The sequence below is a fragment of the Vulpes vulpes genome, chromosome X, assembly GCF_048418805.1.
Source record: "Vulpes vulpes isolate BD-2025 chromosome X, VulVul3, whole genome shotgun sequence".
NCBI lineage: Eukaryota > Metazoa > Chordata > Mammalia > Carnivora > Canidae > Vulpes > Vulpes vulpes.
This window is the reverse complement of record NC_132796.1, coordinates 80,184,582-80,443,127: the sequence shown is the minus strand read 5'-3', so window position 1 is coordinate 80,443,127 and position 258,546 is coordinate 80,184,582. Positions and strand designations below refer to the sequence as shown.

At 41.4% G+C, this 258,546-nt stretch overlaps 2 protein-coding genes across 3 annotated transcripts; one reads left to right on the top strand and one right to left on the bottom strand.

Annotated features, from left to right (window-relative positions):
- Window positions 1–5,876: 5,876 nt before the first annotated feature.
- RTL9 (retrotransposon Gag like 9) lies at window positions 5,877–54,642 on the bottom strand. Of its 2 annotated transcripts, XM_072743862.1 has the most exons (5): window positions 54,517–54,642; window positions 42,521–42,654; window positions 16,893–17,045; window positions 7,525–11,637; window positions 5,877–6,986 (listed from the first exon to the last, which is right to left on the bottom strand). In XM_072743862.1, the coding sequence occupies exons 4-5, from the start codon at window positions 11,557–11,559 to the stop codon at window positions 6,870–6,872; spliced, it is 4,152 nt and encodes a 1,383-aa protein (XP_072599963.1). In that variant the 5' UTR covers window positions 11,560–11,637; window positions 16,893–17,045; window positions 42,521–42,654; window positions 54,517–54,642; the 3' UTR covers window positions 5,877–6,869. The 2 variants fall into 2 exon arrangements, with proteins under 2 accessions (XP_072599963.1, XP_025870707.2); XM_026014922.2 differs by lacking the exon at window positions 42,521–42,654 and having other exon boundaries at window positions 54,517–54,566.
- Window positions 54,643–138,400: 83,758 nt separating this feature from the next.
- Window positions 138,401–255,003, top strand: AMMECR1 (AMMECR nuclear protein 1). Its single transcript, XM_026014871.2, has 6 exons — window positions 138,401–138,945; window positions 191,199–191,309; window positions 231,719–231,833; window positions 246,675–246,765; window positions 248,244–248,340; window positions 250,561–255,003. Exons 1-6 carry the CDS (start codon window positions 138,476–138,478, stop codon window positions 250,673–250,675), a joined length of 999 nt encoding a protein of 332 aa, XP_025870656.1. The 5' UTR covers window positions 138,401–138,475; the 3' UTR covers window positions 250,676–255,003.
- The last annotated feature ends 3,543 nt before the right edge of the window (window positions 255,004–258,546 follow it).

Sequence of the window (258,546 nt, the reverse complement as noted above, 5' to 3'; positions counted from 1 at the left end):
ACAAGTGTTGATGAGGATGTGGAGAACTTTCATCCTTCATGTACCACTGATGGGGATACAAAATGGTACAACCACTTCAGAAAACAGTTTGGCAAGTCTTCAAATGGTTAAACATAGAATGATCTTATGCTCCAGCAATTTCATTCCTAGTTATGTTTGCATCAAAAATGTTTCCACATAGTGAAAAAGACCATAAGGGAAGTGGGGGAACTGAATGGGGAAAAATTAGAGAGGAAGACAAACCATGAGAGACTCCTAACTCTGGGAAACAAAGGGTTGCAGAAGGGGAGATGGGTGGGGGAAGGGGCGACTGAGTGATGGGCACTAAGGAGGGCACTGGATGAGATGAGCACTGGGTGTTAACACTGTATGTTGGCAAATTGAATTTAAATAAAGTATTTTTTTTAGAAAATAAATGTTTCGACAAAAACTTAAAGAAGAATGTTCATAACAACAGTATTCATAATAGCCAAAAGGTGGAAACAACCAAAATCTCCATCAAATGATGAATGAATAAATAAAACATAGTATATACACACAAGGGAATATTATGCATCTGGAAAAAAGGAATGAACTACTGATACATGCTGCAACATGAGTGAACCTTGAAAACACTGTGTTAAGTGAAAAAAGCCAACCACAAAGGCCACATATGATTCCACTTATCTGAGATGTCCAGAGAGGTAAATCAATAGAGACAGAAAGTGTAGGTTAGTGGTTTCCAGGTGCTGGGGGAAGAGGGCCTGGGGAGGGATTGCTTAATGGGTACAGAGTTTCTTTGGGGGTTATGGGAATGTTCTAAAATTAGATTGCAGTGATGGTTACACAACTATGTGAACATACTTAAAAAATAACAACAATAATCTTGCATTATACACTTTAAATGGGTGAAGTAGGGCTGCCTTCATTACTCAGTCAGTTAGGCATCTGACTCTTGATGCTGGCCCAGGTCATGATCTCAGGGTTATGAGATCAAGCCCTGTGTCAGGCTCTGTGCTGGGTGTGGAGTCTGCTTGAGATTCTCTCTTTCCCTCTCCTTTGGCCCCTCTTCACCCCCACTCACTACTTGCACTCTCTCTCTCTCTTTCTCTACCAAAAACAAAAATAAAAAATAGATGGGTGCAGTATATGGCACATGAATTATATCTCAGTAAAGTTCTGACCAAAAACTAGTTGAACTTTTAAAAAGATGTTAGAGGGTATTGTGGGAAAGCCACAGTCAGTTTGTTCAATACCCATTTATACATCAGTGCTTAGACCAGTGAAATTTTCTGCAAAGGTTGTCAAACGGCAGGAACTTCTTTCTCTTTAAATCTTGCCAGCTTTCCCAAGCCCAGCCCAGCTCTAAGAGCAGCACCTTTTGTAGGAATGATGATTTGACTCAGTCTTTGTTAGAAAATGTCTACATTTCCTACTGAATCTTTAGTGATAGGTTAGCAGTATGTAGGATCAGAGGTTCACAGTTTTGTATGAGTATTCTACTGTCAGCCAGGCTGAATCTCTTCTAACTCTACCATTTCCACCCTGCAAGGCTCAAGAGTTTATTGGTCTGCCTTTAAAGCCCCTCTTTAGTTTTTTTGTGTTTTTTTTTGTTTTTTTTTTTTTTTTGCTACTGGGGATTTCCCTTTCTTTTTTTGAAACTCAGCTGTGAGTCCCCACTACCACCACCCCCTATAAATACAGACACACTTTAACCAGCATGTCTTTGCATTTGTAATGGGAGAAGCCACTCCAGATTATCTCTATCAAGTTGTTTAAACTGGAAATGTCTGGTGCCTTTTTAATGTATGCATTCACCCAGTGTTGGAATTATGATCACCTTCCATGGGGAGGGTGATGTTGGAAAGGAGGGGAGCGAAGTATTCAAATAATAGGTCATCTTCCTTCCTTACCCCTCCCTGTTTCCCGAAAGAGAAGTGACAAAGAGGGAAAAATAGCTGTTGAGAAAGAAAAGCCAGTTCTTGGTGCAGCCACAAAAATCCCTTCCACTTTTGGAGTCCTACACCCTTCTACAGATGCCCGGGCCCAGGATGATTTTTTTTTTTTTTCTCAATGGGAAGATGCCCAGGGAAGAATCATAGCTTCCTTCCTAGCCCCGAGCTCAGAACAGAGGCTGCTCCACTCTGAGGCTGCAGCTAGGCCCTGGGCAGAATCTCCTGAGCCCAGAAGCATCCCACAATTATTCCATTTCCCTTGAATATTGAAGACTTTCCCCAGATACCCCAAGGAGGATTCACATCTGGATCTAAGACAGGGAAAGGGGAAATCAGGGCCATTTTTGTTCAGACCCCAGACTTTGAGTTTCAAATGTTGGCTGCTGTTGGGTGGCACATTTGTTTGGGGGCACAGGGTAAATCTTCACAGCAGCCATCTCGGTCTGAATAACAAAGCCAGGTATACATACTGGATTGGGGACTCTGGATCCCGACCACACATATTCAAATCCCAGCTCTGCTACTTTTGAGCTCTGGAACCTTGAGCCAGTTACTCAACCTCTCTGTGCCAGAGATTCTCAGTCTGTAAAAGAAGGTTAATGAGAGAACCAACCTCTCACAGTTGCTTTGGAGAAGACATGGGACAATGTACGTAAAGAAGTTAGCCCGATGCTTGAGCTTCTGGTAAATACTCAATAGATACTCATCTGAAAATGTAGCTTTTGCCAGGCTTCAGTCAAGAATTTTCTTTTATATCTTCCTCCACAGTTTAAATAGAAACCCTGAAGAGATTGGATGCTGAAGATGTCCCAACGAGCCCTACCCTCCTCTTCCCAGCTTCCTCGGGGCTGAGCTTTAGGTTGCCAGGTAATAAAGAGATCTTATATTGGTATGTCTTGCATTTGCTTTTTCCAAACACTTTTCCAGGCTTTATTCCATGATGCTGTGAGGTTAGTGTGATGATTATTTCCATTTGAGAACCCAAGGCCCTGAGAGGTAAAGTGGTCTACAAAACCTAATGTCCTGTAAAGCCTCCAGTAGATCACAAAGGAATCAAGCAGCCTGCCTCCCCCACCCTGCATGTGTTCAAGATGCACAGAGCTTTCAGACAAGGTGAGAAGGAAGGAAGCCCATGATCCATAAGGATAACAAAATAACCCTCTATAGCTCTTAGGCAGGGTAAGCTATTTTATCTGTAATTATTATGGTTGGAGAATGAGGTTGAGAGGAAGAGCTCCTGTATTTGAGCCGACCAAACTAGTCCAGGGCAATGGCATCTTGCCTGAGCCCAAAGTGAGACTCGAATGTCCAGAAACTGAAGCATTGGACACTCAGTGGCTGCCCAAGTCTATACTTGCTTGGAGAAAGTGGTCTTTAAGAGGTTTTATACACTCTTGGTCCTTGAGAAGCAAAGACAGAGACCAACTGGTGGATGAGAGAATGGCAGGAAGGTAGAGGAACAGGACAGGGTGACATTTTCTCTCCCCCCGACTGGAAGAGAGGCCCCAGGACTGGGTGTGTGGAGAGAGTTCCTGGTGTCTATTCACATGGAGGATAGTGGTTTTGAAGAGATTGTGGACTTAACAGTACCTCAAGGAGGTTGGATGGAGATGTGGAAATGGGAGCTGGAGGTTGGGTCTGGTTTGAGGACTCGGTGGCTTTTGTACTCCAACACTGAGCTGGGACAATGGGTGGCAGGGTAGTGTGTAGCTGGGAGAAGTTGTCACAGGAAGCAGCTGAAGCCACTCTTCCCCCATGGGCCTCATTGGGATACAGGGCAAAAGCAATGTTTTGGTGTCCGGGTGACAAAGTGGCAGTGTGGCACAGAAGGGGGAGGAGAATTGCCACCACTACCACCGTCACCACCACACCCCACCCCCCACCCCTGTGAACCACCAGTGACTTCAGCCAAAGCTGCCTGAAGGGAGTGCAGCACCATTTCATGTCCTACCCCAGCAGGGGCCTCTGTGCTCCCACAGGCAGAGGCACCTACCAGCAGCTGGGACAGAGGAGCTATCCACAGGTGGCAATGTCGGTAGCAGACAGCCATGAGTCAGGGTAGGAACCAGAGCACAACAGGAGAAGACTATCTCAGAACACAGGAAGCTGCCAGGGTCTTCCACAGATCCCTGGAGGAAACCTTCAATGACTTAAAGTTGTGGAACACACAGGTGGGTACAGGGGCCAGTGCCATCTGAGTTTTTACTGCTTATGGGACCAATGAGGCCTGGAGAAAATTGAAACACTATTTTACAGCAGACAAAACTGTCTCGAGTACTTGGGCATGGGATAGTCCAACTCTGTAGATGCTGAGCGGCTTTGAAGCATTTCTAAATATAACCTTTGGGGTGAGTAGAGAAGCAGGGATCAAGTTCTGGCAGGGTCTGCTTGGGCTTCATTTGTTCCATTTACCTCTAGGGACATTAACTTAAAAAAGAGGAGAGGCAAAAGCAAAGGGAAGAAAAATAGGGAGAAAAAGAAGGAAAAGAGTTAGGGGATTAATAGGTACAAACTTCTAGTTAGAAAATAAATAAGTCACAGGGATGAAAAGTACAGCCTAGGGACTATAGGCAATAATATCGTAATAATGTTGTATGATGACAGAGAGTGACTCCGCTCATTGTGATGAGCACTGAGTAATATATCAGATAGTTGAACCACTATGTTGTGTATCTGAACACAAATATAACACTGTATGCCAGCTTCATACTTCATCATACTTCAATGATGAAATTTTCTTTAAAAAATAATTGCTATTGCTCTCTAAGATTGTGGCTAAATGAAAATCAGTTTGGGGGCACTGGGTGGCTCAGTCGGTTAAGCATCTTCCTCTTGATCTTGGCTCAGGTCATGGTCTCAGGGTCGTGGAATTGAGCCCCACATCAGGCCCTGTGCTATGCGTGGAGCCTGATTAAGATACTTTCTCTCCTTCTCCCTCTGCCTCACCTGCCCTTCTCTCTCCTTCTCTAAAAAAATCAATAAAAATTCCTTTAAAAAGTTTCCATTTTAAGACATTTTCTTTCCCAAATACATTTTCCAGACACCAATCATGATTCAGTACATCCATTTTTTTTTTCAGTAGAGAGTAAGCTTGACAGTGCTTTGCTGAGCAACCCTGGCTGAAAATGGAGATCCAAACTCCACTCTGGCCTGGAGTGGGACATTGTGAGCCAACAGGGTCGGAGAAGAGGCTAAAGCTGGTTCCCCCAAGGCCCACTGCCTCCTCGCCTCAAAGTTGGGTTTCCCAATTTATTGCCCCCCTTTTTTTTCCAGAGGCACCATTGCTGGTGATTGATACATCAGGCAGCCTGCAGAGCCAGATTCTTATCTTTATTACCATGGGGCTACTAATTTGTCTGCCAACCTTTGTTTTTTCTGAGAATCATTTTTCTCTTCCTGGAATCAGACCCAATGTTTAGGGTAATGGAGCAGCAGATGTGGGTCCTCAGAGAGAATTTGGTGTCTGTCTTCTCTTTCCATCCCCACTGCCCCAGCCCTAGACTGAGTGAGCTGGCAAGACAGTTACCTGTACTATTTACATCAGGGGACTCACAACTGCCCTCTGACCCCTTCCCTTATCCTGCTTCCAAACTGTGGTCAAGTTAGCTTTCTATAATGTTTCTTATCATGCCGCTCCTACTGTTTTTAAAAGATCTATGAGTAACCCAATTACATGGACTGTTATTAAATAAATAAATTGGCCCTATTAGTGTCAGATTCCCCACTATCCTGACTTCTTGTCTTCATAGCCTTTACCATTATTTCAGTCCATCTTACATATGTGTTTTCTCACTCATTACCCCTTCAACGGGAATGGAGTTTTCATTCTATCAGGGTTTTTATCTATCTATCCCTAAAACAGTGGCTGACACATGTTAGATCAACCAATATTGACTGAATGAAGGACTCCACGAATCAAATTCTGTCAGCCACAGTTAATTCTGTTTTTCACAAATGAACTTTATTGACTTTTATGAATACAAATGTAATACATGCTTACTGCAGAGAATCTGGAAAGTACAGAGAAGTAGAAAGAGGAAAGTAAGAACACCCACAATCCTACCACCTGAAGGCAAATACTGTGCATAGTAAGTTCTAACTATCTATGCCTGTTTAAAGACAAGACCTTTATCAAGAGTGCTGGCCACGAAGCACAATAGCCAAGGGGAGCAGGGGCACTTAATTACTGAGGGGGCCACCAAGAGTCAGAGCTAGCAATTTGACACTGAGAAACAAAACAAGGGCCATAGACAACAGATCAAGAAGTCATAAATTGACAACACAAGAACAAATTGGGTTATGATAAGAATGTAGCGAGATGGTGCTTGTCAATTAGCCCAGTACCTGTGACATAATACATAATCAGTAAATGTCAGCCATTACTATGATTACTATTGTGGGTCAAAATGAATGGTTCAAGATGGAGACTATTAACAGGGCAAGGGCCCTAGAGACCCATTTTGGGTGCTATGAGTTGGGGCATATGAAAAGGGTGGTTTAGGAGTGGGCATCACTCTCCTTATAGGTTCCCCTGCCAGGTGAAATGGGACCAGGGCTTCCTCACGTTTGCCTGATGACATGTGGCAAGACACTCTAAGGTGTTTTTGAGGTAGGATATGGTTTCTCCTGCCTAGACTGCTCCCTGGACCAGGAACTAGGGCTGGCCTCAATGGCAATAGGAGTTCAGAACCTCACACACCAAACACTCTTGAAGTCCTCACTTCTGATTGTCAGGGCAAGTCATAGGCATGTGGGGTAAAAGAGAAGGACAAGTCAAACAACTGGGAGTTGGGGGGTGGGTGGGATGTGCCTGGAGGGGGAGGTTGAAGGGGGAAGGTCACAAGATTTATGATGTAATTGAATGGAATGGGTCCAGGAGCCAGTCCTCAAGTTAGCAGCGGAGTCAGACATCACAGGAGAAGATTCCAGAAAGCATTACTTGTTGGTGGGGGCCTTGTTATGGCCTGTGCTCTGTCGAAGGTGGTCATGCAGACCCTCTTGAGGGTCTCCATGCTCTTTCAGGTAGTAACAGCGTTTGGGAACATGCTGGTGCTGGGAGTGAGAAAACAAACAAACAAACAAACAAACAAACAAAAACCAGCAGAGGTAAGAGCCACACTTACTATGATAAGGGAGTTCTGCATGGTTATTGTCAGTAACTTAGCAGTTCAAGAAACTTGGCTTGACCATATACCATGTTAGCGCATAATCTGTGACCGAGGATTAGGCTAGCCAATTTCCCTAGTGATCTGGGTACACAACACATGTGCCTGTAGTTAAGACTCAGCCCCCCCAAAGATGATCCCTCCCTTAGGATAATTGGAGAGTTGGGCCCCAACTGGTTCCCTCACAATCAGAAGACATAGACCTTTAGCCACTCCAGGCTCCCACGAACAGGAGCTGGGGAGTTGCTTCAAAGTGGTTAATACACCCCCAAATAACTGCCTAGCCAGGCCACTGATGAAACTCCAGCTTGGGGGTTATGGGCTAGAAGCTCAACATCTCCCCCTCATCTCTTCCTTATTCTATTCAAAGGAGCATTCCCCATCACTCCCCACCACTCCCCTTGAATGTATTTCCCCATCATTACCTCCTCAGTCTGTTGATAAGAGTTCAGTTCATTCTCCATTGCCTCCTCATTATTCCGTTTACAGGCTGACAGCAGAACCTGGCTGGAGCTGCCCGGGGAATCCTTCTCTTCAGCCAGCTGGCACTCAGTGTAGAGAGACCTGTCTATCAGCTCCTTTAGGCTGCCGGCCACCTTCAGGAAGATCCGGCCCATTTTGGTGGTAACAGCTTCCGAGAGTCCTTCCAGAAACCTGGTCCGTAGAATGGCATCAGACCAAGACAAATGTCGGGCCAGCAGCAGGAAGTCAGTGGCGTACTGCCGGACGGACTTCTGGCCCTGCTTGGGGTGGCAAAGAACAGCACTGAGGATGTCTATCTCGGAGAGAGAGTCATATAAGCCCTGTGATCTGTTCAGGAAGGATTTGTTTTCATTGGAGAGGGGGTTTCCTACCTCCATCTGCAAGATGGACCACCTCTCCGCTGCCCCCAGATGCAGAGACACCAGAAATGCCATTTTCTCGGAGTCGTTCAAAAAGCCCTTCATTTGCTTCTCCTCATTGACCTCCATCTCCTCCTCCACCGAGCAGGCACCCCGGGCTGCTTCCTGTTCTTCTAAGAGGTAACAGAGTGCTGGGGTCAGCATGCCAAAGGATGGGACTTCCTCTGGTGGTGGCTTCATTGTTTCGGTGGTTGGGGCAGTTGTGCGTGGTGTGGACTTTGATCCAGACGCTGTGATGGTGACATGAGAAGCAGATGTTTCTCCAGAGTCTGTGGCTTTGATTTCCAGGATGGACATCGTTCCAGAGGCAGCGGCTGCCATCTGTGGTGTGGACATGGCTCCTGGGACCGGGCTCCTCATCTGTGGCACGGAAATCCCCCCAGGGGCTGTGGCTCTCACAAGTGGCATGGACATCATTCCAGAAGCTGAGGCTGTCATTGGTGGTGCAGGCATCCTTCCGGAAGTTGTGTGTGTTGTTTGTGGCAAGGACATGGATCCAGAATTTGTGACTCTTGTTTGCAGTGCGAACACTGCCCCAGAGGCCATGCTTTTCATTAGTGGCACAGACATGTCTCCAGAAGCCACGGCTGACATCAATGGCATGGGCATCGTTCCAGGGGCTGTGGCTCTCATTAATGGCTTAGACATCTCTCCAGAGGCCATGGCTTTCATTTGTGCAGGGGACATATTTCCAGAGGCTGGACCTCTCCATATCTCTGCACACACAGCTTCAGAGGCTGAAGGTCTCCTTAGTGGTGTGGTCATGATTCCAGAGACAGGGGCTCTTACTAGTGGGGGGGACATTACTCCAGAGGTTGGAGCTCGCATTGATAGCATGCACATCTCTCCAGAAGCTGCAGGCATCATCTGTGGCATGGACGTTGCTCCAGAGGCTGGGGTCCTCATTAGTGGCAGGGCTACCCCTCCTGAGGCTGTGGCTGTCATTTGAGGCATGGGCATCACTTCAGAGGCTGTGGATCTCATTAGCGGTGTGGACACTGCTCTGGGGACTGCAGTCCTCATTTGTGGCATGGGCATCATCCCAGGGGCTGGAGCCATCATTGGTGGAATAGACATTGCTCCATAAGCTGGGACTCTCCGAGATGTGGATCTCTCTCCAGACACCGGGGGTCTCATTAGTGGTGGGGACATCTCTCCAGAGGACAAAGCTCTTGTGAGCAGTGCAGACATCTCTCCAGGGTCTGGGGCTCTCATTAGTGGTATGGACATCATCCCAGAGGCTGGGACTCTCATTTTTGGTGTAGACATCATGTCAGAAACTGGTGTTTGCATCTGTAGTGAGGACATCCCTCCAGAGGTCATGGATCTCATGAACGACATGGACATCCCTCCAGAGTCGTGGGTGCTCATTGGCTGACTAGGCATCTTTCCAGAGGCTGTGGCTCTCATTAATGCTGTGGGTATTCCTCCAGGGCCTGGGGCTCCCATTAGAGGCATGGACATCGTTCCAGAAGCTGCAGTTGTCATCTGTGGTATGGACATGTCTCCAGAGGCTGGGGCTCGCATTAGTGGTGTGGACATCCCCACAGAGGCGATGTCTGTCATCTGCCGGACGGACAGAGCTCCAGAAGCTGTGTCTCTCATTAGCATGGTGGAGACCTCTCCAGAAGCTGTGGTTGTGATTTGCTGCATGAACATTGCTTCTGAGGCTTTGGATGTCGTTAGTGGTTTGGACAACGTGCCCGAGGCCATAGCTCTCATTTGTGGCAGGGACATCACTCCTGAGGCTGTGTCTCTCATTAACAGTGTAGACATTGCTCTGGAGGCTTTGGCTGTCATCCGTGGGGTGGACACGGCTCCAGAGGCTGAGGCTCTCATTTGTGGTACAGCTGTCACTCCTGAGGCTGAGGCTCTCTTCTGTGACATAGACATGGTTCCAGAGACAGGGGCTCTCATTTGCAGTGTGGACATTGCCCCAGAGGCTGGGGCTGATAGTTGCGGGGTGGACATCGTCTCAGATGCTTGGGCTGTGATTGGGTGTGTGGACACTGCCCCAGAGGCTGGGACTCTCCTTAGGGGTGTGGACATCATCACAGAGGCCGGGGATCTCATTCGCGGTGTGGACATTGCCCCAGTGGTTGTCGCTTTCATAAAGCCTGTAGACACTGCTCCAGAAGTTCTGGCCATTGTGAACTGTGTAGACATGACTCTAGAGGCCATGGTTGACATTTGCTCAGTGGACATGGCTCCAGAGGTTGTGACCATCATTGGTGGGGTGGACAATGCTGCAGAGTCTGGAACTGTCTTTAGCAATGTTGGCACATTGCCAGAGGCTAGAGCTCTCATGCATGATATGGACATTGGTCCAGAGTCTGAGACTCTCACTGGTGCTGTGGACATCCCCCCAGAGGCTGCTGCTGTCATTGTTGAAGTAGACATGATTTGAGATTCTAGATTTGGTGTTAGCTGTGGAGGCATCACTACAGAGTCTTGGGCTGACATCAGCTGGGTGGGCATCACTCCAGAGGTTAGGGCTGTAATTAGCAGTGGGGACACTGTTTCAGTGTCTGGAGCTGCCTTTGGCACTGTGGATGCCTCCCCAGCATCTGGGACTGACAGGAGTGGTGTAGACATGGCTCCAGAACCTGGAGCTGACATTAGCGGTGAAGATATTCCTCCGGAATCTGGGCCTGACATTAGCTGAGTGGACATCTCCCCAGAGTCTTGGGTGCTTGTTGGCTGGACTGATGTTGTTTCTGAAGCTAGGGCTGACATTATCAGTGAGGATATGGCTTCCGAGTCGGTGCCTGACATTAGCAGTGAAGGTATCTCTCCAGAGGCCAAAGCAGTCATTAGGACTTTGGACATTGCTTCAGTGTCTTCATCCGTAATTTGCAATGGTGACATGGCCTCAGAGCCTGGAGCTGGCATTGGCTGTGTGGACATCACTCCAGGGTTTATGTCTGAAATTTGGAGTGAAGATACCTCTCCAGGATCTGGGGCCAGCATCAATGGTGCGGACATCGCTTCAGAGGATGGAGTGCTCATCATAGGTGCGGACATCGCTCCAGAGGATGAAGCTGGCATTGCCAATGGTGAGATCTCTGCAGGATGTGCTGCTGCCATTAGTGCTGCGGACATTGTTCCAAAGTCGGGAATTGTCATCAGCCCTGGGGACATTAATCCATAGTCTGAAGTGGACAGCAATGGGGACAACGTTCCAGAATCTGAGGCTGGCATTAGCAAAGGGGACAGTGCTTCTGCATCTGGAGCTGGCATTAGCAATGGGGACAGTGCCCCAGAGTCTGAGGCTGGCATCAGTGGTGGGGACAGTGCTCCAGAGTTTGGTGCTCCCATTAGAGGGGTAGACATGGCATCAAAGGCTGGGGAGGTCATCAACTGTGCAGACATCCCTCCAGGGTCTGACGCTGATGTTGAGATTATAGGCTGTACATGGGAATGCAGGATTTGGACCTCTGCTCGAGTCTCTAGTACTGGTCCAGAGAAGGCTGCCCCCCTGTTTTGGGGTTCAACATTTTCTTCCCTCAGCATATTGTTGAATCGGAGTGAATGTAAAGGTATGGACATATCTGCCATGGCCACAAGATAATGTGGAGAGAGTCCCTAAAGTGATGGTATCAGGAAGTCTTGCTGAAGCCCAAAAGGCAAGAAAATCTGTAAATGGGAAACAAGTTGAGTAGTCAAAAGCCAGTATTGAAAAGAGTGAGGAAAAGACCAAAGATTTGTGACAGAGACCTTTTACACCTGTTGCCAGCTACGTGGTACCAGAAATGGGCCCATCAGGCTAAAGAAGCTGTGCAGCAATGAATGAACTTAAAGCTGGAGCAAAGATCCCTTCCACCCCTATCGTTTTCAAACCAACCCACTTGGTCACACAGCACAGCTCAGCACAACACAGCACAGCACAACCTCTCCATTTATAGATGCTATGAACCTCTGCTAGCTCAGCCTACAGGAGCCTGGGCCGGCCTGGATCAAATGAAGCAGCAGCGCCACCTTGTGGGAAACTGTGAGAAGTACGGCTTCCTGTCCCACCAGAGCACTCACAAGGCAGCCAAAGGACTGGCGGGCCTGCAGGAAAAAGCCCTTTGTCCCAGGCTGATCATTAGTTCCTAGGGCTCATTGAGACCTGCCCGGGGTTGAGTCTCCATTCTGCTACTCTGATGGCCCTGAAGGTTTCTCTCAGGAAAAGCAAGGCACTTATCTGAGACACAAACTGAAGATCCTATTTATGATCACAGCATTCCATGAACTGAAAATCCTGTGTATCATTTTCATTACTGACAAACACCACAGCCACTACTATTACCATGTGTTGCTCACTTAGTGTGTTCCAGGCACTGTACTTAGGCAACTGCATACAAGTTCAAACTGTAAGGTATGGGGATTTGCAAGCAATATCCCGTTTGAATCTGATACCCTGTGTGATGGTATTATTCCCATTTTACCAGCTTTCTCAGATTAGTCAGGGTTGGGGCTAAAATAGGATCACTGTGATAGTAAAAATTGTATGATTTTATTATCACGTCCTCCTCGGGGTTGTCTAACTTTTGGCATCCCTAACACTTCATTAAGTTACTGTTCCAACATCTCTTGAATAGTCTATAGCTTGTACAGATTTCAAGTTTCTCTGATGACGCTTGGGTGGTCAGTCCTAGAGTTTCACCCCCACCTGCCCACCCCCATAAGTGACCCCAGAAGGGGATTCTTGGCACACAGCTTGGAAAGGAACACACATATCACACAATGTCAATGCATTCCCACAGCCTGCCCATGCCAAAAATGGAACACTTATTTGACAATGTCACAAAAGTCATCAATTTCGTGGCATTATGCCTCCATAATAATAATAATGAGATTACTAGCAACAGAATGACCAACAGTGAACATTTCTTGAGCATGCATTGACTGACAAGCACTCCACTAGGCACTTATATGCACCATCTCAATTGGTCCCTACAACAAAGCTAAGAGATTTTAGTACTTCATCTTCATCTTACAAACAAGTTATCTAAGGCCCAGAGAAGCTTAATAATTTGCCTGCAGTCACACAGATCACCAGGTACATTCCATGCCCGACCCCCCCTACTATGCCATAATGTGCTCTCACTGTACTGTAATGATCCACCATGTCTGCCTTCTCGCCCTCTTAGTCACATCATCAACAGCCCTCCCACCCATCTTTAGCCTGGACAGCCCTGAAACGGGGCACAGTAAGAGAAATACTAGCCTCCTGCTGGCACCTTGATTACTCCAATAATCGGTGCAATGGGAAAGATGAGTCAAAAGACCATTCACAGATGTCCACTTCTCATCTTCAGAAAAATCCCTGAACATGCTACAGTTTCCCACCAGGCAAAACCCAGGAAGATCTTACCTTGCCAGTTAGGGAGAAGAGAGTATGTCCTTTGCGCCCCTGGCTCTTTCAGGCTGGCCAGTTTACTTATGCCCCATGCCCAGCCAGTTCATTAAAGTAAGACCCAGTACCAGCAGCTGTTCTCTGCAATCTCCCTTAGCTATCCCCTGCCACGCCCCCCTCCTGCCCGCCAGCCAGCCAGCCAGCCTGCCCGCCCACCCGCCCCACTGCTCCTGACTTGCTAGTGCTTGCTCTGTCTCTCTGGTCCCAGATTCCTGCCTCTATATAGGCTCTGACATTTGCCTCTGGCCACCTTTCATTTGACAGCCCTCCAGAAGCTCCGCTTTAGCACTTGGCCTATGCAACTCCACCCCTCTTCCCCTCACCCCCAATAGTTGCACCAGCCCACTCTGCCCACCTCTGGCTGTCCCAGGGAAAAGAGGAGATGCATGCAATTAAAGAGATGAGACAGAAATGAGACACATCCTCTGCAGCTGAGCAGACCCAGGAGTCCTGGGAACCAGGCAATGTCACCAGTATAATGTGGAAGTGTGGGCAGAGGTTAGAGGTAAGGTGAACCACAGCCACGGCCAGAGGCTGAGTGCAAGCAACAGTCCGGAGAGTTCCAAGAGTTTCAGGTGCAGGGAGAGCAAGGTTTGAGAGGATGGACCGTGGTGCTATTAATAGACGCCTGCCATGGTAATAACAAAAAGCCAATTTGTCCCAGTGTCAGATACACGGTGCGGAATCTGGCAACCAGTGTCTCTGCCACAGGGCAAGAATATGACTGTGAAGCTCTAGGGTGCACAGACAGCCAGCAAAAAAGCACACCATTCTTGAGCATGCCAGGTGAGGGTTTGCTCACAGAAGTAGGGCTCCAGCCTGCTTTCTACATCTGGGGCATAAGGTCAGAGTAGAACTAGCAGAAAGGTTTACCAGAGCCCTCGAACTGTCCAAATCATGATTCTTTTAACCACCAGACTAGGGGCCGAATTGGTCCTTGAGCCCTGAGCAAGACAAAGCCTTCAGGGGGGGAAGTTTAAGTAGAATGGGTATATAGGGAATCAGAGTCTGAGGGTTTGAGGGGGGCATTCAGCTCATTTATAAACCCTTCCATGCTCATAATTAGCAACTAACAATACTCGACCACTCAGGCTAAGCACTATATTTGGGTTATATCCTTTGGGACCCAAGACAACACTTACAACATAGACACCTATGCCATTTTCATTTTGTAAATGGATAAACAGGCTTAGAGAAGTTGCAACCAAGTCCCAGAACTAGCAAATGGCAAAGCTCAGATTTGGGCCCAGGTCAATGTGATCCCCAAATCATTTCCTCTCTTTGGAATTAGACAAGTGGCTGGAAATGCCACAAGTGCTAGACTCCCTGCCATCTTCCTCTTTCCACCCCCCACCAGTGGCTGACTCACTGTGATGGTAATCATAACTAATATTAATAATCATGGTAATATTAATAATAATAACACCAACTGACTTTGATTGAGCTCTTCCCATAGACCAAGAACGGCACTGAGGGCTTTACATTCTCTCATTTGATCCTGACAGCCTCCCTGTGAGCTAGGTTCTATTAGTTCCCACTCTACAGATAAGAAAACTGAGCTCCAGTGAGGTGAACTGCCATGACCAAAAGCACACAGCTCCGTTTGACCCCAGAGCTCCCCCCTCTCCCCTATACCAAGAGATACTCATGGGAAAACCAACAATAGCAACTGCTATTATTACTATTATACCTAATCAGGAAAGCTAGCATTTACTGTGCCAAGCACTGTGCCAAGCACCTTACATACATGATCTTGCTTTTTATGACAACCCTATGTGCCAGGTATGGTTATCACCTTCATTTCCAGATGAGGAATCAGACGCACAGAGAGGTTAACTCGCTTTCCCAAGTTCACACAACTAGAAAGCATGGTTGTTTATGATCAGAAAAATTTGGCAATGACCTCAAATGCCAGTGTTAGAACACAAGTCATGTAATGATTAAACAAATCATGGTGGATTTGTAGCAGCCATTGAAAATGACAAGCTGATTTTTATAAAATAACTATGTGTATTTTTGCATAGAAAAACATACAATCTGGAAGGATATAGAATAGAGCAAAATGTTAACAGTGACCATACCTGAGCAGTGGGATTAAAAGGGATTTCTCTCGTTTTCTTATCTGTATTTTCTATAATGTATAGACTGTACAGATACAAACTATAATGGATCCATATTACTTGTATTTGAGGGGGAAAAGTTATTTTTCTTTTGCAAAAAGGTGTGCTACCCTGGGGTTCTATGTCTAGCCCTCTTTCCTGCTCTCCCTGCATGCTCTCTAGGGATCTTCAAGCAACCTTACTCTCCCAACACACTTAAGGCTTGTGCTCTTCGGCTCCTCAGTTAGTAGTGACCTCTGAAAAATGTATCCAGTGGCTTGCATTTATTTTGTATTTTGTTCTGCTCTGTTTTGTTGTGAAAAGCAATCTCTCATTTTTCTAACTTTTATTTATGCCTGATAATGACACAAATAATCTAGGAACATGGTCTCAGGATAAAAACTTGAAATTCTACATGTAGATAAAGCTAGTCCCGAGCCTACCCCACCCCCCATCCCCTCAAGTCCCATTCCTCCGTCTGTTCACAGTTGGGTGTGTCTCCTTCCAAACTTTTTCTAGCTGCAATGGCATTCAGAGTTCATATCATGCAATTGCTTGCAAAACCCAGTGTGTGGAAAGAGCTACAGTTGGAAAACCATTCTGGCACTGGTCACGCCAGGATTCCAAGGTCTGGTCGCTGGTGACCAGTCGTCATCAGCGTACTTCGAAGGAGGCTACTGAGAGAGACACAGTTCTCACTGCATGCTCAGTCCATTTGGGGCACAGACTATTAATGTCAGTGCCTCTACAAACACAGAAAGGGGAGGCCTTCTAAGGAAAGAAAAGCCCAGAAATTGCTGCTTAGCATCTCTTAGGTCCCTCACGTCCTGCCCAGTCTGCATTGATCAATATGGCTAGGAGGTATCATGATCCTGCCGCCTCACAAACGGTAATTGAGTTTGGGGGATTGCATGGCAAGCTGCTCGGGGAAATAAGAATAAACAAGAGACAGTTCAATATGTCAACAAATAGCTCTCCAGCTCTTGAAAATAAACCTTTCCCTAGATTCTCGACAATATCCTCTCCCCCAGCCCTAGCAAACAAGCACCTGGTTAAGTGAAAATAGACCACCTCGGGATAATGATAAAGAAAGACCTGGTCTATGTCAGGGTCCTCTGCCTTCCCTGATCAATTAGGGAGGGAGAAACTCTCCTCACCTATTTGCTCCCCAACAGCCCTGATGCTTCAAATGCCCACTCGGCTCTTTATAAATGAAGGGGAGGTGGAAATAGCCAGCATTTACTGAATGTTCACCCTGCCAGGCAGCACTTTACATACATCACATTATTTATTGCCCAATAAACCAATGAAGTGGGGTGGTTTTTTTAAACCCCATTTTATAAATCAGCGAAAGAACTGAAGTAGAGAGAAAATAAAATCAAGCTACTTACCTTGGCTCTCACGGCTGAGAGAGTGAAGCTGCGCTTGTCACTTGGGTCTCTCTGACTCAGCTGGTGCTCTTAACTCACGGGAGAGTCACAACACTGTCTTCAAGTCTGTGAAGGGCTGTCATATGGAAGAGAGGGTAGGTGTGTTCCGGGGAGCTCCAAGGAGAAAGATTTGACTGTTAGTTGGGAATTACGCTTTCATTGGATCTGCTGCAAATTCCCCAAACAACATGTATATGCATGTCCAACTCTATAGGGATAAGAACATTATAAGAGGAGCAAACGGAACTGCCTCATGTTAGGTGCTGTCCTGAAGGATCTGTGGAATCGGAGAGAACAAGAGGGATACCAGAGGACTAGGAGTGGGCAGTGTCCCAATTTTCTTCAATAAGGAAACTACAGACCAGTATACTGTAAACTCCAGAGCTGTAAGCTTAATGTCAATCCTCAGAGAGATTCTGCTGCAGATTATGAAGCAGGTAATTTATAAGCACTTAGGACATAAGTGGTCAGAGGAGGTACCTCGAGGTACTGGCAAAACTGGACCAATTAGACCAGGTTCCCATATTCACAGCTATTGCAAAGCAAAGAAATGGGGGACTTTGCTGGATTTTGATTTTTCCAAGGAAAGGCATTAAGAAACAAAACAAAACAACCCCAAATTATCATTTCATGAAAAAAAAAAAGCAAGGGCTTTCTCTAAACACGAAAAGAGAAGGCAGTCCTCTCAGAATAAAGGACAGTCGTTTAAATAAATAGATTTCACTTTACAGAACACGGACTACATAGTCCTCGGGCATTCTCATTGCACGGAGGGCTGCTGCAATTTTCCTGAAAGGTGGGCACTTGTCCAAGGACCTGCTTTAGGGAATCATTCAGAGCTAGAATATCAACATAGATAAGATCAAATACCTATAATACAGGAAGGCTCTCTGGCCAGAAGACGGGAGAGCAGAGTTTGACCTTAGCCTAAGTGAAGACACTCACATTAGATAAAGAAAGCGTCTGCAGGAATGAATGTGAGAGAAATAAAAGTGGCCAAGCTCAGATTCAAGCCATGCTGAAACAGGACTTAGCCAACACATCTGACCTATGCCACCCCTTGGACGACGTAGCCCTCATGTCTGATACGTGCCTGATGCCATTAAGTGTTTGGATCACAGACCTGTTTCCGGGTCTCTGATCCGGAAGGATCTCCAAGCAAAATTCAGACCGTAACTCGTCTTCCCAGGCAGAGTTCCTAAAGGCAGATCAATTCAAAACTGGCTCAATACCATGGCCAGAGTAGGGCTCTTTCCACGGCAACCCAAGAAGTGGCTGCCAGCCTTGATCCTGTCCCATCCAACATTTTTATCAATGGCATTAATAAAGGCGTGAACGGAATTCTTACACAATAATTGTAGGGCTGAGAATGGCCACATTCGGCCGAAGAAGTTAGGTTTACATTTTCAATCCCATGGTTTACAATCCATCTCTCCGTATTTGGTCATTTTTTCTCCTGTTCTTTGTTGCCCATGCCCCCAAGTTCCTGCAATTTGTGCTCGTCGTGGAAAATGCTTAGTGAACACATGTGGGCTGGGAGCTCTGTACCTTGCAGAGCAGATGGGGTCCTCCAGACAAACTGCTGGGCATTCATCTCAGCCCTGTCACTTGCCCTGAGATAACCAGTGTCGGGGTTCACTTCCCGGATCAGGAAAGAGGACAAGCTGATATCCTCTTGCAGAATCAGCCCCAGATCCAAGGAGTTTAAATTGGAGTCTGGCCCCATCTGTTGACATTGACCTTGTTCTTGAAGATGAGGGCAAGGCAGTACACAGTACCCCCAAACTTTCCCAAACTGAATTTCGATGAATGTGATCAGGGAACCTCTGTGCCAGCCACCCCCTAAAAGGACTGCTAAAATGCACATGCAGATTTGAGGAGGTTGGGCGGAGGTGGGATGCACCCCACTTTCCAAGAGTCAGACTCAGTAGGTCTGGGGTGGAGCCAAGGAAGCTGCATTTTGACCCAAGTGATTCTGAAACCCTAAAGCTTAAGAACCATTGCCTTAGGGGTACCTGGGTGGCTTAGTCAGTTAGGCATCTGCCTTTGGCTCAGGTCATGATCCTGGGGTCTGGGATCAAGCCCCACATTGGGCTCCCTGCTCAGCAAAGAGCCTGTTTCTCCCTCTCCTCTCTGTTCGTGCTCTCTCTCTCGCTATTTCTGTCTCTCTCTGTCTCTCCCTCTCTCTCTCTCTCTCTCTCTCAAATAAATATATAAAATCTTTAAAAAAATAAAGAACCACTGGCTTGGGGGGGGGGCAGTCATACAGCCTGATTTTTACATACAACAAGCCTGGACTTCAACCCTAGAACTTAATTACCTGGCCTCAGTTTCCTTGTCTGCAAAACAGGGAGAGTAATAGTACCTACCTCAAAGGCTCTTGGAATGTTTTAAACAACAAAACATGTGACAAGTGTCTGGCACCTAGGTGAAGCTCAGTAATCTCCCCTGCTCCTGCTTATTCGTGGGACCTGCTTCTCTGCGTTCACTTTCTGCTCCAGGTGTCAACTGTTCCCTCTTTCTACAGCTCATATTCAAACTCCCCAAGTGCGAGACTCTCATTGGCCCAAATTTAGTCACAACTGTGCTTTTTGGGCCAAGTTCTCATCCTGGGGTCCCTCATAGGCTGCTTGCCAGCCTATAGAGTGACTGCTCCTGGATCAGATGCCCTCTCCTGGCTCAATCAGCTATTGCCAGAAGGAAGCTGGGTCACGTGGTACCAAACATAACCACCTATTCATAAGAAACTGCTATTTCCCCCAGCTAGGGTCTGTGGATGGAAACTCCTTAGGAGGGGCCCGTGGGTGTGGCAGGAATTCTGAGGCTTAGCCCATCCAGTACACCTAGGCTTCTCATTTATCCAGCCTGCCAAAGGAATGAAGCATTCGAGTTCACTGAATTCTGACTTTTCATCTCCATCAGGCCAGGAACACCAGTCTTCAGTCAAAGGGTTGGGGGAGGTGACAAGAACAACGAAAAGCTTAACCCTAAAATGAGACCGTGCATTTCTAGAAGACGTCTTTGAGTTTTTAAAGCACTTTCATATCTATTTCCTCATTGCAGAGCTTGCAAACTGGCGGTCCCAGACTGGGTCTAGACTGCAGACAGATTTTCCTTGACCCATACAATGTTTCTGAGCATATTTTAAAAATTAGTTGCCAACCCTGAAAAAGTCAGGGACTTCCTATAAAGAGCGGGATTTCTGGCTCCTCTGGGGAAAACAGAAAAACTCAGCTCCTCGTTCTGGCAGCAGTCAGCTGGAGCTAAATATGCTTCTTCTGTATGTGAGGCATTGGCTCACCAGTTTGCTTCAGTACCCACCCAGCCACCTCTACTTTTCCACAATGACTTATCTGGCCCCTATAGCCATCTAAAGCCTCAATTGAACCCCATGGACTAGATAGAGAAGGCGGTTAAGAGCACAGATTCTGAAGCTCAACTCTGGGTTAGAATCCCAACTCAATTTTGTACTGGCTTTGGGACCCTGGGCGAGTGATTTAATCTCTCTGGGCCTTGGGATTATGACAGTAATGTCCATATCATAGGGTTATGGGTCTCACTAATTGAGTTTAGGCATACAAACTACTTAAAACAATAATTGGCATGTGCCAAGCACTAAATATTTGTTCCTTTCTTTTAAAAAAAATTTTTATTTATTTGACAGAGAGAGAGAACATGAGCAAGAGAGGAGGGACAGAGGGAGAATGAGAAGAAGACTCCCTGCTGAGCAGAGAGCCCAAAGCGGGGCTCAATTCCAGGACCCCGAGATTATGAGCTCAGCCGAAGGCAGATTCTTAACCAACTGAGCCACCCAGGTGCCCTGTTTGTTTCTTTCATTCATCCACAGTTCCTTACCTGCCTTTCTAACAACTAAGAGATTCCGAAAACTGAAACTTTATGGCAAGTTTATTCAGTGGCAAAATTGGACTCGAATCAACAGGCTATTAATTTATCCCAGTTATAAATATTAATGTATTCAGGCATAGGAGACTGCCCCAGATTCCACTAGGGGTGTTATATAACAGATATGTACCATAGTGCTTTTCTAAAATCAAAAACTCCTGAATTCTAAAAGACACCTAACTGCAAGGACTGGAGACAAGGAATTATGCACCTATGTTATTATTAGTTTGTATACCCACTTGACAGATGGGAAAATGGAGCTACTGAGGGTTAAGCAACTAGCCCAAGTCCCACACCTTGGAAGTAGAAATGATACTGACCCTTAGCATGAAGCCCACAGTGTCTAGTACGATGGTATGCTTCAGGCTTACTATACACATGTTGATGCAGGAAGCTAGTGGCTACTAACTAGGAGGGTCCCCCGAAGAACCAAAAAATGCCACCATCTACTGAGAGTGACAAGCCTGTCCCATAGCATTCTTCTGACTCTTTGCATTAATCTTTACATACACTGTTGTGTTAGGGTTAGGATGGGGATTGTCATTATTTGCATTTTACAGAGGTGGAAGCTAGGGTCCAGAGAAGAGAAGTAACTGCCCCAAGTCACACAGCAGAAATCAGGCCGAGCTGGAATGAAAAACCCAACCTCTGTGCTTTATCTTCTTCGACCCGAGTCAGGTCTATGGAAGACATATGCTAAACTTCCTATATAACTGACCCACTTTCTCTGCAGATCACCCGAAAACTCTCAACATACCTGATGAAAGGAGAGCATCCTGAGATCACAGCAAATACTAAAATGAGATTGTATGTCTGGGTGGAGACCTCATCCTTCTCAGTATCATTGGCAAGGATGTACAGGTGCTGTCTGCTCAGAAGCCAGGGACAGGAGATTGTCCCAATGCCAACAAAGTCACATGGAGAGCCCCCACTATTTGCTCTTCTCTGTTGACTTAAGAAGCTGACATTGACTTACGCCAAAGCCAAAGGCTGAAGGTAATGAAAAAATCTGCTGGAAAGGGAATTCCACCAGTTTTAAAGCATTACCTTAAAGAGACCTTCACCCAGTATCAGTCCCCCTTGTTTGAAATGCAGAAAATAGAGCGCTGTTATTTTAGAGTGTCAGCACATCAGAGACCTGGGATGAAACAAGCAGCCCTGGGACCTGCCACCAGTCCCCTGCCTCCGCACGGATGTGCAAGCTTTCTGACGCTGCCATCAACTCAAGCAAGTTGGCAAAGGGAAGGCAGGCCATGCCCCAGGTGACCTTGTGCCTCTACTAAGCTCATGGCTGGAGTTCCTCCTCCCCCACCCCCCAACAAATCCACACTTTGATCACACACCCACAGAGACCCAGATGTTTCAATTCAGCAATTCTTTTTCAGGTTTCAGCAAGGCATTGGCAGCCTGAGCTATTTTGGGACACTTTCTCTGCTGTGGATGCCACTTTTAGAATACACCAGGAACATGCTAAGAACCTGGAGCGCTCGGTCCCGGACCCATTTTCGGGCTTGCTCGCTCTCCCTTTTTCTGTGGGCTGATCCGTTTGGGGGACAGATGCTCTTGCCAACCTAATCCCAGGAGCCTGACTACCTGGCCCGGCCACACAGGCTCCAAGAGGCACTGTGGCTGCCAGCACCCTCACGGTGAGGGGCACAGAGGTCCCCGGCAGCCTGGAGAGACAGATGTCCTAGGGGGTGGTCTGAGTGTGCATGTGGAGTGAAAAGACACGGGCTGGAGGAGGAGAATGATAAGATTTTCCAAACATCTTATTCTTCCAATCACCACTTCCTAATCTGATGCAAGTGACTCGGCAGGCATTCAAGAGCCTGTGGTCTCCATTTTCCTGCCCTAAAATCCTCTGCACCTGTAAGTACCGGGGCTCACTGCGGCTCACACTGTCTTTTGGGGAGGGGGAAGGGGCAGGGCCCGAGGGAGGTCATCAAAATCTGATTCAGGTGTGGGCAGGCCCATGGCGTTGGAAGAATTCCTGACAATCCCCCCCCCCCCCCACCCTTCGGAACTGCTTCTTAGTTTACAGAATGCAAACACCTCTTTACTCTTTCCCAAACACCCCCCTCCAGGCATGTCAGAAACTTCGCCCATCCTTCAGGGTCTTCTGTTTATCAATGCTGTGCACACTTAATTTCTCATGTTAGACTTAATGGGAGAAGCACACCCCTGGCATTTTAATTTCCTCAATGCCACCACAGCTACTATTGTGGGCACAGCCCCTGCTGGCTTCTCCATTTTTTATGCAGCAATTTGCTAAAATAGTGAAAGATGTGGTAAGAAGGAGGATATAAATGAGAATTTAGAAACTCTTCCATGGTTTAAAAAAAAGGAGGAGCAATGTGGTTCAGCACAGTGAGAAAGGTTGCCACAATGGGGAGGCTTCATGCTCTGCAGTGAAAGGGTCCCTTTTGCTGCCTTCCTATTTTAATGAAAGAGACCAAAATAGCCTACAGGCTCCCCAGGAAAGAAGCATTTCAGATGCTTTTATTTACCACTTTCCTGAGAGGCTGGACTGCCTCTGGCCAGCCTGTCATTCCTGAAGCCATAACAAATGGGGGGGGATGGTATTCAGCCCTTCTGTTGGGGACTGCTCCCTGAATTGCTCTCAAAATGGCCCAGGATAACAGAGCCAGGCCCTAATGCTTACCACCCCCCTTTGACACCAAAACCAAATCATACATAGGCTACAGAATTTGTTTGGAGGCAAGTGTAAGGACTGTCTTTGGTAGGAAGTCATTTGGAAAATGCACTGTGAGCCATCCCAAACTCAGTGTCCTTGTAGGCTTTTGTGATTACTTCCTCAGCCATGAAGTAGGACGGGACAAGGCCAGCAGGTCTTGCTCTGTTATCTCCACATGGCCCCATAGAAGAAATCCTGTCATTGGCATAAGATGATGAAAGGTATAAGATGATCATTAGACCAAGGATGGCTACCTTCGATTTCTCAGGCCGTTAATATGGGTGCTGGAGGAATTAAAATGGGAAATTCACCTTGTGTCCGGTGGAGACCGAATGAGTTCTCAGGCTCTACAAGGAAACTGGCCTCAGGAGGAATTTGGTTTTGCTTTGACTACTGCCTGTTTGTGTGGTCTTTAGTAGCTCATGCAGTTTCTCAGCCCTCCTCCTTCCAAAGAGTTCTGAGAAAAAGATGCTTGAATCATGGAAGTTAATGGTCTGGAAGACTTTTTTGTCGAAGCCTTGAGTGCTGGGTGGGGGGAGGGGGGGCCGCTCTATGTGATGGATTCTGATTATAACCAAAATAATCCAGGTTCTGGCTTGGCAGCCGCCTGCATTTTATATCAACCTTATGGCATTCCAGGAGTATTAAGAACGTTCCCTTGCCCTTCCAAATCTCTCCCCATCCACTCCCAAGGGCTCGAAAATTCTTAAGTACATAATTCTTTGACTTGGGGCTTTGGCATCAGTTAAAATGCCAACCTCTTGGGAGGGTCAATCTGTTAAGCTTTACCTGGATGCATCCCATCCTGACAGCAGCTTACTGAGGCAGAGACTCAGGACTAGGGTAATAAGACAAAGACCCACTTTGTAAAACAGAGGTACACGGAGTAGAAAGACTCCCACATACTAGTGTGGGACAGAAGGTAGGACAGTTCCCCTGCTGGGGCACCCTTGGGCTCTCGAAATGGTTTAAAAAAAAAACTCAGTGCAAAGAATCAAACAAATTGTCACCCCTTAACCCTGGCACTTCTCCAGTCCAGGAGGGTGGGCCTAATTAAGGAAGAGGGAGCACACAGGGAATTAGGCTTTGAGACTCTGCTCCCAGCCTTTCCTCCCTCTGGGGCCAGCATTGAACTTCTACCTCTGGGGATTCATGATAGATAACACTGACTTGCATTGTTCACCAAAAGCTGTAAGGCATTCCCCTATTCCCACATCCTTCCTAGGGCCTAGTGGACAGGGTTTTGGGGGAAGACTACCGGATTTTAAATCCTGGCTATACCACTCCCTAGCTGTGCGGCCTGGGAGCAAGTCATGTAACCTACCTGAGCCTCATCTGTAAAATGGGCACAATAATAGTAGGATCACACAGATAGTGTTCAAATGAGCTGATGCATATAAAGCCCAGCACAGTGTCTGGCACAGAGCAAGTGCTTAACAAAAATAGACAGTGGCTAAGATCCCCAGCTCTCTGCTGTGCACATCATCAGAGAATGGATTAGAGCATCAGATGGTCCTGCACACTGCAGACCTAACACCACTAGTTTTTCAGGGGCTCACCATTTCCTGAAAGTAGCCCTCCACTCCTTTTCCACTGAGTCCCACAAGGTAAGAGTGTCCCCAAGCCTTTCCTCACAATGAGTTCTGCCTTCACTCCATCCCCCCCGCTAACTAAATAGATAGAACCTCTGCTAAGGATTCATGAAATCCTTCCCTGGCCTTCCCCCAACCACACAGTCTGAGCTTCACTGCAGTGAAAGGGACTTATCTCTGGGAGGGCAGGGTCCAGAAGCATGCAGGTCCCAAAGCACTAACAAAAAGGAAAAGAGTTCCACCTAAAACTTTGTCTGGTTCTTGCAAGGCTCAATGCATCTGGAGCATGCAAAGATACCTAGCCACTGCCACTTGCACCAACTATGGCTCCCTGACCCTGTAGCTACTGGCCCACAGCTGCTCTCCCCCCCCACACACACACACCCCTTCTTCTCCCCCTCCCTCCCTCAGGACACTCCCTTGTCTGGGCTCCCCGGTGCAGCAGCTTCAAGAGGCTTTCCTTCACTTCCTCTCTTCTTCTCCCTCCCCACCCACTCCGGAGGTTACAGAATCCACTCTCTTGCAAGGGGTGTGGTGGCAGAAAGAGCTCTGTTTTCTGTGCAGGCATGCCCTCAGCGTGCTCTCTGCATTCTAGTCCTCCTGGCTTCTCCGCTTGGCCGGGGGGAAGGGGAGGATGGACCCCAAGGCATGCCTATGGTTCCTCTAGGATCAGAAGACAGAGAGGACAGAGTCACAGGACTCAGATTCCTGTAACCAGCCCTAGCCTACATGACTCTCTCTGGGAGGACGTGTAAATGCCTTCTGAGTCCCGGACCTTCACTGGTCCAGGTAGTAGCTTCTAAGCTGCTTCACAAAGACCCCGAACAATTTCACGTATCTGGACTGCAGACCTCAATCCGCCTGAGGTGCCAAATGGGCGAGAGCCTTTATCTCAAGGCATTTTGAGCTGGTTGGGGCTATTGATAGTAATAACATCTACCTGGTAGAGTTGCTCTCGTGGAATTAGGAGTTATCTCCTATAACATGTTTAGAACCATGCTGGCCTACACTAAGCATGCAGCAAACATCCACTATTATTGTTACTGTAAATATTACATCTATATGCATAAACAGGGCCTGTAATATTCATGAAGAATAAATGAGTTCTTGCGTATAAAATGTATAGAACCATTATTAGGGTGGTCCCAGGGATTTAACCAAGAAATCCATAGATGTCTTCAGGGCTTCAGGAGAGACAGAGGCTGTTCTGGATACATAGATCTGGGTGGGGAGAAGAGCTGGTCAGGGGTCATGCAGAGGCTCAGAAAGAAGATGGCAGTTTGGGGTCTCTTACAAATTCAGAGTATGACTAAAACTCTCATGCCTAACTTGTTGTTGTGAATTTGTGGGATTATGGGATTTGGTTATGGGGCCTGCCTGGCCTAATTAAAGTTTTAGGACTCCTAGGAGACCGACTGTGGTTCATACAGACTGGGTCTTTAGAAATGCCTCATGAATGTACTCCTGGCTCCTTCGCACTGAAGACTCAGTTGTGTACACTGAATGTTCTGGAGGTCATTGTGTAGCTGTGGTATTTGTTCTGTCCCAAATGCCCAGTCATCAACGCATTGGATTGCATTGGAAGACACCCCCCACCTCCACCCACCGCCAAGAATTCAAAGCTCATGGCCCCTGTGTGGACATGGGTTCTGCACACGAAACACCTCCCTTTGCCCTGGAAAGTGGCCACTGCTCCTGAGGGGAAGGGATGATGTTTCTGAGGGCACCTGGAAAAAACATATCTTGTCACCCCAGGCTGGTGTTCCCCACCAAACACCTGGCTCTGGCCCTAGCCTTTGCCCTGGGGGAGTAAATGGGAGAAGAGACACTCCATCTGGTCCTATGGGGTCAACCAGTGCCACTTGGACCCTGGTGTCATCTCTGCCTCCATCTCCCATCCCGCTTCCTTCTGGACATGTCCACTTGCAAGCCTCACTGCGTCCGTGTCCAAGCTGAGCTTGTCACCTGTCTCCACTCATTATTTGGCCAACTAAAAGTCTGTATTCCCCATCTTGGTTAACAATATCGCCACAGACCCAAGCTGCCATCTCAGGGTCATTGTCACATTCTCAGTCTCCTTGACCTTCCAAGACACCCAGCCCTGTGATTTCTCCCTGTGGACACGTCCCTGGAGTGGCCCCTCTTCTCTGCTTCCACTACCACAGTCCTGGTCCAGAGCACTTGACACCTCTTGTGAGGACCTTGCGATGGGCTTCCAATGGGTCTACTTGATTTTGTCTTCTCTCCCTTCCAGTCCTTCCACACTCTGGCACCCAGAAAAAAAATGTTGTTTTCCTGGTCTGTCATTCTTCTTCCTTAATAAATACCTTTGATGGCTCCCTATTGCTCACAGAACAAAGTGCAAAAACTCAGCTTGGCCAACAAAGCCCTGGACAAGCTGATCCCAACCACCTTTTCCACTCCCTTCCAACTGCTGCCAACTGTGCATCCCACACCAGGTGCCCCACCATTCAGAACATGAACCTTCACACAAATACTGTTCCCTCTGCCCGGAATGTTTTTCTCCACCTCCACTGCTCCTCCTGGAAAAACCCTCCATCCCCCTGGATCCAGCTCTAACGTCCTTCATCTGTGATGCTTCCCCAACTTCCCCAGATACTGGGTCATTCACCATTGGTGCCCCCATGCTATGTTTCTCAGCTACGGCACCTATTGGACTACGAGTACTGTGTGTCTTTGTCTCTCCTATTATATGGAAATATCCCCAAAGGCTGCCTGGGACCATATTGGGTTCCCTTTTGGATTCTCAGTGTTCCCCAGGCTTGCATATGCTAAGCGGCTGGTTTCCTCATTTGTAAGCTGCAGATGAGAATAATAGCTGCTACTTCCTAGAGTTGGAAGGATTACATGAGATCATGTATTTAATATTTTTGCAGATAATGACAAGGAAGATGTTGATGATAGGAAGGAAGAATGATTAGTATTCATTCAGTGCTCTCTAGGGGGCTATACACCATCCTAAACTCTGCGTGGATGAATCAGCTAAACCGATGAGTTAATCCATGGAAACTGATAGATTGATTGTGTGTATGTGTGTATCCATATGTACTACAAACATCATACAGATGACATATATTATAACCTATGTACTCCACCCTGTACCTGACACTTAATGGGGACTCTGGTTTTCCTTTCTTTCCCCATCTTTCCAACCTTTATCATTAGCCCTCACTACCCATCACCCTCCCCCAGGGCTGCAGTAGGAGAGAGGTGAATACAGAAGTTGTCACTTTCTTTGAGGACAGGGGCCATGCTGTACCCTGTTTGAGGCCCACATAAGCGCTGGCATGATAGGAGGCACGTGTATTAGGCTCTCAATTAGCTCTTAGGCTGGGCTCAGCTGAAGAGGTCCTAGTTTTCATCAATCGCTGAGGCAGGTCTTTGAGTCACGGCTGGCAGGTTCTCAAGCGCACAGAGAGAGCAGCAGCCAGAGCCAAGGAGTAGAAGCCCTTCTGGCAGCACCCTGCTGGGGATGGGGTACCAGGCCCAGAGGCTGACAGCCTACATTCTAGATGCAGCTCTGCCACCTACCAGCCTGATGACCCCATGCTGATCGCCCTGCTTGCCTGCGCCCCAGGGTCCTCACCTATAAAACGCTGCCCCTCGGGGCTGTCTGAGGGTGCATGGCATGACAGCTGTGAAAGCTCTTTGCCAGAAGGTTGTGCAGAAGTGCGGTGTTGCTAATTTCAAGTGCCAGGACTTCACTCAGTAGAAAACATTTAGGAAGTGGGGATGGAGGAAGAGAGCAGGGGCTTGCGTATCCAGGACATATGGGGGCCTATATTTGTTGTCCTCCCGCTTAGCAGCATTAGTGATTCAAGCTGGTGCTGCCTGCGGAACACTCTGTCCTTCGAGTTCCTCAGGGACAGGAGAGATTGCAGAGCAGCATGGCTTAAGCCAGCGCACAATACTTTGAAAAATAGAGTGATAACGATGAGGCGCCACGCACACAGGTTCACACGCGCGCATTCACACTCCTGACGGCCCCTGATGCAGCCACGCCACAGCAGCTGGAGCTAATTACAGACAACAGCTCCTTCTCCAGCTCTTTTTCTTGAAACTCTCCACCAACCCCTACCCCCATCCCCAGCACCCACCCCTGGGGATTGCCTGAGCTCTAAGAAGGGGTTTCACTGGCGCCACCCTCACCACCTAGAAAGAGAACATGGGGGGGCGGAGGGTAGAGGCATGTAGGTGTATGAAGCCACCATGTGGCTCCCTGTCTTGTGGGGGTGGGTGGGAAGGAGGGGGTGAAGTGGGCTAGGGGGGCCAGGGGTGGGGAGCTGGCTGGGATACAGATGCAGCTTTGTGTTAACAGATGTGCTCTCCTGGCAAGAGAGAGCCCAGGCACTCAGCTCCTCCCTCCTTCCTTCATCTGAATCTATCCAGGGATCCCCTCTTAACCCTTCTCCTTCTTCAATCCTCTGCTTCCTCTTCAAACTCTGTATCTGGAAAAAAGCTCAAGAAATGCTGAATGGAGGGATGGATGAATACATGAACCCTCCTCAAACCCGTACTCCTCCCAAGCCCTGTTCCTACCTCACAGACCACAAGAACCCTGCAAGCCCTTTCCCCTGCTTTGATTTCCAGATACTCCCCCTGGACAGTTTCAACTCTCCCCTATATGCTCCTGATCTTTGTATTGCTCTTTCCAGCCCAGACCTCGCCAGCTGCCCGAATATCCCTCACACTCCTCAAACCCAACATGACCCATATTCAATTTGTCAGCAATGACATCCCAGGGGAGGTTTCTAACTGTGTGCGAGTCCCAGTCTGCTGAGGGGCCATGGGAGGAGGGGGGGAGGACTTGCTGTATGCCCCCTAGCAGGCTAGGGACAATGTGCACGTTAGCACAGTCATGGGGCAGACTCCCAATCCTAGGGCCTGTCTTCATGCTAGGATAGCCAAGTACTTCCCTTCACCCTTATAATAGTCACCTCCCACCCATAGGGAAAGCAAACTTGGGAACTCAGGCAGCTAACTGCCCAATCTGGGCTTTTAAGATCCTGGTTACCATTCCTCTTCATTCTGGAACCCTGTCCCCAAGCCCACCATAACCCTGCCACCCCACCTCACCCCCACCCCCCACCAGATAAATATTGAACCAAGATTAGTGGAAACTGGGGATTTCATTCCATCAGAGGAGCACTTCAGGGAAGACCTAGAATGTTTACCGAGAGTCCACACTAGAATTCTTTCCTCGTCTTGGCAAGGATAAGAGCAAATAAAGCCCCCCTTTCCTATAAGCCCTCCTGCATTTGGACAACAGCCAAAGGAATGGGTTACAAACACAGTGGCCTTTGGTTCCTAACAGCCTTGGGGCCTGTGAAGGCAGGATCCAAATTTCTTCCTTCATTCCCAGCGGTCCTGAGTGCCATACACCACGACAAATGCAAGGTGTCATTATACCACTGTAGTATAGCCACATCTAGGCATTTTCAGATTTTAAAGCAAAGTAAAAGCTCTATCACCGATTCCAGACTGACACACAAGACATGAAGTAATTTATTTAAGGCACACATGTATAATTTCAAAACATTCATTTGTTCAGTCAGCACAGGTATATTAAGCACATCAAAGAGCCATAATCCATGGATTCTGCCTTCAGACAGCCCTTGTTCTAGTTGAGGGGAGAAAAACCATATGCAAGGGTTAAATGACAATCCAGGACCATGCCAAGTCTCAAGCATGCGTCGTGTGGTTCTTGCAGTCCCTTTGGCAGTAAATCTTTTTGCCCTACTGCTACTATCACTACTGTTGTGCTCTTCTCCGATATAGGATGGTGGTGGATATATCTCTAGGGTACCTGGGTTCATAGCTGAGTTCCATCATTCCTTAGCTATGTGAACTTGGCCAAGTTACTCAGCCCCTCTGAGCCCGGTGCCTCTTCTGTAGAATGAGGACAATAACAGCACCTCTCTACAGAGTTGTAGAGAGAATAAAATGAGCTAATACACATGGCACAGTTAGACCAATACCTGGCACCTTATAAGAACTCAATGACGCTTAGTCAGTGTAGCGTCTGCCTTCAGCTCAGGTCATGATCTCAAGGTCCTGGGATCGAGCCCCTCATCAGGCTCTCTGCTTAGCCAGGAGTATGCTTCTCCCTCTCTCTCTGTGCCTCCCCCATCATGCTCTTTCTCTCTCTCAAATGAACAAATAAAATCTTAAAAAAAAAAAAAGAACTCAAGAAATGTTAGCATTTACCTACTATCCTTTGTTACCTCCAGAGGTCACGATTCTTATTGGGCTTCCAAAGGAAGCTCATGGATGTCTTATTCACTCATCCATTTAATCAATAAATATATGTTGAGCATCTACAAGTCCCTGAGCTAAGACCAGTTTATATTTTTAAGGATTTTATTTATTTATTCATGAGAGACACTGAGAGAAAGGCAGAGACATAGGCAGAGGAAGAAGCAGGCTCCCTGCAGGGAGCCTGATGCAGAACTCAATCCCAGGACCCCGGAATCACGACCTGAGCTAAAGGCAGATGATCAACCACTGAGCCACCCAGGCGTCCCTAAGCCCAGTTTATATAGGTAAATAACACATGGCTCCTACCTGTGAGACTAAATAGTGGCCTGGAGCATCTGGAAGAAGCAAACAAATCCTCCCTAAAGGAACACACCATCCATCAGTTTTAATCGGATTACCATGGATAAAGTGTGGCCAAACATGAACTCATAATCCAAAATTACAAAGCACACAATGAAGCCAGAAACAACCAAAGCAGTATTAGATCCTCACAGATTCAGATATTGCAGTTTTGTGATAGAACTTTTTTTTAAGTTTGGAAGTATTTTTTAAAAAAAGCAAAATACTTTGAAAACATAAACAAAGAACAAGACACTGGCAGAACAAAGTGACCCTTTCTATGTTACACAGCTAATAACGAGGGATTCGAGTCAGGTTTTTAGTGTCTAGTATCCTTTTGGCAGCCTTGCTGCACTAGGTCCATACAAACAACAAAGATGAACACAGTCGAGTCCCTGGCCTCAGGTAGATTAAAATCCAATAGTGAGCCATGGCTCTGCACATATAAAAATAGCCCCTGAAATTAGTCTGTGTGGCAGAAAGTGCTGTGGTCTGGAATGACAGGAGGCGAGACAGGGACAACAGGTCCTTGAAGGACAGAGAAGTGTATCTGTGGGAAAAGGAGCTTTGATTTGGTGAGGAAGGCAGAGGAGACGGGGCACTATTTATTCTGACCAACATCATGGAGAAAATGATCCTATAGAGCAGTTCAGGGAACAGTGAGTTCATTTGGCTAGCATGCTGGATGCATGCAGGGACAGGCCTGTGCCAACACACAAGACCTGGCACTCGCAAGGGTCCCATGCTAATGCGCTGCTGTCACTGTTTTGAAAGTCTTAATAACTTTTGAACACAGGGCTTCACATTTCCACTTTGCACCAGGGCCTGAAAATGTTGTAACCAGTCCTGTATCAAGGAGCAGGGGGTGGGGTGGGGTGGGTGGGTGATAGCTGGAAAAGCAGGGGCGAGGCACTCTTGGGAAGGACCTTGAATGATCTTTGTTTTGCAGACAGTGAGGAATCACTGAATGTGTTTGAGTACGGGAGGGACATAGTGAATGTGGTTTTTAGGAAACCACATGGTGGATGCAATACAGGGGGATCAGAGAAAGAAGAGGTGGGGCTTAATTAGGAGACTATTGCAATAAAGCAATGGGGAGCCTAGACAGGAATAGTGGCAGAAGACATGGAGAAGAAAAGAGTCTTCACATAATTTAGTTGTCCATTCTACAGGTTTTTAACTGAGGATCGGACACGTGCTGAGCATTGTGCTAGGGGCTGAGATTGAGGGATGCCCAAGACTCCACCCCTGACCTCAAGCTGCTCACAGTGATGGAGGCAGTTAAGTAAACAGACCGTGACAGCCCCACATGCTTTGGGCTAGAATCAGATTACATTAAGGGTGCAGAGGCAGACAACTGAACAGAGGATAACAAGATGGTGTGGCAGGTGCTATGCCATAGATGCTGTGGGAGTATGGAGAAGAGTCATCTAACCCAGATTGGAAAGGTCAGGGAAGTCGCTTCCCCACAGGTGTCTTCTGAACTATGTGTAGTCGAAGAGAAGACATCAGCTAAGTGAAGAGAGGGAGAGAGGGGAGGACCAGCTAATGAGAGAGATGGTGCAAACGCACAGAGGTAAGAGACTGTCTCTGGTCTCAGAGAGTTGTAAATGATGCCCTCTGATTCCCTTACAGCCTGAGCACCTTCTCTAGGAGCAGGGGAAGATGGGAGTAAAGAGGTTACAAGTGCCAAGCTGAAGAATCGGGACTTCATCCTATAGAGCAGTAGTTCTCAGCCTCGACTACACATTGCATCACTTGGGGGAGATTTAAGAAACATTGATGACTAGATCCCACACCCAAGGATTCAGATTTAATAACTCTGTGGGGGAGGCACTGGGATTTTTTTTGAGGCACTGAAATTTTTTAAAAGCTCCTCCAGCTTACTCTAGACCATGACTTTAGGGTGGGAGTTCTCACATTTGAGTGCTATTAGAATCACCTGGAAGCCTTGTTAAACACAAACTGGGGGAGCACTCTCAGAGTTTCTGACTCAGTAGGTCTCTAACAACTACCTACTCTTTTTTTTAATAAATTAATTTTTATTGGTGTTCAATTTACCAACATACAGAATAACACCCAGTGCTCATCCTGTCAAGTGTCCCCCTCAGTGCCCGTCACCCATTCCCCCCCACCCCCCACCCTCCTCCCCTTCCACCACCCCTAGTTCGTTTCCCAGAGTTAGGAGTCTTTATGTTCTGTCTCCCTTCCTGATATTTCCCACACATTTCTTCTCCCTTCCTTTATATTCCCTTTCACTATTATTTATATTCCCCAAATGAATGAGAACATACACTGTTTGTCCTTCTCCGATTGACTTACTGCACTCAGCATAATACCCTCCAGTTCCATCCACGTTGAAGCAAATGGTGGGAACTACCTACTCTAACGCATTCTCAGAGATGCTGTTGCCGCCAAGCCCCAGGACCACACTTTGAGAGCCTCTAGTCTCTCCTGTGAAGCTGGTTATACTTAAGGGAGTGTGTGTGTGTGTGTGTCTGTGTGTGTGTGTGTGTGTGTGTGTGAAAATTATTTGATTTGCATCTTTAAAAGATCACTCAGGCCACTTTGGGGAGAATGGTCACAGAAGCGGGGGATGAAAGGTTTAAGCAAACAAACAGGAAGTTATTGAAGGAGTCACGTCAAGAGAAGACAGTGAGAGTCCTGAACCAAAGAAATAGCAGAAGAGCTGGAGAAAATAGCTCAAATTTGAGGAATGGTTAGGAGGATTTCACAGGACTTAGTGACTAACTGAATGCAAAGGTGAGAAATAAGGTGGGAAGGACAACTCTCCGGTTTTCGCCCGAGGGAACTGGTGATTCTGACTGAGCTGGCCATGCTGGTTACCATAATCGAAAGTTAAACATGTTACCAGACTTGGGGTGGGAAGTGGGGGAGGACGGCATCCCTGTCCTCAAATCTCATAGCTGTAGCCTCGAGGAGTTCAACAGTAATATCCCATTGTCCATTCAACCTCTCCTTTCAGCACCATGGGTCCTCACCTCTACCCTAATCTACATGGGATTCTCTTCAAAATACCTGGAAGGGAAAAGGCAGATGGGGATCACCCTAATGTGATGACCAGCCACCTGAGCCCCAGGTCCAGGGCCAGCACTTCTGCTCTTACCCCAGGTGGGTTTATTTCATTCATTTGTCGTTGTAACATTTGGAGGGCTGCTGCCTGGAGGGTTTGTGAAATATTCAGAGGCCATGTTTCAGGTGCAGGTGAAGAATGTACAACCCGCTCTTCTATAACCAGGAAAACAAATGCAACTAAAAAGGGGACCTGCAAAGACATTCATTCTGCATGGATTTAAAATGTGTATAGATGAGCAATTTCCCAGCGCATCATCAGTCGTGACTACATGGAAGTCTCCTCCGTGGGCAAGTAGGCTGCCAGCAATCAGCAGGACCAGCAGGATGATAGATGGGATAATTGTCCATTAGAGTACAGATAACTTTGGTACCGTGGGAGGGTTCGACAGGAGACAGACATGATAGATGGAAAAACAGTTAGCTAAAGTGATAAGGAGTCGCAGCTCCATTCCTGGTAGTAACCGTTCCCTGCCTGAATCAATGATTAATCAAAGGCACATTCTCATTTGAAAGTCTTGGTTCACCGGTGCACAAACCGTGCCCCCCCACACTTTGGGTTCAATTTAATAGCGTCATTAAAACCCGCTGTTCAAAAAAACTCAAATCACTTTTCCCCAGAAGAAATCATGCCACATTAGAGAGTGCTTTTGTGAACTCATGGGCAGCAACCACGTAGGGGGTGTGCCTGTGTTTAAATGTTTAACATTTGAATCCTCGATGCCTAGCACAGGGGCTGACACATACAGAGCACTCAATAAATGTTTGTTAAAGTCAAGTGAAATGAATTAATACATTTGTCCATTCATTCATCTGTTTATTCCTTCAACAGACATTCATTAAATACGGGAATTAAGAGCTCTGGCCTGGGAACCAGATGCTTCAGGCTTCAAATTCCAGTTCCAACCAGCTGGATGAACTTGGGCACGTTACTTAGCCTCTTGGAGCCTGATGGCTTCCTGTGCAAAGTGGGAGAAACAATAGCTCTCGCTCTCAGAGGGCTGCGCGAGGGGGCAATTGAGTGAATGGACGTAGGTGTTCAGCACAGGGCCTGGCCCCCTAGTAAGTGCTCACTAAAGGGCAACTATAATTATCATAATTATCATCGTGTTGGAGGTATGAGCCTAGGCCTTTGTCGAGTAACTAGGTCCGTAGAAGAGGTACAGCATCTCTCAAGTAATGGCAAGGCTGTTGGCCAAAGCTGCTTTTCATTAAAATGGTTATTTATGGTTCCCAGCCCAGAGCCCTACTGCCCTAGGCCTGCCGGTCCTGGCCTGGTGCCCTCCCATGGTGACCCTGGCTGTCTCTAGGTGGGCTGTGCTCTGAAAGAAGCCTGAGACGTTGTGGAGAGGAAAGATACAGAGGAAGGTGAGGGCTGGCAGGGATCCAGTTACCCATGACCCAGCACCCTGTCATTGGGAGCTTCCTCGGGTATCTTCCTGCACTTTCGTATAGCTCTTCCTGGCAACATTTCTATGCACTAGTTGCTATTTCTAACGTTTATCCTCTTGGCTCCATGGAACAAGATTGTCCTTGATTTTGATTTTAATTTTTCAGGCAACCAAATAGACAACACTTGACTTGGGAGTTCAGTCAGAAGCTAAGGGAGGCCATACCACTTAGTGGCTATGAGACGGTTCTGGGCATACAGACAGCTGGCCACCAAAAAGCTGTGTGACCTAGGGCATACTACTAACATCTCTGAGCCTTGGCTGTCAGAAAGGGAAAGTGAGAATAACAGTTGCCCCCTTCCCCTCTCTGAGCCTCTGTTTCTACATCTGAGACCCCAAAATAGGAGTCGCAGCCTTCATTTGTTTTTTATATTTTTTAAAGATTCTATTTATTCATAGAAACACAGAGAGACTGGCAGAGACATAGGCAGAAGGAGAAGCAGGCTCCCCGAAAGGAGCCTGATGCAGGACTTGATCGCAGGATCCCAGGTTCATGCCCTGAGCCGAAGGCAGATGCTCAACTGCTGAGCCACCCAGGCGTCCTGCAGCCCCCATTTATTGAGCACTTTCCTGTAGCCAGCTACAGTAGTGGCAAGTCTTTTCGCACCTTATTCTCAGAACTAAAAAAAGCCTGCCTCTTTGAAACCCTTCACAGACCCCTGTTCAGACAAAGTCTGCTAGATTCATTCCAGGTCATGCTTGGTTTTTACACCAAGTAAATCTGAGACGTTGAAAGGTATGCTTTCCATTATCTGTCCACCTGGAAATTCTGACGAGCTACTTCAGGGGAGGAGCTATGGGTCATTCATCTAATATGTGCTCAATAAACATTGAGTGGGTGCTGGGAGCTGAGCCACCATCAATAACCTACGTGAATCACGCATGCCTCACACCTCCCGTGTTGCACTGCATGCCGCACAGGACAGTGGAATAGGAGCATCAGACTCCTCTAGGTGTAGGTTTGAACTCTATACTTGGTGGCTGGGTGTAAAGCACCTACCAGTGCTGGAGAAAATGTGGGGCTAGATAAACAGCGACAGTATTAATAATAATCACAGCAGCATCAGTAACCATAGTAACAAACAGCAGTAGTAATAATAACTAGTAGCAAACTGCAAAGCAGGAAGAAGACTTCTCTAAGGATTACCTTTGTTCTAAAGGGCTCTGTGGGGCCAGAAATATGCAATGTGGGGTAAGTATGGTGCAGATGACTTATGTCAGCCCGGGTGTGACTCCCAGCTGCCCATGTGTCCATTGTGTGATCATACCTTATGCTCCTTGAGTCCCAGTCTCCTCATCAAGTACAATTAAGATAATGATGGTACCTGCCTCACAGCTTTGTGCCAAGGATGATGTGAGATATGGTCTGCAAAGCATACCTCACAGGTCCAGAAAAGGAGGCGATAACTCCTAATAAGAGCTAGCTGGTTGAATGCTCAACCACCTGTCTCTGACCATGTCACAGCTGACGTCAAATGCTGTGTCTCTGCTAATGAAAATCAAGCATATTTGCATTTATCAACAGGTATTAATGATGGCAGGACATTTTATTTCCGAGATAGGAAATATGAATGCCACAGAGCAAAGCATTCCTCGCGGATGCGGAGAAAGAAGCCACTGTTTCACAGAGTACCCACCTAGTAGCCAGAGCTCAGAGTCCTTCGGGGTCTGTGACTTTTTAACCCTCTCACTAAGGGTTGAAAAGGATGACTCTAACACATACAGTGTAGTGGATCATGTCACCACCTCCCAACTGGGTCAGAACAGCTGTGCCAGTAATAAAGAAGCCCAAAGAGAAAACCTGAGTCAAAGTAATTGCAAACTCATCATGGAGGTGACCTTACCGGGCTGACCTTTCACTCTTGGCCCCGGTGTGGCCTGCCACACTGGAGAACCTCTCAAGGTGTGCAGTTGACCCTAGTGGAGGAATCTGGTGTCACAATGTCACCATTTGTCCCCTCTCCTCTTTAGGAGTAGACGGGAGACCAAACATGATGGGGTAGGATCAGCTCCCTGCCTAGGATACAAAAGCGGCCTTCTCCCCCTTTCTGGAGTCCCCCCACTGCCCCAACCATCTCCATTCTTGTTTAGACATGCACAGAGAATAGCATTCAGGCTTCCTGCATTCTCTAACTTTTTTTACTGTTTGGATTGGCTGTTCGCCAAGGCAACTGAAGAGCATTTTCAAAGAGCAGGGGAGTCTGGGGAAGATCTCTTATCTTCTCCAATAATTTACCTCCCTGCAAATTATAGCAGGCAGAGACCCCCTTGGAAAAAGCTTATAAGTACTCCCAGGGGCTTCCAAAATAAAGTCCCTATAAGATGCTCAACAAAGCGGTCATTTTCAAGGGAAAAGGTATGGTATGGTATGGTATGGTATGGTATGGTATGGTATGGTATGGTATGGTATGGTATCGTATTGTATCGTATCGTATCGTATAGTATGGTAGCTGCTCTTCCGAAATTTGAGAAGTGACATGCAGGTTATGTTTCTGATGTGAAAACTTCTCTGTGTTCCTTGTAAGCCACTGTGTGATATGTGACATCACAGCCATGGGTGTGAAACATCTGGTTCTAACCAGAACATGGGTGATTTGCTCACAATTGGGAAGGGCAGGTAAATATGGCTTTTCCTCCTGGTCTTGTATCTGGCCCAGACATGCAAATTCCTGTCTGCAAACTCATTCTTCCTGCCAGAATTCAATAGGTTAATGTCAGCAACCAGCAGAGGTCCACCCTCAGTTATAGCGAATGCCGCATGTCAACAGGTAATGACAACAGAAGGCTGCCAGAGAAGGGAGCCAAGCTCATCGGAGCGGCAGGTGATCTGGCTTGCCAGTAAGACCAGGACAGAACAAGTCCTGGTCCAGGGCCATTGTTGGATGTGTAGAGAGCAGAAACAGAAAAAAGTTGGATGGGTAAAGAAGCTGACAAACATTTGTTGAGCACTTGCTGTCTGCCAGGCACCATGCCAGGTTGGGATATGGTCTCTCGTTTAGTCCCAGCAAGAGCCCCATTTTACAGAAGGGAAACTGCATCTCTAAGGGAAAGATGGATCAAAAGCAGGAACAAGGAAGAGCACATATACCAAAGTGTCCAGAAGGCAAGGGACTTACTTGGTATCCGTTGCCAAGAAACATTCAGGAACCTGAGCTCTTTGTAGTCATGGTGGTAGGGATTGGGAGATTTGCATCTAAGCACTCCATCTCTTTAGCTGACTCTCTTTTTGGGTTGGCTCTGCCTGTCACACCTCGAGCTGGCTGTTAAGGGCTGGTTTGACGGGGACTGGGATCAGAAGAGGGGCGCCTGGCTGGCTCAGTCAGTGGAATGTGTGACTCTTAATCTCGGGTTGTGAGTTTGAGCCCCACATTGGGTGTATAGATTACTTAAAAAAATTTTTTAAATATTTTTTAAAAAGAGGGCTAGGGGCACTTGGATGGCTCAGTCAGTTGAGCATCCAACTCCTGATTTTAGCTCAGATCATGGTCTCAGGATCGTGGGATCGAGTCCCGTATCATTGGCATGGAGTCCGCTTGGGATTCTCTCTCTCTCTCTCCCTTGGCCTGCTCCCTGCTCTCTCTCTCACACACACAAAATAAATAAATAAAATATTTTTTTTAAAAAAAAGAGGGATAGACAGGTGTCTGTACTAGCTTTCTCCAATGAATATATTAATGGCCACATGCCATTAAACCCCAGCTAGCATTCTGGTAGGAAAAGAGGATCGAGGAGTTGCAATAGAAAACTTCATGCTCTGTTTATACTGCCATAATCAATGCTAATCATTTCTGTGTTTGGAAATAAGATGTTCTGCCATCATTAATACCTGTTGATAGATGCAAATATGCTTGAATTTCATTAGCAGGGACCCACGCTTAAGCATACTGATAGCTTCAATAAAAAAAACAGGTCCTACTGAAACACACAATGGAAGTCGCAACAGAATTCTGAATCATAAATGTCTAAATAGTCTTCCCTCATAGATGACATTAGCCCTTGTTTGTTCTTGAGCCAAAACTGTCCTTGGCTCTGATTAGCAGTTAGCAAACAAATGCCACTGTATTACGGCATCCTACCACTAGAGTGTACAACTCCCACACTCATGGAAAGCAGGCCTCTCTCACCTTCAGACCACTGTGCCTACAAGCAGAACAGTCCAAGTACACGGAAAGAGTTAGGTCCTGCTTGGTCCTTTGAAGGGCTGGAAAACATTTTAAATATGACATACGTCAGAGCCATCCATTTACACTGATTGGGCTGTGAAACGAAGTCCAAGGGGTCGGATAAGAACCTCAAACAATGACAACACAGTTGCATTCCCAGCTGTGTGAAATGACCAGCATATCATGATTGCCTTTTCACGCCAATGTCAATGACATAATCCTAACAGGCTTGCAGCTCTCTCACTGGTGTAATAAAACAATGACCCAATTATTTTGGAGGGCTAAAGCAGCAGATGTGATGACTGGGTATGTTGTGCAGGGCACTGTGTGTGTGATAGATGGGGCACAGTAGGGCAGCAAACTGTGCGCCGAGGATTTGAAACCTGCCTCCCTAGCCAAAACTCCTGCCATTCATCTGGCCGGAAAAAAATAAAGCCATTCAGTATGAAAGTTCCCACTTGTTCTCATGACGGAGGCCAGTTGGGAAAATGTGGTGCAGTGCTGATTGAAGCAAATTCTGTTTAAAAAACCAGCCTGTTTGTGGGTATTTGTTTATTTATAACTACTCCCCTCCTCCCCCACACCCTGCCTCCTTCTGCAAAGGATTTGAGATGGGATTTGAACACTGAAAGTTTGTTTAAGTCCTAAACAGGTCCAGCTACTTTTTTTTACATTGACGACAAAAATGAAACCTTTTGAATCAAGTGCCTTGCTCTATACACACTGCCCTGGTTTTCCCAGAGCTGGTCCTCCCTGTAGCCTATGGTAAGACGGACCTCTTGCTCCAGAATATCCTCATCTCCACTGCTGTGTTTTAACATAAACCAGGGAAATAAACATGAGCCCAGAAGCCTGAAAATAAAGGAACATGGATTCCCTCCCTCACTCTCTCCTTTATTCATTCACGGACAAATATTGATCGGTACCTATTCTGGAATAAGTGCTCAGCCAGGCACAGGGGAAGCAAAAATGAAAAAGACCCAGTTCTTGCATTTGAGAAGCTCACAGTCTAGTGAGAAGGGGAGATAAATAAACAAGCCTGTGCACTGCAGTGTGATTAGTGCTTCAGGAGAGGTATATTAGGGACTGTAGGTTATCAAAAGGGTCTCAGAGGGCATGGGTGACTTAGTGCACCAGCTCAGACTCAGGCTGCCTCTCATTCAACTCTTGGTCCTGCCTCTCACTGGCTGTGTGACCTTGGGCATGTGACCTCACATCTCGGGGCCTCAATTCCCTCATCTGTAAAATGGGGCTAATAATAGAACCCATGTCTTTGGGTTATCACGAGAATTAAATGAGATAAACTGTGTAGAACACTTAGAACCGTCCTTGGCACCTAGTAAGCACCCAGCAAAAAGCTTTTTATGCTCTCTGTTCCTTTTGTTTGATTTTTGTAAGACTCTCTGTTTGGTGATGGGACTCTAAGGACTGGTTTCTAAAACAGAACTGCTCTCAACAAATTCCTCCCTTTAGCCTGATTTTTTTTTTGGAATGACACAGTTCTGTCATGATTTTTCCCTCAGCAACCATATGTCTGGCAAAAACCTCAGGGAGAAAATATTTCCCAGATGGTTTTGTTTCTGTCAGCCTACTATGTGTCAAGCAGCCCTCCAGGTGAAAGGGATACATTGCTGAGCAATAAAGACAAGGTCCCTGTCTTCTTGGAGTTTACATTCCAATAGGCAAGACAGACTATAAACAGACAAATATAAACAACCAAAATTACCAAGAGGCAAGTGCAATTAAGGAAGGGTCACCAATAAAAGGAATATCAGGGAGAGTCAGAAGGGAACTAAGGTGGTCAGAGAAGTCTTATCTCAGGAGGTAACATTTTAAATTGAGACTGAAAGGTCAAGAAGCCTTGCAGGTCAAAAGCAAGAGCAAAGGTAGTCCAGGCAGAAGGAAATGCATGTGCAAAGGCCCTGGGGCAGGAAAAGACTCTGCAAATGCTCCAGAAATCAAAAGAACAGCTTGGCTGGGACATACAGCCCCGGCAGGGAGGAAAAGCAAGCAGGATTATTCTATGCATTTTGAAGATGAAGAACGGAAAGACCGGATTGCTTAATGGACTTACCCACAATGCCTTGCACATAGTAGGTGCTCCATCTGTTGCAGAATTCCCAGTCAGTAGGGTGGGGCTGAAGTCATCCGCCTTCCAATTCGGACTGAGATTTCCCACCACAACTAGGAATCAGCTACCCAGGAAGACTGAAATGTACAGTCTTTTTCATTGGTGAGTCATAGGCAACGCACATTAGAGTGTGGGGTCGAGTGGCCCCAGCTGCCGCCTGAGTGTAAGGGGCGGGGGTGGGCTCAGGCCGTGGCTGAAGCTTTTTAGCATGTTTATGATGAGCTGAAAGCACTCACTGCTTAATTTAAAATACCGCTCACACATACACATACAATTCAGCAGCTGGGGGAGCTGCCAGGAATTGAGGCTAAGTGTAGAAAATTGGAGGATCAGGAATGTCGGGTACCCGGCCCAGTTTCCCTGCACCCACAGGCTGCCTCTGACCCCATACATGCTCATCTTCCCTGATAAGCTCCCAGAGGTCAAGACATGGATGGGGGCAGTAGAGCTTCGAGTGGGAAGGGGAGTCTCTGCAGAGCCTGGTGCCCCAGCCGGCCACGCTAGTAGCTCTACCTGGTCCTAAGTTTGCGAGCCCTCCTCTTCATCCACGCCTATTGAAATAGCCCTCAAAGCCCAAAGCCACTCTCCTGGTGAAGCATCCCTCAGCAGTGCCTCCCAACACCTCCCCCTCCCCTTCCTCCCCATCTTCGTGTTCCTGGAAATCTGACCCTTGGGAAAACTCATTTGGCCCTGATAGCAAACTGCCTGTGTGTATCTCATCTCCCCAACCACACGGGGGTCCTCAGCACACAGGCTTGCATTCCCGGCCGCTCTGGGCACAGCCCTCCGCATGCAGTGAGAACCCCACCGGGCTTCTCCTCAGGAGTTGTGGGAGCTGCGCCAGAGTAGCATTTGAAAAGCCTTTTGGGTAGAGTACCTGCTCTTCACTGGAAAACAAGAACTTCAACATGATGAAACTGCAGAACACCCTCAGGGGTATCTGGTTTCCTCACCATCACCTTTGCTCCCCTACACCCTTGGGGGCCGTGGGGATGGGGAGGTGGTGAGAGGATACCTGCCCACGGACAGGATGGACCTGCAGGCTTCTCCATCAAAATGCCCCCACAATGTGGCTCTTTGCCTATAATTAGCCCTTCTGACTGGCAGGTCCTCTCTCCCAGTTCTACGTTCCAAAACCTCTTCAAGGTCAAATCCAAATGCCATCTCTGCCGTGGCCCGGCTCCATCCTGGGCACAATTCATTGCCTCCTCTCCAACCCTTCATGGGTCCCTGTGTCTGTCCCTTTCAGGATCCGGGGCCAGTGGGCTGGAAACACCTCAGTTCAGATCCCAACCCCATTTCTTCTCTAAGCAACCTCAGTTTTCTCTTCTGAAAAAGGGGATAACAACCCACCTCCATGGGATATGGGATGGTGCCAACAGCATGATGCTACCTGCCTCCCACCCGGCACAAGACTTGGCCTAAGGAGCTCAGTAAGTGCTACTTATCATCATCCTCTTCATCATCTCTGGGAAGCAGGGTGAAGTAAATGACTAAGAATGTGGGCTTGGGACCCAGACGCTTCTAGGTTCTGGGCACAGTTCTGTCGCTTCCTAACGGCATGCCCTTGGGTCAGTCACTTCCTCTGGGAGGCCCAGCTTCCTCATGTGTGAGATGAAGTCATTGTAGCTTCCCCACCCCCATCACTGAACCTGTTTGGGAGGGTCCCAAAGATGTAAGGTGGGCAAGGTAAACCAAGCAAGCACGCACTGGGCTCGTTGCATCAACACTGCTCCTTCGGGTCTACACACCCCAACAACCTATAAAACTCCTCTCAGGGCACGGACGATACTTTACTTATCTCTGCATCTCTCCCTGCCTGGCCTAGCCCAGAACCTCTGCAGCTGGCAGGCCCACAATAAATCATTGTTGAATTGAATTGAAAACCCAAACCAGATGTGCCTCTCCCCCTGTCAAACGAAGCTTTCAAGCTGGTGGGTTGGGCCTGCTGCTGCCCCCTTCTGACTCCCCCTCCCTTGGAGCTGGGGGGCGGGTATTGTCTTAGTGGTTCTGGGGAATGAAGCTGGGTGGTGAGGAGAGATAGGAAGGGGTGGGGATAGGGGAGGTGAGACCAGCTGGGAAGGGAAGGTAGGGCAGAGCCCTCTGTCTGCTCCTGGTGACTGAGAACACTGCCTTTGGAGGGTGTTATGCTGATGTCTGCGTTGAATGCAGAGAGGTGGGTTTGATTCCCGAAGTGACATGCCAAAAGCCCTTCACCCAGCCAGGGCTGGCTAATGAGGAAACCCACCCCTCCCCGAAACTCCCCAAAAGGGCAATAAATACAGGTGTCAGGAGAAAGCTCCCTTCTCTTGCAGAGGTGGTAAAGGGACAAATCGGTTGTAAGACTATAAAAAGGGACCCTTGTCTTGAGTGTGTCGGAACCAGAGCTGGACAGACAGGGCCTCAGGAGTAGTATGCTGTCTAGCACAGGGTCGAGGCTAAGAGCCAGACACCAGGACCCGGCTGCCTGGACTGTAACTCTGGCTCTGTCCCTTACTAGTCTGCCTGACTCCCGGCAAGTGACATCACCTCCCTGTGCCTCTGTTTTCTCATCTGATGCAAAGTGCCAACAACAGTTACCTGCTTGCAGGGTTGTCTATGAGAGTTTAATGAGCTAGTAGTGTTGGTAAAGGTACCATGTGCCTGGTGCCCGGTAAATACTCTACTGACTGTTGGTTAAATAAGAATGAATTTTACCTCTGCCCCGGGTTGGCAAGACCAGCCTGGGGGCAGTGTTGCCAAATGGTTAGAGCTTGCCTGGGGTGCCGGCTGAACTCTGCTTCCTACCCCGGTCACATGATTTCAGAGCTGAGTCTCTCTGAACCTCAGTCTTACCATCTCTAATGTGGGGACAGCACCAGTCCTACCTCTGAAGCTTGTGGCAAGTTTTAAATGAGATAGCTCCCAGGTTGTGAACATAGTGCCTGCGGCCACCAAGTGAGTTAGCACCCAACAAAGACAAAGGACTCATCATCTGAACCTTGGAGAGTGCTGCTTCCTATTTTTTTTTTTTTTTTTGCCTCTTCTGGGTTAACACACGACATGTAGTTTTAGAAATCCTATTGCAGTAAAGGAACAATTTCATACTTTTGCCAATGAAATTCTTAAACATTGTATCCGAGAGCCAGAAAAAGGGAAACATTTTTGGTCATTTATCAACCATGCAAGCATGGGCAATCAGTTGCCCCAGTCAGCAGTTCTGACCGCCCCCCCCCCAAAGCTGCAGAAGGCACTTTGTAGGACAAAATCGAAGGAATGAGTATTTTACTTGCAAACAAAAGCCATCTTTGTTTGCTGCCCAGCTTTGGGAGAAAAAAAAATATCTCAACCCAGGAGCTTGGAAAATTCTTGAAAGTCCTCATTTTATTCCAGCAAATCCAACCAAATTGGCAAGACTCCTGGCCATGTGAACCTGAGTCAGAATGAGTTGCCTCTACCCACCATCCTCCCCACAGCACCAGAACCCAGCAGGATATACTGGGCACCAATAGACATTGGTTCTCGATTTCTCCATGGGAGCCCCAGATTCTATTTCTACAATGTCTGCTACATTGCCAAAACACTCTGAAAGCAGCACCAAAGAACATTTTGAAAACAAGGGGAAAAAAGCATCCATCAACTCACCACTTTAACACAACTCTTAATTTTGCGTGGAAAGTTCTCTTCCAGGATTTCTCCACGTGCAGACATATTTGTACAGCACTGTAGTCATAGGGAAAAACTGTAGCAGCTTCAGCCAAGAACCAGATACCATACAGCTCATGTCACTACACCTTCCAAGTGAGGGCTCTTTCCTCCCTCATTCACTCCATTCATTCATTCAGTCATTTGACAAACACGGATTTAACCAGGCTCTGGTGCGTAGCCCTGGGGAGCATGAGGATGGGGATGACTAAGTCGCTGTCCCCGCCCTCAAGCAGCTCCCACTTTAGTGAGTTAGTTTATGGTGAAACAGACAAGTTAGCAGGAAATTCCAGCATACTAGGGTCAATGCATACATGCAATCAATGAGAGCACAGAGGAAAGGAGGACTGCAGGTGGGCAGGAAAGGGGTGTAAGTCTCAGTTTCATTCTGAGAGAGAGATTTGAAGCAGGGCAGTAGCACAGTCAGATGTACATTTTAAGCAGATTGCCCCAGCAACAGAATGGAGGCTAGATGAGAGGACCCAAGCTAGGTAACAGGACATGAGCTAGGTAACAGGGGGACCTGCAGGCTCACAGCAATCACTCAAGATTAAGGAGGGTCAAAATGAATGAGATGGCTTCGCCACTTACACATTGGGTCACCTTAGTGGGTGACTCAACCTCTTTGTGCCTTAGTCTCCTCTCCTCTGTAAAGCAAAAATCACCAGAGCATCTCCCTGGTGGGACCATGGAGAGGAGGGTTAGATGAGATATTGCATGCAAAGCGCCTGGCATAGGGGTTGCTGCCTGGAAGCCACTCAGCACATGTTCCTTCCCCTTCCCCCCTCATTCCCTTCTCTTCCACCTCACCCTTCCTTAAAGGCACGCACGGTATGGAGCATGGAAGTGGCCGAGGCAGGATTCTAACCCAGACAGTCTGACTCCATAGGGCAGTGGAGAAAGTTTGAAAGTGCCGTTGTCAGGACAGTTACTTAGAAGGATTGTTTAGCTGAGTCGAGGACCCAGCTGAGGTTGGAAACTATGACTTTCGAGTGGGACTAATCAACAAAGTGATGGGATTTTCTCCAGCAGTGTTCCTCCATCTGGGTGTAAGCACAGAGGAGGAGACTGTCAGTTAAATTTATCCGAGCTTGGGTTTTTGCCTAGTGGATGTGTCAGAAAGACATGGGGCAAGGGAGTTCAGGATATAGGCAGGATCCTGAGGTCTATATTCTGGGAGCTGGGCAAACAGGCTTCCTATCTCATCTGGCTTCCTATCTCATCTCTGTCCAGTACTAGCTGTGGGACTTCGAGTAAGTCACTCAACCTATCTGAGCCCCAGTCAACTTGGTAAAACAATTAAAAAAAAAAAAAAGACAACAGTACCTGTCTTAAAGTTACTGTGAGAATTACACAAGATCACTGAAATGATGATGTAAGATGTGGCTGGCACATACATATTCATTATTATTTTATCATCATCATCATCGTCATCAGTTTCAAGGATGGACAGGGAAGGGAGAAAGGTGAAAGGAGCTGACTGGGTGGGGGAAGGAAGGGGGCTCAGGAGCCCAGAGATCTTCTTGGGCATAAAACCGATGAGCTTTGGGGGTCAGTGAATGGGATGTGGATGGCAGGGGTGCTGAGATGGAGCAGGTCTGACTGGTGATGAAGTATGGTACGACTAGAACGGGGATGTGTCCTGCACATGGACCATGGATGTTGAACTCACCCAGAATGATGCCAGGACTTGGGGTGGAGAAGAAGACAGTGAGCCAGATGTCGAACTCTTCGTTGAGTGGATGAGTGGGGGTGGTTTGGCAAGGAGGGGATGGTTAAAAAGAAGGGTCGATGAGGAGAGGAGAGAAGAGGGTGCTGTAGCCAGATGACATGAAAAGGAGGATTTCTTGGCCGAAGGCGGAGAAGTAACCGGTCTGGAAGCAAGGAGAAGCTGGAGCACAGACCCCACCTCCGAGCCCTAGGGTGCCTGTGGTATGAGCAGTGTCCACAAGAGGGCGCAGCAGGCAAAGCCGTGAGCCTCTCCACAGAGACAGGTTTCAGCACTTGCAGGCGCAAAGGTGGGGAACAGTGTTCTGGGGATTGTTTCCCGTGAGACGAGGCGGGAAGACAAGGGGGGGTTTATTCCAGACGGTGCAAAGAAGAATAGGAGAGGGCAGCAGGAGGGAAACAGATGAGTCAGGGGTAGCGGGGAATGTGAGCAAAGAGCAGAATGGGAATGGTATAGAAGACAGATGACGGGCAGGGAGACTCACCGTTGGGCTGTAGCCAATGACTGGGGGGATGTGAGGCTTGGTGGGATTAACTGTCCTCAGACTTCTAAATGGAGCTTTTTCCCTTTACGTCTTTTGTTTATTATAAAAGTAACACATGCTTGTTTCAAACAATTCTAATCATTACTGAAGTGAAAATCTGCCTCCCCCATACTGTTCCCCAGAGGTAACCACTGTTGACAGTCTGTCTATTCTTCCAGATTTTTTTCTTATGTATAACATATAATATCCTTAAAAAATCAGATCCTCTTCTACCAATTCTTCTGCAGCTTGCTTTTGTCACAATACTATATTGGAGGGATCCCTGGGTGGCACAGTGGTTTGGCGCTTGCCTTTGGCCCAGGGCGCGATCCTGGAGACCCGGGATCGAATCCCACATCAGGCTCCCGGTGCATGGAGCCTGCTTCTCCCTCTGCCTATGTCTCTGCCTCTCTCTCTCTCTCTCTGTGACTATCATAAATAAATAAAAATTTAAAAAAAAATACTATATTGGAAATATCATTGCATATTAGCATATAAAGATCTAACTGGTCCTAATCTGTCGCTTGATTGCTATTGTCATCATCAGAGTACATAGTAGGGGCACTTACTGCATGCTCTGTGCTGGGTGCTAAGTATTTCATTTGGATTAGCTTCTGGATTCCTCACAACTTTCTGAAAAAGGAGTTGGTATTGTTCCCATTTTACAGATGAGAGAATCGAGACACGCTGAGGTTAGAAACTAGTCCAAGGCCCCACAGCTCACAAAGGCAACAGCAAGAACTCGAACTTAGCCAGTCTGAGCACAGAACTCACATTCTTAATCACAAGCATTGTGAAGAAACTTAGTGTGCCTGTATTTAGAGGTGCTTTAGCTTATTCCAACTTTTTGCTCCTTATGAACTACATCTAAGGGAACATTCAAGACATAGACCATTTCAAATGGATGCAACCCCTCAAAGAAGACCTTACTGGGTCAAATGATTATTGCAAGCCACTCTCGAGAAGCTGTGCTCAGTTAGACATGCTCCAAGAGCGAATGTGTGTGCCTCCTTCACCATATCCTCACAGATATGGGGTCTTAGCAACCTTTGAAAGTCTGCCACCCCACAAGGTGAGCCATGACATTTCAATGATCTAAATGCTGTTTTGATTTGCATTATTATTGCTTATTTATTACTGAGTTTGTGAACAATTTTTTACGGCAGAAGTCCTTTGTATCTCCCCTGGCTTGCCTATTCCTTAGTCTTTGACCATTTTACTAGCAGATTGTTCATCATGTCCTTGCCGATCTATAGAAGCTCATGCTCACTTAGGTTCCCCCAGCAAGTATTTACCAAACACCTACTGTGTGCCACACATTGCCCTAGCTCTAGGAAGATGGTGGCAAGTAAGCAGAGCCCCGGCTTTCGTGAAGCTCACATGTAAGTCAAGGAAACAGGTAATTGGCAAATACCTAAATAATGTAATTGTAGATCAGGGTGAGTGCTATAAGGAAAATAATGCACTTCCTATAATGGAGCTCTTAAACTGTTATGAATAATCACCCTATGTCTTCCTTCTCTGTGTGACTTTATCCTGGTTTGCCCTTTGTCTTTCGGCTTTGCATGAGATATCTTTCGCGGAGCTGAAATTGTTCAATTTTTGCATAGTCAAATCTGTCATTGTTTTTCCTTATAGCTGCTAGGGTTTCTTCTTGCCTTGCAAAGATTTCCTACCTCAGGAGTTAAAAAATACTCTACTGTGCGTTCTTCCAACCTTTCCAGGGTCTCTCTGCTTAAAATCTAACCCTTGGTGGCACCTGGGTGGTTCACTGGTTGAGAATCTGCCTTGGGCTCAGGGTGTGATCCTGGGGTCCAGGATCGAGTCCCGAATCTAGCTTCCTGGAGGGAGCCTGCTTCTCCCTCTGCCTGTGTCTCTGCCTCTCTCTCTCTCTCTCTCTGTCTCTCGAGAATAAATAAATAAATCTTTAAAAAATGTATTTAAAATCTAATCCTTGAACTAAGGTGGAATATATTTTGGAATAAGGAGTGAGATAAAGATTCAGCTTTATGTTTTTTCCTGATGGCAAGGCAGTTGTCACAATCAATGGCACCATGTATTAAGCTGTGCGTCCATGTCCCCAGAGATGATAAAGTGAGGCACACAGACAGGAAGAGCCTTTCTTAGGGTCATGTAACAAATCGGTGGTGGCAGAGCTGGGCAGAAAGGGAAGGTCCTAGGGGTGCTGACTTTCATGGCAACAATACGCAACTGAGCTTGCCCTGCTCTATCCCCTGGTGTTCTTGAACTACCTTCCCCAACCCATGCCAATATTTACCGTCTGCACCACGACAATTCCCCTTTCCGATAAGCCCCTTGACCTCTCGTTCCCGGACAACAGTGCAGTGACTCCGTAGCAGCTCTGCTACTTATAAATAGGCAAATACCTGCTGATCTCTGCTGAGATACCTTGCATTGGGGCAGCTTTGGCAGCAGAGGGCTGGGGGCAGAGGCCAGACAGATTCACCATTTCAGAACCAAAATAGGAAGTGTCCCTCCTAAATAAAGAACTCTGGCGTTGTGTTCGTTCAGTTACTAATGGAGCAAGTGCTGTCCCGGGAGCCTTCCAAGGGGGCTGCCTCAAATTATACCAAAGTGATATGATGAGTTCTGGGGCTCCAGGCAGAACAGACCTAGAATCCATCAGGTTCTCTTGCAAGGACCACCTGCAATGCAGCTTGGCTTCACATTCCCTTTCCTTCTTTCTTTCTTTCTTTCTTTCTTTCTTTCTTTCTTTCTTTCTTTCTTCTTTCTTTCTTTCTTTAAGATTTTATTAATTTATTCATGAGAGACACACAGAGAGGGGCAGAGACACAGGCAGAGAGAGAAGCAGGCTCCGTGTGGGGAGCCTGATGAGGGACTCAATCCTAGGACCCCAGGATCACAACCTGAGTCAAAGGCAGATACTCAACCACTGAGCCACAGAGGCGTCCCTCACATTCTGTTTCATTTGGTGGCTTTCCTATCCAGGCTTGCCCTTCTCCTGCTACATTTCCACCTTCCCCCCAAGAGACAGGCAAGCAGGGGGGTATCTCCAGGAAAAAAAAAGAATGGTGAAGTGGGAGTCCAAGTCATTCAGGTGACTCGAAGTGACAGTTTTTCAAGGGTGATATTTTCTGTCAGTTACCAGGAAATCTTAGGTCAAAATGTTTGGAAAAAAAAAAACAGGTGGATAATTGCCTCCATTATTTCACTGGGCTTTCCATGGACCGACACAGCTGAAGGTGTTGGTGAGTTCTTGTCCTGTTACCTTCGGTGTGTTTTTGTTGTTGTTGTTGTTGTTGCTTCTCTCCTAAACCCTGCCATAAATTTATGGTTTGGAATAGGGTGACAGAGCTTTTTAGCATATTCTCTCTCCCCTACCTACAGGCAGAGGGGGAAGCTGGTGTCTGCAGTGTGATTTCAAGTCTTTCTTTCCATGCCCAGGATCTTGCTAACCCGTCGTCACAGCATCAGATGTTTCCACTCTGCCCTGACTTGCTGTGCGCCCTGGGGCAAGTTGCTGACCCTCTCTGGGACTCAGCTGACTTCCAGTAAAACGCAAAGGTCAGTGTAAGTGGATTCTCCAACCAGGCTCCTTGTCAAGACTACCAGTGGTGCTTATCAGGATGCAGATTTCAGGCCCCAAGCTAGACTCACTGAATCAGACTATCTGAAACCCAGGAGCCACCATATCTGAATCTCAACAAAAACCCCCCACTGTGTTTCCATTGTGCAGTGAGCCAGGTGACCTCAGGGTCACTTCCACTAGGCCTCTGGCAATAGGTGGCTTGATCCTCCCTTTCCACTTCTCTGTTTTATCTCTAAGAGAGCTGCTTCCCTTCACCTGCCCTTGCCCCCCCAACACACACCCTCAAAGGGAGCCCATTATCTCATCAGAAGCCCTGAAAGCTGTAGCCATTCATCTATCAGAGAGTGAACAGTCACCTTTGAGGACAGGACCCAGAAAGAAGGGGTTCACACATTACTGATGGGGATGGGGGTCAAGAGAGTGAAATGCAACAGCAGCAACAGCAGGAAAATGGGAGATTGGATCTGCCTGAAAGCCAGGACAGCCTAAGTCCCCACTGAGGATATACAAGACATTGACTTATGGTAAGGACCATACAGGAGGCTCATTTTCCCCGGGATCACCTCTGCCTCAGCCTGGGGAACAGAATGCAGAGAGGCAGGGAACCACTGGAAGATAGATTTCCCTTTAGTTGGTGGGGTCTAATGGCTCCTGGGGGTGAGAGTGTAAGCACATCTCTCTCTACCCCTGGGACCATCTGATAGTCCTCGGGCCAAAGCGTGACTTGAAATGAGAAGCCTGTGAGAAGCACGAGGCACTCTTCTCATAGCTGGAATCCTGCCCTCTTTTGGCAAGCAACAGCCCCCATCTCCTGCCCACTTCATCCCCCCACTCTGCTGACCTAGTTCCCTGGCTCTCTAGTCTCTGCTTCAGTCCACGTTCATTATTCATTCTCCATTCGCCTGTTATTTACTAAGCTCCTACTCTGACCTGGCTCTGGATTAATTAAGCCAAATGGAAGCAAAACAGACATGGTCCTGGCCCTTAGGAAGCCAACAAGCTAGCACGATCATTTTCAACTTTATCAGAAGCAACACCTCTTTCTTACATCTTTTTTTGTTTTACCCCTCTACTACCCTGAAATGAAATTCATAAATGCTGTAATCTGTCTACACACATAAATTCAAAAAGATCAATAAATGTTCTGCCACATCAAGAGGAAATGAAAGTAATCCATAGTAAACTAATGTGTATTTAAATATGTAAATGCTCACAGAGGGCTTCCACTGAAAGACGAAGGAGGCAGAGGCTTGTGCTTTCATATAGAATCCCCAAAAATGCAATAGCTACAAACCAATCAAGGACTATTGCACTGGTGTCTCTAATTCCAAAAGCAGCATCACAATTATCAATGTGATTTTCTGAAATGGATAACAACTCTGGTTAAACCTCTGGAAAAAAAAGGCGATTTTCCATCTCTTTACACAATAGTTTGATTGCAACTGTGGGATGCTGGGAGGAATAAAAACCCCTTGTTCCTCTGCGTAAAATATTTGTAGTATTAATCATGCATGATGCTAGACTATTCTTTATTTTGCAAGAGGGTCCTGGCATGGCAGGACATCCAGCATAGCATCCCGTTTCGAGTCCACTGAATGACCTCACGAATTTTCCAAAAGTCCCCTAGGGGGCAGTATTGCCTCAGTTGCGAGCCACTGATCTAGTCTTTGGGTTCCAGTAAAATAGGGGCTTTGTCTAGTTCATCCCCTTCACTCCTGCCCCGGAAGAATTGAGGAATCTAGTCCTATTCTTGCTACCAGGGCCCTGCAGGGACTCAGAAGCCCCACCTCTTTTTGATCACCTCAGCTAGCTAGGCTGTGTAGGACTGCTGTTTCTACCAAAGCCAGCTACTTGTCTAGATTGCAACCTGTTGCTGCCACTCTCTTTGGGCGCCCCCACTGAGATCAGCTTCAGCAGCCAAGTCTCCTACCCCCTCCCCAGGGTGCCACTACTTACAGATACCATGCCTTCCTCTCTGCACCCCAGCCCCCAGCCCATCCTCTATGTCAGCCCTGGACTGCTGATAAACAGCAGACCAGGTCCCGATACAGCCAGGTTGGAGGTAGGGTCTCACCAGATCCCTGTGGACTTTTGCCTGCAGCTAGATTCCCTTACGATATTGAAAAATGAAAGAATTCTCTAGCGCAAATAGGAAGACAATGAGTGTCAGCCTCAAGGCTATCTTCTATCAGCCTTTAAACCACTTTCTTGCTCAGCATCACACAGATAGCCCCAAACCATTTAAGAAGCCAGCTCAGTGTCATGTCCAGCACTGTAGCCCAGAGTATGTGCTCTGAAATCAGACAGCCCTGGACTTCAATCCAGGGTCTATACCTCATCCTACTGAGGGACTTACAGAGTTTTCACTTTGACCCCCTGCTCTGCAGTTTGCTCACTTGGAAGATACTATTAATAATAAGAACAGTACCTACCTACATAGCGTCCTTCTAAGGATGAAATGAAATGAATGTCTACAAGATGCATAGCAGCGGGCCTGGTACATAGTAATCCCCCAGAAAAGGATAGTTATTGTTGCTATTCTGGGAATCATGTGATATGCTCCAAAAATTGGCTTCTGTGAACTTGACTTGTCTCATCCTGCATGTTTCCACTTTATCTTCTAGAACCAAATTAGAAGTTTTTGTGGGGCTGACCAGAATGTGTTTTTATTTTTCCTACCCTGTCTCATTCCACAATACAAATAGGAGAGGCAATCATGGACCAGATAAGGATGGGGAAGCAGAATTAGCTAGGAACTATATTTAAATACAGCACCCACTTGCTTAGAAAATTCAAGAATTGTCTGAAAAGGTGTCCAGTAAAGTGGGCTCCATGTTTAATCACCTCAAGCAATGTCAGAGCTTTTGGAGAAGAGGGAGAAAACACAATCAATCATCCAGGTGCCAAGGAGAGCCTTCAGCTTCTGGGAAGAAACAATATTAAAAAGTCATCTCAGTGCAAGCAGCTAGATTGAGGGAACAGACATCTTGAATGTTCTCATCTGTTTGCTTCACATTAAGAAAGGGTCTTGAACAATGCAGGAGTCATTGACAGGGACCTCCAATCATTCATCAATCAGTCATTATTTACTGAGCACCTACTATGTGTGTGGCACTACACAGGCAATAGAAAGCAGAGGAGTCTAAGCATCAGTCTAGAGCCTTCCCTGGAAAAACTTGTTATTTAGTTGGGAAGTGAGCAAAGGCATGGCCGGGGAGACAGTAGGGGGGAGAAGAACAAATCCATAGACAAAGCAATCGAAAGCCCTTCAGGTACAAAAGGAAGTAATTAAAACCTACAAAATCAACAGGCCAGATGTTCTGCTATTTGGTTATATATATATATTTTTTTGACTGTATATATATGTGTGTGTGTGTGTGTGTGTGTGTGTGTATACAGTCAAGCTTATGAGGATGGCTGTTTGACTTTACCAGGACTTAGAGTGGTTCAAAACCAGGTTTTGGTATCAGACAGATCTGAGTTTAAGTTGTGGCTCTACCATTTTATTAGCTGTGTGACCTTGCTCAGGTTGCCTAACCTCTATGAGCCAGTTTCTCCTTGTGGAAATTGAAGGTAATAACAGCACCTTCTTTGAAAGATGGTTGTGAGGATTAAAAGAGAAGCGATGTAAAGCACACAGCATAGAACCTACCACATAGCTAATATACCCTTAAAAAGGCAGCAAGGTAGCTTACTGTAATCTTTAAAAGAGACCAAATGTTTTGACTGCTACAGCTTTGTAGTGTATTTTCAAATCTGGTCTTGTGATGATACCTCCAGCTTCGTTCTTCTTCCTCAAGATTGTTTTGGCTCCACAGGGTCTTTTGCAGCTCCAGACACATTTTAGTATTATTTATTCTGGTTCTGTGAAAAATGCCATTGGTATTTTGATAGGGATTGCATTGAATCTGTAGCTTGCTTCAGGTAGTATGGACATTTTAACAACCTTAATTCTTCCAATCCATGAGCATGGAATGTCTTTCCATCTGTGCCATCTGCAATTTCTTTAATCAGTTTTTTATAGTTTTCAGAGTGCAGGTCTTTCACCTCTTTGGTTAAGTGTATTCCTAAGTATTTTATTATTTTTGCTGCAATAGTAAATGGAATTATTTTCTGAATTTCTCTTTCTGCTACTTCGTTATTAGCGTGGAGAAAGGCTACCCATTTCTGGGTATTCATTTTGTATCCTGAGACTTTATTTAATTCATTTATTACTTCTAGTAGTTTTTTGGTGGAGTCTTTAGGGTTTAGGGTTTTCTATGTGTAGTGTTGTGTCATCTGCAAGTAGTGACAGTTTAACTCCTTCCTTACCCATATGGTTGCATCTTATTTCTTTTTCTTGTCTGACTGCTATGGCTAGGACTTCCAGTACTATACTGAATACATGTCTCCAGAGTGACCATCCTTGTCTTGCTCCTGATCTTTGAGGAAAAGTTCTGGTTTTCACCATTGAGTATGATGTCAGCCTGCTGGTTTTTCATACATGACCTTTATTAGGGAATGAATAGAAATCATCAGATTAAAAGGCACAGCAAAGGAAACAGTGATATTGTAATGGCGTTGTATGGTGACAGTCGCAACACTTGTGGTGAGCACAGCATTAAGGTATAGAGATGTTGAATCACTGTTATACACCTGAAACTAATGTAACATTGGATGTCAACTATACTCAGATTTTTAAAAAATGATATTTTGAAATAAAAGAGAGAAAACGGCCATTACTAGTGTTGGATTAAGACATCCAGAAACTGACAGGAAATGCCAGTCTCTTCCATAATGATGAGGGCAGGGCTGGTTCTCCCTTGCTTTTTGGAGCACAAGCATTCTTAAAGAAGAGTGTACTGGGCCTGGCAAAATGCCGAGGTGAAGAAAATAATCATACAATAGCAACTTTTACCCCCAGATTAATCTGGGTTTTATGTTACCACCTACTTGCCTAGAAGGAGCTCTCTTCTGCCACTGAGCCCTCTCCCTGGGAGCTGCTGGTCATCTGATTTCCATATTCCTTCCCTTACAACCTGCCTTTGCAATTAGGCATCCTACATCTCTTTCCTTGAGGTATTTAACAACACAAGAAAGGATAGAAAAATTGTAATGTGACCTTTTAAAGAAGAATGACCAGTACTTTAAAAACCCAACGGTGCCTCTTAGAAAATGCATGCACATAAATAAAACCCCACAAAAAGCTCTGATTCATGCTTAAGAGAAGCACCATGCACACCTGAATAGATTTTTCGGATTTAACAGGCAAAAAGCTCTCTGAATCTCCTTCACAGTATGTATAGTTTCTGCCCCAAAAGGAAACAACATGGGTTATTATGAGAAATCTTTATGGCAGTTCCAACAGAATGTGGATGACTGAATTTGCTTCTGAAAATGCTACCATGTGTATTTTGTTGTTTCCTGGCTATTCATACAATACATTTTGCCTCTGAGTCAAATGCTTTGGCGTATGCCAAGAAAAATCGTGAGTTACAGGAAGCCTCACAGGCTTAATTAGTGAGGAGTTTAACTTAATCCAGTGGTTTTGCAATAACCCAGACCAAGGCAGTCTCACCCCCCACATTTAATGGGAACTAAGTGGTCAGAAATGGCCATCAGCAATCTTGTTAGAGAAAGGGCCCAGGATACACACAAATAAGGCTGCTTCTCCCGAAGTAGAAATGACAGGCTGAGGTCACCGTAATTATCAATAGTGTTTTTTACGTGGAGGTTACGATTACGTGTATTACCTGTTGCTTTCAACATTCTGTAATGACCAGATATGGTCATTATGGTCCGATAGTGGGTTTTTTTTTCTCTCCCTTTTACCCACCAGTGTGCTTGGAAGAAAGTCATCCATGTCCCCTCGAGTTTGCCCTATAAGTGTATTTTAAAAGGCAAAGCCTCTTAGCTCAGCCAAATGAAACTGATTGGCAAAGTTCACCATAGAAACGGAAGGCCTATTATGTGTAATAGCCAAGCTCTTTGCAGCCCGATCCTAAGTACTAGGCCACAATTTCAGAACGAAAGAACCTATAAAGGCTTCCAAAGACAGCAATGAAGACGATTAAGGGATTGGAAGAGAGGATCTGGGGGAAAAAGTTAAAGGTATTAACATTATAAGGACGATTTGGCCCCAAGAGGAAAAATAAAATGAAGGAAGCTGACCAGCTGTTCTTCCTCGCTATTGATGGCACAAAATACATGAATGGCAGCATGAGGCACTTCAGGTTAGATGTAAGAAAGAACTCCATAACGATGGGTCTCCTTAACCACCCAAATCCGTTCATTCTTCATTCCTGAAACATTGGTAGAGCCCCAACCATGGGCTGGGCTGTGTGCTAGGCCCTGGAGAAGTTCACAGGCTCACAGTGGTGGGGGTTATGCCAGATCAATCATCATGAGACAGTGGGATGTGCTCTGTAACAGAAGGAATTAGGAATGTGTTTGGATTTTAAAGAGGCAATAGGGTGCATACAGCATAATATGACATATCACCTCCAGAGGGGTCTGAGGGAGCACCCTATAACCAACTACATCGATATTTCTAGAGAACAAACACACGAATATGCACACAGGGTGTGATAAAGACTGGAAATAGCCTCATGCCTCATGCCAGTTCAAGTTTTGCTGCCAAATGAGTTAGCCATTAATTTACAAAAGGCTCTCATAGCTCTTGGGGGTTTTGGAATGATATACATATGGGACTGTGAGCTGTTTAAGGGAAATCTGGTTCAACAGAAGGACTTGGAAATGATGGGGAATTTCTGGCTGTGGACCGAGCTTGTGTCTCTAATGTGACCCCACTCCACTGCCTCGGCACCATGGACACATTTCGAGGAAGATAGCTCTGTGTGTGTGTGTGTATGTGTGTGTAGCAGGGGGAACCTCCTCATTGCTCCTCAGCTTACGTCCACTTTCAAGACCTATATGTAGGGTACGTGGGTGGCTTAGTGGTTGAGCATTTTCCTTCAGCTCAGGTCATGATCCTGGGGTCCTGGGATCGAGTCCCGCCTTAGGCTCCCTGCATGAAGCCTGCTTCTCCCTCTGCCTGTGTCTCTGCCTCTCTCTGTGTGTCTCTCATGAATACATAAATAAAAAATATATTTTAATGACCTATATATAAAGTGGACCCCGGCAATACATCTCAAAGGAATTAGCCACATGGTCAAGAGCTGGTTTTTGTTACTGTTACAATGATGTCAAATATTTGGCCCTGTAGCGCCTATGAACACACCCACAGATTTTCCGAATAAGCATCCTCATGTGGAGTTTTCAGGGTGTGGTAGAATCACTGTGTGTGGGCGGAGTCATGTTTCTGGCCCCCCTGCCTTTGGAAGGTGTGTTCTATGAAGAACCGGGGCAGGGAGAGACCGGCCACCCTCTTTTCTCTCTCACACCTACTCCAGGGGATGGCCAGAGTTCTGCAAGGGATAAAGAAAGCTGAAAAGCCTACAGGAGGGGACACCTGAAAGCCTGGTTATCTGGACTCAGGAGCACCCAATTATCCTCTCCTGGCCAAGCAGCTTCCCACAGGGGTTAACCTCCCTCGAAGACCCTCGAAGAGAGACACCCAGTGAACTCTGTCACACCCCCAGAAGTAGTTGGCTTCCTGAAGTAAAGGGGCCAGTCCTGGAGCTCATTCTCATTCTGTTTCCCAATCAGAAAAAGGAGGCCCCCTGGGGGGGCATTCTCTGCTACCACTTACCCACAACCACCACCTACACTTCAAGCTCAAAGAAATGAAAGCCCTCTCTCGGTCTTTAGACACCTCCCCCAAACACCACCACCACCAAAGCAAGTCCTCCACCCTGGTCCTCCTCTCTGCCCTCTGGGAATCTCAGCCCACATCATTTCAGGATGAGCTCAGCCTACAACCACTCCCTCTGAGGCCTGGCTTCCCAGCCTTGGTGATTCCAAACCACACAACTGTTGCAACACAAGGGGTCCACCCTAGGCCAAACTGAGCTGGGGACACAGCCTTCAGCGGGCTGATTTCCTACCCACACACCCCCACGCCTCGCCCCTGCTCGCCAGCCTTCCTCTCCACTGGGGAGTCCGCTCCCTATAACACTGCCCTCCCCTATCCTTGACTGCGAGGCTCTGATATAAATAATAACCTTGCCTTGCCCAGGCGCTCCCGCAATTGAACTCATAGGAACCATAAACCCATGGTGGTATTTGTGGCAGCACTCCCAGGTACGAGGGAGAGACATGGGGGCAGGTGGACTAGCACCCGTCAGATTATGATGTGGGGCCACCAAGGCCTCCCCTTCCTTAATTAAGATGGATCTGTGGCAACACTCCTCAGAGGAATGGGCTTTGTTTCCTTAGTCGGACATCAGGAGGGACTATCTGGGATCAAGATTGACCTGGAAAGTCTTGAGATGGAGTTTTGCAAAAGGTTGAGGATGCTGGAAGGCAAGGGTCAGGAGAGGAAGGGGAGATTTTGAAAAGAGAAACGTGTCGGTAAAAGGGAAAAGAGGAGTGAGGGGAGAAGCAGTGGACACTGTACCTGTGTGGCCTCATGTTATCCTTAGGGGGTGGGAACTATGATTAGACCCATTTTACAGGAGAGGAAACAGAGGCTTACTGAGCTTAAGAGACTTATGGCTTTTGGGTTCAAGACTGTGATGGGAAAGCGTACTGTTGAAATGTAAATATGTGCTCTGGAAGAGGTTAACACAACCTACAAGTCCAGGGAAAAGCCTTCCCTGTTTTCAGATCTTCAAGGAGTTTAGAAAGATGAAACTGTCAGCAAGGATGGGCTGACCCTACAGAGCAGGGGCTGCAGAGGCAGGTGACGCTATGGTGACACTGTGTCTCCCAGATAAAATGGGAATCTGAAGATGTCAAAGCAAAATTGACTTAACTTCACTGGTTCACCCAACCTTCCATATGCACAAAGGGGAGAAGCTGGAAATCAAAAGCCTTGGTTCAAATCTTGGCTTGGTAGCCTGCCAGCTATGTGACCTTAGGCAAGTCACTGCTCTGAATTTCCACTTCTTCATCTGTAAAACACAGAAGGGCATTTAAAAAAAAACTATTTCAGACATGAGATCACATGTGTGAAATGTTCGGCAACATGCCTGGTGCTTAGTAGAGACTCATTAAATATCAGATCCGTATGTCCGGCTCTCACTACCTCTTGGCGGCAAAGGGAGACCAAATTTAAAAGCCCTGGAAATAGTCTCTGAAGATAAGTAAGGACTAGGACATTCATTGCTTCATTCAATATATAAGCCCTGAATCCTTCCTTTATGCCCGGAGAGTCAGCCATGAATAAATCAGTCCTTCTTCTCAAGGAGCTCACACTCTAATGAGCACAAATCCAACCCTCGACTCCCTTACAATGGAATACATTATAATAGAGGCAGATTGGGGAGGGCAAGTGGGGCACCTGAGGGCATTGGGAAAGCTTTGCAGAAAAGATATTTGAGATAGAACTTTCAGGACAAGCAGCAGTCCTTGGGCAGGCAAGGAAAGAAAGTGTATTCTAGGCAAAGGGAAGAGCATATGTGAAGAAACAAAACATGGCGGGTTGGGGGCACCTGGGTTGCTCAGTGGTTGAACGTCTGCCTTCAGCTCAGGTTGTGATCCTGGGGTCCTGGGATCCAGTCCTGCCTCAGACTCCCCACAGGGAGCCTGCTTCTCCATCTGCCTATGTCTCTGTGTCTCTCATGAATAAATGAGTACAATCTTAAAAAACTAGTTGAGGAGGCACTGGAATGGTGAGGACTGGGGAGGGATTACACTGGAGGTGCCAGAAGGGGTAGGGTGGTACCCAGTGACACCTCTGAGCAGAGGGGGTGATACCCAAAAGTCACGATAACCAGGGTGGCATGGGCATTAAACACTTTGAAAGGACCCAGGGGCCTTAAAAAACAAGTAAGGCTACCTTGGGACCTCCAAGGGAAGGATTCCTCATATTTAGAATAGTTTTGGCAACTGAAGTGAATATAGATGGATAATTAGTGCATTTGATAACACCAAGGCTTTTGTGCTGCTTGAATATTTAACCTGACAATTGCCATAATATCTGGCATACAAGTTATGTGTATGGAAGCTCATGATGCTATTTTACAGAAACAATTTTATAAATTGCACCCATATGTGTAGGTGAGAGCTTCTTTACTATCCTGCTCAAACGTGGGGGTCTATTCCATAGATGGTCAGGAAGGAAGAGTACGGTATGTTTATAGCTCCCCAGGGCACGCAGGCCATGGCCACATCCATAATACGCCTCTAATCAATGTTGAATTGCTGTAATGAAATCTGTTGAATTGAATGTCTTCCCTTTGAAATTTGATCCCTTTCAATTTCTTTAAAACGTTTTATCTAATAATTCTAATTAACTCACCTCTTCCCCTTAGCCCATTCATTGCTTTTGCTAATTATGTCAGATATTCTTAGGTTAGAGAAGGAACATTTTTAAATTATCTCTGGAGCTTCCTTTAGTTAATTATCTTCTGATTCTCCCTGACTCATCCATGGTCATCCCACACAGTAGTCTTATGCTAGCATGGACTTTATTGTCTGACCTGTTGTTTTTCTGGGCCTGCCAAGTGAGAGAGAATCAGTAATGCAGACTAGCCACACAATGAGGTTATATTAATCATTTATTTGTAAGGGAAAGAGGTCACCTTTCACATCAGCAATCCTGACATGTCAATTTTTAACACATCTAACATGAAACAGCTCAAAGAAATCAGTTCTATTGGGAAACAGCCTGCAAACAAATCTTTTTTAGAAAATTATTAAGAACAAAAATGATTTTTTCCCACCATGGTTTAATCCTAACCAAATCAGTGGGACCGGGGTCATCTCTCCACCTGCCATAGGCCAGGTGAGCAAATTCAGCATTGTGTTTGTAGGAAGCAAGAGCCCGGGATCTAAGCTTTGGAGCCGGACCAGCCTCTGTTTAAATTCCAGCTTTACGGTATGCCTTCTGTGAGCCTTAGGCAACCTTTTTTACTTTGCCGAGTCTAGGTAAGTTGGATATAAAAATGTTTACCTTGCAGGGTGGTTGTGAGAATGAAAAGTAAGGAATGGACTCAATTCAATATGAAAGGTGCATAAGTATACAGAGCTGCATACAACTCATATCCATTTGCACGGCTATATTAACTCTCTATATTTGAATGATGGGAATTTAATAAGGATGTTACAGACTTCATAGAAAGACAGAGGTATGAAGTAATGAACCGTAGTTGAGCAAAATAATCCATCACCCCACCACCACCCCCGCCGGCAAGGCGTTCCACATCCTAATTACTTGAACCTGTGAACATTAGCTAACATTACATGGCAAAAGAGTAACCTGTAGATGGAATAGGCTTACCAGGCTTTCAGTATAGGGAGATTATTCTGGATTACCCAGGTGGGCCCGGTGTCATCACACTGGCCCTTCAAAGTTGAAGAAGAAGGTGGATGGGTCAGTGAGCGAGATTTGAGTTATGAAAGAGAAAGCATGAGGGAGACTCAACCCACCATTGCCAGCTTTGAGAAGGAGAAAGGAGCCACTGGGCCAATGCATGGAGGCAGGCTCTGGAAGCTGGGATCGACCCACAGCTGACAGCAAATAGATAGCCCCCAAGTCTCATAAACCACAGGGAATCAAATACTGCCAACTGCCTGAATGGGCAGGAAACACAGTATTACCTAGAGTCTCCAGAAAGAAACACAGTCCTGATGACACCTGGATTTTTTGCCTAGTGAGACCTGTGTTGGCTTTCTGATCTATTGCACTCTAAGGTAGTAAGTGTGCATCGTGTTCAGCCACGGACCAAAAAATGGATGGATAGTGGAAGGTGGCTAGCACAGTGCCTGGCAGCAAGCAGACACACATTAACAGGCAGTTACTGTAAACCTAACTCTGAGTTTATTGCAAAGCAGAAAGAAGCCCAGTCCCTGAGTCAGGAGCCTGGCTTCTCTTCTTAGTTGGACCCACTAATGAGGCAAAAACATTGTTGCCTCTCTGGACCTCAGACACTTGGTGAAATGAGGAGCTTTGCTGATTGATGGCTAATGGGTCACGTGGGCCACACTGGTCTCCTCCTCAACGGGCACGATAGGTGTCAGTCACCGATCACACTATTCTTTCTGATGAGCGAACACACAGACTTAGACTCATTCATTCCTAAGGCCAGGTCCCAAATAGGCTCTACTGCTCGATTAGAGTTGGCAAATGAAGTGAAGCTTATTTGCCTTCCCCTAATTAAATAGCCTCAGATAGACATTTTAGTGTGAACATTCTATGGCTCTGGGGAAGAAGTGCTCTCTGAGCATGTTCTCAAACCCACTCAGAGGTCAAGTGAAGGGTTCCAGGCTTAGAGGGTGGCTTCTCACCTAATGAAATGGAAGCAGGTAATTTAACCCACTGGTGTAATGCGATAGGGGCAACCTAGATTTGTGCCTTTCTTCTGTGGTGTTCTAGCTCTGTGACCTGAGAGGCCATCACAACCTCTCTGAGCCTCAGTCTCCTCATTTTTGAAAACAGACCTGGGATAGTTAAGTAAGATGTTAGTAGGAGGGGCAATGGGATGAATATGTAGGAACTCTGTGCTATCTTTGCAACAGTTCTGTAAATCTAAAATGATTCCAAAATTCGAAAGGTTTTGTTTGTTTTTTAATTTTTTAATTTTTAAATTTTTTTATTTTTTATTTTTATTTTTATTTATTTATTTATTTTTACAAATGAGCAGTGGGGAAGCTACTTTGGAGGGCTGTGAAGATCTAATGAGATAAGGTGTGGGGAAGCATGTCATTTGGTGCTTTTCTCTCTCCTCTCCCAGGCATTTCTATTCACCTACACATTTGAACTTGTGGAACACCTGAAAAATCGGTAGGTCTGCTTTCTGGACTGTGATGCCAGCAGGTTCACCTGCATGACAGCATTGCAATTCAGAGCCTCCCTGCCAAGTCAAGAAGCGCTGCAGTCATAAACCCAACAGGGGCTGGGTTTATGCAGTCCTAGGAGCCAATGCATGTGTCACACATTGCCAAAAAGCATAAGTGGCCCGCCTACCTCTGTCAGACTCTGTGTATGGGGCAGGGGTTGCGGGGGCATGCTCAGTGAAGGGGAAATGAGAGACCTGGTTAAGAACTGGGTGGAGGGGTGCCTGAGTGGCTCAGTAGTTGAGCATCTGCCTTTGGCTCATGTTGTGATCCTGGGGTCCTGGGATTGAGTCCTGTATCAGGCTCCCCGCAGGGAGCCTACTTCTCCCTCTGCCTATGTCTCTGCCTCTCTCTCATGAATAAATAAAATCTTAAAACAAAAGAACTGGGTAGAATCTAAATAAGGCTTGCAGGTGCCATATATCCAAATAAGTTTGGTGGTTGAGGGGTGGACAGGAGGAGTGTATCTTCAGCCATTAGGTCCATGCTTGGTCCCAGGCTAATTTTCTTCTAAACCCACACTTTCCTTTTCCCCTCCCTGTTCCATTTTGCAGTAGGAGGGGGACAGGGAGGGGGTCGGGGACACAAGTGGACCTTTGCATGCTGCTTCCCAGGTTCTGGTGGGTTTGGCCAACTGAAGGCCCTGGCCAGACACTGGGAGGCAGGAGAAAGAGCTCTTTCTTCCCCTCCCTCTTGGCTTGGTGGGATATCTGCAGCAGTGACTACATCTTGCCCTGTGATTCCAGCACTGGGGCCAGGTTTACTGTGGCTCAGCATTTAGGTTGCAGCGTAGGAGCTCCCTTCAGTGTGGCTCATCTCCGGGTTGCCTCATTGTCCTCAGCTTGGCATCAAAGCTCTCGCCTCAGCTGTGCAACCAGTTTTGCACACTGAATTGTTTCTCCCTTAAATATTCAGTGGTTCCTGTTATCCCAGTTGGAACAGGCTGATCAATCCTCTGCCAGCTGACAGTGAGGATTCCTTCTTTGCACTAGTCAGTTTTCATTGTGGAATGCGAGGCCTCAAGAGACCTATCTGGGAAATCTGGGTGGGAGACAAGGGCACAGAAGAGGTCCAGAGAATTAGAAATGGGGGTCACGTTCAGGAGAGTCTAGGCTCCTAAGAGGTCCCTGAAACGAGAAGGAAGCAAGAACAGAAAAAAAAAAAAAAAAAAAAAAACAGCAGAGCTTCTTTTGCCACTTCTGGTGTTCACCCTGTCCTGACCTGTGGGTGCTGGAGGTATCCTCTGCTTTGGCAGAGAGCAAGTCGAAACCTAGAAAGAGAGGACAGCTGAGGCCCCTGAATTGGCTTCAGAAACATGGAAAGAAAAGCTCTGGAGTGTGGTTGGCCTGCCTGTAGAAGGAGGCTGCGTTCTAATTGGAAGGAGGGGCACAAACCCAGAGGTCCCACCCATCCCATCCAGGAGTCTGCCCAATGGGCCAGTATCGAACAGTCCCAGGGAAGGGATTTGCTTGAGGCTGAGTGGTGAGGATTTCAACAGCAACAGAAACTATGGAGGACTGTCCCCAGGACAGGAATCGCTTCACTGCATTTGCTTGCAAACTGTGTTTGGGGCTGTAGAGACCCAGCCACAGCTCTGGAGTCTCATTCATCAGCCACTAATTGACTATGTGACCTTGTAAAACAGGGAGAGGGCAGTCTGGCCCCCTGCTTACCTAAAAGGACACTTTCCGAGTACCCAATACACATCAGACTGTAATTCCAGCTCAGGGGAGATGCAAGAGCAGATGCCTGAGAAATGCTCCCTACTGGGGGCTGAAAAAGAAAAGAGAATGGAGGGACCCTTTATCAGGTTTTTTTTTTTTTAATTTAATTTATTTATGATAGGCACCCAGTGAAAGAGAAAGAGAGGCAGAGACACAGGCAGAGGGAGAAGCAGGCTCCATGCACCGGGAGCCCGACGTGGGACTCGATCCCGGGTCTCCAGGATCGCGCCCTGGGCCAAAGGCAGGCGCCAAACCGCTGCGCCACCCAGGGATCCCTTTTCTCCGAAATATTAAGGCAAAGCATAAAAAGAGAAAGGGGAGGAGGAGATGAATAAAGAGAACATGAGAAATCTTGATGGCTACTGAATCTGGATAATGGGTTCATAGGGGGTCGTTACGCTGTTCTACTTTTGTGTGTGTGCAACACTTTTCATAATATATTTTTGAAAACCTACATTTTAGAGCGAGACTTGGGTTCAACCCCATTCATTCAGGCAACAAATATGTATAGAGTAATACGGGATGCCAGCACTCAGCACAGGTGGATATAAGGGGCACAAGACAGACCAGGTCAGGATTTTCAAATGCAGGAAAGGCACTAGATGTTAGGTGGCCAGAAAAAAAAAAAGATAAATGTCCATTTTGTCTGTCTATGTTCTTTCTAATCTCTGTTCATTCTGATGCAACTTTCCACTTGAGAGGGCCAGATTACTCTTTTTTTTAATTTATTTATGAGAGACACAGAGAGAAAGAGAGAGGCAGAGACAGGTAGAGGGAGAAGCAGGCCCCATGCAGGGAGCCTGATGTGGGACTCGATCCCAGGTCTCCAGGATCACGCCCTGGGCTGAAGGCAGCACTAAACGGCTGAGCCACCCAGGCTGCCTGGGCCAGAGTGCTCTTTAATGAATTCTATGATCTACGGAGGCAGGGAGGCAGAAGCCACTTCAACCTGGAAGGGCACTGGAGCTCTCTTTTTGCCACCTTTGCTGCTGTAGCCAGTGGCACAGAAAGTAGGAAGTCCTTTACAAGGAGGGCCCTCTGGTGTGGGCTGCATTTCCAGGTCACTGAGCCCCTCTATAGGTTTACCCAATCCTCATTCCTAGGAGATTTCAGAGCCTCCATGGGACACTCTGGAGTCAAGTGCACATCACCCTCTCCCTCCCTCACCCGTTTCTCGCCCTCAACCCCGCACAAGATGTTGTAAATGAAATCAGGTGGGAAACGAGGCCTCTCAAAACTTAGACGTGCGTTGGAATCCTGGTTTCACTGACTCACTGTCAGTATGACCCTGAGTAAGTCACCTCCTACTCTGAGCCTCCATTCTCTCTTCTGTAAAATCATGTGCGGAGGGCCCCCGCTCCCTTACAAGGTCATGTGAAGGTTACTGAGGAAACACATGTAGAGTGCTTACGCTGCACCAGATACAAGATATATCCTCCCCAAAGTGAATACTACTATTGCTGAAGGAGAGGTGTGGAAAGCATCCATCCTTCTGCTCTGGTGAAGCAGGGAAACAGGAATTGATGTCTCTCTGGATTACAGTCTGAGGATCCGGCTGCAGGTCTCCTTTTTACCATGGAACCTGAAGCAAAAGACTCGATGTGCCTTCCCACTGAGCTAGGGATCACACAGAGGCCCTGGATAAGGTGGAGACTCTCTGGCCTGGGGGGCACTGTAGGATTTTAGAGGAAACTCAAGAATGGAACCCAGTTCTGAGCCCACACCAGAGGTTTTGGGCAGATTCCCACAAGGCACCCCTGAAGCATCCTATATACATTCCCTGCCTTTCTGGTCAAATGCTCTGCCTGGACCCCAACAGTTATCTAGAATTTGCCCTTGAGTTGAGCAGGATCTTTGGCCCTATGTTATTTTAGATCCAGAAGCCCCAGCCACTAGCTCAGGATCTGGGAGTATGAGTCTGCGGACAGGCCAGCACCTGCTGAACGAATCCCACACAGCCCTGGGTAGCTGATTGGACATGTAAAGGGATTGTCTGCTCTCCCTGAAGGCCAAGTAAAATGTCAAGAAGCAACCTTGTGGTACAGTGTATGGATTCCATTTTCTAAGAGAAGGAGCAAAAGCATGGAGAGGATAAGTGGATCATCCACCATGGTCCAACAAGGGAGCCAGAGCTTGCAAGGAGCTGCAGGTCTCCTCATCCTCCAACTAGCACCCTTCTCTTGGCTTCCCTGCTGGCTCCTAGTGTATCTTGGTGGCAAGTGGCCCTCAGGCCAGGGTAGGCAAGGGGGAGAATGGGGAGAGGAGGTGAGATCCCTAGAAGAAGAATTCTCCTTCTCAAAGAAGGGTGACTTGGCCATGGTTTGTTTTAAATAAACACGTTGACGGCTTTATTTAATTCATGAGTGAGGAAGCCAGAAGATATCAATGCATGTAAGGGACAGCTCAGCACCGCAGACATTTGTATTCATTCAAGGAGTGCTAAACCGAATTTACAAATACATGTGAGACAAAAAAAAAAAATTGGTCAATGTTCACAGCAATAATCAATTATATTCCACCAGACACCAGACCTATATAATCTAATCCCCAGAGCCTCCAGAATTAGACCAAGAGGGTAGCCAGTCATGTCTTTCTCCAAAATAACATTGGGAGGAGCCGATCCAATTATTTCTTTTGCTCATTTCGAAATCTTCTGCAATTTTTCATACACCTGGAAACTGCAGAGATGTTGTGGGTTCTGGACCTGTCCATTGCTTGTTATGAGGCAGAGGAATCTTCAGAAGCATGGATGGCGGGATAGTAGTGGAAAGAGCATGGACCCTGGGAGCAAGGGGGTGCGGGGCTCAGAGCCTGCTTTCTGCTCTTCCGAATGGTGTGGCCTTGGGCAGAGTACTTGATCTCATTGAGCTTCAGCTCAGTGCCTCCTCACTTGTAAGATGGAAATAAGGAATGGTAGTATCCACCTCATATGATTGTTACGGTGATCAAGGATGAAGATAAAGTGCCTGGTCCATAGTCACTGGTCAATAACCATAATAGCCAACATTGAATAGGTGCCTACTGTAAGACAGGTAATGGGATAAGCAATTTACATGCCTTCTCTTATTTATCCCTTATAACGACTATGAAATAAGTGCTGTGATTAGCCCCTTTCATAAGAGGGAAAAGTGAGGCTCAAGGCAGTCAACTAGCTCAAGATGAGATAGCTAATTAGTGATGCTACCAGTATTTGAACCCAGGCAGCGGACGTACAGCTAAAGCTCTTAAGTTCTCTACTGTCTCCCTATTCTCCTGGGAGATGTGGTCTCTGGGGGAAGCAGGCCTGGGAGCAGAAGGGCAACGTGTGCAACGTCTCCAGCCTTATACTTTCAAAACCACCTGCAGCCCTTCTACCCCCAGCCCAGCTCACCCAATCACATTCATGCACACGCGTATCATCAAATATTTTGATGCCTCCTCAGTACTTCTCATCCGCTTTCATTTTGTGGGCTACAGAGAACCAAAACTTTGAGGCCCCAAGACCCTTGCTGCCCCTGACCCCTCCCGGTGCCTCTGAGGGTTGAGGCAATCAGTAACTTAGTACATCCACTGAGTCATTTTGCCATAAGCCACAGCTACCTTCCAAACGCTCTAGGCATAATAAGCTAACTATATAAATTTCCAATCAAATGCAGACTTAAAAATTGCTGGAAAATTGAGCATTTAAGTCTTTCACTCCATCTTGGGCCTTGGACCTCATTTTCGTTCCACATACATTCAAAGCTGGTAGATGAATAATTGCCTGATATTTAATGTGACACAAAACATTTTGGACATGTTATTTTATTTTATTTTTTGAGTTCTTTATTTTTAAGATTTTATTTATTTATTCATGAGCGACAGAGTGAGAGAGGCAGGGATGTAGGCAGAGGTAGAAGCAGGCTCCCCACAGGAAGCCGAAAGTGGGACTCGATCCAAGGACCCCAGGATCATGACCCGAACCAAAGGCAGACACTCAACCACTGAGCCACCCACGAGCCCCAATCCAGTCATTGTTGGGCATCATGATTATAAATATGTTATTTAGATCAAATTTGTAATTGGCTTGGTTAGATTTTTGCATTCTTACAGAATTTTTGTCTTCCTCTTCTGTCACTTACTGAGAGGTGTATCAGTCTTTCCTCTCAGTGTGGGTTTGTACATTTTCCCTTTTGGTTTTGTCTTCTGTTTTTTATTAAAATAATTTGAAGCTGTATTAAGTGGTACATATAGGTTTAGATTTGCTTTTTGGTATTAATGTATTTTTTAATAAATTAATTTTTATTGGTGTTCAATTTACCAACATACAGAAAAACACCCAGTGCTCATCCCGTCAAGTGTCCCCCTCAGTGCCCGTCACCCATTCTCCCCCACCCCCCGCCCTCCTCCCCTTCCACCACCCCTAGTTCGTTTCCCAGAGTTAGGAGTCTTTATGTTCTGTCTCCCTTCCTGATATTTCCCACACATTTCTTCTCCCTTCCTTTATATTCCCTTTCACTATTATTTATATTCCCCAAATGAATGAGAACATACACTGTTTGTCCTTCTCCGATTGACTTACTGCACTCAGCATAATACCCTCCAGTTCCATCCACGTTGAAGCAAATGGTGGGTATTTGTCGTTTCTAATGGCTGAGTAATATTCCATTGTATACATAAACCACATCTTCTTTATCCATTCATCTTTCGATGGACACCGAGGCTCCTTCCACAGTTTGGCTATTGTGGCCATTGCTGCTAGAAACATCGGGGTGCAGGTGTCCCGGCGTTTCATTGCATCTGAATCTTTGGGGTAAATCCCCAACAGTGCAATTGCTGGGTCGTAGGGCAGATCTATTTTTAACTCTTTGAGGAACCTCCACACAGTTTTCCAGAGTGGCTGCACCAGTTCACATTCCCACCCACAGTGTAAGAGGGTTCCCTTTTCTCCGCATCCTCTCCAAAATTTGTTGTTTCCTATCTTGTTAATTTTCCCCATTCTCACTGGTGTGAGGCGGTATCTCATTGTGGTTTTGATTTGTATTTCCCTGATGGCAAGTGATGCAGAGCATTTTCTCATGTGCATGTTGGCCATGGACATGTTATTTTAAATGTCTAATCAATATGAATTCATTTGTCATTCTTTCCTACAAGCGTGGATCATATTAAACTCATCTGTGATTCATAAGAATGTAAAAAAAAAAATAGTCCCATGGGAATTTTATCTTAATTCAGTATAACTGGTCTTTCTAAGGGAAACATTATCCATTATCCGTTTGCTCTTCTAAACAAAGAGTTCATTGATAATTGTTCATCATAGGAGAAGCATAATATTTTTCATATTCTTTTCAGTCTTTGACAAAATCATGGGTAAAAGCCGGCTATGTCTGCATGATGCTGCAAGGTCCAAATGAATAAAAAGGAGGAGGTGATGTTGTTCAGTGACTAGGCTGTTTGGTTTGTGCACTACTTGCCAACATCTGGGTGTTTGGCGGGAGAGGATTGACAGTGTATGCTTTTTAACCACATATGACGGCTTTGTGTATATCAACGGCTTCTCACTGAACAACTTGGATGCCTCCTTTATGAGACAATATATGGAAGCAACGAGAAGTTAAAAATGGAAGGCATAGACAAAGGGGAAATTGTGGCAGAAGACATTCCTAAAATGGTTCTGTCACTGCCATGGGGTTGTAGCCCTAGAAAAAGAATTTGCAAATTTTCTACATTAAAGCAGTATGGGAAGGCTGCAATCATGATGTAGAAAATTGTGGTTACAGGGTGCCTGGGTGGCTCAGTCTATTAAGCCAGTGACTCTTGATTTCAGCTCAGGTCATGATCTCAGGGTCATGGGATTGAGGCCTGTGTCAGGCTGCATGCTCAGCTGGGAGTCTGCTTGAGATTCTTTCTCTCTCCCTCTGCCCCTCTTCCTGCTCTCTCTCTCTCTCTTTCTCTCAAATAATAAACAAATAAATCTGAAAAAAGAAAACCATGGTTACTATTTTAAACAAGAGGAAAAAGAAATCATCAATATTACGCCACTTATCAGGAAACTAGGCTAAGCCATGCTTATTATTCCATATTCACCATGGACTGATGTAATGCCCCTGATCATGATGCTTGGGGAAACAATGACTTGCCCATGAATTCAGGAGTCCAGAACCCATGTGGCAGTCACATGTACTCTTAATACACTATTCAATTGTAGCTCTGAATTGAGTCAGTGGACATTCACAGCCTCAGTGTGAATGTGTGGAAAACCATACAAGGGGATTTCATTATAGAAAAGCAAACCCAGAAAAACTCGGTAGAAACACTGAAAAGCAATACAGAAGAGCAGAGCTTTTGGCACACAGTTTAAAACTACAGATCAATAGAATGCAACTTAAAATCGTGGAAGGAAATAGGCAAAGCGAAAGAGCTTCACAGTGATTCTTCCCGATTTCCACTCCAGAGTGAACCAGCCTCCTTTTGAAATTGCGATTACTCTGAATTACCGCGTTTCAGTTGACAAAAAGTAGATAGGAAAGAGTAGCAACCAGCTGCTTTTTCACCACTGAGGCTGGCTCAAGAGTAAATAAGTTTTAATGGCCATGGAAAATAAAGGCATATTGCAGAAAGGGAAAATTCTTTCTTGAAAGTCCTCATGGTCAAAATCTAGATGAAAAACCAATTTCACCTTCTTGACTTCACTGATAAGGTTCACTGGATGAGGCAGCTGATGGGTTGGAGTAAGCAGACAATTTAGTCAATACAGCTCAACCCCTCCTGAAAGCTAGCCAGGATCCAAGAACTCACCAGAACCTTCTCTATTGGGCTGTATGACAGCATGTGCAATTTCTACTTAGCCCTGTGCTTTGGGGCTCTACAGCAGTGAGGAGTCCCCTGAGACCCTTTGAGCATATTCAATTCACTTAGCTTCAAGATATCCAGGAGGTCTGATTTCAAGATAAAAGATTGAAAAGCTGCTTCTGAATTGTAACTTCTCAAACACTGTAGTCAAAAGCAGTGCTGATATTCTTGTCGTTCTTTGATGCGAATAGGTGATCAGATTTATTAGCATATATGTTTATATTTTTCCTCTGCAATTAAATATGATTTGTGCTTTGAAATTTAAAAAAGAGAGCTTGTAAACATTTTACTTTTTTAAGCTGCAGTTACCCTTATATTTTTAAAGAGATCTTTCACATGGAACTAGTAGGGACCCCATGTTGCATAGATTTGTGTACCTTGTAGAAATGTAGCAAATACTACTTTAATCAGAGATCCCATCTGCTTCTTTTCAAACCATTGTTTAATGTGGGCATGCATTTTTTAAAAATATTTTATTTATTTATTCATGAGAGACACACACAGAGACAGAGAGGCAGAGACACAGGCAGAGGGAGAAGCAGGCTCCACACAGGGAGCCCGAAGTGGGACTCGATCCCAGGTCTCCAGGATCACACCCTGAGCTGAAGGTGGCACTAAACCACTGAGTCACCCAGGCTGGTGGGCATGCATTTTAACTATATATCAATGTGTATATGCTGTGGCACCCTAATCACATTCAATTTGCAATGTTTTTCTATTGGGGAAACATTGTATTTTGTTCAAATGGAAAAAAAACCAACACTAATCATTAAATGGGGGACAGACAGACTTCCAGTGCTTTGGGTAAACAAACAAGCTGACTCAGTGTCCTTGGTGAAACAAAACTTTTTCTGAGAGCCAGGAATCCAATAAACACAGGATGTGTCTATGGCTCTCAGTCTGTTCTTTGCAGTTGGAATCACAGTCTGCAACGACTTGACTCTGGACAGTCCCTCCCTTCCTTCCTTTCTTCCTTTCTTCCTTCCTATCAAACTGTCAGCATAGAGCTTCTCACTGTTCTGGCTCTGAAGATTGAATACTCCTGAGAGCATGCTAAATTCCAGGTTTAAAGTGTGTGTGTGTGTGTGTGTGTGTGTGTGTGTGTGTGTGTGTTGGCCAGGGGTTACCGACTATCCACATTTGCAAAAGAATGATAAATTTCAGTCACACCTGTCTTCATGGGAGCAAGAAGTTAATCTGTGACAGAACAAAATGGCAGAAACAGGACAAAATCCCAGACCTTTCGACTCCCTGTCCAGGGCTATTTCCATTGTCCTAAGCAGCCTCACCCATTGATAAAATGTTTTGGCACTTGGGTGTACACCAACAAATATTTCTCAAGCCATATCCTACAGAAAACTAGCCAGGAATTAATCAAGAATCCTTAGTCAACTAAAGCTGAGAAATGCTTTGTAGTCTATCTACACTTGGAGATTTGCCATGCATGTTAGCATTTTAAAGGCTCTGAGAAGACTTGCAGTAAACAGTTCTGCTTAATTTTATTTAACTCAAAATCTTCCAACCTTATCAGACGATGGATCCTATTAACTATGGATCCTATTAATAATGCCTATTAACACCTTATAGTGTTCTATAACTTGTAATTTGGAAAATGCTAGTAAACTAAGTCAGTAACGTGAATTAAACTGTACTTACTATGCTTTGGACACTGCTTAAGAAAATACCACTGGTTTCTTGGACAGTTCATGCTTTCTTTCTTTCTTTTAAAAAATACTTTATTCATTTATTTGAGAGAGATTTCTTTCTTTTTAAAAAGATTTTATTCATTTATTTGAGAGAGAGAGAGAGAGAACCAGAGAGAGACAGCACAGGCCAGGAGAGGGGCAAAGGGAGAGGGAGAAGCCGTCCCCCATTGAGCAAGAAGCCCAATGCGAGGCCACATCCCAGGACCCCGTGATCATGACCCAAGCCAAAGGCAGCACTTAACTGACTGAGCCACTCAGATGGTCCCAGTTAATGCTTTCCTCACTGCATACATTGCATGCTTTCCCCCACAGTCTTTTTTCTTCCGGTTGCTAATTTTTGCTGAGATCTCTCAAATTAACTACTCTCAGGACAACTACCTTGTTGATCTAAAGCAATGGTTCTTAAAGTCTGATCCTCGAATCAGTGGCATCGGCATCACCTGGGAACTTGTCAGAAATGCAAATTCTTGGGCCTCACTCATTTCAGGCCCACCAAATCAGAAACTCTGGGATAGAGTGCCACAATTTGCGTTTTAACAGGCCCTCCAGGGGATTCTGATGCACCCTCAGGTTTGAAAATCCCCGATCTTCTATGGCAAAGCTTTAAACCACTTTCCCTACATCTGTTATTATTTCATTTTGCCTCTTATCACTCAGAAAACAGCCAAGATAAAGAAAGGTGCCTACATCATATGACATGTACCTACATAATAGTCCCTTCCATATCCCATCCTTAGATCAAAAGACAGTTCCTTTGGCAAACAAATCACTCATTCCCTCTTTTGATATATTCAGTTTAGGATAAAAAGCTTTGCATGAAATATGTGGAGATTATCCCTTAAGCCAGCCTATCCACACCAAGCAGCTTGCCCCACCAAGTCATTGCAATGCTGAAACTTCTTAAAGGCACCAGACATAGTTGTCTCTGAACAATAAACCATTTATACACACACAAGTTTCAAAGGAAAGCTATACTATGAGTTCTTCACAGTCCTACTGATCAACAAGCTAACGAATATCTCCTGAGTGCCTCTCCAGTGCAAGACACTGTGCCCATGCTCTAGGCTTTCAGAGAACACGATGTGGACTGCCTGTCCCCTGGGATGTTACACGCAGTTTCAGAAAGACAGCTATCCTATCAAAAACCATTCAACTGCACTGAGTAGTGACCAGAAAGTGCCAGAAGAATGCTATTAAGCAATATCTGGACTGGAAAGATACATTATTGAAAGAACATTGAGTTGAGAAGCAGAAAACGTGGGTTGGAGTTCTCCCTGTCCCACTTAATAGCTCTGTGACCTTGGGCAAGTCATAACCTGTATGGGTTTTAATTAATACTCTGTAAATTAAGGGTAATAATACTACACATGCCCAAAAGCAGGGAGTGGAAATGGATGTGCTCTTTTAAAAAAGCTTTTTATTTATTTGAGAGAAGGAGAGAGAGAGAAAGAGAGAGAGAGAGAGAGAGCGCATGGGCAGGGGAAGAGGCAAAGGGAGAGGGAGAAGCAGGCTCCCTGCCAAGCAGAGAGCCCAATGCGGGGCTCAATCTCAGGACCCCAAGACCATGATCTGAGCTGAAGACAGATGCTTAACTGACTGAGCCACCCAGGTGCTGCCAAATGTGCTCTTGAGGTAGCTTTCAGTATAAGACCCACAATTCTAAGAGGTCTGAAATGGAAAAGTCTGTAGGTGCAAGCAGGGGTGAATTCATGCTCTAGCCCAGGGTTGCCAGGTCTTCCGATTTTTCTAGAGAAACAGAAATACTTATTTTGTGTGACACTTGCCCACTACAATTTTTTTTGCAGCTAATTTTAAAGTTTTATAATTGGGTCAAACAAAACATGTCTGTGAGCCAAATGTTTTGGTCATATTGCTAACTGGTAACCTCAGCACTAGACAGGATCCACAGAAGTCTTCACAAGGAAGATGGAACTGTGGGGATTTTTGCTGAGGTTGAAGTGAAATGGTGTGATCAGTGTAATTGTGACAATGCCTCATTTCAAACCAAGTCAATATTTTTTTGCTCTCCACATTTTCATTTGGTATTATATAAAGGCATGGCTGCAGTCAATTACAGACCGCTTAAATAGCTCCTCCTTAAAGCTCTCCCTGACCAGGCCAGCCCCAAGTGCTCTCGCTCCCTTCTTGGAGTTCCCATTGCAATTATTTTCCATGCAATTCATTTGGCAATTAATCACACAGTGCTTTATGGCATTTTTTCTTTTGTGGTCTTGAACTGCTATTTAAACATGTTATAATTATTTAAGTCTCCATATGTTTATGTCTTTACTTCCCTCTAAGTTAGTAAGCTCTTTGAGAATGGAGGCCAGATCTTATTCTTTACACTGCCTGACAGAGAGTAGAATAGTCTGTTTTGGATTTAATTTCAAAGGAGAATAGTAGAAAAGAGTAGTATACCTAAGGGAATCTCTCAGCTGATTTTTAGATCGTACTCTCTCCAATATAGTCTGTGCTCTTGATTATATGGGAACTTGTACATTTCTATTTAGTAAGCATAGCTTCAAAACAGTGAAAAGATAACACAGGGGATGAGAGGAAATATTTACAAACGCTTATCAGACAGGGCACTTGTATCCAGAATACATAAAGAACTGTTACAACCCTGTAATAGAAAGACAATGCAATTTTAAAATGAGCAAAGGATTTGAATAGACATTTCTCTAACGACATAAGAATGGCTAATGAGGACATGAAAAGATGCTCCACATCAAATACCATCAGGGAATGGCAAATTAAAATCACAATGAGATACCATTTCACACCCTCTAGGATGGCTTTAATAAAATAGATAACAAGTGTTGATGAAGATGTGGAGACATTGGAACTCTCATTGCCACCATTGGCAGGAATGTAAAATAGTCCAGCCGCTGTGGAATCTAGTTTGGTAGTTCCTCATACTGTTAAACACTGTGTCACCATCTGATCTGGCAGTTCCAATCCTAGGTATGCACCCAAAAGAATTGAAACCATATTTTTCTTTCTTTTTTTTTGAAACCATATTTTTCATACACAAGCCTGTAAATGAAAGTTCATAGCAGCATTACTCATAATAGCCAAACCAACCCAAATGCCAATCATCTGAGGAATGGGTAAACAAAATGTGATGTACCAATACAATGGAACAGTATTCGTCCATAAAAAGGAATGAAATACGGAGACATTCTACAACAGGGATGGACCTTGAAAACATTACACTAAGTGAGAAAAGTGAATCACAAAAGACCCGGTGCCGTATAGGTCCATTTATATGAAATGTATATGAAGAGGCAAATCTATAGCAAATAGATTGGTGGTTACTTGGGGCTGAGGAAGGGAGGCAGGGATGGGAATGGCCACATGCTAATGGCTCCAGGGTTCCTTCTGGGGGTGATGCCAACATTACAGAATTAGATTGTGGGGATAGCTGCACAACTCTGTGACTATATTAAAAACCACTGAACTGTATACACGGGTGAATTCTGTGATTTGACCGTCTACGAATGATGTCTCCATAAAGTTGTTAAAACAATAATAGCCAGTATTTAAATAGCATCTATTGTGTTACAGTCTTCTAAACCTCCTAGATGTAGTAACTCATTTAATCCTCACAAAACTCCCAGAAGGAAGGTACTTTTACTGCCCCTATTTGACAGATGCAGAAATGAAGTCACACAAGCATGAAGGGATTAGCCAAAGGTGGTGGAGGTAGAACTCTAATCCAGGCCGTTTGCATGTAGAGTGTTCCATTCTTCCACGCTTGCCATCTCTCCATTATTCTGCTGGAGCGAGGAAGAGACAATCTTCACAGACTCAGGCTAGGCTGAGAGTAAGGGTAGGGCAAGTTAACTAGCAAATAAGAGGGAAAAGGCTACAGAACAAACAAGGGGAATGGATTTATAAACATTTTGGCACCACAAGCAATTTGGTTACTCCTTCTGCCCATCCCAGGAAGAGTATGCACTTTGTACCTAATATGTGGGTGACTGTGTCTGATGAGCTATACGGGAGGCAGAGGGTGTCAGAGTAATCTGTACAGAATGGACTGTACAGTGATTCAGCAGGTCATGTCTGTTGCTTTCTGGAGGAGGGCACCCCAGTTCAGAGTGATCTATGAAATGGAGTGGAGATGACTCACATTTTCCTCTTGACTCCTAGGAGTAAATGGAATTATAATGCCTGCCTGACTCCCCTAGAGCCCCAAGTTTCAGAAGATAGCTGGGTTCATTTATTCTAGCACTAGTATTTATTAAACTAAATAGGGGGGTGGGGGACACAAAGTTGATGATGATGACCATTTTTGCAAACGTCTGCCATGTGCTAGGCTTTTCAGGTTCTGACTTATTTAATCCTTAAAACATCACCTTTGGTAAGTATTATTATCACCCTATTTCACAGATGAAGAAGCTGAGATTCAAACCCAACTTTCTCTGACCCTGGTGCTCTTTCCACTATAATATACTTCCTCCCACCAATATTTAATGAGCCCATACTTACACAAGTCACTACAGGGTAATACAAAGGTCCTGTCCTCAAAACACTTATAAACCAGCTGAGTAGATAAGATATAAAAAATATTAAAGCAAAAGTTAAATAGTGCTATACCAATAATATACTCATATAATATGATAATGTAGGTATGTTACGTATGTATAAATATGCTCTCTATATAGGAACAACACAACATTAGGAGACATGGGGATGCCCACTATTTATTCGACAGGCTCTGTTCTAAAGGTTTTGCAACTATGATCTCATTTATTCCACTTTATAGGTGAGAAAGTAGGCAAAAGGAGATGCAGTCATTGGCTCAGCACCAGATAGCTGGTAAGTAACAGAGTCAGGACTCGAATGTAAGCAAGATGCCTCCAGAGCCTCATCTTCTAGTCATTACATTGGATTTCCTTAAGTGCAGTACCATAACGAAGGTTTGGGGGGAAAATGCTAAGGGACCCCAAAGAAGAGGGCTATTAATCTATCTGGGGCTGTCAGTAAAGGTTTCCCACAGCACACAAAAGTTGTGTTGGGTCTTAAAAGAGGCTAAGAATTTACTGGTGCAATAAGAGGAGAAAGGGTGTTTTGAGCAGAGGGAACAACATGCTCATGAACTTCTGCAAAGACCTAATTTATCTGAGGAACATTGAAAAGTTCAGTATGACTGGAGGCTAGAGTATGTTGGGATGACAAAGAGGTGGGAAGAAGCAATGCTAGTGGAGGGTGAGACTGGAGAAGTAGGCTGGGCAGTCAGAGTGAAGGTATGCACAGCAGAAGAATGAATAAAAGTGAGCTGGACCAGGATGTCGACCATGAGATTCTCCCTCTTTTTTTATTCACTCTTGATTTCTCCAAGCCTGGGCAATGAGTCTTGCTAATGGAAAGGAGATGATCCATGGTGGTAAAGAAGATTATCATGGAGAAGTCTCCTGAGAAAGAGACATTTACCCTCCTCTAATCTACCATTTAGTTAAGTGCAAGCATAGGTTAATCAATACCCACTCAACTACCATATATACACACGCTGGGAAGAGGGATGGTTCTGAGATCAGGAGGAAGAAGCTACTAGTTAGCTTGTTTCAATAGTTTCTCACCTGAGGTCTAACTCCTTAGTTGTCCCTTCATCCACAAGCCTGGGGGAAGAATATCCTTTGGTCCCTTTGCTACTTCCCTGTGCAAACTAAGAGAGTTCTACTGTGTCCTATGGGCAATGGACTGCCAATGAGGGTTTATAAGCAGGGAAGTATTAGGAGGCTCAGTCTTGAGGTTGATTGGAGCCTGAGCTACAGGGAGGAAGGGACTAACTAGAAGCAGGAAGCCTAGTCCAGGTGAGAGAAGATATGGAGTTTAACACCATTGACCCCATTGGTGGCAGTCAGGAGAAGGGCCTCAACTCAGGATAGGCTTCCAAGGTAGACTAGCAGCCACTTGGTGACCAACTGACTACAGAGAATAAGGGAAAAGGAGAGAGGACTCTGGGACACAGCCAACTATTCTGACAAGTGAATTTGACAAACTCATCACTTTGGGAGGAGATTTGTTCACACTTGTCTACTTCCTGCGTAGTCTTCTAAAGCTAGTGAGCTTGCCTTGGTTGTCTGACTGTGTTGACAGCAAAGCCAGCCATGGGTTACACCCTTCCTTCTTATCTCCTTTCTCTTTTCTCTCATTTAGTCTAGAACTCCATGGTTCTCCTCGGCCTCCTTTGTAGGTTCTCTTCTGCTCTTGTAACAAAAGGAATCAGAAGGGGCAGCCCGGGTGGCTCAGCGGTTTAGCGCCGTTTTCAGCCCGGGGCGTGATCCTGGGATCCCAGGATCAAGTCCCACATCAGGCTCCCTGCATGGAGCCTGCTTCTCTCTCTCTCTCTCTCTCTCTCTCTCTCTCTCTCTCTCTCTCTCTCTCCCCCTCTCATGAATAAGTAAATAAAATCTTTAAAAATTAAAAAAAAAAAAAAGGAATCAGAAAGTCTGGAAGCGTCATTTCCACACCGCTCCTCCATGTCTCCCAGGTCCTCACTAATGGCAGCACTCTGGGTGCTGCTTCCCTTCCTCTGTGATTGGGACCTTGCTGACTCATATTCTGTTCAATAGAGTTCATCATAACCCACCGTGCTCTTTCTTCCTAGACTTGTACATAATTATCTTGTGTTTGTGTGTGCTTTGTTTCCTCTCTGTGTTTTTCCACATGGCCTTCTGAATTTTTGCTACAGCATTTAAATACAAAGAGAGATTTCTGACTGAAGCATTGGCTTGGAGTGAATACATTTATAAATTTATTTGCTAACATTCTTAGCAAAGAATTTTTTAAAAAGACTATCAACACCATAGAGGAGCCATGGATTCAGACCCAAATCAGATTTATCTTCCTCCAGCACATCTGTCCAGGCCACTGTCCTACTCCAGATGGTTGGAAAAAAAGTTGATGGAAAGAAGTTCATGTTTCTAAACCTTGTAGGCTCTGGCTGCAACATAATTTTGCAACCTTAACTCCTACTACTCTATATGTAGCTCTTCTTTTCCCATGCTTGTCCTTGCAGTCATGTTATTCATGCTAGCTTTCTTTCTCTGTCCCATTCCCATCTGTTGAAATGCCAGCTGCTCCTTTGTGTCTGGAAGGCCTGATGATGGTTAGGAATCAGAACTGGCTTTCAAAGCCAGATTTACTGCTTACTGACCGAGTGATCTTGGGCAAGTCATTTCCCCTCACTGAGACTCTTTCCTCATATGTAAATGCAGATCATGGTAATCTATTCTTAGAGGTGTAGTGAAGAATAAATTATATGACACAAATAGGTACATCTACTGAAGTGTCCATCACATAGTAAATGCTCAATAAATTATTGAATGCCTAAATTTCAGGGGATGCGGCAGACCCCCCCCCCAAAGGCCATCCATGTATTTCAAAACAAGGAATCCCTGGAGTTTTATTCATCAATATTGGAAAGTCTACCTGAATGAAAAATAATATATTTGCTCCCCCATTTCCCACTGTCTTCCTCATCGCTCAAAAGTATGCTTACATGTGACACACATGAACATGTGCACGAGTATATGTGAAAGAATGTGTGCTGGGGAGAAGGATAGGTATTTACCTCAGCAACTACACTTCAGAGTGAACTGAGGAAACAAGACTTGTTTTCAAAATAGGTAAAAACCACTCTAAGGCCAAGAGTGGACAAAGAGGAAAAAAGTAGGGTTTAGCCGAAAACCATGATGGGCTGCATGGTTCTCCAGCTCTGAAGTTCCAGCTCATCACTGAAGGAAAATGAAGTCTCTTGAAATGAAGGAGACAGCCTGACAGAAGACTTCTGTGCCTTACAATTTAAAATAACACTAAAAGAACTGCTGAAAGAAGATCCTTCTCTTTTTTTGTGTCTCATAGAGAATTAATATCAGATGGAAATCAGAATCTTCCCAAACCATTTACTAAGAAAGTAGGCCACAAAAAGGCTCTTCCTGTGAACTATCATAGAAATGGAAAGCAATCAAGAATAGAACACCAGGGAGCAATTCAAAGGTGCAGTGAAAAGGGGGTGGGGGTGGGATGATACTGAATATCATGAAAGAGCAAGCCTGTTGTTGAAAAGGAAACCCAGGGAGGGGCCTCAATATATCATCTGAGGTGTGAGCACAGTAGTGGGAACAGAGCATGAGAGTGAGCGAGGAACATGTAGAAGGAGCTGTGCTTGGTGTTACAAGCGCACATCCCGGGGGCGCCTGGGTGGCTCAGTGGGTAAGTGCCTCTTGATTTCAGCTCAGGTAACTACCTGAGGGTCATGATATCAAGCCCCATGTTGGGCTCAGCTCTAGGCATGGAACCTACTTGAGATTCTCTCCCTCCCTCTCCCTCTGCTCCTCCCTAATCCCATCCCCCTCTAAAATAAAAGTCCATATCCCACTAGATTGGCAGAGCCAGCAGTGGAGCACAGCAGTTGTCATTTCAGTGTCTCTAAGGACCACTCAAATGTGTTTTCCCAGAGAACAATTCCCAGAAGGGATTTGGGTGGCCCCCAGGGCACAATCAATTGGTAGCTGATTGGCAGTTGTGGCCATAATCATACCCTCCGTAGGGCTCTTCATAAATAGTTATTATTCATGGAAGTAGAGTTTCCTGGGGGGCACTATAATCACTCTAATCAGCACGACTCTTCAATTCATCAAATTCAACATAGTATTGAGCCACCCAGTATGTATTTGTGCTATGCTAGCACACCCAGGATCATTCATTTATTGAGCACCTACAATATGCCAGGCATTGCTGTGAACCCTGGGGATAATGCAGTGACCAAAACAGACAAAAGAAAAAAAAAAAACAAAACAAAACCCTGCTCTCCTGGAGTTGATTTAGTGAGGTCAAAGAAGAATAAAGCAAACTGACTGCTACTGGGCCTCTCTGATACACCAGGCACTTTACATCCATTTAGTCTGGATGAACCTATGGAAAGATTTATAGTACCATTTTACAAAAGAGGAGACAAAAGCTCAAACAGATTCAAAACCAGGCCAAGCTTACACAGCCAAATAGTAGTGGTAGAACTGACATTTGAAGCCACCCATGTCTGTCTCATTCCAAAATCCACAAATTTCACCTTTTCAACTTTTTGACCTTCCACAGACCCTTAGGGTCAATTTCATCATGCTCAAGATTTAACTTTTAGAGACCACTGACAAACAGCCAATCATAAATTACTTAACTTCTGTGCCTTAGTTTTCCCACCTATAAAATGAGAATAATAAGTACCCACATCACGTAGGAGATGGTACTGCAGGGATTGAAGAAGATAATAATAGCCAACACTTACATACTACTGATGATGTGCCAGGCACTATTCTAAGCAATTTATATATGTTAGCACTTTGATGTTGACCAGCAGTTCTCGAAGTGTGGCTCAGGGAACCCCTGGAGATCTGTGAGGTCAACAGTATTTTCATAAAAATACCAAGGCCGGTTTTTGCTTTTTTCACTTTCGTATTCTTACAAATGTATAGTGGAGTTGTCCAGAGGCTGCATGATGTGTGATCTAGCAATAGGTTGAATGCAGAAGCAGATGGGAGAATCCAATTATCTTCTCTTCATCCAAATATTAGAAGATTTGCAAAAATAGGAAACAATGCTATTATCCTCACTATATTTTTGAGGAGTTTTGGAAAAAATCATTCTTTCTCATAAAAATGTTATTTGCATTAACATATGCAATAGGTTTAATATTGTCATTTAATTTTTTTATTTTTTAAAAGATTTTATTTATTTATTTGAGAGACAGAGAGGGAGGAAGAGGGAGCACAAGCAGGGAGGGGGCAGAGGGAGAAGCAGACTCCCCACTGAGCAGGGAGCCCAACACGGGGCTGGATTCTAGGCCCCTGAGATCATGACTTGAGCCGAAGGCAGACACTCAACCAACTGAGCCACCCAGGGGCCCCATGTGTGGCACTATTATCATTTTAATAAGCTGATAAATAAATATATTTTTTAAATTTCTCAGTTTTGGGGCACCCGGGTGGCTCCACAATTGAGCATCTGCCTTTGGCTCAGGTCATGATCCTGAGGTCCTGGGATCGAGTCCCACATGGGCTCCCCACAGGGAACCTGCTTCTTCCTCTGCCTATGTCTCTGCCCCTCTCTCTCTCTGTCTCTCATGAATAAATAAATAAAATCTTAAAAAAAATAAAACAAAAAAATAAAATTTCTTAGTTTTAATATCTAACAAACTTAACATTGACAAATATAAGCCAAGTAAACAAATACTCTTTGGGGTCCTCAATAATTTTTAAGCATGTAAAAATCCTGAAGCCAAAAAAATGCAAACCTGTGGTACACATGACACCCGAAAAGCATTCAGCACATGCCTGGCACATAGTAAGCACTCAATAAATGTAAGTTGTTAATCTTATTATACCTATAGCCATGATAAGCTCCCTATGATGAGTGCCTTAAAAGAAATGCTAAATGCTGTGGAATTTCATGGATAGGTAAGCTCGAAGCCAGCTGACATCCTAGAAAGGCTTCTTGAAGTAGGTGGGGGAAGCCTGGGTGGCTCACCAGTTGAGCGTCTGTCTTTGGCTCAGGATATGATCCCAGGGTCCTGGGATTGAGTCCTGTATCTGGCTCCCTACAGGGAATCTGCTTCTCCCTCTGCCTATGTCTCTGACTCTGTGTGTGTGTGTGTGTGTGTGTGTGTGTGTGTGTGTGTGTGTGTGTGTCATGAATAAATAAATTAACTCTTTTAAAAAAAATTTGAAGTGTGGCACTAGAGAATGAAGAGAGAACAGAATGGAGAACAGAGAACTCTGCGGGGGTGGGGGAGGGGAGGTGATCCCAGGTGGAAGAAACCCTGAAGCAGGAGAACAGAGGGGGTGCTCTGGAAGCAAGGAGTGGTCCAGTTCAACTGAAGCCAGAGGAAATGGGGCAGAGGAAGAGTCATGGGAGAAAAGGCTGAAAAAGAAGATCAGTGCAGCCAGGAATTGAGGAGATCCTTGAATGTCAGGATGAGGAGTTTGTACATTACTCACTAGTTAATGGGGAGCCACTAAGGGTCTTTAGACAAAATCTGAGGTTTAGAGAGATGGCTGGCAGCTATGTTGAGGATCATCTAAAGAGGAAGAAGCTGGATTCAGAGCAACTAGTTAGGAGGCTTTTGCCACAGTCTAGGGAAGAAAGGATGAAAAACCAAGCTAGCGTAGTGGCCCAAGGAATGCAGGAGAGAGGAAAGATGAAAGAATACAAACATCTATTAAATAAGTAATTATTCATTGAGCTTCCGTGACCTCCTCCGTCTTCCTCTCCAACATTAAGGACCTCCCCGGCCCCAAAGATAGGTCATATTGGAAATATTTCATATTTATAGCACCAAAGCTGTGGTAAACAGTAGCAAAGGAAATTGGGCAGAGCCAGCATGTCAGATTTCAAAATGAATGTCCACGGAAAATCAGGGAGCTTGAAGAAAAGGATGAAAGTGGAGAGATACTGGAGGTGAGGGTAGATATTAAAATCCTCACTCCCTGTACAAATTAAAATGGGTGCAGATATATGGCTAGGTAATCTAGGGGAAAGAGAAGTTATGAGTTGAGCCCAAGGCCAAATGAAAAGTATTTTTTTTTTCAAACAAAAGCAAAAGAAATAGTCCACCCGTCCTGAGTAAGAAACTGCTGTGAAGCAAATGGACATAGGGGGATGGAGGGTGGGGATTAGTGTATAATAGTTTCAGCCTTTTGCCCAGTTAATTAATGGTTTGGTTGGGGTATTATAAAAAAAAAAAGAAAAGAAAAGAAAAGGAAAGAAAAGGAAAGAAAAGAAAAGAAGAAAAGAAAGGAAAAGAAAAGAAAAGAAAAGAAAAGAAAAGAAAAGAAAAGAAAAGAAGCCAAGCTATTCAGTGATTTAGTTCAATGTTTCCGCAGTCCCCACAGCATTCTCTCTGCACTGTGTAAGAAACAATGAAGTTCCTGGAAAACCATGGGCATCTGTGCTCTGCTATGCTGGCTATTTCACAGAATCATGAAGACGTGGGACAGAGGTCTTGCAGACAGAGCTGGTGGCTCTTGAGAGTCCGACCGGCTAATGTGTATACTTCTACTGGGCAGGAATAAATTTGATTCTTAGTTCTGATAGTCAGCACTGGTAAAACATTCCCCTGGCAGGATTTCCACATTGGGCCTAAACAGTCCTCATCTGTGAAGGAGTGTGTTCAGGGCTAGGGGAAAACCTCACAAGTCCCATTCTTCTTCTCCTTCTTCTTTTTAAGAATTTATTTGTTTATTCATGAGAGATACAGAGAGAGAGAGGCAGAGACATAGGCAGATGGAGAAGCAGGCTCCCTACGGGGAGCCCAAAGCAGGACTCGATCCCAGGACCCCAGGATCACGACTAGAACCAAAGGCAGATGCTGGACCACTGAGCCACCCAGGCATCCCGAGTTCCATTCTTCTTGAAGATTCATGGTTATTACCATCGCCTAGTGGCTCTACTCATACTTCGCCCCCAGCCCACCACCTGGATTGTGCTGACTGGGGACACCACAGTGGGAGTGAGTTTCTGTGTCTCTGGCTGGGTCTGGCAGACTTGCCTACTGAGCTATTAAGTGATCAACAAGAAGTAAATGACCAGATCCATCCCTCCCACATCAGTAACAGAGAAAGCAATGGCTTGCATTGATTGAGGACTTACTGAGTGCCGTGGACACTTGGCTTGATTCATCTCACTAAAACCTCCCCACAACCCTGCAAGGCAGGTACTATGGTCATATCGTAGGTGAGACAACAGTCTCAGAGAGGGATTTTTTAAATTATTTTTCTTTTGAAGTAAGCTCTGCACCTAACGTAGGGCTTAAACTCACAGCCCCAAAATCCAGAGTCGCGTGCTTTTCTGACAGAACCAGCCGGGTGACCCAGTCTCAGAGAGTTTTAAGTGACTCATTCAAAGGCACACACTAGCCAGGACGTGGCAGAGTTAGAATTTGAACCCTCACCTCCTGACTCTATCATGCCTCACCACCACGAAAAGAGTTTCTTTCTTGTTTTCTCCTGACTGTGCTGCTTCACAGGGTAGAGCATGTTTTGATGATCATAGCACCATGGATCCCTCTGAGTCACCTTGTAGAATTCCTACTCATCTGATGGCCTCTGAGGTGTTACGTTAGTCACCTTGGGAAGCTACTCTAACCCAGTCTGGTCTCAGACTGGGAGAACCTCAGATTCAGCTCCTGTCAACTACTCTTTATAACATTCCTATCTAGAAGTCTGCTAACTTCTGCTTGAAAATTTCCATTCCGAGCTAGCTTTGTGGACATAGGGCTATTTCATTTTGTACTGGGCCCCCCAAATTATGCAGTGGTCCTGCTTCTAGTGGAAAAAAAACTCATTAGCTCAGGAGGTAGCCCCTTCCATTTTTGGACTACACCGTCTCTTAGCAAGGGTGTTCTTATGGTGTGAAGAAATCTGTGTATCTGAAGGTTCTTCCCACTGGCTTCAGAGACAGACTTGAGATACAATTTCTAGCTCAGCAACCTCCTCTCTGTGGCTATAAGCAAGTGATTTTCACCTCTCTGAACTTCAGTTTCCTTGTTTCTGAAATGGCAATACTCTTACCTTCTTTGCAGGTTTTTTTTAAAGGACAGATAGGACATAGCACATTGGAGGTAGTCAATGAATGGTAACCGAAATTAACATCGTTCATGACCCCTATCATAAGTATATTGAGTACAGAGCACAGAACATGGTATAGACCACAGATCCCAATGTGTTCTTGCCTCAATGGGGAAAATCACTCTTAAAAAGTCTTATATTGTTACTATTCTTCTTACTTTCCATACTAAGAAAACTTGATATCATCAGCCCACTTATCATTTCACCTTGAAAGTACAGCAATTTAATATAACCTAGTTTAACAAAGAATACACTCAATAGTAGTTGTAGTATTTTACCAGGAGATTGCTTGATGTTTTAATTTTGTATAATAGTTTTTCATCCCTAATCGCATCTTAATCTCACAATAGCTCTATGGGGCAGGCAGGGTAGACATTAGTTCATATCATCTATTCATTCATTCATCTATTCCATCACTCTCTCCTGAAGCTCTACTATATGCTAAGTCCTATACTTAGGGCTAGGGTTACCACGGTGAACAAAGCAATCCTGGGGACCCTCCCTATAGAGGTCATATTCTAGTAGATTTGTAGATGAGGAAGCTAGCTTCAGTGTTTATGTAGTATCTGTACTAGGTCACATGCATTGTAGGGGGTAGATGTGGGATCAGACTTAAGGTTTTCAGATGCTTACTTCAGTGTATATTCCACCCTCCCAGTCCATTTCTTGTTCCCCTGCATTCATTGCCTTCCTTTCTAAACAAAGTCAAGTCACTCTAGTGTCCTTGAAGTGTCTGCTGATCTTGACTACTTGTCTGGATAACCTGTCAGTAACCCAGAAGCAGAACTTGGATTGGGTTACTGGATTGGCTTGGATTACTGCAGTCAGTCTTCCTGTTCATTCCTGGGTTAATTCACCCTTTCTTTGGCTAGGTAATGTAGAATTCCCTCTTCAAAAGCCTAATGTGACTCTCAATTGCCCACATATGCTATCAAGTTCAAACATTCTGCCTGGCTTTACAGCTTTCTATTATCTGGTCCCACACTGCCTTTGAACCTTATCTCTTTATTCCCCCACCTTTCACACATCCACTCCAAGCTCATTTCTGAGCCTGTGGCCTATTCACACACCTCATCACACTTGTTACCTTCATCCCACGAAACTAGATGCTCGCCTTTGTCCCTTCCATCTAAAGTAAGTCCTACGTAGCCTAACTCCTACTTCCTTCATGAAGCCTTCTGTAAATGGCTGCAGCTCCCAAGGATCTCATCAATAACTAAGTAGACTTACACCTGGGTTTTAAAATTAATTGCCCAAGTGCAAACTAAAGCATACAGCCCTTCATTTGAAAAAGTCCTGGGGATTTAAATTGGCTTCATGCTTAATATGAATCAATTGAAATGATGCAGTTACAAATATATAAGTAAATAGATAGCTGGAGGCAGGGAGGGTGCTTGGGTGGTGCAGTCGGTTAAGCATCCGACTCTTGGTTTTGGCTCATGTCATGATTTCAGGGTTGTGAGATCAAGCCTCGCATTGGGTTCCATGCTTAGTGCGGAGTCTAAGATTCTCTCTCTCCCTCTTCCTCTGCCTCTCCAATAAGTAAATAAATAAACAAACAAACAAACAAATAAATCTTTTAAAAAATAGACAGCTGAAGGATGGAATCTCAGCCTGTACTAGAAGAAATATCATGCTTAGATTGAAATAATTACTGGACTCACTAATTCACTCATTCATGTAAAAAAACACTCATTTCTTTTCAATGTGCAGACCCTTTGTTCCAGAAATACCTTTCAGCATTATTTATCTATGGAAAGTTTTATGATTCTCCCTTGATGTCCTGAAGTCCCACCATGATGCATCCAGGAGTTATCAATTTGTCTTCCTTTATTCTGCTTAGGACTAGGTATAGGATTTTATTTTATTTTATTTTATTTTATTTTATTTTATTTTATTTTATTTTATTTTATTTTTAGGTATAGGATTTTAACCTGAGGACTCATGTCTTATCAATTCTGGAAATACTCAGCCATGTCTCTTCAAACATTACCTCTTCCTATTTTCTTTCCTTCTGGAATTTCTATTAGATGTATGTGGAGTGTCTTAGTCTATCATCTGTATCTTTTAATTTCTGTTTCATACTTAGCATTTTTATAGTATTGTGTTATACTCTATGAATATCTCAGCTCTATTTGTTATGTCACTAATTCTCCCCTCTCTTATGTCTTATTTGTAGTTTATTTTTTAAAGATTTTTATTTATTTATTCATGAGAGACAGAGAGAGAGTCAGAGACACATGCAGAGGGAGAAGCAGGCTCCATGCAGGGAGCCCGATGTGGGACTCGATCCTGGGTATCCAGGATCATGCCCTGGGCTGAAGGTGGCGCTAAACCGCTAAACCACCGGGCTGCCCTCTTATTTGTAGTTTAACATGTCAGTTGACTTTTTTTACATTTCAATGGGAATTTGAGCTAAGGTCTTCCAATGCTTGTCCCACATTTTCTATATTCTTCATTTCTGGAACTTTTCTTCAATGTGTATTTTTGTATATATATTCTTGCTTTATTTATTCTGTTTCTTTTTGACCTCTTAAAGCCTTTAAACATACAACATTTTAAAACCTGTTTAGATTGCAATAGTATCAAGGTACCTGGATAGCTCATGGTTGAGTGTCTGTCTTTGGCTCAAGGCGTGATCCTGGGTTCCTGGGATCAAATCCCACATTGGGCTCCCTGTGGGGAGCCTGCTTCTCCCTCTGCCTATGTCTCTGCCTCTCTCTGTGTGTCTCTCATGAATAAATAAATAAAATCTTTTAAAAACAAAAAGATTGCTGTAGTATCTTTAGTTCCTTAGAACTGAATTCTCCCATTTGTTGTACATACTAACTCTTGTTGTGGGTTTCTTCACGTTGCTTGATAATTTTCCTTTTGAGCTTCTCTTCTGTAGGAGCTGTATTCTGTGAGAATTTGACTCTGAGTTGTAGAGGTGACCTTATCAGCAGTTTTCCATTTTCTTCTACCAGAGATCTATGGTGCTCTTAGTTCTGGACCAGCTTCTATGAGAATTTCTCAGCTCAGAGTCTGTGAACTCTGGGTACTATGGATTCCAGTCTTATACCAGTGGGTGGCTCAGACTTACATTTTTAAATTTCTTATGAGTATATTTCTATCCCATTCTAGGGAAGATGGCCTATATCTTGTTTGTGGACACTCAGTATGGCATAATAGCTCAGAGCATGGCCCCTGGATCTGAATCTTCTATCTGCCACCTTCTGGCTATATGACCTAAAGCAAGTTATTTAAACATTTAATTCTTTATTTGTAAAATGGGGTTATAATAGCACCTACTTCATGGGGTTTTTGAAGATTTAGCAAATTATTATATGCAAAACATGTGGTAGAAAAGTACCTGGCACATGGTAAGCACTAAATAATATCTGTTATTCTTGTGTCCCTGGCTATTGGGCAAATCTGGTTTCAATTCACAGATGAGGCAGGTCTCTTCTGCTCCTTGTTTTGTGCAGGAAGCACAATTCTATTTCAGTTCCAAGTCCTTAAAAGAACTCAAAACCTCCATTTCTAAAGCACATTGTCTGGCCCCATTATTTTCATTAGTCATGAAACTTCAATTCCTGCTCATTGTTGTAATTTTGAGTTTTATTTTATTCCTGGAATCTGGGGGTTTTCCTTTCTTGCCTCTTGAGTTCAGCTGCATGTTTTTATGGTTACATTTTATTCAGTGGGTCTCTGTGTTTGGAGTTGTGTTGCTAATAGATAGTGAACAATAGCAGATAAGCTAACTGTTCAATAGTAGGGCATTTGTTAAATAAATTGTAGTGCATCCTTCAAATGGAATACAATGCAACCAGAAAAATAATATATGTCTGTATAGTTATATGATCTGGCAAAGGATACACCTATATTGCATTATTATTTTTTTATTTTTTTTATTTATGATAGTCACAGAGAGAGAGAGAGAGGCAGAGACACAGGCAGAGGGAGAAGCAGGCTCCAAGCACCGGGAGCCCAATGTGGGATTCGATCCCAGGTCTCCAGGATCGCGCCCTGGGCCAAAGGCAGGCGCCAAAACGCTGCGCCACCCAGGGATCCCCCTATATTGCATTATTAAGTGAAGAAGCAAGGAGCCAAGAAATATATGTCTATACATTTATGCATTTGTATGCATAAAAAATGTGCCGGAGGGATGTGCACCACAACCTTTTACCCTGGTTACTTCTAGCATAGATGTAAGGTATAGACCCTTACTTTTACTTCAGTTTTTCCCTTCTGTTATAATTTTAAAAAATAATGTGCAGACATCTCTTTTAAAAAAACAAATAATTTGAAAGAATCTCAAAAATTACTCCCTCTCCGATTTCACCCCCCTCCAAAGAAAGATAAATAACAGTTACCAATCATCCACTTGGCCAGGAGCTGAAATAATAATGATGAATAAGCTTCATTCCTCTCACAAGAAGCTAAGATCTAATGAGAGAGATAGCCATAAATAAGCACAGAGTGCTATAAGAAATGTTCGCAAGTAGGCAAGGGAATTCCTGACTTTGTCAGAGGGAAGGGCACTCAGAGAAGTTTCACAGAGGAGCTGGGGCCTGAACAATGTAGAGTTCATCAAGCGATAGAGTGTGGAAGGTGTGAAAGGAGTACTGACAAACTATGAGTTCCAAATTTTCAGACTTGCCACTTGCCAACCCATGGACAAAATTGGCCTGCAAACATCTTTTGTCTCACACCTGAGCTACCTCACCTTTTTAAAATTAGCTACCTACCCCTGAAGACATTCCGGGGGAAAAAATCTATTTTAGAGCTGGTTCAACAGAGGACAAAGCAGATGGGTTTGGAAACCATGTCACATTAAGGGTTCAAAGACCTAAGCCACTATAGCCCCAGAAAAGAGATAGCTTAGGAGAACATGTCTTTCTTCAAGCCAATCAAAAGCTACTCACAGAGGAGAGAGAGTAGATTCATTCTGTGCCGTCCCTTCATTCATTTGACAAGTATTTGTCGTATGTCCGTTATGTGCCAGGCTCTGAAAGAACTGCTCCAAATAACAGAATTAGGACAAGGGAGTTATACATGTCAGGAAGGCAGATTTAAACTCAGGATAATGATTCCTAACCATTTTTGGTGTCAATGCCCTTTGAACCTGATAAGAGGTATGGGCCCTCTCTGCTGAAAGATGTACCTATACACACGCACACAAATATCCACATGCAATTTCAGGAAGCCCATAGAGCCAGTGAAGTGCAAAGATGGACTCCAGGTTAAGGATTTCTGGAGAATAGGACAGCCACACAATAGATAACTATGCAGCCATGGCAAAGAATGACCTAGGCATCAAGTGAGAAAAAGAAAAAGTACCAAATAGAGCACGTACTTTTCCATAAAAGAATTATACACACACAAGTATGTAATGCATAATTTACAGGTTACTTCTAGAAAATTACAAAAAGCTGGTAAAACTGATTGCCTCCAAGAGGGAACTTGGTGGCTGAAGACAGATGGAAACTTTACCTTGTACCTTGAGGCAGATGAGCGACATGATCTGACCTATGTTTCTAAAGGATTTGTGTAATGATCCTGGTTTACAGAATAAGGGTAGCTTAGAGTAGGGTGGTAGCAGTGGGAGGTGGTGGAATATACTTTTCACTACTTGTTCCCTGAACATTTGGCATTTTGTATTATGTATATTTAATACCTATTCAAAAATATTGTGAATCTTAAAAGGGCTCTTGGCAAAGATCTTTCTAGGAATTAAACTCCTCTATGGAGCATTTTGCTTCAGACTACATGGAGCTTCCTGGCAGTCCTCATGTAAACACTAAGTTCATCCCTAGCAATGTGGTATTGAGAAGTCCTACACTTGGAGGGGGGTTGCTTTAGGTCATGGGAGTGTTCTGTCCTCACCAGAAGATGCCAGTAGTCTAAGAACTCCTAGTAGATTAATAATCACTCTTGGTCTACTTGACAGATATTTATGGAACACCTATTATGTGCTAGGCACCACGTTAGGTATGGGGGAACATAACAGTAATAAAATAAGTTCCTGCATTCCCAAAGTTTACATTCTAGCAGTGAAGGCAGATAAGGAACAAGCAAGTAAATATCATTGTATAGAAAATGGTAAGTTCATAAGTATTATAGAGAAAAACAGCAGTGTAAAGTGATATGGAAGCATGCAGAGAGTGGCAATTTTTAAACAAGGTGGCCAAGGAACTATCTCTGATAAGGTGTCATTTGCACAGAGATCTGAGGGAAGCAAGTGAGTAAGCCTGTGGCTCTAGAGAAGAAGAACATTCTAGTTAGAGAGATCAGCAAAGGCCTGTTGGGAGTTATCTTGGTGTGTCTGAGAAATAGCAGAGTCCACATGACTAGAGTTGAGTCATCAAGGGGGAAGAGTGGTAGGAGTTTGGGTCAGAAAGATAACAAGGAAGAAGACACCTCAAAGAGAATCTTATAGATCATTCTAAGAACTTTGACTTTTACTGTGAACAATGTAGAAAGCATGGGAGGGTTTTAAGCAGGCTGGCTTGGATGAAAGGAATAGCAGAGGAAATGGTGAGAACTGTTCAGATTCTAAATAATTTTGTAAGATACACAGTATTGTTGATAGATTGAATGTTGGGTGTGAGAGGAAAGGGGAGTTAAGGAAGACTCCAAGCTCGTCCTGAACCTTTGGAAGAATGGAGAAAGAAGACTGTGGGAGAAGCAAGTATAAGGAAATAAGTCACTTTGGTTTTGGAGAATTTCAAGTTGAGATGCCAGATAACCTAAGGGTCATACGGATGAGGGAAAGCCTTGGAAGAAGACTAAAAAAGAGTTGCCAGTGGAGTAGGGGGAGAACTGAGGAGGTGTGACATTCTGGAAGCCAAGTGAAAAAAGTGTTTCAAAAAAAGGTGATTGACTTTGTCAAATGCCACTATTGGGTAACGTACAATGATGATACAAAAGCGATCATTGGATTTAACATTGAGGATATATTGTTAACAGGGACATGAATCCTTTTGGTGGAGTGATGGGAGGAAAAGCCTGATGAGAGAGGGTTCAAGAAGGAAAAGGAGGAGAAAATCTGGAGCTCATGAGCAGAGACAACTCTTTCCAGAATATTTGCTGAATGGGGGCTATAGCTGAAGTCAAGTGAAGAGTTTTTCTTCTTAACATTGGAGGTGTTGTTTTGGTGGAAGAAAAATTGCTGATGTCACAGAAAGAGGGGAAAATGATGAGAGCAATTATCTTGATTAGGCCAAGAGGGATGGATTTTAGGACACAAGTAGAGGAGGTCAGTCTTTAGTGGAATCACAGGCAGTTCATTTAGAGTGACAAGAGGAAACATAGGTCATGTGAAGACAGAGACAAGTAGGTTTGTAGAAGTCTGTGTCTCTTCTGATGGTTTCTACTTTCTCAGTGAAATAGGAAACACAGTCAGTAGCTCAGAGGAGTGGTAGGGGGAGAGGTGCTAGAAGTTTGAGGATAAGGAGGCCATCCAGGAAAGTTCAAAAATGACTAGATGAAGGAAATCTAGTGAAACTGGATGGTAGGTCTAAGGGCCCACCTCAAGTTGGTGGTCATGGATCTAAAGTGAGACTATTCAGCACGGTTTTAAGTTTTTATACAACCTTGTTCAACTGCTGGGGCAGGTTTAGAATAGACAGAGTTGGATTTAACCAAGATTAGATGTCTGTCACGTGAATATGATGAGGGCAGAGAGGCAAGGTAAACCAGGGTGTATACAAAAGTATGGATATAATGATGGATACAGAATCTGAGCCATACAAAGCAGAAAACCAGGATAGCAGGGGGCAGAGGGATAGTACTCTATCTTTCATCATGTAACTGTTCTCTTGCTACTTTTTTCATAGGAGGGCTAAAAAGTGTCCATTTGTGTTAGCAAGTAGGACTACACCAGTGACCTTAGAGCAGTGTTCTCATGCTTGTATTCCCCAGAACCACTAGCCCCTCCCTACCATCTCTGTGAGTGAGGTCAGGAAACTTAGAACACTCCATGTCCCTCATCCCTCTCTTGGAGATCCACTTTGCCTGTTGACATATTAAGGTCTCTGAATATTCTGGCAGTTGGGAAACTACTTTTGATTAACCTAGTGGCTGACAACTTTCCTTGTTCGGAGGGTTACTTCTTATGTACTTCTATCAATGTCCATTCCCAGGGACTAATACTCCATGGAACACACTTTGAGAAATACTAATTTAGGAAGCATCCTGGGGATTGGAAGCTGAGTCGTAGGCCAAAACCTTACTGCAACCTTTTCCAAGGCAGGAACCCACGCCCTCCTCAGGCCATCTCACTCTGCTGCAGCTGAGCTGGCCCCCAGAGACTTGGATTCTGTCCCATTCCCCTTCAGCCAAATAAACCTGATACTGCCAGTACAGCTGATTCCCTAGTTTTCATTCAGCTGCAGTTCTCAGAGTTGTATCTTAAATAATTCAAGAGATATTGTTGTGACAATGCACTGGAAGCAGCATGAATGTTTATTAACCACTTCCTTTCATCAGGCACTATGCTTGGCATTTTACATATATTTTCTCGTTCACTCTTCACAACAATACAGTGAGGAAGTATATGTTATTTAAAAGACAAACATCCAGGAGGGGCACCTGGGTGCCTCAGCTGATTGAGCATCTAACTCCTGATTTCAGCTCAGGTCATGATCTCGAGATGGAGCCCCGTGTGGGAAGCTTGCTTAAGATTCTGTCTCTCTCCTTCTCTCTTTGCCCCCTCCCCCTCTAAATAAATAAATTAAATACATACATACATACAACCAGGAAAATCACTGGCAATCAGTCTTCTTTTTCTTTTTTCTTAAGATTTATTTATTTGAGAGAGAGAGAGAGAGAGAGAGAATGCAGGGGGGAGGAGTTGAGGGAGAGGGAGAGAGAGAACCTCAAGCATACTTCACACTGAGCTTGGAGCCTGACACGGGGCTCAGTCTCACAAACCTGAGATCAGGACCTGAGCCAAAATCAGGAGGTGGAAGCTTAACAGACTGAGCCACCCAGGTGCCCCTTCAACCAGTTTTTTTTTCCCCTTCAACCAGTCTTCTTTAGAAGCTTGTTGCCTAGAAGAAAGGAAATAGGCCTACTTAAGAGTTTAACAAATAATGTATTCATCACAAACAGATTGGAAACCCTAGGAACATTCATAGAAAGAGAATGTTGGGACTAAAAGGCACCTGAGAGATCAGTTTCAGATATGAAAAAGAGGCTATTGCATCCTCCCAAAAGTTATTACATAAATGGTCTCAGGAAAGATAGATTAAGAAATTTTGCCATAACTGCTTTGATTTAGATCAAGCTGTAGAAAATTATATTGTCATATGAACTAAATCTACAGATCATGCAGCAGGAATATGATGTTATAATTGATTTTTGGCTGGAATTGCTAACGAATGTTGGAAAATTTGGTCTTTGTTTCAATGTTGTAGGGGCTTGATTTCACCAGAATGCATTGGTTCTCAAACCAGAATGTGTGTAAGAATTACTCCAGGTACCTGTTTTAAAATGCAGATTCCTGGGCAGCCCTGGTGGCGCAGTGGTTTAGCACCGCCTGCAGCCCAGGGTGTGATCCTGGAGACCCGGGATCGAGTCCCACATCGGGCTTCCTGCATGGAGCCTGCTTCTCCCTCTGCCTGTGTCTCTGCCTCTCTCTCGCTCTCTCTGAATGAAAAAATAAATAAATCTTTAAAAAAAAAAGAAAAAAATGCAGATTCCTAAGCCCCATCTTCAGAAATACTAATCCAGGGAGCACCTGGGTGGCTCAGTTGGTTAAGCACCCAACTCTTAATTTCAGCTCTGGTCATGATCTCAGGATTGTGAGATCTAGCCCTGCATCAATCAGGCTCTGTGCTGGACGTGGAACCTGCTTGAGATTTTCTGTCTCCCTCCCTCTCTTACCCTCCCACTCACTTCCTCTTACCCTATCGTAAAAAAAAAAAAAAAAAAAAGAAAAAGGAAATACTAATTCAGTAAGCCTGATGTGATGGTCAGGAAATTGGCATTTTTAACAAGCTCTCTGGGCAGCAGTGAGCAGTACACTGCTATGTGTGGTCCACCAATTGACCAAACCTGAGAAACACATCTCTGGGGATACTGTCTTCCTAATCAAGGTGTAAGCAAACCAATCTCAACTAGTTATCTGGAGCAGTTGCCCTGCAAAGAGATCAAAGTAGAGACACAGGAAGTCCCTCATGTTCCCGGATCCCCATTTCTACAGAATCTCATCTTAATGTGATAATGAACCCTTAGATGCATTTTCTTCCCTGTGACTTGATGGCAGGAGCTGAGGCTCAGAAGGAAATACAGTGCACACCATGAGGTGTCTTTCTGGGACATAACATTCTGATGGAATCAAAATTCCTTATGTGAGCTCTTAAGTGATCAGAGATTCTTCCCTGTACCCAGAAGTTGGTGGCATTTCATTATATTGTGGTCACTTTTTTTTTTAATTTCTTTTATTTAAAAATTTTTTTAAAAATGTATTTATGATAGTCACACACACACACACACACAGAGAGAGAGAGAGGCAGAGACACAGGCAGAGGGAGAAGCAGGCTCCATGCACCGGGAGCCCAACGTGGGACTCGATCCTGGGTCTCCAGGATCACGCCCTGGGCCAAAGGCAGGCGCCAAACTGCTGCGCCACCCAGGGATCCCTGTGGTCACTTTTATTTTTATTTTTTTTTAATTTTTATTTATTTACGATAGTCACACAGAGAGAGAGAGATGCAGAGACACAGGCAGAGGGAGAAGCAGGCTCCATGCACCGGGAGCCCGACATGGGATTCGATCCCGGGTCTCCAGGATCGCGCCCTGGGCCAAAGGCAGGCGCTAAACCGCTGCGCCACCCAGGGATCCCCTGTGGTCACTTTTAGAGTAAAGAAACAGACATAGCTTGTAGGCTGTGGGTGCCTATATCCTGAAGGGATCTTGGTCCTTATAGCCAAGATCCAATCCCTAGTTCCAAAGGTTCCAAAACTCAACTTTGTCAGTTTTAATCAGGAAGTAATTAGGCTCTGGGGGACAAATTTCACACAATCTAAACTCACAAGGCAATGTTTTAGAAGCCAAAATATCATTTTTATTAATTCATCTTGATAATGAACTACAAAGCAAACTTATGTCAATCAGTGCATCCTCATCCCAGTTGGAAATCTAATTAGGAAACCAAATAAAGGCAAAAGGCTGTTCGGTGGAGGCAGCCTAGTTTAGTGAAAGGAGCCAGGATTTTGCAGTCAGAGAGATCTAGGTTAGAATCCCAGCTAGGTTACTTGCTTGTGGTGGGCTGAATGATGATCTGCCAAAAAATGTGTCCAACTGGAATGTCAGAAAATAAGACCCTCGTTGGAATAAAGGTCTTTGCAGATGTAATTAAAGTAAGGATCTCTACATGAGATGGTCCTGGATTAGGGTGGGCTTTAAGTCCAATGATTGAATGAGAGAAGGCTGATGCACAGGGGAGAGTCCATGAGAAGACAGGGAGAGAGATTGGAGTAATGCCACCACAAGTCAAGCAAAGTCTGTAGCCATTAAAAGCTAAGAACAAGCAAAGAATGGAATCTCCCCTCAAGCTTTTGGAGGGAAGCATGACTCTGCCACACCTTGACTTCAGATTTGCAGCTTTCTGAACTATGAGAGAATAAATTTTTGCTGTCTCAAGCCACAAAGTTTATGGTAGTTTGTCACAGCAGTCCCAGGAAACCAATACCACTCATTTAGTTTTATGGGCTTGGGTGAATCCCATAGACTCTCTAAGCCTCAGTTCCCTCATCTGAAACTGAGTGTTAATAACAAAACCCTATGAGATAACAGGGCTACTGTGAGGATTAAATAGCATAGTTTATGTAAAGTGCTTGGTTCAGAGCAAGCACTTGTTAAATGGTGGCTCTTGTTACTGGTGAGTGATGAGGTTAGCAGAGAGCATGAGATGATCTGAAAAGATGGAGACCAAATGCATGCATTCATGGCCCCATCAGAAAGACAGTCAATAAATCAACAGGTCAGGACATTGAAGGAGAGAAACAACTTCTTTTTCTAATTATTTTAATTTTTATTTCTATAATGGTCAACATGGAGTGATATCAGGAATCCCTTCTTAGTTTTGATGGTACTCTCCCAGGCATAGCATTTACAAGGCAACTGTAGTGTTTTCCACTAGTTGCTTTTTAAGACATTGTTTGTTAATGACATCTAGGGAAGCTTTTTGTCTTATCAATAAGTGCTGTTGTGGTGAGCAGCCAATCCTACTTCTATAGTGGGAAACTTGCTTGTCAGCTTAAGTCCCTGAAAGAGGCATTATTCCATCCTATTGGTTGACCTCAACTCTACAGTTGAGGGTCCTTTTCAGTTTTAGTCTGTAGCTCTCTGTCTCCATTTTGCAGAACTCCATGAATTCATGGACCTATGTCCATATTCTCACCAACCTGTTCTTCGTAAACAGGAAGTTCTTTAGTTTCTGCATCTGACAGCCTCCACTCCCACCCAGCACACTGGTGTTAGCTTTGAGAGGCCAGGGAGATTGTGCTGTATTCCTTTAAAAAATTATTTATTTATTCATGAGAGACACACAGAGAGAGGCAGAGACACAGGGAGAGGGAGAAGCAGACTCCCTGTGGGGAGCCCAATGTGGAGCTCAATCCCAGGACCCCAGGATCATGCCCTGAGCCCAAGGCAGATGCTCAACCACTGAGCTACCCAGGCGTCCCTCGTGCCATATTCCTTATTACCCCTACTGTCTAATATGCTGCATGGCATATTGTTAAGGTGGGAGAAAACAATTAATAAAGCTTGGCCCTGGAGTCAGGCAGACCTGGGTTCAAATCTTAGACCTCTTTTTGCTAGCTGTGGGGCCTTGAGCAAATTATTTCAGTTTTGGGGACCTTAGTTCCCTCGTTTGTAAAATGATGATAATAGTACCTACCTTTTAGATGTTTTCTAAGAATTAAAATGCATTCATATATATAAAGTGTTCAGCCCAGCACCACAGACATATGGAATGCTCAGTAAATTTTATCAGTGTGTGAAGGACTCCATGAAATAATAAATGAGTGGGATATGCATTTTCAACAGGAAGGCATATAACTCCAGGAAAAATTTTAGTGCCTATAAGAGATCCAGGAAAGGATGAGAGAACAGCCAGTAAGAGCCAGGGAATACTCCATTTTACCATGTCTCTTACCACGTGATTCCTCCTGGTGAGAGTACGTGCAAGCTGAAGTTTATCAGAACAAACCATTCATGTCCAACGCATGGAAGGAAAATAGCATTTCATATCATTACAGTAACAGTTGCTCAACTTCAGAGAGTACTTCAAAATATGATGAAGTGTTGAAATGTGTAGCGTTGTCAATAGAAGCTATTGCTAGCAGTGGTTCTAAATTAATCAAAAATACTGATTCCAGCATTCTCATTTTAGTGCAGAGTATTTGAGTTATTATTGTTATTAGAGAGAGTCGGAGTCAGGAGGATTGCATAGACAAATGATAATGTTAAGGGAAGTCAGATGAAATTTCACACATCAGGAGAGTTGCACAGGCAATGAAAGCAACTTTTACTTCACATGACGTGCTTTAAGTTGTAGCACAGGGACACTGAGGGAAGGAGGGAAGAATTGATATGCCGCAAACCTAGCTAGAAGCAACTCCTGCTCAAGATTCTGCACCAGTGATGCTGTGTGCTAGCTAGTTCTCCTGATCCCCCAGTTTTCCAGTCTCCTGTTGATTCATTCATTCCACAAAAATATACTGGGTGCCTCCTACACACCAGGCGTTGTTCTGGATGTGGGGAATATGGCAGTGAACAAAAAGCCTTACCCTTCTGGGACTTGCCTTCCATTAGGGGTCAGCACACTATGGCTTACAGGCAAAATCTGGCCCATCACCTGTTTTGGTAAATATGGCTTCAATAAAACACAGCCAAGTTCATTCGTTTATGTGTCCTGTACGACTGCTCTTGTGTAACAACAGACTTGGGTAGTTGTGTCAGAAACTCTCTGGCCCACAAAGCCTAAAAAAATTATTATCTGGTCCCTTATTAAAAAAATAAAAGCTTGCCAGCCTCCTATTCTAGCAGAAGATGATTTTTTAAAAAAATATTTTATTTTTCATGAGAGACACACAGAGAGAGGCAGAGACACAGGCAGAGGGAGAAGTAGGCTCCATGCAGGGAGCCTGATGTGGGACTCGATCCCGGGTATTCAGGATCATGACCTGCGCTGAAGGCAGATGCTCATCCACTGAGCCACCCAGGAATCCCCAATTCTTTTTAAATTGATAAATATAATGTCAAATTCAAAGTAGAAAGAAAAATAAAAGAGGGAGGGCAGATAGGGAATGGGAAGGGGGAGCTGACAACTCTGGACATGGCTATCAGAGATCTCCCTGCATAGAGGACGCTTGATCCAATATTGGAAAGAGGTCAGTGAGTAAGTTATATTGATGGTTGAATTGTATACAGCATCGTGGGCCATTGTAAGGAGTTTTACGATTACTGTGTGTGAGATGGGATGTCACTGGAGGAATTTTGAGCAGAGGAGAGACATGATCTGACTTCCATATTAATAAGATTAGTCTGGCTTTCAAATCAATAAGGGGATAATAGACTTAGGTGAGGAAGGCAGGGACAAAAGTAATAAGAACAGTTGGAAGGCTAGTGCAATTAATTATATGGGGACATAGATCGTTGTGACTTTAACTAGGTGATGAAAAGTAGCTGGATTCTAGGTATATTTTGAAGGTGGAACCAAGATTTGCGGATAGAATAAAATGTAGGATATGAGAGAGAGAAAAGACTCAAGAATGATTTCAAGATCTTCTGCCTGAGCAATTGGAAAAATGGAGTTACCATTTAGCACAATGGGGATGTCTGTGAGGAGTCAGTTTGACAAGTGGAGTAGGTTTTGGCGGGGGGCTGGGAGCAGCAGTGGGGGGAGATTTAAGAATTCAGGCGTTTTAAAAAAGGACTTTTATTTATTTATTTAATAGAGAGAGAGAGTAAGCATGAACAGGGGGAGGGTCCAGAGGGTGAGGGAGAAGCAGACCCCCTGCTGAGCAGGGAGCCTGATGTGAGGCTACATCAGGACCCTGGGATCATGACCTGAGCTGAAGGCAGATGCTTAACCCACTGAGCCACCCAGGTGCTCCAAGAAATCAGTTTTAGATGCCTTGAATTTAGGATGCTATGTCAAGCAGGCAGTTGGATATAAAAGGATGGAGGGGTATAGGTTGGAAATCCACATCTGGGAGTCATCAGCAGATAGTTTTTCAAGCCATGAGAAGAAGATCAAGAACAGAAGCAATCTAGGACTTCAGGCCTTCTTTTACCTTTCAGCTTGAGATTCAGTCCATGACAAAACCCTATGGATTCTTCCTTTATAATGTCTCTCAACCCAACATTTTTTTCCCATTCCCACCACTACCGTCCTCATCTAGGAGGTCATTCCATCTCACTCGGCCATTTGCAATAGCTTCCTAACTGGTTTCCTTGCCTCTCGATGCCATCTTGAAACTCATCATCTCATTTGTCCCTCCCCTCCAAGAAATTCTACTTCTCCTGGCCTCCCCATCTTCAAGAATAGCCTTACCATTCATGCCTATTTGTTTGAGCTTAAAACCTATAAATTACCTTTGCCTCCTCTGTCTCTCCTACTTTCCCACATGCAATCTATCACCAAGCACTGTCATTGTTGCTTTCCAAATATAACACAATACGGCCCACTTTTCTCAGTCTCTGTTACCACATCTACAGACCAAGATGCCCTCATATCCCACATGGACAAGAGCCTTCTAACTACTTTCCTGCCCTCCAACCCATCTTCCATATTGATGTCATTAGGCTCTTTCTCAAATAACGCTGTATGGACTTGACTTACCTGTTTTGCAGGTCCATGGAATAAAATTCAAAGAGCTTTCATCATTTGGCTCTTAGCTTTTCTCTCTAATGGTATCTGTCATGGTTCTTCTGGATATTGCTTCTCTTGCAGCCCTGTGGCCTTATCAATAGTCTTTAGATCCATGGTGTGTCCCAATACCTCAGTGCGGACCTTCCCAACCAGATTGCAAGTATCTGAGGCTATGAATCCTCCCCTCTGGCTTCAGCTGAGCCAAAGGTAGTATAGTTGAAGCTCCTAGGTTATTTGTTTTTAGGCTGAAGCTGCTTCCTCCATTTACCAAAATGTGCTTTGCAGATACTACGCTTTTCTCTGCATGCCATGGCATGATGTGAGTTGGGAAGCACTGACTTAGTGCACACCATTCACCTCAGCCTGGGACGTGCTGCCCCATCATCTTCTCCAAGTTCTAAGTGCCCTCCCATGCCAAGTTCAAGACTCACCTTCTTGATAAAGCAGTCTCTGATGTTGTATGCCCGGCCTCAAAATTCCTGACCTAATTAGACATCTCATATGGCACTTAGTACTTGTAACTTTGTATTATTCAACTTTTTATTGCCGACACCTTATCTCAGTTGTGTTTCGGCTCCTTAAGAGCAAAGACTTTTAAACCTGCCTTTCCCCCTAACTGTTGCCTTAGCATACACTAGGCACTTAACACATTGCTATAAAAATAATGAATGTACAAATAGATGCATGGATTTATAAATGGATGAATGTAATGAATGGATTTATAAAACCAACCAGAAGGCACAATGGGAAAATAACATTGGATTAAGAGCCCAGAGAACCTGGATTCTTGTCCACGTTGCCACTAGAATAGTTGGATGAAATGTTAGACAAGTTGTTCGCCTTAGTTTTCTCATTTGTAAAATAGGAATAATACTTTCCATCCTCATGTCCAAGTTGAGAAAGGATACTGTATGGAAAATTATTTGGCAGATGAAAAGAGCAGGTTGTTCATGAGTAATGCCAAAGGAAGTAGTATAGAGCCTGAAGAAAGAGCTTGTCAAGGACACTGCAAAAAGTCACAGGGCGGGGTGGGGAGGAAAAGCCAGTGGGATAGGAGAAACTTGCTGGCAAAATAGTGCTCAGCAGTGGCTGGAAAAGGATGGGAAGCACAAGAGACAGAAAACTCAAGTTTCTCTGTTGAGAAATAGTATAACATTGCCATTAGATCCAGAATGCCTAGATCCAAAGCCTGGTTCTGGCACTTACCAGCTGTGTGACCTTGGACAAGTTATTTGATATCTCTGAACTTCAGTTTACTCATCATACAGGTATAATAATAGTACCAATTCCAAGGGAATTGTTGTAAGACTTATATGAGTTAATGTTTTTAAAGTGCTTAGAGCAGCATGAACCAATGCCTGACACATAAAAGATGAGTTAGGTCAGACAATGGCCTTCCTCTTCCTTGCCAAGCAGTACTTCAACTTCGATGGCTAGGACCTCCTCCTTGGGTCTGAACTAGAGCCCACAGAAGCTTCAAGTTGCTCCCCAGTACACATGTCTGATTTCTGGGTTCCAGAGCCCAGTCCTCTGAGCCTGGAATCTTAGGATTCATAGAACACTGGCACTTTCATTAAGTTTCTAGCCTACAAAAAATTTTTACAATACTTCAGCCTTTAAAAAAAAAAGATTTTATGTATTTATTTATGAGACACACAGAGAGAAAGGCAGAGACACAGGCAGAGGGAGAAGCAGTCTCTGGGTGGGGAGCCAGATGCAGGACTTGATCCCAAGATCCGGGGATCACGACCTGGGCAAAAGGCAGACACTCAACCACTGAGTCACCCAGGTGCCCCCAGGCTTTTTCAAAACCCAATAGTGTCCATTGTGAGGACAAATCAAAGTGGATTCCATGAGCTCCCCAAAGCAAACAGAGTCCCAATTGCCTCATCTTTAAGACTAGTGGCTTTGCAATTAAGCAAAGGCTAGTTTGAGTCAGGGCTCTGCAAATAAGCAACTGAATGACCTTGGACAAATCAAACTCTCTAAGCCTCAGTTTGCTCATCTGTCAAATGAAGCCTAACAGGTGGCTGTCAGGATCAGAGGAGAAAATGGACATGAAGCAGTCAGCACAGAGCCTGGCACATAGCAAACACGCAAAAAGTGTTAACTCTTATCATTAATAATTCCTAGTATTGTGGGTCTTGATTTGCCCCACTCTAGGATATAATTTAATTGCACTATAGCTTCCATCCACTATTACTCTATCATTTCAATTTGCCCCTTCCAGAGTAAAATGGTGCAGGAAAAAATTCTTCAAGCCAATAAATTGAGAACATTCTCTCTGCATTTTTTACTCCACTTGAGGTTTATGCCCACTTCAAAATAATTATGGAGAAAGAACCAGCAACTCTAAGCATGCCACAGATCTCAATATCTGTGAGTACCTCAAAGGTAATGGAGTGCTTGCAGCCTCGGATGGACATCAAAATGACCATTTTTAGTTTTAATTTCATTAAATATACTCTTCTTGTAAAATGGCAAATGATTTCTTTTCAAAACGCTCATCCTTGCATTTACCCTAGAAACTGGTCTCCTGTTGAAACCAATCTGGGGGAGTGGGGAGGGGAGTGGAGAGACAAGTGGCCAGGCGAGTACATTTTGCAAAAGTCACCCAAGTGAATCTGGTAGGCACCTCTGCTTGGAGAGAGGGACTAGAAAGTGAGTGTGGAAGAAACAATCAGGGCCTCCCTTTGAGAAGCAATCCAAGAAGAGCAGGTATAACCACTCTGCCTCCCAAACAAAGTGGGTGTGTAGAAACACACCCTGCATCCACTGGGGACAGTATCGTGTTTTCTCCTCCACATGGAAATAATGGAGGACTTCCCTCCTGTAGCTATTCCACTGTCATCCTTGACACACCATTTGGAGGATTATGCTCAGTGGGAAGACAAGACTTGTCCCGTGCTTCAAAAATACAACTATACTTAATGGCTAGATTAAATATACGTCATGCCCGACAATCGAATCCTATTTAATGTCTGCAGCAAGAAAGAATGATTATCAAAATAATAAATTATTTTGGGTTTATGCATTTGTTTTCAGAGCTAATTGCTTCCTGGCAAAAACTGTTTGGCCTTGATTATGATCATTAATGAGCGTGCTTGCATTTCAAATCGAGGAACCAGGCTTTCAAATGGCTTTAATCAAATCAAATAACACTAAATATTTTTTGAAGTAAGAGTGTAAAACAAAGTGTGAAAAAAATAGTAATTTATCAAGTTGTTACTTCTTATTCTCTGATGTATGTGTCAATGACTTCATAAATTATGATTTTTAAGTTGAAATATTATTGATTTTTAAAAAATAGTCTTTATGTATTTTAGAGCAGTTTTTAGGTCCAACATCTAATATGTTTCACAGCAACTGTTCACATATATTATATATACACTATATAAAATGTAGAGTATATCTACAAATATATATTTTATATAAATACATATATAACATGTTATATGTATGTTAGATGCACTTACTTTGGAGGTTCAACAAAAACTTAGGTTTTTCCCATATATCTGAAAACTTTAAAATAAATTTTCATCTAAATCATTCAAAAATAAATAGGATGTCAAATTTCATTTATATAGGTGATCTATACTAGCTGATCATTACTAATGCAGAAATACTCAGCTCTCATTTTTCTAATAAGAAGATTCTTACTAACAAATTACAAAGAAATAAAGACCATTGAAAAATAATACTTCAAAAAGAAATATAAGGGCGCTTGGGTGGCTCAGTCAGTTGAGGCTTGGACTCAGGTTTCTGCTCAGATCGTGATCTTATGGGTCCTGAGACTGAGCCCCACGTTGGATTCTGTGCTCCGTGGGGGGTTTGATCTAGGATCCTCTCCCTCTGCTCCTCCCCCTACTCACGCATGGGCATGCCCTCTCTCTCTCTCATATGAATAAAGCCTTTTTTTTTTTAAATAAAAAGAAGAACTATAGGGCACCTGAGTGGCTTAGTTGGTTAAGCGTCTGCCTTTGGCTCAGGTCATGGTCCCAGGGTCCTAGGATCAAGCCCTGCATGGGGCTCCTTCCTCGGTAGGGAGTCTGCTTCTCCCTCTGCCCCTCCCCCCTGTTAGTGCATGTGCGCGCGGCTCTCGCTCTCAAATAAATCAATAAATTAATATCTTAAAAAATAAAAAAGAAGGGCAGCCCGGGTGGCTCAGCGGTTTAGCACCGCCTTCAGTCTAGGGTGTGATCCTGGAGACCCGGGATCAAGTCCTGTGTCTGGCTCCCTGCATTGAGCCTGCTTCTCCCTCTGCCTGTGTCTCTGCCTCTCTCTGTGTGTCTCTCATGAATAAATAAATAAAATCTTTAAAAAATAATAAAAATAAAAATAAAAAAGAAGAACTAAAATTCATTAGGCTTATTGGTTTCAATATTTCAATACAAGGACGCAAAATTTTTAATGTAAAACATTATAAATAATGTTTTTGTACCCAAAAATCAGGTACAACCGACTGATTTCCTTCCAATCTCTTGCTAACTATGTGGTCTTTATTTCTCTGAGCTTATGTTTTCTTGCCTGCAAAATAAGGATAATAATAGCACCTATGACAGAATGTCAATGGGATGATTAAATGAAATAATACATACACAAATTTTTAGAACACTATTTGGCACATGATAAGTGTCTAACAAATGTTACGAGATTTTGTTGTTATTTCTACTAGAATGTAAGCTTCATGGTGGCAGTTTTTCCCCATCTTCTCTGTTGGGTTCCCATTACCTAACATAGTGAGTGCTCAGGAAGTATATGTTGGGTGAATTGATTTATGTGAAAGGTATCTGAAGGTCTAGGGGAGTTGTTTGATTGTGTCAATGCTTCTAATCATACTTGGGAGCTGCACAATCAACTCAAGATGAATTTTTCAATAACAGCTTTATTGATATTTAATCCCCCCATTTAAAATGCACAATTAGGGGGCAGGCCCAGTGGCTCAGCGGTTTAGAGCCGCCTTCAGCCCAGGGTGTGATCCTGGAGACCTGGGATCGGTTCCCACGTCAGGCTCCCTGCATGGAGCCTGCTTCTCCCTCTGCCTGTGTCTCTGCCTCTCTCTCTCTCTCATATATATATAATCTGTCTTCATGATTAAATAAATAAAATCTTTAATAAAAAAATAAAATGCACAATTAGGGGTGCCTGGGTGGCTCAGTCCGTAAGTGTCTGCCTTCAGCTCAGGTCATGATCCCAGAGTCCCAGGATTAAGCCCTGCATTGGCATCAGGCTCCCTGCTCAGTGGGGAGGCTGCTCCTCCCTCTCCCTCTTTCTGCCACTCTGCTTGTTCTCTATCAAATAAATAAAATCTTTAAAAAAATAAAATGCACAAATAAGTTTAGTACATTCACAGAGCTGTTGAACCATCACCACAATCAATTTTAGAACATCATCATCACTTCAAAAAAGAAGCTCCATACCCATTAATAGTCACTCCTCATTAATGCCATTAACCCACAACTCCTCCCCCCAGGACCTAGGGTACCACCAATCTGCTTCCTGCCTTTATAGATTTGCCTATTCTGGACATTTCTTACAAATAGACTCATATAAATGGCCCTTCATGCCTGGCTTCTCTCATTTAGCATAATGTTTTCAAGGTTCATCCACACTGTTGGCACATTTCAGTAGCTCATTCATTCTCATGGCTGAATAATATTCCATTGAATGGATAACACATTCGTTTATGGATTCATCAGCAGATGGACATTAGGGTTGTTTCCACTCTCCGGTTATTATGAATAATGCTGATGTAAACATGGGTTTAAAAGCCAGGTAAATCCAAGCTTAAATCCCTGCTCAACTGCTTTTACTAGCTATTTGGCCTCTGACAAATTACTTCATCTCTTGGAGACTTAGTTTTTTCATTCCAAATAGGAATCAGAATCTACCCTACAGGCTTACAGGAGAAAATGAATTAGATAATTCCTGTGAAATCCCTAAGATAAAGTTATTGTTGAACACATGGCAATGACTATTATCATTGCTTTAGTTAAATTTTCTTATTTCAAGGCTAGTGAGGTCTTATCCCCGAACTTCTGCTCCTTTGATAGTTTATGCCTGTGGATGAGAAAGTTTTACAGGAGGCTTTAGTTTGCTGAAAAAAAAAAGTTTCTAAAATTACCAAAGTAACATATGCTTGTAAAGAAATTCTAATTTTGGGCACCTGGGGGACTAAGTCGGTTGAACATCTTGATTCTTGATATTGGCTTGGGTCTTCATCTCAGGGTCTTGAGTTCAAGCCCCATGTTGGGCCCTAAACTGAGTGTAGAGTCTACTTTTTAAAAAAAATTCTAATTTTACAAAAGTGTATAGTGAAAAGTCAAAAGGTATTTTTATATACCCCTTCCCCTTCCCATTTCCTTCCCAGAAATAACAATAACAGTTTGGTATATGTCCATCCAGACCGTCGTCTATGTATATCCGTAAATATGAATATATACATAAGAACACACACATATATTTCTACATAAATTATACCTTACTATATATATTATTCTGTGACTTTCTAATTTTACTCAACAGTGTGTTTTTGACAACTTCTCTTTTGAGTACATAAAGCTGTACTTCATTCTTCTTAATGGCCGTTCAGTAATCCAAAGAATGGATATGCCAATGGCTTACTTTTTAAAATCTCATTGTTCTTAAGATAGCATCACGAGTCTCCAATATTATTATCAGCTTTCGAGTGTTTTTTTCTTTTTTTATATTTTTTTATTGAAGTTCGATTTGCCAACATATAACACCCAGTGCTCATCCCTTCAAATTCCCTCCTCAGTGCCTGTCACCTAGTCACCGCATCCCCCTGCCCACTTCCCCTTCCACTACCCCTTGTTCGTTTCCCAGAGTTAGGAGTCTCTCATGTTTTTTCACCCTCTCTAATTTTTCCCACTCATTTTGTCTCCTTTCCCCTATAGTCCCTTTCACTATTTCTTATATTCCCCATATAAGGGAAACCATATAATGATTGTCCTTCTCCAATTGACTTACTTCACTCAGTATAATACCCCGTTGAAGCAAATGGTGGGTATTCACCGTTTCTAATGGCTGAGTAATATTCCATTTATATATATATAATATATATCTCATATCTTCTTTATCCATTCATCTGTTAATGGATATCCAGTCTACTTCCACAGTTTGGCTATTGTGGACATTGCTGCTATAATCTTCTTTATCCATTCATCTGTTAATGGATATCGAGTCTACTTCCACAGTTTGGCTATTGTGGACATTGCTGCTATAAACATTGGGGTGCAGGTGTCCTGACTTTTCACTGCATCTGTATCTTTGGGGTAAATCCCCAGTAGTGCAATTGCTCGGTCATAGGGTAGCTCTATTTTGAACTCTTTGAGGAACCTCCACACAGTTTTACAGAGTGGCTGTACCAGTTCACATTCCCACCAACAGTGCAAGAGGGTTCCCCTTTCTCCATATCCTCTCCAACATTTGTGGTTTCCTGCCTTGTTAATTTTCACCATTCTCACTGGTGTGAGGTGGTATCTCATTGTGGTTTTTATTTGTATTTCCCTGATGGCAAGTGATGCAGAGCATTTTCTCATGTGTTTATTGGCCATGTCTATGTCTTCTTTGGTGAAATTTCTGTTCATGTCTTCTGCCCATTTCATGATTGGATTGTCTGTTTCTTGGGTGTTGAGTTTAATAAGTTCTTTATAGATCTTGGATACTAGCCCTTTATCTGATAGGTCATTTGCAAATATCTTCTCCCATTCTGTAGGTTTTCTTTTAGTTTTGTTGACTGTTTTTTTTTTCTGTGCAGAAGCTTCTTATCTTGATGAAGTCCCAATAGTTCATTTTTGCTTTTGTTTCTCTTGCCTTCATAGATGTATCTTGCAAGAAGTTGCTATGGCCGAGTTCAAAAAGGGTGTTGCCTGTATTCTCCTCTAGGATTTTGATGGATTCTTGTCTCACTTTAGATCTTTCATCCATTTTGAGTTTATCTCTGTGTATGGTGTAAGAGAATGGTCTAGTTTCATTCTTCTGCACATGGCTGTCAAATTTTTCCAGCACCATTTATTGAAGAGACTGTCTTTTTTCCAGTGGATATTCTTCCCTACTTTGTCGAATATTACTTGACCATAGAGTTGAGGGCCAATTTCTGGGTTCTCTATTCTGTTCCATTGATCTATGTGTCTGTTTTTGTGCCAGTACCACACTGTCTTGATGATCACAGCTTTGTAGTTCAACTTGAAATCTGGCATTGTGATGCCCCTGGATTTGTTGTTGTATTTTTTTTTCAATATTGCCCTGGCTATTTGGGGTCTTTCTGATTTCACACAGATCTTAAGATTATGTGTTCCAACTCTCTGAAGAAAGTCCATGGTATTTTGATAGAAATTAAATTGAATGTGTAAATTTCCCTGAGTAGCATAGACATTTTCACAATATTAATTCTTCCAATTCATGAGCATGGAACATTTTTCCATCTCTTTGTGTCTTCCTCAATTTCTTTCAGAAGTGTTCTGTAGTTTTTAGGGTATAGATCCTTTAACTCTTTGGTTAGATTTATTCCTAGGTATCTTACGTTTTTGAGTGCAATTGTCAATGGGATTGACTCCTTAATTTCTCTTTCTTCAGTCTCATTGTTAGTGTATAGACATGCCATTGATTTCTGGGCATTGATTTTGTATCCTACCACACTACCGAATTTCTGTATGAGCCCTAGCAATCTCAGGGTGCAGACTTTGGGTTTTCTATATACAGTATCATGTCATCTGTGAAGAGGGAGAGTTTGACTTCTTCTTTTCCAACTTGAATGCCTTTTATTTCTTTTTCTTGTCTGATTGCTGAGGCTAGGACTTCTAGTTCGAATATTTTTTCTTGCTGGATTCTTTTCTTTAAAAAAAGATTTAATTTACTCATTTGAGACAGAGAGAGTTCACGCACAAGTGAGGGGAAGGGCAGAGGGAGAAAGCAGACTCCCCGCTGAGCAAGGATCCTGACATAGGGCTCGACCCCAGGACTCCAAGATCATGACCTGAGCTGAAGCCAGATACCTAACTGACTGAGCCAGCCAGACACTCACTGGGTTCTAATGCTAAGAAATTAAATGTAAAAGAAGACTGGAGTGGAACGTCCATAAATTCAACAAAGACCTTGAGAAGCTTACTAAATACAAAAATAACTTGATCTGGTGGATAAAACACTGAAGGAACTGTAATAATCTTTTCTCCTGAAAATGTAGTATAATAATTACTCTTTTGGGTGAGAAACCAGCCCAAATAATTGAGAAATGACCCAAAAATTATAACCATGTATTAAAAATGATTACATTTACATAAATAAATACATGAAGGAGAAATTAAAATTAATGCTTCTAGAATAAGCAAAATACATCATGTCAATTTCCAACAGCCCCAAACTGTCTATGTGCTACTCAGGGAGGTGTCAGTATTCTGGGCAAGTATTCACAAAGTTCAAAAGTGTCATAACACAGAAGCAATGTGGTTATAAAAGAAGAAAATGTGTATAAATGGAATCATGGAAATGTCACTCACTGTAATATCAGAGCAGGAGGCTGCAATCAAAGCAGTTAGCAATTAGAAAGTACAGCACCCTATCTCCCACAGAATTTTTGGTATAAGCAGCCCTGACAGCACACAGAACTGTTGTAAGATACTTTATGAGAGAGCTTTGTGGTTGGTAATGCTTGCTTTAGTGACATCTGGAAACAGCTGTTTTTCTCCAAAAGACAGCCCTGTGTCTAAGCCTGCCAAATACAGATAACAAGGTGCATACCTATCATTAACAAAATTATGCCTTCCTTATTGACAGAAAGGATCTGTTCATATTGTGAGGAGAGTACATTACGGGACTTGTGAAAAGCTATTGAAAAGTATCATATGGATGGCTGCAAAAAGCAGTGATTCCCAGCCCCAAATTCACCACCCTGTAGGGTGTCTACAATTATCCTGAGGATCATCATGAACTCTTCGAAAACTCCTCAAAACAAAATTAAATAGGAGGTGCTTTAATTTTAAAAAGGGATATGCCATACAGCATTTTGAGGAAAAGGGGAAGATGGCCTGAAATCAAGCTAACAATAACTGTGTTATAAACTCCCACAAGGTTGGGAGCCAATGATGATAAGAGTGGTACATTATGTGAATTCAGTGGTAGTTTTTATGAATGTTGTACATTGTGCCAAGGCACATCATTAAAACAGTTATAGTCAAGTGCATGAGTTTTCTATGTGTTTCAAAAGTGGGCCCTCACAGAACTAGCAATCCATGAATTTTGCCTCCAAGTTTTGGAAAATTTTGTAGTTAAGAGTTTCCTGAATGTCTGAAAATATATTCCAATGCCAGCAACAAAATCATTCATTCATTGAAGAAATATTTATTGAGGGCATGCTGTATGCCAGGTACTGGTACACACATTGCCAGTTAGAAAGTTTCTATTGGCCATGGATAGGAGTACTTGTTTTTCTGAGCCCTTCTGATAGCATATTTTGAAATAACTTTAGCAGTGCTATATTAGTGAAAAATCATATATTATTGTAGTTTAACGTTTCCTTGAATATTAGTGACATTGAACACTTTTCCATATGTCTATTGAGCATATAACCATGTATTGCCCTTTTTTGAATAATTTGCTCACTTTCCTACTGGCCTTTTTATTATTGATTTGTAAGGACTCTTTACCTTTTACCACACCATCTACCTGACTTTATTATCTTTGGGCAGAAGTTTCTAGAGACAGCCAAATTTGCTTAGAAACTGTCATAGTTTAAGTTAGCTAATGTTGTCAAATATTTTTAGGAGTTCTATGAATATCCTGCAATCATTTTGTTGCTGTTAACTTCTGTTTCCACATCAAATTTAATTTTGTGTATAATAAATCAGGCTATGCTTTAGCCAAAGAGATTACAGAAGAGTCTAACAAGCAATATTGTTCAGTAGTCAATAGAGATTGGACTATAATCTTGTCAGTGATTCAAAACAAAACATACCAAAAAAATCCTTTAAAAACTCCATAGAATTCTTTTCTTTCTGTGATTCAGAGTCAATAAACATTTGCCGAGTGCTAAATAGGTCCAGCTGCTTTTATATACGATCTTTCTCACCATCCCCATCACTGATCTATCACCAAAATAGGTATCCCCATTTTCGTCTAAGGAATTTGTAATTCAGAGAGGTTATGTGATTTATGGTCATACTAGTAGCAATTGAGTGGCAGAGATGGTCCTTCAACAGCCCTCCTCAGCAAGAGAGGATGAGACATGTGAATGCTCAGGCAGGCTTTATATTCTGGTGCCTCTTCAATTCAGTTCAATATTTTCAAAATATTTGCTCGATGTTTACTTAATGAGAGTAGGGAGAGACTGAGTTTCTATTTGTAAATGCATATACCCTTTTCCTTACATTCAGAATATGTTCACCATCTACACTTATCAACAATAACAGCTATTTCTTGAACACTTACCATGTGTCAGACACTGTGCTAACCACTTTACATGCATTGTCTCATTTAGTCCTAAGAGGTTAGCATCATCATCATCATCATTTAGCCAAGGTCACACAGTAAATAGAGAAGTCGGGATTTCAGCCCAAGCAGGCTGACACCTGAGTCTATGAGCTTAACCACTATGTTTGACTACCTTCAACTGTAGCAAAACTCCCAAGTTCACATTTTAACCTACCAATTTCTCCCATTTCTATTGTTTCATCCCTCAAAACTGAACATAATGGAGGTCAAGGATATGGCTACAAAATCACCTTTAAAAGGTTTTAGAAAAAAAAAAAAAGGTTTTAGAATTTCCCCCGTGTTTTTCAATTCTCTTGATAAGAAACCACGTCCTATTTTCCTGTAGTGCCCATTCCGTCTTCAGTTTCCTCTTGCGACTTTCCAAACTCTCAGGCACCTCACAGGAAGTTGTAGGAAAGAATTTAAAATTTAGATAAGGTGATCAACCCCTTATTCCTGATAAACAGCCCTGTAGCATGCAGTATTTTGTTTCATAATTCTAGCTGCCTGTGGAGAGTTGTTCACTTTAAGCAACCCCTAGCTTGTTCATGTCGCAGTTGGTGGCACACCCTTCAGCTTGCGCATGCTCATGGCAGAAATGGTTTGGTTGGCACCAGCGAGGACTGGCTTCTTTTTGCTTTTGATTTCTCTACCCAAGGGCACCAGGCTCCTTCGTGAGAGAGGTGGCCAACTTCCATCTCACCAATTACTTTGGGAAGTGTTGGCAGAAACGCAAGGCTAGTCAGCACCAGATTTATGATTTATCCCAGAGATTTGTAAATACCCCTTTTAAATTGGCACCCCAGGCTGTTGCCTGCCTGGCCCATGGCTTAATCTTTCCTGTCTCAGAAATCTTGTTTTCACAATGGTATGCAGAGCTCAAGAGTTGGTGAATAAGGAGGGTATGGTTTGGATATATGCCTGTTGGTTCAAATATCAAAAGACAAGTTTCTGAGTTTGGGCTGATGCTAGTCGGCATATAGATTCCAGAGAAAAACCCCATTTGGTGGGTTTCCTTACCCTGATATTTGTAAACAGGTGAAACCTGATTATAATGAATGTCAGAGGGCAGCTGTAGCCTGCAGGTTGAATGCTGATGTTGACAGCTGTGTAATTACAGTGAAGTTTTATTACAGGGCATTTTGTATGTATGATTTTAATGAAGTGCGGATCGTTTAGAAAAATGACTTTCCTGAGCAATGTCAGGCCATCTACAATCTGAACTTCACCTTTGTGTTAATTAAAGCAAACCTTTAAACAAAACTGGAAATGAAAAGTAACACCACCTGGTTAAAAGACTCCCCACCCCCCCACCCTGTTTTCTAGTCTGTCCATTCATGGTACCTGCCTCTGTGGAAAACTAAAAACTTTAATCGATGCAATACTTCTGGGTTCAAGATCACATCTCTTCCTCCACTCGATGCCCTACCAATTCTTCATGGGCATCAGTCTGCTTTGGGTCTTAAGAAGAGATTTCTGACTAGGATTGAGGGTCTCAAATCAAGTGCAGGGACTGGAGGAGGTTTTAAGTCTTGATGCCTGAGAAAACAAAACCACCTTCAAAGGCTGAAGAGAAATGCAGTGATCGCATTTTGGAATTTCAAATGGGAGTGCATAGTCTGAAAATGGAACAGAATATTTGAAATCAGGACTGCCCCAGAAAGCTTGGATAAGTATAGCTATCATATATTTTGAGCACTATGTGCCAGGCACTGGGAAAAATACTTCCTATGTATATTATCTCATTTAATCCTTTCAACAACCCTAAGAGGTACATCCTAGAGTCCCCATCTCTGCAGATGAAGCTACTAAGGCATACTGGGGTTAAGACTACTTGCCCAAGGTCATATGGCAATTATATGGCAGGTCTGGGACTCAAATCCAGTTCTAACTCCAAAAGTCTTTCTCTTGATCACCAAGGGGCTCTGCCATTGTCTTGGATGTTTAAGCTCTTAATAGTTTCTTTGCAGAAGTGATTCAAATGTAGGAGCCAAGTAAGTATTTCCATCTATGTGTGACCTGAGCAATTATTGCCATGTTCAAGGACAATATAAATTACAGGCAGGGTGTTCAAGTAGGCTCTCTCTCATTCTATGGGGGTTGTGGTGGCAGCCTTTTCCATCTTAGCCTTATCGCCATAAGCCTACCTAGGATTCCTTCTTGGCCAGCCATGTTGGTCTCTGGAAAGTGAACTATGATAACTCTTCTACTTTAATCTCATCTTAAGCAATAGTAATCATGAAATCATGATTTGGATGTTAGACGCATCCTTAAATGTACATTGAAATAAGTAATGTTCACCTGTCACCACCCAAAATCATCTCAGTACCGCCAGAGGAACATATACCACATAGACAAAAGCATTGATCTGGATGATCTCTAAGTGACCTTCTAACCTTGACATTCAGTGTAGCAGTTAGCCCTAAAAATAGTGAAGCCTGTTTAACTGTCTTCCATTTTCTGAGAGACTTTTTCACAGTTTTTCAAAAGAAATGGAGCACTTCCAAGGGAACACGATGCTTCTATTTCCACAACTACTGATCTTCAAGCCTCCAGCTCAGGTGTCACAACCTTAGCAAAGCTCTCTCTGACCACCCAGTCTAGATGTAACCCCCTATAATGTTACACTGTCTTATTTTTCTCTTAATACTTATTACTATTTGAAAGCCCCTTGTCTGTTTGTTGGCTTGTATGCTGCCAATCTCCCTACCAAATAATAAGCCCTTGCATTTAGCATAATGCCTGTCATACAATAAATGTTCAAGGAGTATTTGTCAAATGAATGCACGTGATGAAGTAGGAACTCTAAAGTTAGGGTAGGGCCATGGAGCTGATCAAACAGGCAACATAAGGAAAGCTAAACTTTGGATGGTGTAATTTATCCAAGAGACCAATGACCTGAGGAGGCATAAAACTGTTTGAGGTGCTTACAGCCCTCATTTCTTCTTGAGCACTTAACTGTGTTCAGGACACCATGTTGCGCTATTCCACTGTGGACTGATTATCTAGCTCTCGGGTCTATGTATTGGTAATCCCCAGTCCCATTGATGTAACTCATGTTGACTGAGTGATGATTCTATGTCAAGCACCATTCTATGCTGGGATACAGCAGTAAGCAGGACAAAGTTCCAGCCCTCTAGAGAAGGTTAAATCAAGATCAGGCACATACCTTAATATAGTTTTTCCCAGATGGTACTTCCTAGTGATACTTTACCTTTCTAGCAAAACCAGATATTTGCTTTCAAAGTGGTCCTAGAAAAAAAAAAACCAAAGTGGTCCTAGATTCATCTGTCCTGACCCACTTATATTTATAATAGCTACCATCCATTTACGGAGTATGCACTGTGTGTCAGGCACTATTCTGAGGGCTTTCTATGCATTACGTGATCAAATCTTTCCAATAACCCCACGAAGAAGGTACTGTTATTATCCCCATTTTACAGAGGAGGAAACCAAGGCTCACTGAGATTAAAGAACTTGCCCAATGACATGAATAGCTGTTATGTGGTAGAGTGGATTCAAAAGCTGGGCAGGGTGCCCCCTGTAGCTGTGCAATGCAATGACCCTCCAGAGTCACTGTCCTTAACCATAAGTGTGCAGTGGTGCTTCTTGTGAGTGATGTATGGTCTCCTTTCACTTAGGACATCTAGCTCTGAGATTCTTTTTTTTTTTTTTTTTTAGATTTTATTTATTCATGAGAGACCCAGAGAGAGAGGCAGAGACATAGGCAGAGGGAGAAGCAGGCTCCCTGTAGGGAGCCTGATGCAGGACTTGATCCCAGGACCCTGGGATCACACCCTGAGCCAAAGGCAGATGCTCAACTGCTGAACCACCCAGACACCCAAGCTCTGAGATTATGACAATCCAGACACTCTTGGGTACAAGGGTTTGCCTGAGGTCAAAATGTTTCAAGATCTGCCCATGTGGTTCAGAATATGAACTGGTGGATATACGTTACGAAGCCATTGTGATGACTCATTACACCCTAGGAAGAACACCGACTCATTAAAGATCAAATTATTGAAATACAGTTCAAGAGGAAAACAGCATATATCTGGACTTCTTTCACTCAAAACTGATGACACACGAGGCAATTAAAGAAAAGCCAAGGAAAACAACCAGTGCATTTGTGGAGGAAATATTAAAGCTACATCTCAATATAGGCAATTCGGATTAAAATAATAAATATACTTCTGCCATCAGTTTTATCATCATCTATCCTGTAGGCTCAACATAGAATGAAAAGCTTTAAAATATGTTCTGGCTTTACACTGATTCTGCATTTTACTGAAATACATTCATTTGTTCAGCCTCTTTTCAAAGCAATTTGTCTTACCTTTTTGCACCTCGGTATCATAATAAGAACCTTGCAAGGTAGAGGAGGGAAGGTATTATCTTAGTCTTAGAAAAGTATACATTTAAACTACAAGGTGGATAAGTAAGTAACCAAAAGTACCAAATCAGAATGGAAGCAGTGCAATCTGGTTCCCACTGAAGGTGCAAAATTGTCACACTGTTTTCATATCCCTACAACGAATGGAATCTGCTCCAAGCCTTCCACATTTCTAGCTGGCTAAAGATTCACTCTCACTCTTGGTGTTTAGAGGCCCTCCCTCTGCCAAGGTTGTAGAAAGCCCTAGCAAATCATACAGACCAGAACTTTCAGGACAGGCCCTCTGCCTTTTGTCCATCCGGAGGGGTTTATCATGCAAATGCACAGGCCTCTTGTAGTAAAGATGTGTCAGCTGCTTCTGCACCACCCTTGAACATTGGTGAGGGGGCCTTTGCTGAGGTGGACAGTCTCGTGGCCTTGTATCCAGCCTCTCTTAAGTGCACCGTGCCACCAATCTCCTTTGAGATCTTGTCTCTTCTTCGGGGCACTAAAAGGGAGCAAGGCTAATCCTTGCTGCTCAGGGAATCTTTTATAACTCCCACCTCATCTCCAGTCCTGGACTTTTAGAACTTCAGATAGCTTCTGTCACCTCTACTCAGAAGTGCTCACATCTTAACCCTCTGGGACAAGGCAGTTTAGTATCTCTCAGTGCACCTTTTGAAATCAAAAGCTCTGGATTCGAATGATCTTCTACGTACCTAGCAACTTCTGCTTTTGACCTTATGAAACGAAAGCTCCCAAGGCAAGGGAACAGACAGACATGGCCATGTTTTAATTTGGGGGAGGAGGAAAAGACCTATCACAGCAGCAACAAATCATAAAAAAATTTAATGTCTTGATAAATAATCCTACTGAAAACTTTGTTACAATTCCTATTGGTAGTTTGTTTGTTTGATTTTGGGCATGTTATTTGTAAGTCAGCAGTGAGCAGTGGATCTACATTTTAGCAGTTGATTTCGATTCTGGACATATTTATTAAACATGCACAATGCTCCTACTACTCAACTATGTATTGTATGGTATCTATAAGAAGAAAAATGTATGGCTTTTGTCTTTGAGATGTAAGGAAATGAATCCACAATGTACTCTTTGACAATCTTTGCTGCTGGTAACTTTCTGACCCCACTATCCGAGGAGCTAGAATTTTCTCTTCTAAAGATTATGCCTTAAAAATAATAAAAAAATAAAGATTATGCCTTTCACAGAGAGTGTCTTCTTTTTCTTCTTTTTTTTCCCTTTTTTATTCACTTGAGATACGTTATATGCTAGTCACAGGGCCAGGGACATAAAGAGATGGCACTGTCCTTGCCCTCAAGAAGTAGAAACTAGGTGGAAAAGGAGAATACACTTACAATATCGAAGCAGCTTGACAGAAGAGGCTATATTTAATTTAAGACTTTTTAAAAATATTTTATTTATTTATTCATGAGAGGCACAGAGAGAGAGGCAGAGACACAGGCAGAGGGAGAAGCAGGCTCCATGCAGGGAGTCAGGCATGGGACTTGATCCCGGGTCTCCAGGATCAGGCCCTGGGCTAAAGGCGGTGCTAAACTGGTGAGCCACCAGGGCTGCCCTAATTTAAGACTTAAAAGATGAATTGGGCTTTACTACAAAAGGACTGGGGAAGAATATTCCAGAAGGGAGCAACAATATGGGCAAAGAAGGAAAAGCATTTCCCAAAAGTAAAAAGAGGGAAATGAAAGAATATAGCCTGCTCAGGGAACTGTCAATCGTCTGATTGGTGTGCAAAGTCTGGGGTGGGAGACAATAGTGACAGACAAGGCCTGAGAGCTAGTCTGGGGTGTGATGGAAAATACTCCTGTGTGCAGTGCTAAAAGAGTTGGGGATTCTTCTTCTAGGCAATAAGAAAGCAATCAAAGGTGCAAGGAGGGAAGTGACAAAACCAGAACAGCATTTTTGGGATGCTCTTTATGGCTGAAGTGCCAAGAACAGACTGGAGGAGGGTGAGACTAGATACAGAGAGGGTAATCAAGTGGCTCTTGGTGAGAGTTGATTAACTAAGGTGACACAAGCGTGAATGGATTTGAGGTCATATTGATGAACTAAGTGCAAGAGGGGAGAGAGAAAGAAGACTCCCAGGCCCAGGTAATCAGGTAGGTGGAGAGGACATTACATAAAATGGAAAATGCTCAAGAAGGTCAAAATTGTATACAACGAGTTCTGTTTTAGATATGTTGAATTGCAGGTATCTTTGTGATACCCAGGTGAAACTCTCTAATAATAATAAGCCAACCGAAGAGGAAGACAAACCAAGAGAGACTCCTAACTCTGGGGAGCAAGCAAAGGGCTGCAGAAGGGGAAGTGGGTGGGGGACTGGGGTAACTGTGTGATGAGCACTAAGGAGGGCACATGATGAGATAAGCACTGGGTATGATACTGTATGTTGGCAAATTGAATTTAAATAAAATATTAAAAAAATAAAAATAAAGTAAAACAAAGCCCCACTTCCAACCATATGTAAGTTTCTCTTTGGCCTTAAGTGTTGGGTAGACATCTTTCTGGTTACTGCAGGGAAGAAAGTGTATGAGCATTCTCTCCCAACAAGGAAGGTATCCTGGGTAGCAGAGCTCTAAGGCATTAGGATACTTATATGTGTAATACATGTTATATTAGATAGTAACCTCTTTGAATAAAAGGCTGTTCCCTGGCTGGTGCATTCATGAATAGCAATGACCAAATAAAGCTTGTGTTTGTCTTAATCAAAAAGAAAAAAGAAAATGCCCAAGAGGGCCAAAGTTGTGTACTGTACAATGAGCTCTGTTTTAGATATGTTGAATTGCAGGTATCTTTGTGATATCCAGTTGAAACTTTCTAATAATAATAAGCCAACTGAAGAGGAAGACAAACTAGGAGAGACTCCCAACTCTGGGGAGCAAACAAAGGGTTGCTGAAGAGAGGTGGGGGGGATGAGTTAACTGGGTGATGGGCGTTAAGGAGGGCATGTGATGAAAGGGGGAATGAGATAGAAAGAAGACTCTTCTAGGAAGAGTCTCTTCACAGAAGAGAAGTCCTGGAAGGAAGGGGTGGTCATGTGTAACGAATGAAGAGGAGAGGTCAGAGAGGGCAAGGATTGGAAGGACCATTATGAAGCAGCCAGACTGCTGCCATGTGATGGCATAAGATGAGCTAAGGAAGAGGGGAATAGCATATGAGGCTTATTCTGTCAAGAAGCCTGGCAGTAACTGAAAAGTGAGAAATAAGATGGCAGCACAGTAGGCAAAGTTGAAAGAAAGGTTGTTTAATAGGGAGAATGCCTATGGAGAGTAAGAGAGAAGTTCTGAGAAAAGAGAGGGCTAACACATGGACTTGCATCTCAGACAAGTCAGGGGAGAATGAGTTCTGGTTCCATATGTCTCAAACTATCTGTAATGAAGGATCAGCTTTTGAAATTTCCAATTGCAGACTGGTCCTTCTGTAAAATACAGTAAAAATTACTAGAAAATGCGGTAAAAAAAAACATTCAAAATACAGAAGCCCCAAATTGTTATTGTTAGATCTGATAAATGCACAGTTATTTTATCAAATTGCCATAAGAGTTTCTAAATTCCTACTCTCAGTTTCAGTGCTTATGTTGTTGTGGGTCAGTTTCAAACAACTCGAGGATTGAAAGGGGTCACCACCATACTTTATGTAGCACGATTCCAGAACATTCTTTCTTCCAAGGGAGAGGAAGGAAGTAAGAAAGGGTATGGGATTCAAGGGAACACTTAGGAGTGGAATGAAGGAGAGTTGAGGAAAATCCCCACCTGCAAATCATTTTTTTTCTTTTCTTCACTACAAAAGTGAAGCAGAAAGCCTGACCTTCTAAAATGAGTTAGGAATGAAGGGGATGGGGTATGGGGAGGGTTAGAGGAGTGTAGTAATGGGTTGAAACAGCTGCTGTGGGAAATGAGAAATGGAACTGAATAAAGATGAATAAAAGAGTTGTAAAAAAAAAAAAAAACAACAATAGAGAGAAGGCCCAGCTGAGGCTGGAAATCATAAATTTGTTATGGAGCCAATCAGTTCAATTTTGCAATTTCTGCCTAGCAGTTTTGCAGCCTCAGAGCAGTAGTGGAGAAACATATGGTAGGGTTCTGGTAATATGGTGGGATATGTGTGCAAACTGACTCTCCCATGGAAAACAACTAAAAATGCTGGATAAAATGCAATGAACATCTTCAAGGTATCAAAGAGCTGGAAAGGTAGTAAGGAATCAGAAGCCCAGATGGTAGTGAGGGCAGATTGATGTAGTGGCTTCTTTGAAAAAAATTCACTGAACTTAATTTAAGCTTCAGAGAATAAGATGTAAGTGATGTGAAAACACAAAGCCAGGGCCTACCCATAGTGGGGAGTCCCTCTCCAGATAAAACTATAATACAGAACTAAACCATCACTGTATTTATGAACCAGAATTAACTCCCTACACACCCATAAGAAAACTTTGAGGCAAGCAGCCTTGGAACTGAGTGGAGGGGGAGGCACCTGCCCTGAGAGATTTGAATACAATCCCATCTAATAAAGATTCGCAGCCTAAATTCACATTATCGAGGTGCTCCAAAGTACATTAAGCTCTGAATTTAGTTTAAAGTAGACCCAGACTGGTGGTCCCAGAAGGCACCTGGCAGAATGCAGATGCTCTCTGCAGGAACCCACCTCCTCCTAAGCCTCAAAATATTCTCACAAATAATTTTTCAAAGTAATGAGTAGATCTTAGTTAAGAATCACTAAGAGCACAACAAAAGAATATGCCATACGTAACACAAATAAGAAGTTCAAATGAGACAGATTTGAATCCAAATATATAAGTGATTACATTCAAATACAAATTGACTAAATGCTTGTTAAGATATAGACTAAATTTAAAAAATCGTACCATATGCCATTTACAATAGTTACATTTAAAACATAAAGATATAGAAAGATTGACAGTAAAAGGATGGAAAAAGACATTTCACACAAATACTAACCAAAAGAAAGCTGGTACTGCTGCTATATGAGTATCAGACAAAATAGATTTTGAGGCAAAAAAGCACCACTAAAGATATAGAGGATAATTTCCTTTTTATAAAAATATAATCCATCAAGAGGATATAAAAATGCTAAATCTGCAAGAAACTTATAATAGCCTTAAAATAAATTAAGCAAAAATCAACAAAAGTATAAGAAGTATCAGACAAGTCTATAATCAAAATGAGAGATTCTAACACACCTCTCTCACTAATTGATTACTAGATCCAAAAAAATCAATAAGTATCAAGAATATTTGAATAACATAATTAACAAAATTGATCCGATAATGCGTAGAACAATGAACCCAACAATTACAGAATACATATACTTTTTAATCCCACATGGAACACTCACCAAAATTGACCATATACTGGATTGTAAAGCAAAGGATTAAGATAATACAAGTGACATTTTATGATCACAATGCAATTAAGCCATAAATCAACAACAAAATGGTAACTGGAAAAAACCACATATATTTGAAAATTTTAAAAACATACTTTTAGATAAACAATGGATCAAAGAAGAAATCACATTGACGATTGTGAGATATTTTGAACTGAACCAAAATGAAAATCCTATCTATCAAAATCTATGGGATGCAACTAAAACAACACTTAGAAGAAAAACTGTAGCCTGAAATACTTATATATGAAAAGAAATAAAAGTTGAAAATAAAAGATTTAGGCATCTAACTTAAAACAACAACAACAACAAAAAGAGATATCTGGGTGGCTCAATGCTTGAGCATCTGCCTTTGGCTCAGGGTGTGATCCTGGGGTACTGGGATCAAGTTCCACATTGGGCTCCCCACAGGGAGCCTGCTTCTCCCTTTGCCTCTCTCTGTGTCTCTCATGAATAAATAAATACAATATTTTTTTAAAAAAAAAAAAAGAACAAAATAAATCCAAGGAAAAGAGAAGGGGGAAAACCCACATACAGTGCAGTTGATCCAGGATTAGAAGATAGCAAAGCATCTGTCGTTGAAGGCATTAAATATGAGGGAATTGCAGAAGCTAGTGAAAGTCTGGTCAAAATTATTGCTAATGGGGATCAAGCTGAGCAGGAAAGGAGGTGAAGTGGAGATGGGGAATGGAGAGGATGTAGGGAAGATGAGAGAATAGAAATGGATCCAACGACATAAGGCCACAAAGACAGGAGATCACAAAGCAATTTAGTGGGAGTAAGGGAGTGAGAGGTGATTGCATCGGAGTTTCTGATTACATGGAGTTTTAAAGATTTTATTTGTGAAACAGTTCTGAATGAAGAAAATATTCCACATGTGGCCATGTAAGTAGGGTTGCTGAAATGAGGTGGAGTACACTTAATGATCCGTTCACAAGTCTTTCTCTTACTCTGCCCAATTTCTAAGACCTTACAGGACAGGAAACCTATATCCCTATTACAGGGTCTGATACAAAGTGGATGCTCAATAAATGCTTCTCTGCCCTAACTAATAGAGATGCTACACTAAACATTTTACATGCATTCTTTTTATTTTATCCTTAGAACAATTCTATGAGGTGTGTACTTATGTGCAATTTAGAGATAGAGAAAGTGAAGTTAAGTAACTTTCTCAAAGTTGTACAAGGAATGAATGGCTACTATGGAAAAAGCCTGGGAGTAGATTTTTACTATGGCCCCAGACAAGCTATGCCCAAAGCAATCATTAGGCCCTTTTGTGATCCTGGAGACCAAAATTCTGCTGAAGAAGTGAAAACATCACGGCATCAAAATTTTCACTGCAACCTTATCGCTGGTTTACAAAATGCACACCCTCCTCTTTGCCTTTCAACTGTCGACTTCTCCTTACTCTTCAATCGCTACCAAGACCCAGGCATTTTATTGCCTGTCTTCTCTCTGTGTTCACCATTTCCATCCAGCTCAGTCTGCTCTCTTCTCTGCTTCATCCTATCTTATCAATCTCCCTCTTTATGAGACTCAGAAAGAATAACAATTGATGCTTCGAGATCTCAGTATTTGTGTTTTTCAAGATAGAAACGTGTTTGGGCTAATTCATCTAAGAATTTCTTACAGGTGTACCTCACTGAAAATTGTGTAATGATGACCACCAAAGAAATATTGCTACTGGGGATCTCTGGGTGGCTCAGCAGTTTAGCGCCTGCCTTCAGCCCAGGGAGTGATCCTGGAGTCCCAGGATCCAGTCCCACATCGGGCTCCCTGCAGGGAGCCTGCTCCTCCCTCTGCCGGTGTCTCTACCTCTCTCTGTGTGTGTCTCTCATGAATAAATAAATAAATAAATCTTTTTTTTTTAATTTTTTTTAAAATTTTTTTTTAATTTTTATTTATTTATGATAGTCACAGAGAGATAGAGAGAGAGGCAGAGACACAGGCAGAGGGAGAAGCAGGCTCCATGCACCGGGAGCCCGACGTGGGATTCGATCCCGGGTCTCCAGGATCGCGCCCTGGGCCAAAGGCAGGCGCCAAACCGCTGCACCACCCAGGGATCCCTAAATAAATAAATCTTAAAAAAAATTAAAAAAAAGAAATATTGCTACCAATGATAATAATGACAACTATTTAAAATTGCTCTAAAAACTATCAATGATTTTGAAAAAGCCCTCCTAGGATCCAACATTCCTCTCTAGCCAGTCTGTCATTTTTCTGTTTCTTTTTTGGAGCCAAATGTTTGAACAGAGTTGTCTGTGTACACTATCTGCAGTTCCTCATCTTCCTACTCACCTTTCAACCCACTTAAGTCTGGCTTCTGGCCCTCCCATTCTCAGGAAGCTACTCCGGCAACCTCCACATTGCCGAATCGACTAGACACTTCTCTATCCTCATCTTACTTGAACTTCCTGCATCTTAAAACATTTTCTTCTCTGCATATTGGAACATGACACTGCGGGTTTTCCCCTACCTCACTGATCACTCTTGTTTAGTCTCCTTTGCAGATTTCTCCTAATACTGTGATACTTCAAGACTTGACTCTGGGTCCTTTTTTTCCCCTTTATCCCTTCTGTAAGTCATGTCATCCAGACAGGGCTTTTATTACCATCTATGTGCTGATAATTCTCAAATTTATTTCTCTATAGTCAACACACTCATTTGAGCTTGAGACATGTACATTTGACCGTCTATTTGACATCTCCATTTGGATATCTAACAGATATCTTAAACTTCTTATTCCACAAACTCTTGATACCTCCTCCAACCAGCTCTGTCCCTATCTTCTCCATCTCAGTATGTCACCACACTGATTCAGCTACTTAAGCAAGAAATCTAGGCATCATTCATAATTCCTTTCTTTACCTCACCTCAATAACACATCTATATTAGCATTATTGACTCAACCTGTAAAATTCATGTAGAATACCTCCCTTTGTTTCATCTTAACTGCTACCACCTAGGTCCAATGTGGCCTATCCAGGATTATGGACGTTTCTTGACTGGCCTCCTTACCTCCTCTCTGTTTTCCTCTAATAGCAGCAAGATTGATCTTATTGAATCCTTCAATGGCTTCTCTTTTGGCTCTTTGCATAAAAGCCCAAATCTTTACTTTGGCTATGCATGATTCACTTTCACCTCAATAAGTAAAAAAGAAGGCTTGAACAACACTATACACCAACTAAACCTCACATACATCTATAGAGCATTCCACTCAATAACTGCAGAAAACAATCTTTTCAAGTGCATATGGAACATTCTCCAAGATAGACTATATGCTAGGCCATAAAACAAGCCTCAAACATTTAAAATGATCTAAATCATACAAAGTATATTCTCTAGCACAAAAGAATAAAATTAGAAATAAATAAAGAGATTTGGGAAATTCACAAATACGTGGAAATAACATACTCCCAAATAACCAACGGTGCAAAGAAAAAAAAAAACCCGAGGGAAATTAGAAAATATTTTGTGATAAATGAAAGAAAATCATAACACACCAAAACTTAGTCAATACAGCTAAAGCAGTACTTAGAGGGAACTATATAGCTGTAAGACCTTTATTTAAAAAGGAGAAACAGGGCAGCCCGGGTGGCTCAGCAGTTTAGCGCCACCTTCAGCCCGGGGCCTGATCCTGGAGACCCGGGATCAAGTCCCACGTCGGGCTCCCTGCATGGAGCCTGCTTCTCCCTCTGCCTGTGTCTCTGCCTCTCTCTCTCCCCTCTCTCTCTCTCTCTGTCTCTGTCTCTGTGTGTGTGTGTGTGTGTGTGTCTCATGAATAAATAAATAAAATCTTTATAAAAATAAAATAAAAAGAAGAAACATTTCAAATCAATAACCTACCCTTCAACCTTAGGAAACTAGAAGAGAAAATGTATCCAAACATGAAAAAGAGACAGCAGGATAAGAAATAAGGAACAGGATCTACAATACTAGAAAAAATGAACAAAGTGGCAGTTGAAGTCCTTACTGATAAATAATTGAATGTAAATGGATCAAATTCCCCAATCAAAAGACATAGAATGGCCAAATGGTTTGAAAACAAAAAACTAGATCTAACAATATGCTGCCCACAAGAAACTCACTTTAGCCTTAGAGAGTGAAGGGATAGAAAAAGTCATTTCAAGCAAATGGTAACCAGAAAAAAAAGCAGAGACAGCTATATTTATACCATTCTAAATAGACTTTAAACTAAAAATGGCAATAAGAAACAAAGGTCATTACATAATGATAAAGTGATCAATCCATCAAGAAGATACAATTGTAATTATTTATGCACCCAATATTAGAGCACCTAAATATATAAAGTGAAAACTAACAGATCTAAGAAAGAGAAATAAACTGGTAGTATAATAATAGTTGGGGCCTTTACGTACTTCTCTCAACCATGGATAGATCATCCAGACAGAGGATCAATAAGGAAACAGTGTATTTGAATAGCACTGTAGATCAAGTGGACCTAAGAGACATATACAGATCATTCCAACCAACAACAGTAAAACACAAATTCTTCTCAAGTAAACATGGAATATTTTCTAAGAAACTAGAAAAGAAGAGCAAATTAAGCCCAAGTAAACAAATAAAAAATAATAAAGATTAGAAGAGACAAATGAAATGGAGAATTAAAAATAAAGAAAATTAACAAAAGTTGGCTCTTTGAAAAGACTAGCAAAATTGACAAGCCTTCTGTTAGACTGACCAAGAAAAAAAAGAAGATTCAAATTACTAAAATAAGAAATGAAAGAGGACATCAATACAGACCTTATAGAAATAAAAAGGACTAGAATAGAATATTATGAAAAATTTTATAAATTTTATCTCAAAAATTAGAAGTCTAAATGAAATGGACAAATTCCTAGAAACACTCAAACTACCAAAACTGACTCAAAGAGAAATTGAAAATCTTAATAGTCATATAGCAAGTAATCAGATTGAGTCAATGGAACAAAACAAAACAAAACAAATTGAGACAGAACATAAAGACTCCTAACTCTGGGAAATGAACTAGGGGTGATGGAGGGGGAGGAAGGCAGGGGGTGGGGGTGAATGGGTGACGGGCACTGAGGGGGACACTTGATGGGATGAGAACTGGGTGTTATTCTGTATGTTGGTAAATTGAACACCAATAAAAAATTAATTTATTTAAAAAAAACACAAATTAACACCAGTTCCTCTCAAACTCATCCAAAAATTAAAAGAAGAAAGAAACTTCCTGACTCATTCTATAAGGCCAGTATTATCCTGATACCAACGCCAAAGATGTCACAGTAAAACTCAGACCAATATTAATTATGAATATAGATGCAAGAAGTCCTCAACAAAATACCAACAAATTGACCTGGAAACATAAAAAAGAGTTATACACTGTGATCAAACAGGATTCATCCCAGTATTGGGGGTTGGTTTAACATTCAAAAATCAATTAATGTAACACACCATATCAACAGAATAAAGGACAAAAAACACATGATCTTTTCATTAGACACAGAAAAGCTTTAGACCAAATCTAACCTTTCAGAACAAAAAGACACCCAACAAACTGTAAATAGAAAGGAACTTCCTCAACCTAACAAAGGGTATCTGTAAAAACCCAAAACTAACATTGTACTTAATGGTGAAAGACTGAAAGCCTTCCTTTTAAGATCAGGAATGAGACAGAGATGTTTGCTCTCACCAATTATTTTCGACATTGTACTGGAGGTTTTAGCCACAGCAATTAGGTAAGAAAGAGGAGGGGAGAAAGCACCCTGATTAGAAAGGAAGAAGGAAAAACATCTGTTTGCAGAAGACATGATCTTGTATATAGAAAATCCTATATCCAAGAAAAAAAATGTTAGAACTAATAAACCCGTTCATCTAGGTTGTAGGATGGATACAAGATCAATATAAAAATCAGTTGTGTTTCTATACCATGAATAATCCAAAATTTAAATAAACAAAACAATTCCATCTACTGTAACATCCAAAAGAGGAAAATACTTAGGAATAAATTTAACAAAACAGTGCAAAATTGACTCTGAAAACAATAAAGTATTCTTGAAAGAAATTAAAGAAGAACATAATAAATGGAAGGAAATCCTATATTCATGGGCTGGAAGCCTTATATTGATAAGGTGTTTATATTTCTCAAATTTATCTATATTCAATGCAACCCCTATCAAAATCCCAGTTGGCACCTTTCAGAAATTGACAAGATGATCCTGAAATTAATATGGAAATGCAAGGGTCCCAGAACATCTAAAACAATCTTGAAAGAAAAACAAATTTAGATGGATCATACTTCCCAGTTTCAAAATGTATTACCAAGTTACAGTAATCAAGACAGTGTAATGTTGGCACAAGGATAAACATATGGATCAATAGAGTAGAATTGAAGGTCCAGAAATAAATCCTTTTATTGATTTTTTATTGATTCTTTGAGGAGGGTGCCAAAACTTTCAACAGGGAGGGTCAATAGGGAAGAAGGAGTCTTTTCAACAAATGTTACTGGGATGACCGGATATCCACATGTAAGAGAATAAATTTGGAACCTTTCCTCATAACATATACAAAAGCTAACTCAAAATGGATCAAGGACCAAAATATATGAGATAAAATGGGAACTTTTAAAAGGTAACAGGTGAAAATCTTCATGACCATTGACCATGGCAATGGTTTCTTATACATAATATCAAAAGAACAAGAAAAAATGATAAATTGGATTACATCAAAATTAAAAACTTTTTTTTGTTTCAAATGACAATGTTAAGAAAATGAAAAAGACAACCCACAGAATGGAGGAAAATATTTGAAAATGACAGGTGCAATGAGGGACTGGTATATCCAAAATATAAAAATAATTCTTATAACTCAATAATAAGGTGAATAACTCAATTTAAAAATGGGCAAAGGATTTAAAAAATGTTTCTTCAAAAAAGATACACAAATGGCCCATAAACATATGAAAAGATATTCAACATTGTTAGTCATTAGAGAAATGCAAATCAAGATTACGTTGAGGGGCACCTGGCTGGCTCAGTCTGTGCGGCACACAACTCTTGATCTTTGGGTCATGAGTTTGAGCCCCACATTGGGTGTAGAGATTACTTGAAAATACAGTCTTTTTTAAGACTAAATTGAGATACCACTTAATACCCACTAGCATGGCTACAATAATGTATTTTTAAAAATGATAACTCGCCTTGACAAGGATTTGGACAAATTGGAAGCCTCATATACTGCAGGGGGCTTTTAAAATAGTGCAGCCAGTTTGGAAACAGTCTGGCAGTTCCTCAAAAGGCTAAATGTAGAGTCACCATAACCCAGCATTCTCACCACTAGGTATACATACACAAGATAAACAAAAACACACATCCACACAAAAAGTCATACATGACTGTTCACTGCAGAATTATTCATAATAGCCAAAAAATAGAAACAACTATTTAGTCAAGCGATGAATGAATAAAATCTAGTATATCCACATAGTGGAGTATTATTTGGCCATAAAGAAGAATGATGTACTGATAGATGCTGTGACAAGGAAACAACCTTGAAAACTGTATACTAAGTAAAATGAGGCAGCCCACAAAAGGACAGATATTGTAGGATTCCATTTATAGAAAATGTCCAGAATAGGCAAATCTATAAGAACAGAAAGTAGACTGTTGGTTTCCAGGGGTAGGGGGAGTGGAAGGAATATGGAAAGTGCTTATTGGTAGGGGTTTTTAAAATTTTTTTTATTTTTTGTATATTTCTTTATTGGAGTTTGATTTGCCAACATATAGTATAACACCCAGTGCTCATCTTGGCATGGGGTTTTCTGGGAGATGGTGAAATTGTTCCAGTAAGTAAATAAGAAGAGATGGCTGGGTACCTGCCACAATCACTGTGCATTGCCCATAGTGAGAGAGTAAACTGTAAATTATGGACCTTTAAGCCAATGGCTAGAGTGGGGCTCAATGAGTTACTCTTCAGCCAGGATCCAGCCAAGGTTATGGGGTTCAGATCCTCCTCTCCTCACTGCCCTGGGGGAGTTTTAACTTTAAACTAATATTTGCAAAGAAGGGACTTTATTTCAGAACGTATTTTTATATTTTATTTGACGTTATGTCTCACCTGTCTATAAGTGCACCAACAACTGGAGTAGGAGTTCCAGAACATGATGAGAGTAGTTATAGAAAAAAATAACTAAATGTCTATAATTAAATTTATAAGTGGGGGCACAGTTGTGGTTTATACATTTTTGTGCCCCATTATATGCCTAGAGAAGAGGAGATGAAGTCTTTAAAGAAGAGCGAAAAGAGAAAAAGAGTCAAGCAAGAGTATCCAAACTATGGTAGACACTTTCCTGTTTTAGGTGTACTTGACTCCTCCCACTGGCCACAGGATACTCTTTGTGATCATCTCCTCCCAATAAAGCTTCCCTTTCCAATCTACAACTAGTGAGTTTTGTTAATTCTCCTATGTTTGTTGTAGATATTAGCATATCTAAATCTCATTAAGGAGTTTATACAATTTTGCCTCAAGGAAATAGCTAACAAGACAGCATTCAATTAGTCTGCACTCTAGTTGACAATAGAAGATATAAATGAAACAAGTAGAAAATGGTCCAAAGTAGATCCTGGTCCTTTGGCTTATTAACGTTTTGTTCATTAGGTCAAGAAAGATTCCAGGAGGGAAGATTTGTTTTGTCACGAAGAAAACAAAATGTGAGATGCCTAGGTGGCTCAGTGGTTGAGCATCTGCCTTTGGCTCAGGTCATGATCCTGGGGTCCTGGGATCCAGTCCAACTTTAGGCTTACCGCAGGGAGCCTGCTTCTCCCTCTGCCTATGTTCCTGCCTCTCTCTGTGTGTCTGTCGTAAATAAATAGATAAAAATCTATTTAAAAAAGAAAAGAAAAGAAAATGTGTTTTATCAGTCTGAATTGAAAAGTAGGTAAAGAATCCTGGTATTTATTTGCATATTCATTCAACTATAAAAGGGAACTAATCACCACCTCCACCACCACAACCATGTGTTATATGTGTACAAGGTTAGATCAAAGTGGTGGCTAATAATATTACATTTTGCAGTTGTTCAAGGATGACAGTTGAGAAAGTTTGATGACAGAGGATAAAAATAACACTTGTTTGGGCATAAATGGAAGTTTTTTCTCATTGAACTATGTGCACATTCTTCGTCCCACTCACACCCCTGGAAACCTAAGAAAATAATTTTGCAATGTTAGCATGTATTCACTACCTGATTGAATTACAACAATTCTCTTTTTTTTCCTGAAATAAAAAAATAACTATATTTGTAAACATGTGGATACATTGAGGTAATGATAAAATAATCAGTAACTACTGGGTTAAATTCAATTTCCAGCTTTACCACATAGCAAATAATGTGCATAACCTTTGTTCAAGCAGTTTTTCACAGTTGTATAACAAAACATTTGACAAGGGTTAGTTAATAGCAATTTAGAGGCAGATGCAGAAGTGCTTATAGTTTGAATGTGCTTTGTTGACAAAGAGACTATGGCCTATTTACTTTTATTTAAAAGAAATATGGAATCTTTACCTTCCAGTTGACAGTTGGTTACAAAAAGCAGAAGATACCTTAACGTTTCCTCTGGAGGGTATTATCACTTCACTCCAGCGTTAGTGGCGGGTAGAAACACATGTGCTCTATCATACTTTGACCTTTACACTTCAAGTCAAGAGAAGCCTGAGCAAGGTCAGTTTTTCCATCTAGTGTGCACTTTGCTTAGATGTAAAAGCAAACAAACAAGCAAATAAGAAAGTAACCACAACACCATTTTCACAGAATCTGATCTGTAGATTTCACTCATGTTTGAATGAAATACATTTACTTCTATGCTGGTGACTTTGCAAGAAAATGAGGAAAGAAGAGGCATTTCCTCAAAGGCTAAAAGGAGGCATTACCACCACCACCACTACTTGCCAGGGGATTTGCAAAGCATGTTGAGGCTTAAGGTTGATACAGGAGATGAGCCAGGCTCAGGAGAAGTTAACACAGAGAAAAAGGTTAGAGTGTTTTTTCTCCCATTTTTAGCCAGCCAATACAACAGAGTGCTTCAGATAGTAACTCCTGGTGGTCAGGTTATGGTGTATTTTCTGCAAAGCTCAGGTTTGGGTTTGCCTAATTTCTTTATGCTTGTGAGGTTCGAAATTGGCATTTAACATCCTTGGGGGAAAAGCTATTTTTGTTATTCAGCTGGGATGTCCTTGTCTTAGGGTTTCCCATTGCATCAGTCCCTTAGGCTGCCATGATATCCATGATAGTGATGTGTCTTTTAAATGAAGTGCAGAAATAAGGACATGATTATGGTGCTTATTAAAGATTCCTTGCTATTTTCACAAAAGTAGGGGCGTTAGACTCTTGTCTCCTGGCCAAATTCTAAATTGGGAGATTACATTCTGCTTTCCTAAATTCCCTTAGCAGAAGCAGCCATCCATGGTATCCTACTTTGCTTCCTTTGCTAAACTGTCGTGTGATATTGAATGGCACTCGTTTTCTACTCCAGAAGTGCTCACTTTTTAGTGGAGTGGTGAGTAAATCAGTACCTATTGTCTGATACTGTATTTGACCCAGTTGCAAACAAATTAAGGTTTTTCATTTTTACTTGGTAATATCTAGTGTTTCTCAATCTTTCCCTAATTATGAAGTTCTTATTTTTGTTTAACTTCCATCCCACCCACTGTAGTTTTAACATCACCATCTTGTATCCATCGCTAACCTTGGTATCACATAGTAACATTGAGAGGCAGTATAGCACAATGGCATGGTTGTTGAAATCAGTCGTTTAAATCCTCACTCCATCACTCTCTATGTGGGTGATGTTGAGGAAGTCACTTCTGAGGTTCAATTTCCCCATCTGTAAATGAGCAACCTCAGAGGGTTACTGTGAGGATCAAATGAAGGGTGATGGGGTAAGTCGAGTCATAGTACTTGGCACCCAAGAAGTGCTCGATAAATAGTAGTTATTTGTTGGATTGTGTACACAGATCTGGCTTAATTCATAAACTCTTTGAGAGTGGGAAGTATACTTCCTGGATTTCGACATAAGTACAGTGTGGTGCACATAGGATGGTGCAGAGGCTCAATATTCGTTGCATGAATAAACTTTTCTCCTGAGTGGAATGAACAGCCTTTAGCTATTTGCAAGATCCCACACATTTAGCTCAAAGGTGACAAAAATCAATTAATTCTCTGATGTCTTCAAATCTACAGACACCTGCCTTTGTCTATATGTTTTGGTATGGTGTAGACACAACGCAAATAATTCACACTTTCTGTTTCTAACAGGCTAATTTCTATGAATGTAACACTTGATTTGTCTTAGGTGCCCAGAATGGGACTGACTCAATCACACGCCTCCTCATTCATTCAAGCATTCTTTGATTGAGAATTTTTTTAAATGAATACTAAGAGCTATCTAATTCTATACCTGAACAAAACCTTTGAATTTGTGACTAAGGATACTACTTGCCCTATTTACCTGTAAGATCTGTGCTGACTACAGATATATTTCTAATTGCTTTGCTCCGAAGCCAGCACACACACACACACACACACACAATAACCCACCGCAGCAAGTTCCAGAGCACGACCAACGTCTTTGAACTAGGGAGGTGTTGGTTAGGACTTTATTTTTTGCTTTCGAAAACATTTGCAAGGGGCTGGGAGGGAAAGGTGGGGGGCGGGGGGCGGGACAAGGGAGGAGTATATAGATTCAACCAGGCTTGAATGTTTGTCAATAAGGAAAGATTATTGCCCTTTACCATAATCTTGGAAGACCCCGGGTGCGTGCTTAGGTGGGTATTAAAGCGACCGCAGTGTGGCCATTTCCCCCGACTGGTTTGTACGCACTTTACAGGGGCGGTCTCAGGTGTGGAGCTCCAAGCACCTGCTTGCTCAGCTCCGGCAGTTCAGAAACCAGCGTATTTGAGGCCGGTGGCTCAGGTTTCACGTAACTCGGCTCAAGTGTCACTGACACTCTGTGTAGTGTGGGTCATCGAGCTGTGTGCTTTGGGACTCAGACACTTAACTTCGGACTTTCTTCTTTCTCTCCCTCCCGCAACTAGTTTTCCTTTCCCTTCTTCCTCCCCGGGCGTGCCCCCCTCCTTCCTTTGCTCCTACTCTCCGCTTTCGCGTTCTTGTTTCCTTGTCTTTCCTTTCGACAGAGCTTCCCGTCTTTCATCCATCCTCTGAGGGCCACGGGGCTCGAGGCTGCGGCTCCCAGGAGGCGCGAGTCCCGCGGGACAGGCGCTAGGTGCCAAGCGGCGAAAGCGCGGGGCGCGCGCCGAGCCGAGGGCGCGCGCGCGGCAGCCGTGTGGCCGGGCGGCCGGCCGGGTAGTGGCGCGCGCGCGCGCCCCGCGAGCCCCTGGCGCGCCCCCGGCGGCCGGGGCCGCAGCGTGCTCGCCCCCGCCGCCAGCTCGCCTCACTTATGGATCGGAAGCGCTGCGTGGGGGAGACTGTTCCAAGATGGCGGCGGGTTGCTGCGGGGTGAAGAAGCAGAAACTGTCCAGTTCGCCCCCCTCTGGCTCGGGTGGCGGTGGTGGCGCCTCCTCCTCCTCCCACTGCAGCGGAGAGAGCCAGTGCCGAGCTGGGGAGCTGGGACTAGGAGGCGCCGGCACGCGGCTCAACGGGCTGGGAGGTCTATCTGGAGGAGGTAGCGGCAGTGGCTGTACCCTCTCTCCCCCCCAGGGCTGCGGCGGCGGCGGCGGGGGGATTTCCCTGTCGCCACCTCCGAGCTGTGGAGTGGGGACCCTACTTTCTACCCCGGCCGCCGCCACCTCTTCCTCACCCTCCTTGTCCGCCGCCTCGTCCTCATCGCCCGGCTCCCGGAAGATGGTGGTGTCAGCGGAGATGTGCTGCTTTTGCTTCGATGTGCTCTACTGTCACCTGTACGGATACCAGCAGCCCCGGACCCCCCGGTTCACCAACGAGCCCTAGTGAGTACCGTGCCCTCCGCCACTCTCTCCCTTGCGCTCGGGATGGGGCTCAGAGTTGAAGCAAAGTACGAGTCCGCCTCCCGGGCGGCGGCTGCCCCTGCCCCTCTCTCTGCCCCAGTCCCCGGAGCCACTCGACCTAAGTAAGGGCACCCCGCGCTTTCTGCCCTCCGAGGCAAGCACCCCACACTTGGAGCAGGGTGTTCTTGCAAGAGATGGCTCGCTGGTTCCCAAAAGTGTTCGCTTTCTCTTTGCGATAACTTCGAAGAGTTTTGACCCTTCCCTTCTCGCCTTCGCCACCCCGCGTCCCCACCGCCCTTCTTTTGGGGAACCGGATTACTCTAGGTGTTGACCTCTCCTCACTTTGGTTTCCATTTACCCCACGTGAAAGCCCCGCCAGTATTCCCGCCCCGCGTACCTTGCGCAGGGAGAGTTACTATCCCACTGCAGGGTGAAAAATAGCAACTATCCAACTTCTGTGCTGCCTAAGTGATGGAACTTAGCTCCGGAGCTTATGAGGTTACCCATATTTTCCTTCGGGTTTCCTTCTGCCCTGGGGAAGGAGAAGGTTGGTTTTTGTTTTTGTTTTTGTTTTCGTTTTTTGAAAAAAGAAAAAAACCACACACATTTTCCCATTACTACCTATTTTTATCCAAACATACCCATTAAAATGTGTTTCTAGTGAAGCGCACCGCCAGTTCTCTCACATTTGAAGAGTGAGACCTTCCCCCCCACCCCTTAATTCCACCGTCTGGGTAACAGCTCATTCAAAAAGAGCTGTCCCCATAGAGCCACTGTCAGTTTGTACATAAAGCGTGTATTCGCTTTTGTGTCGATTTCACTTTCTAGAAATCTATGTTAGGCTTGACGATTTGAGAAATAGTTAATCCAACAGTAAGTGGGTAGGAATTTTTATGTTTTCTTTTGGCTTGTACTTTTAGTTATTTTACCCTTCAAGTGTGTGGTTGAAATTGTTTAAAATAGCACTGTTACAGCTAAAAGCAGGTTAATTCTAATCCCTGTCCATTTGGATGTGTGGGAGATGGGGCATATGGTTTTTTTTTTAATGTGTAAACTGAGTGTAAACTGACTTTTTGAGTTAAATGCTAGACAGAATGTAAAGCCCAAGGAAGGGCAGAATGACAAAGAGGGCAATTGTTTTTATTATGAGTACATTGCATCAACAACAACAAAAATAATGGAGGATAATTTCAGTGAAACTTATGCTGAGAACCATCAACCATTTTCCTTGCTAAGACGAGTGCCCCTTGTCCCCATATCATAAATACCTGAATTGATGTTCTTTTTAAACTGCTTCTTTTCATCTTGTGAGATTAGGTGATTAGACTACTATTAAATAAGTATAAACACTTCTGCCTAGACTAAAAATATTAAATTAATATGTAAAGTGGAAATTGCAATAAAGTGTCCTGGAAATTGTAAATTTGTATTGTTTGTTTTCTTTGGCTTTAATACTTTAAATGTATTTAATTTTGTATTTTTGCCACTCTTCTGTGATCTGTGCATTTTCGTTCAGACTTGGTTCATCTTTGGGCACTTATTCATAAAAAATGCATGAAAGAGCATCCAGACTGACACTTTGCCCAATAAATTAACTGTCTTTATAAATTTCATAGTTTTAATTGTAGGAGCTTAAATCCTAAACTCACACCTTGGCTTAGCCAATTTGTTTTTTGGTTAAGATGTCAGATTCATTTAAAAAAGTCTGCTATGTAAAAAAAAAAAAAATCTATGAAATATTTATTGGCTTGATTCACTTATTTGTGACTTTTCTGCCTTCTCTTGGATGTCTATGATATATTAAAGCCAGTTGTGGGATGATACATAGGTTGGCTCTGCAAAGTCATGGGACTGCAAAAATTCACTCCTGTTCAGTTACATGAGTTTGGCAAAGGCGATTTTACTATTCACGCTCCATTGCTCCAAAGCATATGAGAACACACTTTGAGGAGGTGCTATTTTCACACATTTTAAAGGGAGTTTGGGTTAACTGAATGACTATAACAAGAAGTTTAAAAGGAAAGTGAGCTTGACCAGTTCATACAGAAAATGCTTTTGAAAATGTCATCTTAACAGTGGCTACTTTGCACATGTGTTTAGGTATTGCTTGTCTTCGAATACCCCACCCACTGGATTTCTTTTCGGGGAATTAAACAGACCAAATATGACACATTTTTTACCACTAGGGATGTGTTGAAACGATGATGGAAGAATAACCATTATCATTTAGCAGGCCTTGAATATGTCATGTGTTCAACAAAACAACTTAGAAGAGACACCGAACATGACCAAGGGGAGAACGCATGTTTACTTAAGTGGAAAGAGGACTGCATCTTCTCTTCATTTATTTTAAAGTCTTTTTTGAGGTGTACTGTGGAAAATTCAAGAAAATGTCTTAAAAGCAGTGTTTGATCACGGGAGTAAAATAACTGTAATCACTTGACAGTGCCTTAGTAACCACCACACATTTTCTGTTTTACATACTACATATTTAATAGCTTTGTTTACTTATTAGTGGCTTTGTGCTGGAGAACATAAGCCATAAATAGACATATTTCTTTTTTTCCCCTGAGTTATTAGTGTCATGTCATTAGTGGCAGTGTTTCAGGTCTTGTCTCTTCCCCCCCGCCCTCCACCCCAACACCAGAAGACATGCTTTCAAGAGTTCAGATCCTCCTGTGTAAAAAGCACATCACTTTCATCCCTTCCCAGAACCTTTTCTGTCAAAATGTCTGTAACTAGTGAAATCTGCCTTTTACAGGGTCAAAAGTTCTAGATTGATCAGTCACTCTTCCATTTTGAATGGTTATTAGAAATTTCCTCTGTTTCAGGTTTGGGGAGAGGATTTCAATATATGAACAGGCTGTGTGGATACAAATTCTTTACTGTTGGCTGCTGTTTGTTGGAATACCTACCTCGTTGCACAGAGGTAGCAGTAGCTACAGCTTGGGAGGACAGTGAAAACTTGTTTAATGGAAGACCCCTAATATTCGTGTTAAAAGTTAGGCCTGCATTACTAAATCCTTGGTCTCAGTTGTATAGGCACATGTGCCTACAGAAATAAGGTTTAAGACATTTTAAAAATGACCGAGATGCATTTTACTATTCAAAATCAGAGCTCTTGGATTAATATGTGGGAACCCAGATAGCCATGTTACAAGAAAAACATTTGCTACTATAAAGGGATCCACTGTGCCAGGTGTGGAGGCAGTTAGACACCAGTGCAGCGGTTCTCAACTTGGGCCACACATTGGAACCACTGGGGAATTACTAAAAATGTGGAGACCTGGGTCACAACCTAAATATTCCGATTTAATTGGTCTTGGATGGGGCCTGGACATCAGGATTATTAAAAGCTCCTCAGGTGATTTTCAACGTGCAGCTGAGGCAGAGAACCGCTGGTCGTGCAGTATTCAGCTAGCCCTTTCTCCGGAGACTCAGATTAATTTGATCTGGGGTGGTGCCTGGGAACCCATATTTTATAAGCACCCTGGGTAATTTTGGTTAACAACCGGGTTCGGAAACCCTCGCAGTGTGGTCTGCAGAAGACCTGACCTAGGAGCTGCTGTGAAATGGAGGCTCTCAGGTCGCTCCTCAGACCTGTTGAATTCGAATCTGCATTTTAACAAGCTCCCCAGGTGATTCTTCTGCACATTAAAGTTTGAAGAGGAGTGGTTCTCCAACTTTAGAGTACATCATAATCTCCTGGAGTGCTTGTTAAAACACAAATTGCTGGGCCCCATTCCCAGAGTTTCTGATTCAGTCGGTCTGGGGTGGGGCCGTGAATTTGCATTTCTAACAAGCTCCCTGGTGATGCTGCCACAGTTCCCAGGACCACACGTTGAGACCCCTCCTGGGTTAGAGAGAGAAGTGAGGACCTCAGTAAAGTCATCCGGTAACTGTAAGGGAATGGCAGTTTTCCCTGCCAGTTTCCAGTGGAGAACTTCCTGTTTCCATGTCACCAGGCTTTGTCATGTTCTTTCTAACTTAGCACCGAGGAGATTGAATGGTGCCAAGATCCTAGTAAGAGTCCCAGGTTCTTGGGATGGTTTCAGTCTGAGGTGGGGGGAGGGGCGACTCTTGGAAACGGGTGGTATGATTTTAGGTCTTTTTTTTTCAGAAATGTTAAACACAAGGGGCATATTTTAGGAGTTAAAAGCAGCATAATATGGTCTCTTAAAGTTAGTTGTATTGATTTTGATAAGTAAATCTCCCTTCTGTTGCCATAAAAAATGCTTTGATGATTAGCTCACTAAATAACACGTTGTGATAAGATTTTAAAAGCTTTTCCTTACACTTACGCTTGCTGGATTGGATTTTAAAATTTCCCTGATTAACAAAGAAATATAAAAGGATCCTGCCAAGGCACTGGGATTGTTCAGTCTTATATCTTTAAGGCTTTATTGCATGTCATGTCCCATGAACTATTTGTTTTAATCTTCTTGCCACCTTTGAAGTTAATGCACTACTACATTTTGTATAGACCATGGCACATTAAAGATACTTTATTAACATCAATAATATGGTTTTCCATTGCAATGAATAAAATATAATTTAAAAAATCCACTCCTGGATATTCAGTTCTTGAGAGACTCCAGTCAGGTGTTTGAACAGTTAACTCTTTTCTTGTCTTGTCACAGTAGTCAAATTACTGTTTTCCAGCATGCTTGGGAGGAATTGGGTTGTTTTTGAAAGATGAAGCAGGCACTTTGTTTCACCAGAATGGTAGCAGTCCTATGACATGTTAGTTAAAAAGGTGATTTGAGAATGAAGGTTGGGTCAAAGTGATATTAATACAGCATTTAAACACAAGCTATTATATTTGAATTCTATCTTTTTTTAAATGAAGACTGATCAGAATAGTTCAAAGGTTTATCTGTCTATTGCAGATGATGCTATTATGCCACTACAGAGTTCCTCATCCATGCTAGCATAGTGGTCATAATGTATAGTTTTTCTTCTTCTTCAAGAAAAAACCCCAACACATATTGTCTGGAAAATTGTTGAGCATTTTTGAAGGTATTACATGGATTGTTTTTCAACAATGTTGATTTTCATTTGAAGGCAGTCTGGTGTCCTGTCTTTACTGAGAGAAAAGAAAGAAGGCACGCCCCCAGTTGTCATTTATGCTGTAAATACAGCCAGTGACTGAAATGGAAGGATGTAGGAATATAAATTACAAAATTATTTTTGTATTCATGCATAAAGGTGTATATAGGACAAAGTATATTTAGTTAAAAAGAAAAATTCAATGCTTATTTTACCTTCTCCCCCATATGGCCAAAGAGAATGATAATCTAGCTCATAATTTTGCTTGCTTATGAATTGTATTTGTGCTGCATTCAGGTCCCAGTTAGCGAGAGGCAACCAAGAAGGAATCTTTGCTGGGGGATCTCTCAGTCCAATGAGAAGAAAGACCACTACTGAGCAAGTGAAAATACTCTGTTAGCCCATATGCATGAGTAGGTTTTTTTTTCCTGTGTTTCTCAGAGAAATATTAGCATTCACATTGTTGTCTTTAGAAAACTGTACACTTTTTGTGATTGTATTTGTGTTAAAACACTACAACTTATTACCGCAAAGGATTATAATTTTGAAGTCAGTTATGTTTCCCATTTATAGACCATCTTACTTTCTGAGAATGTATATGTGTGAAACGCTAAAACCTTGCAATAAGATGGTCAAAGTTCCCTATTTCAATAGGCGTTATTCTGTTCTCTCAATGTCACACATGCTTGCCTGTTTTAAAACAGCACAATGACCAGGGCTTTTACATTTAAATTCTCTTCAATAGTCTTCCCCCCCACCCCGAACTTGTGTAATAATGTCTCTTTTTGATACTGTTCTGAATCAATTAAGCTTAGTGAGGACCAGCAGTAAAAGCCAGGGTCTGCCAAGAATGGACGTTCAATGTGTAAGCTGTCTTTCTGCAATCAGTAATTGGGCAGTTGCTCACAGGACACTGGAGATGGTGTGGGAAGCCAGTGGTTGTATAGGTGGAAAGAGCAGATTCCCCAACAGTAAACTTAGAGTTGAGCTTCTATAGTTACAGTGCTGCTAAGAGCAGAAATGAGCCACAAGTTTATGTAGTAGAAATAAAAGAGCCTGAAGGAAGAAGTATGGTGTAATAGTGCAGTTGGTTGGGTGGAGCATATTTTATGTTTGGTCCAACAATAAGTGGCATCTTTTCTATCTAGTGTGGGTGTATTTTCTACAGTTCTTAATGTATCATACTTTCAAACCTGCTCAACCTTAAAAATGTGAGTTTTGAAGAGCTGGGTGGAAATTATATGTCACTGGGGAAAAAAAAAAAAAACCCGTTATTCCTTTTAGCATATACATTATGCTGAGTTCCATGGTGGGAAACCAAAGAAGTCGTTCTATCCTCACAGAGCTTGCAGTCTTGTTCAAGGTATGACACAAACATCAAAGTCCCTTAAAATGCTGACAACGCACTATATATGTGATTGTAGATGAAGTTAAAAAGTAGAAAACAGTATGTCAGTGTGGTGATGCCGTGGAATAAAGGAGTGGTTAGGTAAAAGGCTTTTAGGAAGAGGATGGCTTTTGAGCCAATTATGAAATCGCAAAGGTACAGAAATTATTGGTGAAGAGTCTGGCATGACCAGTAGATCTTGAAGTCTTCCTGGTGTTTCTTGAACTCATTGCTCACCACCACACCCCTTGCCATAGCACTTGGGGATTTCCAGCAGCTGTCTTCAGCCAGCAACTTTCACCCCCAGCATTCTCCATACCACTCCCCTTCCTCTGGTCTCAAAGATCAGAAAACTTAAAGGAAATTATAAGTAGCTTTTTCTCTTGGGAACCTTCTGGGAAGGCTGGGTAAGAGATACTGGATCTGATTATATATAGTTTCCTGTGTGAGGAAGAGAACAGTATTGGCAGAAGACTCTTCCAGGACGTTAGATGACTTTGAAGGAGAATAATCTCATGGTAAGGGAAACCAGCTAGGCTTGAGGTTCCTAGGGTACTAGGAAGACTGACATTGGAAAAGTAGGAGAGGCACCCGAAGGGCAGAGTTAATGAATATAGGAATGTTGCAAAATCAAGAAGTGGAAGAAATTATCAACATACGGAGGGACTCGCACTCCAAGGCCAGGTTTTGTGTAGGAGTGGAAAGCTTGCAGCTCACCTGTTCCTTGGCTGCCATCCTTGCCTCTTCTTTTCTTGGCTCTGTGCCTAGCTATTCTTGTGCTCAGGAAAAGTTTGTTCAACAGCTCAGTTGGAATGGCTATGAAATTTGATCAGAAGTGTAAGAACCTTCCCTTTCCCCTCTTCATCTATTCCCAACTGTATCTAATTTGAGAGAAAGGAGAAGACACGTTGGTTTATAGAGTTCAGATCAAATATAAAGATAGATGAGATAGCTTTTGGGGGAGGACCTGAAATTAGCCGATTGCATGTAAGTAAAGAGGCATTGCAGAAAAAAAAGATTGACCAAATTCCCATTGCTAGGGAAAGTGAAGTTGGGGAGAGGCTTTGAATGTAATTCAGAGTTTACAAGCCTGAGGAACCAGGAGGATGGTGGTGCCACTATAAAGCATGGATGTGAAGGAATGGGAAGGAACACATAGTTGGTCAGATGCAGTTGGTTTCTTATTATGTGTTTTTCAAATGTCAGCAGTTATCAAACGTCATTTCTGTTTTAATTAACAGAACCACAGAGCAGTGAGAGAGCTGTTGTGACGATTTGGTCAGTCTCTTGAATCTCTCCAGCCACCTCCACCTCAGTTTTGACTTTGAATGTGTGGATGGGTAGAGATCAGTGGTAGTTTTCAGCTTTGTGTTGCTAGTAAAAATACCTGACAATATATTGGTCTTCCTAAGGTAACTTTATATATTATATATATTATATATCATCGATTTGTAAAGCAGTCAGCAATTCTCATATTTCTGTAGCGTATGTCATAGCACAGTGTTCAGCAAAATAGAACCTCATGGAGGGCCATCAAGAATTTGTAGTTTCAGACTGTGGATTAAAGGAAATTTCTGAAGGACTGGAAGTATTGCCTTTGTCCTCAGGCTTAGAAAATAAGGAATCAGGCTGGATCTACTTTGCAGCTTGGCTCACAAGGAAGGGTAGATGCTATCAATGGACAGGATCAGCCATATTGCTTTATGATCATTGCAATGTTCAGTGGATGGGCAAATATGAAATGTTCTACTTGAGTCCAGGCCTACTAATATTAGTTGTTTTTTTTTAAATAAGGTCTGTGATAGTCTTGATGATTCTTGCCTTTCCCCTATCTGTTTCATTTTACAGATAATCCACATTGTGACCCAAAGCCACATGCAATGCTGGGAGAGCACAGTTGACTGTATTATGCAATATCCTGCCAGAAGATGCTGACCAGCTCTCTAGTAATGGAAAGTAGTGAGATTAACAGCCTATGTAGATTGCCTTGCCATTCTGTATACTTTCTGTAAGCATATAACACACAATTCTAGTAAACATGTCTTATAGTGAGACTTTGGATTGCTGCAAGGTATTAACACCAAATTCTTTGCTTTGCTTCAGGCATTAGTGGGTCTTTGAGTCATTCTCATAGAATAGAATCTATGAAAAAATGGTTTTTGTGCTGTTAGCCTCCAGGTCCCACAGCACTGTGATGGCCTCAAAGAGATGCTTGTGTGCTAGTTACACTAGTGTGCTGCTTCTCTGTGACATTGTTATTGCTTATGTAGCCTAGCAACCATACAGGCATAGGTGGCCTGGTGTGCAAATAAGTCATATATAGCTGGTGAAACTTGGGCCTCAGTACACACCTCATTGTAGTAAGGGAAAATACCTTTTGTATCCTGATTTTGAACAACAGTGAGGTAAGTGTGTAGATGATGGGTGCTTTTTTACATCCTTCTCACATTATTATTTGTTAAGTGGAAGATGGTGCTGGTGATTTATTCACTAAAGGAAAGCGTCATGAAGTCTTCTGGCCTTTTTCTGTGTTAGAGTATTGCCCTCAATGCATTTTATGAAGTTTCCCATGATTAAAACAAACAACTCTCCACACTTTGGCACTACAACCCAAAAACTTGCCGCCGGCATAGCCAGGTGATTTTGTGGAATAGCTCTTTGATGTTAGGACTAGGTGCCAGGTAGTCAGTGATTAAAATTGTTCAGTTCATGGGTCCATATACCCCACACTCTTGTCAATTCAAAAAAAATCCTCATAAGAACAAATGGGAATGATACAGCTTCTATTTTTCTGACACTAATGAGATGATGTGTGGTTTGTGGTGTGTTTTACTCCACAAAGTCCTCTAATCATTGCCTTGTGTGGGAAATTGTTTTGCAGGATCCACTCTTTCATACTGTGAAAGCATTAGCTCTGTGAAGAAACAGTCACCTAGGGCTGAGGCAGGAATAGAGGGCACATGAGAGCCAGGGAGGGAGAAGAATGTGATGGTAGTCAAATGAGGTGAAGCCTGGATTCAGGTCAGAAAAAGGAGACTGAGTGCCTGGTCTGGAGTAGGCATATTTTACAGTGCAGAAACCTGAGTATCCCTCCTTTACAAGTGGCCGTGGCAGTCTTGTTTAAAAAAGTATATATTATTCCTCTCAGAAACAGATGCACAGCATAAAGTTTAGTTATACAAGAAGACTTGCCTATGCATCCCTTTAGTTCTTCCAAGAGACCATGTTGGAATGAGAATAAGGCCTCTGGGCAAGTTTGGGGGCCATAGGACAAGTAGTTTAAGTATACCCCAAACAGATAAATGTAACCAACTCTCTGATCATTATCCTTTCTTTGTTTCTTGACTTGTTTGTAAACATAGTTATAAATCCTCAAGTACTCAGATGTATCTCATTTTCAGGTGTGTTTATTGAGATAGTAATAGATGTAGGAGGTTTTGTTTATTTTTTATGTTTTTATTTTTAAAGATTTATTTATTTATTTATTCATGAGAGACACACAGAGAGAGGCAGAGACATAGGTAGAGGGAGAAGCAGACTCCCTGCAGGGAGCCTGATGCAGATCCCAGGACCCGGGGATCACACCCTGAGCTGAAGGCAAATGCTCAACCACTGAGCCACCCAGGTGCCCAAGGTTTCATTTATACAGCTTGCTCACAGCCATACTCCATAATAGAGATTATGGAACAGATAATGTTAAAGGATAGACCCCACAATAATTTCTGACTGCAGAATGCAGTCATAGGAAGGCATTCTATTGATCATACTCATGTCTTCTGTAGCTTTTCTCCAGTGTGTCTCAACAGGACCTACTATGGTCAATCTAATTTGTAAGTTATGTTCTCACAGATAACTGGACTGTCAGCCATTTTTAGTCAGTCAGTTTCTCTTCAATTGTACAGATGTATGCTGCTTTTAGAAAATAAATTGATTAATGTATTTATTCAGTGGTAAAAAAAAAAACACAGCATTTTTTTTTTTAGAGAGAGCAGAGATGGAGGGGCACAGGGAGAGAATCTAAAGCATTATCTTCAGATGTGTGGAGCTCAATCTCACAACCCTGAGGTCATGACCTGAGTCGAAATCAGGAGTCAGACACTTCACTGACTGTGTCACCCAGGCACCCCTTTTTCCAAAATTTTAAGTGTCTAGCACAATACTGATAACTGTCAGCACCAGGTTTAGCTTAGTTTTTCAAGGTATATGATAGTAGCTCTATCTAAAGCAACTAATGTTTCATAATAATTTTGGGAATCTTTAAAAAAATCTTTACAAACATACATTAAAGCTGCACAGAGCTTATTTACAAGAGAGCTTAATTTAGGCTTTGAAGTATCTATTTGTCCAAACTTACTGAAAACTATAAGTAAACTAGATTAAAGGCATCCGAGTCAGAAATCACCATTAAAAATGTTTCAAACTAGTAGCGTGTCAGTATTTGATATAGCATTTATCATTTACTTTATTAGTATACTTAATACTGCCTACCTGTATTTGAAAAGAACTGGATTTTCTAGCTTTCCTTTTAAGTTGTTATTCTCATCCTCTGTCTTTTAGGGCTTTCTAATGAATTTGCTAATAATATAAGGAAACGTCTTTGTTGGGAACTTTACCCTGGCTTACCCACTTTTAATGGTAGAACAATGAAGGAATTAAAGGTAGAACATTTGTTTTGACTGTTGAACCTGATACTTCTGAGGAAATGTGTTTCCTAGAGAGATGGAAAATTGGAAAACACCTTGCCTAATGGGCAATTATAAGTAAGGCCTTTTAAGTCCGTATGTGTATATATAAACCACTTTAGTTGAGCACTTCTTGGAATTGCTTATTTGCTTTAATGAAAAGCTCATATCTAAAGGTGGTTAATGGAGTACTCACTTTGGGAGCACATATACTCAGTGTGGTAGTGGAATCTGTGAAATAATAGATATGGTCAAGTCATGGGTCTTTAAAACTGTTTATTTACCTCATTGCACAACCTGTATGAGATTCTTTATCATTAGGAGAGGTACAGATATCTTTTAATATTGTCACTGAATTGTGGTGTATTAATTTGGATTTTGGAGCAGTTTCTAACTTCTTTCATTTAGAGATAGTTTTAGACAAGAAAGTAGAATTTCCACTATGATTATCCCTTTGTAGACATTTTAAAGTGAATATTTGTTTAAACTTCAAGATCTGTTTGCCAGCATTATATTAAGACAGTGTATCTTATATCAAAACCTGTCATGTACTAACAGTACTAACAGTTAGTGCTAGCAGTACTAGCTGCTCTTCATATTGTGAATTCTAACATTTCAGTTCAACAAGTAATATAGTGGTTGGGGGTGAGAGGTAGGTCTGTAATAGGTGTAAGCCATGCTTCCTGCCCTTAAAAAGCTTGCAGTCATATTGAGAAGACAAGATTCATGAAATGAGTAATGTAATCACATGATTTAATGGCTAATAATTGATGGAGACAATGAGGCCTGTGAGAGTTTGGACAAAAACTAATGTGGGCTGGGATTATACAGGAGGGCTCCACAGACAAAGTAGGATTCAGGCTGGGTAGACCTTTTGCAGAGGAATAAAGCATTCTAAACAGGGAAACAGCTTAAAGATACAGAGGTCAGAATGAGCATTATACGGTAGTCAGTAGATACCAATCAAAGGTATATTAAAGTTGGAGAGATTGTAGCAAGAAAGGGGACCCCGTGAGGAGACTGTTGCTATAATTCAAGCACTGGGAAATGAAGGTCCGCCAGTTGACAATTTTAAACTATTAATGACCTGTGAATTGCCTCTTTCTTGGTAAAATTTCCCTTTTGTCCAGTTAATTATGCCTCAGCAGCTCCTTTAATGTCATGAATGTCATGAAGCCTGGACAAGAGACTGGGAAATAACACAAGCAGGAGTCTGCTGTGTAGACAAAGTGCTTTCATTATCTATAGACATTCAGCATAAATCAGTTAGATTAACATTGGTTATATCACCCTTTGCCTGAGTGCCTTCTATGTTCCATGTTCTTTTTTCTTTCTTCTAAACCAGTGTCTCAGACATGAAGTTAAGAGAGTTGAATACCAACAAAGATTATGTAATTTAAAAAATAAACTACCCTAATTATTATGGAATTAAATGGCATTAAGCCACTTTTTTTCTCCTTAAATTAATGAAGGAATTTTGTTTGGATGTTACAAATGTAACTCATATAAGGTAGGTACTAGGAATTATAATTCTAGGAGAATTGTGTACTAATTATTGAATGATGTTATTTATTAAATTAGCTTCAACATCAATTAGTCTAATGGCTATGTTCCTCGGAGTTCTTAACAGGCCCTACTCAAGAATGCTACCACTCTAAAACACAAACTATATAAGCAAAATCTGTAAAGGTTTCATAGTATTATTTAGAAACAAAATTCTAAAATGATTTCCCGATTACAATAAAGCAGCATATTTTAATTTTATGTTGAACAACAATTACCCTTTGAAGAAGAAGGAGCAAATTCTTAGTCTTTTCCTTGCTGATTTGTCTTTAATTAAATAAAGAGGTAAGTTTCAAACCCCAAACTTCTTTTTCAGGGATCACTATAAAATTTCATTTCATTTCATTTCATTTCATTTCATTTCATTTCATTTCATTTCATTTCATTTCATTTCATTTCCTCTCTTCTTTTTTTCCCCAGAATATGTTTCAGAATACAAGAAAATTCTTTCCTGTTAGACTGATCTTTGACAGGATCTAGCCACATAACCATGAATGTTGTGCCAACGTACTCAGGAAGTAAAAAAACAACACTGGCACAGTGCTCATTAACAGTGTTCTCTGTGTAGTCAGTTTAGGTTTTTTTCTTTCTTTTTTTTTATAAGTAAATGAGCTCTCCCTCATGTCATAGACTTGAAACATGAATAATCTGTAATTTGAATTACATACTCCAGTGAGGTAAAGAAATACCAGATGTTAAAATAGTGGTAGTGAATATGTTTAAGTCCAAGCTTTTGAAGAAGAAACAGTTTGGTCTATGTCTGTGATCATGGACCCCTTCCACATAATAGGGTAGGAGGCCAAATGGAATCCAGTGGTTCTTAGGACAGACCACACAAAGGCCCGTGGTCACTCTCAATATGTTTGAAATCTTTGTTAACAAAGGTGAATACTCTCATCAAGGGAAGGAGAGGTGATTTTGTTTATACAGGGTTGAACCATTTAGAGGCCAATTTCACTTTCACAGGCTTCAAACAATAGGCATGTTACTTGGGCAGTGGCTTCCATAGTGTAGAGCACAATCAAGGCAAAAAAAAAAAAAAAAAGTCAGTGGTTTTCCGTTTTGGCGATGGTAAGAGAAAAAGCAAGTCCTATTTTAAAGTAAAAAATTGGGTGTGGGTCCAAAGGGTCCTGGTTCCTGTCTCCATTGACTATTCTTAGAACCTTTGCTGTGTTTATTTCAGTTCAGTCTAGAGAAATTCAGGTCAGTTTTTGCAGAAGAGGAGCATTTTAGTCTTGAAGCTTTCTTTCATTTCCATGAAGAGTGTAATTATTCACCATCCCATAGTAACCATTTATTAACCCTTTACTAACTTAATTAATTTGCAGCAAGAAGCAGGGTCACTGGTGCTGTCTTCTTCTTAAATTTGTTGTTAGATTTATTTGAATATTTTTGACCTCTTATCTCCCCCACCCCAAAACTAAAGGATATATCTAGAAATATCCTTCTCTTCTCCTTCCTCAACATAATTTGTCTTTGGAGCTTTGTCATTTTTGAAGACAGCAGTCTTGAATATCTGAAGACGTTGTAGCAACTGTATTAAATAATTTTTACCACTTAAATTCTAGCAGTGTTTTCCACTTTGCATTATCTAGAACGTTTACTGGTTCTACTAGTCTTCCAGTTTGGGGTGGTGGAGTGATGAGGACAGAGAGGTTGTAAATTCATGACTTCCAAATTTTTTCAAACAGCAGACTTAAATATCTAAAGTAGTGTGTTTAGCTGTACTGATTTTGAATTTGGGGCAGTGCTAGATCTCAAAGATTTCTAGAAGTTTTTCTAGGGAGGTTTTAAAGCAGAGAATGAGAGATGTTCTATTGTGTTTCTTCCTATGCCTTACCTGGAAGTGGGTATCTTTGTGTCTGTATGTGTGTAACTGATACTGTAAGATCTTTGTGGATTTATTTGATATTGTTTGTTATTTGGAAACTGACCTGGCTATATGTAGCTGTATACAGGGGAGACATGTGTTTATACTTCTCAAAGAGGTATGGCATAGGCTTTAATCACCTACTTCTCTTTTACTCTATGATTCCATTCATGCAGAATCTTGGAATACTAAGAAGGCTGTTTGGTACTACTTATTTTCTGCTGATTGGTTCTAAACTATAGATTCCCATCTGTTTAGATAAATGCTTCTCTCCTCATATTTCTACAGCCAGAAATTCTTAGTCTACTGCCTAAGAATGGATTTTAGAGGGTCAGCAACCATGATGAATCCTATATTTGGTGAAAAAAGGAATACCTTTATTTGTTTTTTTTTTTATGATAGAGAGAGAGAGAGGCAGAGACACAGGCAGAGGGAGAAGCAGGCTCCATGCACCGGGAGCCTGATGTGGGATTCGATCCCGGGTCTCCAGGATCGCGCCCTGGGCCAAAGGCAGGCGCCAAACCGCTGCACCACCCAGGGATCCCCTACCTTTATTTGTTTTTATGGAAATTCTTGATGTGTCTGTTCTCACATTAATATAATTTAGATGAAGGAATATAGATTTGAAGAAGCCTGACCTAAGGGATTTTAAGTTGTACTGAAAGCACAAATAATATCTTAGCATGTAATTTCCTTCATAACATATTTTATGGTAGACTTGTTTGTGTCATAGTTCTGAGTCAAAGCTGAATTCAACACATTAGTCTTTAACTTATCCAAAATTAATATCTTCTGGCTAAGAACCAACACAGCTTTATGACTCTTAAGACATTTCCTTATATTAATCACCAGCTGTAGAAATGTGCTTTATTTGGGGGGCTATTAAAAACATTTTTTTCACTTCCTGAGTTATTGCATAATTTGCAATGCAAAGAAAACATCGAAGCATAGTTGGACAGCAGGATAGACTTACTAATTTCTAATTTAGCAACTTATTCATACATATTAGCTTTAAAGTATACAAGATTCAGATTCTTCAAATTATTGTCTTAGCAAAATGAAAAATTATTTAATGAAGGACTTTAATGGTTGCTCATAAATTACTGAAATTGCAGATTTTAAGCTAATGAATTCTAAAGACAGTAGTGAAAATCTTCCATGTTATATACCCTTATTGTATGCTTATGCTGGTTTTTAAAAATATGTATGGAATAGGACAGTGAAATTCTGAATGATAGCTTCTTAATATCACTGAGACTATTTTTTATTTGAATGAGTGATTTCCTCTATATTAAGGATATGCTCAATTTAAATTGGTTTTCTCAGACAAGATTTTAATGGCTTTGTAATCACCTTTTTAAAATATTTCATTTATTTGGTTTTTTTTTTTTTTGAGAGAAAACAAGCATGGGGAGGGAGAGGGACAAGCAGATTCCACACTCAGTGCAGACCCTGACATGGGGCTTGATCTCAGGACCCTGAGATCATGACCTGAGCCAAAATCAAGAGTCAGATGCTCAGCCAACTGAGCCAACCAGGTGCTCTGCTTTGTAATCTCTCTCACAGTGTTTTAAACATTTCATGAGTGATTCTCAACATTTTTCTTCTTGCAACATGACTCTGTGCCCTGCAGCATGATCCCTAAACCCAGAGTTCTGTGTACAATTCCAGGTAGTACTTTAAGAGGGGCAGGTCAGTTATTTTGAAAGTATTATGTGTTTATTCTTATTCTTCTCCCCATTTTCCTTCTCCTCAAACACACACACATACAAAGGTATGAGCAGGTTGTTTTCATATCATATCTGCAACTAAATTCAGGACCCCCAGAACTATCCAAATGAAGAACCACTTATAATATTTTGACATCTCCCAATTTAGTATTAGGACAATGCTACCATTGAGGTCAAACTTTTTCATAACTTGTAATTCGGTTTGGCAACATTATAATGAATCATCAATTGTGTGTGGTAAGATAGTAAATGTCTTATTAAAATGAGTTTTTAAAATGTTTAGTCGGATTCTTCATAAAATTCAAGACTTAGAGCTAATAATCACCATCTACTCCATTTCATCTAAGAAAATACACTGAGACCTTTTCTTAGTGACTTTTCATCTGTTATGACTCTAGGCATTGAACTAGATGCTATGTTTTCAGTCCCACCATGCCTCAGATAAGTCCTAATTTCTCATGTTCTTTTATTTAAAACTAACATAATGTGAATCTTTAAAAAGAATTAATATTTAAAAAGTACTTGAAATGCAGCCAAATGTTAATAACAATAAATACCTCTTTATTGCATTTGTTATCAAAAAACACATTTATTTCCTTGTAGTCGCCAAAGGTAAAATGGAATGTAAATCTAGGCTGATCATATTTTCTCTCTTCTAAGTTTTATAGATGTTCATGAATACTTTAACCTAACAGTCAATGTGTAGATATCTTCAAGGATCCCACGTATTTTTCTGGGTCCTTTTAAGAGCTGAAGGTTATAGTCTTTTTAGAAGATCCCCATTTCAGAATGATTTTCAAACTCAAATAGAGAGTAAGATGATTTAATTAAGTAAATATTTCCAGAATATTAGAGTAAGAACCTTAGAAAATCTACTCTTCTATAAAAGCAGAATGGGCACTGGCTAAAATTTTCAAAGCCAGGTTTTTTAGAATTCTGGAAATTAACCAAAGATTTCCAACAACCCGAGCATTTACTCATTAAAAACAGGTGATTTTTCCATAAGAACAGTGAGCTTTGTTGTGTTTTAACTTACCCTAATCCTTTCTCCCTTTACCTGGTTCCACAAGGAAACCAGTAGCCTTGCAACCACAGTAGTTATGAAAACCAGTACCCACAGGAGGGGTCAAGCTCCCCAAATATTCCTGTCACCAAGAATCATCACTGTTTGACCTACCTGGAAGCTCCCTGGGAAAGCTCCATTCACAAGCCTTATCTCTATTTGACCTGATTCATCCCTGCTCAGTGAAAAGCATTGTCCTCGGGGTACTTGTTGAAAACAATCAAGGGCAATTATTTAACATTGCATCTGTCTGAGCTTGTGATACCAGAGGAAGGCAAAGAGGCTGGCCAGAAAACTTAAAAGGAGGATCTGGGGATAAGATGGGGGGCTTTAGCAAGCTCTAAGATATTCCTGGTTGTCTAGAAGGCCACACACATGTGTAGGGCTGTGTTTATGCCCAAGAAAGACTTATGGAGTCCCTATTTGCTCAACTGTGTCTGACCTTGAGAACCTGTGGAAGCAGGAAATGAAGGCCAAGGCAGAGCTATAAACTGCTAGAGCATTGAAAGCATACCCCAACACACACACACAGGGTTTCTTGACACGGGGTGGAAGATCTTCTGGTTCAAGATATTTTACAAAATCTCTTTCCAATCATTAGTTGACTCCTAAACTAACTGAGCAGAGACTTCATGTGGCCACACATGACAACAAATACAGACTTTACAGAATCAGTCCAGGAAAGTCACTAAACAAACAAATAACAAAAGAACAAACCTTGGGGAGGGATCTTCTTTTCAAACTTGCTATATTACATTATTTAAAATGTTTAATTTTCAACAAAAAATAAAATACAAAGACATGAGAAAGTATGACACATACAGGGAGATAAGCATAAGCAGTTAATAGAAAGAAACTGTACCTGAGGAAATCCAGATGTTGTGCTTACTAGTCAAAACTTTAAATGAGCTATTATAAATATATTAAAAGGAAATCATGCCTAAACAATTAAAAGAAAGTATGTGACTGTCTCATCAAATAAAGAATATCAGTAAAGAGATAGAAATTATTTTTAAAAGAACCAAATGGAAAATTTGGAGTTGAAAATTTCAGTAAACTGAAATGAAAAAGTTACTAAAGTGTTCAGCAGCAGATGTGAGTGGCAGAATTAAGAATCAGAAAACTTGACAATAGATTGAGATTATACTATCTAAGAAGAAAAAAAAGAAAAATCAGCAGACCCTAAGAGGCTTATGGGATACCATGAAGTATACCAACATACATATAATAGGAGTCCCAGAAGGAGAAGGTGGGGAAGCAGAGAGAATATTTGAAGGAAAAATGGCTGAAAATGTCCCAAATTTGTTAAACAAACAACATTGATCTGCAACATTCAGGAGCTCAACTGAAAGTAGGATAAACACATGAGGATTCACACCTAGACACATGATAGTCAGGTTGTTGAAAGACAAAAACAAAGAGAATCTTGAATGTAACAAGAACGAAGGGGGCAGCCCAGGTAGCTCAGCAGTTTAGCTCCGCCTTCAGTTCAGAGCATGATCTTGGAGACCTGGAATCGAGTTCCACATCCAGCTCCTTGCATGGAGCCTGCTTCCCCCTCTGCCTGTGTCTCTGCCTCTCTCTCTCTCTCTTTCTGTGTCTCTCATGAATAAATAAAATCTTTAAAAAAAAGAATGAAGGGATTCAACAAAGATGAGGGATCCTCAATAAAGATTAGCAGCTGATTTCTCATCAGAAACCATGGTGGACAGAAGTGTAGTGGGATGAAATATTCAAAGAGCTGAAATAAATGGGTTGTCAAGAATCCTATATCTAGCAAGACCATCCTTTATAAATAAAGGAAAAATTAGGACATTTCCAGATACTCAAAAACTGAATTTGTTGCTTACAGACCTGCTCTATAAGAAATACTAAAGGCAGTCCTTCAGGCTGAAATGAAAGGACTCTAGATAGTAACTTGAATGTACACAAATAAAGAGCACCCCTAAGGGTTACTACAAAGGTAAATATAAAAGGGTAAAGGTATCCTTGTTTGTAACTATTGTTCTCCTATCTGATTTAAAGGACAACTGAATGAAACAACAATTATAAAACTGTTGAGGGGCTTATCACAAACAAAGCGGTCATTTGAATGACAATGGTAGTTTAAAGGAGCAGGGTAGGGAACACAGCTATAGTGGAAGAGACATTTTAGAAACTATTGACATTGGTTGCTATTAATCTCAACTAGATTTTTGAAAGTTAGATGTTAATTATAACTCCCAAGGCAACCATTAAGAAAATGACTCAAACCAGAATAAAGAATTGGTAGTTAGCTTTAGAAATCTCTTTGCGATGACATGCTGGTTAGATTCTAGGAAGTGAGATTATAGATTAATTAAGATTTTCAAAGTTAAGTTTTATTTGAAAGGTTTTTTTTTTTTTTCATATACTGTAAATAGGTTGAACTGTATTGCCTACATAGAATAGTTTGGCCTCTTCCCAGATAAACTTTGATGAAATACTGAAAACACTTCATAATTATCAATTCTTAGAACAATCTCCTGAACTAAGTGCTCTTATCCAGTTCTTAAGATGTGAAAACTACAGTGCAGAGAATTTAAGCCTTGCTTGTTTCTTCTTGGTAGGATTTACAACATTATAAGAGTTGCAATACTCAAGCACTGGTTTTATAACATAGCCCTCCCCTCTCCTAAAAGTGGTTAATGGCACATATTTATCTTTTGGTATTTAAAGTTAATATGTTTAAGAATTTTATGACAACCCTTAAGGAACTGAAGACAAGTGAAAAATCTCTCCTTGGGCTTGCTTGCCTCTCTTCTAGAACTATTTCAAAGAGACCTTCAGTCTGATGTGCAGTGTCTGTCACAAAATGTGTATATCTATTGCTAGGAAAGTTGATTTTAGTTCAGATGGAGGTCTTAAGAGACTGCAGAAAATCTGTTCTTTTCTGAAATAAATATGGCATGTCAATAAAAAAAGTACCGTTTTTATAGAAATTTCTGAATTTTAGAAATGAGTCATTTGTCAATGTGTAGATTAAGTGCATCCTGAGAAAGTTAATATGAATCAATATTTCTGAAGAATTACTATGACCAAGGTGTTTTGGGAGATTCAAAGATAGATAAGATGTATTTCTTGCCCTTATTAAGGCTTATTATTAAGGACAAGTGTGAAGTATTGTAATATAAATTTTATATTACTGCTGACTTTAAAAATAATAATGAATTATAGAGTTTTAGTGTAACCTAACCTTTTGGAAACTGCATAACCTAACTTGCTAGTGAAATACAGAAACTGTTCTAAATGATAAATGCCATTATATCTTACATTATAATATTGGGAATTTGTTCCTATGAGGAAAAAATCGGCTCTAATTTTGATTTGCTTTCAGTTCTGTTTATTTGAGGAAGAGTAATGTGGCAGACAAAATGATTAAAAGCTCTGAACAGTTTTGAATGGGATCTTGAACCAGCTGCAAGTAGCATGAAACAAGAACTGCACTGCTTCTAGGAGCTGGCTGTCAGGATCAGGGATGTCCAGCAGACAAAGCAGGATTCCTTGTAAGTAGGAAGCTAGCTATTAAACCAGTGCTCTCAGAAGGGACTACCATCTTCTCTCTCAGCCGGGGGATCTTAGTCTCCTTCTTTAGCATTTGTTTACCACCTTTAAAGAGAGAGTAGCTTAGCAATTTTGTAGTGATGTTTCAGCTTAGCAGCAAGCTGTACCTAGTTGAGGAAGAGAGGATGAGGTTCTACTATATAGATTTAAAAAGGTGTGGTTTTACTTCCAGAAGTTCAGAGCAACCTCCTTAAGAATGAAGCTTGTTAGTTATGACACCATAATTTCTTTCTGTAATATACTTGTGAAAGTCTTTTATTGCCCTCACAACAAACCTACTTGTGCTATTTATTTTAAGCAAATTAATTCAGTTATAAACGAAAAGTTTTTTAAGTTAATTTTTAAATTGGAAAGTCTTAATTAAATGAACTGTCCAAAGACGATTGACCTAGATATTAGTTACTTTGGGAATAATGAGATAGATAAGGCATCCCTGCCCTTAAGAAGTTTATACTCTAGGGGTGCCTGGTGGCTCAGTCAGTTAAGCATCCAACTCCTGGACTCTTGATTTCAGATCAGGTCATGATCTCAGGGTTCTGAGATCTGTTTTTTTTTTAATTTTTTTATTTTTTTTATAGTGATTCAACAGTTGTATACATTACTCAGTGCTCATGACAAGTGTACTCTTAGAACCATATTGCTTCTTTTTAAAAAAGATTCATTTATTTATTAAGGGAGAGAGACTGTGTGTGTGTGTGGGTATGTGTGTGTATGTGTAAGCAAGGGAGGAGGCAGAAGGAGAGGGAGAGAAGCAGATTCCTCACTGGGTGGGAAGCACAACATGGTGCTCAATCCCAGGACTCTGAGATTATTATTATTATTATTGTTAAAAATTTTATATATATATTTAACAGAGAGGGAGAGCAAGTGCAAGCAGGTGGAGCGGCAGAGGGAGAGGGAGAAGCAGGCTCCCTCCAGAGCAGGGAGCCCAACATGGGGCTCGATCCCAGGACCTAAGATCATGACCTGAGCTGAAATCAAGAGCGGAGTGCTTAACTAACTGAGCCGCCCAGGCATCCTCACTTAAATAAAAATCTTAAAAAGAAGTTTATAGTCTAGTAAAAGAGCTGTTATGCACTGAGGTAACTAATACAAATGAGTAAACTCCTTATGGAAGGACAAATAAAGCCTACAGAAGTTAGGGAGTAATGAGCGTGGATGGAAGATTTTAGCTGACTGGAGTCATCTGGTTCACAGACACACAGATGTGAAAACCAAAAGGAACTTTACAGATCACCCATATTCCAACAAAAAGTCTTGCCTTTACTAGAATAAGCCTGCATCTTTTTGAGCATTGGTGTCTGGAGATAGACAGTCGTTGAACTTGGATTGACTTGTGCTAACGAGAAGTTAATTTTTTAAACATCATACCAGGGGCAGAATCAGTGGTAAAGAATCCTTCTAGGTCTCTGGTTTTAAGAGTAGGTCAAAAGGGACAGGATAATAGGTCAAATCAATTCGAGACTGCCTGTGGTCTGTGCCCCTAAATATGTCAGACTTTGTGCCAAGTAGAGCAAATGCCGTGGTCCCTTGCCCTTGAGTACCTAGCTCACTGGCTGGCTGGAGAACCCAGAATGCTGGATCAATGGAAAACCTATCCCTAAATCCCACTCCATAATCCCTGGGATGAAGAGGAATACATCAGATAGAAGGGATACTTTAAAACCATCTGGTCAGAAAAGTGTGCCCCCTAGGGATGAACTTTTTTTGAAGAAGTAGTTTGTGTGCATGGTATGAAAAACACGCATCAGGAGGGGACAGTGAGATGGAGCTTCCCCACCCCCACCCCTGACTCCCTGCTATCCAGTTCCCTTTCCCTGAGGCAATCACTGCTGCTGCCATTTCTCATCTATCTTTACAGAGATAGCCTATGCATGTAGTAGCATCTGTGCACATGTACATACCCTTTTGTTTTGCACAAAGAGTAGCATACTATACATGCTTTTCCATATCTTTTTTGCAGGTAAAGAGTCAATCTTGGATATACTTCTATATCAGCACACCTAGAAATGCCTCATTTTTCTATTTTTTCATTTAACTTTTTATTTTGAAATAATTATAGAATCATAGGATGTTACAAAATTAGTATGGGGGGGCACCTGGGTGGCTCAGTTGGTTAAGTGTCTGCCTTTGGCTCAGGTCATGATCTCAGGGTCCTGGGATGGAGCCCTTGTGTTGGGCTCCCTGCCCAGCAGGCAGTCTGTTTCTCCCTCTCCTTCTGCCCTTCCCCCTTCTTGCACTCTCTGGCTCACAGTCTCTCTCTCTCTCTCTCTCTCTCAAATAAATATATAAAATCTTTTAAAAAATAGTACAGAGATTCTCATGTACCTATCACCCAGCTTCCCCCACTGATGATATCTTCCATAACTATAGTGTACTGTCAATACCAAAACACCGATTGCTACAATAGAATTAGACTACAGTGTCTGTTTTTTTAATGCCTGCAAGATACTTCATTCCCTGTATATACCAAGATATTCCACTATGTGGATGTACCATTTAATTAGTGCTTTATTGATGGACTTGGAAATGGTAGCATTGCTGGTGGAGAGAAAGATAGGAAACAATAAATATCCATGTATTCAGGGTCATTGCTAGCACATGTATTGCCTTTGTGTGGATTAGAAAAAAAATGCCCACTCTGGGAGGATATAACATCATAGGTGTTTGTCTAGGAGAACAGAATACAACCTGATTAACTGTATTTAGCATCTCTGCATGTACCTCTTTGTACATAAGTGGGAATACATATATGTAGGATAATGGAGTGTACTTTAAAATCTTCAGCATGACATCAGTGTTCCAATTCGAAACTTTGATGCTATTTTCTTTCAGACTGACAAATCCTCACACTCTTGACCCCCACCTTTAACCCTCATCACCCCTCCCCAATACATCAGTCAATGAGTATTTTCTATTATTTGTGTACATGTCTACCTCTCACACTGGGTGGTAAGCTCCTTTGGTAGCAGAGACCTCATATTTTCATCTTTGTACCTTCTTTCCCTTGCCCTCCTCACTCTACTGTTATCTAGGCAGATAGAATATTGTTGCATATAAAAGTGTTAAGCAAAGTTTTGTTTAAAAATTGTCTTAAGGCAAGGAAGTTAAGAGGTTATTTTTTCTTTTTTTTAAGATTTTATTCATTCATGAGAGACACAGAGAGAGAGGCAAAGACACAGGCAGAGGGAGAAGCAGGCTCCATGTAGGGAGCCTGATGTGGGACTCAATCCCGGGACTCCAGGATCATGCCCTGGGCCAAAGGCAGGCGCTAAACTGCTGAGCCACCCAGGGATCCCTGAGGTTATTTTTTCATCTGCCTCTTGGTACTTCAAAAGGTGTCAGGAAAGTTTTAAACCAAAATTATTTTGAATTAAAATACCCACACATACCATGTTTGTAGGAGAGAAAGAGTGTGTCATGAAGTCAGCCAACTAATAATGGGTTACTACAATTTCAAAAACATTAAGCATTATAATATTCAAAGGAAGAAAATAGACTAGCTGAATTCCTTGAGAAATTGTAAGCAGGTTATTAGGTTCTGGTTCCACTGAATATTTAAAAATAGCAGTAAGAAAAATCCCTGATAAGGGCTTTTTAAAGAACTCATAATGTGTACAAAAGAAATACATACTGTTAGAGATAAAAGAATGCATTTTAGAGCTCTGTTCACAAAGAACCTATTTTATACACTTATGTTTAATAAGTACAATTTTGAGAAGTCGCATAAACCTTAGGCCCTAAAGATGCCTAATTTCATCAGGTCTTAATTTTATATGCCATTGATTTAGGATGAAAATTGTCCATTTTTACCACTGGGCCATTCATTACTATTGAACATTAGAAATGTTTTATGGAATTTTAATTACATTAAATATTTCATTAAAACATCCATCAATGGAACCCTATGTGGTACATATCAATACTTCTTTGAATACAGAAGGAAGAATGGAAATGTATTTTTTAATGCATCTTCTGTTGTGTAATCTTTATGTGAGCAGTGTAACTAAAATTATCAGACTAAGCATACAACCTAATCAGCCTAAATCTTCTACACATGACAAGTTAAAATAGTTAATAGTAGTTGCAAAATTGCTTGATTCTGAGGATTATGTCTATGGCATAGGCAGTGAATGGACTTGTCATCTATATTAGTTATATTTGCTTGTGTGTAAAATTTAAGGGGGTAAGCACAGGGGATGTGCCACATAAAACTGTGGAGGAAAATCTCTTCAGATCTGAAGTTCACAGTGAATTATCAACTGAGAGTTGCTTTGCCAGCAGCACATAAATATTTTTTCATTGTACGGAGTGACTGTTACTGGAAGAGAATTGAAGAAAACATTTGTTTCCCTTGATTATTTGCTGTAAATATTTTTTTTGGTAACTAAATCAACAAACTACCGTGGGTTCATTATGAGAGAGAGATCATTATTTAGAAGCTCTGTTATCCTGTTGTTAGCTATAATGGGTTTTTACCTGTATTTCAGGAAATAAAGCAAGTTGGATCGATTCCAATAGGTTTTATTTTTCAGCTTTAGTTCTAAAATCAGATTGTGTGCAACTCTGAATCATGGTTCTATAAATTCTTGGCTATACGAAGTAAATTACAGTATATCTTCCAGTACAATTATAAGAATGCTGTAACACACAGGATCCTTTTCTTGGGTTTTTTTATGATTAAAGATTAATTTCCTCCTGCATGTGGCTGGGTAGGTTTTCAATCAGCTAGTATTGAAGTTCATTGTCAGCTATCACTTGGGTGCCACCTATGTATATGACAATTTACTGTGGATTAATAGGAGTTTAAAGAACAGTTTGATATGGCAAGATTTCTTACAGGGATGACTAGGACAGACACATTTACCTTGTAAGTATGTGTGTTTATGCACACACACATTTCATATTAATCTTGGCCTATAAACTCCCAGTATACTTCAAATAATTTACCAATCTGCTTTTTTTTGGGGACATACAGAAGTAAACCATCTTTTCTACTTAACTGAGCAGGTGCCTGTGTCTATGGCTACAAGGTATATTTCAACTTTTAATATGAATTGATATAATTAAATTTTACATATATATGTAATCACCTCTCATTATCTCTGCTTCTGTAAAGGGATCTTAATGTAAATAGTGCAAAATAATGATTTCCTTGCCTCTTTTTCTTGACTTTTCCTCTCGTTCTGTGAGTTGTCTGCTTGTGCTTTCCCTGTTGTGCTCCATCCAGCACCTTTATTGGAGTGAGCGTACCCCAAGCCAGTAAGTGAAAAGAGGAAATGGCCACACATGGATAATGGAGAGTTGGGTATTCATGATTATACATGAGAATGGGGTGGTATATTAGTCATACTAAACTTGTGAATTGGGGAAGGATTTTGAATTCACAGAAGATTTTGAATTATGTTTGAAATCATAGGGATTTAGAATTTGAGGGGTGACTAGGTATTACAATCAGTGAGTATCATAAACAGTTAATTGAGTAGTTTTGTTCAGGGAACTATCAGGAAATGAGTATATTCAGGAAATCTTGAATCCGGGGAGGTGGGGGGCGGGGAGTGCTGTAGAGAAAGGCTTGAAATTAAAGCATCTGTTCACTCATTTTGACTTGATGTTTTTCCTCTCTTGGGAAATAATGGCATAGGCATTGTATGGTTGAATCAGAGTGAGAGATTGGTACCTTGAGAACAGAGTCATTGGTGAAGAGAAGACTGGAATGGGTTAGCTCAGAGAGGACACTGGTTTACATAAGGATTAGCTGTGAAGTTAGGCTTGAGATGAAAAAGTAGGTACAAATGGTGGTACAGGAGAGAAATGGTATAGTTTGGCATTTTACCAGGTAATGTGCATGGTGATGTAGGGGTTCATGTTAGGCTCTCGCTGTTCATTCAAAGAGAAGGACTATGCCATTACCCAATGGATTTTGGAGAGGCCCTGCAGAGTAAGGTCTCTAGTTTTGCCTCCAGGTATACTTCAGAGATCTCTAGTTTTTTCTCAACTCCTGAGAGTGCATACTCGGACTCCTGAAATTCTTGTAGAGCTTGTGAGGAGAAACCCAGTACAGTGACGTTTGCTGGGAACTTATGTGGCATGCACCCTGCTGAGTGTTTTACACCCACTTTTTCCCATTTCTCCACCGAGTCAGATCTTTGGTAAGGGTATATGTGCATGTGAACAGGTGAGTGGACATTGTGCAGAGAGAAGTCTCCACCCTGGCAATGACTTAGTCACCTAAAGAAGTCCGAAAGCAATGATGCTCCTTCGGATCTGACCAGAAGCTTTCTAGCCTTCTCTCTTCCTTTTACTCTACCTTTCATTTATACAATCTGGTGGCTCTGAGCCACAGATCTTGAGCTAATGTTCTTTTTTTTTCTTTTTTTTTTTAAATTTTTATTTATTTATGGTAGTCACACACACACACACACACAGAGAGAGAGAGAGAGAGAGAGAGAGAGAGGCAGAGACACAGGCAGAGGGAGAAGCAGGCTCCATGCACCGGGAGCCTGACGTGGGATTCGATCCCGGGTCTCCAGGATCGTGCCCTGGGCCAAAGGCAGGCGCCAAACCGCTGCGCCACCCAGGGATCCCATTGAGCTAATGTTCTTTCCCAAGTCATGGTCCTCTCCTTTCTTGCTTCCCTGAATTCCCACATTAAGTGACCTTCTTCTCTGCCCCAACACTTCTTATTCAGAGCTATTTGCTTTATATTAAATTCTATTTATGAGTTTTCCTCTTTTACTATCAGACTATAAGCTTCTGACAAGTAGGGTTGGTCTTTTTCATTTCTGATCCCTAGTACTTAGCAGATAGTAGAGAAGGTGCTTCATAATGATTTGTTGTACTAAATTGACCCTATCAACTGTATTTAGCTTTTTATCCTGTTTATCCCTGTCGGATGGCCCCCCACATTCTACTGACAGAGTGGGGCAAGGAAAACCTCTTAGCTTTCTTTGTAATCTCTCTTAGTCCAGACAACTGTATGCCACCAAAACCTAATTCTGACTTGCTTCTATTTAAAAGACTCAGTCCTGGGATCCCTGGGTGGCGCAGCGGTTTGGCGCCCCGGTTTGGCGCCTGCCTTTGTCCCAGGACGCGATCCTGGAGATCCGGGATCGAATCCCACGTCGGGCTCCTGGTGCATGGAGCCTGCTTCTCCCTCTGCCTATGTCTCTGCCTCTCTCTCTCTCTCTCTCTCTCTCTCTCTGACTATCATAAATAAATAAGAATTAAAAAAAAAATAAAAGACTCAGTCCTCCAAGGACATAGTATACCCAGCTCTGATAGGTACTACTACACAGTGTCAGGTAGACTAGTAACTTGGAAGATTGAGATACAAAAAATGGCTGAGGGGAGGAATTCTGAGCAGCAGTATACATGCTAATTTCTTCCTCAGAATGATTGATACTCAGGAAACCATGGAGCCCTCGGTTACCTGAGGAGGTGTAAACAGCTCCAGATTGCAATTAGCTTAAGTCATATTAATTGCGGTCACTCCAACTGAGGCCCAATGGTCGGTTGTGTTCTTTCCAACTCCCAAGAGCAAGATTACCTCTCTTTTCCAGGGTTGGAGAGGAAATCAGAACAATGTGAAAGTTCTTACCTAGGTCTGGAGGCATAGTCATCTTCCTGAAGTGGAAGATTCTCTATTTCAACAATGCCTCAGTCTCCACAGGTGCCTGCACAGCTAGTGTGTCTCTGCATTGGATTTCTATTTGGGAAAAGCATTCCTAGAAGGAAAATTGACAGAACAGCAAGATGTGGTTTATCTAAACTTCATCCTCCTCTTTTGACCTCCTACTTTTAAATTCCAGTAGGTGGAATTCTTTTTCTTAAACCTGCTACTTCCACCAGAAGGTAAATTGTTCAGACTCACCCACCTGTGACTGACTTGATGGCAGCAGGCCTCATAATTGACAGAATCACTGGCGGTAAGACCATTAACTTTTCTAACCAGCCCTATTTTTATAATCAGTGGTTATAAAAGTCTGCTTAGCTCTCCATTTGGATCTCAGGAAACTGCTCACTCATGAACATGATTCAATGTTGAGAGACCTTGTATCCGTCCTTACCATCATCAAAGGCAGTGAAATCATCCAAAACAACCCCTTGAACTGGTATTAAAATGCAGTAGTATCTAATCTAGGGTACTTGAGATAAACCTGATGATCTTTTACTAAGGTCTCCAGATTTTGTTCAACGAATTTATAAAACTAGAAGGATCTGGTAGAATGGGAAGACAGAGAAGATGACCCTAAGTAACTTCTCACATATGCTCTAAGTTTTTTGGGGTCATGTGCCCATACAGCCTTCATCCTTCAGGCTGAGTCATAACCAGAGACTGTATGCTGTATGAGGGTATTGTGAAATTCTGTGTAGCTCTTTAGCCATACTGGTATTGGGTTCTTATAAAAATAGACCATTTCCAGACAGTAACTATGTATTCTGGATTTCCCAGAGCAGTCCTGATTTCAGTTTAGCCCATTGTGTCCATAAGTATACTCAGATTCATTAGACTTACCAATTTTTGGTTCTGAAAACACAGATACCACACACACAAAGACATCGTTCTTGCCAGATGAGAAGAGTCCATCATGGCATACCCTTGCTCTTTCAGCTTGGCCATTTTCACTGCCAGAAATTCTCACCCCCTGCTAGCAGTTGCTAGTTCTGTTCTCATCTTGTTTCCTCCCTTTACTATAACCCTTCAGGTGTTAACTTATTTCTTTCCTTTGGCTGTCTTCTTTGCACTGGAGTCCTGCAAATGGTGTGTATCCTTACAGTCTCACTAAGCTACTTGTATCCTAGCATTTGGGTGCTACCTTTTTGAAAAATAGCACAATTTTCTTTCTTTCTGGGACATTCTTGGAGATGGAAAACTGCACCTGTGAGATACTTATCTTCACAGGCCTCCAAAATGGATTCAGTAGGAAGCAGCATCTACTACCATTTATTGTTTACTAATGCACTGGAACTTGGGTACATTTTTTAAATCTCATTTAATCCTTACAACCTATGAGGATGGTATTAGTCTCTCCTCATAGATAAGGAAATGTGCTTGGAGAGGTTAAGTCAGTTGTCCAGGATTTCTATTTAGTAGCCTCTATTTGGAAATCCTTGGTACATTCCAGATAAAATATTAATTGTGGGCATACCAGACTCAGAACTGTGGATGACCTGGCTGAGCATTCCAACCCCATCTTATAAAAGAACTTTTACTTTTATACTTCCCATTATCAGGAAATGTATATTTCTCTACTCTTGATAGTTGCATTTTTTGTACATCTGTGTTATATACCAGCAGCCCTCAAATTTGAGCATGCATAAAAGTCACCTGGATGGCTTGTTAAAATGTAGATAGCTGGCCCCCCTCCCAGAGTTTCTGATTTAGTGAGTCTGGGGTGGCCTGAGAATTTGAACCTCAATGCTGGTGGTCCAAGGAATATACTTTGATAATCATTGTCATAGATTATTTTTTATTAAAGTATTATTCAGCACTTACTGTGTTCTAGGCACTGTGCTAGCCCCGGGGATATGATAAAGAGTAGACTCATAATCTAGTGGGGGAAACAGACTAAATTAATTGTATTTGGGGTAAGTAAACGGGGATCAACACAGAGAAAAACAGAGTTGCTATCCTCTGCTTTAGATAGGTTGAGAGAAAGTCTGTTTGAGAAAGTGATATTAAGTCTAAGACCTAAAGGGCATGAAGAGCTCCTTATGGCTTTCAGCATTGGTTTTATCAGCTCCAGCCTCTGTTGCTGGCACTGGTGACAATACCTTGGTAGAACTCCATGAATTTCAGACTGACCTCTGGGCAGTGCATTCCTTGGGCACTTTCTGTGGCCTTGTTCAAGCTTGATTCCATACTTGCTCTATGACTGGGTCCCTCCTCTTCACCTCGGCCTCTCCCACCCCACCCCCCTCAATAAAGATACAGGGGTCAGAGGAATTTGAAGGGTAGGCTAATTTTGTCTTCTGGCTCCACCTAGGTCACCTTCCTTGGTATCCAATGGCTTAGAAAGAATATATACCAAGGATTGTGCCTGTGATCTACCACTCATGGTCACTGCCTTCAGCTTGTAACTATTAGTGACATTTTAAGATTCTGCCTTATTTGCCACTTGGCAAATTTGCTCGGAAAGGAGTGGCAGTATAGGAATCCACACAACTCGCTAGCTACCCTGATGTTGGGTTTCCTTAAAAAGAACTCCCAGATTCTTGTGGTCTAAGAGGATGCTTTGTGCTTTCCAAAAGGCTATATGAGCAACACAAGCCCAAACCTTGCTTCTAGTTGTGTTGACCAAGTCTGGGAAAATTCTAGGCATTTGGAGGTAACTATGCTCCCACTTCTCCTTATCTCTTGACCTAGATTTTTAGCTCTGAAATTTGATTATTTACTGTTTTTTTGTTTGTTTTTGCTCTGGATATGCCCTGCCTGCCATGATTTAACTAGCTTCTGCTTAGAACGTTCTACCTCCGGAACCATTTCCTTTATGTCCAGTTTTGCTCCATTTTGATTAAACATTTCTTATAGTATTCTGTTCCTGTACAAGTAAAGGGACTTTTACCAGGTATTTCTCTGGGTATTTTCGGGCAGAGCATGTCTTTCAGCCTAGGTATACTCCTTGGAGATAACAGACTTCCTTAGGCACCTTTCTATAAATCCCTGAACCTGAGGTGGTTTATCATATGGGGAATACTGGAAATTGACTTTTCTGGTTGCTGAGGATATCCTGAGGTAAGAAATCTTTTAAACAGTCATCCAGTACATGCTTAGTGGGTTATGATGGCTCTTCTACCCACCTGCACCTGGGGGCCAGATTTAACTACTTTTCCCCAGATTGAGAATCACCCTTTCCCTGTATATTCAGAATTTTCTTACTGCTTATCTGGTTGCTGATGGTATAGAGTGGACTAGCATTTTTTTGTTAGCCCATATATCAATCACAATGATTGAAATAACAAAAAAGAAATGGTACAGAAGCTCACTTTTATCTGAAGACGATAAACCTTTTCTGTGGCTTTGAAGTCAGATAGCCCTGGGTGATAATGTCACTTCTGCCCCATTGTAGCAGTGTCGTAGGCTGAAGTAAATCAGCCTCTCAGCTCGTTTTCTCATCTGTAAATGCCTTTTTAAAATTGTGTCGTGGTGGGGTGTCTGGGTGGTTCAGTTGGTTGAGCATCTGCCTTTGGCTCAGGTCATGATCCCAGGGTCCTGGAATCGAGCCCCACGTCGGGCTCCCTGCTCAGTGGGGACCTGCTTCTCCCCTTGCCTCTGCTGCTCCCCCTGCTTATTTTCTCTCACTCCCCCTCTTTCTCTGTGAAATAAATAGGGTCTTAAAAAATAAAATTGTGTTGTTGTGAAGATTAAAATGCATGTGAAAGCACCTAATCATATTTGACTAATAGAATGCTTTCACTGAATGTTGACTCTCACTTTCCTCTTTAATGTTCTTCCAGTCCTGAACCACCAATTGAGCAAGGCACAGTCTCTCTGGTGCACCTGTCAGCACCAGAATCTTACATTTCTCCAGATAGAGAATCCATTCAAGAGCCACCTGTGAAATTATAATACATCCTATAACAAATTATAACACTAAATTATAATACTCAAGAATCCCTCTTTCTCCTAGATATCCAAGGAAGGAATTTAATGGTTCCTGAGGAGCTACTTAATAGAAGTCTCATTGGCCAAAAATGATAACAAGAATTTTACCTTTATTGACACAGTATTATAATACTTGGTGGTTTCAGGACCTTTCAAATGGCTAGTATCCTTGGATTCCTGTGGTAGTCCATTGAGCAGATGGTGCACTCCTCCCCATCTTGCGCATTCATGTCTGAAGCTGAAGGGAATTAGAGGACTCTTTCATGGTCTCTAGACTAATGAATAGTGGAGTAGAGCCTCAAGCCTGTTTCTGTCCTCTTCCCACCTTATCCCAGTACTTTTATCCTATTATACCACATTGATTTGAATTCTGAGGTTCTGGTTATCCAAGCACTAGAATTCTAAGAACAAAACCTCTCTGGGGGGACCTCGGTGGCTCAATCGGTTGAATGACTTGGTTTTGGCTCAGGTCATGATCTCAGGGTTGTGAGATGGAGCCCTGCAGGCTCTGCGCCCAGTGGGCAGTCAGCTTGGGATTCTCTCTCTCACTCTCCCTCTTCCTCTGGCCCCCTCTCCTCTCCTCCCCTCCCACTCTCTCAAAAATAAATAAATAAATCTTTGAAACAAAACATCTCTTTTTAAATTTTTTTTATTTTTTTATTTTTTAAACAAAACATCTCTTAAGTTCCCCTTGATTATAACCATGAGACATTTATCTCCCTAAGAGATATCTCTATAAAGTATGAGTTTAAAGCTCTACCTAGAGGGCCGAGAGAGCTGTTTATGCCTTTGATATAAATTCTTTTTTTTTAAAGATTTTATTTATTTATTCGTGAGAGACACAGAGAGAGAGGCGCAGAGACACAGGCAGAGGGAGAAGCAGGCTCCATGCAGGGAGCCTGATGTGGGACTCGATCCGGGACTCCAGGATCAGGCCCTGGGCTGAAGGCGGCGCTAAACTGCTGAGCCACCCGGGCTGCCCTATAAATTCTTTTTTAAAAGATTTTTATATGTTGAGAGAGAAAGAGTGTGCACGCATGTGAGCAAGGGGAGGGGCAGTGGGAGAGGGAAAGAGAATCTCAGGCAGACTCCCCACTGAGTGTGGAGCCATTCAACCTCACAGGCCTCAATCTCAGGACCCTGAGATCATGACCTTAACCAAAACCAATAGTCGGTCGCTCAACAGACTGAGTGACCCATGCGCTCCATGCCTTTGATATAAATTCTGTGTACCACAATTAGATGCCCACTACACCTTTAAACACAGTATTTGTTGGGCCTAGACCCACAACAACAGTCCCTTTTAGTGTGATCCTCATTAGATCTTTTAAATTATTTCATTCAATAAACGTATATTTAGCCCTTACTACGTGCCAGGGGCTAGGTAAACAGCCATGCTAAAGACAGACTGTCCTCCTGGAGCTTGGAATCTAGTAGTTAGACAGCAAACAAATAGGTAGTGATATGCACTGTGAAGAAAAATAAAGCACTTTAAATTTTTTGCTCAAACCAAACGATTGTGATAGTTACCGGTGACTCCTGGTAGACTGTCTGAAAAAGTCAGTTATTAGGAAAATGGCCTCTGAAAGGAACACTGCTCTGACACCCCTTAGCAGTTTCTATTTTTCATACTTTGGACTAAGACCTTGCTTTTTTATATGGTTGTGAGTAATCCTGACAGAGTTGGAGTATAAGGACATGGCCAAACACTTAAGGACAGAAGGCTTGTAGCAGAAGGCTGTTAGGTATAGAACACTGCTGGAGAAACAATCTCCCAACAAATACTTTTAGAGTTGTGTTTATCTTTTATTTTTAAATGTAATCTCTTGCCTTATAGTGTTTTATATGAGGAACAATGAAAATAGATGGATTTTTAAATATCTATTCAACTTTTCTCTGTTTAACAAAACATGGTATAAAAAATAGTAGCCTCTTCAGATGCTTTTTGTTTTATGGCGTTAAGACCGTAGAGTAAGGACTTTTGTTTTTTGGGTTTTTTTGTTTTTTGTTTTTTGACATACGTCTTTTAAAAGTTTTGAAAAACAGATTCTGCAAGTTGGAAGGAAGCCATTCTTACCATGAGGCAAATATACTTGAGTTTAATTTTTAAACTATAACTGCCATTTGACCTTAAATTAAGACAGCGTGTTTCCATTGTGGAGTTTTACTGGTTTAACAATGAGAACATTTAAAGCAGCTGCCACCAATTAAAATGATTCATAAATGCTGGTTGTAAATAAATATTCTTGAAGTTTTAACTCAGTGAAGTCCATTTTTTTAAGTGGCACTGTCTTTCTGGAAAGCAATTTGGTAACATGCATCAAGAGCTTTAAACAATGTTCATGTACTTTGATCTGGTAATTATGTTTCTAAAAAAACTCTATCCTTAGAAAATAAATCTGAGATCTGGATAAACTTTAATGCACAGAGATGTTCTCCCCAGTTTTAACAAGAAGGAAATTATTGCCTAAATTATGGTACACCCATATGATGAAATATCATGGAGCCAGTAAAATATTTTTGAAGAATCTTAACCATGTAAGAAAATGTTGATGCAATTCAATTGAAAAACAAACTACGAAAACATACAGTATGACATTATGGGAACATATTTCCACAGGAAATGACTGTCAGGAAATGTAAATTTTCATTTTCTTTGGTTGTGAGATTATGTGTGACTTTTATTTTCTTCTTTCTACTTTTCTGTATTTTCCAAAATGTTTTTACAGTGAATATGCAATACATTTATAATAAATAAAAAATGTTATATAAGTGTTTTGATCCTTTCTTTCAATGGGATGCTTTTTATTAGTACCTAGTCCATTTATATTATTACAACATAATTTTCTACAGATTTTCGTCTTTACGGCAGTTCTTTCTGGTGTTTTATGCTTTTAACCTTCTGTTTATTTTAATTTTTACGATATACACAGTGTCCAGAATTTTATTTATGTTTGTTCTAATTTCCTGTTGTTAAGTCTTTAAAGCCAATAATTCAGCTCCCCATTGGAATACCGTTTTTTGGGTGGTTTATATCAAACAACACACACACATTCGTAGACTGTGATAAACAGAGGTGACTCTGGGGCCATACCATAATGCCTCGCTCCAAATCCAAACCCTACCACTTAGTAGTAGCTGTGTAACCACTGACAAGTTAATTGCCTCCTCTGATCCCCAGTTTATCTGTAAGATGGAGGGTAATAATAGGATCTACCTCATTGAGTTGTGGTAGGGATTTAAAAGAGTTATTACATGTAAACACTTGAGAAAGGCCTGCCACTTAGTAAATGTTTGGTAAAAGCCATTTTTAGTCAAGTGTGTATGCATATATATATATGTATACATGCTGTCACGACCATTTGTTAGATGCTCCTTTTTATCTGACTCATTACTTTTTAATTTTTTTAAAAGATTTTATTCATTTATTCATGAGAGACGCACAGAGAGAGGCAGACATAGGCAAAGGGAGACGCAGGCTCCCTGCAGGGAGCCTGATGAGGGACTGGATCCTAGGACTCTGGGATCACCACCTGAGCCGAAGACAGATGCTCAACCACTGAGCCACCCAGGTGCCCTGACTTATTCCTTTTTATTTTTTATTTATTTATTTTTTTTTTGACTTATTCCTTTTTATAGTTGTAATTTAAAAATTTGAATCTGTCTTATTCTGAGTGAGTTTTCCTGTTTTGCTTTGAAATTATTTTTAAAAGCTCCCATATTTTCAGTAATAGAAACCTTATTGATTTGGCTTCCAGTCATATTTTCCTTTTTCATATTTGGAATTAATGATCATTCATGTGGGCTGGATGGAATGAAGGTTGGCTTTGTTCAGGTTTAAAAGAACTCCCATTTACATACAGATCGTTGATGTATTCATTAACAGTTATTTTCATCTGTTGAATTATTTACCTTATTTATGAAAGTACCACTTTAGTAGAGAAGAAGGCGGGATGGGCAGGTAAGTACGAGTGTAGCCTGAAGCTATAAAACTGCATTTGTTTCATTGTAAACTCTATAATCCAGACTTCTCTAATTCAGTGCAGTTAATTGATCTTCTCCGATTTGGTGTGAAAAGAGAGCTGCCTTTTAGGGAATCGTGCATTGGGCTAGACACATATATTATGTAATTTTGTAGTCCATATGAGAACCATTTTATTATAAGTAAAATAGTCATTTGGCAATTTTGCTGTCATGCACTACAAAATGAGAAATGTGTTCCTATAGAAAACAACTTGGATATAATTGATTCACTGTTCTTATAGCTGATTGCAGTAATGCTGCTGTGGCTCAGTTTCATTTCTTTGAAGAAGAGGTGCTTCTGTGGTATGTTTACATTGGCAGAATGAGGAAAGACGCAGGGCAAGTTTGAAAGCATTGAGCTGGTCACTGAAGGACTCTTTTTAAATAGCAAGATTTTTCATCAATCTAGCAGTATTCAACAGAGACATCTATAATCCCGAGATCTGCATCTTTAACTGGAAATTTGGTTAGAGTTTAATATCAAGAAGGGCTGGGAGAAGTAAGTCCAATGAGAAGTTACATTTTCCCTGGTCTTTGGTTCTCCAGCTCTATAGAAACACTGGATTAATTGAGTGTGAGTTCCCATAGGTGCGTTTCAGATCTGGAGGTAGAGAGACAGCTTGGGTTTAAAATAAAAGACTTTTTTTGTCTGTGGTGTCTATCTGCAAAGCAAAGGCTTGGGGTATTTTGCTGGTTTTAAAGGAGAGGACGAGTTGGGCTTGAGGGGGCCAAAATTAGCTTTCAGAGATGAGCATGTTCAGGAGCTCAGGAGGCATATCTTTCTTGTAATGATGTGATGAAGCTGAGTAGGTCCCCATCATTTCCAGACCGGGTACACCTTTGGCTAATTCGTAGTCTTGCAAGTACTTAGCAGTTTAGCTGGAGTCTTTTTAAACCAGAGTATTTGAATATAAAGAGGAAGTCGTTGTACTGGTGCTTGTTGGTAGGATTTCTGTGCTCTTTCTTATCTTCCCAGGGAGTTTGGTCCCTTTGTTTAGCACGTTTCATTTGTTTACAAAGTTATAGGCTTTGAAGTAGGTAGCTATATACTACCTAAAGAGAAGCATAAAACAAGAAGGTAAGCAATTATCCTTCTCATTTCATTACCTTCTTACCTTGGTTTCTCAGGCAGTGTCATTCATGGATTTTGCTTTTTCTCTCAGAGGTTCTGCACTGGCTTGCTTATTGCTAGGCAAAATTTCTGTGGAAACTTCTGTTGTTCTGTGCTTACTTTCTAAACATTGAATCATCATGATGCTGCCTGATGTGTTAGTGGGAAATTTTTGAATTTTAAAAAAATTTTAAAAGATTATTTGAGAGAGAGAGAGCCAGAGAAAGAGCCAGAGAGACAGCCAGAGAGAGAGCCAGAGTGAGGCAGGGGCAGGGGTGGGAGAGGCAGATTCCCCACTGAGCAGGGAGCCCCACGTAGGGCTCAGTCCCAGGACCCCAAGATCATGACCTGAGCCAAAGGCAGACGCTTAACCAACTGAGCCACCCAGGTGCCCTTGTTAGTGGGAGATTTTTAAAAATAATTTTTGATCGGATAATTTAATGGCACATATCACATTGTTTTTCTGCTTGTTCCATAATAAAAAAAAAAACCTTTGCATATTTGGTTTCCTTAATATGGAGCTTGTTCTTAGGCAGCTGCCCTATTATAGACATGGCTGTGATCGCAAGATTTGTACCTTTAAGACTGTTAGTGTTAGCTAGTACAGCAGTGAGGTAAATAGCTGTGCCATAAGATTGTTTAAATCATCATAGCTGAAAAAAATAGCCCTATAAAAGTAACAGTAACAAAATACATACATATATATATATATATATATATCACAGACATTATTCATGATTATGAATAAATTCTTCAAGATTTTTTTAGGTATTGTAAATAAGGTTGTTTAAATTGCATTTATGGGTTTTTTTTTTCATTTTAACTTGTATGGAGGGAGAATAAGAGGATGGGCTATTTTTGACCTTGACTTAAAGAAGGTCATATCAGTGTGATTGTAACGGACACTTTTGTCAAGTTCAGTTTCAACCTGACTGCTTTGATTTTTTTTATTTCATTACGTTGGATTTTAGAGTTCTTGAGTTGATATTTTTTAAGATTGACATCTCTAACCTTTTGGTTCTGAGTAGTGCATTGCCCCTGAAATTGGTTGAGTCACTTCATATTCTTCTGAGTTCACCATCTGTCAAAGCTGAAGAGATCTGTCCCTTTTACTTTCTGTCTTCCTGATCCATTTTCTTGTTTGCCATGGTCTTCTATTTGTGGTAGGCTTTTTTCACATTTAATACATACCTACCACAGAGTTTGACCCTTAGAGTGACTGACTCCATTTTAAAAGGCTTTGGGACTTCCACTTCAGTCCAAGAAGTTGTAACTGGTATAAGACTTGTTCCCTTCTGCCTCACCTACCTTGTAAATAGCTAGGAGCTGGGCAAAAAAGATTTTAAGCAACTGCTTTCAGAGGGGACCTGTGATCCTTGAGAAAAAAGGGACCAAATGAAGTGAGCCCTCCAGTCAATCTGGCTTTTTGCCTACGAGCAGTTTCTGGACCATAGCCTTGTAAGAGGGAACCCAAGCAGAGCTTACAGTTTTGTTGAATTGGTGAGACAGAGCTAGGAACTCAGGGAAGTCTAGGTGGAAGGAATTTGTAGAGTATTGGGAGTGGGGGGCCACTCAGAAATAGCTTCAGAAATCTACATAAATGTCCCCTTTTCCCTTTTATCTTTGGCTAAGTATGAACCTGTGCATGTGTTGAGAGAAACACCATAGGGCTGGGCAAAAATAAGCTAGAAAGTTGAAAATTTACTGGAGCTCATACAGGACTGAGAGACATTTGAGTTGCCACAGCAAGAGATGAGACACCTCATTGAGCACACAAAGTATTAAATAGAGATGCCTGAAGGATCATATCTTATTAAAAGGGCTACTGTTAGCCCTAAAGTAGAGGATACTCTGAACCCAAACTAGCAAAACTTCAATCCAAGCTTTGAAAAATAATTATCCACTAATAATTTAGATGCATGACAAAAAAACTTCACTCTTCAAAGGAAGGCAATGAAATCAAAACACTCAAAAATAGAATGGTTATAATGTCTGATATGCAAAAAATTACTAGATAGTCCAAGAAGCACTAAAATGTGACCCATCATCATCAGGAGGAAGTCAGTCATTAGAAGTAGAAGCAGAAATGACAGTTACAGAATTAGCAGACAAGGAATTTAAAACAGCTATGAAACTATGGAAAAATTGAAAGAAAAGCATGAATATAATGAGGAAAGAAATTGAAGACCTATCAAGAACCAAATAAAACTTCTAAAGCTGAAAGGTATAGTACATGAAATGAGAAAGTCACTGGATGAAATTAATAGCAGATTAGATTAGACTCCAGAAGAAAAAGATCAATGAATTTGAAGATCTAATAATTGAAATTATCCCATCTAAAAATGGAGAATGGAAAAAAGTGAAGAAGGAAAGGAGAGGGATAGATATAAAAACAGTTGAAGAAATAATAGCTAAAATTTTTCAATTATGATGAAAACTATACACCCATAGAGCCAAGAAGCTCAGTGACCTCTAAGTGGAATAACCACAAAGGAAACCACACTAAGGCTGTTATAATCAAATTGCTGAAAACCATTGGTAGAGGGAGCATTTGAAAAGAAACTAGAGGGAAAAAAAGAACACAATACATACAGAAGAGCAAAGATAAGAAATTATATACATCTCATCAGGGATAATGCAAGCAAGAAGACAGCGGAATGACATCTTTAAAGTGCTGAAAGAAAAAAAAGCACTGTCAACCTGAAATCCTATCTCCAATGAAAATATCTATACAAAATTAAAGCGAAAAGAAATGAAGGTGAAATATATTTTTTTCAGACAAACAAAAACTGAAAGAGTTGTCACCAGCAGACCTGAACTACAAGAAATATTAAGGGAAGTTCTTCAGGCTGCAGGAAAATGATTCCAGATGGAAATTTGGATCTCTACAGAGTAATGAAGAGTGCCAGATAAGTGCGGTAAGTGTGGGTAAATATACAAGACTTTTCCCTCATTTTAAAATTTCTTTAAAAGCTAAGTGATTGTTTAAAGCAAAATTAATAATCTGTTGTGGAATTTATAAGGTATGTAGATCTGAAAATATGACAATAGCCCCAAGGGATGGAAGGAATGAAATGGAAGCATGCTGCTAAGGCCCTTATGTTATGTGTATAGTGATGTAATATTATTTGAATGTAGACTGTAGTAAGCTAGAGATGCATCATATACAATGTAGAATAACCACCAAGAAAGGCATAACTAGTAAGCTAATAAGGGCAATTAAAATGGATACTAAAATACACTCATTTAATCCAGAACAAGACAGAAAAAGAAGAGCAAGGAAATGATAAGAAATGTAAAAACAAATATAAAATATAAAGGTGATAGACTTAAACACAACCATATCAAAGTTACATTAAATATAAGTAGTCTAAATACAATTAAGAGGCTACATAAAAATGTAAGACCCAACTACGTACTATGTATAAGAAACTAACTTTAAAGAACTAGATAGGTTAAAAATGAACAAATGGAAAAAGATATGTCATGTAAACACTAATCAAAAAGCTAGAGTGACTTTGTCAATATGTGACAGATTATACTTCAAGACAAACAGTATTACCAGGGATAAGGAGGGACATTTCATCATGGTAAAGTGGTCAGTTCATCAAGAACACAACAATACTAAATGTGTGTGCTTCTGACAAAGCCTCAAAAAAACATGAAAAAAAAAAAAGACCAGATACAATGGAAAGGATAGAGACAAATATACAATTAGAGATGGATATTTTGACACTTTTAACTCAGTAATTAATAGTGTAAGTAGACCAAAAAAAAAAAAAAATCAGTGAGGGTATAGAAAATCTGACCAACACTACTATACCTAACCAACTATACCTAATTGACATTTATGAAACACTGGACCTAACACTACCAGAATATATTTTCTTTTCAAATTCACTAAAATAGACCATATTCTGGGCCATAAAACAAGCCTCAGTATATTCAGAAGAAGGGAAATAATACAAAGTATATTTTCTGAACAAAATGGAATTAAATGAGAAATGAATAACAAAATATATCTCAGAAATTCTCAAATATTAGGAAATGACACAGTACACCCTAAATAAACCATGGGTCAAAGAAGAAATTAGAAAATATTTTGAACTGGGGCATCTCGGTGGCTCAGATGATTAAGCATCCAACTCTTGATCTCAGCTCAGGTCTTGATCTCAGGGTTGTGAGTTCAAGCCCTGAATTGGGCTTAATGCTGGGTGTGGAGCCTATTTAAAAAAATTCAACTGAATGATAATAGAAAATACAACATATTAAAATTTATAGGATGTAGTTTATACAGGGCTTAGTGGGAAGTTTATAGCTTTAAATTAAAGAAGATCTAAAATGAAATAACAGGCCACCTTAAGAAAATGAAGAACAAATTCAACCACAAGTAAGAGGAAGAAAATATTATGAGTAGAAATCAATAACAGAAAAAACTAACAACAGAGAAAAATCAATGAAACCAATAGCCAGCTCTTTGAAAAGATCAATAAAATTGATAAACCTATAACTAAACCGATACAGATAAAAAGAGAAAAGCTACAAGTTAGCACAATTTACTAATATTAGGAAGGATGCAATAGACATCACTATAGATCCTGCAGACATGAAAAGGACAAAAGAATATTGTGAATAAGTCTAGGCCGATAAATTCCACAACTTAGATGAAATGGAAGAAGTCCTCAAAAGACACAAATTACCAACATTGACTCAAAATGAACTAGAAAATCTGAATAGTCTTATATCAAATAAATTGAATTCATAATTAAAAATCATCCGATAATTAAAATCTAAGCTCTAGTGACTTCATTGTGAATTCTACCAAATATTTAAGGAACAAATCAAATCAAACTTTTAGAAAATAGAGGAGGATAGAATTCTTCCCCACTCATTCTATGAGGTTGGCATCACCATGATATCAAAAATTGACAAATATATTAGAAGAAAAGAAAACCATAGATCAGTATTCCTTATGTTCATACACACAAAAGTCCACCACCAAATATTAACAAATTTTAAGAATGAACCTCACGGTATACACAAAGAATTACTCATAATGGACCATAAACCTAAATGTAAAAGCTAAAAATACAAAACTTCTAGAAGACAATAAGAGAAAATTTCCATGACCTTTGGATAAAGATTCCTCTATCCGACATGAAACATGAACCAGAAAACAAAAATTCATAAAATTAAACTTCCTCGAAATTAAAACATGTGCTCTTCAAAAGATAACATTAAGAAAATTAAAAGGCAAGCCACAGACTAGTAAAATATATTTGCAATGTACATTTGTGATAAAGCTTGGCATCCAGAACATACTTTTTAAAAACCTCCAATTCCTGTAGAAAGAAGACAAACAATCCAATTTAAAAATGAGTAAATGAGTTGAACAAGCACTTCCCAAAAGAAAATATGTGCATGAATAATAAACACTTGAAGAGTCACTCAATATCCTTAGTTATCAGAGAACTGCAAATTAAAACCACAGTGAGATATCCCTACACATTAACTTGAATTAAAAAAAAAATCTAATGTTGATGAGGATGTGGAGCAACTGGCACACTCATACAATACTGGTAGGAATGTAGTCAGTACAGCTATTGGAAATTGTTACAGCCAACTGGAAAATAGTTTGGCAGTTTCTCCTAAAGGTAAACATATACCTACTCATAGCTCAGCAATTCTCTTTGTAGGTGGTTCTCTAAGAGGAATGAAAACTTATATTCCCATTAAAAACTTGAATGTAAATATTATCATAGAAGCTTTATATATAATAGCCCCAAACTGTAAGCAACTCAGATCCATACATGAGTGAGTAAAGAAACAAATTTTAGTATATCCCGTTCAGTGGAATACCACTCAGCAATTAAAAGAACAAAACACATGAATGAATATCAAAAGCATTACGCTAAGTGAAAGAAGCCAGACAAAAAAGACTGCATATAGGATGATTCCATTTATATGAAATTCTGGAAAAGACAAAATTATCGAGACTAAAAACAAGTTAGTGTTTGCCAGGGTCCAGAAGTATGGAGAGGGACTTTATATTGCCAAGGGGCACGAGGGAACTTTTTTGGGGTGATGGAAATGTTCTATAACTTGATTGCATTTTAGGTTACATGTATGTATACGTTTGCCAAAATTCATTGAATTTTACACTTAAAATGGGTACTTTTATAGTATATAAGTTATACTTTAATGGGAAGTAGAAAGGTGATTTTTAAAAAACACTTTGGAGGTGAGGATTCAGTTCTGTGTTAGAAAAAAACCCCTGAATCTCTTGGGGCATTTCAAAATAGCGGTTCTTAAGAGGTTGAACTGTTTTTTGAAAGGTAAAAGGGGTGGGGAGTGGGGGAAGATAAAGGCAACATAAGCAGCCCTGTTATAAAAACATGGTCTCAGTTGACTGATTTGTCCTTAGATCCTGCCTTTCCTTATAACCCCTAAAATGCAAAGGGTTTGGGGAATTCCTGCTACAAAGCTGAGAGTATCCAGCTCCTTTCTCTCAAAGGAGCAAGTAATCCAATTCAAGGACCTTAAAATCAAAACAGTTACCTTTCTAAACCCAGAAAACTTCATAAACGACTACATCACAAATTTATTGTAGGTCTTATGAACCTGGCTCATTACATTGGAGCTCCTTGGAATGGGAAGCAAGAAAGATGGAAATCTAGAATGAAGAAGCTAGATAACTTTATAGCTCTCTTTATATTAGTGTTTAAATCATTCAGCTTATTTATTTCCTGTCTACTCTTTCTGGTCACTGAGTGGGTTCTGAGGATAAGACAAGATGGTGGAGAAGATAGATCATTAGTGGGGAGGTAAGATACATGTGAAAAAAGAAAAACTTTTAGTTGTCTTCATTGTTTGAAGTGTTAAGTATTCCCTAACCATCCAGCATATGAATTGTCAAGTGGAACAAGACGTTTGGTACCAAACACAGTTCCATAAAAGTTTTTAAGGGCATTAAAAAAATAAAAGTTGACCAGCTCAATCAAAGCATTCTAAAAGCTCTGAATCTAGCTCTCTTAGTTGTGCTTATTGAATACTTAAGACTTCAGTAGAATGTTTTTTTTTTTTTTTTGGCCTGGTCTCTCTTATATTAAAATAATTAATTCTTTTCATAGTAAAGGCTGAGTCCCAGCCCTTAAAGATCTTTTAACAAATTGTTTCAGAACAGGTATTCCAAATATAAATTATTTCATTGTGGAAATCTATGGCATTTTGTCATTTAAAGCTTATTTTATGAGCTTTATCCTAAGATGCTACCATATATTAAATTTAATACTCACTGTAGTCTAAGCTAAGACTAGAAAATATGTCTAAATATAGTATTTTTTTCCAGTACAGGCAGGCTTTCTCATCTAATTCGGGGCTGTAAGAAATAAAATAAGACTATAAAAATTATGCTATCTCAATGTATCAAGTCTGAGACTGAATTTTTTTAAGTTTACTGAAAACCATTGATTTGGTCTTGCTAAAAGGAAGAAATGGTTTTTTCAGTTCAAAATTTGGCAGAATCCAAGCTAATCCCTTAAAGTATGCTTGTGATTTGGCTGGTTATATGTTGGTGGTTATTACACTTGATTTATAAGACATACACATACACATCATTCAACCTTCCCAGTCATCTGTAAGACTTTAGGCTATCTTCCTTGGCATTTGCCGGTTAAATTAGCATTATGGTGGTGCTAAAAATGGTGGTGGCAGGGGGCAGGGCAAATAAAATGTTGCATGATAGAATTTCTAGGAACACCAGGCAAAGAAAACTACTGAAAATTTGGTAATTCCTGGTTCCCACTTCCAGATATTTGTGGTCTTCTATACTAACCCATGCTGTCTGTTTGAATAGTGTCTTCTTGGGGTGCCTGAGTGGCTCAGTGGTTGAGCATCTGCCTTTGGCTCAGGTCGTGATCCTGGGGTCCTGGGATCAAGTCCTGCATCAGGCTCCACGCAGGGAGCCTACTTCTTCCTCTGCCTCTCTCTCTCTCTCTCTCTCTCTTATGAATAAATAAATAAAATCTTTTTAAAAAAGGGATAGTGTCTCCTTATTTTCTTGAGCCCCATGGGATCCAGGCTATTTACAAAAGTTGGAGGGAGAGGAGTGTCATATGAGGCTGTGATCGTGATTTAGTGTATTTTCCTTATCTGCAGAAAAGGATTGGTTGGATGAGACAAGTGTAAGATGGTGGGCGGGGGGTTGGGGTGACTGGGTGATGGGCACTGAGGGGGGCACTTGGCGGGATGAGCACTGGGTGTAGGCTAAATGTTGGCAAATTGAACTCCAATAAAAAAATTTTAAAAAAAAGAACCTTACCTTCTCCCAGTGCCTGGCCCCATTTACCACCTCCTATTGTTCTCCCTTTAAGGTTTCTTAATTTGAATTTCAGATTACCTGGAAGAGTTAAGGCTCAATACCTTAACTTAATACCTTGACATAATATCTCAACAGATCAATACCTAGCTAAATAATTGTTAAGGGGTGGTAAGTGGAAATTTTCATTTGGCGGGAATTTTGATTGGACACAAATTTGTAGCTATTAGATCACTTGAGTTTGATGAAGGCTGGCTAGACAAGAGGAAAAAAAGTGAAGAAAGAGAGTTGAGAGGGAGTCAGAAAGGGTGTTGGGAGGCCATCAAAGATAAAATAGGTTTTGCTGTGGGCTTCCAACAGGAATAGTATAGAAGCTTATACTTACAAGGTTGGTTTAGTGTGTCTAGGGTGATCCAGCCATTTCCAGTGTGTCCTGGTATCTTCTTAGCTAATCTTTCTCTCTCTTCCTTGGAGGTGGAGAATAAGATTTATGTATTCCTAAGAATTTTCTATTCTCTGGTATCTTAGAAAACATCTAGCTTTGCTACTCGCAATTTTTTATCTCCCTATACTTGGGGCGGGGGGGCGGGGAATGACATTGGTAGTAAGATTTGGAGAACTAGCCAGGTTTTATTACTAGCTAGTGAGGTGACTCTACACTTAAATCACCCTGGATCACTTTCATTTTTTACCTGTAAAATCAAGAGGAAATATATAATCTCCTAAAATTTCCTTCATCTAACAATCTTAGGTAATTATATAAATTATGAACTATGTGCTAAAACTCTCGCTAGGGGTTTGCTATGGATGGAATTATGGCCCCACAAAATGAATATGTTGAAACTCTAACCTCCACTGTGATGGTATTTGAAGATAGGGCCTATAATGAGATAATTAAGGTTACATGAGGTCATAAGGGTGGGTCCCTGATCCAATAGGATTAGTGTTTTTGTAAGAAAAGCCGCTAGCAAGTTTGTATACACATGCTCATTCTCTCTGCATGCTCAGAGAAAAGGCCAAGTGATTACAAAGCAGTCACTTACAAGCCAGAGGGAGAGCTCTCACCAGAAACAGAACCCCACTGGATCCTTGATCTTGTCCTTGCCAGTCTCCAGAATTGTGAGAAAATACATTTTTGTTGTTTAAGCCACCTGGTCTGTGTATTGTGTTATGGTAACCCAAATAGACTAATAAAGGATTTAACCACATTGAGTACATTTTTACAAATGGAATGTGGAGATTCTGTGATTTGTAAATGAGGTAGGTAACTTCTTTGTATTGAAACAGGAAGTGAAATGTTTTAACCTTGTGGTGGAAAGAATACTCTACCATTTCTGTTTTTCTCTGAGCTCCTAGATCCTGGGGAATTACAGTATTGAGTTGGATGTTATGAGTAATTTAGTTGGATAACTGAGTTAAGTAGCAGAAGAACCTGAGCATCATTAAAAAGCCATCATTATTTGATGGCAAAAGAAAAGAACCATGCTAGGTAGCTTCTCTCTTCCCATATATATGTGTAATATTAATAACCTTGGTGAATACCCATTTATAGTAATTAGCATTATATTGGTAGGGATTGATATCATCCTATTAACATTACCCGCTACAAATCTCATTCTAAAGAAGAGCAAATATTCAACCTATTTAACCTATTTCTGCTGTGGTATGGAGGGGAGACAGGATTTATGGTAAAATATTCTTTGTGAATACGCCTTTTTCATAGTTGTACCCCTCTCCCACAAATATGTGTCTAATCTGTTCTGGTCTGCATCAGTAGTCTCAAAAGAGGGATGTAGTGGGGCGCCTGGGTGGCTCAGTGGGTTAAACGTCTGCCTTCAGCTCAGGTCATGATCCTGGGGTCCTGGGATTGAGTCCCACTCAGCCAGCAGGGAGCCCTCCTCTCCTTCTCCCTCTGCCTGCTTCTCTGCCTACTTGTGCACTCTCTCTCTAATAAATAAATAAAAATCTAAAAAAAAGGGGCATAGGCAGTGGCATTGCCACTTGGGCTTGAGAATATTCTGCTCATATTTAAGTTGCTTTTCTGTACTTTTGCTGAATCCCTCCAACTACGTTTCTCTGAGAGCTAGTACTATTGACCTGATGGTATTGGCTGCCAGTTGGCAGAGAGGATTCACCTAGATTAGGTGGTTACTTCCTGTTCCTGTCTACAGACTTGGAAAAATGGAGAGTTTACTTTCCTCCAAAGGTTTCTTAGAACGTAGTGGTACAAAATGTTCACAAGTAGGAAAATGCTTTAAAAAGTTATGTCTGGTTACTCTCAGATAAACATTTCCATTAATATTTCATTTCATTTTGAGCCCCTTTATAGCTTGTAGTAGTTTTTTTTCAGTGTATGTAGGTGGCTTCAAACCATATGGTAAAAGCATTTTCCAAAAACATTCAATCTTTGTCTTACTATGAACTCTTTTCCAGAGTTCCTTGTCACTAAGCAGCTCCTCTCAACAGGCTCAAATCCCTTTTTTCTACTTTGATCTATCTCTGATTACATAGATCTCATAAGTCCTTTTGAGAACTTATACACATTTTAATAACACATTTGGGGATGAAATTGCCTATTTCTTTCCTCTGTGCATTGTTGCTATTTTTAGGTCATATATATTGAATGTTCCCATAGTCATTGTCCTGTACAAAGTAGTTATCACACACCAGATACAATTTTTTTGTGCTCAGTGATTGATGTTTATTCTGTTTCAGTGTACTTTAAAATGCTTCTTTTCTCAAGTTCTTTCCCCCATGACATGTTGCTTGTAGGTATTTTGTTTTTTTCAATTCCATATATGTGTTCTTTAAAAATTTTTTTTCTAAATTCTTTTGTTGAAGAATAATCAACATATAATATTGTATTAGTTTCAGGTGTACAACATAGTAATTCAGTATTTACATACATTTCTGAAATGGCTACCACAATTAGGTCTGGTTACCATCTGTCACCATACTAAGTTGTTACAATATTATAGACTACATTCCCTAAGCTGTCGTAACATAGCCTTGTATCTCTTAATCCCCTTCACTGACTTGATTCATCCCCCTCCCCCCCCCCAGCAACCATCCATTTGTTCTCTGTATCTATGAGTCTGTTTGTGTTTTGTTCGAACACAGAACACATATGTGTTCTTGATAATGTACGCTGGATGAGCATTTGTAAATGAGAAATTAGAGCCCCATATTGTGAAGGCATAGTTGTATTCTGTCTCCTAAAAGTCTAATCTCTTCCATCTTCAGGCATCTGCTCTACACACAGTGAGGTTGTCAAGTAGCAATCTCTCCCATCTTTGACACAGATATTTCCCCGCAATACCAACCCCCAAAGCGTGTGTTGTCAGGGGCAGGTAAGGAACAGGGAGAGTGTAGACAACTCTGCATCTGCTTTACCTGTTATGAGGGCTCCTGAGAACAAATGTTCAACAGTTCCTAAGATTCAGAGAATGTTAAATCTGCAAGAGACCACAGCAAGTTATCAAGATTATCATACTACTTTATGTTCTCTGAAAGTGCTATGTCCTTTTACATCCCCATGCCCTTGCTTATTATGGGGTATCTTTTCTCCCAGCCTGCCTGGCAAAATGCAGCTTATCCTCTAGCACTCTAATCCTCGAATTCATCATCCTTTCATCAGTGATAGCAAGCATTATAAGAAACTGTATATCATTTTCCCTACTCTGTGTTTTGAATGCCCTCCAACATATTCCATAATATAGTGGTTAATTTGTATTCTTTTTCTATTTACCCTACACGTTTTGAATGTTTGCTTGAATAGGCAGGATTATGGAAGAATGATGTACACATATATTTTAGTGGGATAAATAAGATAACTGAAAGTAAAGCACTTTTTAAAAATTTTTATTTATTTGAGAGAGAGAGAGAACAAGTGGTGGGGAGGGACAGCGGGAGGGAGAGAGAGAGAGAAGCAGACTCCCCACTGAGCAGGAAGTGTCATGCAGGGCTCTTTCCCAGGACCCTGGAATCATGACCTGAGCTGAAGGCAGATGCTTAACCGATGGAGCCACCCAGGCAATGGAGCCACTCAGGCACCCAGGTAGAGCACTTTTTTTTTTAATTTTATTTTATTATTTATTTATAATAGTCATACAGAGAGAGAGAGAGAGAGAGGCAGAGACACAGGCAGAGGGAGAAGCAGGCTCCATGCACCGGGAGCCTGACGTGGGATTTGATCCCGGGTCTCCAGGATCGCGCCCTGGGCCAAAGGCAGGCGCCAAACCGCTGCGCCACCCAGGGATCCCCAGGTAGAGCACTTTTAAATGACTTTCATCTCTAGAGGTCTTGATGGGAAATTAATTCACTCACACTTTTAGGTTTCTCACTCAAGTCACTGAGGAAGAGAATACACTATTTAGTTCCAGGTCATCAAAAAGCCATCATGGTATTTTAAAGACATGTTAGTATATATATGTTATAGTGTGATTCACTTTGTTCTGAATCGGCCAAGAGACATATTATGGAGATAGGATTTGTATCAGTGCTGTTATGGGAGAAGAGTGGCATCTTACTGTCCACAGAATTGTTGCTGACATTGACTCTTCCAAATTACAAAATGAAAAATAAAGAGGTGAAATTCATCATTAAAGACAGTAGTATTAACACGAGTTATATGTCTAATTCTTGTCTTCCTAATAATTCTTAGTCAAGAGCAATTAGAGAAATGCTCCAAGTGGAGCATCAGTATCTTGTCTCAAGTTATAAGGTGTTTAGGTTCATATGATGTAGAAGCAGAAAACCTCAAACTTTCCTTTTGCTTTTTATCTTCATAATTTTAATGTAGGTCATCCAACACTTGAATACTAACATTGACAATCATTTGGCCTTATACTTTAGTCATTTTTTTAATGCATCTGGACATTTGTTTCTTGGAAGAAGGTAACTCTTAGCACTGCTCCTGGTTTGTACACATTATTTATTTGGGAACCTGTCTGTCTTTGTGACCACCTGTCAGAATTTGGCATTATTTAAATGTTTGAGATGGGTGATTGAAGTAGTTGAACAGGATCTTCTCACCCAACTGCTGAGGACTGACTAGAGACTACTTTAAATACAGAATGTGTTCTCCAACTCAACAGCATATTATTAGAAATACATAACATATGGTATGTCCCCCTAAAATTAAAATTTAAATTTATAGAAAGCAGAAATGTACTATATTATACCCATAATACTGTGAATACTCACATTAACATGAACCACCCCCAACTCTAGGGTATTTATCTTTTTTACACAATGTGCTAAAATGTGTAAATTAATTTATCTCATACAAACTGACATATAAAGTTGCTTCTAACTAGAATTGTTTCTAGACTCAACCATTAATTGAGGCTGTCACTGGTTTGCTACAGGATCCAAAATACCTACTATGTTAAACTTCATTTAAAACTACAGAACTTTCTTGACGCCATCGTATTTGATGCTTGAGAGATTGTATTTGTTGGCCATACTTTTCCCTAAAAATTATAATAATTTTTGTGGTTTCAGAGTCTTACTTTGTTAATGTTTGCTCTTGCCCTTTACCTTTCCAAACTCTACTTATTTTTCTAGGTCAAGCTGAAGGGAATCAAACTCAATTGAAATTTTCTTCTATCCCTGTGGCTTCATTCATGGCATCTTAGACATAGTTTATAGCACTTATTTTCTTTTGCCTGTGTTGGTTAATCATGAACATGCCTGCCTTCTGTACTGGCTCCTAGAGCACTCTGACGATGTTTTAGGCAATCTTGTATTTCCTGTAGCACCATTCATAATACATAATATTCAGTATTTGTTGAAATTTGGGGGTTGGTTTTTTTTTTTTCTAAACTAGACTTAACAAATCAATCAATAACGTGAAGTTTAAATGAGGACTCAAGCTGTTGGGCCATGCTGGTTATGGCTTTGTCCAGGTTGTAGTTATTATTTCACTATATATAAACTGTGGGACTGCCTCATCTGTAAAATAGGAGTGTTTGTAATAGAATTACTCAGCCTCTTAGGGTTGTTGATGAGGATTAATATAATTTGTTTAAAACATTTATCATGCTGCCTAACATATAGAATACACTCAGTACATTCCAGATATAATTATTGTTAAATGCAGTCCCATTGGGCTAGACCCAGCCCCTTGGGGGCCTGTCATGTAATCCTTTATGTCTCAGGTACCTAACCATGCATATGATAAATATTCAATAAATAACTGTCTTGAGTTGAATTGATGGATTGACCTTATTTTTATCTCCCGTTACAGCCCACTGTTTGTAACATGGAAGATTGGTCGAGACAAAAGATTGCGTGGATGCATAGGTACTTTTTCTGCCATGAACTTGCATTCAGGACTCAGGGAGTACACACTTACCAGGTGAAGACCAATTTTTGTTACCTCTGCTTCTACGTTAAAAGAAAAAAAAACTTATGAAACTTGAACCTGATACTTTAACTCCTTTGCTTTACTAAATTGTTAACATTCTTGACTCCTTTCACATCAGATTTTTCCTTCTCTTCAACATTTGCCTTATCCCTGGTAAAATTTTATTGCCACATTTTATCAAAATATAAAATACTGTGATTACATTGTATTTTGCCATAAGTGTTTTAAAGTGTCTTCCTTCAAAGGCCAGCTTATTTTGTATAACTTGAAAATGGATGCCCAAAAGTCAATGGCTTACCACAATGTATAATTTCCTTAATAACACTGTGTCTTCTCTGTTAGGCTTTGTAAGAATTGTTGATGTCATCTTACATGTATTGTTACACTTTTATGTACTCCTGCAATGGAGGGGAGAGCCTAGGAAGAAAGGGATGCCACAGCCTGGCAGTGTTATCATTCACATTCACACTTTACCCAGAATTAATTGTAGCTTACTTATTTTGTTTCGTCTAACACAAGGACAAAGTAATGAATGCCTCATTGCAGTTGTTAAGGCTTTGTTTTTAATTTCCAAATGCACAAAAAGCTATCGAGTATGCCATCTGATTTTTTTTTTTGTTTCAAGTTTAGATTTCTAGCAAATTATGTTCCAGAATTATTTCAAAAGAAGAAAATTCCTTAAATAATAAGCTATTAGTAAAGGAATTTCCTGTTTTTGTTCATATTTCAGGGTGATTATCTGATACAATTTCTATAGTTGTAATATGCACAAGTATCTGTCCAACAACAAATTGGTCCCTGCTGACTGTTGGTACTTGGGGAACGTTGCTTAACCTCCAACAGATAAAGTAGTAATTACAGGGTTTTGTTCTATATACTTAGTAGGGATGTTAGGGAGGTGTTAGGGGAATGAAATAATATCCAGTCACTACTTTGCTTCTGGAGTAACATTGCAGAACATTCATTATTTTATTATAGGATTATATAAATGCAGCTTGTGGTAGCAGTTAATAAAATACTGGTAACTGAGTTTAGTATTCTTTTTTTTGAGTTTAGTATTCTTATATTTGAAGGTACAGCTCACAACTACAGGGTTTTCTTAGCTTACAGTGAAACTGGAAAGAAAAGCAAAGGCTTGGAGGGTCACCTTCACTTTTTATATTTGCACAGGCATTAGAATTGAGTGTTTGGACTTGATTAAGAACATACAGGCAGTAAAAAGATCAAAACACGAATTCTAGAAATGACTTGAACTTGCCAAAGATAGCGTAAATGCTAGTCTAAGCAAGTTAGATTTTTTTTCCTGACATGAAATACCATGGACTCATTTTGGGACTTTAGCAAATTCTGCCAGAGACTACCTCTTTGGGACAAGTACATACAAAATTACTTTTTAAATAGATAATCAAAGGCAATTTATTACACATTTCCTAAAATAAGTTGTTATGAGGAACACTGGCTCCTTGGTTATTGCTTGGAAAAAAAGGATTCTATAGCCAAATAAATTTGGGGAACACTGGTTAAGCAAATTTAAGCAGCTGTGCTCACTGCAGGACTTCTCAGAACCTTTTACGTCAATAGTGTTGTGGGTCTCTAAGAGTGAGATCTAGAATGCAGCATTTCCCAATTCAACTCTTTTGACCACAGAATCCTTTTATCCTCCCACTCCATTCATTGTCTTAGGCCATTAGTATCCCAAGGAATACATTTTTAGAAATATAAGTCTGTCATAAAATTTCCATTTTTCTTTATAGTTGAAAAGTCCAAGTGAATAGTACAGAAACCCTTTGTACTTTCTAATGAAATTGTGGCAGAAATCCCAGTATCAAATGTTATATACTTTAGAAATCCGTAGTAGTAGTGACTGTAGTAAGAGTTTGGTTTTGTTTAAAGAAAAGATGAAATCTTCACCTACACTGATAAGAAGGGATGAAAATATTCAACTTTTCCGGACTTGTGGATCTGTCTCCAAGGGGTATTACCAGAAGAATTTTAGTATTTTTCTGACAATAATGTGACTCTGAATGAAACATTCAAATAGCCCAGCTTGGAAATTTGCCTGCATTTGTATATATGGTTACCTTCATTGTAATCTATGGTCTTCCTGTTTATTTTTCAACTTTCTTCTCATGTTTTTATACAACTTCCTGAAATGGTGTATGGCACAGTAGATATGTGTGTTCATGTGTGTGTATACACATGTACATACCTTGTCTTTTTTTAAGATTTTATTTATTTATTCATGAGAGAGAGAGAGAGAGGCAGAGACACAGGCAGAGGGAGAAGCAGGCTCCATGCAGGGAGCCCAACACGGGACTCGATCCTGCGACTCCAGGATCACGCCCTGGGCCAAAGGCAGGAGCTAAACTGCTGAGCCACCCAGGGATCCCCCTTGTCTTTTTGCTTCTGTTTGGCTTAATTCCTTTTGCTTATATAGCAATAAGAATTTAGTTATTTGGAAGAGATGAACAAAAGAAAACACATCTTACAATATTCAATTGCTCTTTTTTTCTAGATTCAGCTTAGAGTCAAAACTGTGGAGTCATCTTTAAAAAAGTTGCAGCATAATATCTTTCAGCTAAATAGGGGGCACTTATCATTTCTACAAGGTGCTGTTGATGGTATTATGATAGCTGTCATTTATTAAAACGTGCAAAGTAAAAACTTTGTTGAAACTTCAGAGCAGCTTTATATGCATGCTACTTACAACTCAGGTATTAATGCCACATTTTAAAAATGAGGAAACTGCAGTTTACAGAATTTAAATAATTTATCCACTTACACATCTAGTAAGTGGTAGAACCAGGATTCAAACCTAGGCCATCTGACTATAAAGTCCAAGCTCTTAATTACGACATTCAAGATAAGACAATGTAAGTTTTTCTGAGAAATTATGTTTTGCAGATTTGTTGTGAAAATAATGAACTTCAAAGAGAGTTACTATAAATTGTATAAATCATGGATTGATAATTCTTCACAAAATCTAGTTAGGAGTTAAGATTGAAATTTTGGCACGTTATTTAAATTCCAGAAAATCTACAGATAGCATTATGAAAAGTATATAATACAGGGTTGTATAGACTAGTCAGAAGAAAACTGACTTGGATTAGTACTGTACAAAGGGACAATGCTTATTACAAAAATATCCTTCTGTATGTTTTGAAATTGTTTTCTCTGGCCACACATAAATAATGGACTGGACTTTGAGAAGAATACAATTTTTTTAAAATATGACGATTGCTGATTATTGAAATTTGTTATTCAATCTAAAAAGACCATAAACCACAAAATTTACAAATGGAATCAAATGAACATAGAGGTTTAGGGATAAAAGGGAAGGAGAAAGCAAAACAAAAAATAAACTGAAATTAAAGACTCACCAGGTAGAGATGTCTTTTTTAAAAAATTAGAATGTCTGGTTTTTCACTGTCTTCACCGGTGATTAGATAAGACTATTGTTTTTAAAAGGTTACTCAGATATACCCTTTTTTATTGTGAAATATACATAACATGAAATTTTACCATTTTAACCAATTTTAAGTGTATAATTCTTTATATTGATGTGCTACCATCACTACCATTCATATCCAAAACTTTTTCATCTTTCCTAATTGAAAGTCTGTACCCACTAAACTCCCTATTGTTCCCGGCCCCAGCCCCTGGCAACTATCATTCTACTTACTGTCTCTGAATAGAACTCTTCTACATACCTTATATAAGTGAAATTGTATAGTATTTGTCCTTTTGTTATAGTCTTATTTGGTTTAGCATAGTTCAAGGTTCACCCATGTTGTAGCAGGTATTAGAATATCCTCTTTTAAAAGGCTGAGGAATATCTCATTGTGTATATCTAGCACATTTTGTTTATCCATTCATCTGTGGACATTTGGGTGACTTCAACCTTTTGGCTATTACAAATAATGATGCTATGAACATGGGCATACACATATCTGGTTGGGGACCCTTTTTTTTTTTTTTTTTTTTTTTTTTTTTTTTTTTAATTTTTATTTATGATAGTCACAGAGAGAGAGAGAGAGAGGCAGAGACATAGGCAGAGGGAGAAGCAGGCTCCATGCACCGGGAGCCCGACGTGGGATTCGATCCCGGGTCTCCAGGATCGCGCCCTGGGCCAAAGGCAGGCGCCAAACCGCTGCGCCACCCAGGGATCCCCGGGACCCTTTTTTTAAAAAAAAAAAAAAGCTAACCATTTTATAGAAGACAATGATCTAGTTTGTTATGGTCTCTTGATCTCTAAAACCTAAATCTAAAATTGGCCAGGTCCTTTTTAAATGAAATGTCTATCATAGATTAAGTTAATTTATAAACATACAGTTTTAAAGTTAAACCACTTGTCATAGTCAAGTTTATGTTCTCCTAATTGAAACTTTTAGACTGAACTGAAACCTTATAAATAGGCTGATTTCCTCCCAATTGTAAAAATGCATAATTTCTGTGTAGATAGCAGAAAGACTGTGAGAATTATAATGTAGAACTATGAGATAGACTATTCCTTCCTTGTCCTTGGAGACTCTGGGTAAAAGCAGAAAAGCTTAGAGCTAATAAGAAGCAGGATGGAGAGCTCAGAATTATTTATAGAAGTTATCCATGGTGACATGTTCAGGTCCACAAATTACTATATTTATTAGTGGTCAGAGATTCAAAGTAGAAATATTCTTTGTCCCAGGTGAAGAACAATGTCTAGTATTTGCCAAGTTACTTGCATTTTTGGCCATTACATGTAAGAAAGCTGAGGCAAACTTATTTCCTTTCTTTTAGTACTTAGAGCATATACTTTTATTTTTTTTAATTTTTTTTAGAGCATATACTTTTATAGGAAGATAATCACAACTAACATAGATGAACACAAACATGTCAGACAAAGATTCCTTAAAATTTTAGCCAATATGTTGCCCAGCAAAGCATAGGTCTGATTCCTTATATAAATTCAAGTTGGTGGTAATTCTTCTGGAACATATAAGTGAATAATAGAGATGTTCTTATTTTGTAAAACAGAAATGTGGCCTGTCATCAAACTTAAAAGACTATCTTTTCTTCTCATTTACTTGTTGGACTTAGACCTCTCAGCAGTGAAATAATTATGCAGGTGTGTGGGCAGTTTCTGGAGCTTGATTCTGAACCATGCCACTTTGTTGCATTACTTAATTCTGAGAAATTAGCAATGGAGGTTTGTTCATTTCTAAAGAACAGGGTGACCACATAAAAGGTGATGTGTTTTGTTTTGGCGTTTGTTTTGTGAATGAGAGGGGTGTGTGTGTGTGTGTGTGTGTGTGTGTGTGTGTTTGAGAGAGAGATATTGAGATCGACTGTTTCTATGTTACAAATGTTCATTTTCTATTAGGATTTTTGAGCTTTTAGAAAGAGCTGACAGACCTACTTTATTACTTTCAAAGGCCCTGGCTAGATTGGGTTCTTCTGGGTGACTAGATTTGTTGTAAATCAAATTCGCTTTTGTGTTTAGTGTTATCATCTGTCATTTTTCTAAGGCAATATGAGACTAAAACCATTATAAGCAGCATAATTATGTTTTTCCCTCTCAGAGGGGACTATTTTGTGATCATTGTTATTCTTAATTATTTTAGGTAACTGGACTCGGCTCATTGAGAATAGATTAAACAAGCCCCTCACCCAACCTTATTTAATATTAGTGCTCATGGTAGCATCACCCAGATTGATTTTTCTCATGAAAAGAAAAGCTGTACATGAGTCACTTCTAACTACACTATTGTCATGGAGGCTCATTCTGGAGATGCTCAGGCTAGACTACTTTTGGCAAGTGTCTGTGGCAAGACTCCTGGTTAAAATATGCTTTTTGGAAAAATAAATTAGAAGTATCAAAAATTAAGTATGCAAACTTAATTAGCTTAATTTGTCCACATTTTGTTGCCTTTGTACAAAAGGCAGGTTGGCCTGACTTCTAAAACTTGTACCTAATTTGTTAGTTTTAGTGTATAAGTTACCAAATGAGAAATTGTTTCTCAGATTGTGCAAGCATTTAATTTAAGGTGTAGTTTGAAACCTAGATTGTTATATACCCTCTACTAAAAATTATTCATAAGGTAGCAGAATTAAATCTGTGGAAATCTGGAATCCTCTTTTTAGCCACTAGTTTAATGGACTCTTTCGTTGTTCCATGGTTGTGCTAAATGTACAGAGATGTGGCCGAAAAATGGCCAGCAGAATGTGGAAGGAGAAAACTAAAGAGTATGAACCATTCCCAGTATGGGTAATGGCTCCCGAATTATAGAGAATGATCTGAATTCATATAGCACCTACTACTGCAGAAATTAAGTGTAGTGAGTATGTCAGGTTCCAGTTCCTTATCATATCTTTCAGATCTTCAGATATCCCGTTGGAATCCCCATGTTGCTTTTAGGGCCACAGACACAATGCCTTTGAGTAGAAAAAGCAGAATAGGCCATCTGTAAAAAGGTGAAGATGTGAGAGAAGCAGAAAATAGGCTTTTGCAATGTCAGAGTTCTTGGTTCTTCCATTTCATAAGAGGGTAAACTACAAGAAATTGACCCTATTCTTTGCCCCTGGGAGGCTGCTATTTCCCCTTTACTCACGTTTAAACAGCTCATCCTGCAAATTCAGTCTAAATTTTCCCTTAAGAATTTATAATATAGTAGGAGAGATAAGAGTAAGTTATATAAATAATTCTAGCCCTAGATAGAAGGTGATTTTTGCTAAAGAGTCAGAGGTGGCACTGGATGAACAGATACTGTACATCTGCAATAAAAGTAGAAATACATTTAAAGCAATTAATGAAATTATTTTATTTGGTCCATCCTTTGTCTACTTGGAGTAAAAATAAAAACCACTAAACCATTTTTTTGGTTTGTTTTTATCCATATGGACAAAAAGTCCCAAATCCCAAGGACATGTATAAATTATTAATATCAAAGTACCATATACAAGGTATTGAGTTTTTTGAGAGATTAATACATATTTTGAAGGGAAAAATGAACTTATTATTGAAAAATTAAAACCCCAGAAATAGAGCACATTTAAGAGTGTGTGTGGTGAATACACAGTTCACCAAAGACTAACTAGAACCAGTTGAGTTATAGCCTGATGCTTGGCAAATGAAGAAAATTAAAAGTTAATGGTTTAGATTCAATTTCTCTCTTGTCCCATTAAAATGAATTCATATTTTGTTTCAGTATAGTAAATTGATATCTACCTCCTTTCGTCAGAATCATTGCTTGAGACTGTCTCCATTTTTTTTTCAGATGAAAGACTGAAGTGGTCAAGATAAATTAGAACACAAAATTGTGTGAAATCATTATTATATTAGATGCAGTCTAAAATCATACTGTAGGCATTTAACAATATATTTATTTTTGTCTGAACATTTACAAAATAAATAATGAATCTACTTATAAGTATCTAAAGTATTTGAATCATGAGGACCTGAAAGAACAAGAGAAGAGATTTTGTATCTTAGTGTCCTGGAAGAATAAGATGCTTACACCAATATATGCTCATGGCGATTATTCCTGTCTAGGGTATCATACAAATAATATGTTCTCTTTTTTTAGATTTTATTTATGTATTCATGAAACACACATACACAGAGGCAGAGACACAGGCAGAGGGAGAAGCAAGCTCCATGCAGGGAGCCCAACACGGACTCCATCCTGGGTCCCCAGGATCATGCCCTGGCCTGAAGGCAGCGCTAAACCGCTGAGCCACCGGGATGCCCCAAATAATGTGTTAACACTTCTAGGGGACAGTGTTGCTAGTAATTTTAGTACTTTAAAATAACTGAATATTGAGACATGGTGCAGCAAATAATACTAAATTTTTAGTTCCTATTTTATAAGCATGAGAAAATACTTTTTCAAAGATTTCCTTAAAAGGTAAAGAAACAAAGCCTTCCTCTGTATTCTTTGCCTTCCTTCAAACTTTAAACCACCTCACGTGGATATCCAAAATAGTAGCCTTTGGAAAACTTTCATTTTCATCATTGATAACAATTTTGTGTTCTTTAAAGGCTAAAACACTAGTCAGCCCTCTATCTCATGTTGTAGATATATTTGTTGTAGAAATAACTTCCAGATTTTTTTTTTTTACATTCTCTCTCACTTTTTACATAAAGATCAAACATTCGATATAAAACTCTTGTCCTAGGGCAGCCCTGGTGGCTCAGCGGTTTAGCGCCGCCTTCAGCCCAGGGCCTGATCCTGGAGACCTGGGATCGAGTCCCACATAGGGCTCCCGCATGGAGCCTGCTTCTCCCTCTGCCTGTGTCTCTGCCTCTCTCTCTCTCTCTGTGTGTGTGTGTCTCTGTCTCTCTCTGTCTCTCTCATGAATAAATAAATAAAATCTTAAAAAAAAGTCTTGTCCTAAAGAGAGCTACATTATCTGAGCTGCTGCTTTACAAAAAAAGTTTAAGAACCCATACTATATAATAAAATAGGCATGGACAAATGGAAACTTTTTTTTGAAAAGTTCTGTTGGAACAAGAGTTTCATGGATGCTGAGAATTTTTAAAGATGGGAAATGGTATTTAGCATATTCTGTTGAGAATGAGGCTCTAATTATTAGTATCAAATTTGCATTTTCCATATGTTTAAAATTTAAAAGTGAAGAAAATATATTAGAGTTGTGAAGTGTAGCTTTACAATTTGTCTCATGGTCAGAAAGCTCATTTTTATTTCTTTTTTTTAAAGATTTATTTATTCATGAGATACACAGAGAGAGGGAGAGAGAGGCAGAGACACAGGCAGAGGGAGAAGCAGGCTCCATGCAGGGAGCCCGATGTGGGACTAGATCCTGGGACTCCAGGACCATGCCCTGGGCCGAAGGCAGGCACTAAACCACTGAGTCACCCAGGGATTCCCCTCATTTTTATTTCTTTTACACTTTTTACCTCAGCTCACAAAATTATCCTGTAAATAAATCTATTGGAAGTATAGGCTTCATCATTGAAATTAGAGCAGCATGACATCACCATTTTTAACCCTCATTTTTTAATTTATACACTGAAATGCCAACTTTTGTGTCCTTCCTAGTAGTGAAAGAAAAAATTAGAAAAAGCCATAAAAATAAATTCGTCAGAAGCTTTGATTAAAGGGATTGCCCAGAACTCAGCTTCCTGTTGCTATACCCAGCGACTTTGAGGACTGCTTTATATATGGTCCACAAAGCTTATTTCAAAGGTTTCAACTATTGCTGCTTCACTGAGAATGGGAGGAAAGTCTCTTTCAAATTGTTCAGGCTGCTGGGTGATGAATGAAGTGCTGAATCACTATATTGTCCACCTGAAACTAATATAACACACCTGTATGTTAACTATACTGGAATTAAAAGAAAAACGTAAAAAAAAAAAAAAAACCCAAAAACTTCTTTAGGCTGCTTTAAATCAAAGCCATTCTTCTAAGATGACCTTCTGTTGCTCCCTAGCTGAGGGGGATTGATTTGCTCACCTAGGTCTGGAGAAATCTGCTAATCCTTTGAAATGAGTGGAGCGGTGTCGCATATAAGAGCAGTAAATAACCACACGTGGCTGGTTAGATTAACACTGCTAATGAGGTCATGGGTTCAGTCCCCATGCGGGCCAGGTCACTTTGTTCAGCTGGACATAGACTGCACCCACTTCCAAGGGGGCTCAGACAAGAGCGTGCAGATGACTCAGTACCACACCCAAAACTTCAGCCTTGTCTCAGCAATAGGAAACACTCTACATTTGGAAGACCCAATCATGAGATTTCTCCCAAATAGTTCTAAAAATAATTGCCTTGAATCTTAAAAGAAAAAAAACATGAGGATATTTTTAAAATTAATTTCTTTTCAAAAGCCCTCTGGAGAGAGCCAACAAGATGTGGGGGGAAAAAGCTCTTTGGAGTAGCAAGTGGAAATGCCAACACAGGTTGGGTTTCAGGGGGCCTGGAGATGTTATAGACAAAGGGGAAGATTTCTGGTTGCATCCCTGGCCTCAGAGGAGAATTTGTTCATTTGTTCCTCTCTTGAGTTTCACTTCGAATCAAGAACAGTTGGCCAGGAGAGGGAGTCATCTCAGATACCAGTGGGTTTCAGCTCGAAGCCACTCTTTCCAACCTCTGTGGTGAAAGGAGGACTATGTTAAACTCACCAATGTGTGAGGACATATGGTAAAATATACCCACTCTTTTCAAAAGGCCCTTTTTTAAAAGGCCCCATTGTCAGGTTGTTACCTGTGGTGTCTGGAGATGCTCTGGTGCCTCCTGAATCTGCTTACTAAGGTGTGTGTGTGTGGTCTAAGCATACGTGTGTGCCTCTCACGCTATTTTAATTCCCTCTTCAGAGCTTTATTACTGCTCAGAGTAGCACACTTACCCCAATAGCCACACTGGGCATGAACACACCCCTTGGCAAGACTAAACTCTCCTCTTTGACTGTTAATCCTGATGCCTGAGACAAGAAGTCCCCCTGTGTCCCTCCTGTCTTGCCTAGAGTAAAAACCAAAGTTATTCCAAAAGCTCTGTTTCAATTAGAGTGAAGTTAATGCTTTACAGTGCCATCACCCTCTGTCTGCCCCTGCCTCACCCCTGCCCATCTCCTATTCCCATCCTTCTTGTTTTTTTTAAGATTTTACTTATTTTTTAAAAAGATTTATTTGTTTGTTTGTTTGTTTATTTATTTATTTATTTATTTATTTATTTATTTATTTATTTATAAGAGACACAGAGACATGTGCAGAAAGAGAGGCAGACTCCCTGCAGGGAGCCTGATGCGGGACTCGATCGCAGTACCCCGTGATCATGCCCTGAACCAAAGGCAGACGTTCAACCACTGAGCCACCCAGGCATCCCAAGATTTTACTTACTTATTTGAGAGAGAAAAATATCACAAGTAGTGGGGAGGGGGAAAGGGAGAAGCAGGATCCATCTCAGGACCCCCAGATCATGACCTGAGCTGAAGGCAGATGCTTAACCAACTGAACCACCCAGATACCCCTCCTCCCATCCTTCTTAAGAAGCACAGCCTTCCTAACATCACATTCCAGCCATGCACAATTATCCACCACTTCCCAAATACATGTCTTTCATGTCTCTCTGGCTCTGAACCATTTTTTCTCTGCCAACCACGTAGCTCTCTGTTCCTACCCAGTCAACTCCTCCCCATCCTTCAAGACACAGCTTGCTCCTTACTTCTGTGAAATTCCCTTGACACTCCCACAGGAAAATTGGCCAATCCCTTTGTCTGCCCAGCACTTTGTTCAGGCCTCTATGACACCACTTGACACACTGGTTTGTAATGATTAACTTTACACGTTTGTCTCTCCCTTTTGAAATTACCCTCTGTAGTAGTTTACCAAGCCATATCAAGGCAAATGAATAGAAAAAGTGTCATCACTTCGTAGAGCAACTTGATCCAGATAACTATTTCCAATCTCTTCCTTTCTGTCTGCTTCAGTTAGGTCACCTTTGTCACTGTTCCCTGCTGCCACTGTACTTGAGCTATTAGAAGTTTCTGATTCTGAGTGGTAGTGAGAGGGATAATTTAATGCCAGTTGGAGTTAGACTGATCCAGGGGACAGGGATCCTAGACTGATCCTGGAGATAGGGATGCTTATCCAGAACACTTTAGAAAGCAAGTTAACATAAGGCTGATCTCTTTGGGATAGGTGCTAGAAGTGATTGAAGAACCACAATGAGAATTGTTGCTCACCATGGAACCACAGAGTTGGAGGGAATCCTCACAAGTAACTCCAGTCCAACCCTTAACAGATACTTGAATCCCTCTTAAAATCTCCCAAGAAATGGGCAAGGAGCTTCTATCAGAGTATCTCCATTGACTTGGATCTCACTACTAGTTAAGTAAGCCATTTCCTTTTCAAACACCTCAAAACCCACTGCCACAACTTCAGTTACCACATAGCTTTAGTTGAAGCACCAGAAGTCAAAGATTGCCTATATTTAGCACTTTATTCTTTATAGAAAGCCACATTAACCAGCAGTGGTTAAACTTACCCTCTGAGTAATGTCTGAGCCTTTAGAAATTGAAGAGTAGTAAGATATGTAGCTTTACAACTGACTCCCATCCACCCACCCATAACAACTGTAACTGGCCCCCTATTGAAAGCTTTGAAGCTGCTGCTGCCACAGCTTCTCTCACTGCTTACATTAAACTTCTGGAATTGGCTGGGCCAGAGAGTCCATAGATTCCGAGAAAGAACTGGTACAAGATCTTTTCATACCATCCAACAATTCATAGTACAAAGTTGGAACCAGAGTGAGAACACAGGTGTTCTGACATTTGCCTGGGACCATCACTACAACTTTCACAACAGAAGGCTTCTATAAAAGTAGGAAAATGTATTTATATTAGTTTCATGTTAAGAAGCATACCATGCCAAGGCACCCTGTAATAGAATAATCAATTTGTAATGTAGAGTCTCAACACCCAAGTTATCTGCCTTGTATCGAGTTTTTGGCATATTTCCATAAAGTGAAGAATAAATACCCTTTGAGCTATTCGACCAAAACTCCAGGAGTAACAGAATCTGTGAGACAAGCCCAAAGCAAAACCCAAAGCAAATACATACACACACACACACACACACACACACACACACACACATACACATAAATATATTTATTCCTATCTTACATTTCTCTTTTCCTCAAACATGGCCTCCAACATACTATTTATATTTACTAATCACAGTAATCACTAATAGCTTCTATTTGTGTGTTTGCGTTGGACCCATCCAAAGTATTTCATGTAAGTTACCTCATTTCATCTTGTCAGTTATATGTACTGTTGAAGGTATTTCACTTATATGACAGTTAGTGAAAAACAGAGCTTAGGTTAAGGCACTTGCTGAATCACAGCTAATACGTGACCGCACCTGAATTTGAACCTGATTCTATCTGGCTCTGAAGTCTGTGTTCCCAGCCACTGAGTATACTACTCTCTCTCTCTCTCCTATGAAAGCCTCTTATAGCTATTTTTTCTCCTAACTCAGTCGGCATCCCCTGGCCTTCATTCATAGGAAAAATAAACACTGAACAACTCTTTTTTTCATGTGGTGTCTCAGTTACTCGACTCAGCATCCCCAAAATCCCTCACACCTGCACTCCGTAAGCTCCAGTCTTTACTCCACTTCTCCTAGATCCTGTTTCCTTTTAGAATCATGTGACATGCCATTTCCTTCATGTGCCCGTGTTCTTCACAGCTATTATCCTCTTGGTCCAGGTTTGTGTACTGATCCCCTCAGTCCCCTCAGGACAGATCATCTCCTCAGGGCCACCCTCTCAAGCTTTGACTTGCTTTGTGCGGCACCTGCATCTCACCCCAGCAAGTTTACATGGAATACGAGTTCAGCCTTCAGGTTTCCGATTGGGTATAACCTGGCTGAAATCTACTCTGACTTTGGTAGGGGGTTAGGGAAGGCTTCCCCATAAAGGGACTCTAGGTTAAAGCCCTGGCTCTTCTCTTCTCTACACCTGTTCGAAAAAGGGAGAATTTCAGGAGTAAGAAACTAGTCCATTTCTTAGAAATTATAATTAAGGGAACAAATTCCACATAATTTAGATCAAATTTATGGCATTAGTTTTCATTTTTTGCAAGTTGACGTTCCTTGGGGCAACTTACCATAAAACAAGAAACAGCTATATAAATGGAGGACAAATATATCCATGACTGACATTTTTCTTGTAGAAATGAAAAAAGAATCTTAAGAAGGAACTAGATGTATTTGGACATGGATGATGTCTCTTGTACCATACTTAGATGTCTTATAATCAGAAGGTTTTTAAAAAAATAATTTAAAAAAAACTATCCAGATTGTGTCTCTTTCTGACTGCATTTGGGATTTGGGGATCTGAGTATCTGAAAAGCAAGGGAGATTTGTTAAATGCATTTTTAAAAATTGTAGGGATCCTTGGGTGGCTCAGTGGTTTAGTGCCTGCCTTCGGCCCAGAACATGATCCTGGAGCCCCAGGATCAAGTCCCACATCAGGCTCCCTATGTGGAGCCTGCTTTTCCCTCTGCCTGTGTCTCTGCTTCTCTCTTTCTCTCTGTCTCTCATGAATAAATAAGTAAAATCTTTAAAAAATTGTATATGGGACTTTTATGGGCACATTATCAACTTTGAGGTAAACTGTAATGAAAACTAGAACCTTAGGCATTGTATCTTGTTTTTGCCCTTGATCCCTTTAAAAACATCTTTATCTGAAACAAATAGCACATCATCAAAAGTCTGTTTTCAGGTTAGAGGCATTTTAAAGCCTGACAGGAAAAATACCTTTCCATTTTTAAAAATTCATATACAGCCTGCTAATTATTATAAAAGGAATGGCAGTGTTGCTGGATACATTGTCCATGTCTCATGTCTCCTAATAGGATTTCAAAGAATGTTGCCAGCATATGAAGTCATCATTTCACATATTCAGGTCCCACATACCAGAGACTCATCATGGCAACGGGGCAAATTAATGATGCCATGAAAGAGAAACCAGCACAAGGCTAAAGATGCCTATCCAGGAGTTAGTAACATTTTTAGTTTCTGGGATGTCAGAGAGGCTAACCAGTGCACTTAAGTGTCATTTGTAGATTTGTGGCATAGGCCAGAGAGGTGAGAGGAAAGGGTGATGGAGCCTGGTAGAGCAGAAATTCTGCCAACTAGTTAGATGTCCAAGTTGATTGCTGCTGTTCTGTCTCTTGCCTGAGGTGTATCCTGTTTTAAGTTCAAGACCGAGAGAACCTTCCAGAAGGAACATCTTTGATTTCCAAAGCAAATAACTTTGTAAATGCTCATGGCTCTCCAGCATCACACTGCAGAGTTCTGTTTCCCAAAGGATCCACCCAGGGTTTTCCTCAAACCTCCAGAGTTACTGCTTCTTCCTTTGTGTGCTCATTACACTGTGCTAGTACCTTTGGTACAGCATCTTATTTGTCTTGCCTTGCAGCATCCTTAATGCAGAATGCACGTGATTCTCTCACTTAGGTTGCTTGTCCCTTAAGGACCTAAGCTAAATTTTTTACACCTTTGCATCCCTTAAGTAGCTGTGGGGGATTAGGCACAGATCAAAATAAATATTTGAGTAAGAGTGAGTTCCCTTAGTATACCACAGTAGTTGTTTGCTAGGTGTGTCACGATCACTAAAGAACCAGGAGCCATAGCCTATGCAAGGGAAGTGAGCAATGAAGGTAACAAGTCTCTGAAAAGGTAAATCAGAGGAAAATAAAATTAATTTGCAGAAGCGATTCACTTTCCTTTTGAGGAACCTGAACATAACCTAAGGTGAGACAAAACTGTGTTTTGTTTTCTATTTATAATCTTAGATCAAGATATTTTTGATGCATGACTTGCCTTATAACTGCATCAGCTGTCATTTGAAACCCCTTCATTCTTATGAGAGGTTTTAGGCAGACAAAATATTTAAGATACACTAGTTGTAGCTGTTAAGGTCTGCTATTATAAAAAATGTAACCATGAAAAGTTTAAAATGGGCTCCCACAGGGGCACCTGGGTGGCTCAGTCCGGTGAGCATCTGATCCCTGGTCTCAGCTCTGGTCCTGATCTTAGGGTTGTGGGATCGAGCTCCGCAACGGGTTCCACACTCCCTCTGCCCTTCTCCCTCTTCTCTCTCTCTCTCTCTCTCTCTCTCTCTCTCTCTGTCTGTCTTTCTCAAGCAGATAAACAAAACTTTGTTTAAAAAGTGCTCCAAAACTTATACATACTCATTCTACAGATGAGATAAAAGAGAACCAGAAGGAGCCTAAGATCCTGTGTATTGCTTGTAGTACACAGTTGAACTTACAAGCATCTGGTGCCATAAGGATGCTTTTTGGAATTGTTTCACGAAGGATACTTTATTCACAATGGCACTGGTGTCCACGTATTTACTTTCTTACTCCTTATAAGAGAGAGATGGCTATTTCTGTGAAGTTTTATAGTTCCTAGTCTTAAAAAGCTCAGATGAGTGGGTGGTGATTTGTCAGAAATGATCTACCTGTGATGGCTGAACACCTTGGGTGAAGGGGGCCCAAAGTTTCAGGTAAGCGATCCCAGTTCATGCCTTCATGTTGTGCCATTTATTAATATCTAATTAATTATCCTTAATAATTATGTTAATGAAACCATGTGGATTATCTGCGTTGACACAGAAATAAACCTTGAATTCAACAAACAAAGCAGGACCCCACCCCATTTCCCCAAGGAAGAAGTTTTGGGCTGGGGATTGTGATAGCATTTGGATCATTATATTAACAAGTTTTAAAAAGTCCTTTTGAGGGATGCCTGGGTGGCTCAGTCAGTTAAGTGTCTGTCTTGGGCTTAGATCATGATCTCAGGGTCCTGGGACAGGGCCCTATGTCAGGCACCCTGCTCAGCGGGGAGTCTGCTTCTTGCTCTCCCTCTGCCCCTCCACCTCACTCATGCTTTCTCTCTCTCTTACTCAAATAATAAAATCTTTTTTAAAAAAAAAAAAAAGTCCTTTTGAGGATAGGCCTCTATCCTAGCCTCAATTATCAACTGTGGGAATATTTGCTCCTGAAGGGGTGCCACCCTATTCTGAGCTCAACTCAGAACTCCCTCTGCCCCTCCACCTTACTCATGCTTTCTCTCTCTTTTACTCAAATAATAAAATCTTTAAAAAAAAAAAAAAAGTCCTTTTGAAAAAAAAAAAGTCCTTTTGAGGATAGGCCTCTATCCTAGCCTCAATTATCAACTGTGGGAATATTTGCTCCTGAAGGGGTGCCACCCTATTCTGAGCTCAACTTTCCTTGTCATTACCCCAGCCATATACTATGCAGTACCTATCTATGTAATGAATAAACTGTTTGGAGATTAAACAGAATGCTCAATTTTTACAAAGCTCAGTTGCATTGGGGAGAAAAAAAAGTGCTGTTTGTATGCATTTAATAAGAAGGTGTTAAAAAATAATAGGAATGTGTTAATTTCCACAAAACATCTGGTTTCAAACAAAAGTTGTGAATGTAGGACCTCTGAGGGGGATTAGAGAAGGAGAGGGGATTTACTGTGCTTAACAATTGCCAGTAGTTAGGCCACTTCCAAGTTGTGATTTTGTCAGACTTGGAAATTAAGTGGGATCAACTCTACTGAGCCCTTCAGTAGGAGAAGATCCAGATCCAGCTGCAGTAGGGAGCAGTTACTCATTGAGAACTAAGGCGTTACCCAGTGTCTCCTAGCTTGTCTTCATTAATATGTTTAATATTGCTCTTTTTATATTCTGGGTTTAAAAAAAAGACTGTGGTTTATTGGCTGAACTTGTTCAGCTGAATCTACTGTAAAAGGGCTTTCTTTGTGGCCATTATTTTACTACAGATTTCAGTGTTCTTGCTGTTCTTCTTTTCTTAAGAAGGTAATTCAAACTTGGAATAGTTACTATAGTTTCAAAGCTTGATTGAAAGATGCATTCAGTATTTTCTCTAAATAAGCAGCAATTATAACAACACAGCTGTAGTTAAAGATAGAATTTATTATAAATCCTGACAGTCATGCTTCTCAATGACATCAGGCTGAAATAAGATCTGTTCAGGTGCATTCGACATTTACTGAGCACATAACTCTGAGCAAGGTAATGTGGTCGGTACTGTGGAGATATTGAGACAAACTATCTGGTCCCTTCGCCCAATGAGTTTGTAGTATCATAAGAGAGATGGACACGTGCACAAAAGGACACGGAAGAACATAGTGAGTGCTACATCAAATGTATAAACAACACTGCTGGAAGTGAAAGAAATCAGCTCTGGCTGCATATGCTGGGGAAGGTTTTACAGAACAACTCACATTTAAGTGGAATCTCTCTGGACATATAAGACTCTGTTTCAACATTGAAAAGTTAAGGATGTGCAGAAGGTATGCATTAGGTGTCCAAAAAACTTTCTGAGCCAAATGCAAGGAGACAGAACAGTGCATTCTGTTTGAGGGATAACTGTAACCCTGTGTGGCTTGAGCTCCAGTGAGGATAGTGGGTGATAAAATGGTAGACCGGGGCCAGGGTCTTTTCTCAAGGCATCAAGTTGGCATTGAAAGATTTTCAGCAGGGTAATAATGTCATTCAGAGAGGACTCTGGCCACTTATATATAGAATAGAATGGCAAGGATAGAAATGAGAGAAGAATTGGCTGATTTTAAATATTCTAAATGAGAGATGCTACAGATGTGAATTAGATTAGTAGCAGGAAGGATGTAAGGAACAGAGACATGGTAGCACCAGAACAAGAGGAGACTTTGTATGGGGAGTGAGGGTAAGGGACGAATTAAAGACAGGGTCAAAAAAAAAAAAAAAAGTCAGGGTCAAAGGTTCCTGTTTCTTTCTTTCTTTTTCTTTCTTTCTTTTTTTTTTTTTAAGGTTCCTGTTTCGCGATGGGCAGATGACACTGCTAATCGGCAGCCCAGGAAGAGGCACATGTTTGACACATTGCGTGTAAAAGAGTCATTTTTAACATCAAAGTGATTTTGACCTTAATCTTACAGTCACTGAGTTTCTTTTTAAATTAAGGATTTATTGAACATTGCTTCCTTTCAGGATATAGTAGCGACCGAGATGCCTATGATTGATTGACTTTTTATATGAAATGTGTTTCTGTTCTTTTTTTTAAAATATTGTATTTATTCATGAGAGACACAGAGAGAGGCAGAAACATAGGTAGAGGGAGAAGCAGGCTCCCTGCAGGGAGCCCGATTTGGGACTCGACCCCAGTTCCCCGGGATCACAACCTGAGCCAAAGGCAGATGTTTAACCACTGAGCCACCCAGGTGCCCCTGAGGAGCCTACAATTTAATGTATTATTACATTATATAGTATTTAATATTTTATGTAAAACTGTAGTAAAACAGTAGAGGAACAAGACCCCTTCTTCTTTTGGCCCATGCCACAAAGCAAAGCTTAGACTGTATATAAAAGATTGTTTTTACAGGGCTACCACTAGCTTGAAGGAACACTGATGTTATAACATTTGGTAAAGTACAGCTGAACCCTCAAAATTCCTCCTTGTAACCAAATATACATTTTGTGAATGAGAAAGCTATAAAGAAATAAATGTTTGTAAACACTGGGCAGTTGTTATGGAATTTAAATATCTGTACTTATTACCTAAGAATGTCTGGGTTTCAAGGCTGAATTAAAATAGATTCCAGGCTTCATTAAAGGTAAACAGAACATCTGTTGATCTGTCTAAGACAATGGAAACTGACTGAATTTGTATTATGGTACAAGTCAGCATCTTCTCTTCCATCTATTTAGCAATACTTTTGGGTAATCACTTCTCCTTTGGGGAACTTTCCAGATGTTTTGTGAATATGATTCCAATTTAGAAGAGTTGTTTTTATATTGTAGCTGAGCAATGTTCTAACTCTGAAACTCTTACTTAGACTGGGGTAATTCTAGCCAAGGGGTCCTCTGAAATGTGTGTAGGAGTGCCCTGTGATACTTTGGCTTTCTTGACTTGCCTTGATTCTCAGAGCTGCCTGTGGAGGCAGTTTCCTGGAGTTGAAGAATCCAGCCCCTCTTGCAGTAATTTCCATTAACAAAGAAAATAACATTTCCAGGTATCAGCCCAGGTCATTACATTTGGAGCAATGTTCATATAGTGCAGTGAAAAATGAACAGCAAGTACCACAAGATGATTTAAATGCTTCCCTAGGAAGAAAAAAAAAAAGCTTCCCTAGGTACAGATGTCCATTTGCCTTTTCCAAAAGGAAGAGATACCCTGAAATTCAGTGGAAATGACAGGGTGGTTGCTGTTGTAGACATAGTAAAAAAAAAAAAAAAAAAAAAAAGTTTTTTTCCCCTGAATAAAAGATTGCAAACTTTTAAAAAATGTTAACGTATTACAATAGTCTGGCATTAAGTAGTGAAACTGTAGACAAGTGTCTGCTTTGTGTTATGACTACATTTGTTTCTTTTTTTAAAAGATTTTATTTATTTATTCATGAGAGACACACAGAGAGAGAGAGAGAGAGAGAGAGAGAGAGAGAGGGGCAGAGACACAGGCAGAGGGAGAAGCAGGCTTCATGCAGGGAGCCTGATGTGGGACTCCATCCCGGGTCTCCAGGATCAGGCCCTGGGATGATGGCAGCACTAAACTGCTGAGCCATCCAGGCTGCCCTACATTTGTTTCTTAATATTTAGAAAGTCTTGTTTTATCCAGGTGTAGATTATGCCTTTTATGATCTTCCATAGAAAAGCCCTCCCAAAACGGAACAACCCCAGGCTGTCTCACCCTGCTCAGCAGTTGGTTTGTGTGCTGTGTTTGCTTACTATCTTAAATATTTACCCAAGCCAGGCATAATTTAAAAAGCAAAATTTCTCATTTTAAAAGAGGCACAAGCTTCTGGTGTCCAGTTGGCAGATGAGTTTTGGACTGTGGACCCTCTTATTCCTCTCAGTTATCACCAATGATACAGAAATGACACAGATCATCAACCCAGTAGATGAAGAGAGACCTGCTTTGCAAAAACGAGTACAGACTTTCTCACCCAACCCCATGTTGCAGGTTTTTCTTTCCCCCATAAAATCTACTGGCTAGCATTTTGCTCTGAAACATCGACCTGTGATTATTTGATTCAGTAGTCTTGTGGGATCCCCACCAATTTTAGTGTCCCGAATTTTCTTAAGCAAATACATTTGGTGGTTCTGGTATTTTCAAGGTTTCTATAGAAACTGGAAATCTTTGAGCCTTCTTTTTTTTTTCTTTAACCTTATTGTTCTAATTTACCATTCTGCATCTGAAAAGAGGGAGTCTTACCACCTCAAACCAAGTGAAACTGATGGACTAGCCACCCATGACATGCTAGTTCTGTGCGTTCGGCCTACAGGAAACCTGTACAAATCCAGGGGTTTACAATATCATCTGAGTGGTCAGACGTGTCCTTATGACAAGGTAACCAGGCCTCTGAGGCAGTGGGCCAGGCCCACGGAGTCAAATGCAAACCAATATGGAGGTGTGAAGAGTAACAACCACTAGGAATGGTTCCTCTGGACAGCGATGCTACTTTGTTGGGCTTTCCTTTGATATTTGTCTCACAGTGATTGACTCTTTAGTACTTAACTTACGGGTTTCCCAAGAGTGTTGTTGCTCTGCCTTTTATTTTGTTTGTTCTGGCACGTACGTCGATCACCTCAGGGATGTAGGCTTGTTTTTCGCCCCCCCCTCCCATTTTACAGCTCGATGTAACCCAGGGTATGAAAAGTTTGTTCCGTCTTTCGATCAGGTAGGAAGTAATTGAACTCAATCAGGAGCTCTGGACCATATTTATTTTTTAAAAAAATTTTTATTTAAATTCAATTTGCCAACATATAGTATAACCCCCAGTGCTCATCCTATCAAGTGCTGAGCCATATTTCTGATTCAGTATTTATGACCCACCATAAGATTTGTACTTACAGGTCCTTCAGTGTGATTATAACTGTAGGCGAGCAACGAGCCTCACTGAATCAAACAGAAAAGCTCCCTAATTCAAAATAATTGCAGGAAGTCCAGTATGATCAATAAAGGATGAATGAAACATTTATTTTTAAAGAGTTTTGCTTGTCTTAAGGACACAGATAGCTCAGAACGGGCTAACAGAGGACTACCAAGTAGATGCCTTCCAGAGAGCTGCTTTTTCGTCTGCACAAAGGATTCATAATTATGATGTTACAGTGCATGGAGATGGCTAATTCTAAAGTCCTGAAAATAGTTTCTCTTTCAGCAAGTCTCATACTCCTCTCACAACCTTAATTACAAAGTTGATTTGTCGAGCCTAGCAGACCCTTCTTTTCCAGTCTGCCTAGGTCTGTTTGAATTAGCACAAATCTTGGATTAGGGGATCGCAAATTAATGACGTTTGATTCTGTGATGGAGAGTTTGCTTTCCATCACTGATAATTATTTCCAGGAAAGTTTTAAGTCCACAGAAAATATTCTCTCAGTTTCCTTAATGTTGTTTGCCAAAGCCTTAAGAAGTGGCTTTTAGTTACATGGGGGAGGAAGAAGACATGGCACTAGCAAAGGAAAATGAGGTGCTGTAACCTGGTCTCTCAGGTTTGTGGAGCAGGCTCTGAGCAGCATTCTAAACCAATATTATTCCTTGTAAAAGGCAAACCAGACCTGGGAATTTAAAAGTCTAATGTGATTGAGAGAATGTGTGCTGGTGCATATTAATACTTTAACCCCTGCCAGCCTGGTAAGTTGTAGATCCTCGTAGTTGACAAATACTCCCAACAGCCCCACCAGAGACAGGTCAACTGGTCTTCCCCAGAGGCAGCTCCTCTCCCACCAGATCATTCTCATGGCTTCAGAGGATTGATCTCCATCAAGTCCCCTTTTTTACTTTGGATGCTCACTGTCCTGAGATTGCCCAGAGAACCCGAAGAGTGGGCAGAGGACTTTGTAAAGGATTTTTCGTGTCTGATTTCCTTGAGGCCTGTGTTCTTTTAGAGAGACTGTTACCTTGTGCTTCTTTTTTTCTGTGCCTGCCTTTGCTGACTCGTGATTCATCCATTTCGTAAGATGTTCTTTTATAAGAAGGTGTGAAAAGTGTAAGAATAGACTGGTAATATGGGTCCCTATATGTTTCAAACTACAACAAAATAGTAAGAATAACCCCACAAACATAAGAGGCCATTGAGCTCCTTCAGGATGCAAAGTATCTGTGTTTTCCTTGGGGGGAAAAAGGGCCCATGAGATCAAGGCAACTCTTTAACTCTATCATGGAAGTGGATTATTATCTATTTATAGCAGTCTGTGAGTTTGGGATGGAAAAATGTTGCCAAACTGTACTGCACTGTGAATGCACAGTAATTTAACTAAGGACTAAAAAGGCCAGTTACCACCTAAATTAACAGCATTTAATAGCCATCCAACAGGGGAAAACACACTTCAGTGGACAGTTGTTCAGTTGATGAATAAAAGACTATTCAGTGTATGGGGCAATGTTGGCTATTTAATAAAGTAAAAGCAGTAGGGTCATCTAATGTTTATTATATTACCGGTAAATGTATATTAAATTTGAGACTACCTTCCTATATGCTTTCTTTTCACTCATTAAATATTTATTCAGCAGCAACTGAACGCTAGGTACCAGTTATAGAGTGGTGAGCAAAAATGAGCATAGTCACCATACTCACGGAGCTCACAGTCTAACGATGTTATAACACACACGTGGGTATGAAAGTGTAAAAAACTTCTCCATTGCATTCTATAGGGCTTTTCTTATTAGCCTAGTAGATTTTCCACAAACAGAATGATTATCTGTAAAGCCAGAAGGAGTAAGGCCTTGCAAATTTAGGTTGCCCCCCCCTTTTCTGTTTGTTTTACATCTCTAAAATGTGACTTATTGTATGAGATTTGTCCTTGTCATTAGGTGTTCTGGGTTGTGCATATAAGTGTCAGTTGTGCCAAGGTAGTATAATAAAACTTCTTTGAGGTAAGGTGTCCCACAGATCTGCAATTGAACATACCATGTCCATATTGATTGTCTAAGTCTGCTTGGCACATAGCAGGCACTGAATAAATATTTGCTGACTTAATTAAGTCGCATTCATAGATACTCTCTTCCACCAGTAATCATTATGACTGCCACTGGCAAGTTCTGCTGCTGTGGGGAACAGCGCTCTTGTCACATGACTATAATTTGAATTGCATGGCTTTTATCCATTGCATTTTTTCCATCCTCAAATGATGCCATTTCCTTTTTGTATCTAGTGTGGTTTCCCTAATACGCATGCACTGTAGTACAGAATCCGCAATTGTCATGATTTCAGCAGTGTATCGCAAAGCTTTGCCAACATATTTTATTACCCCAAGTGCTTCTCTCCTGGAAACAAAATCAGCGTAGGACCCTTTCAATGGGAAAATTAAGTAATGTTTACTGGTGAGAGGATGGAAAACTATACAAGTAGAGTTTTTCTTTGCCTTTGAAAATCGGGTTTATCAAGATATAACTACAATCAAGAGACGGAGAGCTAAAATATCCTTTTCCTTTTGATCAGGCTCACTTTTAAACACATTTGTTGAAAGGAATAAAAGAAAATCTGTTCATGTTAAGGGATTGGAAGATAGGTTGGATTAAAGTCTGAGCAGTTCAGCAGGACATCAAGAACCACATATCCCCTTGTCCTCAATCTATGCATGGCATTGTGATATTTACTTGAACGTGGGCATTGAGATTATCTTGCCCTGACTAGCTTATAATTTGATACATTTAGGGGCACCTGGCTGGCTCAGTTGATTAAGCAGCTGACTCTTGATTTCAGCTCAGGTCATGAACTCAGAGTCCTGGGATCGAGCCCCGGGTCGGGCTTGGTGCTCAGTTGGGAGTCTGCCTGAGATTCTCTCTCCCTCTGGCCTTCTTCCTGCTCATATCTGCTCACATGAGCTCTCATTCTCTCTCTTTTTTTCTAAAATAAATAAATAAATATTTAAAAAAATAATTTGACGTATTTAAACATACACAACCAGAACATCCAGTGGCATGTGCAACAGGGACAGATTCTCTCATTGTTGGAGCTTGATTATAAGGCATTAAATGCCCTATTTTAAAAAAAAGATTGTATTTATTTTATTCATGAGAGACACACAGAGAGAGAGAGGCGGAGACAGAGGCAGAGGGAGAAGCAGGTTCCATGCAGGGAGCCCGACATGGGACTCCATCCCTGGTCTCCAGGATCACGACCTTTGAAGGTGGTGCCAAACTGCTGAGCCACCTGGGCTGCCCCTATTTTTTAAAAAAACAAACACATAACTTTTCTCTTGAATGTTCCTTTCTCTGTAGCTCAGCAATGAGAGAGAATTGGTAGAACATAACGGATGGACTACAAGGGCAAAAAAAGAGCAAAGAAAAAGTGTAATGAGACCCCTGCTAGCATATAAGAATAAAGTAACATGGGGAGGGAATGAATTAGAAACGCAAAGGAGGGGACTAGTGAGGACTGCATTTGCCACCCCCACTGGGGTTGGTACTTTGCTGCTCCCCACCCTGATCTGCTTAGTTTTGGGATCCTGCACGGCTTCAGCACGCGGACAGGTGCCAGGTGTCTGGCAGTGTGGGGTTATTCTGGGAAGCTCACTGCTTATTGTTGTAGCTCTTCCCTGGTGCCTGTGGTATCATTTTCTTCTCTGCTCCCTGAACATGGAGTGTTCTGGAGTGGAATTAGCTTAAGACAGAGTAGGTCAACAAATATGTGAAAGGTTAGTGGAGGAAGGATGAGGGAAGTCAGGAGATGCAGGGCACAGTCACTTTCTGCTCTAGTTCCCCTGCATGTCAAACCAAGAGTGCAAACTGGATGATCTCTGAATGCTTATAGCTCTGACATCAGATGACTCGATGAGTATAGGGGGCTTTGTTCTTGGAGGACACCTATTATGGTTTCTTTTTTTTAATTTTTAATTTATTGATGATAGTCACACACACACAGAGAGAGAGAGAGGCAGAGACACAAGCAGAGGGAGAAGCAGGCTCCATGCACCGGGAGCCCGACGTGGGATTCGATCCCGGGTCTCCAGGATCGCGCCCTGGGCCAAGGGCAGGAGCTAAACCACTGCGCCACCCAGGGATCCCCCTATTATGGTTTCTGATGTAATGTAACATGAGCTCTGTCTACTTCATGGGGCTGTTGTGAGGGCCAGCTAGGCTAAAAGATGTGAAAACCCTCTGGAAACTATGAAGCATTGTATAAAACAAAGATGATGGAATGATTGAAACCCTTCCCCAAAGATATCACACAGTGATAAAAATGAAAATCATTCCATTTCAATCAGTGTAAGGCAAGTTATAGAAACCTTAAAAGCAGATCTGTAGTTATGCTTCATTATAGAAAAATATGCCATTGGAAGTTGTACAAATCAAGGACCGATTCTATAACCATTGCCTGTTGAAGTGGTGCGGGAGTTGAGGCACTCGACTTTTCTTCCCCTTCTGCTTTTCGGGGTTACCATTAAAATGTTAGAGAGACTATATGTTGGCAAATTGAATTTCAATAAAATATTTTTTAAAAAGAAACAAAAGAAAGCTTTTCAAAACACTAGGTTTATAATAGAAAAATACAGTGTGATGTTTCCTCTCCAAAAAAAAAAAAAAAAAAAGAAAAGAAAAGAAAAAAACCCGAGAGAGAAACCAGTAGTGATTTTTGTACCATTCTCTGTCACCGTCCCCCAACCACTACCCAAAAGCTGAGATATAACAATTAAAACCAGTACCGAAAGGAAGGGGGATCAATTCGACTGAATGGCAGAGCATGAGAACCTGCAGTTGCCTTGCATCCTGGCCTGGTGTGATGTTTCCTTTCTTTCATCTCCTCCTTGTGACATTTTACTGTTCTTTATTCCTTACCTTACTAATGTAAAAGAGCAAAGAAGAGAGGAAAACATCCAGAGGGTGGGGGACAGAGTTGGGGGGTGGGGTGGAAGAGAAGAAAAATAATGATGGAAAAATAGAGAGATGAGACATCTCAGGGGCAGTAGGGAGGGGCTGGATTCCATCTCTCTCTCTTCCTCAGCATAACCAAGTTGATAAGTATACTTTGTACCCCATCCTTAAGAGTGACTGAACTTTCCTACTTGGTTACTGGTAGTCCTCCATCGGTGACATCTAAGAGCATCAGAGGCCCCACAGGCAGAGCCAGCATGCTAGCCCCCAGCACACCTGTACCATTTAGGGCTGCCAATCATTTTAGAAAGGACAGTAAACCAGGGGGTAAGACCAAACCACCCTAATGTGGTACGTGAAGGACAGTGACAGTATATGTTTTGCAGTTCAGGGTTTACTCTCTACATTTTGATTCCCATGGAAGGAGGAGAGGACAAAAATTGCATGTGTAGTGAGTAGGTGAGAGCATATTCATTCAGGTTGGAAAAGCAAAGTTAAAAATCTGAAACAGGCCTGTAGTCTAGATCTGTCCTAAACTAGTTCTTTGGTAATGCTATTATGATTTTCAGCAGATGAAATTTCCAGTTGGGGAAAGGCTTCAGAATAAGGGAAGGCTTAGTGTCTCACTGATAGGGCTTTTTAAATTGAGATGAAACGTGTTTTTCAATGGCAGCAGCTCTGAATCACCAAGATCTAAATGGAGAAAACAAGAGAACAAAAGCAAGCTAATACTCTGACTAAAAAAAATGTACCACTTATCTGAGTTTCATTTTTTTTTTTTAAATTTTTATTTATTTATGATAGTCACACAGAGAGAGAGAGAGAGAGGCAGAGACATAGGCAGAGGGAGAAGCAGGCTCCATGCACCGGGAGCCTGATGTGGGATTCGATCCCGGGTCTCCAGGATCGCGCCCTGGGCCAAAGGCAAGCGCCAAACCACTGCGCCACCCAGGGATCCCCTTATCTGAGTTTCAGAACCTGCTCACCCTTAGAACCCAAAGCGTTTGGTGAAACCCCAGAGGAAGCAGCATTCATTGGAGAAATTTTCCTTAAAACTGATTACATGTGTATGCATACATTTATGTTGATTTGCTAATATTCTAGAAGTGGTAACATGAAAAGAGAAGGGGTTCTAGAAGTAGGCAGCCCTGTTGAGTTCAGATGTCAACTCAGTTACCTATTTTTATGATCCTTGGCAAGTTGCTTAATTTCACTGAACTCAGGGAATCTCATTTTCCTCATCTATAAACGGGGTGGTTTTGAGGACTCCAGCAAGGTAACACATTTATAGCACCTGGCTCATCTAGCAAGTCATGATTAGCTCGTGTAGCTCCTCAACAGATATTGGCTTTTTTGTATTTAAAGCTGTTTTTGCTCATAGTATCACGTATCTAGATTTATTTCTTAGAACCAGTAACTCTTAGAACCATGTACCTATTAGAACCAGTCTCCTAGAATTTAGATTTGCAGTCTCCAAAGAGGGGTGTACCTAGATGATCCATTGCAGGGTGAGAAGAAAAAAATTCGATTTATGATCTTTTTATCTAAAATATAAGAAAGTACTTAAACTCCACAGATATTTGATGTATGGACTGGCCCTGGTGCCCTCATTAGGTCTACATCTGAAAGTCACTGTCACATTCTAAATGAGGGATCTTGAGGAATATATGAGATCCATGATTTGATGGAAATTGATAGTGGCATCCTCCTTTCATTCGCTTTTAGCATATTGCAGTGGATTTCAGTTTACATGCATCTGGTTAAGTGGATTCATGGTTCTTAGTATTTGACCTGCAGTTTCTTTGTAGGAGTCTTCTGAAGCCATATGACCATTGTTTATAAGTTAGCTAAAGCTGATCCATGCAGGATGGACTAGTGGCTTAAGAAAATTCCTGCACAGGAATGATGGATTGGTGATATAGTAATGATATAGACATAAGGCAAAGACAAGAACATGGTGAGCTAGCTGACACTTCTGCAAGTTATAACTTGTTTGGATGAGTTATAAAGTAAATATGAAGATAATCTAATGAGACCTGACAAGATGTCAGCCCCTAAATAATAAGAAAGAAATGACCGAGAATGTTACTGAAAATATGTATTTATACATGCTATCTTTAACACCAAAGCTTACTCAAATATATATTGTACTTTGGATATATTAGCTAGTGATAGTAGTACATGTATACACTTTATAAATAAATATACATACTCGGGGTATGCGATCAAACTTTCTTTACTGACAAGAATCAAAACCTAAAACCTAAATCAAAACCTAAAACCAGTGGTTTAGATGAGGAAAACATGGAGCCTCTCATTCCTCATTCTGTGTTGTTGCTTAGAAAGTGTTTTGTCTTGTTTTGTTCCTAGGAATTTTGATGTAGCACAAGCATTATGATAAATAATAATGTGTTTAAATCCATTGAAGATAAACTGATCACAATTCAGGGAACTGCATTTCTTAGTAAACATTTCTTGTATGAAAGTAAAAGACCAATCCTTGCCCTGGAGATTTTTAAAATCTAGTTCAGGAACACTGTTACAAAGCAACATATGAAGGCATGCCTGTAGGATAATAGAAATTCTTGATGAAAAAGCACCTTACTTGACATAGTAGATTGGTTAACCAAAAAAAAAAAAGTGTGTATACATTTCATTTCTATAAATTTACCTATAATTCTGGGTCCCATCGTAACCAGTAAACCAATAGCAGAGAGGGTAAAACAGACCTTTTCAGAAAAGAAACAAACCTTGTCTGACCATTCCTTTCAGTATTCCCATTGCATGTGATTCAATAAGTCTTTTCTTAAAAGATTTTATTTATTTATTCACGAGAGACAGAAATTGAGAGAGAGAGAGAGAGAGAGAGAGAGGCAGAGACACATAGGCAGAGGGAGAAGCGGGCTCCCCGCGGGGATCCCAATGTGGGACTCAATCCTCAGACCCCAGGATTACACCCTGAGCCGAAAGCAGACACTCAACTGCTGAGCCACCCAGGCATTCCTTTAATAAGTCTTTTATACATACCCATATATCATTTTTAATCTTTTCTTATATCCTCATGGCTCTTGACATGATAAAAAGCATATAGTAGGTACTTAATATATTTTGAAAATGAAAGAAAATCAAATTAAGGCTCCTCAAAATGACCATACCTGGAAGAGTAACCATTATCCCTTGAGATGGCCTCATTTAGTTCCTAGAGAAGATAACTTGTTTAGATTCCCCTGTATCAATGTTGAAGAGTCATTCTTATTCTTGGGGTTCCCTTTCTTTTCCCCAAGCTATGATATGGGGACAGTTCTATAGACATAAACTTACAGTGAAAGTTCTTTGACATCCACTACTTATTGAGCATAGTGTATACGAGGTAATTATGCAGGTATTATTTTATTTACTCGTCACAGTAGCTCTGTAGTATTATCACCTCCATTTTATAGATGATGAAATTAAGGCTTATAAGGTTAAGAGACTTGCACAGATGTCACACAGCTAGTAAGCAATGGAGCCAGGATCCACATGCAGGTATATCTGACTCCAGGATACAAGGTCTTGACTATTACATGAAAATAGAAATGCAACATACCAAAGTCTATGAAATGCAGCAAAAGCCGTTCTAAGAGGGAAGTTTATGGCTGTACAGGGCTACATCAAAAATATATAAGAAGTCTCAAAGTAAATAATTTAATTACACCTAAGGGAACTAGAAAAAGAAAAACAAAGGAAGCCCAAAGTCAGTAGAAGGAAGGAAATAATAAAGATCAGAGCAGAAATAAATGAAACAGACAAAGAGACAATAAGAAAGGTCAGTGAAACTAAGAGGTGCTTCTTTGAAAAAACAAAATTGGAAAACTTTTAGCTGGACTCACCAAGAAAAAAAAAGAGCTCAGATAAATAAAATCAGAAGTGAAAGAGGAATTACAACATACCACAGAAATACAAAGGACCCCAAGAGACTGCTATAAACAAGTATATACCAATAAGCTGGATGATCTAGAAGAAATGGATCAATTCCTAGAAATGTATAATCTTCTAGGGCGGAATCATGAAAAACTAGGACATCTGAATAGACAGATTCCTAGATTACAAGTAAGGAGAACAAACCAGTAATCAAAACCCTCCCAACAAATCAAGTATAGGACCAGGCAGCTTCACTGGTGAATTCTACCAAACATTCAAAGAAAATTTAATACCTGACCTCCTCAGACTCTTCCAGAAATTGAAAAGGAAGAAATGTTTCCAAACTCATTTTATGAGGCCAGGATTACCCCGATACCAAAACAAGACAAGGACACCCCAAAAAAGAATTCCAGGCTAATATCCCTGATGAACATAGGTGTAAAAAATCCTTAACAAAATATTAGCAAACTGAATATAGCAGTATGTTGAAATAATCCTATACCATAATCAAGTGGGATTTATCCAATTCAACATCTGCAAATCAGTATAATACACCACATTAACAGGGTGAAAGGTGAAAAACATGATTATCTCAAAAGATGCAGAAAAAGCATTTGACAAAGTTTAGCATCCATTTATAATAAAGCCTCAACGAAACGGGTATAGAGGAAGCATACCCTCAAAGTAATAAAGTCCGTATCTGACAGACCTCAGCTAATATAATACTCAATGGTGAAAAGCTGAAAGCTTTCCCTCTAAGATCAGGAACAAGTCAAGGATGCCTACTCTACCCATTTTTATCAACACAGTATTGGAAATCCTAGCTACAGCAATTTGACAAGAGAAAGGAATAAAAGGCACACAAATTGGAAAGGAATAAGTAAAGCTGTTACTATTTGCGGATAACATGATACTGTATATAGAAAATCCAAAAGATTCCACAACAAAAACAGTTAGAAGTAAGAAATGAATTCCATGAAGTTGCAGAATACAAACTTAATATGCAAAAATTGGTTCTGTTTCTGTACACCCATAACAAGCTATCAGAAAGATAAATCAAAGGGATCCCTGGGTGGCTCAGTGGTTTAGCGCCTGCCTTCGGCCCAGGGCCTGATTCTGGAGTCCCAGGATCGATTCCCACATCAGGCTCCACATGGAGCCTGCTTCTTGCTCTGCCTGTGTCTCTGCCTCTCTCTCTCTCTCTCTCTCTGTGTCTCTCATGAATAAATAAATAAAATCTTTTAAAAAAAGAAAACAATCTCATTTATGATCATATCAAAAAGAATAAAATACTTAGGAATAAATTTAACCAAGGAGGTGAAAGACCTGTGCTCTAAAAACCATAAAACATTAATGAAAGAAATTGAAAAAGACACAAAGAAGGGGTGCTCATGGATTGGAAGATTTAATGTTGTTAAAATGCCCATAAAAGCCAAAGCAATCTTCAGATTCAATGCAATTCTTATCAAACTTCCTTTTTTTTTTTTTAAATTTTTATTTATTTATGATAGTCACACAGAGAGAGAGAGAGGCAGAGACACAGGCAGAGGGAGAAGCAGGCTCCATGCACTGGGAGCCTGACGTGGGATTCGATCCCAGGTCTCCAGGATCGTGCCCTGGGCCAAAGGCAGGCGCCAAACCGCTGCGCCACCCAGGGATCCCTCTTATCAAACTTCCAATGGCATTTTTCACAGAACTAGAATAATTCTAAAGTTTATATGAAACTACAGAAAATCCTGAGTAGCCAAAATAGTTTTGAGGAAGAAAAGCAAAGCCAGAGGTATCACGCTCCCAGATTTCAAACTATACCACAAAGCCATAGTAATTAAAACAGTATGGTGTTAGCATAAAAACAGACACAAAGATCAATGGAACAGAATAGAGAACCCAGAAATAAACTCGTGCATGTATGGTAATCTATGACAAAGGAGGCAAGAATATACAATGGGGAAAGGACAGTGTCTTCAATAAATGGCGTTGGGGAAACATGACAGTAACATGCAGAAGGATGAAACTGGACCAATATCTTATACCATTTATGGAAATTAACTCAAAATGAATTAAAGACTTGAATATAAGACCTGAAACCATGAAACTTCTAGAAGAAAACATAGGTGGTAAGCTCTCTAACATCAGTCTTAGTGATGGGGTTTGTTTTTTGGCTCTGACTCCAAAAGCAAGGGAAGCAAAGGCAAAAATAAACAAATGGGACTATATCAAAAGCTCCTGCACAGCAAAGGAAAGCATCAACAAAACAAAAAGGCAACCTACTGAATGGGGAAAGAAATTTGCAAATCATATATCTGATAAAGGGTTAATATCCAAAATATATAAAGAACTTGATACAACACAATACAACAACAAATGTCCTTTTAAGGAACAGAAGATATGAATATACATTTTCCCAAAGAAGGTGTACACATGACCAAAAGACATGAAAAGATGCCCTAGGGCAGCCCCGGTGGCTCAGCAGTTTAGTGCCGCCTTCAGCCTGGGGCATGATGCTGGAGACCCGGGATCGAGTCCTGCATCGGGTGCCCTGCATGGAACCTGCTTCACTCTCTGCCTCTCTCTCTCTCTCTGTGTCTGTTATGGGTAAATTAATAAAAATCTTAAAAAAAAAAAGAAAAGATTCCCTGCATCACTAATCATCAGGGGGATGCAAATTACAACCATAATGAGATATCACCTTACACCTATCAGAATGGCTCTTATCAAAAAAAAAATTTTTAAGTCAAGAAATAACATATGTTGGTGAAGATGTGTAGCAAAAGGAACCCTTGGGCACTGTTGATGGGAATGTACATTGGTGTAGACACTATGGAAAGCAGTATGGAAGTTCCTCAAAAATTTAAAAGTAGTTACCATGTGATCCAGCAATTCTACTACTGGGTATCTTTCATTTTTTTAAAGATTTTATTTATTTATTTATTTATTTATTTATTTATTTATCTATTTATTTATTTATTTATGAGAGACACAGAGAGACAGAGACATAGGCAGAGGGAGAAGCAGGCTTACTGCAGGGAGCCCAATGGAAGACTTGATACTAGAACCCTGGGATCACTCCCCAAGTTGAGGACAGACACTCAACCAGTGAGCCACCCAGGCATCCCTCTACTACTGGATACCTATCTGAAGAAAATAGAAACACTAATTCAAAAAGATATATGCACCCCTATGTTCATTGCAACACTATTTACAATAGCCAAGACAGGGAAACATCCTAAGTATCTATCAATGGATGAATAAATTAGGAAGATGTCACACACATACATACACACACACACACACGAATACTACTCAACCATAAAAAGAACAAAATATTAAAAAGAATGAAATCTTACCATTTGTGCAACATGAATGAACCTTAGGGGTATTGTGCTATGAGAGAGAAATACAAATACCATATGATTTCATATATCTGGAGTCTAAGAAACAAAATGAAAACGAACAAAACAAAACACAGAATCATAGAAACAGAGCACATTTTGGTGGTTACCAGAGGGGAGTGGGGGGTTGAGCAAGGGTGAAATGGGTGAAGAGGATCCAGAAGCACAAGTTTCCGGTTAGAAAATGAGTTGCAGGATGTAACATACAGCAAGGGGCACATAGAAAATAATATTGTAGTAACTTTGTATAGTGACAGATGTTAACTAGATTGACTATGGTGATCATTGCAGTGTTTACAAATGTCAAATCACTATGTTGTACACCTTAAACTAATATTATATTGCCTGTCAACTATACCTCAATAAAAAAAGATGAACCAGGGTCATAAAGAGAAAATTAAATTATGTTCATTATACTCAGTAGCTTTTCATCCAAAAAAATAATTAAAACAAAAACTGTTCCTAGTAGTTCATTTCTAAAAGCAAGATAGAATAAATCAAGAAAAATCTGCAGACAGAGCATTATGTGGACATTATTTGGAGGGAAATGAGGAACACCTGCCATCCACACTAAACACGTAGCCATCTGTTTCTTTGTGCATCTTGTATTTTCCAGTCTTAATTGTGCTCCACTAAAGCAGACCCACAACCCATTCTCCCAATTTAAAGGCAAGGTAAGAACTTGCCTGGTGAAGACACAGATTCTTGACAATATTGCTATGGTCATCACAGTGTGCAGCCCAGGGAGTATTCTTCCCTCCTGGTGGGCAGCTGTAGTGCTCTCTGAGAATAAAGGCTCTTAAGAGCTTGAGATTAGAGCAATTCAAGAAGTTGAAGCTAGTCAGAGGGCAGTGGACAAGAACACTCTAAAGCCTAAGTGAATCCCAGAGGATAGGAGCCAAATAGTACATATGAAAATCTGCAGGACCTACTGCACTTTTGCTCCCCCTCCCTCCTAACCTTTACTCTTCCTTGCTTTCTCTTTTTGTCTTTTTGTGAGTGTCTCTATTTTTTCCCTTTTTCTTTTTGCCTCCCACTTGCTTTTCTCATTTCTTGTTTTCTCTTCCTCTCCATCTTTTGTTTCTTCATATTTGTGCCCTTCCTCTTTTTCTGTCCCCTGCTCTCTTACCCTTCCTTTTGTTCCATGCCTTAGTTCTTTTTTTAAAACAAAGATTTTATTTATTTATTCATGAGAGACAGAAAGAGAGAGGCAGAGACATAGGCAGAGGGAGAAGCAGGCTCCCCATGGGGAGCCTGATGTGGGACTCGATCCCAGGACCTGAGCCAAAGGAAGACACTCAACCACTGAGCCACCCAGGCGTCCCTCCATGCTTTAGTTCTTTCCTCCAGTCCCCATAAACTCCCCATCATATTGCACATTTTGAAATATATATTAAAATCAATACATTTTAATGTTTATATGCATCCAGCACTGAGTAGGTTGTATTTATTACTTTAAGGGGGAAAAACATCCCCCAATTATGGAACATTTTAAATCTGGCTTACAATTGAAAATTTCCTTCTGGATCACTGCCCTCACTCACCAAAATAGGGTCCTCTTCTTCCTTTCTTAACCTAATGTAGTCACGTCCTTTGTTGCTCTTCTCTACCCTTATGTTTTATAAATGGTCACTGTTTTGCATTCTGTTTTATACTCCCCCCCCCTTTTTTTTCATAATGGGAAGTTAAAGTCACTACTTAATGTGAAGTAGAGGTTATGGATAATTTTTCAGATTTGGGTTTAGGATTCTAGCATTCTAAGTTTCTGGAATTCAGACATGCCATGTGTACATTCTGTTCCAGAATCTCTGATGATGGATGGCACAGTTTCCAGATGATTGAAACCTCTCATGAAAAACACAGTTTTTTGTTTTTTTTAACAGTTTTTTTTTAAACTTTAGATTCATGGATGCTGGATTTGCTTTTCTTCACCTATCTAAACTGGGATTTTTTAAAAAAGATTTTATCTTCTGATTTAGAGAGAGTATGCAGGAAGGGGGAGGAACAGAGGGAGAGAGAGAGAGAGAAGGAGAGAATCTCAAGCCGACTATGCCCTGATCGGGAGCCCATTGCAGAGCTTGATCCCAGGTCCCTGAGATCATGACCTAAGCCAAAATCAAGAGTTGGACACTTAATCAACTGAGCCACCCAGATGTCCCCCAAAAAGGGATTTTTAATTTTGGTTTTAATTGTTGCCTTGTCCTGAAAAATGGTGGCCTATAACCTGAAGCCCTTCTCAGTTTGGTAACTTTCCACTGGTTAACTGATTAAAGTCATCCAAGTTTTAGAAAGTGAAGAAATGAAGGAATGACTGAGTAAATGGCAAAGCAGCTAGATTCACTTACATCATTGCTGTTTCATGCTATATCATTTATGATGAGCCTTATAAGAGCTAAGGTTTCGTCTCTTTTCAGCTGGGTTTTTTTTTTTCATAGTTTTCAGGCATTGTCACCAATTTTGATTCTTTGATAGCTAAAGTCCTAATTCCCTTTTTTAAATGTTCATTTTCATTAAAGAGCTACTGAACATTAGATATTAACTTTGACAGATGTTAATGTTGCTTTTCAATTAGGTAAAATATATTCTTGGTGAGGTGCCAATTTGAATTGAATATATTTGAATTTGGTATGTGAATTAAACTGTTGTTTAAACCTTACCCATCCATCACATGGGTGAGGGAGCAGCTGGCTGCTTTTGTATGTAAGTAGGTCCCCCCAGTCATATTTATTTATTTATTTATATTATTTTTTAGAAGGGGGAGGGGCAAAGGGAGAGGGAGGGAGAGAATCCCTAGCAGACTCCCCAGTGAGTACAAAGCCCCACACAGGAGGGCTTGATCCTACGGCCGTGAGATCACGAAGCTCATGAACTGAGCCGAAATGAAGACTCATACACTCAGCTGATTGAGCCACCCTGGCGCCCCCCGCTTCAGCAATATTTAAACATTAGAATATGGTTTGCTATTGTAGGAAAGAGAACGTCATATAAATTTAATACAAGATCTCCTTGTTTGTCAGTTTCTTAGGCCGCCTTGAATTTAAATTCCCAGATACCACGTTGGTATAAAATGTTTTCCACGGATAATATTAATATTTTAAAATCCTTTCTGCTCCTGTAGATTTTCCTTAGACAGGAAGTCTAGCTCTCTTTACCCTTTGGCTACTAATGAATGCTATTAAGTTATTATCCATCTTCTTTAGACAGAGGCACTACAGGTATGAGATCAGAATTGCCAAGTAAGGCAAGCATTTACTTTTAAAATTAAAAAAAAAAAGACAAATCCATTCAAAGGTGACAACAAAAGTGTGATCCTAGAAGGTCTTTTGGGCTTGAGTCAAAGAATAGAGAATTGGTGTTGTATCCCCACCTGTGTCACTAACTTTGCTGGGTCATCTTGACCAAGTCACTTCCCAACTCTGGACAGCATAGCCCCTCCAAAGTTTCAGCTTCCACATTGCAGATTCTATATGCTAAAGAGAGCAGGTCCAAGGGAGGCTGAATCCTTGTTTTTTATCAGCTATGCATACCAACCTAACAGCTCTGGAGGTCAGTCTCTAGCTGCACTTTTTGTCTATTTTATAATCCCTGAAATACTTGCTAGTCTTTCCTTGCTAGTTCTTTCCCCCTAGGAATTTGCATTTAGAAATACTGAGGGCTTCCTACCTTTTGGAATTTTTCTATGCTCATGAATTTAATGAAAAGTTAGAGTTACCAAAAAATGCCCGAATTAAAAATCTTGTTTGAATGACTTTCTGTAAAATCAGACTGTTTCCATCATGACTAATGTACCTTCACTATTTCAGTTTTGAAGTTAATACATTTGAGTCCTGGTATGGCGAGGCATGATTGTCAGTTTCTCCTATTAACCATGTTAATATTCTCCCACTTATTCATTGTTCTAACCTTTTTTTTTAAAGCCCAGAATGATTGAACAACAAGGCCCTGTATCATGAGAGTTACATTTTAGGTACTTGAAAATTTCATTGATCTGAAATAGTGTGAATTGCACTAAGCTAAAATTTACCTTTCCTTGGTTTGCTAGGGAAAAAAGTAAACAAAATACCTTGCCTCCAAACATTGAGAAATTAACTGTCTGGCAACTTCAGGATGTGTATTGTTTTAATGTAAAAGTGAGAGAGAGGTTTTTATAAATCTCTTCATTAAAGGAAGTTTAGCACTATAATTTAAAAGGCAGACAATATCAAGGGTTGGAAAAAATATCAAGGGTTGGTAAGGATGTGGAGAAATTGGAACTCCCTCACACATTGCTGGTGGCAATGTAGAATGGTACAGCCACTGTGGGAAATAGTTTATCAGTTCCTTAAAAAGTTAAACATAGAATTACCAAATGACCCAGCAATTCAGCTTTTAGGTATCTACTCAAGAGAAACAAATACATATGTCCACACAGAAACTCATACATGCATGAATATAGCTGCATTATTTATAGTAGTCAAATGTTTCTCAACAGATCAACAGATCACAAAATGTGATAGAGCCACACCATTGAAATATTAGGCAGTTGAAAAGATGAAGTATTGATACATGCTACAGCATGGATGAAACCTCCAAAACATTATGCTCAAAGTCAGTGTAGCCATATTTGTAGGACTACACTTCTATGAAATATCCAGAATAGGCAAATCCATAGACCGAGAGTAATGCTTGCGAGGAGCTGGAAGGAGGGAAAAATGGAGACTGGCTGTTAATGGGTATGGGGCTTCTTTTTGGTGTGACAAAATGTTTTAAAATTAGAATGATGATGATGGTTATGTAACTCTGTGAATATGCTAAAAAACATTAAATTGTATACGTTAATGGGTGAATTTTATTGGTGTGTGAATTACATCTCCATAAGCTATTATATATCAAAAACATTAGTGACTATATTATCCTAATTACTTGAAATTGGAAAAGTGTGTGCAAATTACATTTTTGCCAGAGGCCGGAAGGAAGAAGGAGCGGGCGTTAGTATTGGATGGATACTATGTTTCAGTTGTGCAATATGCTAAGAGTTCTGGAGATGGATGGTGGTGAGCCATCAATGAACTTTATTACACAGAACTGTACCCTTAAAAATAGTTATTTTACCACAATAAAAATCTATAATCCAAAAAAATTACATTTTATGTTATTCCAATGTATATAAGGCTCCCCCCCCCCTCTTTTTTTCTTTTTAGCAAGAAGACTGAAAGTGTGATTGGCCTTTTGGTTTTTGTGGATGGGATTCTTCTGTTTTAGAATTTCTGTTCAATATGTGTGTTTGTTAGGAAAGGGAGTGTTGGTTATACACACACATATATGTCTTTATCTTGGCTTTGAATGAGAATTTGAAAATGCTTTTTAAAACTTTATTTGCCAATAGGAAAATAAAAGAGGCCAAACTGTAGGAAAATTTATGTTGTTAAATCATAAAATGGGCAAATGCTGTTCTCAGAGTATGAATTGTCACAGATGTTCTGATTTTCTTGGTTAATCTTGGCTCCTCGAATGGGAAAAAAATTTATACTTTATATATAGAACATATCTTTCTATAAGCATTTTCCTTTGTAGAGTAGAATAGAATGAGCACCAAAATGCATTGAAAGTACTCACATAGGTGTTCTATTTGTACAATACAATAGGTGAGTTTTAGAATGCAAAGGAAGGGATGGAAAAATGAAAAAAAGAAAAAAGAAAATCAGCAATGAGGGAGTCACTGAAAAAGGAATTGAATGATTTCTAAGGGCCATGGAACTTTGTTATAACCCAGGCAGTTTGTAGGCTCTAAAGTTTGTAACTTCTAAGGATTAATCTGTGAAAACATTTTCTAAGCCTGGCTGCTGTATAGGACATTTGAATTTGAAGATTGATGGTGCAAATGCCAGTAGTGCCATTAATATAAAGTGTAATCAGAGGTATGTTTGTTTTTCTTGACCAGGAAGTGTTTTCTTTTAAAAGTACAAGAAACATACTGTGCCTGTGTGAGTGTGTGTGTCTATGTATTTTCTGTCTGTTCTTCCATTGCAGGAAGAATTATGGTCTTCCAATATTTTTGTCCTTTATAGTAGGGGTTTTTCTAGAATTTGGCACTGTAGTATATTTCCCTTGATTACAGGATCCAATCAGAGTTGTACTCAGAAATCCATTGATGTGATTAATGGTCTCCTAATCATACTTTTATTTCCTAGATTAGCCCAATTTCCTGTACTTTCACAATTTTTGAGTCATATATTGAATTATCCTTTATGGGGGGCCTGAAATATTTGTATTTTTAGTCTGTAATTTGCATGATTATTTAAATTTTCTTTGATTTCTTTTGCTTGAAGAAAATGAAATTTTGGTCTTTTTTGAACTCTGAGTGCTGTTCTATGGTAAAAGGCCAACCTGGTATGAACTTTTTTTTAAAACTATATATATTTTTTTCCATCAGCCCTAGGTCTAGAAGTCTTTGCATAAATGTCCACTAGCCTAGGTTTTATTCTTCTCAAAAGTAAAGTATTCTCAGATTCTCCAAGTAACAGGGAAGTAGACCAGGAAATGACTGTACAGGAAGTGTAATTGATCATTCGTGCTTTACATTTGATCACAGAATTGGCTAATAAACAGTCTATTGAATGAAATAAATTGACTTCTAAAATCTCTGGGGCCCTTGAATACATTTGCAGATTATTAGCACCTTTGTCACCTTACTGATTTTTTAAAAATCTCCTACCTTTTTCAAATGATTGTCTGCATTTGAAAGGGGGACTTTTTCATACCTAGTAGTTGCTTTAATATTTGCTTTGTTTTCCACAGTGCCCTTAAAGATAGCCGTTTCCCCCCAATGACAAGGGATGAGCTGCCACGGCTGTTCTGCTCAGTGTCTCTTCTCACTAACTTTGAAGATGTCTGTGATTATTTGGACTGGGAGGTAAGAGTATAGACATTTTTGAAAGAGAAATGAAGGTAACTCCTGCATAAATGTTAAAAATTAGATCCAGGAAGCAACTCTTTCAGCCCATTCTCTATTGTAGTGCAGGTGAGGAGAGTAAGGTGGAGAAATAAACCTCACAGCTGATCAATGAAATATCAGTGAAGGAGATTTTTTCTGTTTTTGGTTTTTTGTTTTTGTTTTTGTTTTTAAGGCAAAGTGCCATGTGTCATTTTTGTCCTTAAACTGAATTTGCTGTTTATTTTTATCCTATTACTTTAGCACAGCCCCTCATAAAAGCTGTTAATAAGTAGTAGGAAGGACTGATTGGAATTTATTCCTTCTATTTCCATTCTGATGTACTTCAGTGTAACTGCCACCCAGCAGTTGGGTGGTGTTAGGACACATCCTAGAAGCAAGGAGCCAAAAAGTTAGGACAATACACCAGTAGGGGAAATCAGACTGTGGATACAGATCAGAGTGTTTGTTAACTGCAGTTAAATCTTGTTCATTCCTTCTTGGCTACCTTATTTTGTGCACTTAACCATGCTAACAAATAATATTAAGGTTATATCATGATGATCTCTGAACATTGTCATGATTGAAGTAGCCTAGATTTGTCATATTTTTTATTCATTAGTATGTGGGGTTGGGTTTAAGGAAGTTTAAAGGTTCCCACCATGATTTTGTTTTGGTCATTGTGAGGAGATAGCTGAGCGTGTGTTTATGAAATTTCACACATAATAGTGCACATGTCACTGAATGCCTACTGTATTTGAGGTACTGTGCCACATATACAAAAGTCCAAAGATTTGCTCTCCACCATGAATCATCCTTCAGTCCTAAGATTTGCTCTCCACCATGAATTATCCTTCAGTCTAATAGCAGGGAAAAGAAGTATACACAAAGCATAAAGAAAAAAGTACAAGAATGAAACAATGGGGATTCAGTGATGCACTTAGCATCTCTCACATAAACACTCATAAGTAACGTGACTGGATCTTTATGGTATAACATGTTTTAATTCTATTGACTTTTTAGAATGACTACCTCCCATCTAACTGAGATATTTTGCCTTGTGGACAGACTACCGTCTTGATGATTAATTGGACTTGAATTTTATTTTTGGAGTTACTCAGATTCCTTGTGAGACTTTGGACAACTTATTCCGCTGCCAGTTAGCTTTCCACATACAGAATAAGACATTTATAAAGTTCTTAACCTTCATTGGAAAAAAAATCCCTACAATATAAATTACTGTTGTTAGGCCAGAGCTTTAAAAAACATTCTACAGAGAGTAGGATAAAAGATTTCCTCCTGAGTTTTGTAGTATGTCAGGGTTTTTTGGAGTATTCTCAGAATACAAAGGCATTCGGGTTTTTTTTTTAAGGGGAAAAATAAAATTAATTAAGTGTTGATCCTACTGAAGTTGGGTTGTGTAAAAACCTTCACAGAATTAAAATTTCCTGTTTTCTATAAGTTCATTGTTCACCTATTTGAATTTTTCTTAAAGTGAAGTCTATCAGTATCATAGAAACATTCCTCAGTACTTTAGTTTTAAATGATCCCAAATTATATCCCTTATTAACAAGTATTCAAATTTGAGTGGTTCTTTTTTTTTTAATTTTTTATTTATTTATGATAGTCACAGAGAGAGAGAGAGAGAGGCAGAGACACAGGCGGAGGGAGAAGCAGGCTCCACGCACCGGGAGCCTGATGTGGGATTCGATCCCAGGTCTCCAGGATTGCGCCCTGGGCCAAAGGCAGGTGCCAAACCGCTGCGCCACCCAGGGATCCCTGAGTGGTTCTTTTTATGTTTTGAGGCTTCTTCTCTAGCTAGAATTTTATTACTGCTTTCTGTATTGCAGGGTGCCATGTGTGTGATGGGGGTAGAGTGGGGGGTGCATAACAGGTGGAAAGGCCTGAAATCTAGGGATGACCAAGCTACAAAAACATGCCTACTCTAACTTGCCACCACTGAGTTGGAAGTACAGTTGTGGTGTGTGCGGGCTTGCACATGTGTAGCTGCATGCATGTGTGGCATGTACATGAAAGTATATTTAAAAAATATGCATGCATGTATTTGGAGGGAAAGAAAAATGGGAGAATCCAATAGTAGTTAAATAAATATGAGCAAGCACAGAGTACACCATCATCTACCCCACTTCAAGCACTGTCTACAGCTAAAATTAACCCTCATACCTTGTATATTACATATTTAATACATTCCCGAGGCTTAAATATTGATGTCTATTTAATGATGCTTTCTGGCTAAAGTAACAACAACAACAAAATACATGTATTTTTGTACTTTTAACATACAAGTATTTGAAAGTGAATTAGATACTGCCAGAATGGCTATGCTAAGAGGGAAAGACTGTCCTTTTCAGTTAGTTCTTCATAGTTGGAAGTATCTTGCATAAGAAAATTTTGTTCCCAAAGAGTAAGAGTGAAAATTGGATTTTTTAAGTACAAAGAATATGATTTGGGCTTTAAAAAGATATACCATAGTTAATGATTACAAACGGAATGGGGATGATGTCATAAGGTCATCCTTAATATTTCTGAAAAAGCATTGGTTACTTGAAACACAGAATGCCAAAGTAGAATTAAAAGCATTTTTAAAAAAGTGTATGTCAAGGAATTTCCACTCCTAGGTATAGACCCCAAAGAAATGAAATCAGATGTTGAAACAAAAATTTGTACACAAATGTTTATAGCAGCACTATTCATAATAGCCAAAATATAGAAATGACCCAAATGCCTATCAACAGATAAATGGAGAAAGCCAAATTTGGGATATCCATACAATGGAATATTGTGCAACCATGAAAAGAAATGAAGTGGTGACACATGGATGAGCCTTGAAAACATTATGCTAAGTGAAAGAAGCCAGGCACAAAAGGCCATATATTGTATGATTCTGTTTATGTGAAAATATGGTGAATGAGCACATCCACAGAGATAGACAGTGTGTTCGTGGTGGCCAGGGGCTTGAGGGAGGGACTGAATGAGAAGTGACTGCTTTTAATGGGTACAGGATTTCCACTCGAGGTGATGAAAATGTTATGGAACTGGATGTTGTACAACACTGCAAATGTACTTGATGCCACTCAATTGTATACTTTAAAATGGTTAAAATGGTAAATTTTATATGCGTATTTTACCACAATAAAAGGCATATATGCATATATATATATTTAAACCTATTGTCTATAATAGTATAGTGCTAATTTGTTGAAGAAGAAAACTTTGAAAATTCAAAAAATATTTCAAAAGGCAAGCCATTTGTAATTACACCGTTCTGAGATAACTACTGTTAATGTTTTGGGAATATTCTTTAAAGTATTTTTCTGTGTCTTTGTATCAATGAATATATATATTTGTTCATGTAACTGAGATCATATTGAATATACAGTCATTATTAAAAAGGATTGTGGGAAAGTCTTTGCTTATGGTTTATCTTTCTAAGTTAATGATTCATGTTGCAAATTTCCTTTACAAGGGGGTCCATCTATATTATGAAACGATACATTTCACTTTGAGAAATTTCAGATTGTCAAAATAGGTACAACTTTTCTTCCAATAATGAAATATCCTATTCACCATAAGTATCTAAATTTAACTTGAAATGCACAGTGCTGCTGTATAAATTGATGCCACAGGGAGGAAACAGAAGACGATAACAGAATTTTAATAGAGAATTTTTAAGTCCGAGATCAGTAATGAGTATGTTTTATATAAGCAGAAGCCTCTCTCATAGGGCTTTTCTGGTAGAAGTACAGTTTGAGAGTTGACCCCCACTGGTGAAACGTGTTACTGCAATAGAATTCCTAATAAAAGGGGCAAAAATGCCCAGATCAAAGCAGAAGAGGACAAAGTCTAGAGGTGAGTAACTTTGGTAACAGGAGAGACATCCCCGTGGTCATGAAGGTGAGGGATATGACCAGTGGTCATAGCCACCTAATTTTCAAATGATCGGTGAATAAGTGAACTGTCACAGGGCTGGCTACTGTCTCTTCTCTTCAAGGTTTTTAACTGAACCTGTTTGGGACCTCTCTTTTGGTAACATGTCTCTAATTTTATAATGGAAGTTAGTAGGAAGGTAGGATCAGACTTTGTTTTAGAGGCTAGAATGCTTCTCTTTGAAAATGTGAGGAATGTTTGACAAATGGTTTCACAATAGTTTCATTCAATTCAGTGTTGAATTGGCAGAATGATCAGTAATGCCTCCATGTTATAGTCCCTCGACATAATAATGATAGCATGTAAAATGAGTGTCTATGGGTAGCCTATCAAGGACTCTGGGTGGTGTCTAAAAACAGCAAAACCATCCACAGAGACCATAAAGACAAATTAGAACACTGGCCCCACCCACCCTTCTAAGAATTGCTTATCACCCCATCATGATCCACTTCTCATCTTGGTAGGTATGAGAAGGATGAAGAGTTGAATGATTTTGAGGGAAAAATTCGTTAACTGATAAATTGAAATATCTACCTGCAGGGCTAAAATGGATGTTCCATGAGGGATATTGCTCCCCCAGGATGACCTCTGAAGTGACCTGTCTTGCATTTGAACACAAAAACTTATTACTGTTGCTCTGTGTTCTTCAATTGACAGCATTCTCTTAATTTCATATGACAGAGTGATGGCGGACATGGTCTTCAGAAGGAAAGAAAAGCTCATGCAGCATGTTGGAGTCCTCTAAAATAATATATAGGCCAGAACTTGTGTAGTTACCCTATTTAGGAGCCATGTTTGTTTTTCAATATCTGAAAGGATATAAAACTAAAGACATTACAACAGCTGGAGTGTGACTTGAGGGGTGCTTCTAGGTGTGGTACCTCACAGCTGCTCATTTTCAAGATGATATAAATGAGCAAGCTTTTTGCTTGTCAAAAAACTTGTGTAGGACTGGAACTGTCTACATCCCCTGGAGGGGACCTGTGGGGTAGGGTCACGGGCATAGTCCAACCAGTGATCCTGCAGGAGCTTGTATCGCAGCAGTTTGCTGACAGAAGACAAAGTATTTTCTAAGTTGTAGTCAGGCATCTTTTACTTCTGTGCCTTAGAGACAAGATCATTTTGAAGGTATGAAGAAGAAATATTTTCTGTATTCTCCAGTAGACCATTAGGTCATATTTCAATAGGTCAGGTACATTTTCATGAGCCGTAAAGCCCTCTTAGTGATATCTAGCTCCCTGGGTCACTGATACCTCAACTGTGCATACAGCTGTCACTTGGGTAATGCATCGTGGCTATTCCTTTTTAGCACCCAACACTTACATGAAATCAACCCATGCTGGGTGGGGCTGGCCAATATAATTATGGGATGATGTTAGAAACCCACCCCTTGGACAATAGAGTTACACCCCCAAGCCCCTAGTCTCACTCTGTCCCTAAAGTACCAAAGCATCTGTCATTGTGCCTGACCTTGTTAGACTCCTGGTACTCAGAGTGCTGCACTTAGCTTTAAAAAGCACACCTTTTGAGTGAGCACGGCTCCATTTCTGACGTGTTCGGTTACAGTTAATAATAGTGCATTTTTGTAATAACCTTCATGAGCATAAACAGATGAAATGAGTACATTGGCCATGGTCATTATCTCTCATCGATTTTAGAAGGTCACGATCTCCCTCTCTCACCCCTTAAAGGTTTACATTTTTCTAGCTCCTCTCAATGCACCACTGAAAACAGAGTTTCCATTCAGACACAGATGTTTAGCATGACTCACAAGCGAAGTGACTTCTCGTCATATATGTTCTGTCCAGCCCCCCTTCATTATTTTTCCTCTAATATACACCATGCTTTGCTTCCCCTCTTACTTAAGAGTCCCACCTTTAGGGCACCTGGGTGGCTCAGTTGGTAAAGGTCTGCCTTTGGCTCAGGTCATGAGCCCGGGGTCCTGGAATCGAGCCCTCTTTTGGGCTCTCCTGGGAACTCTGCTTCTCCATCTCCCTCTGCCACTCCTTACCATTCATGCGCTCTCTCTCTTCTCTGTCTCTCATTCGCTCTCACTTTCACCCCTCTCTCAAATAAATGAATACAATCTTTAAAAAAAAAGAGGGATCCCTGGGTGGCGCAGCGGTTTGGCGCCTGTCTTTGGCCCAGGGCGCGATCCTGGAGACCCGGGATCGAGTCCCACGTCGGGCTCCCGGTGCATGGAGCCTGCTTCTCCCACTGCCTGTGTCTCTGCCTCTCTCTCTCTCTCTGTGTGTGACTATCATAAATAAATAAAAATTTAAAAAAAAATAAAAAAAAAGATACCCACCTTTGAAAAAATTCATATATATGTATATGGAGGGCACTTTGTATATCTAAGAAAATGCTTTTCATGGTATTTTCTCAAGGACCTTGAGATTTTCGTATAAGATATCACTATCATTAACAATAATTTAGTCTTTGTCCTGATGCTGTACTTAGAAACATTTTTTTCAAGTGCTGTGGAACCTTGAGGAAAGGAATACTTCAAGCTTCCTGACCATCTAGTAAGAATTTGCTGTGAATCAACACTTCAGTGTATTAGAAGCCTAGTGAGGAAGCAAGCTGAACAAAGTGAAGTAACTTCTAGAAGGTGATTTAACACAAGGAAGTTTCCATTAGCCATCGATACTGTTGGTGAAATGGGCTTTGCACAGTCTGTCCTCAGGCCTCCTCCAGTTGCTTCCTGCTTTGCTCCCAATGTGTTGTGTGGTGGGAGGAGGGAGGCATTTCCCTGCTTCTTCCCCCAAATCGCCAGACCCTTCCAGCCCTTTCACTAGGAGTTGTATTATAGTGCGCTCTTTCCTGGATCCCTCGTTCCTTCTCAGGATGCTGGAAAAGTTGTACAAGACTTGTGGTTTTTCTGGAGGCTCAGTGTGATGCTGTGACTCCTCCTTTTTAAAACTCCTCCTGTTTCATTTTACTTCCAGAGAACGAATTACTACTAGCCATCAAGATGGTATTAAGAGGTCCCTAACTTTTAAAATGGCAAGGTGGCAACAAGGGTGAGAAACAGTCCAGTTTTTGAAATTGGACATTCTAGATTCCTTTTCCAACAAAGAATTTTTCTTCTCTTCTGGAAGAAAAACTATTCTAAACATCAGATGCCTTGTTTTATTCCTGCATTATCCCCTGTTTTAAGGCAATGTTACAGGTATAAATCTAAATTAAGTAATTAGAGAGGGACTGTTGACTTGACAAAGATATTTTGCTTCACAGGACTCGATGGCTTTTTTACTGCCTTCCTGGTGACTTCAAGATTAATCCACTTACATAAATTCAACACATATGTATAACCTTTTAGGAACAAATCTCTTATAGGTGGAGAAAAAACCATATTGAGCCAGATATTCCATGTACAGTTTAACCTGTATAAGATACTTCTGTATCTTATCAGACAAACAACATTATTTCACCTTGAGTACATTTGCCAAGAGGTGTTTCTCTTCCCCAGCCATTGAAAAGCAAGTGGATTCATGTGTCCAGGTTTCAAGAAAATTTCTTGAGTTTCTTTGTCTGTGAATTCACTCTCTTCCTCATCCCCTTAAAAAAATGGTAGGAATGCATGTTTCTAACTTCTGATGAAAAGCAGGCTTTTTAGTTAAAGGTCACCTGTGTTGCCTGAACTTTCTTTGGAAAGCTTCAGGATGTTCAACTTTTAAGGAATGCTCATTATAATTAATCATTACAGAGAATCAAGGTTTTTTTTCCTCCCCCCTTAATTGCACACTGAGCTGTCACTTGTTCTCCACAAAACCTGAACTAAGAACAATTTCTTTCCTTGCATATGATATATAAACACGTTTGGCTTCATAGCTTTTCAAAGCACCTTGTCATTAGCCATGCTTTATTTAAAATCTTAACTAATTCTTTAAAAGTTCATGGGGGTGATTTTTAGCTAGTTTAGGTATTGTAGAGCTGTATGTCTCCTTAGTTAAAATAAAAGTTATCAGATTGTTGTTCGGTGGCCTTTGTGAAATAAATTGGCAAGCTTGTGTTCCTGATAGACAAGATGTCTGAGTCTCCTACATGAATTAAAATTGGCACTAATTGGTCCTTTGGTAAGCTGTGCAAAAGCCAAGAATTGGTCCATGGAGATGGAACTAATTTTGAAAGCTAAAGGTGACTCATTTGCAGGGATTTCAGAGAAGAGTAGTACATATGCATTTTGGTCAAGGAGGCCTTTGCGGTTGTTTTCACAAAATAACAATAGAAAAAAATCACTTCCACTGATGTAGACGACGAAGCCTAGTTTTCAGAGTAGACTAGAGTAAAAGGTTACTTGTGCCCAATTGATGGCTTCCCTCTCAGTTACCTTTTTGGTTTATTTTGCTAATATTCCTTCTGTTTCTAGAAGCATCTCTCTCAAAGGAGATATGAAAGTGAAGACAGGGCAGCCCTGGTGGCACAGTGGTTTAGCGCCGTCTGCAGCCCAGGGCGTGATCCTGGAGACCCTGGATTGAGTCCCACGTCAGGCTCTCTGTATGATGCCTGCTTCTCCCTCTGCCTGTGTCTTTGCCTCTCTGTCTCTCTATGAATAAAAAAATAAAATCTTAAAAAAAAAGAAAAGAAAGTGAAGACAGCTGCAGATAGATAATGGATTAAAAAGAGCCTAACAGGACAGTCCTGGTTGGTTCAGGTTATTTCTTTTAAGATTTTATTTATTTATACATGAAAGACATGGGGGGAGAGAGAGAGAGAGAGAGAGAGAGAGAGAGAGAGAGAGAGAGAGAGGCAGAGACACAGGCAGAGGGAGAAACAGGCTCCATGCAGGAAGGCCAATGTGGGACTCGATTCTGGGTCTCCAGGATCAGGCCCTGGGCTGAAGGCGGCGCTAAACCACTGAGCCACCTGGGCTGCCTGGTTCAGGTTATTTTTTAAGGCACTGAGGCAAGAGTAGTTTCTAGGTGGTCCTAGGATAGCAGGCCATCTTTATTTTCTCCTTTATACTTTTCTAAAGAGATTTTCTTTGCAGTAATATGCACATACTATTTTTCTAAACAGGAAAAAATTATGTACGTTATGATGGTTGAGGTTGACAGAAATAAAAATTACTGAGTGCAAAAAATGATTTGTAAGAATGCTATTTTTTAAATGTATTATTTAGCCAGATTCTGAAGTGTTAAGTGCTAACAATTGTTAAGTGTTCATTGTTAATCAGATGGGCACCTTCTAAACTTCAGACTTCCTTCTAAAATTGGTGGGTGGGTTGAGGTAATGCAAATTCACAACTCTGAGAATTCGATGGGCAGATCTGGATATGTAGTCTACTTTTTTTTTTTTTTTTTTTTTTGGTAGGATCGGGTTTGGGGGAAGTGATTCATTAGGATCTGTACAAATTGTCATCAGCCTTTTGATTAAAATTTTAATTTTTCTTGCCCTAGTGAGAATTATTCAAGAGGATAAACTTGGAGTAGGCCCAAGTTTGGAATCTTTTCCTCTTATGGTGAATTTGTTTTCACTGGGAGAAGGAAGAGTCATCTTCAGAAGGCTGAGTGGGGAGTGGGCAGAAGGCTTTGTGGGGCTATGAGGGACAGAGTGGAATGTCTTGCATTGTGGCTTTTGGGCTTTTCAGAGAAATACCACATATGGCTTTTTCCTCCCAAGAATATAAGAAACTCCAGACTCTGGGTCAGACCCATGGGCTGTCCAATGCGGTGTTTGTTTCTGTCCGTGGTACCATGGGCTGTTTTGTGAAAGAGCATGTGTGTCTTCTATGATGCCAGCCTCTAAAGGTTAGAGGGTGTGCCAAATATCCTGAGCTCCTCTCATTAGGAACAGAGTCCTTTTATTCAGTTCAATGGAACTGGCATATTGAGCCAGGCAGGTCAATCGTATGTGAATGACCAGTGACTGGCTTTGTTAATTGCAAAGCATATTTTGCCAAATGATATCGCAACAAAGAGACATGTCAAACCACTTTCGATTCCTTGACTCTTGACACTCTCTCTCTGAGAGAGAATATATATATATATCATATTTATATATGATATTGTATATCACATATATATCATATTTATATATGATATTGTATATCATATATATATATTTATATTTATTCAAGGTGTACCCACTAAATATCAGTGGAGTGAGCTAGGGTCATACTGTTTACAAGGAACCCAACATTTGGTTACTGGGAAAGCCTGGGGCTGACTGTGGCATTTGCTAAGACAGGATGAACCAGAGGAGGTAATTGGTTTTATTGGCCAGGATGTGATCAGGGGCATATTTCGTTTTAAGGGTCAGGACTGTGGAGGTAATTGTGGATCTAAATGGTCCAAGGCTTGCGTGGAGCCCTCTTGACCTTGCCAGAGCACGTTTTATGCTCGTTGCCACTTTTAGCCAGATGACTCCTTTTCAAGTTTGAGCCTATCCAGGTGGTTGGCTTGTTGATCAGGCTTGCAAGTAACAGGGGGGCCTTTGGTCATGCTGCTAGTGGATTATAGGACTAACACTTGCCTTACAGACAAAGGGATGTCAGTCTTTGTGCAGTTGTAAGGAGCAAAGTAGGGACCTGTATTATAATGAGGGTGGGAGGGGTGCGTTTTTAATGTGCCTGTGTTGAGAGTCACTGCATTAGAGGATAATAGTTGTAAATGAAGTCACATTTCTAACAAGGGACCAGATAATGAGGAAAAATGAAATCTACAGACAGTCTAGAAGCTTCATTTTCACCATTATTTATAATCTCCTACCAAACCTTTTACCATGTAGCAAAATTGATTAATTTGCGTGTATCTCTCTGTGATAGAGAAATGGAAAGCGGAAAGAGGATGGGGCCAGGTGGGGGCAGGGATGCATAATCCCCAAACTGAATAATCAACTCCAGAATAATCAAGATCTATTTTAGGGTCCAAACATTAATCTTGATGTTGAATCATTCTGGGCAATGTTAAAAACAAAAGATGGTATAATAGCATTAATAAAAAGCACTCGCTCTGTCATGGTTCAGAACAAATATGGCTTTCTTTTTTAGCATGAAATAGGAATCCGTTGAACTGGTCTTAATGTTCCCTGTGCACACACAGATACAGCTCTGTTTAATTCCATATCCTCTTATCTATAAGTCCTACATTTAATTTACTACCATTCGAGTTGATTTATAGCTTTGCTTAGCAAAAGTACAGTCTTGATTAAAAGGATATTATCACAGCTGTTGGACCCTGAAAGCATTTTTTTTCTCAGATCTGCTAATAATTTTGGCAATGACCAGCAGAGTCCCATAAGGCTAGATTTGCAAATCTCCAGTTTTTGCCTACCTGGCCATCCTTTAGGCAGTGGTAGTTAGGAGAATGTTAGAGGTAGTAGGAGATAACATCGTTTTCCCACATGCTACCTCCTTATCCAGCCCAAGAAATGGAAAGTTACTGTGACACTGTGGTAGAGTTTTAGTGGAAGTTGGCTTCAGAGGGTACCACTTCCCTGGTTAGTTGATCTTTTATCTAGCTGGTAATTGTGACTGGAGCCTTTGTCTCTTGGGTTGCTGCTCGGTGGCAGGATTCTCCAATCTAAGAGAGGATTTGATTATTCTACATGAGGGTTACATTTTGGAGTCGCAGCTGTGACAGATTTCTCCCTGAAACAATATGGAGTTAGTTTGGGTGCTTGCGTCAGTGGAGATGACTTAATTTGCAAAGCCAGTGATTTCCACAGGTTGTCCAGATTCGGTCATTCTCCACAGCAGGCCAATTTCCACTCTCCTATTCTGATTGCACAGTATGACTATCTGGTGGCTTTGGTGGTTCTGGGGGTAACAAAAATGCTGTTGCTCAACAGGTGACCAAAAGCTATTATGCTTTGATTCTGGTCAGAACATGATTGCCATTCTCCTGATTCCACTGGCTGAAGAAATGAGTCACTCTGGTTTGGGCTTTTTATCACTGGGGAGTATATTTTTTAATCTGAGAAAGGCGTTATTTCTCCCAAAAGGTTCACTTTAAAATAACCATACTTACATGCCAATTTATAGGTACTTTCAATTGTTCAGAATCATAGGAACAGAGAAAAACACTAAAAATTGTAAACGTAGTACTAATTCCAAATGGGAGAATTTTGATAATTTCTTGTCATATTAAATTCTGTGGTGGGGGCCTTCTCAAAATACAAAAGTCAATCAGTTTTATCCATGAGTAAATTTTATTTTGGTCAGCATGTCCTTCCTAGTTTGATCTTAACCTTCTTCTTTATACTTACATATGTATACATATAAAATGTGTGTGTGATACACACACATATAGAAGCTTTACTGAGGTATTATTCACATACCATACAGCTGGTCATAACCACTTTTAATTGCTAAATTACTAGGCTTTAAAATCTCTGAAATTTTTGTTAAAGAACACAATGCACTCCTATGAAGAAAGGATTAATGTGTCTAAATTACCTCCAATTTGCCTAAATCACTTTTATTTCAATACACAGCCACAGTTTGTCAGAGCTAGACCAATTATTAGAGGTTTTCTAGTTAACCTAGAATAAAAATCACCTGGGGAGTTGTTCTTTTTTTCCAAACCATACTTGCTGAAGCATGAAACCTCCAGAAATTCTGATAAATTTCACAGCCTCCCAGGCACCCCCCATACCAGTTAAATGCCCCTGATTTTGTCTAACACTCTCATCTCACAAACAGAGAAACATTCTTCGCCTCACGATTTTGATGAGATGTCTTAATAACTACCAAATTTCTTTCCAATTTTCACATGACAGATTTTTGGTCAATTGAGTCAGAGATGCAAAATTCACTTCAGTGAATGATGGAAGCACAGATTATTTATGCTGGGTATTTTAAAAAACAAATTATGAAGGAGCTGCTATGGTTGAAGGAAAAGAACTTCAAAGTCACAGATCAAAAAGTTGATATACAGAAACTGTTGCAAATTTGTCATTGTCTCATACCATGTCAGGCACTGGGGAGATTAGTAGATGTCCTTTATCCTGGAAATGCCTGATAGCTAAGCACTCATATTTCTTCTCAGCTGTCCACAGTCATTGCCCACAGGATCTGTAGGGGAGGCCTTATTGTGTTAGTTTTTAAACAGCTGCCCTGATTGCATCTTCAGCAGAAGGCGATTCATAAGAGCACTGATAGCATATAGAAGAAACAGCCACAGAGATAGGCTTTCATAAAAAAACAAACTTCTTAGGGCGCCTGGGCAGCTCAGTATTTGAGCGTCTGCCTTTGGCTCAGGGTGTGATCCCAGGGTTGTAGGATTGAGCCCCACATCAGGCTCCCCGCAGGGAGCCTGCTTTTCCCTCTACCTATGTCTCTGACTCTCTCCGTGTGTCTTTCATGAATAAATAAGTAAAATCTTAAAAAAAAAAAAAAAAAAAACCTTCTCAGAAGATCTGACAGGCTCTTGTGGATGGATGTGTGAAGAAGAATCTGGGGAAAGAACAAAATGGATTCTCCAAAGGTCTTTTTCTTCCCTGAAAAACTGGAAGATTTCAGGTGCAGGGCAGAAGCAGCAGAAGAAGTTTTCATGGACCCTTTAGTCTCTTTTAGACCACCACATGCATACAGATGGGAAGAGCCAAGGTTTATGACTTCACTCACCTGCTCTGAAAATAAGCCTCTTTCCTGGATAAAAGTGTTTCCCTGGTCTTGTGCCTCCCTCAGGTCCCTCACACTGCACTTGGGGACCATTGATCTAAAGCGACTGTAGATTTGGGAGAACAGAATGGAGTTGTTAGGCTTTTGAAATTTCACTTATGTTATCAGCGTTTACAAAGAAGACCTTTATGTGATCCTCAGTTCTGTACACGATTCAAGGCGAGGTATGAGAGGAAAAAGATTCCTTCTGACTAGGTGCTAATCAGAGAAAAAGGATGTAACTTTCTTAAAACACTACCAAGAAATTGCCCACGTTTACTTAGAGAACTCTCTTGCTTGAGGCATCACCAAAAGTTTGCTTCACATAAAGTTAGAGGGATCTCTGGGTTAATATACAAGAAACTGCGTTAAAAAAAATAAAAAGAAAAAAGTAACTGCAAAAAATACCCTGCCCTAAAGTGATTCGAGATCTTTACCACTTGTAAATTTATCAGGAGTGTATGAGGGCAGTGGTGTAGACAGTGAGGGCTTCCCACAGGCCCACTGTAAGCCATAAGATATATTTTAGAGGGGCGCCTGGGTGGCTCAGTGGTTGGGCGTCTGCCTTTGGCACAGGTCGTGATCCCAGGATCCAGGGATCGAGTCCCACATCAGGCTCCCCGCAGGGAACCTATTTCTCCCTCTGCCTGTATCTCTGCCTCTCTCTGTGTGTCTCTCATGAATAGATGAATAAAATCTTTAAAAAAAATATTACAGGGAACACGGGATGATGTCAGATCTGGTTATGTTGGCTTTTTTCAGCCTTATCTGGGGTTGCTCATCTATGTACAATTTGAGGTTTTGAAGAGACAAGACAGCTTGGGAAGGGAGTCGGCAGCCCCAGAAGTTTCAGAACTTCATCTGAAGTGGCAGTTGTACCTGAAAACACAAGACGTGTCTGCTGTCTCCTTGAAGTCAGTTCCCTTGCTCTAGTTACCTAGTGTCAGGAGCCACAGTTTGGGAGTGGGGTGGGAGTTCCTGTCCTTGACTGCCTCATTCTGCACACAGCAGAATGGTTGTTCCTGTGCCAGATAGAATAGCCTAGCCTAGCACACACTGCAGACATGTCGGTCAATGTTTTTGGTCTCTGTGGCCATCATAATGGCCCTCAAACCCAAAGTCAGCACTTTGGAAGGAGAGAAATGATATATATGTGCCCTTCCAAAAACAAGGGGAAAGGAAGAACTGCATTTTCTTGAAAATTAAATTATAAAGTTTTCTGTTTCTGTGGAGAAGACGATACTAATAAAACTGCCGATTTCTTTCAGGTGGGTGTACATGGCATTAGAATAGAATTCATCAATGAAAAAGGATCAAAACGCACCGCCACCTACCTACCGGAGGTTGCAAAGGAGCAAGGTCATGGTTGTACTTTATATTTTGTATGATCTGGTGGAGAATTTGAATAGTACAAATTGAAATGCAATATGTGACCTTGCAGTTATGTCTGATAATTGACCAGTGTCAAATGAGAAGAAATGATTCTTCCATCACTGCCACTGCAATGTCTGTATGAAATCGGTGAATAACTCACACAGAAGTTGAATCTCTGTGCCCAAGGTTGATAGTGGAAACCCACGAATGGGTTATTTCCCCAAAGCAAAGACTTGTAGAAGTTGGGTTTTCTTTTTAGGCAGTGAATATGAATTTGAAGTGCCATTTGCCCATATCCCATTGTGCTGTAGCCTTTTGCCACAAACAAGCCTTCTGTCTAACAGTCAGCCGCCCAGGACATTGTCAATATCAAATGTGTCCTTGTTAGGTGGCTGCCTGGTGCTCCTTCAGCCACTGTGAGGGTTGTAGGTTTCCCATTAAGATTAGAAGCACGGAGACCACATGAAGTCTTAGTGTTTTATCTGCTTGGTCTGCACTTCCTCATCAAACATTTTTCTGTTTTTGCACATAGAACACAAATCTTCATGAACTCCCACTGTAACACAAAAGAATTCTACATTCCATAGCACTTTGTCCTTTCTAGTGACTACAAAATTCTAGTTTTTTAACATTAGTTGAAATAAATATTTCTTCTGTATCTTATAGGGGTTTTTTTGTTTGTTGTTTTGATCATCAGAAAGGATCTCTAATTGGATTTCCCTCATGTTTGGTTCATATGAATGTGAGCTATTTTACTGTACAATTTAACAGCATTAGATAACCCACAGACAAGGGAGTTTGTCTTTATTTTTTTTTTTTTTTTGGGAGTTTGTCTTTAAGACAGCTATTGGAAGATTTATTTGGGTTGCTTTTGAAAATGTCTCAATCCTGTAGTTCCTTTGGCTTTGTAAAGGATGGGGTGGGGGGCTCAGATATTAAGTATACCATCCCACATCAAAACCAATAAAAATGCCTTCGCATACTTCATACAAATACACGTGACTGACTCCTGAAGATACCATTGGGGACAGTAAATTACCATGAGTTAGCATGGGAATCCTAACTACTACAGAGTTGGCACAATGACATCTAGGCTTTTCCCTCCCTTTTAAAGATGTCACTGTTAGAGAAGAGGGCAGTGTCCGTGGTTTGCTCCCGAGTCTCTACTGAGCAGTCACTGCCAGACTCTTAGACTTCCTGTGTTTGAATGCAGTTGAGATAAAAAAAAAAAAAAGCCAATGTTGTCAGCCATCATGGGTAGCTAGAACTTGAGGTATGCAGTGGTGAACCTGCTTCCAAATGAGAGGAAAGCTTAGCTCTTTTGTGTGACTGTTTTTAGGACCAAAGGAGTTGATGGCATTTGGTGACAGTGATAGCTGACCTCTACAAAGTCATTTTGTATTTGACTAAAAGTGCTTGTGACATGTGCTTGACTGGTATTTTATCTGGTCTACTTTCCACAGGATGGGACCATATTCAGACCATAGACTCCTTACTGAGGAAAGGAGGATATAAAGCTCCGATTACTAATGAATTCAGGAAAACCATAAAACTGACCAGGTACAGAAGGTGTTTTCTAGCACAAGGCTAACCAGTACCTTTCGATGCATATGTCTATAACCCTTTGGTTTCTTTGGTCTTTCTTACTTGCTTCTCTTTTCTGAAACAGAATGGAAATGAATTTCAGGGCTATACTGGGGGTGGATATGATGGAACTCTGCTTGGCAGTAAAGCCTGTGTGATGTACGAGCCCATCCTTCCAACCTTTAGCTCTGTGTGATTACTCTGGCTTTACACGAGCAAGTCTTCTGAGCCTGTGCACCATATTATTGAAGAAAGTTACTGGAATTAGCCATTGGCCAGCTTTTGACATTGCTTAGCAGAACCCCTGGATTCTGATAAGCACTCCTCAAATTTGAATTTATCTTTTTAGGATGTTGGCAGTGATAGAAGTCTACCATGAAAGCTTACTGAAAAATCACAATTGAGCTAGACTAACAAATGCCAAATACATTTCCAAATGGGATGATAGGGATACTTATTTTTTAAAAACATCCAACATTTTAGGAAAATGGATTACCGTTTCCATTTGTTTCAATTCCATAGAGCTACAATGAATGCTTATAGTCTAAAAATGGACTTTTCCCAGCTCTGAGGAGTTACAAATTTGAAAATGCCTCCCTCTCTGCTTTCCCTGAGTTCAAGTCTAGGAGAATAGAAGGGCATGTACAAAAATAATTATTCATATAAGGCAGAATGTGATGGATGATGTGAGGTCATAAAGTAGGAAAAGAGGACTTCCAGGAGGGGTGGGGTTAGATAACATAAAATTTCAGAGTGGAAGTAGATTTGAGACTAGGCTGGAAGAATGGGTAGAATATTTATTTGAGGGTGAGGGAGGCAAGGATTCATTTAGTGAGTCAAGGCATGTGGGTGGTGAAGTACAGAGCTAAGTTCTGAGGAATGTTCAGTCGTCTGATTTGGCTGGTCTTTCAGTGCGCATAGAGATAGTGGTTATTAGAGTGAAACATGGCCCAGAGGGTAGGTTGGGTCATATCATGGAGGGCCTTGAGTTTCCAGCTAAGAAATATAGACCTGACTCGAGAGGCAGTAAGTAGCCATTGAAGGGCTTGAAACAGGTGTATTTGGGAAGGTTTAAGATGGGAATGGGAAACAGGAAAAGGAGGTAGAAGACATTGCTCTTACCTAAGAATCTGAGGCAGCCATCCAAAGAAGGTGAAATGGTAGCCTTAATAAGAGCTGTGGCAGTGGGATGGAAAGAAAGGCACAAACAGATGAGAAGACACTGGAAGAAACGAAAGGCCCTAGTCATCATTCAGAAGTAGGGGAGAGGAACAAGTCAAGGCTTTACTCTGGATAAAAAAACACCAAGGCACCACAGCACCTTTTAACTAAGGGAGGGACCGAAGGAGGAGAGTCACATTTATGCATTGGTTCTGGATTTGAAGTGCTTCCTGGGGTATCTGTATAGGAATGTCCCATGTGTCACCAAAAACATACATAGATAGAACTCATGGCCAGAGATGGTGATTGGGGATCATCCGTGATGAGGTCATAGTTGAAGGTATAAGGCAGGGCTCCCTGAGGGAGCACAGAGAGTATAGGGTCAAAAGAACCGAAGGGAGAAACCTAGTAAAATCCTTCCAGGAAGGAGCAGTAGGAATAGTCAGAGATATAAGGAGCAGCCTGAGAGCCGGCAGGGGGTGGGGGTGGGGGTGAGAGGGAAGAACTAGGGACATGTGGGATTGTAGAACCCATGGCACAGGAGAGCTTCAGACAGGGAATGGTGTGTGGTCTCATAATGGAGAGGTCAAACCCTTCTGAAAGAGCAGTTTCCATGGAAGAGGAGCCAAGGAACACCAGGCTGAGGATAGCCTGAGATGAAGGGCTGCTAAAAGAGGGAAAGTCTTAGAAGGAGTAGTCAAGTGAATGAGAGGCGTACACAATGGCAATAGGTTGGGCTTTCCTCTGTTCCTTCCTGTTAGCAAACTGGGGCCTGGCGGGGTGGGCACGAAAATTTCTAGAACAATTGAAACCAGGAGTAGTAAAGCAGAAAGAACACTGGACTCAGACTTTGGATTCCCGGGTTTGGAGCTCAGCTTTGCCACTTGGCTGCATGGCATTGGGGCAGTCACGACTTCTCTCTGGACCTCTGTTTCTCCTGGTCTGTAGAGTTACCTCTGAGGTCCCTTCCAGCTCTGACGTTGGTGTGTCATCTATTTCTTGATGTTAACTTTGTCTCTTCCCTGACTTTTTCAGGTACCGTAGTGAAAAGATGACCCTGAGCTATGCTGAATACCTTGCTCATCGCCAGCATCATCATTTCCAAAATGGCATTGGGCATCCCCTTCCGCCATACAACCATTATTCCTGACACTGAGCCGCAAAGCCAGTCATTGGGCCTCTCTGCAGACCTCTTCCCAGGAGACCCTACCCCTTCTTGGTCTAGCTATCTCTTTTACTGTACCATTTTATGATGATAGTTTCCGTTGCCATGATGAAGCTTGGACATCATCAGTATCATCATGGTAACGGGTAGGAAAATGGCATTTGTTTAAGAAGATTCTGTTTTATTATTTTTAGATCATTGATTTTTTTTGCAGCATATATAACTTCTGGGGTTTTCTTTCCTCACCATATTATGTAGAATTTTGCTTTGCTCTCTCAATCAGGGTTCTGCATTTCTGTCCTTACCTTCCCTCCTACTTTCCTTCCTTTTGATCTCTTCCCTCCTTCTTTCGACTGTGGATGGAAGAAATTGTGCAGTTTTTCAGGATTCTATTTAGGTTGTTCTCTAGTTTTTCCTCAGTAAGATAAAGAAGTTTTGATAGCTGAGCTTGGAAGCAAATTCATATCAAATTCAGGTATTTGTGTGCTACTCTTGAATTTGTCTAAAATGCATTTTGCTATGAGAGCAAAGTATGTGGGTCTTCACTCCTTAGGTGTTTTTCCCATGGTTAAAATATATGAACTTTAGTTCTAGCATAGAACATTTGGAGGCCCATGCTAGGGCTTGTCACAGAGAAATCATTCATGCCTATTGTGCTGGTTATCATAGAAGAGATGGCTTCATCATTTTATAGAACCAACTTACAGACTACAACACTGTTTTAATAAAGTACAAGCTACCTTTCAGATATGCTACAGAAATCATTTTGAAGAGCAGCAAAGATCAGGAAGAGAGCGGATACAGAATTTAGTGCCTTTGAGAAGAATATAATTAAATGGAATTAAGAGAGTTTAGGGGGAAAAGGCAATTTAGAGATCTATTCTTATAAAATTTTATTGTGTCTATATGTGAAACAGCAGATTAGACAAATTCCTTACTCTTAAGTATTTTTTTAAGGTGAAAAAAATTTATTTTGAGCAGAGAACCAAAAAGAGGCATTTGTCTATTATATATTAATTTAAATCTGTTAGCTTTAGGTTTCAACAAGTCATGATTGGCCAGAGACAATTTTAGCTACTATTTAAAGAAATAGTAAAGAATAATCTAGTGAAACAAAAGTTCATATATGCCATGATTTCAGATACGTCTGTCACGGGGACAAGACTGGAGTCTTTCTGCACTACATACTTTTGATAGAAACACATTTACTATGTTGATAAGATGTTATGTTACACCTATGAAAATGGAGCTGGCATTTAGAAATGATAGAGTTATTAGAGCCCAGCCCATTTGCAGGGTTGGTCTTCCCATGGTGCATACAAAGAGAACTTGCTAACATCAGGAGGAGTAGGAGTTTCATGTGTCTGTCCCTAGGAAAAATGATAGATGATTCTGGAGAAAGATTACCTTCATTTTACTATAGTAAATATGTGTGTGTATGTGTGTGTGTGTATTTGTGTGTAATTTTTTTCAAATAGGAAACCAGTATATCAAGTGATGACTAGAAGTATGGTGCAGAATATACATAGCCTAAAACTCTGAGATGTCACTGAATCTCAAAAATGGCAGAGCTTATACATAAAATCGGCCGTGACAAGTGACAGACTGCTAGTTCCGAATTCAAAAACCCTTTCCCAGTTTGTGAGCTGATTTGCCTGAATTCCTTCTGCCCACCACTGTGGCAAAGGAAACTGCTTTAGTTTTTTATGAGAGTCCTTGGAGATCTGTTGGTAGTCCCTCATCCACAGTGCTCATTGTGGAAATAACCATGGTCAGTTGTGATGCCTTAACTAAGAAGCCAATTGTTAGCCTGAAATGCAATCGAGGTAGCCAGTTCCATTGAACCTAGAGATTAGTCAGAGCAAGCTAGCTGTTGGGCCATTGAAAGGGATTTTGAGTCCTCTCGTTTCTCCTTGGGAGCATTTTGGAGCAGATTCATCTTTCAGCATAAAACCAAATGGCTACCTGATGGAGACTTTTTCTTGCCCTTATAGGGAAACTAAGCATAAGCTGAATGATATTGTCTGCTGCAAAAAAAAAAAAAAAAAGTAAATAAAACAAGCAAACCAAGGAGAGACAAAATAGATCAATATTGACCCATCTTATCCATCATCTCATCAGTTTAGCAGGCTCCTCATCCTGGGTGAGCTTGTGGTTAGAAGTTGTTTGTTGTTGTTATTGTTATTGTTGTTTTTAAGAAAAGATCTATATGACATACATATGTGTGTGTGTATACATATGCTTACATGTACATACATACATATGTGTGTTTATGTATTTAACGGTGCTAATCAATCTTGAGCAGGTCACGTGACTGGTCATGCGGACTCTAAAATCATATCAGATTTTTAAAAAATTCTTGATATATGCAGATGTTATACAGATTTTTTTTCTTACCAGTGTAATAATGTTATACTGAAGAAATAACCATCCTGCAGGCTTCAGAGGACAAGGTCAGCAATATTTCCCACCATGGCTTGGGGGGAAAGGATAGTTTTGTCTCCTTTTGTTTTCAAATTAATGCACAGTGCATTTTTTTGTCTCTAGCTGTTGACTAAAAAGACTTTGTTGCATAAAGAGTGTCGTACAAACTGTAATGGTGTGCTTCAAACGAATGAATGCTAGGCCCTTTCACCTTCATAGGATATTACAAAGCTGTTAAATACGTGGTTTGAATTAACTTTGAACATGTCGAAATATGTAGCATGTGTTTTTAACTCGGACGAAGATTCGGATTGCACATGTTGTGTTTTCGCCATTTGTGGCTTATTTGTTCAGAAACACAAATGTGAATTGCACTCTTATCACCGGAATATCATGTAAGTTCACTGATCTTTAAACGGCTCAGAAGTAATACTTGAACTTCTTTGAGTAGCACAAAGTTTACATTGCCCCCTTTTAAATGTTAATTAGTTCCGCTTCTGGTTGTTTTCCTTTTTTGTTTCTCAAATGCAACTGGGTATTTTTTCCCCCTCTTGGAAAACAGCACGCATTTTACTTTGGTATGTAGCAAAAGGCTTCCGTTTCTGGAAGGTTCTCTTGTTCTTGAACAAGATCAGCCAGGTACCAGATTCTAAAAAGAACAATTGCCCTCCCCCATCCCCACACCCCACCCATGCCCCCGACCCCTATTAAGTGGCCTTCGGACTGCACCAGAATGTGTGCTACTACCTGCCCCAGCCTCCCCTACCATGAGAGGTCTGTGTACTTGATGGAGGAAGTGCAAGGTGTGCTCTTGTTCTCCTGCCCTCTTAAAGCACTTGTGAGATTATCAGTCCAGTACACACAGGCCCAGTGCCCAGCACACCGGAAGCTTGCATACTGGCCTCTTTTTGTGTCTTCAAATGTGCAGGAAATTCGAAACTGTCATCTGGAATAGGTTCCATCTCTTAACATGTGTTAGATCAAACCAAAGAAGCCCCCAGCCATGCCCAAATGCTGCTCCAAAAGCCTGCCTTCCAGTCCTTACAAAAACCTTGCAGGATTAAATGTGTTAACTTTTTTATTTTTGTACAGTTTCTAAGTGATTTTTGCTAGTGATGTGAAATTGAATTAAGTTTATTTGAGGGGGTGTCAGCGCCTCCTCCATTGAAATAAACTGGTGACTTTCCTTTTATTTTTTAAAAGCAGAAACCCATTGTGTGCCTCTCGATTTAAGGGTTTCCAATTACATTATTCTGAAGACCAGCATTGATCCTTTATATACAAAGATCTGTTTTCCTTGTTTTTTATTACTGTTTCAGAAGAAGAGAAACCTTTTATTTTGCTCTGGACCTAGTAACTGCGCTGGTACATAGACGCACTGAGAAAACCAACTTTTGTAACCACCTCTGACTGTTTTTGTATATCAGAGTCGCTTACTTTTGAAATACTTGGATCTAGTTTCTAAGTTATTTTAGCGTTTTGTATGTTCCCCAAAATTACTTTGGATCAGTCACCAGCATACTGAGTTCTTGGTGATACAGTGGTGAGACTCGTAATGAGCAAAAGCTACCTGGAGTAGCTCTTCTTTTCCTTCTTTCTTAGAAACCTGTTTTTGGATTATGGTGAGAGATCACAGATTACCTGAAATCCCCTCCAAGTATAACTAGATCCTCCTTCCTTCCACATTTAATTGCTTAATAGTTTGAAGAAACTATTGGAAATGGGCATTTTATATGATATGTATAGCTTGAAATTATGAAAACTGAGTGAACGGGAAAAATGAGATTTATGTGGGTCTGTAAGGTGTGGCTGTGGAAAGATATTGTAGTAGTTTTGACACTATTGTTACTATCTTTAAAATCATTTACCCAATAAAATGTTAAAACTGAGTTACCGTTTGGTGTCTCTTTCGTCAACCTGCCTGCCTCATCATAAGGATCTCAGTCTTGTGTGTGCTTCTTGATAAAATGCCGACCGTTGAAAGACTTGCAGCTGATGCCGATTCCTTTCCAAACTGGCACTCGGGAAAGCTATGATTTGCCTGTGTCCTCCTGCCTAACTCTGGATCCTGGCTTGGTGACCAAGTCCAGGCTTTACTGGACAGTCTGCCCTGGCCATGGACCTGAGGCAAGCATCAGATCCGAAGTCTGATGGTAGTGGGGCTGTGCTTAATTCCACCAGCTCCAAATTTCTTCCGGATCAGTGTGTCATCAGTGGGAGCTGGTTGAGCAGTAGCGGTGCTATCTGGTGACAGCCATCTGGGAAGGTGGGAAGCCTTCCTTCTCTTCTGCCCTCAAGGCTTTGCCACGTTCTCAGTGCAGGAGGGACTTAATCCAAAAATGCCCAAGATGCGGCTGCTCAGAGAGTATACACACTCACACACACACCCACACTAGCATTGAGAAGGCAAGCTCTTGGTGGCCTACCTCTACCAGCTGTTGCCTTAGCTCTTTCCCTGTGGAGAGGCCACCGAGGACATTGCTCAAATACCTTGGGCTCTAAGTCATTTGCTGTCTCAGTTCTCAATCCTCTGCTGTCCCATGCATATTTTGGGATTAATTGCTGGTGAATACACGCCGGCCGATTTTCTGTTACATTGCCCCAAAGCCCCGCTGCCCGTGTGAATTCGGGCACACGTGCTGATGTCAATCACGGTGGCTAAAAATGGCCATCTCAGATCCCGGAGGACGACTGCAGTGTGGAATGGTGCTCCATTAAGTCGGCCATCTGCTTGAGGTTTACTCGGTTCCATCATTCATGTTTAATGGTACATAAGATTTTTTTTTTAATGATTTGGACAATATCAATCGGCTTAGGTAGAATGAAGTAATTGCACAAGCCTACAGCATTAATTTTTATCGCATTAGTGGTTAACTCAATGGTCTGGACAGATTTCAACTTCAATAATCATACTCCTCCTACCTAAATTCTTTGCGGAGCTTCAGCATTTCCTCCCTGGATTTCAGGCCCCACTAGAGCACTCTGGAAATAGCTCCACTGCTTCCAAGAACTGGCGCACGGATGTGTGGGAGGTGGCAGGTCCTGTTGATGGAAAACCCTCTCATGCCCAAGGGTGTCTTATCACTGTGAGCTGGGGGGGCGGGGCAGTCGGCCATGGAGAAATCACAGCTCGGGGGGCAGAGCTGCCAGTTGGGAGAGCTGGTGAATGGCTGCCTAGAGAATAGCTTCTCTCACTTCCTGCAGCTCTGACCACAGGAGCCAAGTGTGGATTTAGGCTCAGCCCTCATTTTCGCCTAGGCTTTCACCTGCAGGAGGAATAGCTGAATGGGAGGATGCAACTGATGCAGGCCCTGGGGATGTTGCTTGAACTCCTACGTTAAAAGGCTTCCCTTGACCCTGTAGCTCACGGGACGGGCTCCTGTTCCCCCAGGCCCGTGGAAAGAGATCGTTCAAGAATGGAAGGAGGGATGCCTGGGTGGCTCAGTGGTTGAGTGTCTGCCTTTGGATCAAGTCGTGAACCCAGGGTCCTGGGATCAAGTCCCACGTCGGGGTCCCCGCAGGTAGCCTGCTTCTCTCTCTGCCTATGTCTCTGCCTCTCTTTGTGTGTCTCTCATGAATAAATAAAATCTTAAAAAGAATGGGAGGAAATTGCCTTAGATGCTAAGCACTGTTCTGAAGCCAGTCGACCTCGTCCCAAGAATGTGGCGACAACTGGATTTAAAAATGCCCCTTAGAATATAAATAATAGTGAAAGGGAATAGAAGGGAAGGGAGAAGAAATGGGTAGGAAATATCAGAAAGGGAGACAGAACATGAGAGACTCCTAACTCTGGGAAACGAACTAGGGGTGGTGGAAGGGGAGGTGGGCGGGGGGTGGCGGTGAATGGGTGATGGGCACTGAGGGGGGCACTTGACGGGATGAGCACTGGGTGTTATTCTGTATGTTGGCAAATTGAACACCAATAAAAAATAAATTTATTGTTTAAAAAAATGTCCCTTAACAGATGACGATCAGATTATACCATCTCAAATTGTTTCAGTGAAGAGGCCCAGAGGCCTGGTAGAGGCCATGTGCTTTATATAACTGACCCATGCTTGCCGACTCCCATCATGACAGATGATCACATTAGTTGGACAGAGGTTAGATGTACGGTGCGCTAAGTACAGAGCGCACAGCTGGGTGGTGGCCGTGTAACATGCCTCTCTGCTCACCAACTGCCCTGGCGTCCTTGAACTCACGCTCCCTTTCTAAAAAGACACAACTGAGTCACAAGGGGTTGGTCATTTGTTCAACCTCTGGTCTCCCTCCATGGTGGAAGACTCTGCTTTTTTATTAAAAGCTTAGCTGACATCTCATATGAAAGAGATGAGATGAAGAGCAGTATTGTGTTAGTCTACATTACAATTGTCCACCGGTTACTTTTAAAGTTCATGAGAATGACAAGGCTGTTCAGATGACTATAAAAATTTATAATCGGGGCAACAGATGATAGAAGCAGAGCCTCAGCACCCCATTTATTTCTTCACCCCATTTTGGCTGTCCCACAGCAAGAAGGTACTGATTTGCACATAGAAGAGGGGAAGGATCTTACTCCTATAGTCTTAGGATAGTGGGTAAGCATAGGCCTAAACCGTGAAATCCTGGTGTGGTCACGGCCTTCTGATCCATGATTGACAAGGCCTACAAGAAGTTCAGGCAGAAAAAACGTCGCTCTTGAGGTTTGCACAGAAACGAGGTCACTCCACTTCTCCCACTAACCCACTGGTGGCCTTCGATGGCCATTCTGGATGTATGACATTAGGTATGTTAGGGGTTTTTTTCAGGTTGTATTACAGTTTTTAAATACCATACGTTTTATGCACACATATTTGGAAGCAAGTGTTCATGGAAATTTGGATCAGTTCCAGCAACACCAGGTCCCACAGGACAATCTGAAAACCACTGCTGGAGCCCCAACACACCCAGTTATTTTGAGAGCCTTTGGCAAGCTGTCATCTCATCTCCTTTTCCACTCTGGCCTTTTCCTCCCAAATGTCAGGCTCATTGCGATCCATCAATGTTTACTGAGTGCCTATTCCCACAGAGACATGGCACCGTGCTTGGGTTAAGAATGATGATAGCATAATTTCATAAAACAAATGAATGGTCTACTGGGAGCTAGGGGCTCTGGGACATCCAAGTTTGGTCTAGTTGGGGAAAGTAGTTCAGAGTAGGGGCCCAGGCAACATTGGACTGGCTTTATGGGGTTCCCCTAAATTGCTTCCACTTCAGAATGGCACTAGAGCAGAAGTGTAGCTTCCCCTGTGGGGACATGGCATTGCTCTGGCCACCCCCAGCATGTTGGCAGCAGAAGCCACCCTGTACCGAGCACAGTTGTGATCTGTTTGTTGAGTGGAGGAGGAGACTGTCTCTTCCTGCAACGTAGCTATCTTGCTGCTGAGCAGCAATGTGCAAAGTGGTCAAGAAAGAAA

Excerpts from the sequence above, each read along its gene's own strand:
- RTL9 (XM_072743862.1), bottom strand. The coding sequence starts at position 11,559 with ATGGCAGATATGTCCATACCTTTACATTCACTCCGATTCAACAATATG. Across the intron at positions 6,987-7,524 it reads CTTATCAACAGACTGAGGAG|CACCAGCATGTTCCCAAACG; the intron begins GTAATGATGGGG and ends TCTCACTCCCAG.
- AMMECR1 (XM_026014871.2), top strand. The coding sequence starts at position 138,476 with ATGGCGGCGGGTTGCTGCGGGGTGAAGAAGCAGAAACTGTCCAGTTCG. Across the intron at positions 191,310-231,718 it reads AGGGAGTACACACTTACCAG|TGCCCTTAAAGATAGCCGTT; the intron begins GTGAAGACCAAT and ends TGTTTTCCACAG. Across the intron at positions 248,341-250,560 it reads AAAACCATAAAACTGACCAG|GTACCGTAGTGAAAAGATGA; the intron begins GTACAGAAGGTG and ends TGACTTTTTCAG.